This window comes from Schistocerca americana, chromosome 1 (genome assembly GCF_021461395.2).
Source record: "Schistocerca americana isolate TAMUIC-IGC-003095 chromosome 1, iqSchAmer2.1, whole genome shotgun sequence".
Lineage (NCBI taxonomy): Eukaryota > Metazoa > Arthropoda > Insecta > Orthoptera > Acrididae > Schistocerca > Schistocerca americana.
This window is the reverse complement of record NC_060119.1, coordinates 166,749,533-167,021,489: the sequence shown is the minus strand read 5'-3', so window position 1 is coordinate 167,021,489 and position 271,957 is coordinate 166,749,533. Positions and strand designations below refer to the sequence as shown.

General features: G+C 40.2%; 1 protein-coding gene across 2 annotated transcripts; it reads left to right on the top strand.

Annotated features, from left to right (window-relative positions):
- The first annotated feature begins 51,742 nt into the window (after window positions 1-51,742).
- On the top strand, window positions 51,743-251,999 carry LOC124551979. 2 transcript variants are annotated; one of them, XM_047126482.1, is made up of 10 exons: window positions 51,743-51,943; window positions 72,589-72,713; window positions 93,911-94,066; window positions 94,170-94,694; window positions 104,694-104,742; window positions 104,937-105,091; window positions 131,087-131,160; window positions 171,517-171,548; window positions 198,089-198,134; window positions 247,948-251,999. In XM_047126482.1, exons 2-10 carry the CDS (start codon window positions 72,636-72,638, stop codon window positions 247,961-247,963), a joined length of 1,131 nt encoding a protein of 376 aa, XP_046982438.1. In that variant the 5' UTR covers window positions 51,743-51,943; window positions 72,589-72,635; the 3' UTR covers window positions 247,964-251,999. The 2 variants fall into 2 exon arrangements, with proteins under 2 accessions (XP_046982438.1, XP_046982439.1); XM_047126483.1 differs by having other exon boundaries at window positions 51,743-52,002.
- The last annotated feature ends 19,958 nt before the right edge of the window (window positions 252,000-271,957 follow it).

Below are 271,957 nucleotides of genomic sequence, written 5' to 3'. Positions count from 1 at the left end.
CACCTGCATAATTGCCAACAGTGCCACCACCACAGGATCGTCAGCAGTAGCCATACCATCAACAGGAGCAGCCCCAACACTGACAGCCACAATACCATCTACGATGAATGCGCCGATACCAGTAGGTAAGCATTCCCTCCCTCCAGTCATCCCACAACAACCCTTACACACCTAACCAAAGAATGTCACTAAAACTAACGAAAGTATGAATACCAGTGATCGTCAGGGTGAAACTACTGATAGCATGATGATCGAATCATCCCAGAACTGCAATACTAATTATATTCCTCTTCCTTTTTGCTGAGTACAACATACCAGCAATGCAAATTCAGCAGCTTGTCAACAGGAGAGGCTCCATCGTCATTAAAACTAATGATCCTCATTCCCATTTATCGCTCCACCGAATTATCCCCTCTTTCAGAGGAAATATAAACTTTTATGACCCTTACAGCCCCTGTGTGCAAACAACACCAGCCTCCACACCGACGCCCAACATTCACAGCAGAGATCAAAAAGGTTAACTTAGAGTCCACAGGCAAAGAGACTGTAAATGAACTCAACACACAACCAGGAATCGATGTGAGCAAGGCACTCTGCATTCAAAATTATAACGAGTCTCGCTACTTAGTATGAGTATCCTCAGAATTACCCGACAACACTTACACACTTATCGCAGAAAAGGGCCTCGATTTACCACAGGAATCATCTTTTGGAGATCCACTACACAAGCTTATAGATGTCAGCGATTCCTCCAATACTATGGCCACACGACACGACATTGCAGGAATCCACCCACCTGCCCTCACTACAAGCAAAACCTAGCCCCCCTCCCTCTTCCTGCAATACCAGCGGCCAACTTCACTCTTCCTACTCCCACAAATGCAAATCCAAACACTCTCTCCAAAAGCCTGAACTCATCATTCCCATACTCAAAGTTGACAAACTGCTCCCCATGAACAACTCCCTCTGTCTTCCATCCACAGCTGATGATATAATCAATTTGGTAATAATAATCCTGTAAGAGATACAGCCTCTTGAAAGACCCCACATCCTAAACAAATAATCCTTGCCACCATCACCATCTTTCATTTCAGTACACACTCCCAAACCCAAACCTATTTCATTTTTGGTCGTCTCCAAACACTAATCTAATCTATCCTCAAACTCCTCCTTCTTTTAGTGAAAATGGCGAAGCAGACATACAACCTTCTATGCTAAAATATCCATTCCCTCTGCTCCAATAAACATCTTCTTATCCATGCCCTCCAACAACACAAAATTCATGCCCCCCACCTCAACGAAACCTTTCTCCAACCCCACCATTACATATGCGTATCTCCTTACATCCTACATGGCACTGTTTATCCCAATTCCATTGCTCATGGTGCAATAACAATCGTCCATCCCCAAAATGTCGCTTTTATTCCTCAGCTATCCCTAAATGATCCAACTGAGCAGCTCGCTGTCACCTTCTTTCTCCAAAAACTCACATTAACCCTCGCTACTATCTGCATCCACCCTAACCATCCTACCCCTGACGATTTCCTGACCCATGTAGACTTAACTTTTACCACATACGTAAGTTCATCTGACCTTAGCTTCACCCCAACACACTTGCTGGAAAACTGCGGTGGTGTCAATCTATCAACAGCCTCAATGACCACACTATCTCTATCCCTGTCCACACCCATCCTAACATAGATACCACCCCTAATTCCATAATTGTCTCCACAAATCTCTTGGGGTGCACCGCAGTAGAAGTCCTAGATCCGACTGGGAGTGATCACCTACGTGTTCTCTCCAGATCTCATATCATGTACCAAATCAAATCTGCCTCGCTCGTAATCATCTGCCCTGACATATCCAGGATTATTACTATGCAGATGGGGATGCATCCAATGCCAAAATTCATACCATAATCGAAAGCCATGATTCCAACCTTCAAAATCCTGATGACATCCAAAGTGAAACTGCTTCCTACAATACGCCATGTCAGTTGCAATTTCCAACCTATCTTACTCTGTACTGTCTACTACAGCTGTCCTATTCTCCCATCATGTGCTCTTGCCCTACTCCAAGAATCACATCCTACATACAGAGAATTCCTTCATACTCACGTCTGGGACATGTTCACACAGCACTGACAGCTCCAGTGATATGTCGGCAGCTGCTTACAAGTAGAATTATGTCCGGACTGGCTCTTGATGCGCACTAAACTAAACGAAATTACTATAAAGTCTATAAAGTATTTAAAACCATTCCATAGACTCTCTGGAAAATATCCCAATCCCACCTATCCAATTCTATAGAACAACAGACCACTTTAAGACTACCTCACCAAAGCCAAACACTACCTGGAAAACACGTTCACCATCCCACATGCACATGAACATACCAACACAACCATCCTACCTGTATGGACTGATGACGAAGTGTTGTCCCTTCCCCCCTCACCCCCTCACCCCCTTTTTAAACCAACCTACCTATCCCATCTCTCGCTCCAAACTTCCAGTACTTACACAGCACTCCACAAACAGGACTAAACACATCAATAACAGTTGGTGACATTACGTAAACACTCACTAAAAAGCGAAACACTGCACCCATACACAGTACATTTACCTACTGCCAACTCAAGTAATATCCCAGAGCCTTTCATGTAACCCTTACCATCCATTATGCAGGTTATTATTCAGAGCAGTGGAAAACATCAAAAGACCTCTTCTTCCTGAAACCTGATAAACTACCCTCACAGACTTCATCACATTGGCCTATCAGCCTCAGGTCAGTTTTCATCAAAATCTTTGAAACCGTTGTTGTCCACGAATCCATCAGCACCTTGCAATCCACATACGCATTTCCAAAACCCGGTGTGGCTTTTGTCCTAACGATTTCATCAAAGACAAACTTCTTTTTCTTACCCACCTTATCTCCTATCAACTGAATGACGGAAGTTTGCCAAATTTGTCTCCCTTGATATCCAAAAAGCTTTTGAATGGGTGTAGCTGTCTGAACTGCTCCTCAAGCAACAAACCTATGAACTCACAGGTAACTATGTCCAGCTTATAGAATCCTTTCTTCACCACTGTCCTATGTAAGTAGCAATCAACCTCACCTTCTCTTGAATCTTTCAGCTCACTGCAGGCGAGCCTCAACACTCTGTCCTTTCATCCCTCCTTTACATCCTGTACTCTGTAGACATTGTCAAACTGCAGTCCCTCAAAATTACGTTTTTCAGTATACTGACGACACCATCTACCTACCCATTTACCATAACCATCAACTCTCCCACAAGTCCTTCCAGTACCACCTGAATCTCCTGGTCGAGCGGTGCAGTACATGGAAACTTGAAGTAAGTCCACAGAAAAGCCAAGATAACATCTTTGGTCGCATTGCTTGGCTTTTCTGGCGTCCAGATTTCCACCTCTCCATCTACAACCAATTCATCCCTCTGACTAACACAGTAAAGTATTTAGAATCAATTCCTGACAGAAAATTAGCATGGAATTCACATTCCCTTCCATGCAACAAAAGCCTGAAACTGACTAAAACTACTGAAGCTACTAGCAGGTTGCACCTGGGGTCTACATCCCTCTACCATTATCCTCATCTATAAACCGCTCGTCCGCCCCATCCTAACCTACACTTTGCTTGGATCTCTTCCTTATCTAAATTCTGGAAGTTCCTCGAAATTCCAGAAAGATATGAATACCACCTTGTCTTCTGCATCCTCCTACCTTCCCCAACTCAAATATTATACTACTCATCCACTTCCTACATCTTCTTCTCTTCCTAGAGCACCTTCAGAACCGATAAATTAATCGCAAAACCCAGTACCACCACAGAATTTTTCACCCATTAACAACCCTGCTACACCACTACATCCACAGTCCACTTTCCATGCAACTTCACGTCTTATCTATTTTCTCCCACCAGAGTTTCAATCAACTCTAGCTCGTCAATAACGATATTTGTCCTGAGATATATCTCTCACTCCAACCGAAACCACAGTACTGCACCTAGCACCATCCTTCCATTTTCTCCTTCCCCTTCATTCACCTTGCTGGCTCCTAGTCGCTACTTGCAGTTATACAGAGCCCTGTAGTCATACTCATCAGTGCACCTTCATCATGATGATTTTCTCATGTATCATCCAGTATCACCATAACACCATGGCATCATATACATTCATTAGTGATTATAAACTATCTATAGCATAAAATAGTCAAATAAGATTTAAAAACCATCACTACTTTCTATCTATGTTGTTGTTGTTGTTGTGGTCTTCAGTCCTGAGACTGGTTTGATGCAGCTCTCCATGCTACTCTATCCTGTGCAAGCTTTTTCGTCTCCCAGTACCTACTGTGTATTTTACAAAAACCTCGTTTATCATCATCTGTTTTATGTAAAAATCGTAAATATCGTCCACCATTGAGTTTTCTTTACAAAATCATCTATTATTGTCGCCTTTTTATATGTTTTAATGGCCTTTCAAATCTAGTTTATGTAACCTTTGGCTGAAGATCGGATTTTATATGCTGTCAGCCGGCCCCTTTGTGGGGGACTGAAATAACAACAAAGAAAATAAATACTGCAGCTCCATTCATTTCAAATATATACTTTGGCTTTTTGACACAATCGGCAGATGTGTCTTTTGTCAAGGTATCATCATGAGTGCAGCAGCCATTCTAGTAGACAAATTAAAGCCCGCTATTTGTATGTTCAGCTAGTTCATTCATTGCAAATTTGGAAACTATTGCTGTTGTGGTGTGGCACTATGGTACCACTGGATGTACTCAGCTTCTCACATTAGGAATGGCTGGACCATGGAGGAGGAATTGAGCATTGTTCATTTAAAACATTTTTAAATTTATTGGGCCACAAAATTATTATTATTACAAATTCAAATTGAGCACCAGATAGTTATTGTCAATTAACGTGATCATAACGAGGGAATCACAATTTCATTAGAAAGAACGTAAAATGGAACCATGAAAACACAAGATAGACAACAGAATTTTAGTGCTCTTTCAAGAATCATTTAAGTTTTGTCCAAATCCCCTAAGGAACAGGTTTGAAGTGCTTCATATAAGAAAAAACCACACACATGAACACACACACACGCACGCACACACACACACACACACATACACACACACACACACACACACACACACACACACACACACACACACACACAAAACAGTAATCTTTAAAAATGATAAAAGATAGAAATACCAAACACAACTAGCAGAATACAGACAATAGTGGTGATCACCAACAGCATGTCCTAAGACCAGTCAAAACTCCCAGCTGATGTGTCAACCATAACAGGCATGCACAAGATCCACCCTGGCTGCACAGGCACACACTAAGGGGGGACCACGTTACAATTGATTTCTACCCTAAACCAAAACTCTTTAAAACAAGTTCGGAAATGCGTATTATAGCTGGCTTTTCTAAAATAATTTTAAAAAAAGGGTGCCTCAAGAGAGGTTGCAAATTTCAACAAATTCAGAAGTGAAATACCAAAAGGTGGCTCAAACAGCCACACATGCTTCAAAAACTTTACACCGGCTGCACTAGCCAGAACATGATAACATACAAAGCTCACTAAACAGATGAACACAATAAAACAGAAACGCCTGGCAACAGGAGCCAATAGCGAAAACAAATTACATCCAAGAAGTAGATTGAACACAGCATTCCTAGATCGACATGAACATTCCAAAGTCACACTTAATAAGCAATATAGGCATGTTTCGAAATAAAGAAGAAATGATGCACCACAGCAGGGCAAACGGGCATGCTGCCAAATAATATTCCAAGAACTGTGCTAAACACTCCGAGGAAAACCATCAAGTCATGAGGATAATTACAGCGCTCACCCAGTCTAAATAACTTCAGGAGCAGCAAGGCTTCATTCTCCAGATAAACCAGCACCGTTAGCGAGATCTAGAAAACAGAAGTCGCACAGGATGCAAGTCTTCTCATTGTGGCGCTTCTCCTGTGCGGGAACGTCCTCCTTGGCATGTTTACGCTGTTTCTCCTTACTTTCCCAGCGAGCTCAAAACAGAGTCCTTCCATACCAAGCGCCTCATAGCTAAAACACACCTCCAGTGACCTCTCAACGACAACTACCAGAAATCTCTCCCGAGATGCGCCCCAGACTGTTCTGTCTATGCAAACCAAATAGAGCCTCATCTTGGAGCACCACAGACATACTAGTGAGTCGGGAACGAGGTATTGACCTTGCAGCATGGCTAAGCTGAAGAACCTGGCCACCGCATACTCGTTATTTACATAGCGTCACGTATTACAAAAAGTACTTAAGAAGTTCACCTAATACTAAATAAATGTTGTGGTTGTGTAAAGTGTGTTCTAATTTATGTGAAGAATTACAACTATTGCCATAATTTGAGAACCTGACTACTAAATGATCGTTATATATGGAGCGAGATGTCTTTCAAAAAGTACTTGATGAGAAGCTCCCCCACTGCTAAATAAATATGCTGGTTGTGTGAAATATGTTCTAATTTGTGCGACAAATTACAATGCAGAGCCAGAAAAGTAAACTTCTTCCCTTGAAAGTAGCTGATACAACAAAAAAGAGCACCAGCAGGAATATGCCTGTACCAGCACCAGAATACATTTGATCTGCATATGTGCTTTATTTGAAGACGTTCTTGTTTTGAAAAGAATTCTCCTAAAATGACTAGCTTGTAAATTTTCCTTTATATATTACAGACAACTGATAGTGAGACTAAGTCACCTTTTAATTCTTTCTCATGTGTGTCAATCTTTGTTATATTTATTGTTCTGAGTGGTAGTTTCTTTTTATCAGATAAGCAACGTGTTTTGAATATTTACACACATCTCTGAGTTTCATGCTTAATTGTAATGTATTGAAAATGGCAAGTCCCAGAAGCTCTCAGAAATGTGAAGGTGAATAATAAAATTTTTGATGAAGGCAGGGCACAAAACCGAATGATCGTATTCACAATTCCACTTCTTCATCCGCTGCTGAGGATCGTATGTACTATGAACATATTATTTATAACATTGTCCTGTATCACACATCTCCTGAAACCTTTAAACGCCACTAACTCATTATTTACCATTTAATATCAATAAATCGTACCTTCTCCAGAGATCCTGTGTGCCAATGTTTTGGAACGGCATTTATTTATATCATATAAGTTATAGTGTGGTTAAAACATAAAATACGCCAAATACAAGATTGACAAAATCCAATATGGCCTCACCCAGGTGCTTCAGCCAAAGTATGCCACAAGATCTGTCGTAAGGTATATATATATGAAGGTACATTAACCCTATAAAGACATCACTCAGGTTGGAATGCCAGTTGCACATACAGCTCAGAGCATTTACGAGATACTGAGCAGAGTAAATGTTGTGATTTTATTTTTACAACGTACAATAGAGCGTCAGTGCATGACAGGCAAGGGATGGTTCCAGATTAGCTGGAAATTAGGGATGTAGGTACATGGAAAATTCAGGTTCAGGGCCTCATACAGTGTGACCAGCCAATAGGCAGGCATGCAGTAACAACCTCCCAATACCACCACCGCCAATAGCAACAATGGAAAAAACCAGTCACAACATTACCCAGGCCAAAGACAACGGAGATCTACCTAAAGAAAGGAAAAAAAATCAAGAAATGAAGCAGAAGACAACGAAGAAAAATGGCATTAAAAGAAATCAGAAGAAACTGACAAGACCTTTTACAGGAAGAAAATAGTTTAGAGGAATGCAGCGAAGGAGAATCTAGCGACGTTTCACACACAAAGGAAAAAAATGGAAGTACAAATAGACACCAACCAAGGCACCACAGAAGAAGACAATTATGAAGAACAATTCATCAAAGACGCGCTTCAGAGATCCGTATCTCGGAAGATTGCACAAAGGGCACATGAGCAACAAAAGGAAGATGAACATCAAGATAACTAACAAATAAGACGCCTTGGCGACAACCTCAAATGAGCCACTTGCACAACAGGCCACAGAGCCACAAGACGATATTGAGAAGTACAATGTTTACCAACGCTTGTATCCACTACGACGCAAATCATATAAAACTGACAAAGGCTGTCAAAAATATGGTACAAAGGAGACTCAGAGTGATGTTCAGAGGAGACAACACGTCATACCGTTTTGACAGCATGATAGAATATGCAAGAGGATTCTACTTTCGCCAAGTCAACAAAATACCATTCTACATCCATCAGAAACCAGAGAAAAGGGAATTAAATGTAGTCATTAAATACTTGTCACCAGATACAGGAGAAGAAGTCCTACAGAAAGTTCAAAACAAAAATTCCATGCTCTGACAATTACACTAGTATCACAAGAAATACCCTAAAACTGGACAAATGGTTCTACCTTCTCTATTTATAGCTATTCTGTCAAAAAAAACCACTAGATGCCATCTATGATGTCAAATACGTAAGCTGTGTAAAAGTGACGACAGAAAATTATATTCCACGACAGATCCACCTCAGGGTAAATACTGCCAAAGATGGACACACAAAAGAAACTACTGCTGGTTTCCAGCAAGGTGCATTTAGATGTGGAGGACCCCACAACAGTGAAACTTGTACTCACCCGAAGGACAAACCAGCCAAATGTGCAGACCACAAACAAGATGCTCATCCAGCAAATTGGAAAGGATGCAAGAAAGTCAAGGAAGCGATCCGAGCCCACGAGGCAATATTAAACAAAAAAAATTCTGATTTTCCTGCAGAGAAAAGAGTGACACTAACAATGACGAAAGAACCAACTGGAACGACACATCAATAAGCAATAAAACCAAACATCATGATGCATCAAGAAGAATGCTCCAGGAGGAAAATTGTATTCAACTGTACTGAACAAATGCTAAGATGAGATGGCAAAAAACTCAAACAGCAACACAGAAAAACTGGAAGCTGGTGAAACCCTATCAGAGAGATTACCAAACTGTTAACAATTCTAAAAAATGGCTGCTTGTTCCAAAAATTGATCAACACAGGGAGGAAGCTGAGGGAAGGAACTGACACCATTACTAGGATGATGATCATTGTCAAAGAAATAGTGAACATCATTGACCAAAAATATCACACACCATGGAATGAAAATGGACGAAGAATTTAAAAATCTGCACCTGGAATATAAATGGAGATCGAAATAAGAAAACAGAACTAGTGGACTTCATCTCCACTAATAATATTGCGGCTCTGTTATTAACAGAAACATATATCTGCATGTCTGAAACTTTCTGACTAAGAAATATGACAAGTTATAGAACAAACAGACAAAATAGAAGAGGACAGTAGTATCATTCCACAACAACATCACTCATTTTGGAAAGAAAGTCTGCGACCATTGCAGCAACTTGAGGCAGCAGCGGTAACTACCTGGACAGCAAGAACACAAGTAACACTGGTAGCGGCTCATTTAAGACCAAATGCCCAGCTAGTACCTCACGTCCTGCAGATGATATTTCACAGTTTCATTAAGTATTTCTTGGTGACGACCTCAACGCAAAGCACCCTCTATAGCATTCAACCAGAACCAATCCGAAGAGGGAACAGCTGTTGTACATAGATGAACACACAGGTGCCATCATATGTGGATGCCTTGAACTTACACGTATTATAATACAAACCAATCATCGCCCTGATTTATTGGACATATCAATATTTAAGAACATAGTAATTACCACCCATAACTGGAAAAATCCAAAGAGCTATAAAACACCCACAGCATTGAAGACGATTGATACTCATTGGAACAGATTCAGCAGATATATGAACAACAACGTCAGACAAACTATAAACGTCGCAACTAAAGAAGACACAGATATAGCTATTGACTATCTTACCGAAAAGATACTAAGGGAGACCAATGAGGCCAGTACTACGAATATACGCAAGAGATAGCGACAACAGGCTTTACCTCCATTAATACAGGAACTCAAATACCAGAAAAAAGAACCAGGAGGAGGTAGCAACAATGTCGAGACACTGACGAGAGACGAAATTTAAATAGATTGCAGCGTGGATTACGGAAGCGAATGTTGGAATGGGAATTTGAGAAATGGGAAGACAAGATGTCGAACTATTTGCTGCAAACCAGAGATGAGTGGCAACTGCTTAGAAACTGAGGAGGAGAAAGAAACCGAAATACCCACCGGAAACCGCAAAGGACTTCCAAATGACATGTCCGAAAAAGCACAAGCCTTTGTTAAGATTTTTGTAACTCAAAATCGAATAATCCAGGAAGACCTGGACATCTGGGGAAGAGAGTACGAAATAACAACTAATCAATCAGCGCAACAAACAGTCGTACAAGAGACCAGGAATGCACCTTGTCTAACAACACAAGAGGTTAAGGAATCCTAAGAACAAGAAAGCACCTGGGCTGGATGCCATAACAAATGAACAGCACAAGAGACTACTGAGAAAACCACACATCCTGTTGACTAGAATTTACAACAGGTGCTTGCTCAAATGCTGTCTCCGGAAAAATAGCTGCTATGCACATCATTACTATTCCAAAACCAAGGAACCACTTAACTCAACCTCACAATCACAGACCAATCAGTTTATTGAGCACTGTTGGAAAATCTTTCGAAAGGTTCATTACGGACACACTTCAAGACATGTTCACTAAATTTGAGAAGATATGACCAGTGCAATATGAGTTCCAGCGGAAGATTTCGGCAGAGCTCCAAGTATTGAGACTTATGGAACATGTCATGAAGAATTTCAATACGACAACATTGGCTGCTGCTGTTTTTCTAGACGTGTAACAGGCCTGTGATAAGATTTGAGAACTTGTTACGGAAGATGAGAGATGAAACAACGATCCCAGACTACTAAATTAAGCTTATGGAAAGCCTTCTATGCAATAAAAAATGCTAGTACACCAGATCAGAGATCAAACTCATAGAGGGCGGAATTCTACAAGGCTCGGCCTTTTCACCAGTCCTGTTTAAAATCTGCGTCAATGATATGCCAACAACTGGAAACGTTCAGCTGGGGCAATTCGCTGATGACACATATACTTTACGACCGGCCGTCAACATAACGCCATTATCAGAAGACAACTGAACACCACAGAGCGGCATAAGTACCCAACCAAAACAAAAGCAATGAACTTTAGCAGAAAACTTCCACGACAAAACAGAAACCTTACTATCCAAGGGCAAGAGGTACCATGCAGCTCAACTGCCAAGCATGTGGGAGTCACACTGCATTGGCGCCTTTTTTTTCGTAGATACATGTGACACATAAAACTTAAAGCCTCCGGTATGGTGAGGAAACTGATGCTAGTATTCCGCAGTAGCGAGCTCAACATCTGAATAAAAGTTCGATTCTGCAAGGCAACTGTACTATCAAAACTCCTTTATGGGAAGTACATCATAGGGCCTCACTAGCAGACCCAAATACAGCATATCCAGGTATTACAAAATAGAGTCCGTCAGTGGATATTTTGTGGTTAATGATACATGCTCACAGACACTGCATTAAGAGCACGTACTGAAGAAATTATCAAGCTCAACTCCACAAAAATTCATGAGAAACTAGACCAACTCTGATATATCATATGTCATATCCGAGAAGTACGTAACACCAGAGCAGAACCCTGGCATCGTTGCAGAGTCCCCAGGACATTAGCTGAATATCAAATACATTAGAAATGAGATACTAAAAGTAAAGAAACAGACCCCCAGAAGAGAGACTTATGGACCTGTGGGCCTTACAAGTCTTCCTAAAGTGCAATAAATAAAATGGTGAAAACTAAACCTTATTCAGTCATAAAGAAGCGGAGATCGCTGAAGAAGGGATGGGACATTCATTCATTTTATTTTATTTTAAAACACCTATCAAGAATTCCAAATCAAAATGTGCTCCAGAAAGTGACGTCACAGAAGCGATTACTATTATGTTGTTGGTCAAAACCGACAGTTGACAGGACAAATTTCTCTTGACCTACAAATATTTATTTATTTATTTATTTACTTATTTTTTAAATAATTTTATTGACTTTTAGTAGCAATTAATATGGCTTATACATTTAACATGCAAAGAAACTGGTAAACATGCGTAATATCTAGTAGGGGCCCTGTGAGCATGCAGAAGTGCCGCAACACGATGTGGCATGGACTCTACTGATGTCTGAAGTATTGCTGGAGGGAACTGACACCATGAATCCTTCAGGGCTGTCCTTAAATCGGTAATAGTGCGAGGAGGTGGATATTTCTTCTGAACAGCATATTGCGAGGCATTCCAGACATGCTCACTACTGTTCATGTCTGGGGAGTTTGGTGGCCAGCGGAAGTGTTTCAACCCAGAAGAGTGTTCCTGGAGCCACTTTGTAGCAATTCTGGGAGTGAGGGCTATCGCATTATCCTGCTGGAATTCCCAAGTCCGTCGGAACGCACAATGGACATGAATGGATGCAGGTGATCAGACAGGATGCTTACATACGTATCACCTATCAGAGTCGTATCTAGATGTATAAGGGGTCCCATATCACTCCAACTACACACCCCACACCATTACAGAGCCCCTACCAGCTTGAATAGGCCCCTGCTGATATACAGGGACCATGGCTTCATGAGGTTGTCTCCAGACCTGTACACGTTCATCCACTCAATACAATTTGAAACGAGACTCGTCCCACCAGGCACCATGTTTCCAGTAATCAACAGTCCAATGTCAGTGTTGACGGGCACAGATGAGGCATGTAGCTTTGTGTCGTGCAGTCACCAAGGGTACACGATTCGGCCTTTGGCTGTGAAAGCTCATATCAATGACGTTTTGTTGAATGGTTCTCAAGCTGACACTTGTTGATGGCCCAGAATTGAAATTTACAGCAATTTGTGGAAAGGTTGCACTTCTGCCACTCTGAACTACTCTCTTCAGTTGCCGTTGGTCCCGTTCTTGCAGGATCTGTTTCCGGCGGCAGCGATGTCGATTTGATGTTTTACCTGAATTCTGGTAGTCACAGTACACTCGTGAAATGGTCGTAAGTGAAAATTCCCACTTCATCAGTACCTCGGAGATGCTGTATACCATCGCTCGTGTGCCGACTATAACACCACGTTCAAACTTACTTAAATCTTGATAACCTGCCATTGTAGCAGCAGTAACTGATCTAACAACTGTGCCAGACACATGTTGTGTTATATGGGCGTTGCCGACAGCAGCGCAGTATTCAGCCTGTTTACATATCTCAATATTTGAGTACACGTGCCTACACAAGTTTCTTTGGCGCTTCAGTGTACTAATAACTTCAGTTAAATCTTAAGTACACATTTACAACACACATACATAAATTCACAAAATTAAAATTACAAATTCAGTATTTTATATGCCATAGCTGAATGGCCATTTCTTGTAGGTAACATATGGTCAACATCTCTGTTGTCTCATGGATGTTCAGTGCATGTAAGAGATTCTATCACTCCAATCGTGTAGAGGTGTGCAGGAAACATGCATGTCCCAACCTTATTGTAATAATTGATGTTATGTAAGTCCCTGGGAAATTTTTCTGACTGGATCACAGTTTTTTTGTATATTTCACTGGATTGAAGCGATGTTTGCCACTGCTGTTCCCACTGACTGTATGCCTCTTTTTTTAAAAACATGAACAGTATGTGAAAGCTACGGAAATATCTGGTCTCTTTCTTTGATGCTTCCTTTGTATGCCTCTTTTTTTTAAACATGAACAGTATGTGAAAGCTACGGAAATATCTGGTCTCTTTCTTTGATGCTTCCCTTTCCAAGACCATCTACTACTTCATTAAGGTGAATATGTAGATGTCTCTTTGTGTGGGAATTTATTTTCATTGTTGGTTTTCTTATTATTTCCAGCACATTGTACATACAAACTGCTATCAATTTTTCACTTTCAATGCTCAAATTTCTCCAAAGCACTTATAGGATCGGCAAGGAATATTGTTTTGCTATCCTTCTCATGTCCAAACTTGATTGCTTCTTTACTAGTGGTTACTTCAGCAGTGTAAATACACTTAATGGTGGTAACAAAATTTTTTTAGCTAGCTGCAGCAGAGGTCAGTAATATACCCAGCAAATTCCCTCATAAGTTCTGAATCTGTCAGTCTATACATGTAAAAAAACGTGGCCATCCACTTTCCAGGTAATTTATTACTTCCATATTAGCTTTAAGCTGTTACCTATTCTGTCTGGTGGATAAAAAACCTTAGGCTGGCAGACTGTTTTTTCTTATTCTTTACTGAACACTGGTAACATTCGCTCCTTCCATGTCAAAGGGAACGCAAATCTGAGACATTTGAAGCCTCTTACTAACAGTGGTGGGTCGTTTGTGTTCATCTGAGTATCTTCTTTCTGGCAACTGCTTAGGTTAAACTATGGTGACCTAATTAATTACTACAGCCCTTTAAACCAGAAACCTTTTAACAAGTAGTTCTCTATGAATGGAAAGAGGCATTTCTTTGGTTTCTATAAGAAGGGCATTAATTAGTAACGTCTTCATTGCTCCAAGGCACTGCCTTATGGCGTGGTATTGAAGTACATTTAGTTTTTCTGTTTCATTTTGTGGGGTATATCCAAATAGATGGCCTCTGTAGTCCATTACAGAACATGTTAGTCCATGCCATAGAATAGGGAGTATGTCTGATGAAGCTCCCCATCACACATGGTTGGTTGGATGGTTTGCTGGTTGGTTGGTTTTTGGGAAGCAGACATCAAGGTCATTGGTCCCATCAGATTAGGAAAGGATGGGAAAGGCAGTCAGCTGTGACCTTTCAAAGGAACCATCCCAGTATTTGTTTGAAGCAGTTTAGGGAAATCATGGACAACCTAAATCATGGTCAGACGTAGGTTACAACTATTGTACTCCTGAATGCGAGTTCCCACGCATGGCTTTCAGTGCATAACACATTCAGAGCCTTTTCTGTTTTAATAGCAGTGTGATTAATATGTTTTGCCCAGGTTAGTCAGCTACCCAAAAAAAGCTGCAGTAACTTTGCTGATGATCGTACATTAAATCTGAAAGGTCACAGGCTTATCACATTCATTTGGTACATTTGGTGTTTTCGTGTAAAGAAAACTGCAGAAGGTTCTGATTGTAAGAAATTGAGAATATACCTGAGCAACCGTTCAGATAGAAGGTCAGCGACATTATTCATCCATGAGAAACACTATTCCAGGCAGATGGATGCTGTATATATGCAGATATCATCTGCGTATTGTAGCACATGAATAGTGGGGCCCCATATGTTATTCAAATATGCTACAAAGAGGGCATATGAGACGGGACGTAGAATAGCACGCTGCAGGAAGCTTTTATACACTGCGAAGGTTCCATATATACTATTTTCTTGCATCCTAATATAAACAGTTCTACAGTGTAAACAACTTTTAAGAAAGCAAAGACATATATATGGGACACCTAAGTGGTCTAACATTTGCAAGAGTAAGAAGACGTTAAAGGAATCATATACTCATGATGTATCTCAGAATAAAGCTGTAAGATAACCTTTCTCTTCAAATGCTTCTTCAATGTCCATCATGAGGATACTTAAATCAATAATCCTCTCCTCTTTCCGAAAGCCGTACTGTGACACTGGTAAAAATTTTATTATATTCTAACCACTAGTCGAAATGTAAAGTTAGAAGGCATTCAAAAGACTTTGCTAAACACAATGACAGTACAGATGGACGATATCTATATCTACTGCACATCTACACAGATACTCCCCAAGTATGGTGGAAGGTATACTGTATAACTACCAGTCATTTCCTTTCTTGCTCCACTTGCATGTAGTAAAGAAAAAACGGTTATCTATGCCTCTGTGTGATCTGTAAATTATCGTATCTTAGCTACCTGGTCCATATGCACAATGCATGTTAGAAGCAATAAAATTGTTCAGCAGTCAGCTTCAGACGCTGGTTCTCTGAATTTTCTCAATAGTGTTTCGTGAAAAGAACATAGCCTTCTGTCCAGGGATTCCCACTTGAGTTCAAGAGGCATCTCCGTAACACTTACATTTTGTTTGAACCTACTGGTAACAAATCAAGCAACCCACCTCTGAATTGCGACTTAGTATGAATCCCAAACACTCGAGCAGTACTCAACAATAGGTCGCACAAGCGTCCTATATGCGGTCTCCGTTACAGGCCATTAGTGGCTCTGAAATTATAGTCCAGATCCTAGTGAAGGAGATGGGAACAGAAACTGAGAATAGCAAAGCAAATGCTGAAATGCTTAACTCTGTTTTCAAATGTACTTTTACAAAGGAAAACCCAGGAGAATTAGCCCAATTTAATCCTCATACCACTGAAAAGATGAATGTAATAAGCATTAGTGTTAGGGGCGTTGAGAAACAGCTGAAATTGTTAAAACTGAACCAGGCTCCGCAGCTTGACAGAATCATTGTCAGATTCACACTGAATCTGCGGTTCAGGTAGCCCCTTTTGTAACTATAATCTATCGTAGATCCCTTGAACAACAGAAAAAGGCACAGGTCACACCCCTTTACAATAATGTTAATAGAAGCGATCCACAAAACTACTGTTGAATATCTTTGACGTCTATTTGTTGTAGAAACTTATAACATATTCTGAGCTCAAACATAATGAGGTATATCAAATAAAGTGACCTCCTCAGTGCCAACCAGCATGGATTTCGAAAACACTGATCATGTAAAACCGAACTTGCACATTTTGGTTCAAATTGCTCTCAGCACTATGGGACTTAACATGTGAGGTCATCAGTCCCTTAGACTTTGGACTTCTTAAACCTAATGACATCACACACATCCATGCCCAAGGCAGGATTCGAATCTTCGACCGATGCAGCAGCGTGGTTCTGGACTGAAGCGTCTAGAACCGCTCAGCCACAGTGGCCAGCAAACTTGCACATTTCTCACATTACATACTGGAAGCTTTGGATCAAGGCAACCAGGCAGATGCATTGTTTCTTGATTTCCAAAAATCATTTGAGTCGGTACCACACCTTAATTGGTGACTGGGTTGAGGACTTTTTGGTATGGGAAACACACCATGTTATCTTGGATGGAGAGTCATCATCAGATGTAGAAGTAACTTTGGGAGTGCCCCAGGGAAATGTATGGGACCCTTACTGTTAATGACCTTGCATACAATATTAATACTAAAATCAGGCCTTTCGCAGATGATGCAGTTATCTATAATGAAGTACTATTTGAGAGAAGCTGTTAGATCTTGATAAGATTTTAACATGGTTCAGAAATTGGCAAAATTTTGCACTTCAAAAAATAATGGAGAATCCTGCGATTGTAATATCAGTGAGTCACTGTTGGAATCAGCCAACTCAAACTAATACATGGGTATAACGCTTAAAGGGATATGAAATGGAATAATCACATAGGTTCAGTCATGGATTAAGTAGCGGCTAGACTTTGGTTTATTGGTAGAATACTGGGGAAGTGCAATCAGTCTACAAAGGAGATTGCTTACGAAACCCTCATACAACCAGTTCTAGAATATTGCTGAGGTTCATGGGACCTTTACCAGACGGGACTAACATGGGATATTGAACATGGTGAGTGAATGGTCACATGTTTGTTTAATCTGTGTCACAGCGATATTGAAAGAACTACCTGGGAAACTCTTCAAGACAGGTGTAAACTATGCTGAGAAGGCCTATTAAGAAAGTTTCAAGATTTAAATTATTACTCTAGGGTTATACTACAGCCCCTTAGATATCACTCACGTAGGGACTGTGAGGATAACATTAGAATAATTACTGTATGTACAGAGCCATTCAATCAATCATTCGTCCCATGCTCCATATGTGATTGGAACAGAAAGAAATCCTGATAACTGGTACAGTGGGACGTATCCTCTGCCATGCACATCATGGTGACCTGCAGAGTACAGATGTGGATATAGATGTAGGTAAACCACTCTTACCTTAAATTCTCCCAATAAATGAAAGTCTACCATACATCTTCCCTACCATAGTTCTCACATGCTTGCCCCATTTCATATTGCTTTGCAACATTATGCCCAGAGGTTCAAACCAGTAGACTCTGTCAATCAAGACACCAGTAATACTGTATCCGAACAGTACAAGTTTGTTCTTCCTACTGATCCACATTAACTTACATTTTTCGACATTAACAAGTAGCTGTCATTCGTGACACAACTAGAAATTTTGTCTAAATCGTCTTGAATCACAGTACAGGCACTCAACGTCGACACCTTACCATACACTGAAGCAATCAGCAAACAACCACAGACTGCTGCCCACCCTGCCCCCAAATTGTTGATGTACATAGAGAATAATGAGGTCCCATCACAGTTCCCTGAGGAACTCCTGACTATACCCTTCTCTCTGATGAAAATTCGCCATCGAGGACAACAAACTAGGTTCTATTACATAAGAAGTCTTTGGGCCACTCACATATCAGTAAATTTTTTCCATATGCTCATACCATCGTTAACAGCCTGTAATGGGACTCTGTCAGTAGTATATTTATGAGAATTCCTGCACAAAAAGCATATTTTAGAGAATTCTCACTTTTAAAAACAAAATTTTAGTTTCGTTGTTTCCCACATAAAAATGTATCTATATCCATGAACGAAACGTTCATTTAATTAAAAAATAAAAAACTAATACATTTTTCTTTATAAATAAGTTCTCTGACACTACATTTATCTATATCTGTGAACGAAATTTTCATTTATTTAAAGATCTAGTAAAATTTTGTCTCCATAAATAAGCTCTCCAAAATCTTGTTTATCCATAACCTCAAGCCAAATTTTCATTTATTAAAACAATCAGAATGGTACAAATTTTTCTCTTTATAAGCAAGCTCTGTCTAACCTTGTCAATATTTATATCAGTTAAAACTTTAACTAAAAAATCAAGGTACATTTCAATCATAAAAGTATTAATTTTTGGAAATCTAACTCTTCATGAGTCAGGTAGCCCAGATGGTAGGGCACTTGCCCATGAATGGCAAAGGTCCCGAGTTCGAGTCTTGGTCTGGCACAGTTTTAATCTGCCAGGAAGTTTTATATCGGTGTACACTTCGTGTGGAGTGAAAATCTCATTCTGAAAACAAAATGTACTCCAAAGCTGAGCTAATTCTAAACTTAGAAAATTATTTTAAATGGAAATTTGGATTACATTATGCTGATTTAGAAAATTATTGTAAGGCTATTCAAATGTAACTAGAAGAGAAAATTATAGATTATTTGAACATAAAAGAAATGAAGAAGAGAGAACTAAGATATAAAAATATAAAAGAACTTCAATCAATTTGTAACATGAGAAATTTAAAAAATTATCTCAAGTTAATATGGAAAATTAATCGATCTTATTCTAAGTTCTGTAAGTCTGAATCAGAGGCTGAGATGGGTCTGCGACCGTGTGGGGTGCAGATTCCTTGACTTGCGCCATAGGGTGGTGGGGTTTCGGGTTCCGCTGGATAGGTCAGGAGTCCACTACACGCAGCAAGTGGCTACACGGGTAGCAGGGGTTGTGTGGCGTGGACTGGGCAGTTTTTTAGGTTAGATGGCCTTGGGCAAGTACAGAAAGGGCAACAGCCTCAAAGGATGCAGGGCAAAGTCAGGACATGAGGGAACCAAGCAGCAATCGGTATTGCAATTGTAAATTGTCGAAGCTGCATTTGTAAACTACCGGAACTTCAAGGGCTGATAGAAAGCACTAGAGGTGAAATCGTTATAGATACAGAAAGCTGGCTGAAGCCAGAGATAAATTCTGCCGAAATTTTTACAAATGCACAGATGGTGTTCAGAAAGGATAGATTGCATTCAACCGGTGGTGGCGTGTTTGTCGCTGTTAGTAGTAGTTTAACCTGCAGTGAAGTAGAAGTGGATAGTTCCTGTGAATTATTATTGGTGGAGGTTACACTCAACAACCGAGCTAGGTTGATAATTGGCTCCTTTTACCGACCTCCCGATTCAGCAGCATTTGTGGCAGAACAACTGAGAGAAAATTTGGAATACATTTAACATAAATTTTCTCAGCATGTTACAGTCTTAGGTGGAAATTTCAATTTGCCAGATATAGATTAGGACACTCAGATGTTTAGGACAGGTGGTAGGGACAGAGCATCAGGTGACATTATACTGAGTGCACTATCCGAAAATTACCTCGAGCAATTAAACAGAGAATCGACTCGTGGAGATAACATCTTGCACCTGCTGATGAGAAACACACCTGAACTTTTCGACTCTGTAAGTGCAGAACAGGAAATCAGTGATCAGAAGGCTGTTGTAGCATCCCTGAATATGGAAGTTAATAGGAATTTAAAAAAAGGGAAGAAGGTTTATCTGTTTAGCAAGAGTAATAGAAGGCAGATTTCAGACTACCTAACAGATCAAAACGAAAATTTCTGTTCCGACACTGACAATGTTGAGTGTTTATGGAAAAAGTTCAAGGCAATCGTAAAATGCGTTTTAGACAGGTACGTGCCGAGTAAAATTGTGAGTGACGGGAAAAACCCACCGTGGTTCAACAACAAAGTTAGGAAACTACTGCGAAAGCAAAGAGAGCTTCATTCCAAGTTTAAACGCAGCCAAAACCTCTCAGACAAACAGAAGCTAAACGATGTCAAAGTTAGCATAAGGAGGGCTATGCGTGAATTGTTCAGTGAATTCGAAAGTAAAATTCTATGTACCGACTTGACAGAAAATCCTAGGAAGTTCTGGTCTTATGTTAAATCAGTAAGTGGCTCGAAACAGCAAGTCCAGACACTCCGGGATGATGATGGCATTGAAACAGAGGATGACACGCGTAAAGCTGAAATACTAAACACCTTTTTCCAAAGCTGTTTCACAGAGGAAGACCGCACTGCAGTTCCTTCTCTAAATCCTCGCACAAACGAAAAAATTGCTGACATCGAAATAAGTGTCCAACGAATAGAAAAGCAACTGGAATCACTCAATAGAGGAAAGTCCACTGGACCTGATGGGATACCAATTCGATTCTACACAGAGTACGCGAAAGAACTTGCCCCCCTTCTAACAGCCGTGTACCACAAGTCTCTAGAGGAACGGAGGGTTCCAAATGATTGGAAAAGAGCACAGGTAGTGCCAGTCTTCAAGAAGGGTCGTCGAGCAGATGCGTAAAACTATAGACCTATATCTCTGACGTCGATCTGTTGTAGAATTTTAGAACATGTTTTTTGCTCACGTGTCACGTCGTATTTGGAAACCCAGAATCTACTCTGTAGGAATCAACATGGATTCCGGAAACAGCGATCGTGTGAGACCCAACTTGCTTTATTTGTTCATGAGACCCAGAAAATATTAGATACAGGCTCCCAGGTAGATGCTATTTTCCTTGACTTCCGGAAGGCGTTCGATACAGCTCCGCACTGTCCCCTGATAAACAAAGTAAGAGCCTACAGAATATCAGACCAACTGTGTGGCTGGATTGAAGAGTTTTTAGCAAACAGAACACAGCATGTTGTTATCAATGGAGAGACGTCTACAGACGTTAAGGTAACCTCTGGCAAGCCACAGGGGAGTGTTATGGGACCATTGCTTCTCACAATATATATAAATGACCTAGTAGATAGTGTCGGAAGTTCCATGCGGCTTTTCGCGGATGACGCTGTAGTATACAGTGAAGTTGCAGCATTAGAAAGTTGTAGCGAAATGCTGGAAGATCTGACGCAGATAGGCACTTAGTGCAGGGAGTGGCAACTGACCCTTAACATAGATAAATGTAATGTATTGCGAATACATAGAAAGATGGATCCCTTATTGTATGATTATATGATAGCGGAACAAACACTGGTAGCAGTTACTTCAGTAAAATATCTGGGAGAATGCGTGCGGAACGATTTGCAGTGGAAAAATCACATAAAATTAATTGTTGGTAAGGCGGGTACCAGGTTGAGATTCATTGGGAGAGTCCTTAGAAAATGTAGTCCGTCAATAAAGGAGGTGGCTTACAAAACACTCGTTCAACCTATACTTGAGTATTGCTCATCAGTGTGGGATCCGTACCAGATCGGGTTGATAGAGGAGATAGAGAAGATCCAAAGAATAGCGGCGCGTTTCGTAATAGGGTTATTTGGTAACCGAGATAATTAGCAAACTCAAGTGGCAGACTTTGCAAGAGAGGTGCTCTCATCGTGGTGTAGCTTGCTTGCCAGGTTTTGAGAGGGTGCGTTTCTGGATGAGGTATCGAATGTATTGCTTCCCCCTACGTATACATCCCGAATAGATCACGAATGTAAAATTAGAGAGATTCGAGCGCGCATGGAGGCTTTCAGACAATCGTTCTTCCCGTGAACCATACGCGACTGGAACAGAAAAGGGAGGTAATGACAGTGGCACGTAAAGTGCCCTCCGCCACACACCGTTGGGTGGCTTGCGAAGTATAAATGTACATGTAGGTGAAGATGTATTAATAATAGTCTGCCCCTGAGAGCTGAGTGGTCAGCGCAATGAAATGTGATACCTAACGGACCGGGTTCGATTCAAGGCTTGGTTGGGGGTTTTCTCCGCTCAGGGACTGGATTTAATGATGTGCTCATCATCCTCATTTCATCCCCAATGACAGACAAGTCGTCGAAGTGGTGTCAACTAGAAATATTTGCACCAGGCGAACGGTCCACTTGACGGGAGGCCCCAGCCACATGGCCCGAACATTTTTCCAATATTACTAATAATGATAACGAATTGAATAAACCGTTTTTAAAGGAACTTCATCAAAACTGTTAACCGAAATATTTTAAAAATTATTATAAATTTGAATAACAACACTCAATTGAACTTACCAATAGATCGGAGAATAACATTAATAATATCGATAGTGAGAATTATTTTCAAAAGCTTCTAGTAGATAAATATCAAGAAATTAAACAAAAAACTATCTAAAACGTTTTTCAGGTTATAATTGTCTAGCTGATGACGATTTTTAAATCACTTAAGATGTTAATATAAAACCTTCTGCTTTTAAATCACCTTTGAAGATAATAATGTTGATAATATTATTGAACCATGAGAATTTTTTAATGAAATTAAATAAGATGTAATCACTAAATTTATGAATATTTTGATACAAATAAGAGCAATAAGCACTGACATGAAATATTATTGTATTTTAAAAAACAAGACATAGAACTAGATTAATTTAACAAGGAATGAAATTTTATGAAGTACAACTAATTTAGGAGATTATTATCAGAAATCAACAATCAAACTTTTAACTGAAATGGAAGAAATGCAAATGAACATGTCTGGCTGGTATTTAATTTATGATTAAGTGTTAATAGGCAATCCAACTTTTAGTTTTTCTTAAATTGAATTAACAAAAGAAATTAAAGATAAAAAAGCTGATACTAAAGTAAAAAACACTCGTCAGAAAGGTTTTCCTTATTCAATAAAATTAGCTATATTTCCAGGAGATAATGATGGAGAAAGAGTTAGCAAATACAATATGTTGGAAAAGATTTAAATAAAATTTTTGAAAGTGATAAATTTAATTTTCTTGTTCAATTAACAGATAGTTCAAAATTCAAAAAGAAATCAGATATTTCAAAGAATGTTTAGGCTTATGAGATTATTATTATCATACAAAAAATTAACCAGAAAACCATGTTATCTTCCTTTAATTCGAGTTTAAAAGTAATTCACATCATTGTTGGGTAAAAAATTTACCTAGATTAATTAGTTTACTAACAAGTTTATATTTATAATTTACCAAATTATAATGTTCGTTTGATTATTACAGAATTTGCAAATCATCGATACGATATTAACACTGTTCGAAATAATAAAGAAAGTGATATTTCTTTTACTAAAGATGTTGAAGTGGATTTACATTAAGATTTTTTGATACATTTTAATGATGGTTTCAAGTAATGATAAATATTTCTTCTTATCTCATGAAAGAACAATTGGGATAAACAACTAAATATTTTAAAGCTGAAAAATTAGATTTAATAATTAAAAAGGGGTTTATCCTTACCAATATATGGATTCTGAAGGAGAGGTAAAAGCAAGAGAATTAGCTAAAAAAGAATGTTTTTAGGCAATCATAATTGTGCGAAAATTTTTTAGAAATAATTTGATGTAATAAAATCGGTTTGATATAGAAGATTATATAATTAATCTGACATTTCAACTTTAGCAGGTGTTTTCGAAAATTTTAGAGATACAGCGAATAAATCTTATAAACTCCATCCTTATTAGTATTTTACAGGTCAAAGTTCACTTTGGTATGTATGTTAAAAATAACAAATGTTGAATTGGGTATATTAACGATTATGATATGATTTTATTTCTTGCAAAAGGAAATCGAGTATGAATTCCTTAAAGTATTAAAAAGATATGATACATCAAACAATAAATATACGAAAAATGTTGAGTCAGAAAAACAGACAAATTATACTGCATATATAGATGCAAAAAATTTTTATTGGGACAATACCACAATGTTTAAGATTTAGCGATTTCAGTTGTTTAAATCCAAAATCTATTTATTCTAAAATAATTAAAATACCAATTAATAATATATTCTGTTATATTTTAAAAGTCAATTTACAATGAAACTTCCTGGCAGATTAAAACTGTGTGCCTGACCGAGACTCGATCGGGCACACAGTTTTAATCTGCCAGGAAGTTTCGTATCAGCACACACTCTGCTTCAGAGTGAAAATCTCATTCTCAATTTACAATATTCAAAAAGTTACATAGTTTACTTAAAGATCTACTGAGCACCAGAAGGAGGAAGTAAATTACTAACTACATTTAAAAAATAAGGAAAAATATGTTTAAAGTTATTGAAATTCCAATAATGTTTATATCTAGGTTTAAAAGTACGAAATTCATAGAGTCTTATAATCTGAAAAATCAGAGTGGTTGGCAAAATTCTTTGATTTTATTACCAAAGTGGGAACTAAGGCAAAAATAAATTTTAAAAGATGTATATAAATTCCTGAAGAACTTAGAATTTACTAAGTCGATAGAAGATATTGTAAAAAGATCAAAAATAGATGAAGGAAAAAATACGAAAATTGCATCAAGACCAAATTATGAAAATTATCCTATATTTTCAGAAAATCTAGTTGCAGTTAATAAGAAACAAATCATAGTCTAACTGGAATGAGTATACTAGATATTACAGAAATAAAAATGAATGTGGTTCAGTATAATGTTATGAAAAAAAATGTTGTGAGGATAGTGACTGATGTTATAGAGAAACTGATTCAATTATGCTTGAATAAGAGCAGAAGTTTTTATAGAGATATGAAGTCGGTGATAAACAAATTATATCCAAATGATTACTCAGAATCTAATAGTAATTGAATGATATAAATGAACAAGAAAGCTTTAGAAAATGGAAGAGGAAAATGGGTGAAAAGTTATGTTAGAATTTGTTAGTTTAATATCGCAGATATATTGTTATAAACTTGGTGATGAAGAAGGAAAAAATGTGAATGAGTTAAAGAATCTAATAGAAAATCGGAAATTAACCTGGTGTATACAAAAATTATTTAGATATCAAAATAAAACAGTATAGAAAAATGATTTTACTTAGCATCTTTGAACATGAATTGTTTACAGTCGAATTAAAGAAAATAGTTTTAAGTTCTGTTGATTATAAACGTATTATATTTCAAGTTTGGACATTATAAATTTAACACAAAAATAATAGATGTTAACAACGATTTCTTAAATGAGTTAACAGATGCATAGAAGATTATCTGAAACTAATAAGTAATTAAAAGATTAATGAGTTTTTATCATTACTTCATTAGATGATAATTTTTGATGTTTTTTTCAGATACGCTGTACAAGCTAATGTTCCACAAAAACATTCAACCTTTTGATAATGCTTTCCTTTATGTTTTGGAGTGAAGTTGCAGCTACTAATATATTTAGAAGAATTTTTCTTTTTTATTTTACAATTTACACATGTAAATGTTTTTTTATATTCATATTTATTTTCTCTGCATTTTTATTGTTTCCTTTTTTCTATTAATACGACCCCCCTTATGAAGGTGTATCGAATTAGTAATATTTGTTTCATTATCAATGTCTTTTTCTTGTTTATACAATGGACAAATCATTTAATATCCACTTTACATTTGTAAACAAATTATTAGAAAAGCTAAGCCTTTCCAATTTGAAAGTACTGAGAAGAAGTGAAAAACCATCTATTTTCACTTTCCATTTGATAAAGAAAAATTTTACCAGAAGTTAAAAACAAATAAATTTTTACAAATATAATTGCATGTAAATTTGATCAGTTTTAGATCTAAAATATAAGAATAAAAGCAATTAATAATTATCGATGAAAATAATAATCCTTGGTTGAATGTGAAATTAAGTTGATGATATCGTAGGGTATATACAACATGTCGAAGAAAAGTATTCTAAAACATATAAAATTCCAATAAAACGTTACAAAGTATAAATATCCATCTTGATACAAAAGTTACTAAGAACCAGGCTTATATTCTTCAATTATAAATTCAAAAATGTTATTTGCAAAAATTACATGATTAGTCTCATTACATGATTAGGCTCATGAAGAAGTTTTACCACCGATTCGAAAACATGGTGAATATAAATCAAAGCTAACTGCAAAACAGCTCTAAGAAGTTTTAAAAGACCAAATAAAATTAAGGATGATTATATGAAGAAATTAGATGAAATATATCTTCAACCTGTAGTACTATTAAATGAAAGAAATGAACAGTTAATAGTTTATTACCATATGTTGTTCCTTGAACACCTAATGAAAATTTTTAGACTTACTTTTGTTATTTTAAGATTATGTGATAATAATTTAAAATATGGTTGTTATTTTGTTCGAACAGTAATAATAATGTTTGAAAACGAATAAAGTTCATAACAAATAGACATCCAAATTGTGATGACTTTTTAAGAATTAATTACACACCTATTAATTTGAAAAGATTGAACATTATTTGTCATTGAAATTGTTCCAATATTTTGGATAATTATTGACAAAAACATTTCTATGATGTATTAATTCTTGGTAATTTTTCAGAGAAAATGAAACGAAATTTTCGACTACTTTTTTCAGGATTAAATTTTAAATAACATTCATAAGGACTTTCGTATGTATCTAATAACCAAAATTCATTACAACCATCTGAGTCAATTAATTCCAGTTTAATATTCACCAATAATTGAGACATAAAATTATGTTTGTTAAACTTTATATGAATTTCAAATTATACTCTATCTTCTGCAATAAAACAATGAGTATAAGGAATGTTATATTCAAACCTTAAAATGTATGTCAATTTTCATTAACTGACATTTTAAAAATTACATTACTTTCATTTACCCAACTATAGTGTGAATTATTAGAACCTAACCATTTAACATATCCTTTATAACCTTGCTACTTACAACTTTTTCAAGAAGATAAAAATCTGAAAACTCAGTTTTCAATACTTCTCGTTCTTAAAAATTTCCTTTACTTACTTCACTATTTAAATCTTTTAATTTATATAGGTTGGGATTAGGAATGATATTTTCAATTTAAGATATCTCTGTTGACGAATATGTGCTATTTCCCTTTTCGAACATTCAAGAGATTTATTTACTCTAACTGTATCGCCAATTTCTTATTTAGTTTTAGTAAGGGTTAAATTTCTTACATATACATATTTTCATAATTTTTATCATTTTTAGTTTCATTTATATTGCTAAAGGTTTTGCTCTATTATTTTAATCAATTAATTTCGAAACTACTTCAGCACCTTTATAATTCCCGAGAAGAGCAAATTTTTTTCCTCAATTTTTTAATGGCCTATTCCATTGCTTGCTTTTCATCTGATAAAAGTTGAATAACAGGTAATACAAAAATTTTTAAGAAATTTTGGAATTCTTTATTATAAAAGGCTTTACAATTATCTCTTTGCAATTTTCTTGGATTTCCCACCTTGAATATTTTTGCAAAAGAATGCATTTAATATATCCTTGAGCATATCTTATGCTCATTTCTTTCATTTAATGTCCTACTCCATTGTTCAACTGTACATGCTTTTATTTCGCTAAAAGTTGAATATTACGTAACATCAAATTTTTTAGAAACTTTTTATATTCATTATTTTAAAATCCTCTACCATTATCTCTTTGTAATTTTTTAGTTTTCCTGGATCTCTTTGTAATTTTCCCACATTTAGTATTTTTTCAAAAGAATCAGTTCTATAATTGTCGTTTTTATCTTTATTTTGAACAGCCCAAACAAATTTTGAAAAGATGTCTGTAAAAGTTAATAAATAATTACATGCTTTATTTTAGAATTCCATCAACTTACCGTAAGCTTTTTCGACTGTACCATCTTTCCATCGTGCATTTACTGTAAAAATATATAATTTTTATTTAAATAATTTACTCATTGGTTCCTGTAAACCAATAATAATGTGTTCACGAATACTTAAATTACCTAAAAAAATTTTTAAATGGCTACAAATAAATGCGTTAAAATTTTGTACACTTTTGTTAGAATACACTATTGTTTCCTAAACAGTTTGGTAATTAATTTAGGTTATTTCCTCGAAATGTAACAAAAACAAATTCTTATAATAATAAGTCCCAACATGATCAGATGTACCTACGTTTACTATTGCACATTCTAAATTTTTTGTCTTAGCAGCAAATTCATAAGCCATAAAAACGCTGCAAAAATATTTAATTTTTAATAGTTTACCTATATCTTCTATGTAAAATTTAGATAAGAGATTGTTATCTTTTGTAATTATAACTTTCAATCTTTTATTAGCTTTTTAATCGTTATCCAGTGTTTTTTAATTGCTTGAATATTTCTTTTTTGGTACTCTAATTCATTATCAGCTATTTTCTTGTTTATAACAGCATTTTCAATTGATGCAGCTGCTGAAGAAGCACCTAAAATATGGTAGATGTGACAACATTAATGACAAAAATCCACCATTTTGTTCTTTTCTATTTTTTCAATAAATATTTAATAATTTTTTCAGAATAAGCAGCCAATTAAGTAAGCAAAGATCCAACAGTTCTTTGTCTTTTCTGTGCATCCATCAAAAATGGTTGAGAGCTATTGAATTGTTCACTAATTTAATTTGAGTTTAGTTCTATATGGTTTCATTTCTCAATTTGGAAGTTAAGTGTAATCAATTCAAAAATTATTCATTGATATACGTTAATAACTATTAAAGAATTTTTATAATCCCCCAACCGATTTTATCTAAATCAATTCCCAATTCCTCATTTTCTTCTTCATACATTATTCCTCTAACTGCAGTTGTTGCTAATTTTTCACCAATTGAGGCGTCTGAAACAGAAGTTCTTTCCTTTGCAGCTAACGGAAGTTTTTTACCAGGTTCTGTCTTTTTCTAATTCTTTATAACCTCTATAAAATATCTTGACTTTACATGCTTCATTCTTTATCTACACATGCTAATTTTTCATTTACATTTGTTCCAAAGCCACACCAATTATAGACACGTAAATGCATTGAAAGTGGCAAATTATTAACTGCATCATTAACTAATACTTTCCTTTATTCACTTTCACCAAATATATGTCTTACTTTATACAAAGTTATAAAAATAATATATTTCGTTTATGATTGTCAAATATAAAACTATTTAATTTATTAATAAACCTTACCTTATTACAAATTTTTTATTATAATAATTTTTATTACCAGCTAATTCTTCACCATAGATTACTGCTAATCAGTCAATTAATATACAAACACCATGCATGCAGATATATTCAACTGGTTTTACTGATTTTTTTATTAAATCTTCTTCAACATAATTAAATGAATTGTTAAGATTTCATTGTGAAGAACTAGGAAAATATTCTCCTACAATTTGTTTTACAAAATTATTTTATTTCCTTTACTTGATTTAAATACATTTCGAATGTTATCAGAATATGTGGCATTTGAATCAACTGAATTTCTAACATAATTATTAAAAGTAAATTCTGTACCTAAATCGTTCAAAGTAATCTGTTTTTTTTTAGTTAAAAAAGTCTTTTTCCATAAGTATCTTCGTATTTTTTCACCAATGTTTATTTTAGTACCATTTACTTCAGCTGCATACTTACCAATATATTACCAATAGAGTACCAACACGTTTACATCCAGAAACAGTAACTTCGCTATGATTGATAAATTTTAACTTCGTTTTTTAATGCCTTTGCCTTTTTATTTTATTCTGTCTTCGATTTCTTCTTCATATATATTCAATCAATCAATTATTTCTTAGTTACTTAATGTAATCTTCATTGTCACTATAATAATATTTAATTGTTGGGATGTCGTAAAATTCTTCTAAATAAGGTTGATTGTTAGGAACTACATGTTATTCGACTTCTGTATTTTCTTCAGCAGCTTTCAAACAATTTTCATCTAAACCTTAGATTCATTGTTTCGTATTCTGCTCTTGTTCTTTTCCATTTTTGAACTTTTCTTCTAATTGTTCTTGTATGTTTCTATTTTATTTAGCTTTTTTCAACTTATTTGTCATGCTTAGAAAACATTTATTCAGGATAAGAATACAATATTCCTTTTTTTTAATTTTATGTTCATTATTTATGTTAATCGTTTAAATGTTCAATGTTGTATGTGTAACGTCTTTATTTTTATTGTTTAATATTGAAAAAATTTTCATTTCTCTGTATTTACCATTATTATTTTTTCTTCTCATATCTTTTGTTATAAAATTCATTTCATCGAACATTACTATATAATTCTATAAAATCTCGTATTTGAAATCACACCCCAACAAATTCATGCAAAATATGATTCAAATTTGTAAAATATTGTCTGATGATTATTAAAAAATTAAGTTTATTTCTAACTGTTTTGGTAATTTTTAATAACTTTGTATTGAGTAAAAGAATTTATTCCTTTACATCTCTTTCTAGTAAAATGTTTTCTGACAAAACTAGTTTTCCAAAAATGGAGGTATCGAAAATTACAACTGAGTTATTGTCACATTCATCCAATGGAATAATTTCATCATTACTTTTAATAAAAATGAATTTTTCTCTTTTTTTGTAAGTCCATTTTTTATCTGTATTTTTAGAATAAACCTACAAATGATTATTTTTACCAATAACTTTCCTGGAACTAGAATATAATTATCAATAACAAATGTCATTTTTCCACAACTACTTGTTCCCATTAGTGAGCATTAAGTATAATTTTTCTCAAGAATTCCTATGTGTGGTTCGCTATCTGTCATTTATTTTACGTAATTTTTATAAATATCAATGAGTAGATTAGTTAATTGAACGATAATTCATCTGTTCTGGAAAAATTAACTGTTCATATAGTAGATACTAATAGAAATGTTTCACTAGTTGGTTTTTAGTCTACTTATTTAGTTTCAAATATTACAACGAAAAATGGTAAATTACACACTAATGATAAAATTCCTATTGTCAGTATTTTTTGAAATTTTTGGAAATCTTTATACAATTGGTAAAACATGATACTAACATGAAACAAGATACTAGATGGAGTTGCTTTTGTATGTGATATAAAACTATTTGTAGGTAAAGGAGATTGTATAATTCCAATTTTAGTATTTTATAATCAAATTATGGTGGCTAATGAGAAGGCAATTGTTAATAGTTTTCCTAAACTAATTCTACTTAAGTTGATAAATATATAGTATAATCTAGCTGATAGAATGTTTGTTAAACATAATGATCATTTTGACAGAAATAGTGATATTATTTCTTCATTCAAGCCAAATTTTGAATTTTGAAGACCAAAGATTGATGAACTAAATTATTCTATAAATATTCCATTTTTTATACTATTCAAAATTTAACGATTACTAAATTTGAGGAAAATGATAATTCATGTATTTCTTTTTAATCAGTGGTGAAAAAATGCGAGAGTAGTAAATTTTACTCATGTCCCAGTAATGAAAAAACAGGAAATAATTTAAATCTCCCTAACAAAGAAACAAAAATTATTATTAACATTGGTGATGAATGGATTCATCCTAATTGTGCACAATTTTATATGACTTTATATGTTATTCACACAGAAGGAACGAAATTTTTGGTATACGATGGCAAATTTAATATTAAACTAATTGATAAGTATGTGTTAAAATCGGTAGATATTATTATATTTAAAAAAGGAAACAATATTTTATCCAGAAAAGAACACCCATTGATTTCCTCCTCACCTTTTATTCTATTAACTTTGTCTCTATCAATTGAATTAATGATGGAAAGATATATTCTAAACAATGATAAATTAATAACAACCAAAATGAAGTTCTTCATCCATTAGAATTATCTTACCTGTTTTTAAGGCTTCTAAAGAATTCATGTGGAAAGGAGGGTTAACAGTAATTTGCACTTGGCATTCATGATCATATCAAGAAGATCCTTTTCTCCAATAGGTTATTAATAATAAAAGTAAAATGCTTCCAGAACAAAGTACAATTGTTGTAAGAAATATGGAAATTCATGTTCCTGTTTTAAATACGAACCAAAATATTCACTTGAACTAGACGAAAAAAGATGGAAAATCCAAAAATTGCAATTTCTTTCTTTGAACTACAGTTGTTTGAATCTGATGGATTAAATGGAAAAAGAAATTTTGAACTAGATATTACTAATTATAATGATTGTGCTGAATTTGACATACCTTACTTTCTTTTCCTTGTTTTAGAAACCAATTGAAAAAATAATCCGTTAAATGAGTCTTTATTCGATCATGTTAAGTTACAAAACGTTTATATAAAAAGTGGAAGAAATGAAGTTTTTCGTCAATAATGATGGATTCTTGAAACCCCCAATTTGTCTGTTACATACTAATTATGCTTTTAGTGGTTTAAAAGCTTTAACTATTATATAACAATATTAATGTAAATCCATTCGGTTTTATTCCAAATTTTCTTATATATGATATCAATATGACTGAAACAATGAATGTTTTAGCTACTCAGAAAACAACTATGAAATTATTTACATTTCTAACGAATATATACTAAACGACACAATCAAATATATTATTATGAATGGTAAAAAGAATTAAACCCATGACTGACAATATAGAATTTTAACTGAAAATTTTAATTACATTAGTGAATAAAAAATTAAAACATTTTCAGTAAGACAGAAACGATAAAATTTGAAAAAAGTTTGTTTTGATTTTATTTATAAGTAAAATAATTATCTTCTCAAAATTAAAACATTTATCAAACATTATTTTGAGAACCTAGTTTTTTTATATATAAATAATAGTAAACCAACATGAACATAAATACAAGCATTGAAAATCTAGTAAGTGATCTTTACAGTTTTAGTAATTTTGGTGCAGTAGTGTTCCTAAGTTAGCAGTGCTAAACAAAAAGCTTTCACTATTTCATAGGATGAATTTTTGATAGCTAAATATGTTGAAAATTTTTATTACCTTTAGATGATATATATAAAGTTACACTTCCATACCATGATACAAAAATTTTTTCAGAGGGCGATGATAAATTAGAGAAAATTGTTGAAGTACATCTTTTTTATCGAGTTAAAAACGAAATAAAGTTGCCTTGAATTTGAATAAATCTTAATTTTTTTAATTTTTACGTTTAGTTTTTTGAATATTAAATTTTAATTCAATAGATTTATTTCTTTTATTAAACGATAATGTCGTTTGCAGTTATAGATAAATTTTTAAATGGGGAGAACACCGAAACTAAAATCTTGGTTTTAAACCTGAAAATTTTTAGAAAATTTGCTCTTTGGCCAGAAATCTCATAAATTTACTACCTGTGTCAAATGACCTCTGGGAATTTAGAAATTTGTCATCCGCCTCATGCCCTTCATCCAAATGAATCTCCCATTGAAGGATCTTCTCTTGCCTTTAGTATAGGTACAATGGTTGGTATGATGTATTCTAGAGCAACTTCACTTTCTTTCTATGATGCCTTGTAATGATCTCTAAGTGTAAGGGACTTCACGCTTGCTGTACTGCAGTAGTTCGAGTAATGAAGATTTTTGTGAGGTAAGTGATTTGTGATAGCTATAGGTTAATGTTATTCAGGGCCATTCTTTTGTAGGGATTATTGAAAGTCAGATTGCGTTGCGCTAAAAATATTGTGTGTGAGTTTAAGCACAGTCATGTATAATTGTTCAAAGGGGACGTTTCATATGTCGACCCTTAGCCGAGGATCCCTCACAGGAATCTTCTGATTTTTTTTTCTTGTTGTTTGTGTAATTAGTGTAGCTATTGTTTATTGCTAGCGCGTAATTGTAGAAAGAATCTCCTATGTAGTTGCTTTTTGTTTTGGCATGCATGTAGATTTGCACCAAGTATTTCGCAGCTGCGCTTGCAATTAACTAGATATTATTTTCAGCGCTATGTTAATGTGTTCTCTTATTTTCTGTGTTATTGTGTGAAATATTGTGACAATAATGGCGTGTGAAAAACGTAACACTAGGCTCCAAAGTAAACAGAGAAATGATAGTGACGACGAGCGTAACTTACCAGCACTGCTGTGTAATGAATTAACAGACATTCAAAGTAGCAATTTGGTAACTGTGCATAGGGAAATGGAGCGGGCGGCAAATAATGGTGTAGACAGTGAAACAGGTAGTGAACAGGGAAGCATTATCGATCGATCGGTCGGCAACAGGTCGCCTCAGGAATCGGGAATGACAGAACGCAATATTGCAAATACTGTAGACTCAGGTTTTGGGTTCTCACCATTTTCTCAAATGAGTCAAGCCACATTTTCCGCTTGTCAAAATGTGAATGTTGCCGGTGCAAATTCACTGCCGAAAAGCACTGAGGAACATGTTTCAAACACCAGTGCATTGTTATTACAATTAATGCAACAACTGGGACAAAAGCTTCAAAAGTTAGATACAATGGAACAAAATCAGAGACAAACACAGCAAAAGCTTCAAAAGTTAGATATAATGGAACAAAATCTTCAAAAGTTAGACACAATGGAACTAAATCTTCAAAAGTTAGACACAATGGAACAACACCAGAGACAAACACAGCAACAGTTAGGCGCAATGGAACAAAATCTTAACACCACGCTTGAACAAACACGTGAAGATTTAACTACTGAGTTACATAAATCGAATCGAAATGTCAAAAAGTCTGGAACGACGTAAAAACACAAATTTGTTAGCATTTTCAATCTATTTTTTCGTGTCATGAAAATGCATTACAGAATCACGAAGCAGCCATAAAATAACTGCAAATTATTGTTCATGAAAATCATGAGACCTTGCAAGCTAAAATTGACTCAGTTGCATCTACCGATTTGGTTAAGCAACTTGCAAAAAGTCAGGAAAACTTAATGGACACAGTAGAAAGGCACATGGAGGAAATTAGTTCATTATCAGAGAAAGTAGTTGAACTTTCGGATCAGCTAAATAATTTATCTGCGAAGGTAGATGATAATCTGAATGACACAAAACCGGTAGTCTTTAATGACACAGAAGAGTGCGAACAAATTAGGAAATTCAAACAAAATCAGAATCAAATTAATACGCAACACCAAAGAGAAATCCGGGAAGTACAAGACCAGTTGGCACAAGTAATACAAGAATTACATATTTCAGAGGACACTCGCGCCCCAATACGGGAAGAGGGACATAGAAATACGGAACAGCCACAAAATAATAACACAGTGCATTTCGGAAATTATGAACGATATTGGAAAGGTGCACCGAATTTTGAAATGGAACCGACGAAACGACGTAACAATGACCGACAAGCGACTCCCCGACATTATGATTTTGACTATAAGCTGTTCATTACTACACGTAAATTCAAAACATTTAAGAATTCTGGCAACGACATTCATCCACAAGCATGGCTCCATCAATTCTCTCATTGTTTTCCTCCCAACTGGTCGTTAGAACACAGATTAGAATTTATGTGTGGCTACTTAGAGAATGAACCAGCTGTAAGAATGCGATCGGCCATTCACGATTGTTACAGCGAAGGAGAACTTTATCATGCCTTCCACTCAGCATATTGGTCTCAAGCTACGCAAGACCGAGTAAAACATAGCATCATGATGATGAAACACTTTGAACAATCTGAATTTTCCAGTTTTGTCAAATATTTTGAAGACATGTTGCACAAGAATCAGTACCTGTCAAACCCATACAGCCCCTCAGAACTCATCCGCATTTGCTTAATCAAATTACCTGAACATTTACGATATATTATTTTGGCAGGACGTTGCAAGGACGACACTGAAGCTTTTCAGGGACTCTTACAAGAATTAGAAATTGACACTGATAATCGCGGAACGCGAAAACAGGAACACAAGAATTACAGGTCACATCCGTCGGAATTCCGCGATGAAAGAAATAATAACTGCACACGACAAGGCTATTCTCACAACACAAATCGTGACCAAAACAGACAGCACCCGTATGACAACCACTGGCAGAATAATCGTTACAGAGAAAGATCGCACTTCCGTAGTAATAAATATGACAGAGATAACCATAGAAACAGACAATATGGGAACAAAAACAATTATTATCAAGGGAGACAGAATAACTTCAAACGCAAGAGTTCAGTGCGCAGTTACAACTCAGGAAGAAATTCCCTACCACGTGACCGGCAAGAAAGAAACTATGGAATCCACCGACATGACGACAGACAATATAATCGTAACGACAGACCTGAACTGCATCAGAACTGGCGAGCTTCAAACAGGGCAGGGCCTTCTCGACAAGGTGAATTTGTAGAAGTTAGGTCTCCTAATCCCAATAACGACGCGCGCCAACAAAGAGACAGACAATGACTCGCACCGCAGGCAGCCACGTGCGTCGGCTGGCTCAGAGAAAATTAACATAGACGCTAACCTTGAGAAAAATTCCAGTATTCTTTACCGACGTATACCACATGATAATTGCGTTCAAGTTGAAAATCTGAGTACTATGAAGAGTAATGGATTGCACCACATTTCACATGTAAAACCGTTTATTGAAAGATAATCTGCTTTTTAACTTTGTCTTTGCCATATAACTTTTCACTTTACATTGCTAGTATGCTTTGTCAGACTTAGAATCTGTTAACATGCAACAATGTTTGAAGCTAAATATCCAGTCAAGAACCAAGAGAACTTATTTAAACAGAAATTACGAATGTATTGTTATTGCGAACAGACGACACAGTGTTATTGTGTGTGTACATTCTTGCTTGTTAGTTGCACGATTACCAGTACTGCTAATGAATTTTAATGCTATATTTTGGTTTACTTGAAAATACATTCTGAATTTAAAGTACTTTCAGTGAGATACCAAATGACATAGTTGTTAGTTTATGTGACAGCTACACGATTTTATCACGACGCTACTAATGAGTGGCAGTTTACAATGTTGCTTTTGCGGTGTTTCTGTTTTATATCTGCACAGTTTTCTGTTTTATTCTGGAAAGTAAAACATGTTTTAGCAGTACTTTTGTGGTATAGCTACAATGAGACAGCCTTTTCTGTAGCACAACAATACGTTACAGTACAGTACTTTCTTCATCACAACAATAAGCGTAATAACTACGATATCTATACAAAGCATTTCAAAAATGGCTCTGAGCACTATGGGACTCAACTGCTGTGGTCATAAGTCCCAAAGCATGTCACTTTTGTTTATCATGAGGTAAGTACATTGACTTCTGCAGAACTTACTTTCGGAGGACGATAACTGCCAGACTTCTACAGAGATTATATTACAACATGACGCACAGTTTAGCGCTACAGTACACGTATTTGAGTGATTAATTTCACACTTAAAACATTTATTTTTTGAGATATTTGAAGTACAATGATACAAGGGTTTTCCGTGATACATTTCATTCCATTGCTGTAACCTGTAAAACCTGAGGGTATAATTACATTAATCCTCAGGGGGTACACGCTTACTTTGTGTATCATGTGTTTGGCAAGCACAAGGAGCCCTAGCTAATATGGTATTTGCTTACACAACATTACACATCGGTACCATATTTCTCTAACACATAATTACACACCTATCTGATCATTTAACTGAGAGAGACAAACTTTTTTGCTACGGCAGTGACAGATGTTTACGTAATTACACCGTTGGATAACTTCACACTTACGAAATTGTATTTTGTCTGTACTTTGTGAACTGTTCATATTTTTTCAGACCCATTGTGATATTATGAGAGCTTTGAATGATACATTTGGTATGGGATCATGATTTTTAAAGTACGTGTGAGGTAGATGACACTTTCGACATGAGCAGAGAATTTTTTTAGGTTTTGGAATTATTGAAGGAAGCTACAACGATTTTGAGATTTGGCTGAGGTTTTAAGATGTTATGATGACGATGTGTATTACGCTGTTGCGGTATGTTTATGATCAATAAGCTGATGCTATATGAGGAATTTGATTATGCTACGTATTTATTATGATGAAATATTGAAGAAGTGTCGACGAATATGCATAAGTGTAATAAGGTAAGGAATAATGAGTACTGGTTAGGGACTCTGACTTGTGAAAAAGGATGTTGGAAACCAAGAATCGTACTTTAAGAGTTATGAAATGTGTGTACATGCGTGAATGTACCACAATGCCTATGAAAACTTTTTGGACACTGTTATATTCACAGCACTTTGTTTCTACAGATTTGTAACGCAAATTCTAGACCTGTGAAATTTTTTATATGAGACTGTCACTGTAGTGCAAACTGGTGTCATAAATATTTCCATAAGAAAGTTAAGTGACCACCTGCACGTAATGCATCGTGGGCAGCTGCGCACAGTCGCCTGGATAAAAGCCATTAGTGTGTGCCTTTTCAGAGGCACAAGTAAAAAAAAAAGGAGGGAGGCCATTATCCTCGCTATTGACATTCCTTTGTAGAAAGCATCGCAAATACGACACGCTCAAACTTGAAAACATATCATTATACTGTGGAGCTCTTAATTTATGATATTTACTAAAATGCCTAATGAAATGATGAGAAACATTCACGGCTATTGTCTTGCTAGTTGAGAGAAATGCCATATGGCTTGCTTTATGTATTTATTTACTCATTTTGTTTAATATCTAGTTTCTAGCTGCACTGCAGCATTGGTTAAAATAAAATTTAATAGATGTACTAATATAAATATTTTATGCCTACAGATCCAGTAAATAATTTTATGATCTATTAAAAAAAACGAAGGAACATAAAAAGACATTTCCCATCACAGGAATTGCATACGGAATTTTCTTTTCAACTACTTGGTAATTTCTTTTGTAGAAATAGTTGTGGTGCACCACTTTAATTTCATAGACATTAAGATGTAATTATACATTTCCTTTATCTGCATTGTTGTCTTTAGTGTACTATTTTTTCTGCTTGAGCTTTGTCATGTTTAGATATAAGTTATTGCATTTGCTGCTGCTGTTTGCCAGTCATAGTGCTACTAAATTTCACTTTACATTACTCTGTTAAGCCAGTTTTACTACTGATTTATTTTTCTTGTTGCTGCACATTGGCTCATATTAGTTGTAATTTTGCATTTTATCTGTTAATTTAGATTTACTGCTGCTTGCTGTGCACTCTGCATTTTTTTATCATTGCTGTTTGTGTTAATTGTTTTGTGCTGCTGCATTACCTCGTCCCTTAGTTTAGCATCTGAGCTTAAATTAGCTTAAGGTGGGGTAGGATAAGAGAACGTGTTGTGATGAATGGAAAGAAATGCATTGAGAACCTATAAGAAAATGGTCTGGCCAAAAAAGTATTTTGAAAGAGGATGTGAACAAAAAAGTAGGGTTTAGGGACAACAGGTTTAGGTAGGATTTTCTTGGAAATAGATGATGAGGTAAGATAATGGAAAATAAATAATGAGGTAAGAAATATGTGAACATATAAATACAGAAAGCATGCTTGGATAGGATTGTTTTGGTGCAAACAAATGTTGAAGTAAGAGGAAAGATCTATGGAATGAAGTTGTGGATTGGACTGCAGTACCAATTGCTACCCTGAAAACGAACCCTGTCCTTCCTTTTGTATTATTCCGCTATGTGTTTATGTATCCTTGTGTATTTGTCTTTTTCCTGTCTTTATGTGTTTAGCTAATAATATTTATCTTGTAGAATTTTTCAAATACTATGTTATTTTCTTTGTAAAGATGTTTAGACTTTATTTATTCCGTTTTGTTTTAATGCTCATGTGTGAAGATGATGTTTCAAAAGTTATTCTGATCTTTTATGTATGTACCCATGTCATAATTCCTGTAACACTGATGTATATGTTATTTCGATTCATTTGTAAAGCTTGTACTACAAATGTTATCTGTATTGTTATGTTCTTTAATGATGTATTTTGTACCTTTGTAATTGTATTCTTATGTTATAAAATTGTAATTGACACCAGTTCATCAAATTAAGTAACTTGTAAGTTACATTTCACTGCACACATTTCTGTTGGTCATAGTATATGGACAGTATGTGAGAAGTTGGGACTGTTGGTCCTTGCACATGTGTTAATAATTCAGCAAGGGACTGGATAACAGCATTGCTGGTTCTGAGGACAATTCCAAAAACTTTGTGAGTGCACAAGTGGTGGTTATGGACTTGCTATATTATCCGCAAGACTCTTCAATGGTGATTGTGCACCTGCACCGTCACAACAGATGGCTGCTGGCCATCTCTACAAGGACTACAGTGGGTCTGCATCTTTGATGACCCACCAATACCATTATTTCTACAAGGACTGCAGTGGGTCTGCACCTCTGGTGGCCCACCAATACCGTAATCTCTACCAGGACTACAGTGGGTCTGCTCTGTGATGACCTACCTACCAATATTCTTCAAAACGTCGAATGATTCTGCTGTGGGTTTGCTCTGTTGTGGCCCATTACCTGTCAGCATGTCAAGGGTCACCACTGTCTTTCCGTTGGAAGGACAACACTACTTCTTCAAGACTGCATGGAAATCCACTACTTCTGTGTGCATTGTCTTTTACTGCTCAGACTTTGAGAAAAGAAATGGCAGTTTTACTGTGATAAATGATCACGACTGCCTTTATGGACTGTGAGAAAATTTTAGCTTTTGAACAACATTGTATTAATAAGTGTGTGCATTTGATATCTTTCTTACTGTAATTATGAAAATTTTTTTCAAATCTGTATTGGCCAGTGCACAAAACAATTTGTAAAATTTTTTGTGGGCGGCATGGGGGCAATGTAAGTAGGCTGTTTATGTTTTCTTATTGGCAACGTTACGTACCGCTCTGTATGAAAATCACTGGCTGTGCTGTGTGCAGTGTGTGGCTAGTTTGCATTGTTGTCTGCCATTGTAGTGTTGGGCAGCGGCAGCTGGATGTGAGCAGCGCGTAGCATTGCGCAGTTGGAGGTGAGCCGCCAGCAGTGGTCGATGTGGGGAGAGAGATGGCGGAGTTTTGAAATTTGTAAGACTGGGTGTTATGAACTGCTATGTATAATATGAGTTTTCAACACTATTAAGGTAAATACATTGTTTGTTCTCTACTAAAATCTTTCATTTGCTAACTATGCCTATCAGTATCCAGAATGAGATTTTCACTCTGCAGCGGAGTGTGCGCTGATATGAAACTTCCTGGCAGATTAAAACTGTGTGCCCGACCAAGACTCGAACTCGGGACCTTTGCCTTTCGCGGGCAAGTGCTCTACCATCTGAGCTACCGAAGCACGACTCACGCCCGGTACTCACAGCTTTACTTCTGCCAGTACCTCGTCTCCTACCTTCCAAACTTTACAGAAGCTCTCCTGCGAACCTTGCAGAACTAGCACTCCTGAAAGAAAGGATATTGCGGAGACATGGCTTAGCCACAGCCTGGGGAATGTTTCCAGAATGAGATTTTCACTCTGCAGCGGAGTGTGCGCTGATATGAAACTTCCTGGCAGATTAAAACTGTGTGCCCGACCAAGGCTCGAACTCGGGACCTTTGCCTTTCGCGGGCAAGTGCTCTACCATCTGAGCTACCGAAGCACGACTCACGCCCGGTACTCACAGCTTTACTTCTGCCAGTACCTCGTCTCCTACCTTCCAAACTTCACAGAAGCTCTCCTGCGAACCTTGCAGAACTAGCACTCCTGAAAGAAAGGATATTGCGGAGACATGGCTTAGCCACAGCCTGGGGAATGTTTCCAGAATGAGATTTTCACTCTGCAGCGGAGTGTGCGCTGATATGAAACTTCCTGGCAGATTAAAACTGTGTGCCCGACCAAGACTCGAACTCGGGACCTTTGCCTTTCGCGGGCAAGTGCTCTACCATCTGAGCTACCGAAGCACGACTCACGCCCGGTACTCACAGCTTTACTTCTGCCAGTACCTCGTCTCCTACCTTCCAAACTTTACAGAAGCTCTCCTGCGAACCTTGCAGAACTAGCACTCCTGAAAGAAAGGATATTGCGGAGACATGGCTTAGCCACAGCCTGGGGAATGTTTCCAGAATGAGATTTTCACTCTGCAGCGGAGTGTGCGCTGATATGAAACTTCCTGGCAGATTAAAACTGTGTGCCCGACCAAGACTCGAACTCGGGACCTTTGCCTTTCGCGGGCAAGTGCTCTACCATCTGAGCTACCGAAGCACGACTCACGCCCGGTACTCACAGCTTTACTTCTGCCAGTACCTCCTTTCATTCAGGAGTGCTAGTTCTGCAAGGTTCGCAGGAGAGCTTCTGTAAAGTTTGGAAGGTAGGAGACGAGGTACTGGCAGAAGTAAAGCTGTGAGTACCGGGCGTGAGTCGTGCTTCAGTAGCTCAGATGGTAGAGCACTTGCCCGCGAAAGGCAAAGGTCCCGAGTTCGAGTCTCGGTCGGGCACACAGTTTTAATCTGCCAGGAAGTTTCATGCCTATCAGTAGCTAGTGCCTTCCGTAGTTTGAATCTTTTATTTAGCTGGCAGTAGTGGCGCTCGCTGTATTGCAGTAGTTCGAGTAACGAAGATTTTTGTGAGGTAAGTGATTTGTGATAGGTATAGGTTAATGTTAGTCAGGGCCATTCTTTTGTAGGGATTATTGAAAGTTAGATTGCGTTGCGCTAAAAATATTGTGTGTCAGTTTAAGCACAGTCATGTACAATTGTTCAAAGGGGACATTTCAGATGTAAGTCAGAACAATGGACTCGAAATGGCGTCATGAATTATTTTTCAATGAGCCCCCCATTACACATCAAGTTATTGGAGTTAAAATGATATAAAATAGAGAAGCAAAATACCTTAATGAGGGGGCAATCGCAGTTGATTAGAGATTGGGTTTAACTTACAGATTTCTGGCGACAGGCAGGTCATGCTATTGCTCATTGTTCATTTCTCTAGTATCAGCTACCGCACTTAGTAAAATTCTGTGGAAACCTGTGAAGTAATTATGTCTGGCTGGGAAGGACCTTTTTTGACAGTTAACGTAGAACACTTATTTTACACTTTGTGATAGTTCGGTGAAATGGACGTGTATTTCACAACCTCCTACTAGTCATTGCAGATGTATGACGCATTTTTCGAAATGGGAAATCAGCATACATTGCATCATTTAGATTGCCATCGATAAAATGGGGGCCAATTATTGTTCCTCCCATAATGCTGCACCATCCATTAACCCCCCAAGATCGCTGATGTTCCACTTGTCGCAGCCATCATGGATTTTCTGTTGCCCAGTAGTGCATATTATGCCGGTTTACGTTACCACTGTTGGTGAATGACGCTTCGTCGCTAAAGAGAACACATGCAAAAAATCTGTCATCGCCCTGTAATTTCTCTTTTAGCCAGTGGCAGAACTGTACACGACGTTCAAAGTCGTCACCATGCAATTCCTGGTGCATAAAAATATGGTATGGGTGCAATCAATATTGATGTAGCATTCTCAACGTCGACGTTTTTGAGATCCCGATTCTGGTGCAATTTGTCTGCTACTGGTGTGCGAATTAGCCACGACAGCTGCTAAACCACCTACTTGGGCTTCAGCATTTGTTGCAGGTCGTGGTTGACGTTTGATATGTGGTTGAACACTTCCTGTTGCCTTAAATAACGTAACAGTCCGGCGAACGGTCCGGACACTTGGATGATGTCGTCTAGGATACCGAGCAGCATACCTAGCACACGCCCATTGGGCATTTTGATCACAATAGCCATACATCAACACGATATCAACCTTTTCCGCCATTGGTAAATGGTCCATTTTAACACGGGTAATGTATCACGAAGCAAATACCGTCTGCACTGGCGGAATGTTTCTTGATACCATGTACTTATATGTTTCTGACTATTACAGCGCCATCTATCTATCACAAAGTGAAAAAAGTGGTCCAACTAAAACATTCATATTTCTTTATGTACTACACAAATATGTAATAAAAATGAGGGTTCCTATTTTTAAAAAACGCAGTTGATATCCATTTGACCTATGGCAGCGCCATCTAGCAGGCCAACCATAGCGCCATCTGGTTTCCCCCTTCAAGCTAGACAAGCTTCGTTCTTCGTAGTTTTTTCGTTTGACGCTTATTTCGTGAGATATTTGGCCCAGTTATGATCAATGGACCACCCTGTGTATTGACAATACTGAGAATATTTTGAGGTCCATCAATAAGGTCGATCAATACTACTCATCAATACAGGGTGATAATAATTAAAGTTAAACTTTAAAGTCGCTGTAGTAATAACTCCACTGGTCAACATGATGTCAAATTGCAGCGGAGTATCATTGGAGAATGGGGAAAACGTATGGCAGAAGGATAAAAAGTGTGAAAATTGATCAATAGATTGTGCTATATATGTCAGAATACGTAAATGTAAACATCTGTCATGCACACGACCCATTGAAGTTGGTATAAACACGCTGGATACATGGCTTTTCCTGGTTTTGCATCTGTGACTTCCGCCATGTATGTCTGAATGTAGGATCGCGCCCTGCTTGCAAAGATGTATCTCAAGAATGATGACAAAGCACACGTCGCTCTACAGAAGTTCCGTACACTGAAGGGTTTGAAAAAGGCTTTCGACTAATGACTGCTGTGGGTGTGGAGAAAATGATTCGTTGATGTGCAACCTGATAGAGGGAGGAAACGAATTGATTCGATGTCAGTGGAAGCAGTGGCCACAGCAACGCAGGAGGAGACGAGTGGTGGTGAGCAAACGTGTAGTGCATGGAGAATTACCCAAACATTGGACATAACTGTGAACACGGTGCCTAAAATCCTATGGAACAGCCTTCTTTGTTATCCATTCAAAATTACCCATATGCACAAGATGCTTCCTGTTCACCTGCCAGCATGAGAGACCTTTGCTTTAGATTTTCTCACTTGCATGGAAGTGGACAGTTATTGACTATGGAAGATTTTGTGAACAGACAAAGCCCACTTCCATGTGACATGATATATCAATACACAGTATTGTAGAATATGGGCAATGGAAAATCCACACGCAGATCAACCAGTACCACTTCATCCTGAAAAGGTCACTAGGTGGTGAGGATTTATGGCATCATCTATCATAGGGCCATATTTTTTCGAAGAGGCAAGTGCTTCCGGCCCCAGTTCTGTTACCTGTATGGTCACTGGTAAGCACTATGAATGTCTTTTGTTCAACTACGTTATTCCATCTCTCTAACAGTGTGGATGTGTGGATGGGATCATTTTTCTGCAAGATGCCGCACCTCTGAATATTGCAAATCCAGTTAAGCAACTGCTGAAACGCCATTTCGGAAATGCTAGAAGTATCAGCCGCCATTTCTCCACATCCTGACCATCCTGATCACTTGATCTTAATCCGTGTGACTCCTGGCTGTGGGGCTATCTGAAAGATGTTGTGTTCAGTGTTCCGATTCCAAACTTATCTGCATTGAAGCCACACATTGCGCGAATGTGTCCCTTGAAACACTTCAGTCAGTTGTAGAACATGCTGTTTCTAGATTTCAACTTCTTGTAGAAAATGCTGGACAGCGGTATAGGTAACATGTTTCGCGCCAGTCACATGGAAATTAATAATCCAATTTTATTTTGATTAATGCTTTTAATGCGGTTTTTGGTCTCAGGACAATTAAGAACCGGTGTGATTGATACTTTTTATGCAGTTTTTGGCAACAGGACATTTAAAATCCGATGTGATTGATGCTTTTTATGCAGTTTCTGGCCTTAGGACAATTAAAAACCGATGTGAGTGATGCTTTTAATGCGATTGTTGGCCTCAGGACAATTAAAAACCGATTTTTCCCATCCAATTAGGGTGACCAGACGTCTGGATTAATCCGGACATGACCTCCTTTTAGCTCTTTGTCCGGGGTCCGGGCGGATTTTTACAGTGCCCGACTTTTTTGCAAACTTTAGCGTAATACAGTTAAATTTACAATTCGTCCCGTTCCATTGCTCTTTTCTTAAATACTTTAACTATGGGCACAGCCTTTGTGATAAACACGCAAGAAGGCAGTGTTAGTAGGTGACTCCAGGATCGTCGATGTTATCGTTGATCGATCTATAAGCAAATGCAAATATTGATTATTTAAAATTTTCGTTTCGTATCCTCGCTTTGTATTGGCTTGGCTTCCTGTAGTGTATGTGTGATTTGTGAGTCTAAATTTTAACCGAGCGAGATACGTAAAATATTTGGCTATGCATAAACGAAAGTGTCACCACAATCAATATTTTTAATTTAAAATAAAAAATATTGCTCTGGGAATCACCACCTCACCACCAGTAACAATTAACTACTAGTTTTACCGGTAATTCCCGGCAGTCACGTGACTTGTCCAAAGCTGATGGGTGGTATCCTCATCTGCAGTTGACCCTTTTGATTTGTCCTCTTTTTTCTTCCCTTGTCCTCCTTTTTGAAGCTATTTGTCCTCCTTTTTAAACAATTGCATTTGGTCACCCTACATCCGATATGATATGACTTTGCCATGGTGGATGGGCTTATGTTGATTAATACCTAACAGTATCACACCTGTACACCCATACACACTTTTTAAACTACAGCTTAACGTCAACCCTACACCTTAGACGTTGTTGTATGATTCATTACTTATTTGTAGTCAACCACTATTAAATTATGATGCTTAAAGCGCCATCTATTACCACATTTTGTAACTATTTTCTTCTGCCGTACGTTTTACCCCTTCTCTGATAATATTCCGTTGCAATTTGACGTCTTTCTGACCAGTGGTGTTATTTCTACAGCTGTTTTGAAGTTTAAATTTAATTATAATCGCCCTGTGTTTCTAGTATAGACAATACAACAATACGCGCTCCCAGACGATCAATATATTGGCGGTTTGACAATATTATTAAACGTGTGAGGTCCCCTGTATGCACGCATAGAGTAAATTTCTCTGGAGTGAGCACTGCGTTCTGCGCATGTTGTCAACATTAAACCTGGATTGTCACGTGTTTTCGGGACTTCGCTGTGCATGTGTGCTTTCCGCAGAGTTTGAAGTTTATAATATCAAGAGTTTTTGTTATGTTTTCACCGTTTGTTGACAGTGTAATAGCGATGGTGAATTACTGTTGTTGCTACAGATGCGAAGAAATGTCGTCATACATTAGTCATAGATAGTAATGTCTTCACTTCAAGGTATAGATAATAAAACAGTTCTGTGTTCCGGATAAGTGCTATCATTGTACATTAAAATAATTGAATCTGAATCTAAAAGCGACCGCTTTTTATTCCTTAAATTATTCATCGTTTGATTTAATTAAATTAATTGGTTGTTTCTTATTCAAACGGTACTTAATTTTATTTCTTATGGTACTGAGGTAATTGGGAGTATTAGTTTGATATTGTAGAGCAATTTTTAGTGTCTTATTTTCGTTTATAGGAATGGATTTGTCTGTTGCAATGAATCTTGATGATTTAAAAGAAGCTATGGGGAAAGACATGTTGACCACAATTTGTTCCTTGCAAATGTGTAGCCTTATTGCTGAATATGTCCGATGTCGTGAGTGCGGCGAACATATGCGCCTCACCGGTGTATCATTTCGCCATACTCACGACTTATTTGTATGGAGGTGCAGCAGAGACCGGTTGTGGCGATCTATTAGGAGGGGAACGTGGTTCGAGAAATCTACTCTCGCCCTGAGAGACATAATGAAAATATCACTTACTGTTGGTGTTCAAGATATCCTGTGTGGCTCTGTGTGCATGAATGTCGTGTGAGTAAGCATACGGTAATGGACTGGTACTCGTTTTGTAGGGAAGTTTGTGGGGAATATATGAAATATAGGGGGCCATTGAGGGTGGGGTGTTGGGGGGTGTTATGGTCGAAATCGACGAGTCGCATTTTGGGAAAAGGAAGTACAACAGGGGGAACCTCCGGTGGGCTTATGGGTGTGGAGGGCAGTAGTTTCAGGTCAGCATTGTGACTGTGTAGTGTTCAGAGCAATACCAAATAGAAGTAAGGAAGTTTTGGTTAGGTTAATTGAAGATCAGGTTCCAGAGGGTTCTATTGTTATATCAGATGGGTTTTCTTCATATAGAGATTTAGGGGATAGGGGTTATCAACATCTTGTAGTAAACCACAACATTGAATTTAGATCATTATCCACAGGCGCCTGCACTAACAGTATTGTGGGGTACTGGTCAGCGGTGAAATCTCTTATAGGGAAAGGGAAACGTCAGATTTCGATACTTCAAAGCCACCAAGATGGGTATTCGTGGAGACAATGTATTCTGCGGACATATTGCCAGTTTAAATGTTTTATTAAACATGTTGGCAAAATGTATCGTCCCAAACATCTCAGCTAATTTCACAGCGGGGAGGGGGGGGGGGGGAGTGGAGTTAGTGAATGAGTGTGTGTGTGTGTGTGTGTGTGTGTGTGTGTGTGTGTGTGTCGGAGAGGGAGAGAGAGAGGTTTCGTAATGTTGCGTTTGTTGAGAGTGTAGGTATGTGGTTTTACTGTCTTTATAGGCGAGCTTCGGTTATTCTTCGATATTTCCGTGTGGTAAGTTCACTTTTCCATTTGCTTCTTTCACTGTATTTCACTATTTTGACACATTTCACTGTTTTATTCCACCAACATGTGTATTTTCGTGTTGTGAGTATGTAATAGAAATGTCTCAGATGTCGATCTTCTTTCGTTTCCCAGCTCTAATATCAGTACAACATTTTCGAATGTGTACTTGCTATATTAAAGGCGAAACCCCCGACACAACTGAAATTTGTATCCCGTCCTTCACTTCGCCTTTACACTGACACTGTATATGTCAATTGGCGAGCAAGATGCAAATGTTGCGCATAGCCACATAGCTCAAGTAACGAATGGGATGCTATTAGCGTCCCATAGTGAAGTACAGGATACAAATTGTACATGTGTCGTCTTCTTGTCTCCGTGTAGTTCAGTTGAGGTACAGGTTGCAAATGTAACGTACGTCTACTTCCACTTTTAGTTACCAGTGTACATATATAGAGGTTAGCAGAAATCTGGTATACATATATTACATACCTAGGTCCTTCTGTCATCAGTAGTACTGATATGTACATAAGAAAAGACTCTTAGTAATTGCGGAGACGAAATAAACAACACATCTACAATCTGTATTCTGTGTTCCATTTAGGGTTTACCTAAGCGGAGGATACATCGTACAAGTGAAGAGCAGGCAGTAATGCTAGTGAAAAGGAAGAAATCGACTTAGACAAACTCGTATTCCGTACTGTACTTAAGAAACACAATTCGAATGAGCTTTTATTTTGTGTCCGGTGTTTCATTTACGGTCTAGTGAAGCGGGGGATACATAGTTCAAGTGAACAACAGGACAGCAATGCTAGTTAAAACTAAGAAATCGAAGTACGCTTAACTTGTATCCGTAACTGCACTTAAGCAATACAGTTCTAAAGTGTTTCGAAATACCACTGACATACATGTAACGTGATGTATGCTTTGCTAGTAATATATTTCATTCATTTCTTTCCATTGTATTTTGCGGAGAAATACTAAGATACAAACACGCGATATCGTTGACACGAAAATACTATTGGCCCTTAAATATGTGAAGTACAGTTTTTCTCTCTTGGATTCCTTTGTTTCTGAACATTCTTCCAAGCTCTTTCATGTTTGTAATACATGCTCTCTGGCCAATTCTGACGTCATTGGTCAAAGCTGACGGGTTGTATCCCCTGCTAAACTTGACCCGTAACTTTTCATGGGTACTTTGTTTAAAAATTTCGAGGCGCATTATAATTAATGCCTGAGTCTGTAGACCTATTTTTCTAAGATTTTATGACTATATAATAGATATTACGGCTCGTACAAAAGCTTACAAACAGTCGCTTCCTCTCGTAAATTTGCCAGTGGAACAGGAAAGGGAATGGTTAGTTGTTTCAGCAAATACTATCCTCCATGCATTTATTAGTGACTTGTCGGTTATGTATATAAATTTGAAAGATGGGAGACAGATAAGTTCAATAGAGTGGGAGTCTGTAATTGTCTTCGTATAATATGTGTCCAAACATTTTTGTTTACTATAAAGCTACAGTAGGAGACCATGTCAAGTGTGTCTAGGACATGGAGAGTGATTATGTGTGATTTATATTTTAGTTTCCCGAACAACGAGTAAAGATGTGGCTCCAGAAAATAAGAAGGAGTAATTTCGTCCCCACAAAATATTCCAAAGTATGTTCAAAACACTTTGAAGAGGAATGTTTAGACAGAGAAAAATTTGGATGTGTGTGGCAGAAGATAGATGCTATACCAACTATTTTTAATTTTCCACAACACCTACTACCAATTTCTGTATTCAGCTTACATACATTTTCTACACAAATCAAATAAACACAATAGTGTAGCTAATCAAAGTGCACATTCATCTTCTTTGGTGTATTTTGCCTTCAATTTATTTTCTTCACCATTTGATTAAGAAGCGTAAAATATTAGTAAACACGTCCCCAAACTCTTTCATTTATGTCACTTTCCACTTCCCGTAATGGTGATATATGGGGTGACTGTTACATGACCAACTGTATTTGCTTTACAGTACATTTATTCTCCGATCGCCTTGTTTCCTCCTTCTTACTCAGTCTATTATTTATTTAATAAACTGGGAGCAAGTACGTAAAATGCGTTTTAGATCGCAAAAATGAGAAAGTAAATACGCAGAAATAGCAGAAAAAAAGGACTAATTAGTAGGGATATAATCATTAATGTGTGGCAAATTCGGTGTTTTTCGGACACTTGCGGAAACTGCTTGTGACTGGTTCTAGTGCGCATTCATTCATGTGATTCTAAAATCAGTCGCTAGACTGAAATACTAGCGTACTGTCACGTCGTTTTGCAAGACTATCACTGCAAAAATGTACGTCAGGCTCTGTAATACTATAAAGTGCCGTTTCATATCGAGAACTACCAAAAATCGAGTGCATCTGAACTGTGACACCTATCGCAATGAAGCATAATGCAAAATCACTTGCCCTAACTAAGAAATCGAAGTACGCTTAACTTGTATCCGTAACTGCACTTAAGCTTGTTTATTCCCGGTATCAAATGGATACTGTTAAAATGTCTGCTCAACATATATAAATAATCCACGACACGTACGAAAAGAATCCTTCTGTACTAGGGATGTAGTGACATTCTAAATATACGGACAAACACACGACGTCCAGAAAACACGTGACCATGCCGGCAATGCAAGCCGGCGATGTATGTTGACAACACAGAATCTGTTCTGCCCATGTGAATACTCACTCCAGAGATATTTGCTCTATGTATGCACGCCTGTATTCGGATTGTGTCAACTTTGGCTACGCGCGACATCTATGATTTCGTGTGTTATCATTGGTCGATGCGAAAGATGGGATGTATGATGTCAATTTAAATGTTAGAAATTGCGGTTTTTGTATTTGAACTTGGTTGGAAATGTTCCGTTTCTATATTTAAATACAATTGTATCAAAAACTGTTGATTCAGGCAGCTGTTGTCATGTAAAGCTTGATGGGAGTCACCATTGAAGCACATTGGTCTATTGCGAATTTTGATAGGTACTTCGCTAATTATCTTCGGCTGTGTGACTTTTTGTTGCTGCACTGCAGATTAACAGGCATGTATTGAGTTGTAATTTCTCCCCTATTTGTAAAAGCGGGGTGCTCTTTTGCATAAAAAATTGAGCACTTGCAAGTAACCAGACGGTCACAAATGCAGAAACATATCGTACACTATGTAGGATGTGAAAGTTACAGAATTTTTATGTTAATCACTCGTAAGCTTGTATATGCGAATGTTTATCGAAACATAAAATATTTGCTGCCAGCTCTAATTTATTTACTTCTAGTGAAATGTTTGCAGTTTAATACCGCTTTGAAAAAAGATTTCAGATAAATTAGTTTATGGAAATTCACTAGCAATTTATTAGTTAACAACGTTGCTGACGGATTTAACCGGGCAGGACATGGAGTGTGTTTACTAACATTCGCAGTTAATGGAATCTAAAACTCTGTTGCAAAACTCCTTGTCTTGAGTTTTAGATGTATGCACTGAGGATACATTCTTCTATTATCGCCAGGCGGTCGCTTCTGCGCTCCCCAGACAATTGTCTACATAAGGCTTGTCATCTTTTATGTTAATAAGTGATTTTTAGGCACGTTTTTGGTGTTTTATTCTCCCCCAACAGGGAAATATTTATTTGTTCAGGAGCCTCAAATTCAGATAGAAAATAGATAGAGACAAAGTTGATGGGCTCAAGAACCCATGGTCAAAATCTTTTTAAACTACCTGTTCGCATGATTAGTGTTTCCACAGTAAAATGCTGTTATGATTTTACGTGTGCAGTAAGCTGGTGCAAAAGAGATTTTTTTTCATGTGTTAGCAAATTTTATTCTCTTGGACAATATTGAGTCGTCTGTTTATTCATTAATCCATCCAGAGATCATCTCGAGTGTTCTAGGATTTGTCATTATAGTACAATGAAAATAAAATGCTCATCGTATACACACACATTGAATAAACAAGTATGTTTTTATGAGGTGGTTGGCCATGGCCTTGGTGTAGGAGCACCCTGGCATTTGTGTGAAATGATTTAGGAAGACCTTAATTAGAATGGCATGACAGAATCTCCGTCCTCCCGAATGTGAGATCAGTGTCACAACTGCACATCATTCAGTTGGTCGCCATTGAGTTGTGTTCCTTGATTTATACACAATTTGATCCAGATAACTTGCAAAACGTACTTTTGTATTGCATCACTGCACACGCTAAGGACTCCTGCAACTGACTCTTGGACCACAAACATGGTACTATTCTTGCACTCCCTCCCAGGAAACTGACTCCAGGCCTATAAGTGTACAACTATGCCCCATGCTCATCTACATATCCTCCCCTCATTCCACGTGAAAAGCTGAGTCAGTATTCCCCCATTGGGAGTGAGATTCTGAGCTTGGGAGAAAGACAAGATATTACTGTAATGGACTATAGTTATCAATTGGCACATGATTTTCTTGTAAAAGCATTACATTGTGATACTGTATGGCAGAGTGACAGGGTGTTGTATTTGTCACCTTTCATTATTAACCACTACTCTCAGTAAATCTGTAATTGTGTAATATGCATTATTTATGGAGAAAGTTTTAGCTGCATTTTTGAACAGATCTGTTGTTGTAATTCTTTTCCTCTCCTTGGCCAATTTGTTATACAATTTTATTCCATGGCAAAAAATGCTGTTTTGATTCCCCCCCCCCCCCCCCTCCCCTTGGTAAATTCAAGTCAGAACTAGCTGTATCTCCATAATTATCTATAAAGCTATTAGTGGAGTATTTTGTAGGCCTATTGTCTTTCTGATGTCCATGACAGGTTGGTAGATGTACTGGCTTGGTGCAGTAAGTAAAGGATACCCAGTTCTTTAAGGGGACCAGACCCTACCTATCTAACCCATGTTAATTTAGGCAAGTATTTGACCCATTTCTGAAAAAAATTATGTGGTGCAGGACCTTAATATTTTTACTATATGTTACATGATGCTAATAGAGTCAAATGTACTAAAATCTATTTTATCAGTTTTATAGTTTTTAAGAAATACTTCTTTAAAATTTATTAACAAAAATATTAAGTTTTTTTGTGCAGAAAATATTTTTTGTGAACTTCCTAAATTGGGAATATTAATGAATGTAGGACCACAGGTGGCTTTTTATGTTATGTAGAGTTTCTGAAAATTTCATTCATTTATCTATGATATATGATATATTCTGATATAATGGGGCATATGTACTGGAAATTTTAGTTTGCAAGAAATTGAGGGTCGATAGAAGCGTCCGATCCGACGCGTCGGCTTTGACCCGTGACGTAAGGGTGTTGTTGTGTGTGACGTCATGTAGGGGATATAAAGATCTAAAATAAGTGCAGAAAAGTGGACGTGGCACATAAACACTCGTGGTAGGAAAATGCTCTTTAAATGCTATAAAAATTGTTTTTCAGCAAAATCCTTTTCAGAGTACTTAAATAAAACCTTAATCTGTCAAAATATGATGGAAACAGAAAATCAATTTTTTTTTTTTTTTTTTACCTGTACCTCGGTGTGGTCCCCTTAAGTAGTTCTTTAAATGAGTCCAACTACTACTTCTAGTTATTATTCTTATGGCTCTTTTCCACCATTTAAAAATGGTTTCCATTTAATTCCCAGAAAAAAAAGCATCATCTTTTCTAGCTAAATGTAATAAAACCAGATATAAGGAAATTATTACGGGTTATAAGTAATGGAAGCAGTGCATAGTTCATTTGCATAATTTGTAAACTGAGCATTGTAAAGCACTCTTCTTGGGTGATACTGTAACTTCATCATGTTGTGACCCTATTTGGTTAAGAAACCACAGCCAAGAAATGCTGAACTTGCATGCAAATTCAAATTCCTAATGTACCCTAGACAGTTAGGCTCTGTGGATTGAATGATGACAATCCATCGAGGGGGAATTCTGTTCAAATTGTGTTGTGTACCACACACACACACACACACACACACACACACACACCACTGCGCCATCTGGGACAGAACATTACTGGAACTGCACGAACTATCTCGGCATGCCTCATGGCGAATCCACATTTCCATTGAGCGCCACCTATCTGCATTCCCTGTCCATTTCCTCCATGTTCACCCTCAGAGATTCCCAGAGGAGGCCAGACAAATTTGTGCATCCATACTCAAGAAGGTACGTCCATTCCCCAGCTAGGCTAGTGAAATTATATGAATGTGTAGCATCTGTCCTCTGCAGTGATTAACACACTGCCTAGTAAGCAGGAGATCTTGGGTTTGGATCCTGGTCTGGTACACATTTTCACTCATCACCACTGGTTCCACATAATGTCCCAATGCAGCTGATAGCAGTGATCCTCTCTTTGCCTTTCCTTTCTTACCCTCTGCACCTCCTCCAATTTACATGTAGTGTATAACAGCTGCGGGTTCTGTGCGGTGTCTGCTCTTTTGTACATATCCAAAAGAACAGATACCACTCATTCATATAATTTGAAAAGCCTAACTGCGTAGTTGATCCACCTTCTTCAGTCAGAATGCAAAAATACATTCTACCTCCTGTGGGAATCTCAGCGGGCAAATATGAAGGAAATGGACAGGGACAGCAGATAGGTGGCGCTCGATGGAAATGTGGATCTCCCGTGAAATGTGCCGAGATAGCCTGTGCAGTTGCAATAATGCTGTGTCCTGGATCGTGCAGTGGTTAATGCACCTGCCTGGTAAGCAGGAAATCCTGGGTTCGAATCACGATCTGGTCCATATTTTCACCTGTCGCCCATGGTTCTGCATAATGTCCTGATGCTGCTGACAGCAGTGGTCCCATCCCCTCTCCTCCATACCCTTTCCTTTCTTCCCCTCTCCACCTTGTCTTGTCGTATAAAACTACATAGAACAGATGATATTCGAGTCTACTTATGATGAAAATGTGTGGGATAAAATAGCAACAGCTCTTTGAGGACGCCCAAATTAAAATGGTATCAGTGACCATTATGCAGCTGTAGCAACAATGATAACCAAAGTACAAAGGGCAACTATTACTTTACAAGTATTTATTTCTTTAGTGAACTAGATACGAGGCAGTAGTAGCATATCTCAGTGAGGAACTTGAAACTTATCTCTGGGCTGGAGCATTCAGAAGAGCTGTGGCTCAAGTAAAAAAGGGTAGTTGACCATTCATGTCGTAGATATGTACACAATAGAAAAGTTTATAATGAGAGAGCCCTTCCATGGTATACAGTTCCTGTAAAGTAAAATCTTACAAAGAAACAAGGCCTATTGCATATTAGGTGTAAAATCATACGGCTATCGATAGTGTGATGATGTATGAAACATGTTTGGCTATCAAGAAGTCACTGAATTGTGCCTTCAAAAACTATGGTGGTAGAATATTATCAACAGATTTCTCACAAAATCTGGTGAAATTCTGGTCTTAGGTGAAAGTTGTTAGTGACTCCAAAGTTAGTAACCAGACACTAATGATCGAAAAAGAGAAACTAGGATTTATCCTTGCACTACTGAAAAGATGGGTGAGTAGATATTAGTGTGAATGGCATTGAGAAAGAGCTGAATTTGTTTAACTTGAAAAAAAGTTCCAGGACATGATGAAATACTGAATTTGGAGCTGCGTTAGGCCCTCTTATAACAATAATAAGGTGTGGATCCTTTGAACAAAAAACTGTGCCCAGTTGCTGGGACAATGCGCTCTTGTTTTACCTATCTACAAGAAACATGGCAGAAGTGATCCACAAAGCTGCTGTCCAGTATCCATCCATTTCTTGTAGAATTTTAGAAAATATTCTTAGTTCAAATGTAATGAAGTACCTCCAACAAAATGGCCTCTTTCCTCACGTGACATCCTGGTAGCTGGTAGATACATGCAATATTTCTTGACTTCTGAAAAGTGTTAGAATTGGAACCACAACTGTCGCTTGTGAGCCGGCCGGTATGGCTGAGCGGTTCTAGGCGCTTCAGTCTGGAACCGTGTGACCGCTACAGTCGCAGGTTCGAATCGTGCCTTGGGCATGGATGTGTGTGATGTCCTTAGGTTAGCTAGGTTTAAATAGTTCTAAGTTATAAGGGACCAATGACCTCAGCTGTTAAATCCCATAATGCTCAGAGCCATTTGAACTATTTTTTTTGTCACTTGTTCTTGTTATTGAAAGTACAGTCATGTTGGGTGTCAGGTGAAAATTATAACTGACTTGAGAATTTCTTGTTAGGGAGGAAACGTCAAATTATTGTGGATGGAATTATTGACAGATGTAGAAGTACCTTCATGTGTGACCCAGGGAAGTGTGTTGGAACCCTTTCTGTTCATGCTATATGGTAATGCCACTGCAGATAATAATAGTAACCTCAGATTATGCAGTTATCTATAATGAAATATTGTCTGAAGAAAAGATGCACAAATAATTTGATAAGATTTCCAAGTGGTTCAAAGACTGACAGCTTGCTTTAAATATTCAGATATGAAAAATTGTGCATTTCACAAAATAAAAAATAAAAAAATAGTATCCTACGCAGTTTGTCCCAGCTCTGTTAGGATGCTTGTGTAAAATCCCAAACCGCAGTTTCCCCCTGTGGGCTCAAGGGTTAGAATAGGCCCGAGGTATTTCTGCCTGTCGTAAAAGGCGACTAAAAGGAGTCTCGCAGCTTTTGGCCTTTATGTGATGGTCCACTGTAGGGTTTGACCTCCATTTTTCAAAATTTTCCTGAAGAGCGAGCGAATTGGGGAAGGGTGCCTTACATGGTGCATCATGTCCATTGTGCATTGAGATCTTTAGCCCACTTTCTCGTTGTGGCATTGCAGTCCCGATCATCCTCCATCTGTTAAGTGAGGACACCTTGGATGCATTTTCCTCCAACCACTATGCAGTGTTGTTTTCTGTGCTGACAAGGACCATGGAATTCTTTGCGCCTCGTATCCAGCATGGTAGCCAGTCCATTGTGGTGGGCCGCCATGTACCCTGTTGGTTGTAGCCCCCTGACAACATAGGGATCGCTCTGCTGATGCCTGCACCATTAACTCCCCATGTATGCCATAGAGTAGATGCCCATCTCCATGACCTTTGCTGCAGCTGGGTGGCGCCCCTGGTCGGAGTGGGTGGCATCACGGCGGATGACACGCGATGAAGCATAGTACATCATCTCTTGATGGTGGTCAAATACCAGCAGTCTCTAAGCACTCACGGGCTCAGTTCAATGCACAGAAGTACGACCTCAAATCGTTCCCCTCCCAGACCACACCATGGGAGGAACGTCAGGCTAAGGATGGCAGCAGCTCTTATTTGCCCCGGTACCTCATATGTTCGAGACTGTGAAGCCTCAGTTTTTTGTTGGGCATTTAGAGGACAAGTCTGGGGAGGTGGAGGGTTTGTCCAAAATGAGATCTGAGTCGGTCTTGATCAAAACAGCATCATCTGCCTAGTCACAGGCGTTACTCACTTCTGACAAGCTGGGGAGTGCTTCTGTAACCATCAAGCCCCATAAGAGCTTAAATATGGTCCAGGGTATCATATTTCACAGGGACCTTCTTTTGCAGTCTGGCGATGAGCTGTGCGCCAATTTAGAACTGCAAGGTGTATGTTTTGCTTGGCATGTCCACCGGGGGCTGAGGGATAATCAGGTCCCCACCGGTGCCTTCATCTTGGCCTTTGAGGGTGATACATTGCCCGAGAAGGTCAAGGTGACGGTCTATTGCTGTAATGTAACACTCTATATCCCTCCCTCGATGTGGTGCGTTAAATGCTGTAAGTTCGGTCATATGTCTTCCCCCTGTACTTCCAGCGTCAAATGTCGAGATTGTGGATGCATGTCACATCCCAATACTCCCTGTGTGCTGCCTCCCATCTGTGTCAACTGTGCGCTGTGCTTGCCAGACTGCAGGATTCTCCAGAAAGAAAGGAAAACCATGGAGTACAAGACCCTGGACCAATTGAACTACACTGAGGCTAAGGGGAAATTTGAACGCCTACACCCTGTATGCATGACATCGTCTTACATAGTCTCTACAACAGTTGTAGCCACATCAGCTCTGCCAACCCCAGAACCTCTCAGAGCCAGAAGACTACACCTGCCCCCTTGATGGTGGGGGGCACTTCCCTCCATGTTGATCCTGCACCACCTACTTCAGGAGCAACAGTCCCTCAACCATTGGGGGCGTCTGTCCCCACTTCTAAGTCGGAGAAGCGTACAACTTCTTCGGCTGCTCTTGCTAGGAAGGGGTCCCTTGAGTCACTCCCTTCCCAGGTTTCTGCTAGTGGGAAAGATGACACCCGCCAGTGGCTGAAGAGTCCAAAAGCAGCTGGTCTTAGAGATTCATGCTCATCCTCAGTCCCAGAGACTGAATCAGTGAAGTCCTCCCAGCCAGGGAAACACAAAGAACAGTGAGAGAAATCCAACCTCCAAGCTTGTGTCTGCTGATGAGGTGGATATTGTAGCATCAGCTGAGGACCTAGATCTCGCCGGACCCTCAGACAAAATGGATATAGACTGTTCAGGCAAAAAGTCGGTGGCAGCAGGTGACCCTGAGGTGTAAACTTCAATGAATGCTCAATGCCTTCCCAGTCTCACGATGACGTCATCCTCCAGTGAAACTGCGGTGGTTTTTTCCACCATCTGGCTGAGCTACAGCAACTGCTAAGCTTTACACCTGCTTTCTGCATCGCCCTCCAGGAAACCTGGTTCCCGGCAATGTGGACCAGACCCCTGCCCTCCATGGCTATAACGGATACTACAGGAACCGTAGTGACTGTAATAGAGTGTCAGGTGGAGTTTGCGTTTATGTCCTAAACTCAGTCCGTAGTGAACCTGTGCCCCTTCAAACCGCTCGTGAAGCCATGGCTGTTAGAATAAGGATGACACAGGAGATAACTGTCTACAACGTACATCTTCCTCCAGATGGTGCAGTGTCCCTGAATGTATTAACTGCACTGATTGAGCTTACTCGGCCATTGATTTATCAATTTGCAGCCCAGGACTTCTAACATCTATCTACCGGAGAGCACATGACAGCCCAAGGCAGACTGGGGAACTTTCACATCTGCTGTCACCATTGAATCTCCCCCACACGGGAACATTGATGTGATGGTTGAGCAGGTGACTACGACAATCGTTTCTGTGGTAGAAAACATGATCCCACACTCTTTAGGGTGCCCCCAGCGAAAGACAGTCCCTTGGTGGTCGCCGGAAGTCACTGAAGCAATTAAGGAGCGTCGGCAACTCTACAGTGGCATAAGCGGCCCTGGAGCACCTCATAGCCTTTAAACGGCTCCGTGCTCACATTCGCCAACTTATCAAATGACAGAAGCAGGAGTATTGGATGAGATATGTCTCGACCATTGGGTGCCATACGCCACGTTCAGAAGTCTGGGCAAAGATCTAATGTGTTTTTGAGTGCCAGACCTGAACAGATGTGCCCAGTGTTAACATAAAAGGGGTGTTATCTATCGACGCAATTGCGATTGCCGAGCACTTTGCCAAGCACTTTGCTGAGCACTATGCTCGAGCCTCTGCATCAGAGAATTACCCCCCAGCCTTTCACACTCTCAAACGGCAGCTGGAAGGTAAAGTCCTCTCGTTCACTACACGCCACAGTGAATCCTATAACACCCCATTTACAGAGTGGGAGCTCCTCAGTGCCCTTGCACATTGCCCCGACAAAGCTCCTGGGCCAGATCAGATCAACAGTCAGATGATGAAACATCTCTCATCTGACTACAAGCGACATCTCCCATCATCTTCAACCGGATCTGGTGCGATGGCATCTTTCATCACAGTGGTGGGAGAGCACCATTATTTTGGTGCTCAAACCTGGTAAAAACCTGCTTGATGTGGACAGCTATCGGCCCATCAGCCTTGCCAACGTTCTTTGTAAGCTGCTGGAACGTATGGTGTGTCGGCATTTGGATTGGGTCCTGGAGTCACATGGCCTACTGCCTCCAGGTCAGGGCGGCTTCCGCCAGGGGCATTCTATCACTGGTAATCTTGTGTCCAGAGAGTCTGCCATCTGAACAGCCTTTTCCAGATGCCAACAACTGGTTGCTGTCTTTTTTGATTTACGAAAGGTGTATGACACCACCTAGCGACATAATAACCTTGCCACATTATACGAGTGGGATCTCCGAGGCCCGCTCCCGATTTTTATCCAGAATTTCCTGTCACTTCGTACTTTCTGTGTCCAAGTTGGCTGTTCATCTCCCTCATCGGCAGCACAGGTCAGAGCTTCCAATTGCAGTTCGTGTCTGATCCCTTCTTTCTGAGCTGGAGTCCTTGCCTGTACCACCTATACTTGTCCATTCACATAAACCACCTTGTGTACACTTAGGCTGTGGCTTTGCCTGGACCTTTTGCATGGCCCTAAGGACTCAATTAACCCCATTGCTCTCCGCTGCCACTTCCTCTCGATTCTTGACATGTACCGAGGCCACGAAGTGGTTTACACCTACAGCTCGATGGCTGATGGTCACGTCGGCTTTGCGTATGTCCATGGAGGATGTATTGAACAGCACTCCCTGTCCGATGGCTGCAGTCTTTTCACTGCCGAGCTGGTGGCTATATCACATGTTCTTGAGCACTCCGTTCATGCCCTGGGGAGTCATTTCTTCTGTGTACTGACTCCTTGAGCAGCCTACAAGCTATCAACCAGTGCTACTCTCATCATCCTTTGGTAGCGACCACCCAGGAGTCCATCTATGCCCTGGAATGGTCCGGACATTCAGTGGTGTGTTTGTCTGGACCCCAGGTCATGCCGGAATCCCAGGCAACACACTTGCGGACAGGCTGGCCAAACATGCTACATGGAGATTGGCTTCTCTGCAACTGACCTGCATTCGGTACTACGCTGCAAGGTTTTGTGGCTTTGGGAGATGAAACGGCATAACCTCAGCATGCACAACAAACTGTGTGCCGTTAAGGAAACTACATATGTGTGGCAGTCCTCCATGTGAGCCTCTCGCAGGGGCTCTGTGGTTCTCTGCCGGTTCCGCATTGGCCACGCATGGGTGACATGGCTACCTCCTGTGCTGTGATGACCCATCTCAGTGTCAGTGCAGCACCCAGCTGAGAGTGGCCCATATCTTGGTGAGCTGTCCTTCTTTGGCTGCCCTGCGATGGACTCTTCAGTTACCGGACTCGTTGCCATTAATTGTAGCTGACAATGCCTCATTGGCTAATTTAGTTTTACGTTTTATATGTGATGGTGGGTTTTATCATTCTATATAAGTTTAAGTGCATGTCCATTGTCCCTTTGTGTTCTCCACTCTAATGCTTTTAGGGTGGATGTTTTTAATGTGTCGCAGAGTGGCTAGCTTTTCCTTTTTTATTCTCATTGTCAGCCAGCCATGGTCATCTGCCCTCTTGTTTTTACCCCTTCTTCCTGTTTCTTGCTTCTCTCTGTGGTTTTGTTTTCCTGTTTTGTGCATAGTAGTGTTGGTTGTCCTTCTTCTGGTTCTTCCTTTCTCCTGTAATTGTGCTGTATGTCTCCTTTCTTTTCTCCTTTCTCGTTGTGTAATTATTTTGCTGGGAACAAGGGACTGATGACTGTGCAGTTTGGTCCCTTCCCCCTCCTCCCCTCTTTTAAACTAACCAACGAACCAACCAAACTGCAATGCTATCTTGTAGTGAGTTGCACCGTTATGTTCTTTGAAGTTTCAGAAACAGCTATGTAGACAGTAAAAGCGCTAGCATTGCTGCAGCAGTCATCCTGGCCTTGAATGTAACAGTATGTGCCTGGCACTTGTCAATGTATTTGCCGAATTTGTTACACAAATTGAAGTTGGCAATGAAAGGACGCCATTATGACACAATTAAAAACATCCAAGAAAATTTTACTCCAGTACTAAATGCAACTCAAAAAAGGATTACTGATTCTGTTTCAATATACTTTTAAAATGATTTCAGCTGTGTTTTGATTCAGGGGAGACTATCTTGAATAAATTTAGTGATTTTGCGAATGTAGTCCATGACTTATTTTTCAAAGCCACAGTCTGATAGAACTAGGACACAATGTGTATTGCTACGGTATCAGTGAATCACAGTTTGAAATTGGCCAGCTTATGAAAATACATAGTGTAACAATTTGTAGGGATTTTAAATGCAAGAATCATGTAGGCTCAGTCATAGGTACAGCAGGTGGCAGACTTTGGTTCATTGGTAGAACACTAGGAAAATGCAATTCCTCTACAGAGGAGATTGCTTACAAAACACTTGGAGGACTCATTTCGGATTATAGCTCAAGTGTTGGGAACCCCTACCAGACAAGACTAACAAGAGATATTATACTATACAAAGAAGGGCAGCCCAAGTGCTCACAGGTTTGTTTAACCTATGGGAGAGTGTAACAGAGATACTGATATATTGAGTAGTTATGTAGATACTAAAGCAAGAGCTCTAAAGTCTCTGAACATCTTAAAATGTCTTAATGGCAGTTACTGGGGAGCAAACAGATATTCGCTGTTGGTATGTTGCAGAGTCATTGTTCAATCACAGGTGGAATATGGCTGTCCTTTATATTATTCTGCATGACCAACCTACATAAAGACCTTGGATTCATTGTGCCATGATCTCATTAAACTGGTGACAGGTGCCGTCAATACAAGTCCGGTACCCAGCTTCTGTGCTGAGGCTGGGGAACTGCCATTAATCGTCCAGTGTAAGTTCTTCACAGTGTAACATGCATATAAAGTCGGTGCAGTGTCTCCAGCCTCTAATCTCATGGTTCACCATTAAAAGTACTCAGATATATAAATCACAGCAGAGTGATGAGAGTGGTTGGGACTGAAACAGTGGAGCAAGGTAAAAAGCTTGGTGTTGTGTAGCTGAAATTTTTAACACAGTGTTGGAGCATTGATTATTAGTAACGAATTCAAGGCTGTTTGAAATTTGACAAAGCACAAGAAATCTTGTACACTGGCTCTTATCTTTAAACAAGCCTTTTACGGGTTTTTAGATGAGCACTGATACTGTGTCATTTATTCTGATGGGTCCAAGTAGGGTTATGTTGTCAGTTGCTCATTACTTTCTCCAGACAGTGTCCATAGGATTTGACATCCAGATGAATTTATAGTCTTTGACTCTGAGCTTTAAGTAGCTATAAATGTGCTAGAGCAGCTGAGGTGCCATTGGCAGAATAATTTTCTTGTAATCTGCCCTGATTCCCCAGTCCTTACAGGCAATTCAGTAAACATATCCAGCTGACTAACTAGTACAGAATATACAAAAAAACCTATGACCTTTATGTTTTAAAACAGTAAGGAAAGGAAATATCATTCTGCTGTGTACCAAGTATATGGAATTAAAGGGAAATGTGTAAGTTGACATGGCTGTAAGGGACATTTGAAATGAAAATAATATACCACCAAATGCTGTCTGCTTGGGTGATAATGCATTGTTGTTCTAGAGAGGAGTTGTGTGTCAGCTGGAAAACTAATGACTATAGTTATAAAACAACAAGCTAAGGCTGGTGAAGCCACTGTTTCTGTCATGGTGAACATACCTCCAGCCACTCTGATGGAAAGATGCAGATGTAACACAACTGAATATAGTGCACTGTCCAGTGACACACTGGTGTCTGACAGACGACCTGCCAATATGTGATGCTTGTGGCATATCAGTGATGGTGCACCACTTTCTACTTGATTGCATTTTATATTCAAACAAGAGGGAGCAATTTTTTCTCGATAGTGATTAATCCAGCGTTTTAAGTAATAACGAAATGAGTGTGAAAAAGGTTTGTGGGTTTTATATGTTGTTGGGACTCTGCTAGAAAGGTTCTTCCTTTCTAGCCATAATTATGTGAATCAGAGTTTAATTCTGGGAAAGTGTACATTTGTAGTTAGTGTGAGTATGTACATGGAAAAAATTACTGACAGATCCCAAGCTCATTCATGTCTTGTGCACCATCTGTTACTGTTGGATCTAGAGATAACTCATGTATTCTGCATACTGCCTGTGGATGTGATATGCTGCAATATATTTTAACTACTACTTACACCAGCAGTCAGTGTATTAAGCTTCAATGCCTTCATGTATGTTTTTAAGCTTCAATGCCTTCATGTATGTTTTGCTTACTTAGCATTTTGATTCTGTTTTGAGATTACAGATAGTTATTATTTTCCTCTTGGCATTCCTCCTGCTTTTAGAGATAGCCCTATTCAAAAACAGAAGAAAATGAATAAATGTGAAACACTTTTGGAGGTTTTTGATGATGATGATCAGATGTTCCTAGTGAGAATGAAGTGCCGGATGACTGTGTGAATGAATGATTTTAGAGTTCTGAGGAAAATTCCAGTGACAGTGACATTACTGGGCCTGTAAGGAAGCATAAGGTGACTGTTTGCAAGTAATTCTGACAATAACGATGAATGTGATTAAGTTTGTGTGACTGATTCATTTTGTCATAATATTAAACCAAGTCTTGAGTGCCATCTCAAATGTGGTAAATGAGATTCAGATTTCTGTGTAAGCATTTATAACATTGATATGTAGTACTGTTAACAAACTTCATCATCTTCTTCTTCTCCACATACTGTTACTCGCTCCTGCCTTCATTAAAAGTAAGTGATAGTAAACGTGTGTAAAGTAGGCAACAGCACATCTTGCTGGAGACTTTTTCTAATACCTCGGATTTCTTAAATTTACTTCACAGTACAAAAAGGTGTTGAAAATGTACCTGATCAGCTAACCCTAAAATTTATTAGAAAATGTAGACTTACGGGTTGAATAGTCATGTCATCTGCGTAACAAGCCAATACTCAATGCAACAGGCTCATATTCTTATGGGACATACATAACAGCTGTTTTATGATAAACATGAGCATAATCATGTTGGTGAGTTAACCAAAGGTCACCTACAGAAGACATCAAGCTAATACTGTGTAACCGTCTCTAACCTTGATAAAGGCCTCAATTGAGCCAGCAATGTGTGTATAAGTTGTTGTTTAGATGCTGTAGAGCTATCAAATTATGAGTATGGTAATTGTTGTTTTTCACCTGCTGTCCTGACCAGCCCCAGATTTTTATGCGGGATCAAGGTCAGAAGATTTAGCAGGCCACTGTAGATGTGATAAGACGTTTGAAAGGTTTTTGAACTAGGAATGTATGTGTGCAGCCCTCTGACCACAGCTGTTGTCATCTTGAAAGAAGGGAGTGTCCACAGCATACTCATTATCAAGATTCAGAAGAAAAGACATTTGTTCACAAATAATGTCGAAATGAATGTCCTGGTTCATGATAAACTGAATGACTGGCCTCGAGATATGGTATGAAAACACCCCCAAACTTCACAGAACCACCTCTATCATGAGCCACTCTCTCCACACACTGTGACTTAATTGCTTCGTTGGACTGTCAGTATAGTTGTCACCTTACATCATCTCTCGTAGGACCACAATTCATGTTTCCAATCAGCCGCTGTCCAATTTTTGTATTGTTTTGCCAACTGAAGCAGTTGTATGTGCCACTGTGAGCAGTGGTCATTTGTTAGATACCAGATTCCCAGTGTACACTGCATGCAATTCCTTTCGCAAGGATCACTTGGAAAATGTTTGGGCTGTGCCTGCATTGACCGACAGCAGCAATTGCTGGCACTTCTGAGACCATTTGTTATTGACAAGTCCTGACACTGTTTCTGGTCATGTTGGTTGGAACTTTTTTATGACCACTGATCGTACAGTGTGTTGCATGACCCAGAGTGATTCACCATTTCTTGCAGTAATGTTGGACGGTGCACACTGATAAATTGGGGAACTTTATGTATGTTGTGGTGATGGGCATATCCAAACTTGATAACTCCTAACTAAACAGTCCATGGATGTACTACCAGTTCATAATGTCACGTGAGAACAACATTTTGGTGATCAGGTGTGTCGCCATAGTCAGCTGTGCTGAAGATCTGAGCTCCTGGGCTTAGCTGAGAGTGTTATCTGCTGATGAAGGCAATGCTGCTGCTGTTCTTTCTGACAAGAACTACAGTGAGAAGATACAGAGCATGCAAGACAATGATTCCTACAGGAAGATCAACACTGACCCCACCAAGAAGACAGACAAGAGGGTGCTTCTCAAGGACTTTGACTTACGAGAGAGGATCATTAAGAAATTATTACTATAATGACCTGTACTGCCAAGATCTTAAGGACTCCCTAAGGCCAATGAAAATACGATGCCCTTAAACCCCATTGTCAGCAACGTCAGGGCTCCCCATATTTACTGCCAAGACACCTGACAGAAATATTAATACTCTAGGATTCACAACAATTAATATTCATTGTAGGTTGTTCTTAGCAGAGTATTATTTACAGTTACCAATATGTTGGAGGACAAATGTACAGCTTTTAGCTTTTTTTCATTTTTGAGTCCTTTTTTACAATGCTTTACACATATGTAACATTGGGATTCAAGGTAATGGTATTGAAATGGGTAAGATAAATGTATAATCACAGTTTTGAATTCTGAATCGATTTATTACAAAAGCTCATACTGTAACATAACAATAAACATATTTACATACATTTCTTGTTGTAGTGAAATTATCTGCAGCAGTTTCTGTCTTTGTTGAAGCACAGAAAAACTTTGCATTTTTGGCACTGAACAAAACTATTCTGTTTCTTGGAAATTTTGGACCTTCCTCTTGTGTTATTTCACTGAGGAAAGTGGTAATTTTGTCCTGTTGACATTCTAGCACTGGAGTTACTGTAGTAGCCAGTTTCTTGAATTTTTTGGAGATATCGTCAGTACTTGGACATCCCGTCTTGTCCAGCATATATCAATGCACTTGCAAGATTAGCTTGAAACTGTCTGAGAGAAACATGTTTTCAAGACGGGGCCTTGCAGCCTTCTTTATATTTCAGCCAGCTATTGACAACAGCTATTGTTATTGCATGCCAGAAAATATACAAACACTGTCCTCTGGATTTTATGAGATTTTTGTGTAGTGATGTCAACATGTCATGAAGACTTACTCCTCCCAGATTACAATTGTACATTTGAATATTGGATGGTCTTGGGACAAGACTATGTTATTTCTTAGTCCTATGCCATCTTTTTGCCATGTCCTTTGGCTGTACACCTGTTAGCGAAGATAACAGTGTAACACATTTGTTGTCATACCATTTCACAATGATGAACTTGCCCGTTGTGTCAACTTGTGAAGCTATAGTGTCGCGTCCTTGTGCTGTTGTCTGCTTCTCGTTGGGAGGAGTACATTGCTTGAATCTTCCAGCTCTTATAGTACCAGTGTAATAAATACCCCTCTTCAGTAGGCTCTCAGCATCATGATATGATGTGGAGAAATCTGCATAAGCCCTAAAAAGTGATTGTCTGCCAATGGTGCAGTTAGCTTCATCACAACATTGTAACCAAGAGGTACATGTACCAAGCAGTTACATGCTTTGTTGCCTTAGAAGCTGCACCTTGGTAAACGTCAAAATCATACAAATATCCTGAGGAACCAGCTCTAGCCCACATTTTGAATCCCCATCTTGTTCGCTTGTTTCGTATATATTGTTGAAGACTACTGTGTCCTTTGTCAACATGATGATTCTGCTCAGGCAGTTTTCTCAGGCAAACTTGTGAGAGCAAAGTAAGCCAAGGTTGAATTTTCCATAGCTTATCTTCTTTCTGTGTTAATTGAGTAACAAAAAGATTATCCTGGAAATGCAATAGAGGTACTAGTTTCTGAAAGCAGCTTTGAGCCATTATATCAGAAACCAGATTATGCACCATATGTTTTTCCCGGTAACATCACACACTAGGCATTTGTGCCAAGAGCATTTGCAAATAAATACCTAAAAGCTGCTCCAGCTCAGCTAGGGTAATGTCAATAGCTTTACCCAATTTCTGAATACTATAAATATTAGTTTGTTGAACACAGAGTTCCAGTATTTCACGTGTCACAAGAGATCTGAAGTACTGCTAAGGGGTGAGTATTTCTTCAGGTTAGTCTTCTGGAAGCTGCATGAATGGATGAATTTTTGGAGTAAAGTCACCATCAATCCACAACACTGTATCTTCTGGAACATCCTCAGGATTTACTGAAGCAAAAACAGCCAACTCTTGCAACAGCTCTGGAGTAGAAGTTTCTCCGCCATCATTATATGTGTTACTATTAGTCAGAATTTCATAATCATCCTCATCATGAAGTTCAGAAAAATCACTTTCATTGGGATTAGTTAGAACCTCAAGAATGTCATCAATCGTGAACTGGAAGTAAAAGAAAATGCCTAAATGTCACAATACTAACATTCATAAACATAGCCCTAAAGGATAATTAATTGGAACCCCTCTGCTGCTGACAGGTGTTGTTGATATACCTCGAAGCTGCACGGTCATCAGTGGTATCTGTTCTTTTGAGAACAGTTGCTATTTTCATGTATAACCCTAAATGCCCAGCCGGCCGCTGTGGCCAAGCGGTTCTAGGCGCTTCAGCCCGGAACCGCGCGACTGCTACGGTCGCAGGTTCGAATCCTACCTCGGGCATGGATGTGTGTGATGTCCTTAGGTTAGTTAGGTTTAAGTAATTCTAAGTTCTAGGGGACTGATGACCTCAGATGTTAAGTCCCGTAGTGCTCAGAGCCATTTGAAATCCTAAATGCCCACTGTTACATATATGTAACATGAGTGCATTTCAACATTCGTAGGGTATTTCAATATGCAGAACCAAAAGATTACAAATAATTGGTCCACTAGTACTCATTTAAAGAGAAAATATTTAATATATACTGATTAAAAACTTATTATCCACACAAAAAGAGGATCCCACATACCTTGCGCAGCATGATGGTGACCAACTTCTGCCCTGGAGCATCTAAGAAGTTACGAACATGGTCAAAGATAATATTTCTACAGTAGTTCCATTTATTCCTCACAGAATGCACTGCATGGCTTGTACAAATGTGTAACAGTGGGCATTGGTGAACTAGCATTGGCTAAAGACTAGTAAAACTGATATAAAACTTATGTTGCATATTTGTAGCTGGAGGTACTAGAGGGTTAAGTCCTCATGTGGCAAATCACCTCAACTACTTCAGCCTGAAGGACACAGATAGTGTCGTGAGCTTTGATGTTGTTTCGTTATTCACTAGGTTGCTAGTACGAGAGTCACTAGCACTCATTCGTCAGAAATTTGACAGGAAGACCATTGACCTTTTCTTGTGTCTTCTGACTGCCACATATTTTCTGTTTAATAGAGAATGTTATGAACAGATGAAGGGAGTTACAATGGGCAGTCCACTCTTTTCTGTGGTTGCAAATGTGTACATAGAGCAGAAGTCCTGATGTCATCCAAATGGAAATCTACCTGCTTTCTCCAGTACTGGATTACACGTTCCTTGTCTGGCGCTAAGGAAGGGAAAAACTTCTTGAATTCTGTGCCTGTCTGAACTCCACAAATTGCAACATCAAATTCACTACGGAGACTGAAACAGAACGAAGACTACCATTCCTGAACGTCATGGTCAACAGAAGAGCTGATGCTGTTCTGGGCTGCGGTGTGTATCAGAAGAAAACACACATTGACTTTTATTTGCATGCAGACAGCTGCGATCAACGTGTGCACAGAGGAATTGGGTACTAAAACCTCCAGTACACAGGGTGTGCATCATCTGACACAGAGAATCTGCCCCAGGAATTGTAACACCTCAGAACGGTGCTTTTTTTTTTTTAAAGTTACACAGAGTAGCAGATGAGGCATGCTCTCCACCCCACCACTACAGTATGACCTGTGGAGATGGAAGAAGTCACGCAGGGAAGAGGTAGGCATTGTCTTTATACCGTGCACCTGGACACTAATGGGAAAAATTGGACGTATACTGAAAAAGCAAACTGTCTTTTGACCGCCCAATGAAACTTGAACATTATTGCATAGTGTCAGAGATGACCTTGGTTTGTGGAAGATTGGAGTACATCGGAATGCAAGTCAATTAGGCAAGACCTGTAACAGACAAACAGTGTGCACCATTGAAGATCAATACCGAGAACACCAGCAGCACACTTTACTAATGTATCCCAAAAAGTTGGAGGTCACAGAGCACTGTCTGTCCAAGAATCGTGATGGAATATATTCATACCAGGATTTTAGCACAGGCTCTGAAATACTGGGACAACATTGTTAGTGGCCATCGAAATTCGCACCAGGGACAATCTCTCCAACGAGCACTGCAGCTATTATCTCAGCAAGGCTTGGGAACCAGCACTGGATCCAATTGAGAAGAAACTCAGCAGACACAATACTCTGGCATCTAGGGCTGACAGAGTAACTGCACTTACACTGCCACAGACCCTGACGCCATTACCTGTGCGGCTGTTGACATGTGCCCTCAGGCATAGACTGTGTATAGAACGTGTTGCAGGGAAAGGGTATAAAAGTCAGATCGTGTGCTCAGATGAACTCTATTCATTAGAATATCTTATGATGATGATGATGTTGTTGTTGTTTTTTTGTTGTTGTTGATGATGATGATATGTCTGATGGCCAAAATATTGTGCCTGTTGGATGCTTGAACCAGGAGTTTGCTTAATATTACTGAACAGGCAGCAGCTTTTTCAAAGTAGTGAATTTCCTGTAATTTTAAGCATGAGTATGGTTATAATAGAGGGAAACATTCCACGTAGGAAATATATATCTAAAAACAAAGATGATGTGACTTACCAAATGAAAGTGCTGGCAGGTCGACAGACACACAAACAAACACAAACATACACACAAAATTCAAGCTTTCGCAACAAACTGTTGCCTCATCAGGAAAGAGGGAAGGAGAGGGGAAGACGAAAGGAAGTGGTTTTAAAGGAGAGGGTAAGGAGTCATTCCAATCCCGGGAGCGGAAAGACTTACCTTAGGGGGAAAAAAGGACAGGTATACACTCGCACACACGCACATATCCATCCACACATACAGACACAAGCAGACATATGTCTGCTTGTGTCTGTATGTGTGGATGGATATGTGCGTGTGTGCGAGTGTATACCTGTCCTTTTTTCCCCCTAAGGTAAGTCTTTCCGCTCCCGGGATTGGAATGACTCCTTACCCTCTCCTTTAAAACCACTTCCTTTCGTCTTCCCCTCTCCTTCCCTCTTTCCTGATGAGGCAACAGTTTGTTGCGAAAGCTTGAATTTTGTGTGTATGTTTGTGTTTGTTTGTGTGTCTGTCGACCTGCCAGCACTTTCATTTGGTAAGTCACATCATCTTTGTTTTTAGATATATAAGCATGAGTATGCTTATAGTGAGTTTATAGCAGTTTAACAGTAGTTAAACAATAATGCAATTTGTTACAGTGTTTCACTTTTTAATGTAAACTCCTTATCCCTGAACACTCTTCTTTGTTTGAATCTATGGAACACAGTCAGTGAATGAATGAATGGTTATAAATCATGGTGTTTGGGAGGAGTCTTTTGATGTTATGCTCCCATTAAATGAAGCTCATTGACTTTGTTATTCACCATTGCCTGTAGCTTTACTTTTTTACTGTTTTCATAAATGTTGTTTTTGTATACAGTGTCTGTATGACTGTACTAAAGCTAATGCTTATATGCAGAAACACACTGTTGATCTAAACTTGTGCTGACAGAAAAGGAAATATTTGAAATGTGTCTGAATTGCTTCCTGTTTGTGTTATAAAAATATATAATCTTCTGATGATATAATTTTTGTTATGTAGCAGTTGACTTTTTTTGCAGATGCTGCATTCTAACACGCAGTTGCTTTTTACGAGAGGGGTTAGGAAATGGAGAGTGAATATGGAGGTACCTGTGATCAGACAGAACTGAAATCATTGCTTAATGAATTGGAAGTGTCTTATAAAGTGAGTACTTATTAACATTATCATTCAGTATCATTCATGGTTATTTTATTGGAAGTACTAATAATACTGCTGTATCAGTTGTATTGTGGTAAATTGAACAATCTTTGGGAAATATTGTGACTCATTGGGAAAGCAAATTTCTACAGAGTTAAGTTGATGGTGGAATCACACCATTGTAACAAAGACCATATAGATTAGGTCATAAAAGAGATTTACCAAATTATTAAAATCACTTCACTGCATAACTACCACAGTGACACTGGTGCAGCAATCATAATAGAACCTTAGAACAGAAAAAACGCCCTTTGTTTCACAAGATAGTTTTATTTAATCTTAACATGCCACGCATTTAACCTGTTCTGCTCACTGAATATGCCTCTTCACCTATGATAGGTACCCCTTGCACGCTTTAGTAACTTTCTTTTTCCTGCTGTCATTACATTTTTCCATGTTGCTTCTAGGTGATGCAATGAAGTGTCAGCAGGGCTATTTGGCTATTACCTGCCAGTTCTTTGAAGCTCTTAATCATGTTTGACACTTTGGTTACAAGTAGGAAGAATTTTATCAGTGATGCAATGAAGTTCTATACTCTTAATTACATTTGATGCCTCTGTTATGATTAGCAAGAAGTTTTTATTGGTAAGCTCAGTTATGATGCAATATTCTATGAGCTGAAATTTAAACCCCTCACTACCCACTGAAACACAAATGTGGCCCTGTGCTCCTAGTCCTGTCAGTGTATGTCTTACTCTTGTTATTTTTAATTTACTCACTTATTATTGCCTTTGATAGCAATTTATCCTTACACTGGTTTATAATTTCCCCAGATTGTATGATAATGCCTAAAACAGGTGAAATGCATCACATGTGAAGATTAAATAAACCTAACTTGTGCAATCAAGACTATTTTTCTGTTATTTACCAAATTACATATAATATATGTTGTTGTGGTCTTCAGTCTTAGGACTGGTTTGATGCAGCTCTCCATGCTACTCTATCCTGTGCAAGCCTCTTCATCTCCCAGTACCTACTGCAGCTACATCCTTCTGAATCTGCTTAGTGTATTCATCTCTTGGTCTCCCTCTACGATTTTTACGCTCCACACTGCCCTCCAGTACTAAATTGGTGATCCCTTGATGCCTCAGAACATGTCCTACCAACCAATCCCTTCTTCTAGTCAAGTTTTGTCACAAATTTCTATTCTCCCCAATTCTATTCAATACCTCCTCACTAGTTAAGTGGTCTACCAATCTAATCTTCAGCATTCTTCTGTAGCACCACATTTCAAAAGCTTCTATTCTCTACTTGTCTAAACTATTTATCGTCCACATTTCACTTCCATACATGGCTACACTCCATACAAACACTTTCAGAAATGACTTCCAGACACTTAAATCAATACTCAATGTTAACAAATTTCTCTTCTTCAGAAACACTTTCGTTGCCATTGCCAGTCTACATTTTATATCCTCTCTACTTCGACCCTCATCAGTTATTTTGCTCCCCAAATAGCAAAACTCGTTTACTACTTTAAGTGTCTAATTTCCTAATCTAATTCCCTCAGCATCACCCGACTTAATTCGACTACATTCCATTATCCTCATTTTGCTTTTGCTGATGTTCGTCTTATATCCTCCTTTCAAGACACTGTCCATTCCGTTCAACTGCTCTTCCAAGTTCTTTGCTGTCTCTGACAGAATTACAATGTCATCGGCGAACCTCAAAGTTTTTATTTCTTCTCCATGGATTTTAGCACCTACTCTGAACTTTTCTTTCGTTTCCTTTACTGCTTACTCAATATACATATTGAATAGCATCCTGGAGAGGCTACAACCGTGTCTCACTCCCTTCCCAACCACTGCTTCCCTTTCATGTCCCTCGACTCTTATAACTGCCATCTGCTTTCTGTACAAATTGTAAATAGCCTTTTGCACCCTGTATTTTACCCCTGCCACCTTCAGAATTTGAAAGAGAGTATTCCAATCAACATTGTCAAAAGGTTTCTGTAAGTCTACAAATGCTAGAAAAGTAGGTTTGCCTTTCCTTAATCTTTCTTCTAAGATAAGTCATAAGGTCAGTATTGCCTCACGTGTTCCAACATTTCTACGGAATCCAAACTGATCTTCCCCGAGGTCGGCTTCTACTAGTTTTTCCATTCGTCTGAAAAGAATTCGTGTTAGTATTTTGCAGCTGTGGCTTATTAAACTGATAGTTTGATAATTTTCACATCTGTCAACACCTGCTTTCTTTGGGATTGGAATTATTATATTCTTCTTGAAGTCTGAGGGTATTTCGGCTGTCTCATACATCTTGCTCACCAGATGGTAGAGTTTTGTCAGGACTGGCTCTCCCAAGGCTGTCAGTAGTTCTAGTGGAATGTTGTCTACTCCCGGGGCCTTGTTTCGACTCAGGTCTTTCAGTGCTGTGTCAAACTCTTCACGCAGTATCATATCTCCCATTTCATCTTCATCTACCTCATCTTCCATTTCCATAATATTGTCCTCAAGAACATCGCCCCTGTATAGACCCTCTATATACTCCTTCCACGTTTCTGCTTTCCCTTCTTTGCTTAGAACTGGGTTTCCATCTGAGCTCTTGATATTCATGCAAGTGGTCCTCTTTTCTCCATTTTCCTGTTGGCAGTATCTATCTTACCCCTCATGAGATAAGCCTCTACATTCTTACATTTGTCCTCTAGCCATCCCTGCTTAGCCATTTTGTACTTCCTGGCAATCTCATTTTTTAGACGTTTGTATGCCTTTTTGCCTGCTTCATTTGCTGCATTTTTGTATTTTCTCCTTTCATCAATTAAATTCAGTATCTCTTCTGTTACCCAAGGATTTCTACTAGCCCTCGTCTTTTTACCTACTTGATCCTCTGCTGCTTTCACAGGGCAGGGAGGAGGGTGCTTAGCTCGATACATTGTCTTTCTCTGGTAAGCATTTTATAAATTACTGTATTTCTTTCCCCCAGTCCTGTCAATTGTTCCCTTATGCTCTCCCGGAAACTCTGTTCAACCTTTGGTTCTTTCAGTTTATCCAGGTCCCATCTCCTTAAATTCCCACCTTTTTGCAGTTTCTTCAGTTTTAATCTACAGTTCCTAACCAATAGATTGTGGTCAGAGACTACATCTGCGCCTGGAAATGTCTTACAATTTAAAATCTGGTTCCTAAATCTCTGTCTTACCATTATATAATCTATATGAAAACTTTTAGTGTCTCCAGGGTTCTTCCATGTATACAACCTTCTTTGATGATTCTTGAACCAAGTGTTAGCTATGATTAAGTTATGCTCTGTGCAAAATTCTACCAGGCAGCTTCCCCTTTCATTTCTTAGGCCCAATCCATATTCACCTACTACATTTCCTTGTCTTCCTTTTCCTACTGTCGAATTCCAGTCACCAGTGACTATAAAATTTTCATCTCCCTTCACTACCTGAATAATTTCTTTATCATACATTTCATCAACTTCTTCATCATCTGCAGAGCTAGTTGGCATATAAACTTGTACTACTGTTGAAAGCGTGGGCTTCGTGTCTATCTTGGCCACAATAATGCTTTCACTATGCTGTTTGTAGTAGCTTACCCACACTCCTATTTTTTTAAATTTATTATTAAACCTACTCCTGCATTACCCCTATTTGATTTTGTATTTATAACCCTATATTCACCTGACCAAAAGTCTTGTCCCTCCTGCCACAGAACTTCACTAATTCCCACTATATCTAACTTTAATGTATCCATTTCCCTTTTTAAATTTTCTAACCTACCTGCCCGATTAAGGGATCTGACATTCCATGCTCCGATCTGGAGAATGCCAGTTTTATTTCTCCTGATAACGACGTCCTCTTGAGTAGTCCCCGCCCAGAGATCCGAATGGGGGACTATTTTACCTCTGGAATATTTTACCCAAGAGGACGCCATCGTCATTTAATAATACAGTAAAACTGCATGCCCTCGAGAAAAATTACGGCTGTAGTTTCCCCTAGCTTTCAGCCGTTCGCAGTACCAAATCAGCAAGGCCATTTTGGTTAGTGTTACAGGCCAGATCAGCCAATCATCCAGACTGTTGCCCCTGCAACTACTGAAAAGGCTGCTGCCCCTCTTCAGGAACCACACATTTGTCTGGCCTCTCAACAGATACCCCTCCGTTGTGGTTGCACCTACGGTACAGCTGTCTGTATCGTTGAGGCACGCAAGCTTCCCCACCAACGGCAAGGTCCATGGTTCTTGGGGGGGGGGGGGGATATGTATAATATATACCTATATATGTATAATATATACCTAAAAAAAATACAATGTCTACTCACACACCATACATACTTTACTTTCAGTCCAAAATGCAAAGTCGCATGAGAAAACATTTACTATTTCAAATATTATTCCTTTTAGTGGAAGTCTTCAGCCAGTAACCACATTCATATTTATTTATCAACTGTTGGCCATGTACGTGATATGGGTTTTGTCAGGTATAAACATACCGTATTTACTCGAATCTAAGCCGCACTCGAATCTAAGCCGCATGTGAAAAATGAGACTTGAAATCGAGGAAAAAAAAAAATTTCCCGAATCTAAGCCGCACCTGAAATTTGAGACTCGAAATTCAAGGGGGAGAGAAAAGTTTTAGGCCACACCTCGAAATCGGAACAAAGTTGGTCCATTGTAATATGAGACACAATTTAGGTCGAATGAATGACAATACAGCTACAGTAGTTTGATTCGAGTCGTAAGCTTAGCAGTTAAGCTTTACCAGGTAGGCATTGCTATGCGTCAGGCGCTCCGTCCGTATTTATACGGGTACCCTTCCTTTTTCGCATGCTTCGTCTGGTTTGAATTGATTGCTTATTTTTCTTTGATCTGATAAGTGCGTTCTCTATGTTATAGGTGTTTACGTCACTCTAAGCTGAAAATGTATTATTGTACTGTGTCATGCATTGTTTACCGCATTCTGTTAATGAGTGTTAACGGCCTGTCGCCGCTCGCGGCATGGCTTGCTGTTGTGCGCGCAACCATGGCTTAAAAGAGGAATCTTCTCATTAGCGAAACAATGGCAAGAGACTGCTATTTGTTGTTACTTACACTGCTGCTTTCTTTGATAATGATCAAGAAGAACCAAATAATAGACTGCGTATGATAGATGATGTTCTGAACTAGAGTTTAGCGAAAATTTTTCTCCGTTTGAAAATCTTTGCAGAAGCCTCTTCAGTACATTACATTCTGCACAGGAATTAGTCATCGTAGATTTAAAAATCTAGTCAATTGCCATGCTTCATTTCTGACTGTGTCACTATTAGGCATAAGAATAATACGAATATAAACATGACATATGTATATTATTCCGCGTTTGCTGTTGTCTCACTCACTCTAGTTTCGTAGTTTACTAGGCAGACAGGATTTAAATGAGATAGCAGCAAACACGAAAGAATACATGGCAAAATGTTTATATTCATATTATTCTTATGGTGCAGAGAATACTGCATGTGATTCACAATTCATAAAATTCCTGTTAGCAACGATCTCTTCTCACAGGTTGGAAAAAATTCAGAACGTGGAGTTGGCCATGTTGATAAACATCCCAAACAGTCTTTCCAGTCGGATTTCCATAGTACATTGAAATGCTGCTACATTTGAAGATGAACAATACGGAATTTGTATTTACTACATTGGATAATGTATGAAAAATGCGGTGGTCGAAACTCGGGGCAGAGAAAACGCTCATCTTCCACCTTTTTTTAATTTATTTACTGATGCAGAGGTTTTGGCGCCAGTATTTATCTTTGTGCCTACAAAGCATGCCTGTATAGCGCTACATATATTCGACGGCAGAAGTTTGTTGTGGCGGCACCTACCAACATTTTTCAGAACTTCCGCTTACTTTGCACTCGATTCTAAGCCGCAGGCGGTTTTTTGGATTACAAAAACCGGAAAAAAGTGCGGCTTAGATTCGAGTAGATACAGTAATAAGTAGATACACCGATCAGTCAAAACATTATGACCACCTGCTTAACAGCATATTTGTCCATCTTTGAAAGGGAATACATCACTGTGACATCACAGTCAAGGAAGACATCAAGAATGAAGGGTTGCAGGTGTTTTGCAGCTGTCTGCATGTCTTCGAGTACCACTGCAGGTCCCATGCAAGTGCAGGCAGGAGGATGTCTCCCACAGTTTGCATATGTGGGGCACTGCACATTTCGAGTTGCTGTTCAGCTCAATGACAATGTTTGTGGACATGATCATCAACCTAGTGTAGCAAAAATGTGATCCACCCAAAGAGCTGACATGTTTCCATTGATCAGTGGTTAAATTCTGATGGTCTTCTGCCCACTGCAATCACAATTTACGATGTTGTTGGGTCAACATGTGGACATGTAGGTGTGGTCTGCTGTGGAGCTCCATGTCCAACAAAGTGTGATGAATGGTGTTCTCCGAAACACTTGTGTGTGCCCCAGCATTGTACTCTTTCAGCAGGGATGCCGCAGATCACAATCTATGCTACTTTACAGAGCAGACAAGCCTCCAAAACCCATGTTCTCTGAAGAGTCGTGGACGTCCAGCCATTTAACACCTAGTGGTAGTTTCACCATCCTTCTACCTCTTTCTGTAGATACTCATGACGTGAACATTTGACCAGTTTTGCCATTTTTGAGATACTTGTCCACAGGCTCTACTTAATATAAGGGGCGTTCAAAAAGAAACAAGCCAGAGACATAATTACAGAAACCACTACCTGTATGGTAGAATTATTGACTCTGGCTGTTAAGACACTTGTCCCACTGTGGTAGAAGACAGTGAATGGCTGTCTCAGAAAATTCCCGGGGCTATGAAGTTAACCAGTTCGGCAAGTATGGCTGGACATTGTCATCCGAGGTGAATCGTTTGCCCTTCAGAGACTTTTTAAGGGGACCAAAAGATGCCCCCCTTCTGATTCACTTCCTGCAGCACGGGACAACAGCAAATGCCTGGCATTACTTGCAAACCTTGACCACCCTTGGCCAAGCGATCAAATCAAGATGACCAGGCAATCTCACCCATTGGGTCATTCTGCTCCATGACAATGCAAAGCCTCATACGGCCAACACAGTTGTGGCACTCATGCAGAAATTCAAATGAGAGCCTCTCAGCCACCCTCCGTACAGTCCGGACCTCTCTCTCTGTGATACGCCATGTTTGGTCCACTTAAAAAGGCTCTGAGGGGCAAACGATCCACCTTGGACGATGACGTCCAGCAGTACATGCAGAACTGGTTAACATCGCAGCCCCAGGAATTTTATGAGACAGTCATTCACCGCCTTGTGTCACAGTGGGACAAGTGTCTCAACAGCCAGGCTCAATACTCTAACATGCAGGTACTGGTTCCTGTAATTATGCCTCTGGCTCATTTCTTTTTGAATGCTCGTTATAAAAATCTGCCCTATGTCAAAGTCATTTTCTCAATCAATTTCCCCATATGCAGTCCATATCTTTGCTGGGGTGATCCCCTGTCTGTGTCTGCTTCACTTATATACTTTTGTTATTGCGTCACTTGCCTGCAATGCCACCAGGCGGCACATAGTGTCGCGATGGGCAGTGCTCATTGTGTTTAGGCCGATTAGTGTACATTTAGCTATATAGATAAACAACAAGTATATTTAATAACTAGTGCAATAAATGATATTAACTAGGTAGAGAAATCAAAGGAATAAAAATATGTAACACAGTATACTGCTTATATTAATATATAGAGCTTCCCATTTAAGTAAAGAAAATAGTTAGGAGGCCTACTGGTGGTAATTACTACCTATTATTTTACATTTCATTTAAATAATCCTTATGTGGATAGTAACTTTTTTTGAGGATATACTTTAACAGTTTTTTGAAGCTGTCCAATTCTGATGCTTCTTTTAATATCTTTAGGTAATTTATTATATAATTTTAAGCTCTGATATTGAATATCATTTTGTTTTTTCTTTTTAGGTGCAGGCATTCACTGGTTCTTGTGTTTGTGTATATAGCTGCCTGTGGCACATTGATTTATGGTTGTTACTGATATGCATTAGCATTTGAAAATATAATCACAGGGGACAGTCAAGATTCCAAGCTCTTCAAATAATTCCAGGCAGTGAGCCTGTTTGTTCTTTTTCATTATTATTCTGAGACGCAGCTTTTGTAATTAGAAAAAACTTTCAAAGTTTTTCCTGTTTGTGTCCCAGAAAATTATACCTTACTTAGTGATTAAGTGAACATATGCATAATAAGTTACTTAGAGAAAATTACACACTGATACTGGTAGTGTTAAAGCATAGCATACAGATGGAATTCTTTTTGCTATTCTTGTTGTATGTTCTCTCCACTTCAGTTGGCTATCTGTAGCCATCCCTAAAATTTTTGTGTTATTTACACAGCTTACTAGGTCACCAGTTTGATTTTATTTACTATTGTTATTATTTTTTTTGTATAGAAATTTATTCTGTTTGTCTTCTGTATGGTAAGTGTGATGTTATTCCATGACCACCTTTCATCGTGTCATCGGCTTTGCACAGCAGTAATTCTGGAGACTTAACTGTGATTTCTACGTTGCTGTCATGAACAAATGGAAAATTGTCTCCCTGCATGACTCTTTCTGAGTAGACATTAATACAGACCAAAAATAAAACTGAGGGCAATATACACCCCTGTGGAACTCCATTGATGACATGTTTGGCATATGATAGATGTTTCCTATGTGTCGAATGCCTTGGACAAAAAAAAAAAACTGTTACACAAACACTTCTATCCAAGGCCTCCATTATGATTGTAGTAAATTATGCTGTTGATGCTTCTGTGCCATAGCCCCATCTGAATCTTGATTGTGATTTCATTAGCAAATTATATTTATTAAGATAGTCTGTATTTTATGACTGTTTCAATTATCTTTCAAAATGAAGATAATAGTGATGCTGATCTGTAGTTTTCTGTTTTCAGAGTCACGCATTTTGATACCAATAAAAATCTGGCTTACTTTAAACTCTCAGGAAAGAGGTCTGAACTGAAGAATTTGTTTTTAATGTGTGCTAGGGACCTCTTTAGGCTAACTGTGCATTCCTTGAGCAGACACACTGAAACTTCATGTAGTCTGAATATTTTTAATTTTTTATTCTGCGTACTACCTTTCTCACTTCCTGCTCTTTTGTGGGTAACAATACCATTGAGTCAGATATGTAGCTTCTGGCATGTGATATGTATGATTATGAAAAGTTTTGCTGTAGCTTATGGCAATGCTGATGGAAATATACTTTTATGAAATTGGCCAGTTTGCTTGGGTTATGGATTAGAACTCCTCTGTCTCCTACTTGGGGTCTATTTCTCTCCAACTTATGTTATTTTGATACCTCCAACAGAATATAATACTTTTGGGAATGTTGCCTCAAATTTTAGTTTAAACACTGATGAAAACTTACAGTACTTAGCCACCACATTTCCTTCAGCATACGCTTTTTCTCCTATCTGGTGATACAGTTGCTTTAAGTCATACTTTTTGACTTGGAAAAAATCTTTCTGTAAACCGGCTCCCTGTAAGATTTTTTTGTATGTGTATTAAGATAAATAACTTCACAGAGATGGTCAGAAAGCCCTAGACCTTTATCAGTTATTTCATACTGAGGTTTATAATTTTCAGTTATGTGATCTGATGTAATAATTTATGAGAATCTTACAAGACATTTCGAAACCTACCCTGAAATTTTTTACGCAGGAAAAAGACAGTGAAAGAAATGCACTGGCAAAATTTTAGCTGTAAAGAGGCACTGCCATGTAATTTGTAAAAAAATGTTGAAGTTACACATTTTTGCTGCGTGAAGAACAGCTTATAATAGCGGTTTGTACAGCCCTGCCCGCCAATGCGTGACTCGGCAAATCACTCACGCAACAACACGTAGCAGAATTATCCAGAGTTCACAGACACGAATTTTAAGCACCTAAAACCTGGTTTACAATGGAGTGGATGGAAACGAACATGTGTAAATGAGCATCTGCAGAAAATTCACTACAATTTGCGTGTATATAGGTAGAATCATTTATACTAAAGGGAATGGAAGAGAACACTAGGTAGCAAACATTGCCTATGAACACTGTGTTATTAGTTTTTGGGGCTAATATTCGGCATACAGCATACAACTCTGTCTTGTTAGAGACAAAACGCAAAACTTTGCTATTCAGTGAGGATTATTTGGCTTGGTGAACGCACTGTTTTTGACAGAATATGCAAAATGGTGCAGGGAAGGTAGAATTTAAGTGTCTCAGTTTGTATGGAAGAGTGGCATGTGTGGAGATCATGCACTTTACATGGAATTGAATCTCCACCTCTCCTTACCACTTGTCCAAAATTTTCCATGTGTGTTGCCTTCCGTATTTCCCTGGCTTCTCATTAGTTTTATAACAATTCCTGTAGGTCATTCCTTATAATTATGTTTGGATGTTGTACATTTGACTATCAGTGAAACAGTTCTTTGTTTATTTCCTGTAGTCACCACAAAAATGAGAAGTATCTATTGAATGACAAAAACAAACATTTTTCTTGCACCAGTCACACTGGACAAAGGAAAAATTGATGCAGTCAGGCATTTTGCAGTAATCACTAGTTTTATTTAGACAGGGCTGGAATTAGTAGGAATACATTTCGAATGAAATGTTGAAAATTATTCTTTCCCATTTTTCCAGATTTTCATATGTTGATTACAAGATTTTTTGCAACTAAACAGTTCATTTTTTGTTTTTGGTCCTAATTTGCCTTACGGTTCTTGAACACAGATATACAGTTGTGGAAACAGTAAACCACTCATACTTATCACTGGAATTATTGTAATGAATGTGGCATTGCATTAATCGATTGGGCAATTGAGTTTTTTTCACCCTGAAATGAAATGATAAAGTGTGGTGTGCGCGCAGTTGTTTCATGAAACCTGATTGATCAGCATTATAAACAGCAGTTGTGGGGATAACAGCATGTTTCGTCTTTACGTCAGTTATGAATTTCTCTATAGCATTGTCTTATCACTGGCAGCTGCTCGACATGTTTTCATGTCAAAAACTTGGTAATTTTGTGACTTCCTATTTTGTATGATTTCTTGAACCTGCATAGCCAGGTCAACGAAGCTTGGAAATTAGCAATGTTAATGTCAGATGCAATTAGGAGGGCCCAGTGTCATAGATCTCCATCGGTAATGGTGCATAGCCTGTCACAAGCAGTTCTAAATCTTTGGAACAGTTTTCCATTCAGATGGTTTTGGGTTTCTATTTGGCACATATTTCTTACTTCATGTAATTCATTCTTCCATTTGTATAGTTCACACTCCAATTTTACTAAACGAAAACGCGTTTGCAGTTCAAGCATTTTTTCCCTCCTTCATTTAACCAATATTTCACTGCCTTTTCTTTGTTGCTGAAAGCTGTTGCAGTACATGTTTTTTTAGGCTTGGAAGGTATTCTTCTTCAGAACTGTTACTGGCACAACTGATGTCATCTGAACCACGATTCATGGAGTCATCACAGTTATTTCCTATTTCTTCTAACATATTCATAATTTCAAACGAAATGTTGATATCATTTGAATGAATGTCAAGAAAACCAACTAACAAACACATATGTACGTGCTCAGAAGAAGTAGGTGATTTCGGCTGGAAACCCCGTTCTTCATATTTCATCATTGCTAAATTGAGAACATTAATTGGATTTCACATAACTGGTGAAACTGGAAGGAAAAAAGTACTATTATCAGGAATGCCTTATTAAAGCACAATAAATATTAATTCAGCTTCATATGTATTGTCAATACTTACCAATACTGCAAAAAGCAACTGATAATTTGTCGTAGATGTTACTTGAGTGGCTAATTCGAGAGAATAGTAACTGTGTACTGTAGTGTCAGAGAAACTATCAGTGAATGGTAACCTGAAACATCCTTTACAAATTACAATAGGATTGTGTCATGTTTCCTGTTTACAAATGTACTGCTGACCTTGGCTGTGTGTGTGCGTAGTTGCGCCTGTGCAGTTGCTACAGCACCAGGAGGGGTGTACATTGTACATTGTACCGCCACCTGGTGCGCTACAAATTTGGCAATTTTTTGTATACTTTTTATATATATATTTTCTGTGCCTCTTAGCAGTTAAAATTTTGACAGTGCATTTATTTTGTTGTCTTCTTCCTGCGTACAAATTTTCAGTATAGGTTTTGACATGTCTTAGTGGACTATTCCCTTGTTAGTCAAGGCTATGTTAATGTTGGTAATCTGTAAAATTAAGCAGAAGATGATCATAACAATAATATGAAGACATAAAGGATTGAATTGCATATCATGAGGCGTTGTCAAACACCATTTTCTTTCTAATTTATTGGGGTCTGCATAGTGTGATGGGCTCTATCAGTAGTGATGACTGTCTGCTTCTTAAACTTCATCAGCATGAGCACTGTTGAGTTAAGCATTGCTCGGTAGTGAGGGTCATAATAAATACACAGATGCTGACATTAACAGTGTTCAACAGGTAAAATTTAACCTTCCACTGTTATTGTGGGTATTAATTGTCCTCTTCTTAGTCTCACTATGAAAAAAAAGTAAGATTGTGTGGTTGTACTTAATGTACCAGTGCCCTTGTATACCTCTCTTCACTGTAAGAAAGTGTGACAGAGGTGTTTGTATACTGTAAAACAAAGAAAATGATTAGAAGAAAGATGGAGGCACTTGCTTTTAAATGCAGTTCCAGCCATCAGTCTATCTAAGGGCATACACTCTCCAGAAACAATAATACACATACTTTAATAAATTAATTCTGTAATCATGCCAAGATATCAATAAATTAATATACAGTAAACTCTCTACTATCTGTGGACAGATTATTCGCTTTGCATATTATGTGTGGCCTATTTCTCCCACTTTTTTTCTGCTACTGAAAATTTCCCATTAACTTGAGAGTGGTCACTGGTGAGTGATAATCTCACATTAAAACACAGGCATAGTAAACAATATGCTGCTCAAACACTGAAAGCTCTGTACTGTATTTTGTTTCAAAGTACTGTAAGGTAATGTGAAAATGATTGAAAACTTCTTTTTATTTAAAAATAACTTGTTTCATCGTGATTAGGCATCATCTAATTGCCTAAAGTGAAAAAGGAGGCTGATTAAATAACTACCCTACAAACAATATAAGGCATGGTTCTAAGTTACACCAAAAATTTAATTAAAACTGCAAACAACACTCACATAAAACTGTCAAACGAAGTTCATTGCAACGGCTGCTAAAGCTCCATGTCGGCCATATATGCACATAACTGTCTGTATGAAAATCAGAATAACTAAAGGAGCTGTGGGAGCCTAGACAGAAAATTTTGGAAATCAACCCACAGCCACAGTGGAAACAAGGTCTGAAAAACTAATAAAGGAAACCAGTAAAGAAATACAAATACCTTTGACCTGTTGTAGCAAGAAATAGAGCACAGAGCAGAGTCACAGGGTCTGGATGCCAAACAGCTGAGCAGTGTAACGAGCAGTGGCACTAGAATTACTAATTGAAGGATGGCCACATATATAGCTGCAGTAATACAATGAAAGGACAATAGATGTTGTTAGTAACTTAAGTTATGGAGAAGGCTAATATGGGACTGATAAACCTTCACTTAACTAGAAGGAATAAAGTGGATTAAAATTAAGGTTAAAATGAAATGGAAATTAAAATTATTGAACAGGAAATATGGGCCATGCAAATCACGTACAATACTATGTTGCTTAGTGTACATATTAGGTAGTAGTATTGTGGTAAATGACAGTAATATTAAAAGTTAGCCAGCAAGTATGACATGGATGAAGCATACAAAAGCAGTATTCATGAACAATTAAATAAATAAATCAATAAAATTGCAATAAAACTTATACAAATCTTTAAAATGTTAAAAAATTACATGTCTGTGTGGGGTGCAGATTGCTATGACACTGCACTATTAAATGCATGCTCAAATACCTCAATTACAGTGAATGTTCATATAAGGCAATAAAAACCTACACATTTAAGTGCCCACATGTTAGTCACGGGGTTAAAGTACATTATACACCATACAAAAGATGAAAAATAGAAGATCCAGAACCGATGGTACACACTGAATATGTGTTAGGTTAGAAAACAAGAACACGATGATAAAACAAATTGTTGGAAGAATAGTGCTAAGCCAATGAGGAGACCTTATAGCAGGTATCATTAAATCTTAAAATGTCTGATTCTTGCTAACCAACAGTTCATTAAGAAGAGTATGTTCATAACAATGTATAACAATTTCCATCTCTTCTAACAAATTCAGCTTTTTTCCCTTTTGGCAGACTGGAGGACTTTTAAATTGCTTAGCATCAGTGACTGATGGCCACTAGCTTTAAGGTGTCCTTTTCTGTTCAGAAAATACTCACAAAATCTAGTCTTAAATATCCTACTCGTTTGTCCTATATATGAAGTATCATATTCACTGCAGTTGATCTTATACATGCCTGAGCCAGCAAATTTATCTCTGTATAGCTCTTCATTGTGGATATAATGGTTCCGTAGATCATTGGCCAAACCAAAAATAATGTCTGCACCCTGTTTCTTAAATAGTTTGGCTAGCTCTTATGAAAGATTTTCTATGAAGACGATTCTCACAAAATTAGGATTAATAGGTGGGGAGGCGAGTGGGACCATGTGGCAATCTTCCCTTTGTAATTCTTGCAGGGAGTCTATGGCTTTGCATTGGCCACACTTGGCTGACATACGGCCACATCCTCTGATATGAGGATCCACCCAATTGTTGGTGTGGAGCTTATCTCACAGTGGCCGACATTGTACGAGGGCGAGTCAAATGAAAATCTTAAATATTTTTTAAAATATTATTTATTGTGCAGAAGTGGTACAAAGCTGTATCACTTTTCAACATAATCTCCCCCACGCTCAATGCAAGTCCTCCAGCACTTACAAAGTGCATAAATTCCTTTAGAAGAAAATTCTTTTGGTAATCTGTGCAACCACTCATGCACCGCATGGCGTACGTCTTCATCAGAACAGAACATCTTTCCTCCCATTGAGTCTTTGAGTGGTTTAAACATATGGAAATCACTTGAGGCAAGGTCTGGTGAGTATGGTGAATGAGGAAGACACTCAAAATGGAGGTCTGTGATTGTTGCAGCTGTTGTACGGGCAGTGTGAGGCTTTACATTGTCATGTTGCAAAAGGACACCTGCTGGCAGCAATCCACGTCACTTTGATTTGATTGCAGGCCGCAGATGATTTTTTAGGAGATCTGTGTGTGACGCACTGGTGAAAAGTGGTCCCTTTAGGCATGTAATACTCCAAAATCACGCCTTTTTCATCCCAAAAGAGAGTGAGCGTAACCTTCCCTGCTGATGGTTCTGTTCGAAACTTCTTTGGTTTTGGTGGTGAGGAATGGTGCCAGTCCTTGCTCGCTCTCTTCATTTACGGTTGGTGGAAGTGAACCCAGGTTTTGTCCCCAGTAACAGTTCTTTCAAGGAAGCCATCACCTTCTCGTTCAAAGCACCGAAGAAGTTCTTCACAAGCATCAACATCTCGTTCTCTCATTTCGGGAGTCTGCTGCTGTGGTAGCCATCTTGCAGACACTTTGTGAAACTGGAGCACATCATGGACAATGTGGTGTGCTGATCCATGACTAATCTGTAAACATGCTGCAATGTCATTCAGTGTCACTCGGCAGTTTTCCTTCACTGTGGCTTCAACTGCTGCAATGTTCTGTGGAGTCACAACTTGTTGTGCCTGTCCTGGATGAGGAGCATCTTCCACTGAAGTCACACCATTTGCAAACTTCCTACTCCATTCGTAGACTTGCTGCTGTGACAAACGTGCATCACTGTACTGAACCTCCATTCATTGATGAATTTCAATAGGTTTCACACCTTCACTACGGAAAAACCGAATTAAAGAACGCTGTTCTTCTGTGGTGCAAGTCGCAAGTGGGGCAGCCATCTTTATACTCATACTTCGATGGTATGTGTGCATCTGCACTATGCTGCGACATACAGGCCATTCTGCATGCTGTTTGTAGCACGCTTACCAACTTACTGGATAACGGCACGAAATTTCAATTTGTTACTACACATTAAAGATTTTCATTTGGTCACCCTCGTACTAGACTGCCCGAATTTGGCCACCATATGGTGAAACTCCCCCCCCCCCCCCCCCTCCTTCCGCCCCCCGTGAACCGTGGACCTTGCCTTTAGTGGGGAGGCTTGCGTGCCTCAGTGATACAGATAGCCGTACTGTAACTGCAACTACAATGGAGGGGTATCTGTTGAAAGGCCAGACAAACTTGTGGTTTCTGAAGAGGGGCAGCAGCCTTTTCAGTAGTTGCAGGGGCAACAGTCTGGATGATTGACTGATCTGGCCTTGTAACACTAACCAAAACGGTCTTGCTTTGCTGGTACTGCGAACAGCTGAAAGCAAGGGGAAACTACAGCTGTAATTTTTTGCGAGGGCATGCAGCTTAACCGTATGGTCGTTATCAAGAGAATGAAAACTGACGTTCAACGGATCGGAGCGTGGAATGTCAGATCCCTTAATTGGGCAGGTAGGTTAGAAAATTTAAAAAAGGAAATGGATAGGTTAAAGTTAGATATAGTGGGAATTAGTAAAGTTCGCTGGCAGGAGGAACAAGATTTCTGGTCAGGTGACTACAGGGTTATAAATACAAAATTAAATAGGGGTAATGCAGGAGTAGGTCTAATAATAAATAAAAAAAAAAAAAATAGGACTGCTGGTAAGCTACTACAAACAGCATAATGAAGACATTATTGTGGCCACGATAGACATGAAGCTCACGCCCACCACAGTAGTAAAAGTTGTATATGCCAACTAGCTCTGCAGATGATGAAGAGATTGATGAAATGTGTGATGAGATAACAATTTTTTTTCAGAAAGTGAAGGGAGATGAAAAATTAATAGTCATGGGTGACTGGAATTCGAGAGTAGGAAAAGGGAGAGAAGGAAGCATAGTAGGTGAATATGGATTGGGGGTAAGTAATGAAAGAGGAAGCCATCTGGTAGAATTTTACACAGAGCGTAACTTCATCATAACTAACAATTGGTTCAAGAATCATGAAAAAAAGGTTGTATACATGGAAGACGCCTGGAGATATTGGAAGGTTTCAGATAGATTATATAATGGTAAGACAGAGATTTAGGAAACAGGTTTTAAATTGTGAGACATTTCCAGGGGCAGATGTGGACCCTGACCACAATCTATTGGTTAGGAACTGTAGTTTAAAACTGAAGAAACTGTGAAAAGGTGGGAATTTAAGGAGATGGGATCTGGATAAACTGAAAGAACCTGATGTTTTAGAGAGTTTGAGAGAGAGCATTAGGGAACAATTGACAAGAACTGGGGAAAGAAATACACTAGAAAAAGAATGGGTAGCTTTGAGGGATGAAATAGTGAAGGCAGCGGAGGATCAAGTAGGTATAAAGATGAGGGCTAGTAGAAAACCTTAGGTAACGGAAGGAATATTGAATTTAATTGATGAAAGGAGAAAATATAAAAATGCAGTAAATGAAGCAGGCAAAAAGGAATACAAACGTCTCAAAAATGGGATCGACAGGAAATGCAAAATGGCTAAGCAGGGATGGCTAGAGGATACATGTAAGGATGTAGAAGCATATATCACTAGGGGTAAGATAGATACTGACTACAGGAAAATTAAAGAGACCTTTGGAGAAAAGAGAAACACTTGTATGAATATCAAGAGCTCAGATGGAAACCCAGTTCTAAGCAAAGAATGTACTTGAGGACATTATTATGGAAATGGAAGAGGATGTAGATGAAGATGAAATGGGAGATATGATACTGCGTGAAGAATTTGACACAGCACTGTAAGATCTAAGTCGAAACAAGGCCCCGGGAGTAGACGACATTTCATTAGAACTACTGACAGCCTTGAGAGAACCAGCCCTGACAAAATTGTACCATGTGGTTAGCAAGATGTATGAGACAGGCGAAATACCCTCAGACTTCAAGAAGAATATAATAATTCCAATCCCAAAGAAAGCAGGTTTTGACAGATGAGAAGATTATCGAACTATCAGTTTAATAAGTCACGACTGAAAAATACTAACACATATTCTTTACAGACGAATGGAAAAACTGACAGAAGCTGACCTCGGGGAAGATCAGTTTGGTTTCTGTACAAATGTTGGAACATGTGAGGCAATACTGACCCTACAACTTATTGTAGAAGATAGGTTAAGGAAAGGCAAACATATGTTTCTGGTATTTGTAGACTTAGAGAAAGCTTTTGAAAATGTTGACTAGAATACTCTCTTTCAAATTATGAAAGTGGCAGGGATAAAATACAGGGAGCAAAAGGCTATTTACAAATTGTACAGAAACCAGATGGCAGTTATAAGAGTTGAGGGACGTGAAAGGGAAACAGTGATTGGGAAGGGAGTGAGACATGGTTGTAACCTATCCCCGACGTTATTCAATCTGTATATTGAGCAAGCAGTAAAGGAAACAAAAGAAAAAGTTGGAATTAAAATCCATGGAGAAGAAATAAAAATGTTGAGGTTCGCCGATGACATTGTAATTCTGTCAGAAACAGCAAAGGACCTGGAAGAGCAGTTGAATGGAATGGACAGTGCTTTGAAAGGAGGATATAAGATGAACATCAACAAAAGCAAAACGAGGATAATGGAATGTAGTCGAATTAAATTGGGTGATGCTGAGGGAATTAGATTAGGAAATGAGACACAGAGCAGTAAATGTGTTTTGCTATTCGGGGAGCAAAATAACTGATGATGGTCGAAGTAGAGAGGATATAAAATGTAGATTGGCAATGGCAAGGAAAGTGTTTTTGAAGAAGAGAAATTTTTTTAACATTGAGTATAGATTTAAATGCAGGAAGTCATTTCTGAAAAGTATTTGTGTGGAGTGTTGCCATGTATGGAAGTGAAACATTGATGATAAATAGTTTAGACAAGAAGAGAATAGAAGCTTTTGAAATGTGGTGCTACAGAAGAGTGCTGAAGATTAGATTGGTAGACCACTTAACTAGTGAGGAGGTATTGAATAAAATTGGGGAGAATAGAAATTTGTGACAAAACTTGACTAGAAGAAGGGATTGGTTGGTAGGACATGTTCTGAGGCATCAAGGGATCACCAGTTAAGTATTGGAGGGCAGTGTGGAGGGTGAAAATCATAGAGCGAGACCTAGACATGAATACACTAAACAGATTCAGAAGGATGTAGGTTGCGGTAGGTACTGGGAGATGAAGAAGCCTGCACAGAATAGAGTAGCATGGAGAGCTGCATCAAACCAGTCTCTGGACTGAAGACTACAATAACAACAACAACAACAAAAACATGGTGACACTGTAAACTTTCTAGTGGACAATGCCAAAGTACCTGATTTGGTTTTACATTTTACCCGTGAAATTGTTTCTTACTCCTCTGTGTGATGTAGTGCATATTAGCCTCGTCAGCCAATTGAGAGATTTTTTTTGAGGGGTGGGGGTGCCCCATTGCCTGCTCTGACACGAGGGGCCTACTGCTGTCCTTGCTTGATGGTCCGACCTGGCTCATGCCCTTCCTACTTTTCTAATTCTTAGTATTCTTTTACAACTGTTGTTCCTTTTCCTGTGATTTTATGTTGTCTGTGTAGCTAGTTTTCTGGTGATGATAGAGGGTGTAGCAGCATCGGTCAGATGTAGAGGGTGTCTCTCTGTAATGTATCCCAGCGGCCTCCAGCTGTTTTCTGGGTGGGGCAACTCTCCCACCTTCACCCTTTTACCCCTGTCTTTCTTCTACTTGCTTTTATCTCTTGGCTTTCATGATTCTCATACACAATAGAGTCCATTGGGATTTGTCTTTTGTGTACTTTATCTGTGGGGGCTATTCCCATCTTGACACACAAAGGATTAAGGGACTGATGACCTCATAGTTTGGTCCTTTAACTCCATCAATCCATACATACATTACCCCACTGGAAAAGAACAGTGCATGCTACCAATAACTGGTAAATACAACATAACACATGGTTAAATGGGAACAATGTGCCCTACAAAAGCCAGAGACAATTATTCTAACACATTTTCTACCTTACCTTTGGGAAGACTGAGGACAAGGTAGAGGAAGGGGTTCCCAGCCAAAACATGGCAAGTTAGAAAAATATCCATAAAATGAGATTTTTTCTATTGTGATGTAGGGCATATCTTAATATATTGTTTGGGAGCCAACAACTGTAGGAATTAGGTATGCTATTACATGACTAGATTAGTGCATTTACTTCTGTATGCATCCTCTTTGGTTTGAAGCTGGCACAGTACTTACAGTAGAATATCTGTGGCTTCACTCTGACACCCATGCCTCCGTCTTTGCTATCCTCCCTGTTTACCTTTCCCCTGTTTCTTCATAACCTGGGTTGTGAGTAACTGAATCCACTTTCCCTTCTTCCCCTTTTTTTCCCATCTCTCCTCCCTGACAAAGGAACAAAGTTCTGAACGCTAGGATACGTAAATTTTCTGTTCTGTTTTGTGTATCTATTGGCTGTACTGAGCTGAGGTAAGTACTGGCCAGCCCCTCTATCTCTTTGTTAGTATTTAGTACACACATAATAAGACAAAAGCATTTTATGAGAGAAGATGGTGGAATTATAGTGAAAAACTGCAATCAAATAGTGGGTTGTGAAGTGAAAGTTCATTAAGGAAAGTTAAAATTGATTTTCCAGCAGGAAATACTACGGTGTCTGTGTTTTTAGAGAAACAGGGTGTCAACATTATTGACTAGTTGAAAAAGAGAACATCCACCATTAGCTCTCATTACATGACATTATTAGACAGTTTACGCAGTGAGTTGAATATTTTGTGCAGGGTATTAATCATTTTGGTGTTTCACAAAACAGTCAGACCCCTGACTGAGGTGGTAATTGATGTAATGTATTGGTAGGTCATCCTCACAAAAAACAAACGAGATTAAAAGGTGAAGCAGACTATGATTTTTTTTTCCCCTTCCTTACCTAAATGTGGCATTTTGTTTTTAAGGTGAGTAGTTGTTATCGTCTGCCCTATCAATCGGTTTTTGTGTTCCGTACAGGGCTTTCCACTAGAGCTATAACATTTTCCGTATTGGTATTTGTGCCTATATATTCTTATAGCTTCTACTGTTTTAATCTTTCATAAATATTTAACTATCACTTATTTTCACCAGATGCAGGAAAAAGAAGCTAAGTACCATGTGATCAAACTTCAAGAAGAAAGCTTAAAAGTGAAACAGATCCTCTCAAAGATATCATTGGTTGTCAGATCTGCTGAACAGAAAGGAAATATTGAAAGTTATCAAGCACTTTATAAAAAGGCTATCGAGGTATGAAAGTATTATCTGCCTCTTTCATGCATTTTGTTCTATTATTATGAATAATTCTTTGGGTTGTTAAGACATGAGCTGTTATATTTATTTCATTTTTTAGGAACGAGATGAATATAAACTGAAAGCTCACAATCAGGCATGTGCTATAATGAAATTAGAAAGAGAGCTGTGTAAAATAAAAAACGGTACCTTGGACAACAAAAACGTTGGTTCAAATAGTGCGTCATATTTGGATAAGGAAATTGATTTTTTGCATACGGAAAATGCCTCTCTCAGAAATGAACTCAAATGCCTTAAAAACCTTCTAAATGATCAAGAGCATTTGAAGAAAGAACTGTCTGACAGCAACTTGGAGAATATTTCTCTTAAAGAACAGATTGTTAATAAACAAACAGAGTTAATGGAAATGCAGTATCAGTTTGACAGTAAACTGAAAAAAGTACAGACAGAATGTGAACAACATACATTAAATCTACAAAAGAAACTTTCAGAGTGTCAAGAACAACTAACAGAGGCCAAGATTTCAAAGGAGTTGACAGAGAGTAATCTGAAGGAGAAATATGCATGTGCATTGAATAAAGTGAAAGAAATGCAGCAGAAGCTTGAGAAAATAGTTGACGATAATGTAAGTACATCTTTAATGCTGTGCAATGAAACTTGTTTCATTTCCAAGTACAGTAGGTGTTCTGTGTATCAGTGTGAAGTTCATATAACAGCTTGCTGTGTATGTTGTATTTGCATTCATCGACAACGGGCTTAGGTATATTTCTGATGCATGAAAATCAAGGGTGATGCTTGTTACATTTTTTATGACCTGACGAAACTACAATTTTTCAGTCATAACTGTGGGTTCTTTCATTGTTCTGGGAGATGGTTGGTCGGAACTACAATGTATGAAATATTAATTCACCTTATTACATGAATGATAAAAAGATTTACTTAACTTTGTACAATCTTATACTTACAACTGGCACTGAATACAAAAACATCACTTGATGCACACATTTTCCAAACTCTTCTCTCCAAATGCAAAGATCTCAGTGTTCAAAAGTACAGTTCCAGCAAGACATGATTAGAATATGAGCCCTAACTAATCAATGTTATTGTCTTGATTGGAGATCACGAACTTTGGCTTGAGCCTTCCTCTCCTCAGCCGTGTATTGGCATCCATGCAGTGGCACTGCAGTGCTAAGAGAGAGGGCATGGCTTTGCCAGTGCCTCCCATTCATTGTTATGGATTGCAGTGAGACATCGTTAACTGCTGTGGTATTGATATAAAGTGCCAAAACTGTCATGGCACCTCGATCTTTGGATGATACCACAATTTTAATCTTATGTGAAGCCACTGACTGATAGGTGAATATTCAAGTACTTTGTAGTAGTGAAATTTTGAACAGTGTTACAAATGAGAAACAGAAACCAGAGATGCCTGTTACCCAACATTTCACTCTCTGTGAATTCAATCTGTCAATTCATTATTTTCCATTATAACTGCATAATATAATCTCTAAATTTATTTTCATGCAGGTGTTTTCACTCCATGTTGCTTACACCAGATATGAAATATTCTGGGTTAACAGCCAGATTGTCATGGAATTATGCATGATATTACGCCGTCCGACTGAACAGTTAATTTTTTAAAATATATATAAACCAAAAACATGCTTGTCAGAACATACTCCTCATAATTTTCATAGGAGGAAAGCATTGAGCTGCTTATGTAACACATGTTAGCAAGAACTTGACAGTATATAGGCAATCTTAAAATTGAGATGTGGAGTGGGGACAGTGGCAGTTGTAGAAAATATTATTTCATTTCAGCGCTTACCTTCAACATTAATTGAAGAAAACTGATTTTAATTAATAACTGTCATGAGGAAAGAAAAAAAAAAAAAACGAGACAATTCTTAAGTTAAAATTGACATATTTATGTTGTCAAAAAAGTTGCAAAATGACAACAAAGGAATAAATTAACTAAAATACTTCATAGAATATTTTATAGCATGAAATGAATATTTCATTCCATTTTTCTGCTACGTCCAAGTTGAGATGACCAAATGAAAACTGTGATTGGACCATTTTGAGAAAACAAAAATAGCTGACTTCTACATACCAAAAGAAGGGATGGAGGAGGAGGTGGTTACAGTTGTATTTCATAACTGCATAACAGTTTGGTGCACCACCAGTTTCACCAGTTTTATTAATTGTTAAGAACTGTGTCGAGTACCTTACACACTGAATTTATGAAAATTATGCTTGTTTGAGAGTAATGTGTGATGCCTGGTTGGCTAGTTTGTTGTATACATTCTACATTTAATGAAGTACATAAAAATGATTCACATTACTGTAACATTATAAAATGCTGTCAAACTGATTTGTATATGAGTCGGACTAGTAGATTTTAAGCTTTAAATTAATTCAATGAATGTTAATAACTTACTTACAAACAAAAGCCTAACAATTAAAATAATTACTCTGTAAATGATTACAATATTGCTTAGTCCAATTGTAATCAAGTAACTTGTAGAAATACCACAGCTTAACAGTTTTTGTGGATGTGAAATGGAATTCTCACATAGGCTCAGTCATATGTAAATCACATGGCAGACTGGCTCAGTGGTGGAATAGTAGAGAAATGGAATCAGTCTACAAAGGAGGTGCTTACAAAACATCTGGATGACCTATTCCAGATTATTGCTCAAGTATGTGAGACCCATACCAAATATGGTTAACAGGGGATTTTGAATGTATACAAAAAAGGCCAGCATGACTGGTCAAAAATTGGTTCAGTCCATGGGTGAGCCTCATGGAGATGATGAAGAAACTGATCTGGCAAACATTTGAAGATAGAAACAAAATATTCCATTAAATCCTACTTAGAAAGTTTCAAAAATGAACTGTAAGTGATGAATCAAGAAATATACACTTAAAGAAAAAAAAGGCAAGGTACTAAAGGTTGGAAATTGGTAGATGTGACATACATGTGCAGCAAACAAATGATTACATTTTCAGAAAAATTGGGTGATCTATTCAAGAGAGAGCTTCACAAACTGTGCAACTCAGTGATGAGTTAGTCCACCTCTGGCTCTTATGCAGTGTCCTTCTATGAAAAGAAATGGGACCCCTGGCCATCACTCTTGGTTGCTGGGCCATATGGCAGGTGACTTAGATTGGTATCCCATTGCTGCTCGAGGCATCTCTAGAATATCCTCTTTGGTCATCGGTGCTCAGTTCCTAGTAGGACTCATCAATGACGATAGTTGTACTCCAGTCAGTGAAATTGCAGGCCGAATGTGCCTGACACCACTGCAAATGGGCTTGTTGGTGTACAGAGGTCAATGGTAATCGGCAAGAGCTGTGCTGTGACCTTGGATCTTCTCTGTGAGTGCCTGTTAATGGTCCTTGTGGTCACTGAAGGACCAGTTGCACATCAGATTGATAAGGAATCTGAGCTCTAAGTGCCAGTTTGATGATTGCTTGGTCCTCACGTTCTGCTGTCTCTTTAAGTTGACCTCTTCTTGATGCCGTGTTCAGCCATGGTTCACCTGTTCCTGCCAACATCGGAAAGTCACATTGCTCCATTAAAATGTTGAGCTATTTGCAATTACCTCAACTGGCTTCTTTGAATCCAACTACACATCCCCTCTCAAATGCTGACATGTACGTATATTATTCAAGTGCCTGTCTGTGAGGCATAGTTATTATCCAACTCAGTACGGGGAATGAAATTCAAAATGAGTTTATGCCCTGGTATCAACATGCCCCTGTTTACTATCATTGCCAGTTGTGCAGTGATTGCGCTGCAGTGTCAGTTATCCATTGGCTGCGGAAGTTTGCAATTTTGCATTTTCCATCGAAACCGGTATGAATATCAATTTTTGAGTTTTAGAGTGTATTACAACCCTTATATATGATTTCTGTGGGGATACAAAGACAATGTTAGACTAATTACAATGCATGCAGAGGCATTTCAGTAATCATTCTTCCAATGCTCTATGTGGGAATGGAATGTGAAGAAGCTGTAATAACTGGTACTATTGGTATGGATTTGCAGAGGTTTCCAGTGTATGGATATAGATCTATGCTGACAGACTGAGTGTGCCATCGCCAGATATGTGACTAGATTTCCACCAGGTAGTGTGGATGCATGGTATTACATGTAACATAATTATCATGGAGGTTATAATGGTTATTCTTCTGGTTTTCTTTTGGTATTGTAATATCTTCACCTGTTATGTCCAGAGATTGAAAATTATTTGGTTATTTTATAGGGAAATATGTTGCCCAGTAGGCATGCTTGGGTGGAACATCAATGTGGCTTTAGATGAGACAGAGGAACAGCTGATAGAATAATTGTGAGTTGACAAATAATGGAAAAACATAGTAGAGACAAGAAATCTCATAGGAGGCAGGTGACCATGGTTATATTATAATGTAATATTGTACTGGAGCTGAATAGGTCACTTCAAGAAAGCCATACATATAGTGAAAAACGACTCTTTTTACCCATACTACTCAATTGATGAGTTCTGGATTTATTTCCCTCATCAGATATCAAAGTGTGCAGAGGACCTAGGATACAAGTGTTACTCGATGAATAAGTAACATAAGCTGACAGACTACTCTGACTTTCAGTAATCTGTCAGCTTATATATATATATATATATATATATATATATATATATATATATATATATATATATAAAAAGAAAGATGATGAAACTTACCAAACAAAAGCGCTGGCAGGTCGATAGACACACAAACAAACACAAACATACACACAAAATTCTAGCTTTCGCAACCAATGGTTGCCTCGTCAGGAAAGAGGGAAGGAGAAGGAAAGACAAAAGGATATGGGTTTTAAGGGAGAGGGTAAGGAGTCATTCCAATCCCGGGAGTGGAAAGACTTACCTTAGGGGGAAAAAAGGACAGGTATACACTCGCACACACACACATATCCATCCACACATACACAGACACAAGCAGACATTTGTAAAGGCCGTGATATTTCCAGCAGAGAGTACGGGTGTAGGACAGTAAATCTTTGACGAGGGCTGTTTGGTTAAATCTGGGAGTGGGGCTGAAGGTGAGGCCTTTGGATAGGACAGAGGTTTCGGATTGGGAGAGAGGTTTGGAGGAAAGGTTAACTACTGAATTGGGGTGTTGTGGTTCCAGATTGCGTTGATTGGAATTTTGGGGTTTTGGAGGGAGTGGAGCTGGAAGTGGGAGATTGAGTAGATGGGAGAGACTGGGTTTGTGTGCAATGAGAGGAGGTTGAGGTTTGCTGGAAAGGTTGTGAAGGGTGAGTGAGTTGCCTTTCCGGAGGTGGGAAACCAGGAGATTGGATAGTTTTTTAAGGTGGAGGGTGGCATGCTGCTCTAATTTGCGGTTGGCCTGTAGGAGGATGCTCTGAACAACAGATGTGGATGTGGGAGAGGAAAGATTGAGGATTTTTATAAAGGATAGGAGTTGATGGGCGTGTTGATTGGCTGAGTGGATGTGTAGGTGAAGGATTAGGTGGGTGAGGGCAATGGATTGTTTGGTTTGGAACTGGTATAGGGACTGATGGAAAGAAGGGTTGCAGCCAGAGATGGGAACTTTAAGTGTGAGGCCTTTGGGGGTGATGCCAAATGTCAGACAAGCCTGAGAAAATAAAATATGGGAGTGTAATCTGGCTAGGGCGAAGGCATGTTTGCGGAGGGAATGTAAATAAAACTTAATGGGGTCGTTGTGAAGGTGTTGTGAGGGTGACATGGTACTAGAAGGTGGAAAGTGGAACACGAGGCTGAAATGAAAATGAGAATAAATATGAAAAAATATATGGGGAGAGATAAAGGTAAAATTAGAAAGCAAATGGAGATCTGGTGTGAAAAAAGGCGAAAAAGGGTTGGTTAGGGCTGGGCTATGTTGATCCTGTGGTGAACTTGTGTAGGTAGATAATGATGTGCATAAAGGTTAGGTGGTTGTGTTGCCGCCAAAACACGTTAAAGGGTGGAGAAATTCGGGAAAATTTCGAAAAAACTACGTGAGGATGTATTAAAAGGAGTGGTTTGGTGGTGGCAGATTATGGAAATGAAGCTAACAATTGTTTGATGAAGAAATAATGACGTTAAAACCTGTGGGAAGCGGCTAAAAATGATCGGTGATGTGAGAAAAACGGAAATGGAAATAAAGCAAAAGTTATTAAAACTGCCGAAAGGGTTGTTTAATAGCTGAAAGGAACTGTTTGTGGACTGGAAACGGTGGATTTTATAGCAGCAAAGCGGAAAAAAAAAAAATTTTTTTTTTTTTTGGTTATGGTTTGGAAGTGATTTACGTATTATTACGTATTATTGAGTGTATATCGACGGGATAAAATTGTATACTGGATTACGGTAAAAAAGGAGAAGGTGAATAGAAAGTGAAACTGCTGGCAAAAACAGAAGGAGGAAATAAGACGACAGAAAAGACTTCGAAATGTAACAGTGACAATAACAATAACGATAACAATAACAAACGTGATTGTTGGCTTCAAATTAATGATATGAATATAATAGAGGGAAACATTCCACGTGGGAAAAATATATCTAAAAAGAAAGATGATGAAACTTACCAAACAAAAGCGCTGGCAGGTCGATAGACACACAAACAAACACAAACATACACACAAAATTCTAGCTTTCGCAACCAATGGTTGCCTCGTCAGGAAAGAGGGAAGGAGAAGGAAAGACAAAAGGATATGGGTTTTAAGGGAGAGGGTAAGGAGTCATTCCAATCCCGGGAGTGGAAAGACTTACCTTAGGGGGAAAAAAGGACAGGTATACACTCGCACACACACACATATCCATCCACACATACACAGACACAAGCAGACATTTGTAAAGGCCTCAGGATGGCTTTACAAATGTCTGCTTGTGTCTGTGTATGTGTGGATGGATATGTGTGTGTGTGCGAGTGTATACCTGTCCTTTTTTCCCCCTAAGGTAAGTCTTTCCACTCCCGGGATTGGAATGACTCCTTACCCTCTCCCTTAAAACCCATATCCTTTTGTCTTTCCTTCTCCTTCCCTCTTTCCTGACGAGGCAACCATTGGTTGCGAAAGCTAGAATTTTGTGTGTATGTTTGTGTTTGTTTGTGTGTCTATCGACCTGCCAGCGCTTTTGTTTGGTAAGTTTCATCATCTTTCTTTTTAGATATATTTTTCCCACGTGGAATGTTTCCCTCTATTTTATATATATATATATATATATATATATATATATATATATATATATATAGCTGATCAAACATCAGAAAACCCAGGATGGAATGTAGCAATATTATGAAAAGGAAAGTTGCTACTCGCCATATAGTGGAGATGCTGAGTCGCACATAGGCACAACAAAAAGACAGTCTTTTTGTCATGCCTATATCTGCGACTCAGAATGTCCACTATATTGTGAGTAGCAGCTTGTATATCCGAAACACATCAATTGAGCAATTTGGGTGATAGTTATTTTTCATTGACTATATGACTTTTCTGAATTGACCTTTCCAGTACAGTGCTACATTATAAAAAAAGAAAAGTTCTATGAACACAGTATATATATGCGCTTCCTATTCATCAATTTCAAACAAGCCTTTGATAGCATAATTTGGCAAGAACTATACAGAGTGCTGTGAGAAATTGGTATCTGAGCCAAACTAATAAATGTAATAAAAACCTCAATGGCAGAGACAAGTGCAAAAGTACAAATATTTAACAGAAGCAGTATCAGCTTTGTCTCCCAATTAGGAGTCAAGCATGGTGACAGTCTCTCTGCTGTGTTGTTCAATATAGCCCTTCACAGTGTAGTACATAGCATTATATTTATGAAAACCAGCCAGATATGTGCTAAGAGTGGTGACAACAGTAGGAAGAAATGCTAACAAACTTGAAGAAACATACATGGCAATGAAATAAAAATCAGCCTTATAGTAAATGGAAAAAAAAGATAATGCCTCAATCTGAGGCCAGAACAACTCCTACAGATCGAAATATAAATGGAAAATTTTTCAAAGGAGTCTTAACCTTGGGAACCTTATATCAAATAACAGCAGTGGAAGAGCTGTAGGGGAAAGGCAACAAGCAGGAATTGTATTGTATTGGGTAAGTTCCTATGGGATCAAACTGCTGAGGTCTTTGATCCCTAGGCTTACACACTACTTAATCTAACTTATGCTAAGGACAACACACACACACCCCCATGCCCAAGGGAGGACTCGAACCTCCGACGGCACGAGCTGCAGCAAGGCACCTAAGACCAAGCAGCTACCCCGCGCGGCAACAAGCAGGAAACAGAGCTTACTTTGCAGATTTACAGCTGTTCAAAAATAGCCTTGCTACAAGAACAAAACTCCTAATACATAACTCCCTAGTTTACCCAATTTTTACATGTTGGTTGAGGTATGGATGCTGTTAGAAGATGGCAAAAGCTCTTTAATAACCTTTGGGCAAAAAGTAATACATAAAATGTATGGCCGAATAACGGAAGAAGAAGGCTGAGGAGTACACTGTAACATCGAGCTACAAGCACTAAGATGAGGAGGTGGTATAGTAAAATTTGTCAAATCACAATGAATAGAATGGGTGGGACAGTTGGAGAGAATGGAAGAGGGTAGAATACAAAAGGAAAGGATGAAAGGTAAGAGTCATGTTGCTAGATGGAAAGGGAGACCTAGAAGAAAGTGGACTGATGATGTAATAGAACTCACCAGCATGGGAGTCTGTGCAAAAGAGCTGCAAAAAGCAAGAAGCATGTAGGAAAGTAATTGAAGCAGCCAAGGCTCACTAAGGGCTGTAATGCTACGGAAGTAGTAATGTGGGAAACATACACTGTAAGGAAAAAAAAAGAAAAAAAAAAGAAAAGAAAAAAGGTGTACTGTGAAGGAATTATTGAAATGGGACAGGAATTGGTAGATGTGATGCGCATGTACAGACAAGCAAATGTCTGCTATTTTAGAAAAGTTGGATGATTTATTCAGGTGAAAGAGCTTCACAAACTGAACAAGTCAGTGATGTGTTAGATCACCCCTGTCCCTTATGCTGGCAGTTATTTGGCTCAGCAATAATTGAGAGAATTGTTGGATGTCATCCTGAAGGATATTGTGACAAGTTCTGTCCAATTGGCATGTTATACCATCAAAATCCTGAGCTGGTTGAAGTGCCCTGCCCATAATGCTCTAATCTTGCTGGCCAGGGTAGGACCTGGCGAGCACGAAGACAAACAGTAGAAACTCTCTCTCTGTGTGTGAGCATGATTGCTGAAATATAAGCTCAGGATGGCTTGTCATGAAGAGTAACAAAATGGGACGTAGAATATCATCCACATACCATTGTTTGTAAGGGTGCAGTGGATGACAACCACAGAAGTCCTAGTTTGAAAAGAAATGGCATCCGTGACCACCACTCCTGGTTTCTGGTTGTATGTTGGGTGACAGACAGGTTGGTATCCTACTCCTGTTCGGGGTTTCTCCAGACGCATCTTCACTGTTCTTCGGGCCTCAGTTCGAAGTGGGAATTATCACTGAAGACAATTCTACTCCAGTCAATGAGATACCTGGCCAAAGACGTATCTGGAGACTCCCCAGACAGTGGTCGAATACCAACCTGACTTTCAGCTACCATACAGCCTGACAACCAGGAGTAATGGTCTGAATTGCCATTTCTTTTCATAGCAGGACCTCTATAGTTGTCTTTCACAGCACCCTTACAGCACAACGGTACGTCGCTAATATTCTATGCCCTGTTTTGTTGCCCTACATGGCAAGCCATCCTGGGCTTACATATCAGCAAGATAATACCCACTCGCACACAGTGAGAGTTTCTACTGCTTGTCTTTGAGGTTGCCAAACTCTACCTTGGCGAGCAAGGCCACTGGGTGTCTCCCTGATTGAGAATGTGTGAAGGATATCCTTCAGGAGGACATCCTATGACTGTCAGTCCATGCCAAGCCGAAAAACTGCTTGGCTAAGGCCCAGACTTGCTCAATTTGTGAAGCTCTTTCTCTTGGATAAATTATCTAATTTTTCCAAAATTGTAATCATTTGCTTGTGTGTACATGTACATCACACGTAGAGATTTCCATCCCATTCTGATAATTCCTTTATGGTGCATTGTTTTTATCTTAGAGTGCCTATATCTTGACACAACTCTAATCTCTCTGCATCAAGAACTAGTGTTGATCGTGTGACGAACCAAATTTGAATCCAAAGTAGAATGTGGGCTAAGGCATCAGACTTGCATTTAGAAACAGCAAGGCCCAAAACCTCTGTAGCTAACAAGATGCAGGTTTTCAGTGGTTTGTGTGGACAAATTTAGGAAGGTAACTTCAAAAATAACATAGCCAATGCTCTTCTCCATTCCTCCTCTAGTGGCCACTTCTATATTGTGACATTAAACGCTAATTTTTTTGCCTTCCATTATCGACAGAATGTTAAGTCCTAGCCTTCCTTTATTTTTCCAACTGACATGTCATGTTACTCCTCAATATGAATATGGGACATGATCACTGGAAATCCTTTCTAAACTGATGTGAGTACTTGTGGGTTTTCTTATTAACTACTTCTATAACACAAATCATTAGATTTTTTAAAAGCATGTACAGGTATTGGTCTTCTGTTTCAGGGAAATGAAGGTACATGTATAGTGGGCTCTCCACCAGACAAGTCTGAAAGTAAGTGTGTAAACATTACTGTTGTCAATTAATAGTTTTGTGCATTTTTTATGAGTCAAGTATTAAGAAGACTCATTAATTTTTGACTTATTACCTGGTTGGGAGTTTAACAGAGAAAAAACATTTGCTTTACGAGGAGAAATGTAAAAACTGAAAAAAAAACTGCACCATTTATTTGTCTGTGGTTTGTGTAGATTCAGCCAAGATGGCAAATGAATTTGCTGAATCAAATGGTTGTGAACAAACCAAGATCACCACTGTTATCACTACTACCAGAAGCAGCAGTAGTACCGTTACTACTACTGAAAAAGTTTTGAAGACCTCTTATTCATCAGAAGATTCCCCAGAGGTAAGAATAATGCAATAATTAGGTTATAATACTTATGCCTGAAATTTTTGTTGATGTTATTACTGAAGGTACACTTCTTTTGTGTGGGCTACATTAAAGATTCACTGCAGGGGGATTTTGCTTCCCTCAAAAAACATGCAGAGAGGGAAAGCAATTGGAATTCTATGCAATAGATGTACTTGACGGTCAGACATAAGTAGAAGATTTTTATTTATTTTTCCCCTGAATTAACGTCATTCTTCAGTTATAAGAGCAATTTGGTAACATCTTTAAATTCATAGAAATATTGATGAGCTGGCTAACATTTACCTTCAGCCCAGTGTGGGTGATAGACGTTCACAAGTAGATGCAAGTCAAACCTTTGGAGTCACAAATTTCTTCTTCAGGATAGAAAAGATGAGCAAGGTTGGAGAAAAAGGAGAGAAGAGATGGGTAGATAGCGTAGTTCACTCAGAACTTGAGGACTCCATCGTGTCTTGTCTAAGAAGGAAAGGAGATAAAGATGAAGGTAACTGTGTCAGAGTAGGAAGTCAAAGGCAGAACATCAGAATTTTGTTATTTATTTACAATGGTTTTTTGCAACTTAATTATACAGCTGCTTATAGTAATACATGAAACACACAAATGAGTTTTTGTGCAAAACAGTTATTTTTAAACAAAACAAAACATCACATGCAGTAACAACTGTAAATAAACATTAGGCATTACATTTTTAGAAAACTGTGATGTGCAAAATACAGAGTTACAGTGTTTGGGAAACTATATAAAAATGGGTTTTGCAACAGTAAAGGGATGTTATGCTCATGGAAGATCAATGTATCTTTACTACTTAAATGAAAACCTTTTATGAAATAAAATAAAATAATATAATTATTAGTGTTTGTTAGATGTTGGTTTTGCTTTTTATTATGAATGTGATGCTTTTTCCACCTTGATGTGGAGCCTGCCAAAGTTAACACAAATAAATGAAGATATATTAAGGTTTTTGAGGTAGGGAGGTAATGTAGCTTGTTCTTAACACAAAAGATGTGGTCCCTATCTCCAAATGAACTACTGCCAAGTCTGTTTTAAGCATATTAAAATCAACCCAGAATGTGCAATAATTGAATTCCATTCTAATCAGTATGTACACCAAATTTAAGTGTGGTTTATCTGTTTGTGCCCCTTTAAATCTACAACCCACCCTTTTTCTGTTAAAGAACACTTTATGCCCTTTGCTTACAATTTTACTATCTGAGAAAAAATTTACAGTTAAATGATATGACTGATGCCAGATAAGTCGGCCGGAGTGGCCGAGTGGTTCTAGGCGCTACAGTCTGGAACCACACGACTGCTACGGTCACAGTTCGAATCCAGTCTCGGACATGGTTGTGTGTGATGTCCTTAGGTTAGTTAAGTTTAAGTAGTTCTAAGTTCTAGGGGACTGATGACCTCAGAAGTTAAGTCCCATAGTGCTCAGAGCCATTTGAACCATATTGATGCCAGATACTTAAACTTCTACTGCTCCATCACCAACTAGCTGAGCACCCAGTGGTGCCCGGTATGTATGTATTTCCCTCCTCTAGTAGTCCGTCTTCTCCTCATCCATCTTTCTGTCCATCTGTTCGTACTCCACTGCCTATCCGCTCCTTCCCTCCCCCCCCCCCCCTCCCCCGCCCATCTCCTCCTCCCTCCTTCTAGCTCCACGTTATCGCCTCAACCCCAGTAGGTGGCTGGTGGGTCTTACCACAGCAGTACTTCATTTCAGATTGTAACTAACATGTATATCAAATTTACTTGAAATCATTCCAGGTGTTTAGGATGAGCTTTTTACCCTTGGCTTTGCCCACGTACACATGTCAAATATATGTATCTCTGGCAAATTTCAGCCTGCAGTTTCATTTTCACGCAGCTCAATGTTTATGCATCGTATTTCCTGCATAATGTATCGAACAGAAATATGCAACTTTAAAAATGTGTATTTAATGAAAGAAACATAATATAACCTTCTGTTATACATCATTACAAAGAGTATTTAAAAAGGTTTTTTTTCACTCAAAAACAAGTTCAGAGATGTTCAATATGGCCCCCTCCAGACACTCGAACAATATCAACCCGATACTCCAACTCGTTCTCTCTGTAGCATATCAGGCGTAACAGTTTGGATAGCTGCTGTTATTTCTCATTTCAAATCATCAATGGTGGCTGGGAGAGGTGGCCGAAACACCATATCCTTAACATACCCCCATAAGAAAAAATCGCAGGGGGTAAGATCAGGGCTTCTTGGAGGCCAGTGATGAAGTGCTCTGTCACGGGCTGCCTGGCGGCCGATCCATCGCCTCGGGTAGTTGATGTTCAGGTTTCATAACTAACCTTTTTCGTAGGACTCTCCGTACAGTTGATTGTGGAATTTGCAGCTCTCTGCTAGCTCTGCGAGTCGATTTTCCTGGGCTGCGAACAAATGCTTGCTGGATGCGTGCTACATTTTCATCACTCGTTCTCGGCCGTCCAGAACTTTTCCTTTTGCACAAACACCCATTCTCTGTAAACTGTTTATACCAACGTTTAATACACCACCTATCAGGAGGTTTAACACCATACTTCGTCTCTGAATTGTGTTGCAAATACAGTTAGTAGTAAAAGAAGTAATAAATTAAAACGTTATGCTTCATGCAGCAGTTCCACTGCATGAACAGTGATTATGTAGTAAGCGCTAAACTTCTTTTTCATTTTATCGTATTGTGTCGGCGAGAAGACATTTTTGGTCTGACTGTTTCCTAGTTACATTTGCTTTATCATTATTTTTTGATGAACGTCGTCCTTTTTCAGCCTTTCTAGAAGACTATTTAGCAATACTATTTGGCCTATTCCTCTTTCAGCATTTAATAATGAGTTTTATTTGATGCTGTTTATGTAAATATAAGGCTGATTGTTCATTTGCATTGACACTGTCAAGTTTGACACCTTGTAGTAGTTTTATTTCAAAACAGTCTCCGGTGACATGTGTGCTGTTATTTCCATACATGAGAATAATTTGTCTGGTCCATGAAGAATATTAGGGGAAATGTGCTTAATGTCTCACTTCTTCCAAGAAGCATCCACTTCCATTTGATACAAAGGAGAGTTTGCTGTAACGTCCAACAGTTTGTCTTGGACTAAAAAGTGTTCATAGAAAAATTTCTGTGTTGAATAATTTTCACATCCAATCAGCATTTCAACTGTCTGAAGTCCAGATGAGGCTTTATCACTCATTTTTAGGACTGAATGTTTAAAATAAATGGCAGTATGTGGATACAAATGGTCACTCTGCTTAATCAATAAAAAATCAGCACACATGGAACTTACGAACTGACTCTAGATGTCTGCGTACAGCATCTATTGTTAACTATTAAAATGTTGCTTTCGTAACTGAGCACATAATGTTTTTGTTGAACATTTTTAGTATAACTGACATGAAGTGCTTGTAGAAGTATTTTTTATTAAGTGAGAAAAACAGTATTTGCCCAACAGTGACTACACGTATATGGAAACACAGCCACCACAGACTTAAAGTATAAACGAGGAGAAAACTGTTGATACTAATTTAGATATTTCAACAGATTTTGCCAGTGGTGAACAGAAAAGAAGGAAAGAGAAAGGAAAGTGAAGAAATGAAACATACAAGGAGTGAGAAGCTCGTTGGGGTACACAAAGTATGAGAAAAAAGCGATTGAGGGAGAACTTAACAGATGAAATTAGAGAAGAAGACTGTGTGAGACACTCAGCAAACAGACATAGAGAAACTCTGGATGGAACAAGATTATGTAATGAACTAAGTAGATTTACAATGAGTAAAGCTTGTGAAACACAATGATTGCAAGTACGAGGGCCGTTCAGAAAGTAACCTCCGGTTGATTTAAAAAAATACACCAAGTTAAATAAAAATATTTTAATATATACATCTTACAACTACATCTTTGCACTATTTTTCTACATAGTCTCCATAGCGATTGAGGCACTTATCGTATCTCTTCACAAGCTTTGAAATTCCTTCTGCATAAAAATCACCCGCTTGTGCCTGGAGCCAGCCTGTGACCGCGTCTTTGAGCTCTTCGTCGTCATCAAACCGCTGTGACCCGAGCCATTTCTTCAAATGCATGAAGAGGTGATAATCACTTGGCACCAGGTCTGGGCTGTAAGGTGGATGGTTGATAACGTCCCACTTGAAGGACTCAAGAAGGGCCGTTGTTCTGCGAACAGAGTGAGGACGGGCGTTATCGTGCAAAAAAACGATACCGGAAGTCAGCATACCACGGCGTTTGTTCTGTATAGCCCGTCGTAACTTTTTTATTGTTTCACAGTACACGTCTTGATTAATGGTCGTACCACGTTCCATGAATTCAACCAACAACACCCCTTTGGCATCCCAAAACACCGTTGCCATCAGTTTTCTGGCAGAAAAATCTTGCGAGGCTTTTCTTGGTTTGGTAGGCGAATTTGAATGTGCCCACATCTTTGATTGTTCTTTTGTCTCAGGGTTCACGTACTTAATCCAGGTTTCGTCACCGGTCACGATTCTGTTTAACAATGGTTCTCCTTCGTCCTCATAACGTGACAGAAAGTCTAATGCAGAGGCCCTTTGAGTTTTGTGGTGGTCGGTAAGAATTTTGGGCACCCATCGTGCACAGAACTTACGGTAACCCAATCTTGCTGTCACTATCTCGTACAAGAGAGTCTTAGAAATCTGTGGAAAACCAGTAGACAACTCCGACATTGAGAAACGTCGATTTTCACGAACTTTTGCATCAACTGTCTGAACAAGTTCGTCAGTCACCAATGATGGTCTACCACTCCTCTCTTCATCATGAACGTTTTCTCGTCCACTTTTAAATAAACGTACCCATTCACGGACAACTCCTTCACTCATAACTCTTGGTCCGTACACGGCACAAAGCTCACGATGAATAGCTGCTGCAGAATATCCTTTGGCTGTAAAAAGCCTTATGACAGCACGCACTTCACATTTGGCGGGGTTTTCTATTGCAGCACACATTTCAAACTGCCACAAAAACTAAACTAGCGCAGGTACGACGTTCACTCGACCACGGCTTGATGCCGACTGACCTGTTGAGTGCGTGAACGCACAGATGGCGTCGCTACTCCCCCCACAACCCGCACTGTGACCAATCGGAGGTTACTTTCTGAACCGCCCTCCTATATAAGTAAAACATTAGTGTACAAAAATTGCAAGCAGAATAATTAGATATTTCAGTTTCTCAGGTGGAGCATTCTTTTATGATCCCACTAAATAGTACAACAACACAATTACAATGTCATTGGCAAAACTGATCAAGTATTTTACTTATGTGGTGTCAAGAAATTCAGTATAGAAGCACCAGATACCTGTTGCATGAGTGGAATAGACCAAGCTAACAATTTTTCAGTTAATTATTAACGTTACACTACCAGGAAAAACTGAACTCACTCAAGGACAACGCCATTTTATTGACAAGTAATTCATTGTTGTAGGAGTATATCATAACAAATTCAGACCAAATGAAACACAGGTCACCGATACACAGCGTATCTCCCTCTGATGGCAACACAGCCGTTTATTCTCACACAAAAACGTTAATACAGGTGCCAGATGTCATCCTGTGATAGATTGTCCTATGAATCTTGAATTTTTGTTGCAGTTTGGCAATGGTTCTTGTAAACGCTAGAGGACAATTAAGTTGTCACTTCTTCATGTCCTGTATGTGTTCAGTTACTGAGAGATCTGCTGATCATGTTGCTTGGGGCAATCGTTGTACGCTATGAATAACATAATGTCCCAGCAGCTGTGTTTGCTGATGCAGTACCCTGCTGAAAAACACATCACCTTTGTGATGAAGAAATGCCAGTAGTATGGGGTAACAACCTGTGTGATGTTGTGGGCACTGGTTACTTAACTCTGCAGAAACACCAAATGATACCACAACCTCTGTCTGATGCTTGTCCCCACTCTACCCTCACTCCCCATCGCCACCCCACTCCCCTCCACCGCCACACTCCCCACCGAGTGAACACGTGGCATCCCCACTGCTGCTGGATGATTTACGGAATCCACTTGTCCTAGCATTGAGAGCTCTGCACCCACATGTGGGTGCCCAGCCCATGGATTCCCAGCCAGGTGCATAGAGGAACATGCTGGCTGACAGCCATAGAGGAATTCTACTGGACTCTTCTCCCTTATCAGCGTCGACTGCAGGAGCTTAGAAAAATTGTTAGCAGCTCATTCGTAGGAGCATCGGCCACATATTTCATCATCTGTGTTTTAAAAGTTCGCATCAATCTTTTGGCCCCACCATTTGATTAGGGCTGCAAAGACAGACATAGCATGTTTTGAATTCCACGTCTGTGGCAGAACTCACCGTAAATTTGGGAGCAACATTACGGTCCATTGTCCAACACCAGCATGAGAAGTAGTCTTTCAGCAGCAAAAATTCTGGTGAGTGCGGTGACTGTTCTCTCTGCACTTGTGGATCAACAGCAGACCACATACAGGAAGTTGGACCGACAGTGGACCACATAAGGAAGGTTTGCAGAACCTGCTATCATGGATGTGAGGACATCAGCCAGCATGAGATCGTTTAGTGGAGAGCTCCTTGCTGTTATTCTCACTGATGCCAGTTGTCGACAGGACGTTTGACCTGTGACATGGCGCTAGGGGAGCAGCTTATTTCGTGAGATGCGACAGTTACCTTGATGCAAGAGCTGCAAGATCGTTGACTGGAGAGGTTGTGTGAGGACTACCTGGGGAGACTGTTGATCCATGGTTAGTAGGATCACTTTGTCCACGAGGATTAGACGTTGGTGGAAGTAATGCTGCAACAGTTTTGAGCATTGACTGGGAATGTGGTCTGACTATCCCTGTTGTACGTACTGCCGCACCTTTGCAAGATTGTGTCCTCGGCCATGGCTGTAGCCACACAGGTCTCTGTGATGGGAAAAGTGCCCATGACCTGTTGAGTTTTTTGTCCAACTGGAAGCACAAGATCACATTTTGGTCGAACTCCAGGTCAGGGCCCAATGGGAGAGTGCCTGTGTATGCCTATTAAGTGGTATTGTAGAAGTGAATTTTGTAATTTTACCTGCAGAGAAAGAGTGCCTAGTGCTGGAATCCGGTTGCGTAGGTTTGCTGCCGGACTGAAGAGGGAGGTAATGGTTTATGACCTGTAATGAGATGATACTTTATTTCATGTAGGAATATATGAATTTTCTTCAGTGCAAAGATGATTGTGAGGACTTCTTTTTTTGATTTGTGAATAACACTTCTGCACAGCATTTAGTGTCTACAACACAAATGTGATCGAATGTTCAGAGCCATCTGGGTCTCTGTGCCAAGATGGTCCCCAGGTTCTGTTGAGAGGCATCTGCTGCCAAGACTATCTGTTTGCTTGATTGAAATATTTCTCAATATTGCTGACTGGAGGGCCTGCTTCAGGTTCTTGAATGCCTGTTCACATGCCTCCAACCCTACTAAAGGCATATTCTTCTTCTACTGGATGTTGATTGGGTGCGCAGTTAACCCCATGCCTGGGATAAATTTTCTCTAATACATTATTTTTCTCAAGGAGTGGAGCTCCTTTAAATTTGTGGGGCAAGGAAGTGTGACAACAGCTTCAACATCTGTGTGTGTGTGTGTGTGTGTGTGTGTGTGTGTGTGTGGAGGGGGGGGGGGGGTGCTTATTACCTGTGCAAGAGATGATGTGTCCTAAGTAATCCACCAACGGTTGAAAAAAAAGAGATATTTTTTGAGGTTGCATTTAAGGCCTGCCGAATGGAGGTTGTGGAACAGCCACTGCTGGTTTCCTAAGTGTTCTTGCATTGTGGCTCCCATCACCACATTGCCATCTAGGTAATTTATGCGGCCCAGAACAACCTGCAGCTGTTGGTTGAGGAACCTTTGAAAGATTGCTGGGGTATTGGTCACCCCTGAAACTAAGCGTTTAAAACTACTAGTACATTCTGTGGTTTATCATCCAGGGTAGTTGTAAATAAGCTTTGTAGAGATTGACATTCAAAAAATACTGACCGCCTGTGAATCTGGAGAAAAGCTCGTCTGGTTTTGGGATGTGGTACTTACCAATATCTGACTGGGAACTAATCTTAATCTCCATGCAGGCAGTTTCCCTGACAGTTTTTTCACAATAACCGAAGGTGTTGCTCATCCACTTGCAGACAAGGGTTCAGTGACGTCCATGGCATCAAACTATGTGTAAAGGACATAAGTTGTGCTGGATAGAAGCAAGGGCATGCCAATTTTTTAATGTAATGGGCACCATAAAGTCCTTCACTTTTCCTAGACACTAGAGAAAGTGTCAGGGTAATCCTTACTGAGGGTTTCCAATTCCCTAAGTGGGACTTATTTCAATACCAGGTGGACTGAGTCATGGATGACAAATCCGAAAGCAGAGAAAACATTGTGACTGAATAGATCCTCTATCCGTGCTGTGAACCACAAGGAAGGTAATGTGTTGCATGACATTTTTGTATGTTGACGCACTTGGGTATTGTCCATTGAGTGGAATGTATTTTCTATATGCTGCCAAGTGGTGAGCTGTGAATTAAAGGGGAGGTGCTCCCAGCTGGAGATATTTGAGAGAGCAAAAGGGACATGGTGACACCAATGTTGACCTGTAGCTAAACTTGTTTGTTGTGCAAAATGAGCATGATGAATAATTTTGCAGGTGACACCAGTGTAGTGTGAGACTCTGATGAAATCATATTAATGTCCATTATGTCCTATCCAGACATGGTATTTTACAAAGGATAAATAGGACTTGGTAGCAACGTAGCTAAGCAGAGCGCTTGAAACCTGTCTCAAGCTGGATTAACTTCTCACAAGTTTCATCTGTCTGTATTATTCCAACTAAACAAAGAGGATTATTGGTACAGATATTGAGGGATTTATTGTAGCACAGATTCATTTGTCATGGTTACTTGAGTTGTAGGGAAAGGAGTATTTGATCTGAAATTGCTGGGGATTGTAAAAATGGAGTGGTTGTTTGTGAACCCTAATTTGGATGGCATTGTTAGTCAAATGGAGGCCGACATTCAGGAAAACTGTGGAGTTTGTAAAAGAGTAAGATAACTTTCAATAAAGAAATCAGTTAGTTTCTGGAAGGAAGTGAAGTTTTTCATCTTAACCATAAGCCTAGGGCACAAACTATTGTTGAATCTAAGAACCTTTCACAATCGAGGCGGGTTTTTAGTTTTTTAATATATTGTTGAATCTCCCATGTGTCTTTGTGTTCTGGCAGGACAGAGAAATTTTGAAAGGTGCCACCATAAGCATCACATCATTTATTGGACACAGCCAATTTCCACCAAAGCCCTTACACCATAGATAACAGTTGCTTTTATGCATATCAATGAGTGAGTGCTATCAATTTCTGATTGTTCATCCAGTGCCTTTTATAATAACTACGTAATAAATTTAGCTTCTTTTGTGGGTAATATTTGACAGCATTATTTTATGCTCCTTTGAAGTATCAACACTTGGAAATAATGGCATTACCAAAGTTTATATTCTCTGTTAGATGCAAAGTATTTGCTACATGTTGTATCTTCATTAATAAGTCAATGTCCCAGTTAGGTGGCCTCTCAAAATGTTGCTGTACAATGGAACCATACTGGGTTAATTGCTGTCCACCTGATTTATTTACATCTCTGACCTTCAAAGATGAAGACCATATGAGTAAGCATGATGTTGATTAATGTTACAATCAGTGAAGTTTGTGGGATACTTCTAGCTTGTCATTGCAAGAAATAATAATTAAAGAAATAGTGTTAGACATAGATACCCTATATAGGAGGGATGCCGGTGTAAAGAGAGGTTGCATTAATGGTGACAAGGTAGGTTTTAGCTGTAAGAGAGTTAGGAATATAGTCAAGGTGTGCAGCAAAATGGATTGTTAGTGACTTTGAAGCATGCCTCAATGAAATGGCCAGGATAGCAGTCTAGTCTCTGCTTTGGTTTCCTACTCTCTCTCTCTCTCTCTCTCTCTCTCTCTCTCTCTCTCTCTCTCTCTCTCTCTCTCTCCCCCCCCCTCTCTCTCTCTCCTCCTCCTCCCCTCCTCCCCCCCCCCCCCCCCGCTTTCTCTCTCTGATGGATTCTCATTTATCTTTGTGTCCCTTCTTTCTATGTCTACATTGTCATACATATTCTGCAAACCATTGCGAAATGTGTGGCATAGAGTAGCTTTTCAAGCTACCCACTATTTTTTCATGTGCAGCACGCAAAAAGTCATTTTCTTGATAACTACTACAATTTATATATAGCCATTGTGAAAAATGACCACAATAAAAAACAGTAATTAGTTTCATCTTGGCTTTGTGGTCCCTATGAGAGTGAAGTGTAGGGAATTGAAGAATGTCTCTTGATTATTTGCTTAACATTGGCTCTTCCAACTTTGTAAATAGCCTTTCTTGGAATAATGGACTTCTGTCTTCAACCATCTTCCAGGTCAGGATTTTTCATCATTTCTGTGATGCTCTCTTGTAAGTTGAGTAAATTGGTGACCTTTCATGCTGTTTGTACACTCACTTGAGGATGAAATAGTATTGGAAATCAGTGTGGATTTGTAATTAATATATGGTACCCGGTTTTAGAAAAAAGAAACCATATTTGTAATTAATGTATTGTACCCAGGTTTAGAAAAAGAAACCGTATTGGTGTATTGCTTATTGAGATGTATAGCGAAGATTGCCAGGGGACAGGAGAAGATAACTCCAATAACCCAGACACACATCAGAGGAGAAGGGAAATGTCAAGGTCAAAAGACTATGCCATTTGGGGATTGCTCTAGTTCATGGCTGTGAACAGAAGAGAGAGAGATGTTTTTAGACCACAGTTCAGAGGGCCATCTGTCTCACGAGTCAGGTGAACCTGCTGCATGATTTGATTGGCAAGGCAGCTTTGCTAACAACAGTTTGGTCTATTCTGACATGAACAATTTGATTGTTGTTGAATTCAGCTGAAAGGTGATGGATGAAGAAGGTGACCTTTTTGTAAAATTTAAATAATGAAAATTATTCACATCTGCGGCACCTGGTACATATCTTTTCCTCCTCCTGAAAGAATTTACTATTGGTAAATTTGACAATCTCAGTGTAACCTTAAATGTAGCGAGTGACAAAATTTAACACAGTTATTACAGCTCTGTCTGGTGACTAGCTGGGTGCACAGGGCTGTGACAGCCATGGCAATACAAAGGTAGCCAAAGCTGACTTCTGAGACATTTTTAAGGAGTACAAGTAACTGAGACACTTATAAGTCAAGGACTAGAACATAACATGTAAATAATCAGTACATGTTACAGGTCAGTTTTTTTTTTTTTTTTTTTTTTTTTTTAAGAAAAAGATTAAGGAGGAAGTGAATGATTGATTTCTAGCATAATTAGGAGAAGTAATGGATCTAGCATGATGTTCAATAGGGGCCACATGATGTTGAAAGGTTTCTTCATCAGATTGTAGTTTGTTTTTTTAAAAAGATGTGAGCACACAGTGCCCTAGCTCTTGCAGGGATTAGGTAACCATCAGGGAGACACAGACTGGTTGTCAACCTGACAGTAAGGCAGATTGAAATCAGGGAACAGAATTTTGAAACACAAGAGTTATTTTAATTGTAGTCAGGGAGGACTGAAGCATTTTAAGTAAAATTTATTTTGAGTTTGTTAGCACCACCGAGTATGTCTTGTAAGTAATGTAATTATTTAAGTGATCAAAGAAAAGTTTTAAAACTGAAAATATATTAATGTGTGGAAGGCACAAATCACCTTCTTGATTGAATCTGAGCATCAACCAGAATGATCTATGAAAGTAAACAGATTTGACTGACAGAAATGTAAAGTGACAATTACAAAATGTGAGGCTTCTCACTGCATTAATGCATCTCATAAATCAATAACAACATTTAGAATAAACTCCTGAAGGTTGATTCCTTTGACTCAATTTTTTGTGGTCATAACAGCTACGTATCTAAATTCAGTTAAATTGAATAGAAAGATTGTAGAAATAATGCATGACAACAGAACATCAAGTGAACATAAGCACAATAATAAAACACCATAATTTGAAACAAGTCGCAAAGTAAGAAATTTATAAGACAAATACAAAATAATAGTTTAATTAAAGAAAACAGTCCAAAGTGGGATTACAAAATTATAGTTCACGACAGTAGAAAACAAAAGTTGACCTTAACTTTTGCATTTTATCTCAGAACAATCCACTGGAATTAGGTGAAGGCACTCGATCATCTAGAGTGGCTGTATGCATTCTACTCCATAACTTGCAAGTGAAACAGCAATATAGTCATCCTCAGTATCAGAATAACAAGTAGGATGGAAGTTACTGCGGGAAAAGTTAGGGTACAGAGAAATTTCTGCATTATGGCCTGAGAGGGGTGAATCAGGCCTGAGGGACCGCCAAGTTGTCCTGTGCAGATGGTTTCAGCAGATGCGATACCAGGAGGTGTGTGGTCAGCACACCACTCCTCCAGTCATTTTCGGTTTTCTTGATTTTGAAACCACTAGTAGTCGGTCGAGTGGCCATGTCAGGTGATCTTACGAGGCTGAATGCACCCTGTACCAGTACTCCAACCAAGGAAAAATCCTTATCAGTACCAGGAATCATGCTGAGTACACAGCTGCAGATTTGGACACTACAGAAACACTGTTAAGTAAAATATTGTGGTAGTGGAATCTTATACTATGGATGGCAGCTAGATCTAGTGTGATTTGTTGTTGATGCTGCCACCGCCGCCACTACTGCTGCTGCTATTACTGCTACTACACCATCAACTAATCCAAGGACTTGAGCAATTCAGTGTTTTTAGTCTCCAGAAGAACTGTTAAGATAGACTGTGTACTGCCTATACTGAAATTCTGGAATGAATAGCAGGAATGGTTCAATAGTGGAATTAAGAGTTTCTTTTAGTTGTGTGTAGAGCCAAAATTGAGGTTTCAGGACGTCACAGTGGGATGGTTTGAATAGAAATCTCATATTATTCAGTATCTGTGTGAAGTGAAACTCCAATCATAACTCACAAGTGAAACCACAGTTATATATGGGACATTCTATAACCTACTGCTTCTTATGTGGTAGCACAAAAGCTGTGTCAATTTATCAGTCAGGGATGTGGAAGTTGTTTAGTTTCTGCTAACAACAGAATAATTTCAAAAAGAGAAGTGTTGTTATATAAAATTAAATCAATACAAATATAGTTTACCTAGAGTGGCAATTCTGTGACTCTACAGCAGACAAAGCTCTATTGTGTATGCTGTTCAGTACAGTGTCTAACTGGAGGGACCATAGTTGGATAATACCTTTATGATCACTCCCATTAGCCATCGTGCCAAGTATCAACTTAGTTTGTGTGGTCAATAGTTGCAAGTATATTTCCAAGGAATAGGTAAGGTTAAACCCTGTATCATTCCAATTCACAAATCAGACAAGGAGGTATCCACAAGTGAAGAATAAGTTTGAGGTAATTTTGAGTCAACTTCACAGTAACACAGTTATGATACTGTGGCATAAAACTAGAAGCAAGGGGTATATCTTTTGAAGAGGCAGGTATAGTTGCATTGAGATATTTATGAGAGTATAAAGTAAGGACTCAGGAGGAATTAAAATCAAACTGACTTTATTTTGTAGTCCAGTTTATGTACCCGAAATAATACGCCATATCAACTTGGGCATGACCAGAGTTTATCGTGAAAAACAGGGTTTTCTAGTATCGTACTTGCAACACTGTTGAAGTTGCAGCAAGTTACTAATTTGGGTTTTCGTGGCATCCGTATTTTGATTAATCAAATCACGAAGGAGTTTGTGGTGAGATAGCAACTGGGTAGTGAGCAGCGAACTTTGTTGCATATGAGAACAAACTGTCTTCAGTATGTTAAAAGGAGGAAACGAAGTCTACACAAGACATTGAAGTGTATCACACATGTGTAAGCAAAGGTGCTGATTTGCCTCGCCAGTGTCTTCTCGGAGGCAAGTTGCATCTTGCAGTGCCTGGTTGCACTTATTCAGTTTCTGTTGAATGATAGGTGGTTCCATCCAAAGAAAAGCGTGATCATATTTCAGCAGATTTCAAAAAAACATCACAGCAGCCTTTTCCATTATAATGAGTTGCACCCTTGTAGCACAAGTTTTCAAATTTCATAAACTTTGAACATAATTTTGCCATACCAGCCAGTGATGAAAACTATGCTATGACAATGTATCAGCATAGTGAAATAATGCAAACATATGACAAAACCATTCAGTAGTAGAGGCGGATAATAAATTATGTAGGAATAAGTAAAAGAGCAAAAAGAGGCTAAAGGGGCATAATAGTTAATTTGGTTGTAATGTGAAGTGTGTAAGACACAAATGTAAAAGCAGTGGTGTGTTACTAGCACAAAGGGCTGCTAGGCATGTTACTAATTGCATGCAGTGGAGAAAAGGCATCATAGTCCAGTCAATGAAGGAAAATTGGGGAGAAAAGTTCATATAATTGCAAATTTTTGCACAGTGGTAGGAACAATATACTAGAAGTTCTGACTGTGGGGCATGTGCACATGTGCTTGTGGATGAGTGGCAGGTGGGGGGGGGGGGGGGGGGGGACTGAAGAGCGAGCGGGGTAGTCCAAACACTCTATAATCCATTACTTCACTAGAAGGCACTACAGGGTATTTCACACAGTTATACAGATCATTCTGCATCTTGCTTCTTGAATCACTGGTAATGCAACATGCAGATACATCTAGGTGATGTTTATTTTCCACGAAGTGCATTAGCACTACACATGGAACACAGATATGGTTACAAATAACACTAATGTAAGAAAAGCATACACACAAATTCTTGTAAATCTCTGCACACTTTCCTACACTGCTAGAGACGAAATTAATTCATAGTCATTCTGTATGGCAGTAATGTTCTTCTGGGAAAGGCATCTTCCGCCACCATGAGCAGTGCTTGCTTTTTAGTTTACAGGCAGACTATACCCCACCAGCATTTTCTGTCCATTTCTCTTATGTGTGTAGAAAAAATAACTTCACAGAGCTCATATTTATGTGCTGTGGAGCTATTTTCAGTTTATTAAGTGGATACTGTGTCGGCAGCGGTTCATGCGGTGAACTTTGGAAGGGCTGATTTAATTTTGTGAAACACTCTGTAGTTGCTTCTTGTGAAGTAGTGTAGTTGAGAGAGAAGGACTCATCTACTGGGTCTTCAGTTTTCAGGCCTATGAAGGAGGGAAGTACAGACCACAATCCAGTGAATAGCTACCTTCACACATCACAGAGGCAGAACGTAAATTGTAACAGGAATTCATTGGTTGCTGTGTAAATGTTTTACTGGGCTTGGCTTTTGTGTCAAATGATTCTTTCTGAATTTAGCTGGATCCACTACAGGAGATGGTGTATTGTCACCATTTCCACTTGGTTAAGTGGGCAAAATGAACTATAATCTTCTGATCTGGGAGCTGCAATTCGACACAGACAGCCAATGTGAAGTGCGATATCTGGTATGGTCCATCCAAATTTCTTAGCTCTGCCTGTTCCCATAACCATTTGTCATAACATTACATGATCTACTTGATTTAGCAGCATCCTAGTGTTTTTTTGAATATGGAGCTGTTGTCTCTGTGTCACAGCTCCAATGCTCTGCTGAAATTTCTTCCATATACACTGTAATCTTTTAGCTTCACTTTGCTTGAATGTGTTTTGGGCAGCATCTTCTTGATCTCGATAGGGGAACTCTTTTGTGACCATAAACATCCTCATAGAGTCTCAACCCTGTTGTTTCATGTACCATGGCATTGTCTGATGAAATCACAAATAGCAATAGACAGTCCTAGCCTGAGTTCGAGCCATTCATGTAATAAGACCTTTTAACTACAGTTTTATGAACACATTGATCCCTGACATTTCTTGTAAGGGGGTATTAGGCAACGATCTGCCATGAACGGTACAGGCCTGTGTGACAGCTATCTGGCTGTAGAACAGGTGAAACTAAGAGAATCAGTAAGCACATTAATGTGCTCATAAACAGAAAGCTGATCTGAATGCCCATGAATCTGTGCATGCACATTAGAGGGCAGTAACTCACACATGTGCAGAAGGGGGTACTCAGAGCATGCTTCTTACTTATTCTTGTTGAAATCAAGCAAAATAAATATTTTTTGCCAACAAACTGTGTATTATATAAGCTGTTTCTGAAAAGCATTGTTTGTACTGCATGATTCGTATTTTAGAAATGGAATGGACCAAACAAGTGTTAAGCATCCTAATTCAGGCATATAGTGAGGAAAGATGTCTGTGTTACCATCACAACCCCTGTCACAGAACTCATTTATTACTGAATAAATATGCATATAACTTCAAATGTGTGGTTTTCAGCTTGTGTATGTAGTGTTGTAATTGAGAAAAGGTTACATTTGATTTGATTACATCTGTTTCTTTACTTCAGCAAGCCAGGAAGGACAAACTGGCAATAGTCAGCAAGAGAATCCTATCACAAAATGAATAAACATGTGGTTCAATTCTTACTTTCCGCTAGGTGAAACTGCCTCCTACAATATTTTGTTACTGATCTGTGGATCTTTGGGCCTCAGTTCCTTTGTTAATATGGATTATTTCCACCGCCTTCATCCATTCTTCCCAGCCAGGGTTGAACCCAACAATGTCTGGCTTTTCGTCATTGTCCTTGTTAGTGTGCTCTAATCCTAAGAGTTACAGGCACTGGAAGGCAAAAGCACTGAAAACAAATGCATCCTCCTTGTGCAAACTTCTGTATAAATGTAAATTTAAACACTAAATATATTCTTGTGCTATCAAGTGCCATAATATAAACTGAATAGTTCAGCCCTTAATTCAGAACAGTAATAAGATAATTCTGTGACAGTTACATAAGAGAAGAACAGTTACTTAATAAATAATAACAAAAAATAAAAACAGTTACTTTATAAGTAGGAACCTTCAGCTCTCAGAAATTTTTAATTTCAATTAACAACTTTACAAAAAATCAGACAGTCCTCTTCAAGATTCACACAGTATTGCCATCTAGTGCACCTGCGTGGATTCACATGAGAACTATCCCACATACATCATGTAATTGGGCAATGTGAACCAGTTTGTCATTCTACCTTAGGTGCACGGGTAATATGGGCTGTAGAGTGAAACGGTGTAGTTGTCCACTTTTTTAAGTAGCCGACATACTTGTACCATAAGTTTGAACATTAAGTTTGTCTCTCGGTGTGTTGTTATCCCTTTGGACTCCAAAATGGTAGTACTAAATGAGCGATGAATGCTTTCTCAACTGTCTCTGCGATCATATCTTCAATAGCTAACATAATAAGATAGCAAGAGAAATGGTCGCTCATGGGTAAAACTCATCTATTTTCAGCTGGTATGGGAAACTGTCTCTCAATATCGAGTGCAACGATTTCAGAAGGTTCTACTGCCCCAGGTAGAGTTTTGAAGAGGTATATTTGGTCTTCATCCTTGCACTCTCTTAGCACAAGGGAGACAATTTTGAATGAGTTCTTCTACATCTTTCTTTTTTTGTGGCCACCAATAATAATGGCCTGCAGTGTGAACTAGTGTGGTGCTTTTCCCATTATGACATGCCTTTATGCGATCATGACATTATCGCAGTGTGCACTACATTTTCATATATAAAATGTTATCTCTTGCTATTAAAGCTGCTGTGGTTGCCAGTTTCTTATGCTCATTATAGAGTTCCAGTGCTTTTTTAATTCCTCTGTAAGCATCTTGTCTTCTTGCAGGATCTTAATTTTCCTACTAAAGGTATTTGCGTTCTTATTTAACGTGCCAGACTTGTGACATATTGATAGTGTTTTAAGGCCCATCTAACAAGTCTGGTACTAGAATCTTTTATACTCAAAAGCCATAGTAAAGCTACATGATGTGTAATTATTGTGAACTGATGATCATGTAGGTAACATCAAAAGTAATGAATGCCAAAAGCAATGGCCAGAAGTTCATTTTTTGTTGTGCTGCATTTGGCACAGTCGATTCTGTTGGCATGATTTATAGCCAGTTGGTTTTTCTTCATTGTGTTGTATTTCACTCAAAATACGGATGACAGCAATATTGCCAGCATCAAATGATAGGATAAAAGGTAGCGCTAAATCCAGATAAGCCAAGATAAATGAACTTAAAGAAGCATGGTAACCCATGGAATTTTAATGTCTCTGCTTCCAACATTATCTATGCGCACTGGCAGAAATGTACCATAGTCTGAAATATTCATGTGCTGTTTACTGTCTAACATTTCTTGTTTATGGGTCTATTAAGAAAGTATATCATCGTGTAAAAAAAGGCTTTCTTCACCTCTATCCAAATGATTTCCCCTGTACCAACCAATATTTTCTCAGCTTTATTTAACTTCAACACTGTGTATATGATTTGGTGAGTTGGGAGTAGATTTAGCAAACAAATCACCAAAAACACTTGTTTAACAATGGAAAATCCAGGTTAAAATGTAACAATATTATGAAAAGGGTAGTTGCTACTCACCAAGTAGTAGTGTTGCTGGGTCGCAGATAGGCACAACAAAACCTCTGTCACAAAATAAGCTTTCGGCCAACAAGGCCTTTATCAAACACACACACACACACACACACACACACACACACACACACACACTGGTAGTCTGGCTTCAGCTGCCAGAGACTGTGGTTGTGTGTATGTGAGTTGTTTTTGCAAGTTGTGACAGTCTTTGTTGTGCCTTTCTGCATATCAACATCTCCACTATGGTGAGTATCAGCTCTCCATTGCATAATATGAAAACACTTATTTATACACTTGTATCAACGAAAAAGGTAGACTTTCTACCATTGATCTTACATGTCAAAATTTGGGCAAAAGGGGAGTGAGTGCAGTGGCAGAACCACTCTTGTTCACATTTCCCATATTTGCATTCCTTCAAGGACCTCAGTAACCTATTTGGTTGGCGAGCTGTGATGTGAAGATGGACAGTTTGCCCTCTCGTGTCTGATATTTTTTGCAATAGGCATATGGCAATGCCAAACAGTCGGGAGCCTTCTGACCCCAGTGTTTGCACCAAGTGCAGTGCACTTCAGCCATGAACGCTTACTTGGGTGTGAGACTGGGGAAAATGTCAGGCCTTCTTGCCTGGAAACCAGAGTCGTACAGCCTCCCTTGGTGTGATTGGTGAAGCACACTTCACCTCAGCCCCTCTGTGTGAGTCAATCCTGTGAGGAAATATATTTTTACAGAAGGTACTCTGCTTTACTGAGAAGTCTCTTCCTTTCATTACATAGGTCTTATTCAGTCAGCAAAGTATTCAAAATCTTCTCTGGAATTTTGAGGTATTGTGGAAAGTTTTTCAATGTTGTAACTAATACTATGCTTCTCCATAACTGTCCACTAGACCTGTTGCAAGAATGACAAATGCCTTGGTGTTTCCCAGCCCATTCCACAGAATTTATATAAGCATGATTCTCTCCTTGCAGCTTGAGGATGGTGGCTCCTGCCAACACTTCATCACCCTATGCGGGAGTTTCCCTGCATCCGTTAAATTTTGTATGAAAACATGGACATTTTTGCCTAGTTTGTCTGTGTAGGTAGGAACTAGCAAACACATTGCGACATCAAATACAGGCCAGTGTGGAACTGCACATGGAAACCCCGTGAAATGGGGAAGTGAAATGGGGAAGTGAGGCTAGCTGTGGACACAGTGCTTCTTTGTGGCATTGCATTTACTAATGCCTCATTAAGGTGCCTTTGCAGGACATAATTTTTCACCCAGAGTGGCTCCATTCTCACTTAAAATACTGCATCCATCTCCATCTGTCTCTGTGACCTGGTTGAAAGCATTCCTCTAAACTAGACACATAAAATAAATAAATAAAAGCCTTTGATGTCAGATCTCGGTGACATCTCTGAAAGCACAGCACCAATGGCTCCTTCTCCATAAAAGAGAAGTTCGTGAATTACATATGTTGATCAACTCATGACGTGGTAAGCATGGGACAGAGAAACAGTTGGTGGCTTCGGGGTGGTGCTGGGTCATTGTACTGGCAATGTGGCTTTGTCCAAAGGTGGCGGGTGATGTCTGAAGGCCTCGGACAGTTGGGTGGGGTGGGGTGGGGGGGAGGGGGGGGGGGGTGGGCGGCAGCGGTGGTGGCGGCAGTGGCTCTGGGTAGTTAGCCCAGCTGACAGCACTAAGCATTTGTCAGTTGTTCACAGCACAAGGCCAGATGGTGCCACACAATTGTTTCTTGCTCACGGTTTAGTAATTTGTATGCAGCACTTCAAAAAGCTGGAAACAGTGCAAATTCAGAATTCCATTTCTGACACTAGTTTGTATGCCCAATTAGGGGTGTAGTCATAATTGGAAAGCCCTTTGGGCTTGTAATTAATATACAGGGGTAAGGTTTATAAACTGATTGTATTCAGCCAATGAACCAAATCCTACCACCTGCTTTACCTGCAACTGCTGTTATTTTCATTTCATGTTTATAAAAATTGCTACAGTGAGGTATTTGTATGAGTTGGATGAACCCAAATATAACTCGGTGATGTTATAGGCTACTACATTTCTGTATTTTTTGAAATTTACAATTTTAGATTTCTACACATTAAAGCAAGTTGCACTCCTGGTTTTCAGGCTGTTTGGGGGGTGACAGTCAGGTTGGTATCGCACTGCTGTCTGGAGTATCTCCAAACATATCTTTAGCCAGGAATCTCAGTGACTGGAGTGGAATTGTCCTCAGTGATGAGACCCACTTTGAATTGAGCACCGATGATCTGTGAGAGTATATATAAAAACTTCAATGTGGTAACAATTCATATGCTTTTCAGAAGTAACAAAATACTGCAGCCACATTGTTGCCATCACTCGTGGCTTTTGGGATGTTGTGAGAGAGAAGTGGAATTGGATTTTGGATGACTGATGTTTTCAGAATGCTTGTTGGATTGACAGAGGTCATTCTGTTAGAGATCCCTCATTATATTTGAGCTCAGAATTTCTTCTAAGATTCTAAAACAGTGACATTGGATGGTAGTTTTCTGGATCACTTCTTGTACCCTTCTTGTAGACAGATGTGCCCTGTCTTTTTAACCATCGTTGGCCACAGGTTTTGTATGGGAGGTCCACAATATACAGGATATATAAAAAAGAATCGTCCAATTTTTAAAAAAAAAAAATCATAACTATTATATTGTTTGAGCTATAAGCATGAACAACATACTGTTGGAAAGAGTGAACTCTCAAGTTTTACATGGTTCCCGCTAGGTAGCAGCAGAGTGTGCGTCACTAATAGCTGTTCAGAATGACTTTCATACTACGTATGATGTGGATCTTCCTACAGTACAGAGCAATAGATGATGGCATGAACAATTCTGAGAAACAGGTTGTTTGTGTAAAGGCAAATTGCTGGGCCATCCCTGAGTGTCTGATACAGACGTCGAATGCATCCGCCATAGTTTCACAAGGAGTCCGCAGAAATCCATTCACTGTGCAGCTCGACAGCTCAACATGCTCCGGATGTACAGTTAAACATGCCCCCGATGTCTGCTAGTGTGTGTTGCATGTTTACATGTGAAACCATACAAAATTCAGCTACTACAAACTCTTCATGAAGGTGACCAACAACAATGTGTGGCGTTCTGTAATTTCGTTCCGGGCAAGATGGAGGATGACAGTTTTCTTCCACACTTAGTGTTTAGTGATGAGGCAACGTTCCATTTAAATGGAAAGGTGAGCCTTTATAATGTGAGAATATGGGGTATGGAATGACCACATGAAGTTGTACAACATGGGAGGGACTCTCCAAAATTTAATGTGTTTTCTGCAGTTTCTTGGGAAAAGGTGTACAGTCCATTTTTCTTTGCCAAGAACACTGTTACAGGAAGCACATATCTCGACATGCTTCAGAAATTTCTTTTCCCACAGTTGAAGACTGATTTGATTGACTTCATTTACCAACAGGATGAGGCACCGCCACACTGATATCTGGAAGTACGGGAATTTTTAAATCAAAGGATTACTGTATGATGGATCGGTCACACTGGACCAAATGATTCACCCTCACATTACTGGCCTCCGAGGTCATTGGATCTGACTGTATGTGATTATTTATTATGGGGGTTTACAAAAGATTCTGTTTATGTGCCTCCTTTACCAACAACAATGAATGAACTGAGACATCGCATAACTGCAGCTGTGGAAGCTGGGTGGGAAAAATGTGAATACTGCATTGACATATGCTGTGCATCTCAAGGGGGGCCATATTGAACACCTATGAAAAGGTATGAAAAAAAACTGAGAGTTTCCCATTCATCAGACAAACAAAATTCATTGCATATGTTTATTAGTTTCAGAAATATAGACATGCCAAATTGGGTGATTTGTGATTCTTTTTGATACATCCTGTATTATGTTTGAAATAGGAACTAACTCAGCTGAAAAATTTGTATATACACTATGTGATCAAAAGTATCCAGACGCCCCCAAAAACATATGTTTTTCATATTCGGTGCATTATGTTGCCACCTACTGCCAGGTACTCCATTTCAGCGACCTCAGTAGTCATTAGACATTGTGAGAAAGGAAAATGGGGCACTCCGCGGAACTCGTGTACTTCGAACATGGTCAGGTGATTGGGTGTAACTTGTGTCATATGTCTGTATGCGACATTTCCACACTCCTAAACATCCCTAGGTCCCCTGTCTCTGATGTGATAGTGAAGTGGAAACGTGAAGGGACACATATAGCACAAAAAAGCGTACTGGCTGACCTCATCTGTTGACTGTCAGAGACTGCCGACAGTTGAAGAGAATCGTAATGTGTAATAGGCAGACATCTATCCAGACCATCACACAGGAAATCCAAACTGTATCAGGATCCACTGCAGTACTACGACAGTTAGACGGGAGATGAGAAAACTTGGGTTTCCTGGTCGAGTGGCTGCTCATAAGCCATACATCATGCCGGTAAATGCCAAACGGCACCTCGCGTGGTGTAAGGAGCATAAACGTTGGATGACTGAACAGTGGAAAAATGTTGTATGGAGTGACGAATCACAGTACACAATGTGGCGATCCGATGGCAGGGTGTGGGTATGGTGAATGCCTGGTGAACGTCATCTGCCAGCATGTGTAGTGCAACAGTAAAATTTGGAGATGGTGGTGTTGTGATATGGTAGTGATTTTCATGGAGGGGGCTTGCACCACTGTCGTTTTGCATGGCACTATCACAGCACAGGCCTACATTACTGTTTTAAGCACCTTCTTGCTTTCTACTGTTGAAGAGCTATTCAGGGATGGCGATTGTATCTTTGAACATGATCAAGCACCTGTTCATAATGCACGGCCTGTGACGGAGTGGTTACACGACAGTAACATCCCTGTAATGGACTGGCCTGCACAGTGTCTGGACCAGAATCCTATACAACACCTTTGGGGTGTTTTGGAATGCCGACTTCGTGCCAGGCCTCACTGACCAACATCAATATTATGCTGTTGGGGATATTAAACTGGACTTTCATGGGACATGTGGTAATAGTTGAAGGGACCATAACAGTTGCGGACTGTGAGAACATTATTGTGTACTGCCCAGATCACTTCATGCTAAATGTCTTCCTTGATTTTGATAGCATCTTCCAGCTGGATAACTGTCCATGTCATAATGCCAGAGATGTGCCACATTGATTTGAACAGCTTGATAGTGATCTTGCATTGATGTTTGTCTACCAAACTAGCCTGATCTGATCCGACTGGAACACATCTGGGAAGTTTTTGGGTGCCAACTCTGCACCCATAAACCTCCAGTTTGCAATCTATAGAAATCACATGACCTGTGCATAAACATCTGGTGCCACATACCTCCAGAAACCCATCAAGGACTTTTTGAATCTTGGCCCCATAGAATCACTCCTGTATTGCAATGTAAAGGTGGACCAGCACTATTAAGCAGGTGGTCGTAATGTTTTGGCTTATCAGAGTGCTTCAGTCATCATTGCAGTGGTGTGAGAATTAAATTGGCACAGTACTCCTCTATCTTCCATTGTAAGGGAACATTTGAAAATGTTCACCATTTCTGATTCTGTTTTTTTTTTTTTTTTTTTTTTTTTTTTTTGCTGGAGGTTTGAGTTCTCCCTCAGGCATGGGTGTGTGCATTGTTCTTAGCATAAGTTAGTTTAAGTACTGTGTAAGTGTAGGGACCGATGACCTCAGCAGTTTGGTCCCTTAGGTATTCACACACATTTGAACATTTTGATTCTGTTTTTGCTTTGCTGCTCTCAATTATGGTTCATGTCATTCTTGAGAATCTGAGCACTAACTTTTGTGCCACTTACAGCCTTTAAATATGACCAGGATTTGAGTTTTGTGAGAGATGTTTTGATAAGATTCTGCTAAGGTTCATGCATGGCTTTTTTGAGAGCCAAATGCTCTAGATTCAGGTTCTCCCTCTGTACAGATCTCTGATTCATGTTGTACCTACTATACAGTAACATTTAGACAATGGAAACTCCAGGTAGGAATATCAACAATGTAGGGAAAGATAGATTGCTACTTACTGTAATGATAACACGTTAAGTTGCAGACAGCCACAATTAAGACACTTACACATAAGCTTTCTGCACCCCATTTATTCACGAAAGCACACCTCATGCACACATGATTGCCAACTCCAGCAGCTCAGGCCACAATGCTACAGTAAGTAGTGATCTGTCTTTTTCTACATTGTACACAGTAATAATTGTTAAAGTTCCTTTTCAGCAACTGTATGTTATGGAATGTCCTTCCAATAATGGACTGTTCTACTAGGTACATGTCTATCCAGAAAATGGTCATCTTTTCTTTTCAATTTGAACCAGTGTTGCTTCTAATTGGCCCTAGCCAGGGTTAGTTTTTTAAGTTTGTCTTTCAGATGTGACATGATGTAAATATTTCTAGTTCTTTTAGTTGCCATTTGTGCTTTAGTAATCCTTGTTGCTACAACTGTCTGACGGTCACTGATACAATTTCCAGCGTGGGCATCCTCAAAAGGTCAAGTCTCTTTGTTTCCATCAGATTTAATATAATTCGATCATATATGGCCCCCTGGCTAATGGCTAGTTTTCAGAGAAGGCATTTGCAGTTATTTCACAGCGTGTTTTGTCAACCACGTCACCTACAAAACTGTAGTTATTCCAATCGACTGTTGCATGATTGAAATCTCCTCCAGTTATGACAGGATTATGATTGGGGAAATATGTGTTAGTGTGTTTAGGGCATCTTTAACCTGATCGCTTTTATCTGGAGTTGTGTGGTAATTGGTGGAAGGGCCCAGTTTTTAACTTGTGCTCACATTTGATACTGAGTCTTGCCCAAACAATCTTACATGCAGCTCCAATTTCTATCTTGGCCAGTTTAAGTTTCGTGTCTACTGAAACACTTGTGTAATCACCATTCCCAATTGGCCTTGCATTTCTCAGTACACATGCATAAGCCCAAAAATCTCATTGCTGATTGTTCCAGTTTTTAGCTGGTTTTCTGGACCTGGTATATAAACTCCACTGCTTTTTACAAATTCAAACTGTGGAAAATTTATTTTGAATGCTTTGTTTGTTGTTCAGTATGATTTTAATCAGCTTGTGTGTGTGTGTGTGTGTGTGTGTGTGTGTGTGTGTGTGTGTGTGTGTGTGTGTGTCTATAACAGGAGCTGCACCTCTTAAAGAAAAGTCCAATTCATTTATCTCTTTGTGAATTTAAGAAATTTGTGACTACAGTTTTCCTTTGAAATTATTATCATCATGTAGAGTAGAGTGCCAATAAGCAAGAAAAATGATGGTTGAAAAGTTGGTATTTTTATTCAAACTCTAGAAACGTTTTTTGCCTGTAATTTTATAGTCAGTTTACTATTGTTATACTTTTTTGCAGTTCTCCAAATCCTTTTACACTCACCACTCACTTATTTAAAAACACATCATTGTTACTTTTTTACTTACACATTTTCTTGTTGTATTTACAGAGGAATGGTTCAGACAAAAGTAATAAAATGAAATTGAAAAAAGGAGTAGCAGTGTGCCTTTTGGATGATGAAGAGTAAGTAAAAAAAAAAAAACATTCATTACTGCCAGATTTGCATTTAAAATAAGTACAGTTTCTTCAGTAGTTCTTTCTGTGGTATGCACACAAACCCTTCAATCCTTGAATTTCTGTACTTTTAATAATGATTGACATTCCACTTTTTAAAGTTACCGGGAAAACAATTACTTAGTCAATTTACATTTATTGACCAAGAATTAAGAAAAGTTATGTGATGTACTCATTTTATGGCTTTTTTTGTTTGTAGTTAAATGAAGTTCAAACTACGAAAGGCTCATCACCAGTTTGACAGATGGCTAACACCATTTATTAATGTTCATAACAAAACTACTATAGCATGTTCTCTTCCTAATGACCTTTCCCCAAATACCAGTTCCCAGTCTCCACCTTTGTGCTCCAAAGCCTGTTCATTTCAAGTCTTCTACTCAAGGATCTACAACAGTTCTCTTATTTCTCATGATAAAGTTTTAAAATATTTTAATTCAAATATAATGAAATAAGAGGAGATATTACAAGCAAATAGCTGAATTAGACTTCCAGTTAATTATAAAAATTAATTCATTAATTTATTTAATAGTAGTAGTAAAAACAGGAAAGAACTTCCAGTATTACAAGGAAGCTTTAGGTAAGTATAAACTTTAATAAGAGGGAGATTTCATTGCTAGATAGCAGACAGGTGAGGTAATGTGACAAGACTTAAAAGTATTGTGTAAGGATTTTACTAAGAAGGATTGGTAGTGAGGGGCTGGTTTGTTAGCTCATAACTTATTATATTGCGGTGGATCTGGACTTACTTGAAGACAAATTTGTGTGATAATTTGTAGGAGGACTAGACCTTCTTTAGGGTAGAATCAGTTGTTTGGTATTTCTGCTTGATGGGAGTTAGTGAGTGGAGGAATGCAGATCAGAAGGCTCGGTGGTCTTGTTTCATGTCAACATGGGGGAATTAGAGGCACAGTGAGTAAGATGGTAACATACCTTCTCAGATATCATTTGTATATCAGAACTTCATATACTTGGAAATAATTATTAATATTTCCTCTGGAGCAATATTTCACACCAGATTCATCATGAGGAACACTTTGCAACCCACAATAGTGGCATTTTATGTCAAATTTAATGTTTCATTCAATACATTAAACCACTATATATATATATATATATATATATATATATATATATATATATATATATATATATATATATATATATATATAAAAAATAGAGGGAAACATTCCAAGGAGTCATTCCAATCCCGGGAACGGAAAGACTTACCTTAGGAGGAAAAAAGGACAGGTATACACTCGCACACCCCGCCTCCTATCTGTGTTAACTGCGGAGAACACCATTCCCCCTGCTCGCCGGACTGTAGGATATTGCAGAAAGAACGGAAGATAATGGAATATAAGACCTTGGACCGGCTGACCTACCCCGAGGCTAGACGGAAATATGAGAGGCTCCATCCTGTGGCAATGCCGTCAACTTACGCCGCTGCTGCAACGACGGTTCTCCCGTCATCACGAATCGGCTCTAAGATCGGTCAGCATCCACCGGCCCCCTTGCTTGTGGGGGGCATTTCACACCCTGTTGCTCCTGCTCCATCTTCTTCAGGAGCAACACCCTCCCAACCTTTGGGGACATCAGCTCCCCCTTCCCAGCCGGAGAAGCGTAAGACTTCTTCGGCTGCTCTCGCCAGGAAGGGATCCCTTGGGGACCTCCCTTCGCAAGTTCCGACCAGTGGCAAAGACCACGCCCGCAAGTGGTTGAAACAACCGCCAGTCCCTGGTCGTCGGGCCTCGCGGTCGTCGTCTGTCCCTGAGACTGACCCAGTGAAGCCCATGCAGCCTGAAGAGCCGAAGGCACAGCGTGATAAGCAGAAAAGGAAGAAAGTCCCCAAGACCAACGGTAATGCGGTGGCACCGATCCCGCCGCTCCCTGCAAGCTCTGCCTCTGAGGACGAGGTGGAGATTCTGGCGTCCGCTGAGGACCTCGCTCTTGCCGGTCCCGCGGACGCAATGGATGGCATTTGTACGGATGCTCCATCGGAGGCAGCAGGTGCCCCAGTGGCGTAATCTGCCTTCCCAGTCCCGTCACGCCTTTCCCAGCCATGGACAACACCATCCTCCAGTGGAACTGCAGCGGTTTCTTCCACCATCTAGCTGAGCTCCGCCACCTTATCAGCCTTCACCCTTTCTTCTGCATTGCTCTCCAGGAAACTTGGTTTCCAGCAATGCGAACCCCCGCCCTCCGTGGCTATCGGGGTTATTATAAGAACCGAGCGGCTTATGAAAGGGTGTCTGGTGGCGTCTGCATATATGTCCTTCACACTCTGCACAGCGAGTCTGTCCCTCTCCAGACGCCTTTAGAGGCTGTCGCTGTACGCGTGTGGACACCAGAGGCTGTTACCGTCTGCAGTCTTTACATTCCACCGGATGGTGATGTCTCGCAGCATGTCCTGGCTGCACTGGTCGCCCAATTGCCGCCACCTTTCTTGCTATTGGGCGACTTCAACGCTCATAACCCTCTGTGGGGTGGGTCAGTGGCAACAGGTCGAGGCGCCATCGTTGAGCATTTATTGTCGCAGCTCGATCTCTCGCTGTTAAATGATGGTGCCTTCACACACTTCAGTGTGGCGCATGGCACCTACTCCGCCATTGACCTTTCCATCTGTAGCCATAGCCTCTTACCGTCTGCCCAATGGAGTGTGCATGACGACCTGTGTGGTAGTGACCATTTTCCAATCTTTTTGTCACTACCACAGCGCCACTCTTCTGGGCGCCCTAGCAGATGGGCTATGAATAAGGCTGACTGGGACTTGTTCTCCTCCACTGCCGCTTTTGAGCCTCTCTCTACCGCTGACATTGATGCGGTGGTTCAATCGGTCACCACCGGCATCGTTACTGCCGCCGAATCTGCCATTCCCCATTCCTGTGGGTCCCCTCGGCGGAAGGCTGTGCCTTGGTGGTCGCCTGAGATCGCTGAAGCGATTAAAGATCGCCGGCGGGCGCTCCAGCGTCACAAGCGACACCCCTCCCTCGACCACCTTATCGCCTTCAAACGGCTGCGTGCGCGGGCCCGCCTCCTTATCCGCCAAGGCAAGAAGGAGTGCTGGGAGCGGTATGTGTCCACAATTGGCCTCCATGTCACTCCATTGCAGGTCTGGGCCAAGATTCGACGCGTCTACGGCTATCGGCCACCTGTCAGCGTCCCTGCGCTCTCACTGAATGGAGCAGTTTGTACTGACTCCGACGTCATTGCAAATCGCTTAGCAGAGCATTTTGCTTTGAGTTCCGCTTCTGCGAATTACCCCCAGGCCTTCCGCTCCATTAAAGAGCGGATGGAACGTCGGAGCCTTTCGTTTCGCACCAACCACCCAGAATCTTACAATGCTCCATTCAGTGAGTGGGAATTTCGCAGTGCCCTCGCTGCTTGCCCTGATACCGCTCCTGGGCCAGATGGCATCCACTGTCAAATGCTGAAACATCTTTCAGTGGACTGCCAGCGGCGCCTTCTCGATCTTTACAACCGTCTTTGGGTCGAGGGGGAGTTTCCGTCGCAATGGCGGGAAGGCATTGTCATCCCCGTTTTGAAACCTGGAAAGACCCCTCTGGAGGTGGACAGCTACCGTCCCATTAGCCTCACCAACGTAATGTGCAAGCTTCTCGAACGGATGGTGAGCCGGCGCTTGCATTGGGTACTGGAGTCTCGGGGCCTTCTGGCTCCGTCTCAGGGTGGGTTCCGTAAAGGCCGCTCCGCCACCGACAATCTGGTGAGCCTGGAGACTGCCATCCGTACTGCCTTTGCCCGCCGTCAGCACCTGGTCGCTGTCTTTTTCGACATGCGGAAGGCGTACGATACGACATGGCGTCATCACATTCTTTCTACGCTTCATGGATGGGGTCTTCGGGGTCCTCTGCCGATTTTTATCCGCAATTTTCTGTCGTGTCGTACCTTCCGCGTGCAAGTCGCGGCCTCGTATAGTTCCTCCCACGTCCAGGAGAACGGTGTGCCACAGGGCTCTGTTTTAAGTGTCTGTCTGTTTTTAATAGCCATTAACGGGCTTGCTGCGGCCGTGGGAACTTCTGTCTCCGCTTCCCTGTATGCTGACGACTTCTGCCTTTATTACAGCTCTACTGGCATTGCAGCTGTTGAACGTCAGCTACAGGGCGCTATCCGTAAGGCGCAGTCTTGGGCTGTAGCGCATGGGTTTCAGTTTTCGGCAGCCAAGACCTGCGTTATGCATTTCTGCCGGCGCCGAACAGTCCATCCTGAGCCGCGGCTTTATCTTGCCGACGAACTCCTTGCTGTGGTGGAGACCCACAGGTTTTTGGGGGTGGTTTTCGATGCCCGGTTGACTTGGCTGCCTCATATCCGGCAGCTGAAACAGACGTGTTGGCGGCATCTAAACGCTCTGAGATGCTTGAGCCACACCCGCTGGGGCGCCGACCGCTTTACCCTGTTGCGGCTCTACCAGGCGTTAATCCAGTCCCGTCTGGATTATGGGAGCCTGGCTTATGGCTCAGCATCCCCATCTGCGTTACAGGTGCTGGACCCAATTCTCCACAGCGGGATACGCCTTGCCACTGGTGCTTTCCGCACCAGCCCCGTGGACAGCGTACTAGTGGAGGCAGGTGTACCTCCCCTGCGGTTCCGACGCCAACGTTTGCTGGCCGCATATGCTGCCCATGTTCTAAGCTCGCCCGGGCATCCAAATTATCGTCTCCTGTTCCCGCGATCGGTTGTCCATCTGCCAGATCGTCGGCCCCGGTCTGGTTGTACAATAGCGGTCCGCGTCAAAGAGCTTCTCTCTGGGCTTCAGGTTTTTACTGTTCCACCTACTTTCCGGGCTACTTTGCATACACCCCCATGGTGTGTTCGTCGCCCTTGCCTTCGGCTGGACCTGGCACAGGGTCCGAAGGACTCAGTCCCTCCAGAGGCCTTCCGCCGCCGCTTTTATTCTATCCTGGCCACGTATCAGGGCTCTGGTATTGTCTACACTGACGGTTCGATGGTTGCTGGTCGTGTCGGGTATGCGCTCACTCTAGGGGACCGTTCCGAACAACGTTCCTTGCCGGATGGCTGCAGCGTTTACACTGCTGAACTGGTCGCCATCTTTCGTGCCCTAGAGTATATCCGCTCCTGCTCAGGTGAGTCCTTCGTTATCTGTAGCGATTCCCTGAGCGGTTTACGAGCTCTCGACCAGTGTTTCCCTCGTTCTCGTTTGGTGATGGCTATCCACGAGTCTCTGCATACTCTCGCCTGTTGCGGCCGCTCTGTGGTCTTTGTGTGGACCCCCGGTCATGTCGGTATCCCGGGTAACGAACATGTTGACCGCCTGGCGAAAGAGGCCACCACCAAGCCATCTCTGGACCTTGGCCTCCCTGAGACTGATTTGCGGGCAGTCTTCCGCCGCAAAATCTTGGCGCTATGGAACGAGGAATGGCGCGAACTGCCATTGTCCAATAAACTCCGTGCTGTCAAGGAGACGACGGCTGTGTGGCGGTCATCCCTGCGAGCCACTCGCAGGGAATCGGTAGTTCTTTGCCGGCTCCGCATTGGCCACTCCCGGCTGACACACAGTTACTTACTGCGCCGGGAGGACCCTCCTGTATGTCGCTGCGGGGCGGCTTTGACAGTGGCCCACATTCTGTTGGCCTGCCCCCTTTTAGCTGTGGTCAGGCAGACATTTGCGCTGCCTGATACGCTCCCTGCCCTTTTAACAGACGACTCCACTATGGGTGACTTAGTTTTACGTTTTATTCGGGCAGGGGGATTTTATCATTTAATCTGAGTGTTTCTGTTTTATTTTATTGTTTTGTGTCGACTCTGGCCTTTGGCCTATGATTTTACACTGATTTTTTAATGTGTTTCTAAGTGGTTGGCTTTTCCTTTTTTATTTCTATGGTCGGCCAACCACCGTCCATCTCTATGTGGTTTTCGTTCGTTTTGTCTTGTCTTTGTCTCAGTCTCTGTCTCTCCTGTTCTGTATCATCTGTGATCTCTTCTGTTCCTCGTTTTTGTTCTCTGTGGGTGTTCTTTGTCTTTGGAAAAAGGGACCGATGACCATGGCAGTCTGGTCCCTTTAATCCCCCAAACCAACCAACCAACACTCACACACACACACATATCCATCCGCACATACACAGACACAAGCGGACATTTGTAAAGGCAAAGAGTTTGGGCAGAGATGTCAGTCGAGGGAGAAGTACAGAGGCAAAGATGTTGTTGAAAGACAGGTGAGGTATGAGCGGCGGCAACTTGAAATTAGCGGAGGTTGAGGCCTGGCAGATAACGAGAACAGAGGATATACTGAAGGGCAAGTTCCCATCTCCGGAGTTCTGACAGGTTGGTGTTAGTGGGAAGTATCCAGATAACCCGGACGGTGTAACACTGTGCCAAGATGTGCTGGCTGTGCACCAAGGCATGTTTAGTCACAGGGTGATCCTCATTACCAACAAACACTGTCTGCCTGTGTCCATTCATGCGAATGGACAGTTTGTTGCTGGTCATTCCCACATAGAAAGCTTCACAGTGTAGGCAGGTCAGTTGGTAAATCACGTGGGTGCTTTCACACGTGGCTCTGCCTTTGATCGTGTACACCTTCCGCGTTACAGGACTAGAGTAGGTGGTGGTGGGAGGGTGCATTGGACAGGTTTTACACAGGGGCGGGGCCGGTTACAAGGGTAGGAGCCAGAGGGTAAGGAAGGTGGTTTGGGGATTTCATAGGGATGAACTAAGAGGTTACGAAGGTTAGGTGGACGGCGAAAAGACACTCTTGGTGGAGTGGGGAGGATTTCATGAAGGATGGATCTCATTTCAGGGCAGGATTTGAGAAAGTTGTATCCCTGCTGGAGAGCCACATTCAGAGTCTGATCCAGTCCCGGAAAGTATCCTGTCACAAGTGGGGCACTTTTGTGATTCTTCTGTGGGAGGTTCTGGGTTTGAGGGGACGAGGAAGTGGCTCTGGTTATTTGCTTCTGTACCAGGTCGGGAGGGTAGTTGCAGGATGTGAAAGCTGTTTTCAGGTTGTTGGTGTAATCGTTTAGGGATTTCGGACTGGAGCAGATTCGTTTGCCACGAAGACCTAGGCTGTAGGGAAGGGACTGTTTGATGTGGAATGGGTGGCAGCTGTCATAATGGAGGTACTGTTGCTTGTTGGTGGGTTTGATGTGGACGGACGTGTGAAGCTGGCCATTGGACAGATGGAGGTCAACGTCAAGGAAAGTGGCATGGGATTTGGAGTAGGACCAGGTGAATCTGATGGAACCAAAGGAGTTGAGGTCGGAGAGGAAATTCTGGAGTTCTTCTTCACTGTGAGTCCATATCATGAAGATGTCATCAATAAACCTGTACCAAACTTTGGGTTGGCAGGCCTGGGTAACCAAGAAGGCTTCCTCTAAGCGACCCATGAATAGGTTGGCGTACGAGGGGGCCATCCTGGTACCCATGGCTGTTCCCTTTAATTGTTGGTATGTCTGGCCTTCAAAAGTGAAGAAGTTGTGGGTCAGGATGAAGCTGGCTAAGGTAATGAGGAAAGAGGTTTTAGATAGGGTGGCAGGTGATCGGCGTGAAAGGAAGTGCTCCATTGCAGCGAGACCCTGGACGTGTGGAATATTTGTGTATAAGGAAGTGGCATCAATGGTTACAAGGATGGTTTCTGGGGGTAATAGATTGGGTAAGGATTCCAGGCGTTCGAGAAAGTGGTTGGTGTCTTTGATGAAGGATGGGAGACTGCATGTAGTGGGTCGAAGGTGTTGACCTATGTAGGCAGAGATACGTTCTGTGGGGGCTTGGTAACCAGCTACAATGGGGCGGCCGGGATGATTGGGTTTGTGAATTTTAGGAAGAAGGTAGAAGGTAGGGGTGCGGGGTGTCGGTGGGGTCAGGAGGTTGATGGAGTCAGGTGAAAGGTTTTGTAGGGGGCCTAAGGTTCTGAGGATTCCTTGAAGCTCCGCCTGGACCTCAGGAATGGGATTACCTTGGCAAACTTTGTATGTGGTGTTATCTGAAAGCTGACGCAGTCCCTCAGCCACATACTCTCAACGATCAAGTACCACGGTCGTGGAACCCTTGTCCGCCGGAAGAATGACGATGGATCGGTCAGCCTTCAGATCACGGATAGCTTGGGCTCCAGCAGTGGTGATGTTGGGAGTAGGATTAAGGTTTTTTAAGAAGGATTGAGAAGCAAGGCTGGAAGTCAGAAATTCCTGGAAGGTTTGGAGAGGGTGATTTTGAGGAAGAGGAGGTGGGTACCGCTGTGACGGAGGACAGAACTGTTCCAGGCAGGGTTCAATTTGGATAGTGTCTTGGGGAGTTGGATCATTAGGAGTAGGATTAGGATCATTTTTCTTCGTGGCAAAGTGATATTTCCAGCAGAGAGTACAAGTGTAGGACAGTAAATCTTTGACGAGGGCTGTTTGGTTGAATCTGGGAGTGGGGCTGAAGCCTTTGGATAGGACAGAGGTTTCGGATTGGGAGAGAGGTTTGGAGGAAAGGTTAACTACTGAATTGGGGTGTTGTGGTTCCAGATTGCGTTGATTGGAATTTTGAGGTTTTGGAGGGAGTGGAGCTGGAAGTGGGAGATTGAGTAGATGGGAGAGACTGGGTTTGTGTGCAATGAGAGGAGGTTGAGGTTTGCTGGAAAGATTGTGAAGGGTGAGTGAGTTGCCTTTCCGGAGGTGGGAAACCAGGAGATTGGATAATTTTTTGAGGTGGAGGGTGGCATGCTGTTCTAATTTGCGGTTGGCCTGTAGGAGGATGCTTTGAACAGCCGGTGTGGATGCGGGAGAGGAAAGATTGAAGACTATTATTAAGGATAGGAGTTGATGTGTAGGTGAAGGATTAGGTAGGTGAGGGCAACGGATTGTTCAGTTTGGAACTGGTATAGGGACTGATGGAAAGAAGGGTTGCAGCCAGAGATGGGAACTTTAAGTGTGAGGCCTTTGGGGGTAATGCCAAATGTCAGACAAATGTCATAGATGATGTGACTTACCAAACGAAAGTGCTGGCAGGTCGATAGACACACAAACATACACACAAAATTCAAGCTTTCGCAACCAACCGTTGCTTCGTCAGGAAAGAGGGAAGGAGAGGGAAAGACGAAAGGATGTGGGTTTTAAGGGAGAGGATAAGGAGTCATTCCAATACCGGGAGCGGAAAGACTTACCTTAGGGGGAAAAAAGGACAGGTATACACTCGCGCGCGCACACACACACACACACACACACACACACACACACACATATCCACCCGCACATACACAGACACAAGCAGACATATATATATATATATATAATAGAGGGAAACATTCCACGCGGGAAAAATATATTTAAAAACAAAGATGATGATGATGATGATGATGATGATGATGATGATATATTTAAAAACAAAGATGATGTGACTTACCATGTCTGCTTGTGTCTGTATATGTGTGGATGGATATGTGTGTGTGTGCGAGTGTATACCCACCCTTTTTTCCCCCTAAGGTAAGTCTTTCCGCTCCCGGGATTGGAATGACTCCTTACCCTCTCCTTTAAAACCCACATCCTTTCGTCTTTCCCTCTCCTTCCCTCTTTCCTGACGAAGCAACTGTTGGTTGCGAAAGCTAGAATTTTGTGTGTATATTTGTGTTTGTTTGTGTGTCTATCGACGTGCCAGCGCTTTCGTTTGGTAAGTCACATCATCTTTGTATATATATATATATATATATATATATATATAAGACATAAAGCGCATTTTGCATGCAGATTTCAATATTGTTTTGACTGTTTTTCCAAGAGGTAGTAGATAATATCTCCATAGTAAATTCTTTAGATTATTAGTAATATTTTGTTAGACTGTAGCCCCCAAACATTAGCACGGTGAGCAAATCAAAGAAGAATCACATCCAAGGCAATTAACAAAATATTGTGATCTGAGTCCACCTGCAATGCAGATGCTTAAAGCTGATATCAAAGGGCACACTTGGCTATAAGTCTACCCTACTGAGAACTTGGAGGCCAAGTGGTATAAACTACCTGATTACCTGGCATTACCTTGGTACTCGTGTGTCACAGTCTTGTGTAGACAGGAAAAGACATCTCTAGTAGAAAATCGACGTAATTTTATTGTATGTTATAGCATACAAATTACAAAATAAAATTTCATGAGAGGTGTCTGTGGACTAAGAAGTGCTATTCTCACTAGCTAGATGGCCAGAAATGAACTAAACGCGTGAAAATGCCATACACATATCCTCCCTCTGCCCTCCTCCCAGTCTTTCCATTTCTTTCAATGCCATCAAGAGATCCATTCACTTCTGAAAATTTCCAGGAAGTTCTGATGTGTTCTTTTTGACTGAAGTTGTACAGAAATGCCACTGGGAATGTTGCCATTCAGCCGAGTGCACCTGAATACTGTGGTCATTTTTGATGACCACAAAAACTAAGGATTATGCACTAATTCTAGTTGCTTCCAGTTATTTTTACATGTAGTCCATTTCCAATCCACCAAAACCCAAAAGTTAATGTAATTTAATGACTTTAAAAAAAGAAGCAGTAGCAGGAGAACACGAAGTTCTCATCCCATCCGGTAAGCCTCTTATGATCCGGGGCTCTGGGTGACCGTGTGAACTCTACCCATTTCCATTTCCTTCACATCACCAATCCTTTTCCATCACCCATCTTCCATCTCCTCCAACTGTTCTCTAGAAGGAGCCACTGCCTTCGAAAGTGGGCAAATTTCAATATCTTTAAGTGTGTGTTCTCCTGCCACTGCTTGGCGAGTAGAATGTTTTTAACTATCCAGTTACATTATGTTTTCGTTGATACAGAACCCAGAAGGTGTCTCAAATGCTTCCCTCATCTGCCCCTGCCCCTGGTATGTTAGTCACTACATGACCAGCAAGTTTTCTTGAAATGGCTCCAAATGTTCCTGAAGTAGGCTTATTTTCAAATACCATCTCTTTCTCATTTGCTGCCCCACTTCACTCGCACATGTGCTGCCCCGGTTCACTTGTACGTGCGCGCATGCGTGCAGTGGGGGGGGGGGGGGGGGGGGGGGAGATAGGCATAGGCGTTTGTTTGTGTAGTTTTTGTTAGCTCACCCTTGTCTTAACTCCAAATAATACTAGTGGTGCAACAAAAGCTGAAGCATGACCTCACAATACATGCTGTAGAAGAACGTTGATAGTAAAAATTGTTAATTACGTCATCTACATTATTTCAAGACAGAATTTTCCACATCATTTTAGTGATATTAACACTCTGTCTCTTTCTTAAATTCTCTGTTAACTGTAACATTCATGTCTGTCAGAAATTGTTTCTAATTTCCTTTTAGATGGTATTCGTTGTAGGTAGCAACTTGACATATCATTATCATTAATTATTCATTTAATCATCATTAGTAAATTACCCCACATCATTGTAATCATCATTAACGGTTTACTCCAAGTATTAACTATTCACCATTGTCACTAGATCAGCACACATGCAATTATCACATTATATTCCATCTTGTCAGTGATCAGCCTTTCAGTTATTCCAACAAATTACGTCCACCACTTCTCCTCTTCCTTATTTAATACATCAAAGTATGAATGAAATAACAATATTATCAGAAGGTAAGTTGCTACTCACCATATAGCGAAGATGCTGAGTCGCAGTCAACTGAAACCATACAACTCTTGTGTGGCTGCCACTGGTGGCAGTACTCATAACATCTGATACCAGCCTCAGAATTATGAATAGACAGGCCTGGTGTGTTGTCTGTGACAAATGACACAACAAAACTAACAGCAGATAAAGCAAATGCCAGACTGAGATTCATTGGAAGAATGCTCAGGAAATGTACTCCACCCACAAAGGAGGTAGCCTACAAAACCCTTTTTCAACCAATACTTTAATATTGTTCATCAATCTAATGTCTGTACCAGATAGGATTGATAGAGGAAATAGAGAAGATCCAAAGAAGAGCAGCGCATTTCATTAAAAGTTCATTTAGTTAGCACAAAAGTATCATGGAGATGCTCAGCCAACTCCAGTGCCAAACACAACAAGAAAGGCATTCTGCATCACTGTGTAGGTTACTGTTAAAAGTTCTGAGAGGGTGTGTTCCTAGAAGAGCTAACCAATATATTGGTTCCTCCTGTGAAGCATTTGTGAGCAAGTGGGAAACAGGAAGTGACTGTGGTACATAAATCACCCTATGCCACACACCACAATGTAACCTGCAGAGTATTGATGTAGATAGAAAATGCAAAGCTTTTCTATCCTAAATTTTGTAAAATAAATCTCTTGAACAATTAAAATTGAAATTGTAAATTTTCATGGGGAATAAATAATAGTTCTAATTCCCTTTGATACTAGGACTAGAACCCTAAAGCTTTATCATCAGAAGGAAAAGCATTTCAAGTAGTACTGAATAATAGCAAATGAAACAATGGAAAATCCAGGATGGAATGTAACAATATTAGGAAAAGAAAAGTTGCTACCCACCATATAGCGGAGATGCTGAGTCACAGATAGGCACAACAGAAAGACAGTCACAAATAAAGCATCCAGCCGGTAGGGCCTTTGTCAAAAATAGATCTCACACACACACACACACACACACACACACACACACACACACACACACACACTACTCACTCTTACTCACACTCACTAATGCATTTCACACCCACGACTGCAGTCTCAGGTAAGGGAAGCCTCAATGTGATAACTGTTTACATCTTGAATGACTGAGTATGTCATTTTATAAGACTTGAACTAAATTTCTGTTTAAGTATTTCCTATTGTAAATTATGGGTTATGTTAAAATTGTAAGTTGAAAATTTAGCCATGACGATAAATACAAATATAACTACACAGTAAAATGTTGTTTATAGTGTTGAGTTAGAATTATGTATCTTGTTAACCAATAGTGAAACCTCTATTTGTCACATTAAAAGGTATATGTCAGCATGTGTTCCTTCTGTCTCATAACTACAGTAAAACTTGGGGGGGACAGACAAAGTTATAGAGAGAGAGGCAACCACAACTATACACCCGTGTCTCTCAGCAAAATCAATTACGTCCTCAAAAAGCATCAAGTAACAGCTGTCTTCTGCTTGCCCAATAAAACACAGGACTTACTAGGGTGTGTTAGAGATGACATTGGTTTATGAGAGGCAAGGGTACAGCCAATTCTTTGCCTTTATGGAATAACGTATAGTGGGTAAACAGTATACGCCATCAAAGATTGCTGCCGAGAATACCGGCACTGCACTGGGCTAAGTATCCTGCCATGTTGCCAGTCACAGAGCACTGTTCGTCTGAGACACACATGAGGAAAACTAGTGCACCAGGGTTTTAGCACAAATATCAGAATACTGGGACACCATCATTTCAGAGGTCATCCAAATTGGACCAAATACAGTCCTATTCTGTGGGACTGAAGCTATACCCTCAGCAAGGGTTGGGAACCTGTACTGAGTCTAATACAATGAGCTGGTACTCAGGGTGGGTGGAGTTACTACATCCATGGTGCCACAGCTTGGATGCCCAGGCAGCCAGACACCAGTCCAGCTGCCTCAACAGTCGCTGATGCACACCCTCTGGTGCAGGCCACGTATAGTGCAACCAATGGGAGATGAAGGGGGAGAGGACATAAGTTGGCTGTGTAGTCTCAGTAGGACAGTGCCTCTGACTCTGCCGATGTGTCTGCTTGCCAAAATATTTTCCCTGCCAGACGTAGTGAACCAGTATAACAACTGTGGACTATTTGATCAGTTTGTAAGACTCTTTACTTATATTGCCCAGATGTTTTATTGCTATGCTGTTCATCTAAATCTGGTTTAAAATTTAAAGGAAAAATATAACCGAGTGCTGGCTGTATACAGAAGGTTCAGATCAAACAATGAAATTCTGGAATGGAATAACAATAACATGAAATCGCTTCTCACCACATAGATGAGGCCTGAGCAACAGAAATGGCACATTGAAAGACAGTGTTCTTCCTGTGTGCTTGTCTGCTGCTAAGTGTCTCCTCTTTGAGTGGGGCAGCATTTTATACTGAAGGTTTGGGCTCATGTTTCAGTGTAGCATTGTTTCTAGTTCCGCAGTGTTTTAAAACCATATTGGTATCTATGACAGGGCAATAATAATTGTAAAATTGAGTAAAAGTTTTGTATTTGTTGTCGGACCCTTTCACCTGATAAAGTTTCTCTTTTCTACATCTACATTTCTACATCTACATTTATACTCCGCAAGCCACCCAAAGGTGTGTGGCGGAGGGCATTTTACGTGCCACTGTCATTACCTCCCTTTCCTGTTCCAGTCGCGTATGGTTCGCGGGAAGAACGACTGTCTGAAAGCCTCCGTGCGCGCTCTAATCTCTCTAATTTTACATTCGTGATCTCCTCGGGAGGTATAAGTAGGGGGAAGCAATATATTTGATACCTCATCCAGAAACGCACCCTCTCGAAACCTGGCGAGCAATCTACACCGCGATGCAGAGCGCCTCTCTTGCAGAGTCTGCCACTTGAGTTTATTAAACATCTCCGTAACGCTATCACGGTTACCTAATAACCCTGTAACGAAATGCGCCGCTCTTCTTTGGATCTTCTCTATCTCCTCCGTCAAACCGATCTTGTATGGATCCCACACTGACGAGCAATACTCAAGTATAGGTCGAACGAGAGTTTTGTAAGCCACCTCCTTTGTTGATGGACTACATTTTCTTAGCACTCTCCCAATGAATCTCAACCTGGTACCCGCCTTACCAACAATTAATTTTATATGATCATTCCACTTCAAATCGTTCCGCACGCATACTCCCAGATATTTTACAGAAGTAACTGCTACCAGTGTTTGTTCCGCTATCATATAATCATACAATAAAGGATCCTTCTTTCTATGTATTCGCAATACATTACATTTGTCTATGTTAAGGGACAGTTGCCACTCCCTGCACCAAGTGCCTATCTGCTGCAGATCTTCCTGCATTTCGCTACAATTTTCTAATGCTGCAATTTCTCTGTATACTACAGCATCATCCGCGAAAAGCCGCATGGAACTTCCGACACTATCTACTAGGTCATTTATATATATTGTGAAAAGCAATGGTCCCATAACACTCCCCTGTGGCACGCCAGAGGTTACTTTAACATCTGTAGACGTCTCTCCATTGATAACAACATGCTGTGTTCTGTTTGCTAAAAACTGTTCAATCCAGCCACACAGCTGGTCTGATATTCCGTAGGCTCTTACTTTGTTTATCAGGCGACAGTGCGGAACTGTATCGAACGCCTTCCGGAAGTCAAGAAAAATAGCATCTACCTGGGAGCCTGTATCTAATATTTTCTGGGTCTCATGAACAAATAAAGCGAGTTGGGTCTCACACGATCGCTGTTTCCGGAATCCATGTTGATTCCTACATAGTAGATTCTGGGTTTCCAGAAACGACATGATACTCGAGCAAAAAACATGTTCTAAAATTCTACAACAGATCGACGTCAGAGATATAGGTCTATAGTTTTGCGCAACTGCTTGACGACCCTTCTTGAAGACTGGGACTACCTGTGCTCTTTTCCAATCATTTGGAACCCTCCGTTCCTCTAGAGACTTGCGGTACACGGCTGTTAGAAGGGGGGCAAGTTCTTTCGCGTACTCTGTGTAGAATCGAATTGGTATCCCGTCAGGTCCAGTGGACTTTCCTCTATTGAGTGATTCCAGTTGCTTTTCTATTCCTTGGACACTTATTTCGATGTCAGCCATTTTTTCGTTTGTGCGAGGATTTAGAGAAGGAATTGCAGTGCGGTCTTCCTCTGTGAAACAGCTTTGGAAAAAGGTGTTTAGTATTTCAGCTTTACGCGCGTCATCCTCTGTTTCAATGCCATCATCATCTCGGAGTGTCTGGATATGCTGTTTCGAGCCACTTACTGATTTAACGTAAGACCAGAACTTCCTAGGATTTTCTGTCAAGTCGGTACATAGAATTTTACTTTCGAATTCACTGAACGCTTCACGAATAGCCCTCCTTACGCTAACTTTGACATTGTTTAGCTTCTGTTTGTCTGAGAGGTTTTGGCTGCGTTTAAACTTGGAGTGAAGCTCTCTTTGCTTTCGCAGTAGTTTCCTAACTTTGTTGTTGTACCACGGTGGGTTTTTCCCGTCCCTCACAGTTTTACTCGGCACGTACCTGTCTAAAACGCATTTTACAATTGCCTTGAACTTTTTCCATAAACACTCAACATTGTCAGTGTCGGAACAGAAATTTTCATTTTGATCTGTTAGGTAGTCTGAAATCTGCCTTCTATTACTCTTGCTAAACAGATAAACCTTCCTCCCTTTTTTTATATTCCTATTAACTTCCATATTCAGGGATGCTGCAACGGCCTTATGATCACTGATTCCCTGTTCTGCACTTAAAGAGTCGAAAAGTTCGGGTCTGTTTGTTATCAATAGGTCCAAGATGTTATCTCCACGAGCCGGTTCTCTGTTTAATTGCTCGAGGTAATTTTCGGATAGTGCACTCAGTATAATGTCACTCGATGCTCTGTCCCTACCACCCGTCCTAAACATCTGAGTGTCCCAGTCTATATCTGGTAAATTGAAATCTCCACCTAAGACTATAACATGCTGAGAAAATTTGTGAAATGTATTCCAAATTTTCTCTCAGTTGTTCTGCCACTAAAGCTGCTGAGTCGGGAGGTCGGTAAAAGGAGCCAATTATTAACCTAGCTCGGTTGTTGAGTGTAGCCTCCACCCATAATAATTCTTATTTTTATAGGTGGTAGTTAATTGTATTCATAGTTTGTTTCTGTTGAACAATTGTTGTTATTTTTGGCATAGCTGAATTTAGGTACTATACGACGAGTAGTTTGATTAATTAAAATGAATCGTTATGTTTGAGATTTCTGTTGATTGTTGCATGATCTATTCCAGTGAGGTTTGCATCAATTTCTCTGGTGCTGTAATGGCCAGGGGGATGGCAATGGCTACTGGTTGGTGGGAGTCATCTGAGACGTTGTCAGTAGGTGCTTGAGCTGAACCTGGGACATTGTGGGCTGTTTTGATTGCTTGGAAGACAGAAGTGATATTGTGGGTAATTGCAGAGAAACAAAATGTGAACACAGACTGTTCTTTATTAATCCATTAAACTTGAATAGGCATTTGTGTGCGCTCTTGTCTCTGGTTGGCTCGTAATATCCCCATGAGTAGTGATGGCTAAGGTAGATACAATGTGTGGTGTACACACACTATCCAGGTGGTATTGCTGGTACATCTGGAGCTAAGTCAACAGCAGTGGCCGAGCACTGGACTTGGCCTTGTTGCAACAAAGGGCATGGCAGTGACTTCTTTTAACTCTGCAATAAGTTGTGGTATCACAGTGATATGTCATGGCATTGCTTTAAGTCAGACTGTGAGCAGAAAGGGGCAGCTGGCAGATAACAGTGACCTAGACGCAGAGCTGAGTGGTTTTCTGTTTGTGCCTTGGCCATGAGGCGGCAGCATGTACATCAGTGAGCAGTCTCATTGAACTGGTATTGGAATGTTGGCTGTGTCATAGTTAGGATGGTGCTCCAAAGTTATGGCAGTAGAACTTGTGGAAACAAACTGATACCCAGCAGGCGCTGTGCATAGCCCTGCCAGGTCGATCATGACCCACTCTCCTTTGTGGGAGTTCAGATGCAGTTGTCTGGTGATAAATATTGCTGCTGCATTCCTTCATTCTGTTGAACCCTCTGGCTGACACAGAAACTTTGCAAAAGTCTGTGTTCCAGTCTCGGCTAATCCCGGGCGGCAGTACGTTGAAACATGGAAGTGACCAGCCTCTTGCTGAAGGTGCAGAATTGGCAAGTAAATGACTCAACTGAAGCAGTCAGTGTCTGGAATTAACTGCTGTGGATACATCTCTATTCCCTATCTGTGTCCTATACTGCTACAGTTTCTCCCTCCTTAGGAAAATCCAACCCCTTTACTTCTACTTGAGAGTGTAGCTGTAACAGAGAAATGATAGACACATCATTGTTTCAATGCTTTACGTACACCTGCCTCAATTCACAGTAAGCACATCTTGCATAACTTCTGTCTTTGCATGTGCTTCTTCCCTTTTCTCTGTTTCACTAAAAGCACTGTGGCTGAGTTATAGGTAGCCATAGCGTCATCCCACATTGTGGAAAGAGGATGGGGAATGTAAGAAAGGCATTGTAACAGTGTGATCTCACTAGTCTTCCCACTTAATATTTGTACACTAAAATTCACATCTCCCGCACTCTAATATTACATATATAATATACTCGTATTAATCTAAATCAAATTCTCATATGTTACATATATGATATACAGGGTGTATACGACCCGGGAGATCCGGGAAAAACCCAGGAATTTTTTCATCTGGGAGAAAACCGGGAAAAACCCGGGAATTTTTTATAATACTGGGCAGTTTTCATTGTTATAGTTTTCAGTTAAATTTTTGTAACTTTGACTGATAAGAACCAATACTCTAACGAAGAATAGTACTGTATATCGCTACTGCAGAATAATACTGCATGAATAAAACACGAATGAGAGGAGAAAAAAAAAAAAAAAAAAAAAAAAAAAGAATATAAAACTTAAGTTGCAAAGGAAATGCACCATGGACAACAACAAAACGCAGTCCTCATACAAGCTTCTGCCAACAGCAAGATGTGTCAAAGCATTTAGGTAGACTATGCAATGTTTCCATAACAACAAATTGCCTCCGATGAGCGTGACGTCACAACTGTTTACCTTAGATTCGTTTGAGCGGTTGCGAGCGAGCTTATGTGTATGTATGAGTAGTACCTTCTCCCGCTTCTGGCTGCAGAATTGTGACAGTTAGCCATATAAGCAATAGCAGCGAGCAGTCAGATGCTATCCGCAAAAATTTTACTGGTGCGCCTAAGCTGCCAGATTCGCCTATGCGAAACAGTCCCAGAACTAGGGGTAGGGAGCGAGGACGAACCGGGTATCAACCCCGGGCTGCAGTTTGAAAGGGGGGGGGGGGGCAAATTCGTATTATTGAGGAAAAAGACCTTGTTTCACAAAGCTCCTAGCATCCAGCGCACGTTGGTCTATCGATTACTCATATGATTTTCAACACATCCCTGTTGGTTTTTTTTAACATTTTTGATCAAATTTTAAGTTGATTTCTGAATGAATCATAAGTTGATTTTTGAATGCGTGCATAGTGTACGTGATGTCTCTGCCAGGGAAATCCCCGCTGCCTCTAGAAGTAAACTTTCCTGCAGACAAAAGAGGATGGGGCTATACGAGCTGAGCTAATAGAGCCGAACGGGTGAATGCCAATCACTGTTCGTGTGGTTCAGTGGGTTTACAAATGATCAAGATTGTTATAATTACTAGTGAATTCCCTAGATTCAGACTACCAGAGTGGAAATAAATGACTGACTGGAATAACAGGTAACAAAGATTATGTATTGTCTTCTCCGAGTATCCAAGGAAATGAAATTTTGACAGAAAATTTTTGGCCAGACCGCTACACTGCTAAGGGTCAGTTATACAGTCCCCAGCTAGCAGCCGCTAAAATTCTATTCTGGGAGTCGCGCGGAAAACGCGTTGTACGGACACGTAATAATGCCTAACCAGAGAATAAATGCGGGATAACTTAACTGGTGATTGTGGCAGGGTTAGTGAAGTTAACCAGAGAATAAGTTTTGACACTGGCAGGAATAGTTACTGAGTTAGTGATGACAAGATCATTTGTTAGAACATGGAAGGAGAAGAAAAGGGGTCTTACACAAATTATGGAAGAATTGGCGATTCAAAATGTATATAAAGATTTCGTACTACTACTTTTCGATCTCGTGCTTCAGAAGCTAGAGAGTATGAATAAAGTGTGAAACTATTTCCTAACATAAAACTTTTTGCTTGTAGTATGCCTAATAGGCATTTGATATTGGTACTTCATGAATTATATTCTGTCGTCTTATAAAAATGACCGTTTATGCCGAAACAGTCTCGTTTATTTGGTGTGTGTAACAATTGCTGCAATATTAGCCAGGCCTATTTCGTTTTATCTAGCAGACAGTGACAAAATACACGTAATCAGATCGAGAAACCACACCAGTCTTGGGTACTATTTGTATTAACAGAGTTTCTAGTATTAGACAATGACATTTCGTTTTTTCATGTAGCAAAATGTTGACGAATTTTGACGAGGTACTAGATTCTTTCCCAGAAAGGAAAGTACGCCGTATAAAGCTGTGGCAAGATTAGAGAGAGAGAGAAAAAAAAAAAATGCTAGTACTTAAGGATTGAAGAAATGTGTACTGTCTTGCTTGTCTCTTGTTTTTACTCGTTTTATGTATCCTACATTTAATTTTATGTCACAAAACAGCAAGTTGTTAGCTAACAGGCACCAAAGACTGCAAATTTTCTGAAGCGTTCTTGTTCTTCTGGTTACAAATAATCACATCCAGTATTAATTGCGAGATTTTTTTCTAAAGAGGGGCAGGATGTCGAACTGGCCGACTGGGAGCAGGAGAGGCACCACAGGACATTTTAATTTTTACTTGCCTGAATATAGTTTGATGGCCCCTTTACAAAATTTTGCATGTTTGAATTCCACAGAGCAAAATACAGAGACGTGCGATGGAAGAATGCCGTGTGAAGAGGCGTGGCACTGCACTTCAGCACACTTAAGACCAAATAACACGTATTACGTTCCCTCGAACATATATGTTTTATGTATCAGACTCTTCAGAAAGATGTGAGCTACAAAATGAAGATAGTTTTGAAAAGTCGATTTTTTACATTTTTGGCTTCCTGCCTCAAACGTTCGAGGGAGGGGAGTGTCACTATCTAATATTACCGCGGTTCGGAAATATTGTAGATCTGGACCTGATGCACAGAGCAACTTGAGTTGTAGTGGGGAGGTGGTAGTCTCCAAGTGACCCATATTTACATTAAGTGATTTTGCTGTTTACTCTTCATTTATTGCTCTCACATCAAATGAAAACAAAATGGGTTTCTGTGGGCGGGAGCTATCAAGTGAATTGAAATGCATTCACATAATTACGGAAGGGTAAAATATGTTATTAGTTTCAGATCATATTTTGTTTCTACCTTTCTGACAGTCAAGCGTTAATTGCCTTGCAGAACAGTGAAGTTATTTTTGTCGGTTTGTTAAAGAAATTTGACTATTATTAATCTTTTCTGCTGAGGCAGCCAATTTATTTGAAACGAAGTGTTTAATTCAGCACTATTGGCTAGTTTCAACTGTTCGCTGCATTTCAGGTTCACCTTTTCATCTTCTAGCACATATGGCATTACGCCATAATAAAGAACCAAATATGAGATAATACAGTACTGGCACTCCAAGAAAATTTACATCTGAATCTGGACATACGAATGAGCGCTTTAAGCCGAATTATGCATTTTAGTATGGTTCACAAAATTCCCATGTCTTGTTTCTTTTATGACATGATGTAAGATCTTTTAATGTTTTATACATACGAATGTACGGACTTCCTGCGTCATCGTAGCTGCGCAAGCGCGGCGACGCCCGTTATCTGGCGCTCTCTGGCAACTGCTGAAACGAATCTATTTCTAACAGGTCGCAGGAAAATATTCTGAATAGTTGTTTGAAGAGCATTACTTTCAAAGTAAATTTCCTATTTCGCAAGATGAACTCTGTGCTCAAATGTCCGATGAATTTCTAAAATCACAGAGCGTTTGACTCTCATTCAAAAATCAGATCTTTGAGGATGACCATTTAGAATATTTTAGAGCCAAAAAGATCAGACATTTATGTCGTTAAAAATTTTACTGGCACATTTGTGTGATCTATCTTAAGGTGTAACTCGCGCAAAAAAGATCAACTTTATGTGTGACAGCATAGCTTCTCTTGCAGCTTATTAATGTTAGAGGAGACCAGTATTATACGTGAAAGCTTTTCTTTTCTAGTAGCAACACTATGTATATTAATTTAAACCATTACGTTTTCCTATTTGTGTGTTCGCGGTTCTTAACAGTGATGTTGATATTGACTGATTACGTCACATGTCCTGTGCTCTGAATATCCGCTGTCATCGGCTAGCGAGATCGCTTGACATGAGCTACGACTGGCTTACAGAAGCGCATCACAATGTCCATTTCAATGCTTCGGAAAGTAACATGCGGTGTTTGGCCGAATTAGAATTTATACGTTCGTAATACGAAAATATGCAGTTTACGTGTTGCTGCACATCAGACATCTTTCCAAAACGTGTATTTTCCCCTGAGTATCGTTTTTTAAAGTGCTGGGAAATTCTACGCTGGTGTATAAAACCACTACCATTGAAAGGATTGATAAGTTTAACAGTTCCAAGGAAAAGTATACTGCTACTTAACATGGAAAAAATGTATTTTCATCTGGGAGAAAGTGTATTTTTAACCGGGAAATCCGGGAAAAATCCGGGAATTTTTTTTCCTCATCCTTGTATACACCCTGGATATACCTGTATTAATCTAAATCAAATGCTCATATGTAATGTTACGACATGTCTTGCATCTACACAAACAGTATTACACGCTTTTCAGTGCTAACATAAAAAACCAGGCACTCTTTGACCTGTGAACTGGTTTACATTAATTACTTCACAAAATTCCTATTAACACAAAAAAAATTAAAGCTATTTCCTAAGCTACCTCAGCACCCAAGATTTCCCACGTCAAAGTCAGGCGTTTGTGTAACCTAGTAAATAATGTTGTGTGTATGTTACCAGAGTTTGTGGTTTGGCTCTAAGGCCTTTACCAAATACAGTTAAGTCTTAACAGAACAGGCTACAAGGATGCAGAGGATGCAAAGATACAAAATGTGTGGATCCCACAAGTGCAAAATTACACATCTGTGCCACTACTCACATATATTGCTCTCATCTGGATGACTGTTTGAAGTGTTCTGTCATCAGAATGAAACATACATTCTTCTTTGTCCTCAAACCATCTGACTCCTGTCACCAGAATGTCCAGGGGAAAAAGACCATTGCCGGTTGGTGGGAGCCATCTAGGAGGTTTTCAGGAGGTGCTCTATTCCCACCTGGTGTGTTGTCAATTTGTTTGGTGGCAGGGGAGACAGAAGTCGTGGTGTCATCTGAAGAACAAGGCAAAGTTGGTATTTCTCAAAGGGACCACAAGTAAACATATTCACTGCCAGATGCAGCAGTGAATGAGTGACATAGGCATAGACAGTCTGTCAAGAGTTCCTTATGCCACTGCTACAGAACACTTACTTACGGCAGAGCAGAGTGCTGCTCACATCAATCTGCAGTCATTGCCAAAGATGACGATTGTCTCACTCCAGCCATCAGTGTGAGAGCTGTATTAGATAAAAGTGCAGCAATGTTTATAATCAGTACTTCTAAGGAATAGACTATTATCTTGTTCTATATCAAGCGATATGTTAGTGTTCAGTGACAGTAACAAATACATGCGACATTCCTGTGGCTATTGACTTGTTCAGTGCTGAGTATTTCAACTCATAAAAAATTAATCTAATAATTTATAAGTGTTGGGTCTTTGGCTGTGGAGGCCCGTTGTTAGGAGTGTTTGGCGCACTGTATGTTCAGACGCACTTGCACTCTGTCCAGCATTAAAGTCTGTTGTTAGTTCCACCACAGCTTGCATCTATCCTGTTTTACTAGCCTGCCCAGCCTTTGATGTCCGATATATGGAAAGAGGGGTGGCGGTCCAACCCCAAGATGTCTGGACATAGTTTCACCTATGTTTAGCCATTTGTTGAAGACACTCACCTCAGCACTGCTCAAACACCCAACAAGTTGTGCAGTTTCCAAAGTGCTAGAGCCGAGCCTGGAGGCCATCATAATCAGCCCTCAGTCAAACTCGGATAGATTGTGCATATTCGCCATTCTACACATGGACAGGTGGGGAAGGCGGATAGTCGTGTTCGGTTCGTTGGTAGAATTTTGGGAAGATGTGGTTCATCTGTAAAGGAGACTGCTTATAAAACACTAATACGACCTATTCTTAAGTACTGCTCAAGTGTTTGGGATCCCTGTCAGGTCGGATTGAGAGAGGACATAGAAGCAGTTCAGAGGCGGGCTGCTAGATTTGTTACTGGTAGGTTTGATCATCGCGCGAGTGTTACGGAAATGCTTCAGAAACTCGGGTGGGAGTCTCTGTAGGAAAGGAGGCATTCTTTTTGTGAATCGCTACTGAGGAAATTTAGAGAACCAGCATTTTAGGCTGACTGCAGTACAATTTTACTGCCGCCAACTTATATTTCGCAGAAAGACCACAAAGATAAGATAAGAGAGATTAGGGCTCATACAGAGGCATATAGGCAGTCATTTTTCCCTTGTTCTGTTTGGGAGTGGAACAGGGAGAGAAGATGCTAGTTGTGGTACGAGGTACCCTCCACCATGCACCGTATGGTGGATTGCAGGTTGATGGCCATAATATTCTGGCTGATCAGTGTATCTCTGGACACTGGCTGTGTTCTATGCTGCTACAGTGCTTACTGTATTTATCGATTGTATGAGTTCAATCCATACATGAGTTTCATGTTTTTATACTGTCAGAATTAGTCGCAAAATATAGTAAGGCCAGGACCAATTTGACCATCTGTACTACTAACAATAAGTCTATTCATGAGGCACATTACATCAGCACTCGAATTGTGACATACCACAATTATGTACTTTTTAGCTAACTTGTATAAATGTCCACTGTTGTGAAGCACATCATCTCCTATTTCAATTTTTCCTTCTTAAGAGTGGTGTTAAATAAATAAGAGAATTTTTAACTGCAATGTTTTTCACACAAAAAGTTGCCCACGATAACTAGTTCCTACTGAGTAACTTTCTAATTTATAATGTAGTGCTCCACTGGTTTTTAGTCCATTGAAGTTCATCTACATCTACATCTACATTGATACTCCGCAAGCCACCCAACGGTGTGTGGCGGAGGGCACTTTACGTGCCACTGTCATTACCTCCCTTTCCTGTTCCAGTCGCGTATGGTTCGCGGGAAGAACGACTGTCTGAAAGCCTCCGTGCGCGCTCTAATCTCTCTAATTTTACATTCGTGATCTCCTCGGGAAGTATAAGTAGGGGGAAGCAATATATTCGATACCTCATCCAGAAACGCACCCTCTCAGTTATTACTGATACATGCGGTGAATGTTGTTTCACAAATAATTGGGATACCTAAGGCTTGTTTCTTAAGTATTATACACTCCTGGAAATGGAAAAAAGAACACATTGACACCGGTGTGTCAGACCCACCATACTTGCTCCGGACACTGCGAGAGGGCTGTACAAGGAATGATCACACGCACGGCACAGCGGACACACCAGGAACCGCGGTGTTATCCGTCGAATGGCGCCAGCTGCGCAGCATTTGTGCACCGCCGCTGTCAGTGTCAGCCAGTTTGCCGTGGCATACGGAGCTCCATCACAGTCTTTAACACTGGTAGCATGCCGCGACAGCGTGGACGTGAACCGTATGTGCAGTTGACGGACTTTGAGCGAGGGCGTATAGTGGGCATGCGGGAGGCCGGGTGGACGTACCGCCGAATTGCTCAACACTTGGGGCGTGAGGTCTCCACAGTACATCGATGTTGTCGCCAGTGGTCGGCGGAAGGTGCACGTGCCCGTCGACCTGGGACCGGACCGCAGCGACGCACGGATGCACGCCAAGACCGTAGGATCCTACGCAGTGCCGTAGGGGATCGCACCGCCACTTCCCATCAAATTAGGGACATTGTTGCTCCTGGGGTATCGGCGAGGACCATTCGCAACCGTCTCCATGAAGCTGGGCTACGGTCCTGCACACCGTTAGGCCGTCTTCCGCTCACACCCCAACATCGTGCAGCCCGCCTCCAGTGGTGTCGCGACAGGCGTGAATGGAGGGACGAATGGAGACGTGTCGTCTTCAGCGATGAGAGTCGCTTCTGCCTTGGTGCCAATGATGGTCGTATGCGTGTTTGGCTCCGTGCAGGTGAGCGCCACAATCAGGACTGCATACGACCGAGGCACACAGGGCCAACACCCGGCATCATGGTGTGGGGAGCGATCTCCTACACTGGCCGTACACCACTGGTGATCGTCGAGGGGACACTGAATAGTGCACGGTACATCCAAACCGTCATCGAACCCATCGTTCTACCATTCCTAGACTGGCAAGGGAACTTGCTGTTCCAACAGGACAATGCACGTCCGCATGTATCGCGTGCCACCCAACGTGCTCTAGAAGGTGTAAGTCAACTACCCTGGCCAGCAAGATCTCCGGATCTGTCCCCCATTGAGCATGTTTGGGACTGGATGAAGCGTCGTCTCACGCGGTCTGCACGTCCAGCACGAACGCTGGTCCAACTGAGGCGCCAGGTGGAAATGGCATGGCAAGCCGTTCCACAGGACTACATCCAGCATCTCTACGATCGTCTCCATGGGAGAATAGCAGCCTGCATTGCTGCGAAAGGTGGATATACACTGTACTAGTGCAGACATTGTGCATGCTCTGTTGCCTGTGTCTATGTGCCTGTGGTTCTGTCAGTGTGATCATGTGATGTATCTGACCCCAGGAATGTGTCAATAAAGTTTCCCCTTCCTGGGACAATGAATTCACGGTGTTCTTATTTCAATTTCCAGGAGTGTACATTTAGATGCCCTGTCCTTATTGATAGTACCCTTTCCTATTGACTTCCTACTGTGCCAGTGTTATTTATGTGAGAGAGAGAGAGACATACAGTTTGTACATTATATTTCAAGGCCCTTTAGAGCTGTACCTCTAAGATGAGTTACTTATTCTAAAAAAGGCTTTTTATTGTTGTCTAGGACTGTAGTATCTTACACTGTACTGCTGTATGGGTTACTAGCTTCCATTTTCATGTGCAGACCATGGTTTATATGTTCATCACAGATCATTTTGACTATATCTAGCAAGTGTATATAGTTAAATTTATGAAAACAGTTGTTTTAGCTTCAAATTATAGTTCTCTATTTATTTAGTTATTAATACATAACTTCTGTGGCAAATTATTTTAGACTGGCATATTTGTTGCATCAGAGTCAAATTAATATAACATAAAACAAATGTGAAGCACTAAATCAAGTAATTGTGCCTAACAACATTCAGAGCACATTGTCAGTTATTATCTAAGTTTCATGATAGAAGTAGATATTCATCGTGTGAGAATGAAATTTATAGTGAACCTCCAGAACCACAAATATTATGGGATAATAAGTGCCTGCCAGTAGTTGGCAACTTAAATCAAAGCTAAACAGGTTTACTTAACTTTCAAAAGCTGGTGTAGCTAGGCAGTTATGTCACATGGACAATGGAAACATACAAGGAGAAAACTGACCAGTTATTAAATAACTGAAAAAGAACAATCACACGTGGATTTGATGATATGCCATATGACTTTATGAAGCAAAGTGTACCATACTTTAGTGTTGTAATTAGTCACCTGTGCAATGTGGCATTCAAAGACAGTCAGTTTTCAGATATCCTGAATACTTAATAGCAAAGTAATTTATAATAATGGGGAAAGAGGTATCTCATAGATTGCTGTATCCTGCTATTAGTGCATGTGAGTGCGCCGAGTGTGGTGTCACCACGCGTGTGCACTTGAATCGGTCACCAACTGTTTCAGTGCAGGCCGGCAGCTGGAGGGCACGTGTGGAAAGTATGCATGTAGTGTTTTCTTCGCCGCTCGGACTGCTGGCACGTCATGCATATATAGACATGGAGCAGTGCTTTTTGACCCACTCTGTGCCCTTCCAGTTATACTATGACCGTCGTTTGTTCTGTGCCTTGTTTGTGTGAGTTCACGAGAGCATTATTTTCATTATTATTCAGAGGCTGATGAGTAAAGCCATATTTGTGTTACTTGGATCAGTGTCATGTATTACTTGCTTACTACATAAATGGTGATGAGCGTGGGTCAGTTTCTGAGTGTGCAATCTGTAAGTATGGTTTCATGCAGTTAGTCATTATGAATTCTGTGCTACCAGACCTGTTTCAACAGCCTACAGTGGCAGTGACCACTTTGTTGGCTTCCATTAACAGAGAGGGCACTGTTCCACTGGTCCAACCACCCACTCTTCCTCCATATGGTGATTCAGCCGAGGACTTGGGAAGCTTATGAAAAGAGACTCATATTACAGCAGTTTTTGGCTTTTGGTGTGACACACAAATTTGTGCAAAGCGTTCTTCCCCTCGTGGATTTTACCCAAAGAGTATCAATTACTGTGTCAGCTTGCCCTTTACAAGAATCAGCAGCATGAGGAGGATAATCGGGTTGGTTGCACCAATAATCACACCCATTCAGCAATAGTTCATTTATTAACCTTAAAACATACAAGGATCACAAAGAACTGAACTGAACAGAACATGGCAGAACAGCCAAAGATAATGCTTAGAGTCCAAAGATGAATGCATATCGATGTTGGTGTCGATTTCGTCGGGAGTTTGTTTACAATGTGTGGCGGGCGGGGCAGGTGTGGCATAGTTGTGGTGTTTGGAGCCACTTGGCGTGTCCAACAGGAGCCGAGGTGGCAAAATGTCCCAGGAGTCAATTCAACAAGATGGCCGCCGGCCCGAAGCAGTGGCACTGTGGTCGGGTGAGCTCGGTAGAGCTCGTGAGCCGTTAGTGAGTCTGTTGTCCGAGGGCGTGGCCTGTGGCAGCACAGTCACAGGCGAAATGCTTGGCATGAGTGCACTGCTTGTGTTGTCAGTGGCGGTCGCATGGCAGCGTGCAGGAGCCGAAGTTGCATAGTTTGAGGTGCTGTCCGCGAGGGGCGGGGTAGGAGCTGTCAGTTTGGGAACTGCCGTGTTAGGAGGGTGTGGCCCTGCGGAACTGTCATTACATGTTATGGCAGTCTTGATAGCACAATTGCGAGGGGTAGCGGGAGGTAAACACACGGAGGCTCGATTGCTGGGATTGCAAGCAGATTCAGCACACTTACTGACCTTGCTTTGGCTTTGCTGTAGTGTCTGTAATTCTTTTGCTGAGTGTCTGTAATTCCTTTGCTGCATCGGAGAGCTGGAGCTGTGTTTCGTGGAGCCGGAGGGAGAGCTCGAAGTTTTTCTTGAATAGCAAGCAACGTGTTTAAGCTCGACAAGGCACTTGTGCGTGGTTTCTTATAACATTGTCAACAGAGATGAGCATGTACAATTGAGATAAGCCTGGACCGATGTGTCACAGGAGGAGTTGCTTGACGGAGCACAAGGGAAGTGAGTCTTCGACAGGTGATGAAACATTGTGTTTCGCACTAGGTCCGGTAAAAGCTTGTGGTGTCGCAAGAAGTCAATGCCTAGTATAGGTTTGTCAATTTCGCACACTAAAAAAGTCCACTCGATTTTGCAGTTTGTGGAGAGTGAGACGACGTGGGAAGTTGAACCCATGCATTGTAGTTTAGTTGAATTCGCGACTTGCAGTGAAGTATGATGAGGGCGGATGTTTGACGACGCTAACGACATAGGCAGCAGCGAAACATCGGCACCTGTGTCCACTAGGAAATGTTTTTAATGTAAAGTCGTCCACAATTACCCGGTCGTTCCCAGACAGAATGGAGCACTGGGTGTGCCTGTCACGTTGTGCGCAGGAGGCGGCACCTGGACCTACCTGCAATTGGCGTTTGGGAAGTTGAAGGGTGGTCTGCAGTTCCGTGCTGCCTCACCAAACTGTGTGCGGAAGTAACAGTACGGGTAGTGCGGTTGCACTTCCTGCGCAAAAGTTTGTTGCCAGTAGCGGTGGCCGAGGTTCGGTGGCCGCAGCAGGTTCGGTTGCAGGAGGGGGAGTGACTGTGGGCTGAGCCGGTGGCGTCCCAGTTGCTCGTTTTCTGCTTCCCAGAGCGAGTGGAACGGTCGGCACAGTACGGTACCAGCCACGTCCAGCCACAGGGCGATGATCCTGAACCTGAGACTTGTCAGGTAGGCAGTGGCTGGCGAAACAGAGCAGTGATGCTTCGTGTAGCTTGTCAGCAATTGTCATTCTTTGCTTGACAGGTTCAGGAGACCTTTGAGTCAGAGCAAAGCCGATGAGGAGGTAGTTTATCTGACCAGGTGGCGAGGAGAGCTGTGTCATAGAATAGATTGGCACTGACCAGGGCACATAGCCGTCTCCAGAGCTGGGAAGGTTTGTTGTTGCCTAGCGTGGAGCACTTGCCGTATTGCTGCCTCAGTTGAGCGTGCAAGCCGATGTAGAACTGTCTTTTTGCTAGAGTGTACCGGGTAGATGAGTCCGGGACGTTGACCCGGTCAGCAATCAAATCCTCCTGGTTGTGCAGGTGGATGATGAGGCACAGAAACCTGGTTGACTCATTGAGTTTGTAATGGTCGAACACTTCATCCACAATTTTGAACCAGGTTGTTGCTCTGTCGGGATTAAATGGTGGCAGCCTTGGTAAGTGTTGGAGAATATTCAGAAGAACAGCTTGAGTTGAGTTTGTTGAGGCACTGCCTGAATCGAGCTTTTGTTGCTGTAGTACTCCAGGAGAGTGTGCCTCCAGGGGATGTGGCAATGACAGCTGTTCGGGTGGCAGCATGAAGGTGACACGTTGTGGTTGAGCGCGATCCGTCGTGACGTGGAAGGCCGACGCGGGTGAGACACCGTAATGTGTCGATTGTGGTTGCGGAAGCTCAACACGTTGCGGGTGTGTTCGGATTGACGCATCGCAGAAGACCGACGCAGATGAGGCACCGAGATGTGCCGAGAGCGGTAGCGGAAGCTCGACTGGAGCTGGCACGGGGGCGACAGGTGAGAAAAAGTTCAAAGTTTGAGAACACATGTTAGTCCGCAAAAAGCTCAACGTATTATAAGAGCCAGGGGAACCTGTGTTGCAGGGAGGCTGCGGAGGTGCGGGCTGTCCAGAAGCACAGTGTGGGAAATTATGTCGAACATGGGATGGAATGTGTGAATGTTCACTGTTCATAGTCACTCCACTCAAAACGGTGTGCGGATAAGGTGAATGTCATGGCACAAAACATTGAGGCGTAGCAGTGGGGACGGAGGCGGAGGTCAGGCACAGATAACAAATTATTGTTCCTGTTGCAGGCTGAGGTATCAAAGTAGGAAGGCATGTGCTGATGCTGAACCGAGGCAGGCGCGGGTGTGGTCAGATGCTGAGCAGGTAGACCTGTGAACGAAGCTGTTCCGGCCATGTGGCAGGTATCCGCGTGGTACTGCATGGATTGCGGCGTGGCAAATCGTTGTCCTGGTGGTAGTAGGTTGTCTGACGAAGCATTTGCAGAAATTGGTATTGGTCCCGCACTGCACAGAGATCCATAAGAGGTAACTGCACAGTCGATGAGGGAGTGCACATGTGGCGGGAACAAAGGTATTTGATAGCCGGAGTCATGCGAACTCCAAACCTCACTTAATGTTGCAGGCTCAAAATTGTCCGGTGGAATCATCAAGTGAGAGGCATCGTGTTACAGTCCCTGGGGGTGTACATCGCCCGCAACACGATGCATGTCGATCGCAAAATCTGGTGTTAGGCGCTGGTCCAAAGTCATTGTTCGAATGCTGTGTAGATGTAATACATGTGCTGTGTCGATGTAATACACGCGAAAATAACTGACGCGGAGGTTGCGGACACAATAAAACGGCGAAAACGGAAGACAGTACAACTCGGGGTCACCAGTTAGGAGGATTACCCATTTAGCAATAGTTCATTTATTAACCTTAACACATAAAAGGATCACAAAGAACTGAACTGAACATGGCGGAACAGCCAAAGATAATGCTTAAGAGTCCAAAGATGAATGCATATCGATGTTGGTGTCAATTTCATCGGCGCCACAAGCACATTCTTTTGATCACATGTGCAGTTTATTGTCCAACTACCATCACACATAATTGCATGTCGTAGCACCATGAGTTGAATTCTACTGATACCCCAAGAAAACAGACCAGGGCCAGGGCAGCCGAACTTCACAGCCTTAGCCGTAAGTGTCAATTCGTTACTGATGCCCATAATGACTCTTATGCAGTTTCTATTGTGTGCGACACGATTATTTGTTTAGCTCTGAAGTATGGGGTGATGTGGCAATAGTGTTACAAGATGTGCGCACCAGGATAACAGATAGTTTGCACGAGTGGTGGTGATGGTGGTAAACATGTGGGCCCTGCACACCGAGCAGACCAAGGCCATCCCAAGCAGCTGTGATCACCACATCAGCATTCTCTGTTTCCATCTTTTCCTTTCTGTTTCGCCCAGCATGAACATTCAGTGTGCCCTAAGTGCTGGGCTACTTTTAATGCGTGCCAGAAGAAAGACCACTTCGCCTTCATGTGTCGTTTGCCAAACGTTGCTCAGGATATGGACGTACACTGTGAGACTCCAAAGCTTGTGACTTCTTGCAAGTTCTTTATCAAGGTAAGTGATTTTTGCCAAGTGCTCCAGCTACAGATCAACACAGGTGCTGCAGTCACATTATTGAATTCTCAGACCTATATGAGTTTAGGCTCACAACCATCATTGACACCGGTCACACAGATGTTGGTCAGTTATAAGAAACTGAACATTACACTGTTGGGACAATTTATAGCCTCTGGCTGTTACAAGTCAGTGGTTCACTCTGTTACATTTTTGGTGGTTGCTGATACCGCTGTTGAGAACTTGTTCGGGATGGACACATTTTAGGCATTTGGATTTTCTATCACTGATGCGATTTCCTATCACTGACACAGGTCACCTTGTGTCTGATCAGGTACCATATTCTCAATTGGAAACATTGTGTGACGAGTTTTTGGACTTGTTTTTGGAAGGCATAGGATGTGCTACGAATTTGTGTTCGTATTTCTTTGAAATCCATGGCTTGGCCTTGTTTTTGTCATGCACATCCTATTCCTGTCACCCTTAAAAATCAAGTGACAGCAGAATTGGACAGACTTAAGTCTCTATGAGTGGTCCAACTTGTTATGGCTAGTGAATGTTTGTCTCTGCTGGTCGTAGTTTGGAAGGTGTTGGGGAAACTTAGTCTCTGTGACGAATTCAGTACTACTGTCAGTGTGCAGTCGAGCATGGATACGTATCCTCTGCCACACCAAGAGGAACTGTTTTCAAAAATATTTGGGTGCCCAGTACTTTTCTAAAATTGATATGTGTGAAGCATACCTGCAAGTTTCTGTGGATGAAGAATGTCGGCAAGTTCTGGTTTTGAATTCTCCTTTTGGTCTCTATCAATATTTGTGCCTTCCTTTTTAGTGTGGCTAGCACCCCTGCTATTTTCCAACAATTTCTAGTGCAACTGACTATGCCTGTCCCAGTTGCATTAATTATATGGATGATATTGTTATCACAGGCTCCCTCATGGCCAATCATTTGAAAAATTTGTGCACTTTGTCTTCTATCTTACACTCTGCACACTTATGGTGTACCCTTGTGAAATTTCAGTTTTTTCAACATTCTATTGTTTATTTCGGGTTTGAGGTATCGCAGGATGGGATTCACCCTCTGCCACAACACATCTCCACTGCTATGTCTGTACCCCATCCCTCATTCATGAAGGAACTTCAGGCCTTCCTAGGGAAGAGAGCCTACTTAGATAAATTTCTGTTAGGGGCACCCACATTGGCTGACCGGTTGCATGCCTTATTGTGCAAGAATGTACCTTTTTGCTGAAACCCAGATTGCAAATGTGCTTTTTAAATATTCAAACCCAAACTACTCTCAGCCCCTTGTTTAGCTATGTTCTCTCTGGACCAGCACACTGTTTTGGTGATTGACATCTCACAATATGGCCTAAACATGGTCCTAGCTCGCCAATATGCCTACAGCTCTGAACAACATGTGCATTCGCCTCTAAATCTCTCACTCTAGCCCAGTAATTTACTCTCAGGTGGAAAAAGAGGCTCTTGCAATAGTCCATGCTTTCTGAAAACTTCACATATTTTTGTATGGCTCCAAGTTTCACCTTATTACTGATCTCGCACTTCCTTTCATGACAAAGCAGCATACTGCCTAAAGTGCTGTTCTTGTCTTGCTACAATTACAGAATCCATTTTTGACCTACATCTAAACATGCCATTGCGGATGCCTTGTCTTGCCTCCCTGTGGGCCATGATCCTGAATTTGCTTCCATCTTGATGTTGAAACTCAGGCCACAGTCAAGGGTTTCCCAATTACCAGCTGGCATAGAGTAGCTGACGTCGCTGCTGAGCCAGTTCTCCACCAGGTGATTCAGTTTGTTCAATAAAGCTGGCCAGATAAACCACAGGGTCAAGTTTCAGACCCCCTGCACAACTATTTTTCCTCATGGTATCATCTATTTGTTTTTGACGATGTTTTGCTGTTGTCCATGGAAGATGTCTCTCCTAGAGTAGTTATTCCTGCTGCATTTCAGTACAAGGTTCTATACCTTCTCCACCAGGGTCGTTTGGGAGTTTCACACACTAAGCTCTTAACTAGGAGACATGTTTTTTGGCCACGAATTGATGGCAAAATTGTCCATTTTGTTACAGCTTTAGAGCAGTGTGCCTGGCGACAGGCTGCTCCCAGGGCATCCCTGTACCCTGTCCCACTCCCCCCAGTGATAAGAGTGCATTCATGTAGAATTTTACTGGTCCCTTCTTGAATTCCTATTGGCTCTTGGTTGTGGATGCATTTTTCTAGGTTCCTTACATTATCCCGTGTGTGTGCGTGCGTGCGCGCGCGCGCGTGTGTCGACATTTTCTGAGGCCACAATTCGTACACTTTTGAGGGCTTTTTCTATTGAGCGGTTGCACAGTACTTTAGTTTGCGATAATTGGCTGCGGTTTATTTCTCGCACCTTTCATTTGTTTTGTTCCCCTCTTGGCATTTGTCATAGTGAATCCTTCACTAGTACACTCCCCAGTTGTTTGTGCTCTTGTCAAATGCAGCAAAATTGGGGAGGGGCAGTGGAGCATAATACTACTGAATCTCAAGAAAGCAACAGCTGCATCTGTTCTTCATGTTTCTGCAGTAATTGTAAATGCAGCTGGTGCCATGGCTGCTGTCTTGAGAACAGTTATTCCCGAAGAGCTGAGTGCTAATGATGCTTCACATACTGTTACATTACAAGGATGCTCTGAAAAGTTCTCAGCGTTGTCCATAAATTAGAGCACTATTGCATGACTAAGGATGATAGAATGATCAAATTGCTTAGTGTGAAAGTGCTAGTCATTCCCTCCAGTTTTTGGCTGTAGGCAGGTGTCTGAATAAGGTACACTGATGAATTCTTTGAAAAGGAAAGGGGGAGGGGAGTAGAGTATCATGAAGTGATAAACTTTCTACATGAAAGTAGGGTTGATGCCAACTAAAAATCATTCAAGGTTAATAAATGTGTATGATAAATCTTCTACTTCAGTTTCCACCATGAATAAATGGACTTCTGAATTTAAGCAAGGCTATAATAGTGCCAAAGATGATCCATGTGTAGAATGTCCGAGAAGTATAACCTCACCAGAAATCATCAAAAAAGTGCACAATATGATTTTGGAAGATCTGTGTATGAAGGTGTGTGAAATTGCCAAGATTGTTGGGATTTCAGATCACCATGTCAGCTATGTTTTGCACGAAAAATTAGACATGATACCCTTTGGGATGGTGCAACTGCCCATGGCGGATCAGAAACAAATTCATAGAGTTCCTAATAGTGTTTAGTTGCATCAGTATGTGGCAATGGATGAAACATGGATTCACCACTACACACTGAAATGGAAACAGCAATCTAAACAGACAGCTCCAAAGAAGGTGAAGGTGATGTCATCAGTGGGAAAGTTCATGACATCGGTGCTTTAGGAAGCAAATGAAAATATGGAAATTGACCATTTCCAAAAACTAAAACATTAGCTGGAGATTATTATTTTAAATTTCCAGCGGATTTGGATGTAAAAATTAGAGAAAATAGACATGGTTTGCAGATGAGGGGAGGAAAAATCATTTTGCATCAAGACACTGCACCTACCCACAAAAGTGTCTTGGTAATGGCAACGTTGAAGGATCTGCACTGTGAAGTATTGGAAACTCTGCCCTATTCCCCAGTTTTGGCTCCCGCAGACTTTTGTAACCTCAATCTTCCTTGCTGGTAAGTGTTTTTTCTTCGGCCAAGAACTGATTGTAGATCTAGGTGAGTATTTTGTGGCACTTTCATAACACTTGTGCTTTAGAATGGAATAATGTTACTGAAGTACTGCCGGTTGAGGTGTTTTAAGATAAAGAAGAAAGGGCATATGGTTAACGTGTCAACATGTCTGTCCCCACCTTTGATGCATCCCTTCACCCAGATTATTTCACAGTTCGGTTATGTTGTAACCTCTTTCAATAATTTTGAGTTCTTTGCAGAAGTAAACATGCTGTTATCATTGGCATCTGTCTATCCATAAGATATATATTTCAATTGGAATTTAGTATTTTGTCACTGTCCGCTTCCAATTTCAGTGAGCTTTTTGTTCCTAGTATTATGTTGGCATTATTACCTATAATAAGCAAAAAGTATTTCAGATACCTTTACATGGATGTTCCTGCAGTTTGCTAATACTAAATTAATTTTTTTTTTCCTTTTGATCTACAAGAATGTAAGCAGCTTCAAATTAGAGGACCACAATTGATTCCGGATACAATGCAGCAAATAGTGAGGCTTACTTTTGCATTGCATGTGAAGAACACGGCAAGCACCAGTTCAGCGAACCCTATAATGGAACTGAGGATGGTCTGATTGCAGGAGGTAGACACCATTATTGTAGTACAACCTCCTATATGTATCCATTTACACCCAGTACACTCAGTAGCCTTTGGCAAAGCCTACAAATCTCAGACGAGACTTTGTAACAAATTTACTGAGTGTACATTTGCCTTCTTTTGTGCTTTACCCATCTAAAGCTGGACCTCCCAATGATCAAAATACCCTCTGTGCTTGTCTGATCTTGGCAGGAAAGTTGGCAATGAGGCAGTATCTGGCTGGATTGTTATCAACACGAGGGAGCACTTCATATCTGTTGCTAAGGCACAAGGGGATGACCATATTCCCAGCTCCCACATGCAACTTCCACACAGATACAAGTGAATGCACAATTGTCCAAACCAGTCAGATGTTGTGCATCAGATGATGCAATGAGATCAGGTTTTCCAGGGATTGACAACAGCACCAGAGATGTCGCAGCTTTCACCACTGGTACCACAACATCACTGCAGCTAAGAGTAGTAGTCTGAAGTCTGACAACACTTGCTAACACAGCTCCAGATTTTCCCAGAGGGTGGCCAATGCATAAGATTGAGACTTGCAGTCATCACTGTGATCTTAGCTTATTGCTGTGTAAGTCGTAAATGTCAATAAAGAAATTAAATTTTCATAAGTTCTGCCCCGCAAAGTATTCTGCTGAAGTTCCTCCAAAGTTTGTAAAATTTTGATCCTAAAAGTTTGGGACACCCTACATTATGATATTAGACAGATACCTTTGTTCCCATTGATCTGATGCAGAACATGTCTTGAGTATTTCGACTTAACCACTATTTGTGATTCGGTTGAGAAATGACAAGCCTAGAACTACAAATAAACTGGTAGTGTAGAGTATTAGTTCTAATAGTTATTGATGAACATTACCTTTTAAAAAATCAAAAATTAAGTTACCCTTTTTTTTGTTAGTTTTCTCCTGCTGTATAGTTATACACAGTCCAGTTTTTCACCTCCTGTGTAGTTATACACAGTCCAGTCATGTTAATGTGATCAATGCCTATGTTAGGCATCAATATGCAATAACTGCTCACGGATGACAGGTATATAAAGCATGTCAGGGGCAGAGAAAACAGTGCAGTCTTTGTTGTAATGTGGAAACGGTGATTATCTGATATCCAAAAGGGCATGAACATTGGCTTTTGGGCCAAGTGTGGAAGTATTTCCAAAATGGCTGTGTGTGTGTGTAAACTTTTCTGTGCTGCCATGGTTAAAGTGTACCATGCACGGCAAAATGGAGCTATCCAAAACCACTGCCAAGGCAACTGTGGTGTAACGGGCCGTAGATGACAGGCGTGGACGATGGCTGCGGAGATGCTTACAGGTGAATAGACATGCAACTGTTAAGCAACTGACCATCCAGATGAACCAAGGGTCACCAAACATGTTTTCACAAAGACCGTTCAGTGGATGTTGCTTTTGTATGGGCCTCTATGGCAAGCCCCTGGTTCATGCACCCATGCTGACTGCTGTTTATTGTTGATGAAGGCTGGAATTTGCACACCAATACTGCAATTGGATGCTCGCTGAATGGTGATAGGTGGCCTTTTCAGATGAATCATGTTTTAAGCTGCATCGGACAGATGGATGTTGGTGTGTACAGGGAGCACATTCCAACAGTCACTGGAAGGGTCCAGGCTGGAGGAGGGTATGTTATGGTCTGGGGTATCTTTCTGTGGCATTCCCTGTGTGATCTCATCATTCTGGAAGACACAATGATTCAGTACAAGTATGCATCTATCTTTGGGGATATCTCCACCTCTACATGTAGTTTGTTTTTCCTCAGCACGGTGGAATTACCAGCAGGACACGCAACATGTCACATGGCTTGCAGTGTATGTGCATGGTTTGAATAGCACCAGGATAAGTTTACTGTACTCCCCTGGCCACAAATTCTCTAGATTTACACAAAATCGAGAATTCGTGGGACAACCTTGATCAGGCTGTTTGCACTGTGGATCTCAACCAAGAAACATAGTGCAGCTAGCCATGGCACTGAAGTTGGAATGGCTCCACATCCCTGTTGGTACCTCCAGAACCTCATTGACGCTCTTCCTACATGTCTTGCAGTGGTCCGCACTGGAAATGCTGGCAGATTTTCATTTTTCATTGTTAAAAGCAAAACCAAACTGTGAATGTTCTCTTTGTAGTTATTTGTTTGTTTATTCATTTTGAATACCTGCTTGTAAAGTAAGCATCAGGAAATACAGTGTTACTTTCATTTTCTCAATTTATGGAAAACTGAATTTTTTGTGTGCATGTTATTCTAATGAAATGGAACTTTTATACACTTAACTACAGTTTGAATGAGAAGCTGGAAGCTACAGATTATTTAGAACTTACCCATGTGTTGGCTGAAGTGAAACATTGGTGTTATATTTGTGTATTTTTGGAGGTCTTGTCTTTCCTATGGGTTCATTTCTGCTGCGAGTATTGATGTGGCCGGGCGTTTTCTTCAAGACTCATTTTTATTTACAAACTGAAAGGTAGAACATTAAATACTCTTTGCAAAACATACTACTACTGATTGAGATGGTCCCACAACCTTTTTGCATTAAATGTGCCAAGCAGCAATGTAGGAATTCATTAAACATGCTACTCTTACTACATGCTGACTGAGTGTCGACTAAAAACTGACCTGTATTACTTACATATTTCAACAGTATTAACACCACACAAAAAGTGCCCCAATTGAATGGCTGTCATAGTATTGTTCTTCAAATTTACAATTTTTCATAGTTTTGCTTTGTACAAATATTTTTTTTAATTTAATCACAACTTTGAATTTGTTCACTACGCCCTCATATGTTTTTATGCAATGTTGATTTGATTTCCTCTTGCAACATGAACACACGTGTGCACACAATTCATAAATTTTATATGAACTGATATAGAAAATCATAATTAACAGACATGTGTCATAAATTACGCCAGGAGCACAATGTAATAGTAGTTTCTAAATCTTTTCTTGCTCATTTTTTCCCCACCTCCCAAACCCACAACCTTCTGATGCTGTGCCTGTTGGCATTCTAGTCCCTGTACACAGCCCAGACAGTGTTGATTTCTCTCCCCGTCCATATACTACTGTCCCTTCCCCTTCCCTGCCTGCCTCCAAACTGCTTCTTGCATTCCACACGGTAGTGGCATTCTGGCCTAAGATGCTTGATTTGGCGGTCGTGTGTGCATGAGGTGAACTTGCCTGTGTGAATGGTGTGTGTTTCTCTTTTGCTGATTAGGGCTGTGGCTGAAAGCTTTATGTAAGTGTCTTTTGATTTTTTTGGTTGTGCCTGTCTGCAACTTAACATGTCTTCTTTATGGTAAGTAGCAATCTATCTTTGCCTAAATTGTTGATATTCCTAATTTATGTCCTGTAATTCAAAGTCATTGAAACATTTTATTGAATATTATAAGTTTCGAAATTCATAATTTTCCTTGATTAGAGCCTGATAAGATGAAAGCTGGACTACAAAATAAGTAAATATAAGTAACAATATTTTTTACATGAAATCTGCCAAGCAGCAATTTAGGAATTCATTAAAAAGTTGTCTCAAATTGCATTACTATTAGCATTTTCATTAAGTGTGTTGAAAATAAGTTCATTTACAGACCACTTGTATCACTGGGTATGGATACAATATTTGTCACTATCTCATTTTATCTAGTTATTGTATAACACATTAATTTGGTTGTTTACATTCTTTTCCAGGCAGCTGGTGGTTAAAGGAGAGGAGAGATCAGGTAAGCTTTCATTAATTAACTCCATTTGTTGTGGTTTCCAGGCCTCTTGCAATCTGGTCTTGGCTATTTGCCTTCTTTACAGCTGTAGTTCCCCCATTTACCCCTCTCCTACTGAATGGAAACAATCCCCAGATTGAGTTTGTACCATTCATTGCAATATCCATTTTTCCAGTGGTCCTAATTTAATGAGATATCCAGGAGAACATCTATGGAGTTTGGAAAGTAGCTGAGAGTTGCTGACTGAATGAAATCTGTGAAGGTGGATCATTAATAATTCCTAAATAGTTCGGTCTACAAGAGCATTGTTAGTGAAAGGCAGGAATCTTATTTTAAGTTCCATTCTATCACACAGTTTTAACCTTTTAGTGCATTCTTTATTAGTTCTGCAGTAGCGTTGTACTTCATAAATTACAAAATCACATTCTGCCATGTATTACATAATTTTATTTTATAGTGAAAATAGGTTTGTATCAATCTTGGATGAAGGAAGTGCAGCTCAAAATTAAGTATTAATTTCATGCAAAAAAAGGCATATTTTGGCGTAATTTTGCGTTGCAAACACTGTTTGTTAAACCAAATGTGTTGTGTTGACTTTGCTTTTTGTCTCAGTAATCTACTATAAAAGACGGATAAATGTGCCACAACAGCTCAATATTTTATGGTGATGTATTTTGGCGTACTTTTGCGTTGCAAACACTGTTTGTTAAACCAAATGTGTTGGTTGACTTTGCTTTTTGTCTCAGTAATCTACTATAAAAGACGGATAAATGTGCCACAACAGCACAATTATCTGTCTTTCATAGTAGATTACTGAGACAAAAAGCAAAGTCAGCCAACACATTTGGTTTAACAACACAAAAGTACGCCAAAATACATCTCCATAAAATATTGTAGAACAAAAGCAAACTGGTGCTTTTCATTTATTATAATGTTGTTCTACCAAGAACCGACAGAAGACTCTGTTAACATAAAAAAAGGCAATTGGCAATAGTCATTGGTTTGTATCTCTGTAATGATGTCAAATGGTCTGTTGGAAATATAACATTCATATTCATATCAGTATATTGTCTGCCTTCAAACAAAAGTGTGTCAAAGCATACTGGTTGCAAAATTAGTGAATGTTTATATTTCTAATTGAAAGTTGCTATACTGTTGCTGAAATTAGCTGTCAGGTGTGGTAGACTTGTGGGTCTACTGCAATAAGTAAAGAAAAGGTGAAGCTGTGGTTCATGTGTTTAAGGGAGGCCAAATGTTTGAAATGAGCAGAGTAATACAAGTATAGTATCCAAACTAATATTCTAGAGCTTACAGATGTTTCTATTATGGCTCTGTTGAGAATTGTGGTTGAACACTAAGCTGTATGAAACTTTGTACATCTTGGGTGGTGAAAGTACACGTGAAGATTAAAGAGTGCAAGTGCAGTTGTATTTCTTGAGTGGCTTAATGAGGGAGATGAGTTTCTTTCCCATACTGTGGTGAAGCAATGTCTCTCTTATTGCCAAAAAAATCCTGGTAGTAACTGTCATCTCAATTCCAATCAATTACCAACTATTTACTAACTAGAACATGTGGGGGCTGTTTAAGGTTTAATCGTTCCAAAGTTATCTATAAAATTGTATTATTTTGGGGGATCAATTATTTGCTGCTTAATTTGCAGCTCTTGACAATTACTTATCACCAACATCTTACTAGGGTCTCAGGCTTGATGTCTTCTACATTACCCTAAGAATTAGTCACCAAATAGCAGAAGTGTTGAGTTGTTGCTTCTGCTTTTCTGTGAGTAGTCTCCATTGTGCCAAAAGTATTTACATTCTTCCTGAACTTTCCCTACTGAATTTGTCCTAATAATAAAATAGATTGTATCTTAAAATTGGTTTCCTGTCTACTTTAATGAATTTTAAATGAATTGGTAATTCTCGTTGGATTTGGCAATATTCTGCCCAAGGCTCTTTCTTTCTTTCTTTCTTTCTTTCTTTCTTTCTTTCTTTCTTTCTTTTTTTTTTTTTTTTTTTTTTTTTTTTTTTTTGGGGCATATTTTCAACATACAACTTCCTTTTCAAAAGAAAAGCTTAATGAAATGCTGATGAAGGATTCTAATAGGTGTAGCAACCTCAGATTTAATCCAAAAGGAAAACTTGCGATTTGCATCACTTCCTTTCCCTTCATACAGGAATGTTGCATGTGGCCTAGAGGCTTTATTGAGGGAAACTTGTCATAAATGTTTGTGATGTCCACAGTACTTTCGTAATTTGCTCTTACCTATTAATCTCATTTTTTCCACAGTAATATTGTTAAGAATTATACAAATATAGTAATAGGTGAGGGGTTTTATCAGGTGAAATGGGTGGGACAAACAGAGGAATAGAAAAGCAACTGGAATCACTCAACAGAGGAAAGTCCACTGGACCTGACAGGATACCAATTCGATTCTACACAGAGTACGCGAAAGAACTTGCCCCCCTTCTAACAGCCGTGTACCGCAAGTCTCTAGAGGAACGGAAGGTTCCAAATGATTGGAAAAGAGCACAGGTAGTCCCAGTCTTCAAGAAGGGTCGTCGAGCAGATGCGCAAAACTATAGACCTATATCTCTGACGTCGATCTGTTGTAGAATTTTAGAACATGTTTTTTGCTCGAGTATCATGTTGTTTTTGGAAACCCAGAATCTACTATGTAGGAATCAACATGGATTCCAGAAACAGCGATCGTGTGAGACCCAACTCGCTTTATTTGTTCATGAGACCCAGAAAATATTAGATACAGGCTCCCAGGTAGATGCTATTTTTCTTGACTTCCGGAAGGCGTTCGATACAGTTCCGCACTGTCGCCTGATAAACAAAGTAAGAGCCTACGGAATATCAGACCAGCTGTGTGGCTGGATTGAAGAGTTTTTAGCAAACAGAACACAGCATGTTGTTATCAATGGAGAGACATCTACAGACGTTAAAGTAACCTCTGGCGTGCCACAGGGGAGTGTTATGGGACCATTGCTTTTCACAATATATATAAATGACCTAGTAGATAGTGTCGGAAGTCCCATGCGGCTTTTCGCGGATGATGCTGTAGTATACAGAGAAGTTGCAGCATTAGAAAATTGTAGCGAAATGCAGGAAGATCTGCAGCGGATAGGCACTTGGTGCAGGGAGTGGCAACTGACCCTTAACATAGACAAATGTAATATATTGCGAATACATAGAAAGAAGGATCCTTTATTGTATGATTATATGATAGCGGAACAAACACTGGTAGCAGTTACTTCTGTAAAATATCTGGGAGTATGCGTGCGGAACGATTTGAAGTGGAACGATCATATAAAATTAATTGTTGGTAAAGCGGGTACCAGGTTGAGATTCATTGGGAGAGTCCTTAGAAAATGTAGTCCATCAACAAAGGAGGTGGCTTACAAAACACTCGTTTGACCTATACTAGAGTATTGCTCATCAGTGTGGGATCCGTACCAGATCGAGTTGACGGAGGAGATAGAGAAGATCCAAAGAAGAGCGGCGCGTTTCGTCACAGGGTTATTTGGTAACCGTGATAGCGTTACGGAAATGTTTAGCAAACTCAAGTGGCAGACTCTGCAAGAGAGGCGCTCTGCATCGCGGTGTAGCTTGCTCGCCGGGTTTCGAGAGGGTGCGTTTCTGGATGAGGTATCGAATATATTGCTTCCCCCTACTTATACCTCCCGAGGAGATCACGAATGTAAAATTAGAGAGATTAGAGCGCGCACGGAGGCTTTCAGACAGTCGTTCTTCCCGCGAACCATACGCGACTGGAACAGGAAAGGGAGGTAATGACAGTGGCACGTAAAGTGCCCTCCGCCACACACCGTTGGGTGGCTTGCGGAGTATAAATGTAGATGTAGATGTAGGTGGGGACATGAGGAGGAGTGTACTGAAAGGAGACTGACTGGTGGGAGGGAGAGGTATTGAGTGAGTGGCATAGGAAGTGGCGCTAATGAGCCCACCTTGGCATCTACAGCTCATGGTCTAATGACTAGCTTTGCTGCCTGTGGATCACAGGGTCTTGAGTTCAATTCTTGGCCAAGTCGAGGATTTTCTCTGCCCAGAAACTGGGTGTTTGTGTTGCCCTCATCACTTCATCATCATTTATAAATTATAAAGTGGAGCAATCAGTTGTTCTTTTTTAGATTCTAGGGCATATTGAATGATGCCTTTGAATTTTTTCCATTTGTTCTCCACATCTTTGTTCTCATCACTGAATATTTGATGCTGAGTGCTGAGATATTCTGAAATTTGTATCCTGTCACCCTTGCTGAGCAAATCTACCTTCCTACCATTCTTAACATTCCTTGTAGGTCCCGTCGTCATAGGTGCTGTCACAGCCATATGATCACTGATACCTTCCTCTATGTAACTGAGTCGATAAATTTAGGTCTGTTTGTTGCCAGGAGGTCTAAGATGGTACCCTCACAAGTTGGTTCTCTAACTATCTGCTCAAGGTAATTTTCGGACAAGACATCCAGAGCAATTCCACATGAATCCCTATCTCTGGCACCAGTTTTGATTCCATAACACCCCCAACCTGTACCTGGCAAATTGAAGTCACCTCCTATTAAAACAGCATGATCGGGCAAATTACTAATGATATTCTGCAAATTCTGTCGTAAGTGCTCTGCAACTACAGATCCTGAGCCAGGTGATATATAAAAGCATCTGATCACCATTTTTGACCATTATTTGATACTCAATTTCATCCAGATTAATTCACATTCTGAATCCATGATAACCTTGCTAGATTTTATCGAATTTTTTACTGCAATAAACATGCTGCCTCCATTGGCGACTAACCTATCTTTACAATAAACATTCCTATCCGAACTTAGGATTTCGTTGTCATTGCTGTCTGGTTTCAACCAGCTTTCTGTTCCCTGTGCTTTATAACCTTCAGTAAATGATACTAATTCTGTGACCTTTCCTTGGATGCTCCTGCAGTTTTCTATAATCATATTAATCTTTTCTGTCTCTGATCTGTGATGACCAAGATTCTCTAAGGTCACTGTGACTGATTTAACAGGCAAATCGTCTTTGATCCCACGGAAGGGGTTCTCTAATCTAAAAAAGTCCCATGTGCATGACACACGTATTCTGTTACCCCAGTAGTCACTTCGTGTGTGTAGTGCACGCCTGACCTATTAAGGGGAACCCTACAATTCTGCACCCAATAGCGGAGGGCAAGAAATTCACATCCGATACTGTTGCAGAGTCATCTGAGCCTCTGGTTTAGACCTTCCACTCTGCTCCAAACCAGAGGACTACAATCAACCTTGGGTTTGATGCTACAAACAGACAGCTTAGCCTGCACCCTGCGTGCATTGCTAGTAGCCTTCACCAAATCAGCCAGCTGCCAAAAGAAGCCGGGGATGGCCTCAGGACCCTAGTGCCAGGTGTCATTTATGCCAACATGTGCGACTACGTGCAGCCGGTTGCACCCAGTGTGCTCGATAGCCATCAACAGGGCCTCCTCCGCATCATGGATGAGACCTCGCAGCAAACATACCGAATGCACACTGGAATTCTTTCCTGCCTCACCTGCTATCTCCCTGAGGGGCTACATCACCCATGTAAGATTGGAGCTCCCAATGACAAGCATACCCACCCTCAGTACTTGTCCGGACTGGGCAGGGAAATTGACTGCTGGCCCAACAGGAGAGGCATCCCATGCTGGCTCAGACTTATCAACAACACTGGGTAGCATCTCGTACCTGTTGCTAAGACGTAGGGAGCCATCCACACAGCTTACTCCCTCTTTCACCTTCTGCCCAGTGACACGCGAACCCACTACTGTCTGCCACCCACTCTGGAGTGAGGACAGACCGCTCATATGTTGCGTATCAGTAGCTGCAGCAACATCCCGGTCACCAGGCAATTCCAATGGCACCAAAGGTGTCGCAGGTCTTGTCACTGGTGCCCCGACATCACCGCAACTTTGAGTTAGCTAGAAGCTTGTCGAGGGTAGCCAACGCAGCTACCAGCTGTTAACGGGCAGCAGCCAACTCTCCTTGTGTCTGCTCACAGCAAGCACAGTCCCTAGCCATACCATACTCTGTATAGATAGATATAAGGTCTCAAATGGCGCTACTGAGTTTGAAATGTATACAAAATATGCCAAAGGAGAATAAAGTAACACTAAAAGTTGCTGTACAGATTTCTCACTGTACTCTGAGACTGCAAGTTACTAAACAGGAATAAATTTCATGACCACGAACTCCAGCATCTCAGGCCAGACTGCAGTTATCACGTGTGATGCAAGCAGTAACCTGTAGGGGGTGAGGAAGGGGAAAGGATAGTATTGTATGAGTGGGTGAGAGACAAATGTTATCTTGTGGAGTACGCAGGGACTAAAATGCCAACTGGCACAGTGTCAGGAGGTTATGGGGCAGGGAGGTGGAGTAAAAAGAAGCAAAGAAGGGAAAGATTGGTGGATGCATTGGCAGAGGGTACCAAATAAAAAGGAAGGCAGATGAGAATGGGGAGGAGATGATAGGACAGAGGGGCTGGAAGCCGTTGGGTGGAGGGTGCAGTGACAGTACATTACTACACAACTCTTTTATGGATACGACACAGTCTCTCTTTTTACCATATACATTCCATCGTCCAGACCAATGGCAAGAGCCGATCTCCTTCATGTCCTTGGTCAGTTTCCACCCCCTATTTGCTGGTTGGGGACTTCCAATGCCCACCACCTGCTTTGGGGATCTCCGCATCCTTGTCAGAGAGGCTTCCTATTGATTGACCTCTTCCACCAAGATTATCTTGTTTGTCTCAGTACTGGGGAATCTACTATTTTGTCAACCTACTCTCATTTGGACCTTTTGGTCCGTACTGTTCAGCTAGCTCAGCACTTTACGTGGTTTGCTCTTGCTGATACACACTCGAGTGATCATTTTCCATGTGTCCTTCGATTACAACCATGACTGCCATCTATTCACCCAAGATACTGGAAGTTTTTCCAAGCTGATTGGACACTTTCCTCCTCTCTAGCAACATTTGCTGACCGTCAATTTCCTAGCATCAATGATAAGGTCACTCGTGTTATAGAAGTTATTTTACAGTCGTGGAACGTTCAATACTGCGTAGCTCCCCTTTGCCCCAGCGGCCCCCAGTTCCTTGGTGGAACAAGGCGTGCCATGATGCAATACATGAGAAGAGACGTGCTCTCCACGTTTTGCGCCATCATCCTACGTTGGCCAACAGTATTCGCTATAAGCAGTTATGTGTGCGATGCCATCACATCCTCCGTGATAGCAAGAAGGCCAGCTGGGACTTTTTTACAAGTTCCTTTAACACCTTCACTCCCTCATCTGTAGTATGGAGATGACTTTGACAGTTATCTGGCACGTTTAGTTTCTCCCCGATCTCTGGACTGAGATACCTTAGTGAACTCGGTCACAATTTCCAAGTCATTGGGTCAACACTTTGCTGAGATTTCAAGCTCTTTACATTAACCACCAGCCTTTCTCCTGAAGAAACAAGCAGCTGAAGTGCGACGTCTTGGTTTCTCCTCTCAAAATCGCGAAAGCTGTAATACCGTTTTTTCTATGCGAGAACTCCAACACGCATTCTCATCCTCTCGCTCTTCTGCCCCAGGACTGGATGGCATCTATGTCCAAATTTTTCCGCATTTATCATACAATAGCCTGCTTTATCTCCTTTGCCTTTATAATCGAATTTGGACTGACAGTACCTTCCCCAGAAGATGGCGGGAGCCGTCGTCATTCCTGTTCTGAAACCTGGAAAGGACAAACATCTCCCCTCTAGCTATCGCCCCATCTCTCTCATGAGTCGTGTTTGTAACGTTTTGGAGCATGTGGTAAATTGCTGTTTAGGCTGGTGGCTGGAGTCCCGAAACCTTTTAACACCCACCCAATGCGGTTTCTGAAACCATGGTTCCACAGTTGACCATCTTGTTGCTCTCTACACTTATATCATGAACAATATTCTCAGGAAACACTAAACGGTAGCTGTATTTTTTGATCTGGAAGGGGATGCGATACCTGTTGGAGGACAGGCATCCTTCGCAAACTGTTCTCTTGGGGCTTTCGAGGTCAGCTACCCCTTTTCATCTGTGAATTTATGACAGAGCGCACATTTAAGGTGCAGTTGAACACTACTCTCTTCTGTACCTTCTACCAAGAATACGAGTTGCCCCAGGGCTCCGTGCTAAGTGTTGTACTCTTTGCCATTGCCATAAATCCCATTATGGATTGTCTCCTTCCCGATGTCTCAGGCTCCCTCTTTGTCAAAGATTTTGCAATCCACTACAGCTCTCAATGGACCAGCCTTATTGAAGGATGTCTTCAAGGATGTCTCGATTGTCTCCACTCATGGAACATCAAAACTGGCTTCCGATTTTCTCCCAGTAAGACCGTCTGTGTAAATTTTTGGCGACATATGGAGTTTTTATCCTCCTTCACTATATCTAGGCACTATTGACCTTCCATTCGTGGACATTGCCAAATTATTGGGACTATGTTTGACAGAAAACTGTGCTGGTCTTCCCATGTTTCATATCTTTCGGCTCGCTGTCTGCGATCCCTCAATACCCTCCGTGTTCTGAGTGGTACCTCCTGGGGAGCGGACTGAGTGGTCCTCCTCTGCCTATATCGCGCCTTAGTGTGCTTGAAATTTGACTATGGAAGCATAGTTTACTCCTCTGCATGGCCGTCTATTCTTCAGCGTCTAGACTCTATCCACCATCGTGGATTGTGTTTAGTGTCTGGCACTTTTTACACTGGCCCATGGAGAGCCTTTACACTGAGACTGCTGAACCTCCGCTGTCTAATCAGCGAGCTGTCCTTCCTAGTCATTACGCTAGTCATCTGTCTTCCATGCCTGCTCATCCATCCCACGCCCTTATTTTCAATGCCACTTCTGTCAACTGCTACATTCCCTTTCCTTCCCATTTCCTAAAACTTTCTTGACCAATGGGGGTATGGTGCCACCTTGGCTTCACACTCAGACCTGACTTCTCTGTGGCCTTTGCCAGCTTCCCAAGGATAGTACCTCCCCCTATAGTTTACTGTCGGGCATTTGCCGCTCTATGCGCACAAGTGCCGGATGCCACATTTATTTACACTGATGCCTCAGACCACCTTTGGTGTTGGGAGTGCCTATATTGTTGGCGACACCCCTGTTCGATTTCAGCTTCCCGACCAGTGTTTGGCTTTTGCTTTGGAGCTTTATGCTGTTCTCCAGACTGTCCAATACATCCGTCACCATAAACGGATACAGTATATTATATGCTTGGATTCACTCAGCTCTCTTCTCAACCTCCAAGCTCTTTATCCCGTCCATCCTCTGGTCCACTGGATTCAGGACTGCTTCTACATGCTCCACTTGGGGGGCGTCTCTGTGGCATTCCTCTGGATCCCAGGGCGTGTTGGTATCTGCAGAAATGAGGCAGCCGATATAGTGGCAAAGGCTGCAGTCTGTCTTCCTCGGCCCACTGTTTGCATGGTTTCTTTTGCCAATCTACAGTGCATTTTATGTCATGATGTTGCTCTTTTATATCACACACATTGGTATGCACTTCCTGATAATAAATTATGAGACATAAAACCTCTTCCCTGTGCTTGGACCTCTTCCTCCCGGACCCATTGTTGGGAGGAGGTAATTTTAACTAGATTCTGGATTGGGCAATGTCTTTTTAGCCATTGAAATCTTTTAAGTGATGATCCTCCCCCACTTTGTCCCCACTGCTCTCAACCTTGGACGATGAGACACCTTTTACCTCAGTGCCCCTATTTTAATCTGCTATGTGCCCGTTTACAGCTGTCGCCTGACATATCTTCCCTTTTAGCAGATGACACGCCCTCAGCCAATCGCGTCCATGAGTTTATCAGTGTCGGTGAGATATCATCGGTCATTTGAAGCTCTTTTCGGGGTATACAACCCCCTCTCAATAGCTGTTTTCTAAGATTTCCTTCCATTTTCAGTTTCCCTCCTCCTTGAGTTTTGCTCCCATTGCAGCTGATTTAAATTTCGGTTTTTTACCCTTCACTAAGCCACAGAATGGGCACTTATGACTGTAGCAGTTATGACCATAGCAGTTTTGTGCCCTAAAACCATAAAAAAAAAAATTCCCATAGGTTGAGACCAGGGTGATTATGGGAGCAGAGAATGTGTTACGACACCCTGCAGTGCCTACCTGGCTGAAGGCCTCCACCAATTACGACCCCTCCACCTATAAAATCTGCCAGAGTGATCCTATCCCATCCCCTCCAATCCCTCTTAAAGCCTTAGACTCTCCCAGAAAATCTCCCCTGAATCTATTTCCCTCTTCACCCCTATGTCACCTCGCACACTCACTTTCTACATGCTCCCCAAAATCCACAAACCCAACAATCCTAGACATACCATTGTGGCTGGTTGTTGTGCCCCCACTGAAAGAATTTTGGCCCTCATTGACCAGCACCTCCAACCAGTTGCCCTTAATCTAGCTTCCCATGGCAAGGACACCAACCACATCCTTCACCAATTCTCCACCATCCCCATCCCTTTACCTCCTGGATCCCTACTTATCACTGTTGACACCACCTCCCTGTACACCAAAATCGCTCATGCTCATGGCCTTACCGATATTGAACATACCTTTCACAATGTCCTTCAGACTCTAAACCCACTACCTCATTCCTCATACACCTTACTAACTTTATCCTAACCCACAACTATTTCTCCTTTTGAGGGAAGGTATAGAAGTAAATCTGCAGCACAGCTATGGGCAACCAAATTGTGACACCCCTCTCCTATGCAAACCTTTTTGTGGGGCATCTAGAGACCTTCCTAGCCTCCCAAAATGCCAAACCTCTAGTCTGATTCAGGTTCATCGACCATATCTTCATGGTCTGGACTCATGGCCAAGACGTCCTATCTTCATTCCTTCACAATCTCAACACCTTCTATCCCATCTGCATCATGTGGTCCTCCTCAACCCAGCATGCCTCCATCCCAGATGTTGACCACCTACTCTCTGATGGCTCCATCCCCACCTCTGTCCACTTTAAACCCACCAACCACTAACAGCACCTGCATTTCAACAGCTGCCATCTCTTTCACACAAAAAAAAAAATCCCTCCTATACAACCTGGCCACTCTGGGACAGTGTATCTGCAGTGACAAAAACTCCCTTGTTCCATATGCTGAGAGTCTCACCAAGACCTTCACAGACAGGCAGTATCCCCTAGATCTAGTCTTCAAACAGATCTCCCATGCCATTCCCCCCCCCCCCCCCCCTCCAATCCTCCCACCAACCCCAAGAACCAGCCACAAAGGAATGTCCCCTTCATCACCCAGTACCATCCCAGACTGGAACAAATGAACCACATCTTTTGCCGGGGCCTTCATTGCCTATCATCGTGCCCTGAAATGAGGGGCATCCTACCAGAGATCCTTCCCGCACCTCGTGAACTGATGTTCCTTTCCCCATCCAACCTTCACAACATCCTAGTCCATCCCTATGTCACTCCCAATCCCAACCCCTTGCCCCAGGAATCATATCCCTGTGGAAGACCTAGGTGCAAGACTGCCCAATCCTCCCACCCAGCATTTCCTATTCCAGTCCTGTCGCAGATGTATCCTACCCCATCCGGAACTGGCCCACCTGTGAAAGCAGCCATGTCATTTACCAGCTCTGCTGCAATTGTTGGTATGACTACCAGTCAACTGTCCACCAGCTTGAAGCTGCCACCACCAAACTGTTGCCAAGAGCAAAGTAGACCACTTGTTGGCACAATATACAGCTGAACACAACACACTTGATTTTGATGGCTCTTCACTACCCAAGCCATGTGGTTCCTTCCCTTCACCATCAGCTTTTCTTAACTGTGCAGATGGGAGTTATCCTTACATCACATTCTCTGCTTCCGTTGTTATACCGGCTGCAACCTATGGTAAGATACTGCCTCCACCCAACAGTTTCCACCCCTTCTGTCCTATCATCTCCTCCCTATTCTCATCTCCCACACTGTTTATTCACTGCCCTCTACCAATACACCCACCCATCTTTCCTCACCCCAACTCCCTGTCCCACAACCACCTGATGCTGCACCTGTTGGCATTCTAGTCCCTGCACACCTCACCAGATAGCATCTGTCTTTCTCCCTACCCATACACTACTATCACCCCCCCCCCCCCCCTCCAGACTTGCTGCTTGCGTCCCACGTGACAGTTGTATTCTAGCCTGAGATATGGGAGTTGGCAGTCATGTGTGAGTGAGGTATGTGCTTGCTTGTGTATATGAATGGAGTATGTTTTTTCTTTTGCTGATGAAGGCTATGGCCAAAAGCTTTAGGTAAGCCAGTGTCTACTAATTGCACCTGCCTGCAACTTAATGTGCCTCCTTTATGATAGATAGCAATCTGTCTTTTCCTACACTGTTGTTATTCCTGCCTGGAGCTTCCATTATTTGAAAATTTAATGTGAGGAAGAGTGAGTTCAACATGATCAGGAAGAAACAGGGGAAGATGAAGTCAATGAGAGACATAGGCAAGCAGTAGCAGTTCTGAGAAGTTTAAGGAGTTTGATGCGAGATAGGGATGCTCATGGATGACAAGAGAAAAATCCCTAGGTACTACTGTGTGCTTATCCAGACGTACACTTCTGAAATTTGGACAGTGAATAAAAGGGTTTCAAACAAGATACAGGCGTGCAAAATGAAGTTTCACAGAAGCAGAGTGGGCATAACAAATATAGATAAATGAGAACTTCAAAGATACGGAAGATGGTAAAGGAAACAACCTTACAGGAAAGGATAGAATCAACAAGGCTTAAGTGGTACAATAATGTAAAGAGAATGACACATGATACACTTCCAAAGCAGATATATGAATTTAGGTTCGCAGCAAAACACCAGGGGGAAGAATAAATGATAGTTGGCTGAAAGAAGTGGAGGAGAGTATTTGGAGCAAAGGAGAGGACTGAAACAGAATGATGACAGAGTGATAGTGGGAGAATGGAAAACAGAGGTTTATGTGTTAAACAAACTTGGACTGTTGATATAAACTGTTAGTGGTGATGTATGTGGAATGTTAGCTGCTGAAAATGTGTGATATGTGGGTGTAAGTCAGCACCACAGCATGTATTTTAAACAGAAACACAAGAATGGTTGTAAAATTTGATAACAGAAATACACTTTCAATGTATGCCAGTGAAAAAAAATTTGGTGCTGATGCTGCACGTCAGGCTGAAAGATATTTTACAAGGAATGGCAAGCTGGTAGCCATGCCATAATTAGTCATGGGACTAATTAATATTTAGCAGCAAATGCAGAACTGATTTCTTGTTAAGCACCATCAAAACAAGGATACTGTACAAGAAATATCAATTGTTAAATGTCTCTGCGCATGCTAAAAGTACTTATGCTTATGGGAGTGATCCTTAGGTGGCTGAAGAATATCTCTTGATTCTTCATTTAATCTGGTTATTGAAACTTTGCTGGTAGTCTTTGGTGGTATAAGTGGCATCTTATCATCAAGAATATGCCAGAACATTTCCATGACTCTCTCAAGTGAGTCAAACATTCTGTGTCTGTTCGTGCCACCTTTCATTGTATACATTCAGCATCCCCTTTTATTCCTATCTGGTATTTGTCTCACACACTTCAGAAATATTCTGAAATGCAGAGTCCCAAGTGATTTGTAAATAGTCTCTTTTATAGACTGACTGCATTTTGCAAGTACACTGTCAATAAATTGAAGTATTTCACTTATCTTACCTATGACATGGTCTGTTTTATGATTCTGTTTCATATCCTTACCAATTATTACACCATGGCATTTGTATGAGTTGACCAGATCCAAATGTGAATCATTGAGTTATGTTAGGATTTTTTAAAAGTTTTTTGATGGATATTTACGTGAGATCCTGCTGTTGAAATCACTGGTGGGTGCAGGCACAACCCTATCGAAGATCAAATGCTTTTCATTCTGCACCTCTCTATCAATAGTTCTATGCTTTCATTAACATCTATTGCGCAGAAGTTGCTATTTCTTTAGAAATTTCTTTACACTGACTGTATACTGTAGAGGGTCACTCCCATCAATACAGATCTATACAGTTCATGGTTCACTATTCTTGTAAACTTTAGCTACAGTTCTTCTACATGTTACTGCACAGAGACAAATGAGTTCAGTCACTCTTTGAGATGTGACATAACTGCTTCTAAACCCAGTACTGAACTTGGGAAACTTTCTACTTTTTGAAGCTGTTGTTTGTACTTTAATAACCACGTTTCTATAACAGTCTCATGGTTTCAACATGGACGTCCTCAAAGAGGTCAGGTCTAATTTTTACCATAAGTCCTAATACAGTGTGGGAACAATAAAACTGACCCAGAAAATATTTACAATAAGACTGGTGTGTGCATGAACCTTGTTAACCCTCCGTTACACGCACCGCAGACTGTGAGTCAGCAGTTTTATCTTTCCATCAACAGTCACTGATAAATTCAAGATTTACATTAGCAGCTTTTTCTACCTTCCCCTCCTTCCGTAATGAATTATTGGCAACAATTGCAGTTAGTCATTATTGCCAGAAGCAGCAGTCTCGTGAGGTGCAGAGTGTCAGTCCGCGTGTGTGCATTCGTGTGGCGCGGTCCTATCATCAGTTCTTTTACGGTGTATTGCAGGTAAGGAGGTTTCTTCCTTTAATATTACAAAACATATACAGTTACGTTTAGAAACTTCTTTTATTTATTTATTATCCAAACTATCATACAATTATGACCCTTTTCATTGACCAACACCGATTAGTTGGGTTGTTTGGGGAAGGAGACCAGACAGCGAGGTCATTGGTCTGATCGGATGAGGGAAGGATGGGGAAGGAAGTCGGCCGTGCCCTTTCAAAGGAACCATCCTGGCATTTGCCTGGAGCGATTTAGGGAAATCACGGAAAACCTAAATCAGGATGGCCGGACGTGGTATTGAACCGTCGTCCTCCCGAATGCGAGTCCAGTGTCTAACCACTGAGCCACCTCGCTCAGTACCGATTAGTGAAATAAGTTATACACTCTTTTTTCTCAGAAGAACGGTGGATGACGATCAGGTTTTGCAGTGGTTGGACAAAGAGCTTGGTAATGAAGAATGTAGTGATCTGGAGTCAATATTCGAAAGTGATCACTATTCAGATAGTGAACAGTCGCTGGACGAAAGGGATTTTATCGAAAAATTTGACTTGTATATTGGGAAAGATGATATGCAATGGAGCCATTGACCTCTAATCCAAAACAGAAGAGTAAGAAGACCTCAACATAATATTGTCAAGCATTTACAGGGAGTCATAGTTGAAGCAAAAAATGCCAAGCGTCCAATTGATTGTTTACAACTTTTCTTCACAGATGACATTTTAGAAGAAATTGTTCGCTCCACTAATATTTACATTGCTACCATCTGTTCTAAATATTCCAGAGAAAGAGATGCTGCAGACACTAACATTACAGAAATCAAAGCTTGTTTAGGACTCCTTTTCTTGGCGGGTGTGCTACGAACATCACACACAAATTTACTAGATCTCTGGGCTGTAGATGGTACTGGAGTGGAGTACTTCAGACTTTCAATGGGCATAAACCATTTTCGTTTCTTGCTGGCATGTCTGAGATTTGATGATTTCAGAAGCAGAGCTCATCGGAAGGAAACAGACAAATTAACGGCTGTCCGATTCTTGATAGATCAATTCAATGAAAACTGCAAGAAACATTATAGTTTATCAGAACTAGTTACAGTAGATGAAATGCTGGATGCATTCAGAGGCAGATGTGGATTTATACAATACATTCCATCAAAACCAGCAAAATATGGTATAAAAATGGTTGCACTTACAGATGCAAGGATGTTCTATGCCAGTTATTTAGAAATATACTGTGGAATGCAAGTGGATGGGCCTTATCTCTGTGATAACACGCCTCATGCTATTGTCAAAAGAATGGTGAAATGCATATCCAAATATGGCAGAAATGTAACATGTGATGATTGGTTCACATCAATTCCACTTGCGGCTGACTTGTTGGAAAATGACAAGCTGACAATGGTTGGAACAATTCGAAAAAATAAACATGAAATTCCTCCATTTATGACAGTAGCAAAAGGTCGTCCTGTGGAATCCAGCATTTTTGCATTTAGGAAGAATATGACACTGGTTTCATATAAACCCAAGAAAGACGAGGTTGTTCTGGTACTGTCTACTTTACATGATGATGACAGTATTGACAGTGATTCAAAAGTGCAAGCTGGAAATAACAACATTTTACAACGAGACTAAATCTGGTGTGGACAAAGTTGATGAGATGAAATGTACATACTCTGTGACAAGAATTACCAGAAGATGGCCATTTATAATTTTTTCCTCTCTTCTAAATATTGCTGGAATCAATTTACAAGAGCAATTCGGAATCAACAATTCCCAGAAAAGACTGTCTAAAAGTTCATGCCAAAAAAACAGACCGACGAGATTTTCCTGCAATGTGTCCAATAAATTTGTATGCCTGGAACATGTGGGTGCATATCTGTGCAGTGAATGCAGTGAAAATGGCAACGACCACGAGTGATTTACTCGAATTGACAGTGAGGCTGTAAACTATAGTTTCCTGAAAAAGTTTCTGAACTAATTTACTTAAGATAAGTATTGGTTAATATTCATAAAGAAAAACAGTGAAAAAACAGAATGAATGTAAATTTCAGCAAGTACAATAAATGTTCTTATAGGTTTACGGGTAAATTATGAGTTAAAATATTTTATGTACACTACTGATGCTGAAATACATTGTGTTTACGAATTCGTTGTTTTATTTATGTTATCCAGACTCGAATATACTATTATGTTTTCCAACTGTAATGTCAGAATTGTTCATGAAAATGGTATAAAACGCAATGCAGACTCTCTGTCCACGTGCGTGTAGCAGAGGGTTAAGGAACATCACAAGTGATGCTGGAAATAGCCACTATTGATGTCGATGCAGCACTGCACTCAGTTTATTGAACTGAGAGACGTGCATAGCAGTTGTGTCTGAGGCATAGCAGCAATAATTTTTTCATTGTTCTGCTGAAGCTTTTCCAGTGTGTGAGAATTATTGGAGTACATCTGATCCTTCAATCTGCTCTACAGGTAAAAATCACAAGGAGAGAGATCACACAGTCAAGGTTGCCAGGAGAAAGGACAGCTTCTGCTGATTGTCTTCCCATTGAACACCTCATGCTCTGGCAACAAGGTTTTCTAAGTGGTGTATTCTGTTGCTCAATCTTGTTGAAAATATCCATACAGTCGTTTGTTCTCTGCAAACTGATCCACATATTGATCAAATAGTTCCTGGTCATACCAGCTTGCATTAACAGATGGTGTTACAGTATGGGGTTCAAGACACTGTGTACCAAAGACTAATATTGAGACTATGCAGTGGCTCTTCAAACCACTGACAAGGGTTTCCTGATTCATAATGGCTTATATCTGTGATTTCACATACCCTGACAGGCTGAACCAGACCTTATTTGAAAATATGAAAAGCTGCAGATCCAAAAGTCTTGATTCCACTTCACTGACAAAGGGAGGCCCCGATGTTGGGATCGCAGATTTACTTCAAACTTTGTACACCTTTAGTAGGCCATTAAAACAGCACAGTGTGCACTATTCTGTCAACTACGAGAAAATTGCAAGAGAGGTTTTATGCTTCAACTACGTAATTCATCTATCTGTGCATAGGTACCTCACGTTGGAGTTCATGGTGGTCAAGTGGGTAGCGTTTAACCTCCATAAAACGCTTGTGTATGTAACGACAGTTCAACTCCCAGTCAAACTTAATTTTAATCTGTATTTTTTTCATCAGTGGTCATATTATTTAATTGGTATGATGTTTGAGAAGTAATATGAATAAAGTAACACGTGTATTTGCATGAATTTTTAGTGAATTTAGTATTATTTGATTACTTACTATCTTTAATTTAAATTTAATTATAATTTAATTATTAGACCAAACATGCTTATATCTATCTACAAGTAAATGAAGAAATGCATATAGTTTTCCTGAAAATGTATGCCTGTCATGATTTGAGAGATTCCTTATACATGCAATCTGGTAAGGTACCCAGAATCACTTTGCACCTCACACAGAGGCAGGACCAGCTTGCAGTTAACCTGCAAAGAGGTGAGACATTGCTAATGTAGCAAGAACAAATAGTGTAGGTGTTACAGAATTTACACTTGTACTACAAAATGAATGTTTAAGCGGGAGTCAAACTGTCACCTCATACACATTCATCTTCCAAAGCTCAAATGCTAATCACTTTCTTTCTTTTTTTCACCCCCTCAGTTTGTTCTTGGTAATTGTTCATTGCATTTGTTCAGGGTCGTTGTCCCATGACACTTGAAGTTCATCATTGATTAATGCACTCACTTATTTTATTACAGAGGGCAGGTAATCCTCTGACCAAACACGCTGAGCTACCATGACAGCATTCCACTTGACCATCACAAACTCTTTAACAGTTGGCACCTATGCACAGATACATCAATTGCTTAATAGACATGTAAAACTTCTCTTGCAATTTTCTTGGAATTGCCATAGGAGTGCACCTTATTACTTGTACATTATGTTGTTGTAATGGCCTAATAAAGGTGTACAAAGTGTGCAGTACATCCTTGAGCCCAACGGTGTGGCCTCGCCTTCTCAGAAATCACTGACAGATAACACATGAATGTCCCTCTGCATGCTTTAACTCGTGCACAACAGGACATTTGTAAGGATATAGGTGCAGGTCCTTTTCAGTAATGTTTCAACATGATGATATCTTAATTCCCACTTGCTCAGATAAATGGCATTGACATTTTGTTGGACTTTGTTCAAGTGAAGGAAAGTATGGCGCAATATTTCCAGTATTTGAGCTCTTTGCACATATTTACACTTCTCATTCGCTACAGAGTCCATTATGAACCAATTTGCCACTAAGATTTGTGTTGCCTACTTCATTGGAGGGTTTGCCAAAAAACTTGCAGTCTTAAACTCTTGAGCAAACAATTCCACACCCTTCGCCATGAATTTTGCTTTTCGTAACACTTGACAAAGAATACATAGTTTTATTGTGAGCTCCATTTTGTGATGCATCCAAGTTGTCACTACATACACATCTGCTCCTCATAGTCACTCAAACATATCAACACGGCGAAGTGCTCAGTACAGAGCATGCAGAAGATGCGCGTGCACACACACGACAGCAACTGATTGGGGGCATCAAAATCGCAATTTTCAGCATTTTCATTGATGTGCAGCTCTCATATTCATTAACAGGGGTGAATACTGTGCCAGTTTCATAAATATTTTGTATGCAAGTTTTATTTTGCCCATGCTATACATTTCCATCAGAAGTGGGCTTCTAAGCTGTGTGTTCCACGTTGCTTCACAGAGAAGGCAATGAGTAATGTTTTTCAGGATGTCTTGTTATGCCCACCACTTATGGAATTGTAGTTATTCCAATTGATTGTTCTCCCCTGCAGTGTTGGGTGCTAGAATAGACTCAGTTATTCCTTGCCTGTTGTAAGGGGCGACTAAAGGAGTCTTATACCTGGTGGAGCTTTTACAGTGATGACTCTGTGATTGTTAGGACGCCCATCAGTTTTAGCTCGTTTCACAATATTCCCTCAACCTCTTCTGCATAATTGTTTGTGGTCCCCTTTTAGGATTTGACCTCCTCTTTCCCACTTTCCTAAATTTCAGACATTTGGGGAAGGGTGCCTTATGTGGTGCATAATGTAGCCGCCATGTGCTGTGATCTTCTGCACCGAATATTAGACTAGATTTATGTTCACAACTATAATCCAGGGCAGCAGCCCATATGTCGTTGGGTGGGGGGAGGGGGGGGGGGCACAGTCATTATGTACAGGCATCACACTGCTGGTGCCTGAGTTGTAACTTCCCAATCTGGGACTCTGGGCAACGGCTAATATGCCAGGCAGCCTTTGCTGTGGTGGGGTGGCACCCATGGGAAAGCCTCCGACTGATGTGAGTGCTGTACCAGGAAATGATCTGCAATGAAATGGATCAAACACAGCCTTTGCAAACATTGTGTCAAAATTCATTCCCCCACACCCACAACATTGGCACAGAGGATTGGTGCAGCTGGAGTTGCATCGTCCTACGCATCATCAGCTAAGAGGACACCTGCCAAGGTGCCCTTCTCAGAGGACAAAACAGGCCAACAGTCTACCACTACCCACTGGTTAACATACCCACAGACTGCAGATCAAAGAAAAGAATGGTGCTCTTCCACCCAAGAAGTCAAGACAGGATACTCCTCACAGAAACTGAAGTCTCAAAGGGACAAGAAGGATAAATTGGAAGTTAAAGTAAACTCTACAGCTCTGCTCGATCCACCATCCCCACTCTCCCATGGTCAAGCCCATGAAGCCCATGAAGACCGATGAAGAACGGCTCATTCAGGTGGTGCAGCAAAGTAATTCATATTCCTATTTCCCCTTCACTGCTTTCTCAGATCCCATTCTGATGTTCCTTTAATGGAACTGTAATGGCTACCATTGTCAAATGGCTGAACTCTGTCAACAAATGGTACTCACTATGTCGTTGGCATGGCGCTTCGGAAGATACGGTTCTTTGAATCCCAATTCCCTACTATTAAAAATTACAAATCATACAATTCCCTACTATTAAAAATTACAAATCATACTGTACAAATTGGATTAACATCGGAAGGGCATCTGGAGAAGTCTGCACCCTCATTCAATCTGACACTTTCAACGAACAGGTGCCACTAACTGCTGCATTGGAAGCCTTGCCTATTCATGTCTTCCTGTCAGTCAGGGTAACAGTATGTAAATCTATCTACCCCGAGACAGATCTATACTACATCACGAGCTGGTGGAGCTATAAGGGACTGTTGCCTCGCCCCTCCTCCTGCTTGGGGACTTCAGTGCTCATCATCCTCTGTGGAGCAGCCAAACCACACCTAGCAGAAGCCAAGCAATTGAGCATTTACTTTCAGAACTGAAAGTCTGCCTCTGTAACAATGGAACTATAACACATTTCAGTATGATCCATAGAACATACTCCACCATAGATATTACAACTGCAGTCTGAGCACGTTGCCCTTTGTGGTGTGCGTACTGTAAGACCTTTGGTACACACACCATCAGATTATTTGACTTGTCGCTCTAACGAAGTTGGCGAGTGTCAGCAATATGTCTCGTGGTCTTATCGTGGCGTGTTTATCTTCTGCCGTTAGGTCAGACGATAGAAATGCCACTTGCACACTTAGAGTAGCAGATTGATGGTGACCAACTTTAAACAGAACTTGATTAATTTTCACACACATTTATTAAAATAATAAAAAGCATAGACATTACGTAACGTGATTCTGGATGTTGTTTACAATTGACAATCTGAAGTTCCTTTGGTCTTGGTACGTTAATCTTATTCTCACATATCTCTGATACTTGACAAAGTGTCTATACATTTACCTTCATGGCTATGTACAGGAATATGATAATCTTATTAGGCGCAGACTGAAACTTGACTATAGACTGGTACAGACTGGTGCAGACAAATGCAGACTGACTAATCGAAGGTCTGTACACTCGTTATAATACCTCGCACGTTCAGGTATCACTGCACAAGTGTGATCTGCGAGGAGAAAAGGTTCTACGTTAGCAGCAATCTCATTGGCTGCGTTACATATTAATACGCGGATCGGCAGAAGCAGAATTTGGTCCGTCTCTAAGGCTGCGCCATTTCGTAGCGCGGAGACGGACGAGCGTTGCGCCTGCGCTGTTGTGCTTAGCGGGGCGCGCTCTAGTGGGAAAGTTGTGTACGCGCTGACTACACGGAACTATGTACACAACACTCTTAATGCAGTAGTCGATCCATAGCAACCTCTGTGACAGCGACCACTTTCCTATCACTCTCTTTTTCTCAGTACATCGACCAGTGGAATATGCACCTCGACAGTCACTTCAGAAAGCCAACTGACAAGCTTCCACCTCCAAAGCAACTTCTGAAACCAGTCAAGAGAAGAGTGTCTTAGGAGTGGTACAAGATGCTGTTGACATGATTATACACACTGGTGGGATGGCCGTCTGAAGAAATAGGTGCAGCTGTCAGAGCATTGCAGGTTAGTTGAAAACATAATCACCGTCCTTCTTCTGAACATTTAATAGCTTTGAAGGCATGGCTTTTAATAAAGAACAGAAATCAGAAATGTTTGGAACAGTATGGTATCATCTGTGGGAACCCACACACTATCGTCTCAAGTATTGACTAAACTCCACTGCATTTGTGGCCACCCATCATCCACAGTAGTTCCTGCCATCTCCCTCAATGCCAATATCTGTACTGATCCTGCAGTCATTGCTGAATGCTTCATGGCTTACTTCACCAAAGTGTCCACATGCAGTAACTGCCATGCTAATTTCCTGATTCTGAAACACCCACTGGAGCGAAATTTCTTAGCCTTCCTTACAGAAGGCTTTGAATTGTGCAGTGTTCTATTTAATGAATGGGAGTTCCACAGCACTTTAACAGTGTTGAGAGACGGGCCCTGACCCTTATAAAAATCGATAACCAAATGCTTAAACACTTTAGCAATGACAGCATACAACAGACTCTTCAGTTATCAATTGTATTTGGCAGGAAGAGTGTTTCCCTCTCAATGGCAGGAAGTGGAGTTTGCCTGCCAATGGTTGGAGGGTGTTATTATTTCTTTCCTGGAACTGGGTAAAGACTCTCAAATTTTGACTAATTATTGACCATTTTCTCTAACAAAAGGGCTGTGCAAATTATTTGAAAGAATGGTTTCCCAATGTCTCTGTTGGTGCCCAGAAGCTAGGGAACATATATCACAATTTCAAAGTGGCCTTCAGGAGTTCCGCTCCATTATAGACCTACTGATTCATCTGGAATCGGCAGTGTGTTATGCTTTTGCACATTGCCACCATCTGATCACCATGTTCTTTGACCTACAGAAGACGTACAATACAGTGTGGTGCCATCACATCTTGTCTACATTGTGTGAGGGGCTTCTGGGGCTGTTTACCCATTTCTCTCCAGAATTTCCTACCCCTCCAATGATTCAAGGCCTGCATAGGTTCAATTATCAGCGACCAATACTTACAGGAAAGTGGAGCTGTGCACAGATCAATTCTGAGCATAACCCTCTTCGATATTGCAAGTAGTTGTATCATGACTGATGTGGGACCCATAGCCTCATTATCACTTAAGGTGAACAACCATTGTCTGTCTTACAGCTCTCCATCATTGCAAACCACAATGTGTCAACTTCAGAGGACCATATAGAGTCATGGATATCAATTTTCACTTGTGAAAACTTGGGTCATGCACTTGTGTTGTCGTCTCAGGACTGCGCAACTGGACCAGAACTTTGTTGCTAACCAGTTGCTTGAAATCGCTAAAATTTTCAGGTCTTTTGTTTCACAATAAGATAACTAACACAGTTACCACATGTGCACCAGCTCAAGGCAAATTGCATTAGGGAGCTTAATATCCTCAGATACCTCAGCAGCACCTGCTGAGGCACAGACCACAAGACCATTTTCTGTGATTTTATAGAGCTTTGATTTAATCCCAATTGGACTATGGACATGTTTGCCTACAGGTCAGCTGTGCTGTCAGTACTGAACTTGTTAGGTCTGGTTCACCACAGTGGTGTGCCATTGGCATCTGGAGCCTTTTGTATGAACCCTGTAGATAGCCCTTCTGAAAGTAGTTGGTGTCCCACCACTGAGGGTCAGATACCAGCAACTCTTGGTGAACTGTGTGGGCATAATGTTCAGATGTCTACCCATCTGTGTTACTCAACTCTGTTTCACAATAGTAGTTCAGACTGTTTACAAATTGCTCAAAAATGGGTAGACCAGCTGAGATACAATGGGGAACTCTGTTCAAGGGCCGCCAACTGCCCCTTTCTTATCTGTCTTTGTAAAGTTCCGTCTTGGCATTCCCTGTGGTATGTAACCAATCCTGTGATTCAAATGTACCTCTTTGCATCCCAAAGATAAATGCTGATTCCACCGTTCTCAGATGCCTGTTGCTTTTGCTTCTCAGTGACTACCCAAATTTGACATACATCCACATGGATGGATTGAAAACTCCTCATCCAGCCATCCTGATTTAGGTTTTCCATGATTTCCTCAAATGGCTTAAGGCAAATGCTGGGATAATTCCTTTGAAAGGGCATAGCCAATTTACTTCCCCATGCTTCCTTAACCTGAGCTTGTGTCCAATATCTAATTGCCAACCTGTGGGAGGGATGATAAATACTAATTTTTCTTCCTACCTTTCTTTCTTTCTTTCTTTGCACATGCAAAGGAGCATGAGAAGTATTGTCAGCCAATTATATACAGTGTATACACTGCAGAGTTAGTCCCCATATTACAGGCTGTGTAGTACATGAAAACTCTTGCCCCAGAGGATTTCCTGGTTTGTTGCAGCTCCATGAGCTGCTTACAAGGCACATCTTAGTGCTACCCCAAAAAGCTTTTGGTTGCTAACATCCAAGACCTCCACAACTCCAGATTGACAGTAACATTCATCTGGACACCAAACAATGTGGGTATATTAGGAAGTGAATTTGCTGACAAATTAACTGAAGAATCATCCAGAGGTGTCAAACTTGAACTTGGAGTTCCAGACACAGACTTACGATTGCAACTGCAACATCAAATTTTGAAAATGTGAGATATTGAATAGCAGGCTACCCTGACCATCACAAGGTGAGAGCTGTCAAGGGGACTACCAACATATGGTGTACTTTTCTTCTGGCTTCTTGGAAAGGTGCCATTACACTGTGCTGACTGCGTATCAGCCACACCAGACTTACCTATGAGTTCTTTTTGTGTCAAGAGGACTCTCCTCAATGCAGTTGTGATACTCATCTTACAATTGTCCATATTCTCATTGAGTGTGCACTGTTGGCTCATCTGATATGATTAGTCAACCTATCTACTCGTATGTTGCTCCTTCAGATACTTGAGAATGGGCAAGCAGCCACCAAGGTCAAACATTTCCAGTGGGAAAACGGATTTTATAGCAAACTTTACTACATCTACATGTTCAGGGTCAGGGACAGTCTGTTGCATCTGTACGTGTGTGAGAAAGAGATGGAAAGGGGAGGAGGGGGGAGAGTGTCTCTCACTGCAGTGTATGCCCGAGTGGTGTCACTGCACTGTTGTGCATTTTTGTACCTTTACAGTTTCTTGACTACTGTGGCATATTCTCCATTTCCCATTAGCCTATCCTTTCTATATACATTTAGATTTACACAATAAATGCCACATTTGTCAATTTCTCTTTTTACCAGCTGACTGTACCTAGTATTACAAGCTACTGCTTTTTAAGATTGCTTTTAAACTCTGGGGAATTTGTTGCAAAATGATTTGGTATTTGATCACTAGGATTTTAATTATTCCATCTATGTTGACCGTTTCTGTAAGTCTTACACTAATGCTAGGTCTCTTAGACCTGTCATTATCTGGGTTGGATTGAGAGACACCTAATCAAAAAATCCTTCATGTGCACTCCACACAGAGGCAACTACCTAGGTAGCAGCCTCCGATGTATAGTGCACTGCTGACCTATTTATGGGACCCCTACCATTTTCATCCCTTTGGCCATGAGACCAAGAAACCACAACTAGCTTATTACAAAACCTTTGAAGTCAGTGGTTGAAGCTTCCTACTTAGTTCAGAACCAGAGGGCGTCAGTCAGTTCTGGAGACAATACTGTGGATTGAGAGCTTCATTGAAATAGTGAGCAAAGCTGTTTTCAGTACTCTCTGCCAGTTGGTGGACTGATCAAAGTATGATCCTGAATCCCAGATGACAAGCATCACTTGCTCAGGCTTTTGCCACTGTCTGCAGTTGGATGGATCTGAGGCATACACACAGAGTGCACAAGGTGACTTTTCTATCCCTTGTTGCCAAATTTTCCTGATTGAAATTCACCATATGTTTGAACTGGGGATAGATGTAATATCCAAACTGATCACTGCCCCCCCCCCCCCACCCCCCACCCTCCCTCCCTGTCCCCTTCCTCTTCCACCTGCACCAGGCCCCTATACCTACCACTGACATGCCATTCATAGTGTAGTGGACAATTGGTGATAGATCCTGTATTTCCTGTAGAGGACGGTGCTTCTACAGGAGAGGACAGTTCAAGAGGTAACTTTGGTAACGATATTATTTTAATTTCATGATCTCTGTTACACTTCGAGGATTGTAAAGTTGTTTAAAATCCAAAGCCACAACATCCACAAAAGTGTTCTGTGTAAATAATGGATAGAATTTACAGGTTCCTTAAAAATAAATTTGTTTCTTAGACTTTTGATAAGGTTATGCTCACAGAGATTCAGTTTGTCAGACTCAAAATAATTAAAATCATGTATACCAACAAAGCACATCTCCTGCTTCAGACAACTAACAATGCAGCTACTAAGTCTTAAGCTGAACTACCATCTCTGTTTGCCTTCTATACATCATTACTCAGTATTGTATTAATACTTGTCAATTCCTTGCAGATGACTGTGAGAATGAGGATTTGTCAGAAGAGGAAGTTGATGAAATGTAAGTTCTGTGTACTTCAAGCTTTTTTATCTTATATCTCATTAGTTAATAAGTTCAAGAAACCTGTGTTTTAAACTGTCCTTGCTATAGCTCAATATTGTTTGTTGTTACAGCAGCAGTAGCATTTTGCCTATCATATTTGTGTCACTATCTGTAATAATTGTAAGAACGTGCGGATTTCTTGACTAGAGATGAAAGTTTCCCATTTTTCACAAAGACGTGAAGACCACCTTCAAAAACTAAGTAACTGATATTCTGGATACCACCTGATCAATACTTAGAACACAGAATTTGAAAATAACTAAAGTTCATTTTTAGCCGAACTCATAGGAGTCAATGTTTGATTAAAAACAACTGTCACTTCTGTAATCCTCCTGGCCTCAATCTCCACTGACTCACTGTTTGAACACTCTCTGCCCAATAACTTCCCCATCCTCCACCCTGTCACCCCCCCCCCCCCCATCCCCCCATCCCATCCCTCTCAGCCCATGCATCAACATTGTAGTCTTCGCACGCCATACCTCACTGGCTCCAGCACCCACATGCTGCATTCCTAGCCCATACTCCTGCCACCCCTCCCTCATTTCTAACCTGATCTCCTTACATGTGTGCCTGTCGATGAGTCAATGTTCCTGTTGTACGATGGATGTTCTCCCTTACATCTAAATTATTTAATTAAAAACAGTTATTTATCATTTATGCTTTCAATCACTTTAGGTTGTAATAACATTAATGTTCAGTGTTACTATAACCTGGTGTTATTGTAATCAAAGTGATTAGTAACATAATTAATAAATAACAAGTGCAGAAAATGAACGAATCATATAGTTTCTCAAAAATCTTTTTTCCAAACTTTTCATTTTTTTTTATTGTCTTGATGCAGTAATATGTGGAAGCTTTAATAAAGTGTGGCATGAGGGGTCAAAACACATCGTTATACCATGGCTGCAAAGTTTTGCTATGAGCTGTGGACACTGAATATGTCAAAATGATTTACTAGGGTATGTGGTACAGCCACCAGTTGCAGATCACTTGCAAATAAGAATATACACATGATAAAAAAGACAAAAATGCTAGTACATGAAACCACACATTTTTATTGATGGTAAATACTTTCCTCTTGTTGATTAACCATGTTTCTCTTTATTTAGAAAGACAGAAATGTTAGCAACTGAGTTTGTAGTCAAGAGACGCAGCTATTCCAATGAACTATAGAAATAAATGCAGTTCTTTCACATTTAATCTCTTGATTAAGGAGAAGAGGTTAATGGTAAGAAAAAGCATTTCTTTTCATACTTTTTTAATGAAAAAGAGAATAGGTTGTCAATTTTTTCTGTGCACACAGCATCTTCTTTTCTCACAGCACAGAGCCAGTAAGTGTGTAGCAGATGGTAGCTGTCCTACTTCTCCCATCCTATTATGACAGGAGTATGGGAAAAGACAAAAGAGCACACATTGTTTACTGTAATCTACAATGAATCTATTTCTGTTGTAAATGCATGTTTTAAGTGAGTGCAGATCCTCTGTTTCCCATTAATCATTTTAAGCTGTTTGATAGAATTTATCTGTATACTATTTGCCGGGTTAATTGATGCCCAATCAACATTGGAAATAACTGCCACCATTCTTTTGTAACAAGTTATTCTTTTAGTTCCTCGGTATTTATTTAAAAATAAGTATGCTTAATACTTAACTGTGAAACCATTCTCCCATGCAATACCACTCAATACCACTTTAAGTGAAACTGAATCTACACATGTACTGCAGTACAATATTTGTACTAAATAACAATGTTACTTCAATGATTGGTTACAATTACTGAAAGTATCTCAACAGAAATAAAAATCAGTCATCAGCTGCACAAGAAAACATGGTTTCAGCAGTTTAAACTGTCATCTTCAGAAGTGAAATAAGCTCATATGCACAACATCAAAATAAGAGTGGGATGGCAGTGTCCTACAAAGTATTGAAAGAAAATACATGTATAAATCAGTATATTAAAAACAAATGTGCAAAGATTGAACTGAAGTAGTAAAACGGGTCTGCTAAAATGAATGTAAAGGAGTTAACCTTGAGAATCACAACATACCTATGCTGCAGAATTAATAAAATAGTGACATCATTAAAATATGATATGTGCAATGAGTAGCAAAACAATGAACTGTCAAATCATGGATTGTGTGTAGTATGTGCAAAGGAAACCAACCAAATAATGGTGATATGAGCAGCATTGAACAAGCATATATACAAAATGGGAGAACTGGTGTGCATATAAACTGTAATGAAGTCTAAAACAGTTGAAGTTCAAGTATGTGTTAAAGCTTATAAAACTATATAAGATCATTAACAAAAGAATTTAAAATGCCTTATCGTGTCAATACATTGTTGATTAAGTGTTGCGTATTCACAAATGTATAACAATATGTTGTATAAGTGTAGAGTGGACACTTAGCAGTTGCATAACCAGTGTTGAAAATGTAGCTGTGCTTCATCTCAGTTACACAGTGAATGGTTACCTTTGCTTCTTGCAGTGTTTGCTTTCACAGAGCAGTGCACAGATTAAAAATGGAGTCTTAAAAAGTGACAGTAATGTACTGATTGACCAACTCAGCTGCTCGATGTTGGCATTTATATATTTCTACTCATGTTTTTAGAAGCCTCTCCTCCATGAGAAATCTTCTAACATCTTACAACTATAATATTATATCTTCAACAGCTTTTATATCTTTTGCTAGTTAGATAGTGAAACAACAAACTAAAAGACATTGGAAAAGATTGTGTTTTTCTTAGTACAGCACGTTTTCACCGAATACAGTACAATTTCAGTTTATAGACAATTGGCATAAGATGCTTGATGGCCTCTGTGAGCCAAAATTCTAAAGACGCTCATAGTTGGTAAAGGATGGTGGTAGGTTGATGCTTGCTAGTGTAAATCCAAATGGACGGGCATGTGGTACATGGAAGACCCTAGAGACCCATCCTCCATCTATTGAACTCATGGTTCCAAAACCAGTAGAAAACTGTTCTTTTTCTTGTGATTTTTGTCTTGTGGCCATTAGGCCATGGTCCAAGGCATATATGATGTGCCTAACATTTTGTCTTCCAGTGATGAAGACATCATCAGAGGCTACAGAGACTCAGAAAACAGTACAGGCTTAAAGAAGCTCCACAAATCAAACTGTTTTATGTGTCTATGCAATGGTCAGACTGAGATGCCCTCAGACTGCTGAGATCACTGAGTCACACCAGCATATGTTGTGGAGCTTGCAGTGGAGAATAATTGGTACTGTTATTTAGCGCTAAGGCTCACCAGCTCCTTCTCTTGGCCTTGAAGGCCCAGTGGATTTTCACTGGCTGCTGTGTCAATCTTTGCCTGCAGATGCAGTATGGAGGGACATGTGGTCAGCATGCCACTTTGCCAGGTGTTTTGCCAACTTTCCAGACCATAGAGCTGCTGTTTCTCATTCAAGTAGCTCCTCAGTTGGTATCACTAGGCTGAGTGCACTTCTTACTAGACGTCTCAACCAGGAAAAATCCTGGGCAGCTCACAGCTTATCTAATTTCAGTCCTTCTTTTCTAGTAAAGTTGTTTCTGTGCTTTTGAATTTCTATGGCCTCTCTGTACACCCGAGCATAGTTATGATTCCAGCATCTTGATAAAACCAAATTGTCAGAGAAATAAATTTGGTGGTTTCTTGATACCAGTGCATGATCTGCTTCTGCTGATTGATCTCTGTTTCACAGATGACAATTACTCTTCTCTTTCTTAAGTTGGAGGTTACTGCTTCTTTTTGCAGTTTCTATGTACACTTGACCATATGTGCAAAGGATTTTATGTACTCCTGCTATGACAGGCAGTGAGCATATGGTCTGTGCATTCCTCAAATTTTCTGCACCTGCACTGTGTCAGTGTCTGTCTTTTTGGTACGCTGGTTATGCAACTTGTAACTGTTTTTACAAGTGAGAAGAATACTTTCCCAGTAGTTGGCTCTTTTTCACTAGCAGCTCCATATCTTTTACGGTGCAGTGCCCTATTTATCCGAGTAGCCATTTCTTCTGTAAGCAGTCCAACATGTAGGCCTTACTTTGGTTCCAAGATTTTTTTACCCCAGGCAATTAATTTTTTGATCACTCTTCTTTTTTTGCAAGGGACAGTGGCTGGAATTTCTGTGAATGTATCTTCCCATGTGAGTGGGGTTCCTGTAGATTTTGTATCCTAAAGTTCCTATGTGTTTTCTAAGTAGTTGTATATCCAAAAATGAAATTTGACCTTCTTTCTCCTTTTTTTCCCACCAAAGTGAAGAGCATATTATAAATAATATCACACAGAAAATTTAGAAATTATGATGGTTCTTGTTCTTTCTGAGAACATGCAGTGAAACTGGCTCCAGTCTGCTGAAACCAACGTGAGGGTTTCTCCTTTGCCATCTGAAGGACTGCTTTTTCAAATTTTGACCATATACAAATTCTCTGCAATTGTGCTGAGTGGGTATCCCATAGCCACTCTGTCAGATTGACCATAGCATTTGTTGTCCTGTTCAAAGTAAATTAATGTGAGATAATGTTTAAAGAGATCGGCCATACCTTTAGCAGAAGTCCTTTCCAACTGTGACATTCTTATTAAGAGGAACCAAGTAAACAATGATACAACATCAACACTTACCCATAATACCTCTTGGACTCAACATGAAAGATTTTAATTGTTTGATAAAATGACCAAAATCTTTAATATAAGTATCAGTATTTCTATAAATAGCTGTAGGGGAGTGGCAAAGCATTTGGTTATCCCATAGTTTGGACAGTCAATATTGCTGACAGTAGGTCTCAGTGGAATGCCAGGTTTGTCAATCTCTGTGGTAATTCCTTTCATTTGGTAAAACCTTCTTGTGATTGGGAGAAATAAGAGGAAACTTCTTTATTATGCTAAGAACAGAAGTTACAGCTTCTCCTTTAAGCTGTTTGTATCTTCCTGCTTCTAATATGTTCTGAATTTTACTGTAGTATTGCCCTTACCTGACGGAGTAATTTGAATGCCCTAAGCAAAACGTAAATGTCGAGAGAATTTTCATTTAACTTTTAGTAAGATACTACTAAGTGGTTTGCTTCTAAGCAGTATTCTGGCTTATTCCACATGTAATTCAACTACAGGTTGTTTAAATTTAAAAAAAAAAGCCAGATTCAATCTTCAATATTGGTAACAGTGCCTTCTACTGGCATTCTAGAAGGTGCAATTACATAATTTCATCCTTTGGCAGTATGAGCCATATCTGCAGACTATTGAATTTTTCCTTCCATCTATTAGCTGACACCACACAATCTACTTCTATGGTTTGTAACATTAAACTATCCAATTTATCACAAATATTATGACAGAACTTATTACTGAAGAATGTTGCAGCTCCATTAGCTTAGAGTTCACAGAATCACATGTGATAGATGCATTCTCAGAGCAGCACTGACTCTTTGTGATCATAGACATCATGCACAGTTGCTGAAGTGAAGTTTCTCTTCCCCTCAGAAAATTCAGTGTTGTTGAGGTGTCTCTGCACCACAGCAGAAAGGTGACAGAGCTAAATAAAAGAGATTTCTTGTGAAACTAGGGAACCATGAAACTCATTTCTCCAATATCTTTTACCAAGATCGAATCATTATTATGCGAGAATTTATAGCAAGGCCATAGAAATTCGAAAGGACAAAAAACGTTTAACAGAAAAGAAGATGGGCTGAAATTAGACAAGTGCTAAATAATGCAAACAATGCCAACTCTTCCCCCTTACAAGCTCCACAACATGGGATGGTGTGACTCAGCACCCTCAGGCAATGGCCTGATAATGTCACGATCTCATCATTGAGGGGATATGTATAAAGAGTTTGATTTACTGAGCTTTCTCAGTCTTTATAACTCTGATTATGGCTTCAGCATTGGAGCACAAAATTTTTTGTGTGCTCTTTTTCCAATTCCACAGTTAACTTTCATTCTCAATGATGAAGTTGAGATGCACCAAGCATTGTATCAATTTACTATCATGGTACAATAGGGGCACTATGAATATATTGTCAGAGTATCCTGATTATCTATTACGTTTTAAGACTGCATAATTGAGCAGTTTCTTTTCAAAATCTTGCAATGCTAAATTAGCCATCAGTTACAAAAAGAAACTACTAATCATGAAATCATCTCTCTCTCTCTCTCTCTCTTCAAAATTCTGGTTCTTAAGTAAATAATAAGTGGAGCTTTGCCCATGTTTATGATACTATTCCCAACTCAGGTTTGCAGTTAATGAATGATAAAGAGTGAGCATTAGATACTTCAGTGAATATCAAAATTAACAAACCAGGGCTGTGAAATGCATTGTTTTTCTCTATACAGGGTGAACATTAGTAAAACTGACACACTGCAGGGACAGATTCCTAACTGGAAATGCAGGAAAAAAAGGTCCTATGAACTTGTGTCCAGAAGTGGACAGTGTGTGTGCAATGACAACATCCATGTCACAACAGATGTTCAAAGTGGCCTCCATGGGATGCAGTGAACAGGTTTACACATCACATCATGGATTGCTGCACTCTTTCATATGTTCCAGTCTCTCTATGAATAGCGTCACAGGCATCATGGAGATGCTATTGAAGGGTCTATACATCAGGAACTAGTTTAGCATAAACAACCTTTTCAGATGCCCCCAGAGGCTAAAATTCAGGGAGTTTAAGTCCACTGATGTAGCAGGCCTTGCTACAGGGCCTCCGCATCCTATCCAATGTCCAGGGTAGATGATGTTGAGGTGCTGGTGAACTGTAATGCGGAGGTGGGATGAAGCTCCATCATACGGAAACCACATAATCTGCTGTATTGCCAAAGTCACATTCTCAAGCATCCCAGGCAGAGGGTTCTGGAGGAAGTCCAGTTACATTCTTCCGTTGAGGCATTGTGGAATAATAACTGGTCCAAGAATGTTGTCACCAAGAATCCTTTCCCCCACACTGATGCTGAACCAATGCTGATGAGACACCTCAACTATTCCCCGGGGATTGTCTGTCATCCACAGGTAATGATTATGCAGGTTTATGTGCAAGTTCTAGCAAAGGTTGCTTCGTCGGTAAGGAGAACTGATGACAGAAATCACATAATTGTGATGATCTGGTGCCAAAACCAATGACAAAATCCTTCCCATAGATATCCACTGCTGATAATTATTGCACTTGTTACAGGTGATTGAGATAGTAATGGTTATCATGCAGGATACACATAATTGTACTTTGCGTTACAGCTTTTTAGTGGCCACTTTCCTGGAACTTATATGAGGGTTCATCTCAAAATCCTGTAGAATCAGGCCCTCCAAATCTGGTGTAAGTACATTCTGCTACCTCCCTGCACATTCGTCTTTCTGAGAGGACCCGTGATCACGCACGTGCCCAAAAAGGGCTTGAAATGTTGTGTAATGTGTTTGATGTCTGTGAGGGTACTTGTTTTGGTGTAGCCGTAGTGACTCTCGACCATTTCCATCTGCTTGTCCATACACAAACACCATCTTGGTTTGTGAATTTTAAAATTTTCCCGGCGAATTGACTGTTCAAATAAATTTTGGGCTTGCAGCCGGTCATCATTCAATACTTCGCACGATATTGCAACTGGGCACCTGCCAGTCATCTCTAGGTGAGCCGTCGCAGACTTGCGAAAACGTCCTCCGTTCTATATATCAATATATAGCGTACTGTAACTATTGTGCCCATGCGTCAAAAACTTGATAGATGAACCACACTGGCCACCAGCAGCACCCTCGCTGGTGGAATAGCAGAACTCAGTCGCCCTCTGTGTTGCTGTTTGCCGCGGCTGTCGATGCACTCTGTCATCTTCGATTAGAGCAAATTGTGGAGATGATGGGATTCCACGCACTGTCCAGCTTGTAGCCACTGTCATGGTTTAACAGATTTTCCGCCAGTCGTATTTCTACGGATTCTTTAATAATGGAATCCCAGAAAGACATTGCTGTGGAAAAAATCATTGTTTTCTCATACTCCATTGAATGTCCAGTAGAAATACAATGTTCAGCAATAGCGGACTTGCTTGGCTGCAAAAGGCGAGTGTAACGTTGATGTTCAGTGCAGCGCACTTTCACGGTGCGTGTGGTTTGATCTATGTAAGCCATACCACATTGGCAGGGTATCTTGTAAATTCCGGCCTTTCGTAGTAACAGATTGTCCTTAGCTGATCCCACAAGGTCCGCAATTTTCGATGGTGGGCGGAAAACCACTTTTACCTGAAATTTTCGGAGGATTCTTGCTATTTTGGTGGCCAAGCTTTTTATGGAGGCTTTTGAGGAGAGAGCGCTTGAATCAGCTGCACTGAAACCAACAGTTTTTTGGAGGTATGTGGATGAAACTTTCATAGTGTGGCTCCATGGAGAAGATAAATTAATGGAGTTTCTACATCACCTCAACTCCATTCATAGTAACATCCGGTTCACCATGGAAATAGAGAAAGATGGTCGTTTGTCTTTCTTGGATGTCCTGGTTCAAAGGAAGAATGATGGTTCTCTAGGCACTCAGTTGACCGGAAACCCACTCATACTGATTTGTACCTACAAGCATCGAGTTGCCATCACCCATCGCAAACCATGAGTTTGCTCATACTGTCTCAGATCTAGATAGCTTACCTCAAGAACTTGTCCATCTAAAGACAGTATTCAGGGAAAATGGGTATTCCATCTGTCAGATTAACAGGGCACTAACAGTTAAAACTAAGAAGCAGGCTGTGAATAAAGAGGAGAACTTGCCAGAACAATCTTAAGCTTTTCTTCCTTTCATTGGCAACACTTCGTTTAAAATAGCAAGAATCCTCTGGAAATTTCAGGTAAAAGTGGTTTTCCGCTCACCATCGAAGATTGCGGACCTTGTGGGATCAGTTAAGGACAATCTGTTACTACAAAAGGCCGGAATTTACAAGATACCCTGCCAATGTGGTATGGCTTACATAGATCAAACCACATGCACCGTGAAAGTACGCTGCACTGAACATAAACATTACACCCGACTTTTGCAGCCAAGCAAGTCCACTATTGCTGAACGTTGTATTTCTACTGGACATTCAATGGAGTATGAGAAAACAATGATTTTGTCCACAGCAATGTCTTTCTGGGACTCCATTATCAAAGAATCCGTAGAAATACGACTGGCGGAAAATCTGTTAAACCATGACAGCGGCTACCAGCTGGACAGTGCGTGGAATCCCATCATCTCCACGATTTGCTCTAATCGAAGATGACGGAGTGCGTCGACGGCCGCGGCAAACAGCAATGCAGAGGGCGACTGAGTTCTGCTATTCCACCAGCGAGGGTGCTGCTGGTGGGCAGTGTGGTTCATCTATCAAGTTTTTGACGCATGCGCACAATAGTTACAGTACGCTATATATCGATATATAGAATGGAGGACGTTTTCGCCAGTGTGCGACGGCTCACCTGAAGATGACTGGCAGGTGCCCAGTTGAAATATCGTGCGAAGTATTGAACGATGACAGCTGCAAGCCTGAAATTTGTTTGAACCATCTTGGCTTGTTCCTGACATGATTACCAGATCATTTTGCTGCTTACAGTGTGTTGCGTCAATCACACAGCCTGCAGCAAACAAGGAACACACATCACACAGTCAGAGGAGCTATCACTCTTCAGCACCAGCTACTGTGGCAACAATGCATTTCCCAACACGTGTTCATAGGACCTATTTTCCTCCATTTCCAGACAGGAATCCTTTCCTGAAGTTTATTAGTTTTATTAATGTTCGCCCTGTATATTTTTTCAGCCTCAGCTCACTCAGTTGGTACCATTACCACTTTCAACCCGTTACTGCATCAGAGCTGCGTGATTGCTAGGTATGTTCGCATGCTAGATATGTTGTCACAATGAAAGGTGCTATTATTGTATGAAAACAGTTGATAGCTGTCAGATGCACCCAATTGACAAAGTCATTACGGTACCAGGAAACCTTTATTATTTCCTGTAAAGAAGTAAGGAAGATTAAGATACAACAACAATAAAAATAATATTGTCTGTACTAGATACTGTGAATGGGATGACATGGGGGGGGGGGGGGGGGGCAGCCATTCTGGTATTTTGTTTCTGTGTCCATAGGTGGAATGTGTTAATTTCTATTATGATCTCTGACAATATATATCATAGAAGAGGAATTTTTGTTTCGAACATTCGTAGGCGCACACACAAAAAAGTATACTGGAGGATGAATTGTGGATGTCTTACCCTACAGAACCCACTTTTCTTGGCTTCACCTGTACAGGCCCCAAAAACTGATCCAAACATGCCCCTATTATAATCATGAGTGTATGGAGGAACAACACGTTCATCAAACATCAGTCAGTCATCATTACAAATAAGTCAATCTATTATCACTATCTCCATAACCTACTTCTGGCTTACAGGATCTAACCTCCTGTGTAAAAATCATACAAACTGAACCATAATGTGTCATAGTATGAGAAAAGCATAAAACTCTTATTATATATGTTAACATATATGATAAGTCATTGCTATTTTGCAACATCGTATACTGTAGCTATAAAGGATTCTGTGTGTTTTTGTTTCTTTCCACTATGGGAGAACTGTAGTAAGTCGCTCGATAATTGGATGTGTCATTTGACAATTGAAGTGAAAATAGGACAGTGAAAGATATGCTGAAGTTAAAGATCACATGATTGTAAGAGTCGAAGAAACAGCTCCAGGGAGAATGAAATATAAACGTTTGAAGCAGTTAACTCAGAACCAGGCAATTGCCAATCTGTGTAATCTGCAGAGATGGCTAATTCTCCTGAGGGTTTGAATTTCTGTAATTTATCAGTATTATATAAAAATTTCTCTTGATCCATTCTGGGATTTGGAAGAAACAAGGCCTTAGGATGTGACAGAAAAAAATGCTTGTATTTTTTCTTTATATTTAAATTATGACAATGCAATGTAATCTCAGAGATCACAGTGCCCACATGCTCTACTCACAAGTCTAGTGATTGTCTTTAATTTGCTTAATCTTACAGCTAATTCATAACAACTAAAGGTGCTGCTTTTTTATTCATGATGTAGTTCAAAAACTCTTCTTTAGGTGTGACCAAGCATTAAATAAATAAGTAATAAGGCTATAGAGCCTTAGGTAAGTAGTAAAATTAATCAGTAAGGTAATAAAGTAACAGATGTAACTAAATATAACTATACACTCTTATCAAATAAATAAAGTTCAAATTGTGTTGTAGCAAACTATGTGAGAGACACTACATCACTAATGGTCAATGATATCCCTGATTATTAGCAAACAAAGTGCATCTATGTAGTGTAGCTCACTGGACCCACCATAGAATCCATTTCTAACAATCACTGCTGTGTCAACTGACAGTTGATGATTTGACAACTTATGTAACAACAACTGTATTCACAGCTTAATACTCCATTCCTACATTTGTTCATACTCGTTTGCTTATTACAGTCAAACTTAAACCCAGTATATACTTTAGTATCTCCGTGTATGGTCCAACTTTCTTGACACACACTACATTCAAAGCTTAAATCTTTGCATGATTACCCATTACAGATCACAAATTTTTGAAAACGAGGTTTATGGGCATTGTATCTGTATTATATTCACCTGGACAGTGAAATTCTTCTTGGTGTTCTACTGTATTTTCCGTAAAACTAGGTGTAGTGCTGATAGATTCTACTTTTTCCTTTACTTTTTGTTTGACATGTTCAGTTTCCTCCAAACTAGTCAAAATGTTTGGGGCATGATTTACTTCACCAAATTCATTATTTTTTCAAACACTTCCATTTTGTCTCCTTGAAATGTATAATTAACATCTTAGGTTCATTGTGTACCTCTTAAAACTGTTCATTCATTTCGTTTCTTACTGGATTATACTGTTTATTTAGTTCAGTCTGTAGCTTCTCAGGCAAATTTAATAAGGTCTATTCTGTATTAGAGATTTTATCCACTTTCGTAGCTACCTAAGTTCCTTGTGTTTTTAAATCTGTAACACTATTTGACAACTCTTCTTTATTGGCTTTCATACTGTCAGATAACTCTTGTGCAGTGGCTTCCCCTTGAGTTTGGAGGAATTTAACACTAGTTGACAGTTCATCTAATTTCTTTAATTTCTCTGCTTGCTTTTTCATAAGAGCCAGTAATTCTTCTTTTTTGTGTGTGGCGAATGGCATACAATAATAACAATATGTACACTCAAGAACACTGAAACCTCTTACTCTCTCTTTTTTTTTTTTTTTTTTTTTTTACGGTAACTCACAAGATTAGTAAAACATATTTTATAATACTTTGCTTTACAACTCACCTAATCGAGCGCGCAGCAAGCTGCACTGCACTGCTGATGTGATTTGCGTGGACTCAGTGACATGGAGATGAGCTGCTGCATATTCGTTGTGCAGCCATCTGACTGGCTGCTGCACTGTGAAGTGGAGCTGCACCATTGTGCTGGTCAGGTGCCACAGGGGCGCCCTTGGAGGTCTCTGCTACAATTGTAGCCTCAAAGTCACAACACAAAATTCTTCCATGTTGCCTATAAGATTCTTCTTCACAAACAAGCCAAAGGTTGCTTAAGCAGAGTAGTATCTATTGCTGTTGACCTCCTTTGTTATTCGATTTAATTTAGGGCAATACCGCAGCATATGCCCACTTATATTTTCTCAGTTTAGACTTTGGTTGCTCTGGACAGCTTTGTATCTTCTTTTATTTTCATTAAAATTCATAACAAATCTTTATTGTAACCAATGATCTCTTTCTTTTAGCATATCTAATTTTCATCCTGCATCAGGGTGCCAAAATGAAGTGTAATGTTGTGACTCTTTTTGTGGTTACACCTATGTACAATCTGTTTCCCGTGTAAGTTTTACCTTGTAAATAACTTCTGTTGCAAAGCGCGGTTGCTGGAAGAGAGTGCTGATCTATGCAAGCTACTAAATGACAAATGCATTTCCCTGTCAATTCTTCTGTATTTACTACAAAATCTTAAAACTGATTACAGTTTGTGGCGAACAGATATTTTGTAATGAATAGTTGTCAGAAAGTCACAGTATGCATTTAATACTAGTACATAGACTACTAAATCAGAAGTGACAGTTCTTAAATCTCATCTTCAACTTTTCTGCCATTTTCATTCATGCCAACCTCCTTTTCTCTGAGACTTCCAAGACATTGCCAAGCCATGTTGCCAAAGCATGAGTGAGTGTCACAGCAGGAGCAGATGCCCAATTGCTGCCAGAGCTTGTTGATGTCCGGAGCAGGTGGCTTTCACTCCTAATCTGTACATAGGTTAATAATATACACCACAGAGGGATGTCCCGACACTTGAAAACTACCTAAACTACGTTTTCAGTTACTATGAAAATCTTTCGTTGGCCTATGAATATAAATGTGGAACATGTTGTTCGCAATAATCCCCTGTTACACTACACCATTCTGGTGAAAGGTGACTTTAAGATGGGCTAACTCAGCTGACAGACTTCCAGAGTCTTAGTAGACATTGGCCCTATGAGCCAAGGTACAAAGTATGCCTTCACGATGAGGTCGATAATGACAACTATCAGCCTGAAGATACAAATCAGTGTGAGCTGGCTTCCATAAATAGCTTGTCGCAGTGTACCATGAACCATCATCCTGACCAACACATTAAGGATGGGAAGGTAGCTGTCGTTCTCCAGCCCCATAGTGAAGCAAATATTCAATTACAGGGCAGATTCCTCAGTCTTTCATTAACCGAATTGCAATAATATGTAACAAAAGGCTTCACATTGCGACACCCTCTGTCTGCTCATTGAGTAAACCATACATGGAAGTCAACGTGTCGAAAAAGGTTATTTAATTCAACACCAAACCTAGCCCCAATTAACTGTAATGAATTTGACTGAGGAACATGAATGAAGAGAGAAACCACATCAGAATTTATTAAAATATCGGACTCATTCGAACTCAGTCCCTCTGATCAATGTAAGAAATCCATAAAGTTCCTAATGTGATGTACTCACCAACCTACTTGTGGACTCAACAGATAGCAAGGTGTTTTGCTACACGGCATATCAGAGTACATACGTTACTCACAATGGATCTTCAGACGGCCATATAATCTACAATGGAATGCACAATAACACTTAAGACCTTATCAAGAGCTTTGTTACAAGAAACACTTTTTCGGGATGTCGTTAGCCTTCCCTCAACACTTTTTCTCAGGTCAGTATTAAGTCTGTGACACACTAGATAACACAGTAAACTCTACACCTTTTGAACATAATCCTAATTGTCCAATACAGCAATAACATTGTCCTTGTCCACAGGTGAGGTAACAAAATCAGGATTCGTCCCTAGTGAATGCAAAGCAGCTCCCCCAGCTGTTGTAATACACTTTGGCAAGAATGCTCTAGTCGACAAACTGCATGGCTCTGTCACAAACAGTGTCTGAAGATATTTTAAAAACAGCGTGTTCAATAGAACTTATAAAATTAACAACTGGTAAATTCTTAGGTGTCTGCACAGAGTTTGATCATTTCCCTAGGACAGATAAAGCTGTGTCATTCAAATATTTCTCTCTTCGATTGATCACAGAGCACCAAAATGTAATATAACACTCCATCCCACAGAAACATTGAAACTCAGCCAAATGCCGAGCAGTTAGAGAAGAAATTCCGAGTCAAACTGTAATCAGAAACCACTGTCCAGCCAATCCCAATTAATTTATTAATTTGTTGGATTTTGTTTGCTGAATTCATCTAGTCTTTTCGTGCACCTGTAACTTCTTTTTCTGCTGGACCAGTTGCCATCCATTATCGTAGGGATTTAAATCTCTCTTCCTTTTGAGTTTTTTCTCCTTGTATTATTTTCCATTCTTTTATTATTTTATGTATCAATTAATTAATTGTAATCTGACACTTTCTCCCTGCACATTTGCTGCTCAAGGTTTTTTGCCAACAGTAAAAATCTGTTTCAAGTAAACTGTGAAATACTGAAATCGCGCAATTTAAAAAAATGAATCTCTTACAACACTTTTGTGAGCAGTTAGTTGACAAATACAGGGTCCCAATCGTTGGTAGTGCTTTTCTCTCTCCTTGTGGCAAATCTAACTTGAAGCAAAGAAAGAATAAAAGCCTTGTAACCAGCTGTTTTCTCAACTTGCTTTACTACCAATATGAGAAGAGTATACCGGAGTTGCCATACAAACACAGGCAATAGATATTGGTACACACCCATTTACATGTAAATTTACATGCAATAACTTCAAAGTTGATAAGCCTACAGCTACTTTCATATACACTATGTGATCAAAAGTATCCGGACATCTGGCTGAAAATGACTTAAAAGGTCGTGGTGCCTTCCATCGGTAATGCTGGGATTCAGTATGGTGTTGGCCCACCCTTAGCCTTGATGAGAGCTTCCACTCTTGCAGCCATATGTTCAGTCAGGTGCTGTCAGGTTTCTTGGGGAATGGCAGCCCATTCTCCATGGTGTGCTGCACTGAGGAGAGGTATCGATGTCAGCCGGTGAAGCCTGGCATGAAGTCGGTGTTCCAAAACATTCCAAAGCTGTTCTGTAGCATTCATGACAGGACACTGTGCAGGCCAGTCCATTACAGGGATGTATTGTCATGTAACCACTCTGCCACAGGCTGTGTATAATGAACAGGTCCTCGATCGTGCTGAAAGGTGCAATCGCCATCCCCAAATTGCTCTACAACAGTGCAAAGCAATAAGGTGCTTAAAACATAAATGTAGGCTTGTGCTGTGATAGTGCCATGCAAAACAACAAGGGGTGCAAGCCCCCTCCATGAAAAACACGATTACACCGTAACACCACTGCCTCTGAATTTTACTGTTGACACTACACACTGGCAGATGATGTTCATCGGGCACACTCTGCCATCATATCGCCACATTTACGTTCCTTACACCAAGTGAGGTGTCGTTTGGCATTTACCGGCGTGATGTGTGGCTTATGAGCAGCCACTTGACCATGAAATCAAAGTTTTCTCACCTCCCACCTAACTGTCATAGTATTTGCAGTGGACCCTGATGCAGTTTCAGGAGTGTGGAAATCTCGTGTACAGATTTACGAGGTCTATCTAAACAGTATCCGACCTTTGATTTTCCCATGCAAAATGGAAGATAGCGCGTCACTACTGTACACAGTAAAGGAAGAGACCTTTATGTGCATGCTCTAATGGGTTCGGCTACAAGAAGAGAAGCGGTACAAAACTGGACTGCGAAATTCACACTTCTCTTACTACAGTTGACTTACTTGAAACATTTAGCTTATCTTCTTCTCTGAATATGCGGCTGCGTCAATCACCACAACTTCTTCTCTCCAAAGAAATAATGCTGGTTACAGGAACTAACAAATACTCTCTCTGTCTGTAGAAATAACTCGGTACCCTCATACCTGCAGTTAAGTTCAGGTATATTTTCATGTCCACAAATTCTTGAAACTCAACTACAAGGATACCTGTTAGATACTATTAAATATAATTACATTGTGGTGGGTTTCATAACCACCAGAAATTCAAAAACAGGTTTTGCTTCTCGCAAGTCTAACACCAAGATTAAGAAAAAGTCTCTAGTCAAAACACGTTTCATTGTTCATAACAATTACAATCATTGCACCATCAAAGAATAATGAATGCTTGCTCCTTGTACGTCACATACAGCTTCTATGGCGTGAGTGGCAGACACTTGTCAGCGTCGCTCGTCCAACACAGCTTCTGTCCTCCCAGGTCCATCGTCCATCCTGCACACACAGACACGTGTTGCGCAGTAAATAGGCTCTCTCTCACACTTATCTTTAAAATATCGCGTGTTTGAGGTGGCAGAAGGTCAAGTGGTTCCAGAATTTACGTGTAAATTCTCGAAGAACTACATATCCCCCTCCTCAGATCAAACACGCAGTATTTTATACATAACCATTATGTACATTAATATCGTACTAGTAACAATCCACACTTCAAAAGTAATCATTTTTTTACATTATATTTTATACACAATTTCCTCTTTTTTTCATAAATCCTTGTACTCTATAGGCTTTCCACTAATTCTTTACTTTACTTTTTTTTTTGGAACATAAGCCCCTATTTATAATTTAATTCTGCATTTCTCTTACTTATAGTGGTGAGGACTTTCTCTTCAGGTCCAATCATAAATTTCAGGTGTTAGGACATTTAAATATTTCATCCTGTATTATAATTTTTTGTACTATTTTTCCTCAGTACCGACTAGTATCATTATTCATAGTAGTTTGTGTTCTGGAGGAACTCTGGGCAAATGAAAGTGTTCTTTCCGACATTCATAAAACATAATAATGCTAGTGATATATAGAATTAAAACTTACCAGAATAATCCATATAAAATGTGTGACTTTTGTCACAATACTGTCCATTTCCCCTTTAGGAAAAGTATACATTACACGTGGATTGACCTTATGAGTGCACTCCCTCCTTCCGTTTCAGTAGGTATGCCCCTCTTGATTCCTATTTTCCTATGGTACAGGTCAATCCCCTTCTTGGTGCCCCTGTCCACACAGTATAGATCAGCCTTTCTTAGGTCTGTCTATCTGCCTTTTATATTCAGTAAATGCTGGTTGTGCTCCCCTTGTCCTTTATGAGTGGGCCTCATGGTTCCTTTTCCTAGTATACATCTTTATGTACACTATAATTAAATGTGTTCTGGTAAAGTTACAATATATTTTACACCTCTACTCCACTTCTTGATACCTCATTTAGTCCCCGACCTTTGACCCCGCCGATAAGGCGGCTCAAGGCCATCTTGGCAGCGCGCCAGCCGCTGAAGACTGACAAACAGTGGACGCGGGCACCTAGTATTACTAGTGCCCGCGTACGGGATAACGCTCTGCTGGCACTGTGAAATTTTCTAAGTCCCTTATCTCTCGCCGCGCCACTGCGCGGCCATAAAAGCGAGCGCTGCCCGCGGAGCGGATCATGCGCGCTGCTGCTGCTGCACAGGCAACTGGATTGAACGCTGCCAAGATGCCATACAGAAGATACAGTCGCCGTCGTCGTGCACGACAGACTATATATAAAACAATTGAAGACGTCGAAATGACCACATCTGCCGCCGACAAGAAAAAGAATACGATCAAATCTGTCGCTGCACACGCTTTACTGGACGGACCTGCAGTGTTTTGTGGTTGCAGACTGAACTTCAGCATTGACATCAATGATTCGTTTACCCACGGTAACGGATGGTTAACAGTCGCTGTTGTACGTGGTGGTACAGGCGTACCCAATGTATCCGGACTGGAAAGCTTCGTTGATCGTGACATCATAGCATACCGAACATATCATGTTACTATATACTATGTCTCTATACACCATTCAATACATAATATGTTTACTTAGGTTATAAGAGCCCCACTATCCTACAAATCGTCAGAATATTTGTTAGATTGACAGCCCTTAATAATTACCCCAACTGATTTCTCTCTGGCTTATGTTCATTTTTCTTACTCATGCCTCCTTCTTATGTACACTCGGAAATCATTGCAGTTCTTATACTTATATATACATATGATATTGAATCGTCATAGTTCTTATATGTATATATATTTTCCCCTATATACGTGCAATCCAGAGCCTTCACAATAAACAACTATGTGTGTGCGTGCAATTCAGAACCGTCACAATAAATGACAATGTGTGCATTCTTTCCTGGGGTAAACATTCCTTTCCCCCTACAATGCTTGACGGTTCTCCCCTTTTGATGTGTAAGATCATTGTTTGTGTAATCATATTTTTTGTGTGTATGCGTGGGTTTGTGTAGCCTGATTCTTCGGCCTACTTCTATAAAATAAGTTTTAGGTTTTTGGAAACCACGGAAAATAAGAAGGACTTCAGCAACAGTAATATATGAATGTGGAAAGAGGGAAAGATAGACCGGCACTCAGATGAGAAGTAAGAAAGGGAAAAGTGGAAATGGTTGCTAAGATCCAACAAGAGAAAGAAGGTAACCCCAAAGACAGGAAACCCTTCCCACCTCCCTACCCCAGGATCCCTACTTCGCCGGTTCTTGAGTGAGAAGCCGGAGGAGGTATGGTGTTAAATCGTCTCCTACAGAATGGACATTGTCACCTTCACCCTCAAGGTCCCCACAGAAAATCTTACAAACCCCTATGGAACAGCAGATGGTGAAGAATCAGTCACACTTGTTTGTGTGGGTCGTTTGAAAGGTGTGGTGTGTGTTCTGTGTTAGCCATGTTTGTACTTACACTACCCACCCCTCCAAAAACTAATACAAACCCTCCCATCTACATCACATTTCACACAGGGTATAAAATATTCTCTACTAAATAGACAAGTATATACTATGATCAAATAGTTATTTAGTTAATCACATTACCTATATTTTATACGTACATAAAATACTGTGTTCAGATTATGTCATCTAGAAATCACCCGGTTCAAACATTATCATCATATTATACCTTTCACTCAAATAATATTTTATTCGTTTCATTTCATGTGTAGAGATCACTATTCATCTGTGATTCTCTTAAGTTTTCTACCTTACTGTCATATGTGGTTTTCTACATACAATAATTATAGGATAGTTTATTTAAGATTTGAAGGGAATTTGGTGCAGGAAAAAATAGCACAGAAGAAACGCCAAAAACAACTAGGGATCCGAAGGCCGTCACTCCGCCCGTAAACGTCCCTGGGATATATACAACTTTGTCTTTTACATTGTATTTTCCTTTTTCTGATCCTGCTATAGGATCTACTGAAAGGAAGGCTTTGGAATGTATTACCACTTGTACTCGGTAAGATCCTTCATACTTTTGGCAAAATTTGTCTCCCCCCTTCCTCAGGGCAGAGCTCTGAAGATGCTGTTTTATGAGAACTAGGTCATCGACCTTGTGCTGAGGTTTGATAGCCTTTCCATTATGTTTACTCACTCATTGTTGTGCTTTGTCAACTAGATTTTTAGAGACTATTTCCTGTTTCATTTGGTAATCGTCAGTAGGTTGTTCAGGCCAAATGAAATATTTGATGAGAGGTTCTCCTACAAAGGGTTTGCCTATTACTTCTAAAGGTGTTAATCCTGTTGATAAATGTGGTAGTTCATTTAAAATAAGTTCAAAGTCTTTAATCTTCGTTGCCAATAAAGTATGTTTTTCATGGTAGAAGGTGAGGCATAATTTCCCAATCTCTTTCATTACTTGTTCACATTGATTTGACGATGGGTTATAGTTGGATATTAATACTTGACGAACATCCTCCCATTCTAGAAAGTCTTTAAATTTGATACTGACAAATTGTGGCTCATTATCGAAGAGAAATCATTTTGGTTTGCGTACCTTGAGAAAGTATTGTTGCAGACAGTGTATCATGGTTGTTGTATTAGCTTTCTTAATACAATACAACTTAACGTACTTCGACCAACACTCTATGAGGACAAAAATGTACACTTCTCCCTTTCCTTTCGGAAGTGGTCCAAAGGAATCCTCTGCTGTAAGATCGTGTAATGTCTTAGGAATGATTGGATACATTTTGTATTTAATATGGGTGTTACTCTCTCACCTTCTGACAGATTTCATAAGTCTTAATTAAAGATGCTACCTTACGTCCTAGCTTCCTAGAATAATAGTACTTATTCATATGAGCTATACATTTCTTTATCCCGAAGTGTCCATATCCAGTATGAACATACCACACAACCTCATCCTCCATCAACTTTGGGATGCATAAACGCCACTATCGAGATGTTATACTGTCTCTCCAAAATAAATTATGCCCTATAATTTTCCACCTAGCTACTTGATTGAGAGGTAAGGAATTCTTGTTACACATAGCATATATTTCTGTAAAGTAGGTATCATGATGGATGTTTTCGGTTATTCTTCAAGCCGTCTCTTGTACACTGTTATGTGGATATTCTACTGTCAAAAAATTAATCGAAAAAATTACGCCGGGCCCTTCTGTACATTTTAACTCTTTCATGTCTACAGGTAACCTATACAGAGTGTCAGGCACAATATTTTCAGAACCTTTCATATACCATACTGTGTTTTAATGTCATATTCCTGTAGGAACAACATCCACCGCATTAATCTACTATGTAATAACCGACTACTTATTAAAAAGGATATAGCTTGGTGATCTGTATATATATATATATATATATATTTATTTCTGACTCCCATACTAGTGTTTGGAATTTTTGGATACCCCATACTATTTCTAATAGTTCTTTTTCTGTGGCTGTATAGTTTAATTCATGTTTGTTGAGCTCTGGTTAGCAAAAGCTATATATCGGTGATTTTTACTTTCCAGACCTCACTCTCCTTGGAAATGTTCTGCTGCTATACCATAGTCGGTATGAAATTTTAAATGGCTCACCCATAACCGGATGGTGTAATGTGTGTCATTTGACCAGTGCTCTTTTTACATTTTCAAACGCATCATTGGCCTCTTGGTCCCAAACCCATGGTATTCCCTTCTTTAATAAACGTAAAAGTCTTAAGTCATTCAGCTCTTGACTTTGTATATTATCGACTATAGTACCCAGCATTTCCAATAAATCCCTTCAATCGTTTTATGTTCCTAGGGGGTGGACACTCCTTAATGTTCTTTATATGTTCTGGATCTGGTCTAATTCCTTGCACTTCTACTTAAGTTCTTGCCTCACAAAGTGTGATTTAGACAATTTTACTGTAATACCTTTTTCTTTAAACCTTTTCAAAGTTTTACGCAAGGTCAGGCAATGCTCTTCCCAGGTAGATGAGATTAACAGTATGTCCTCTACATATATTATTAAATCCTTTAATGATTCCCTTCCTAATGCCTTGTCCAGTGAAAAGTATGAACACAGATACTGCAATATTTAGGCCGAATGGTAATACATTAAAATGATAAGATTTCCCATCAATGATAAGATTTCCCATCAAATAGAAACACTGTATATTTCTTTGATTCAGGATGTAACCGAATTTGCCAATATCCAGCAGTCAGGTCCATCGTGCTAAAATACTGTGCTTTCTCAAATTTGGACAATAATTCATTGATTTTAATGGGTTGTCGTGTTCTGTCTTTATATGTTTATTCAAAGTACCCCCCCGTCTAGCACTAACTGCACACCTCCCATAGCCCTTTTTACTACTACCAAGGGGTTATTCATGATGCTAGAGCTACGTTCTATTATGTTATTGTCAACCATCTTGTCAGTTTTTTCCTTAACTGCTTCTTTTAGATTTACCGGTATTGGATATGGCTTACAGAAAAATGGAGTATTATCTTTGATTTTTAATTTACATATATAGTTACTAATACTACCCAGACTATCGGAAAATACCATTTCGTATTCCAATAGAATTTTAGATAAATCTAATTTTTGGTCAGTGGTTAGTATTGGAGATTTGTTTACTTTGTTTTTTATGTCAGCTCGGTGTGATAAATGACTTATGTTATTGATTTTCAGTGCCAATTGTGCTGTAGCTGATAATCTCAGACATCGATTCTCTGTTGTTCGTTTATCAGTGTAGATGTCTGTCAAAAAGGTATCCCGTATCTGCTATCTCCTTTTCCAAAACATAGAAAATTTTCCTGAAAGTTTAAAATTACTTTATATTCCAACAGCCAATCTAACCCAAATAAGATATCCCTGTTAATATTTTCTACTACTAAAAGTGTCTGATGAAATGGGATGTCCCCAATGTTGCAGTTTACTTGGGTTTTGTATTTGACCACCTTACTGTTCATTCCAGTTATACCAACTATGTACACTTCAGTTACTGGCGACAGCAGTAAGTGTTGTTTAGCCTCTAAGGTCTTAAAGAATGCTCTGGAAATCAGTGACACCTCACTCCCGTAGTCTATAAATATGTTATCTTCAACATTCTCCGCTTTTCCTACTATTACTGGTTGTGGATTATCAATAGTCAAGCTTGGTTCTTCTAGCAACAACCATTCTTTTGTTGGTATTTTATGCATGAAATTAACATACCTATTAAAACCAGGCCTCCTAATGTATTTCTGAGACCTGGGCCCCGGCCCTGGATCCAGATCGCACTACGTTTTCCTCATTATTGGTGATCACTGGTTGGCTACCAAATTGTGGTATTACGTTACCGTTTTGTACTCTGTTACTGGTTGATACAAATTCTTGTGAAGTAACTGGGCCTAAATTTGAAGGTGGGCACTTCTTCTGATAATCTTCATTATCATTATTCTGGTTACACTGGTGTACTCTAGCTAAATTGGCCTCATGTCTCTTAAAATTGCTATTGCTGTTATTACTACCTCTTTTGAAATTCTTATTTTCACTTTGGTGTAGGTTCTCCTTGCGGTCTTTGTTTAAGGCATCAAGAGCATCTGCAAAGGATAATAATTCTTCTACAGTTATCTTTCCTAGTGTAGATGGGTAATCGTCTTATTAAAATTCGAACTAACCCCTCTTCCTCCATGGGCTTGTCTAAATACTTTGCTCGTGTCAAATGCTAGTCTGAATACTTTTGCATAATATCCCATGATCTGTTGTAATACTTTGGGTCCCACAAGTCAGATATTACTTTTTCCTGGGTGCTTGCTGACCAATACTTCTCCTTAAACTTATTCTGGAAGTCTGCCCAAGAAGATAAGTTTTCGATGTTCACTGTACCCCACTCTGAGGCCTCTCCTATTAGATACCCCACCGCAAATTCAATCTTTTTTGAATCTTCCCAAGTCTTGGGCAAGGCTTGATTGAACCTTTCCAAAAAGTGAGAAGGATGTGCTTCCCCATCCGGCTTAATCTTAGGGAACTGTGTAGATAACCCTGAATTTGCTCCCCATTGTATATTTATTGGTCCTGTGAATCTTACACTGTACAGGGGTACGTAATGTAAATCTGTCATTACTTCACTGGTTAACACCATGTTCGGAGAAGTCGCCTTCTTGTCTACCTTATCCTGAATAAGTTTGAATTCTTTCCATAAATTATGTATGCTTCTCTTAGTATCAATAAGTTCTGAAGCTAAATTTGAAGAAACGTTGTTGGTTACCCTCTCGGCAACTTTTCGGTCGATTATTTCCTGCCGTGTGGGATTAGCCGAGCGGTCTAAGGCACTACAGTCATGGACTGTGCAGCTGGTCCCGGCGGAGGTTCGAGTCCTCCCTCAGGCATGGGTGTGTGTGTTTGTCCTTAGGATAATTTAGGTTAAGTAGTGTGTAAGCTTTAGGGACTGATGACCTTAGCAGTTAAGTCCCATAAGATTTCACACACATTTGAACATTTTTTGATTATTTCCTCTACCTGTTCCTCCAGATTAATTGTATTTACTGTGTCTGAAGTGGCTAGTTTCTCCTTAACATTTCGTTCCACGTCATCTACTCGAATGCTCATGCCTGCAATTTGTGATTTTATCATAGGTTGTAATTTATCCTACTTTTCCAAACACTCTCTTAAGGTGTGCAACCTCTGCTCCACAGCATCGAATGTGACATTGCATATGCTTTGAAATGATCCTAACTTTTTTCTAAGTTCAGTTTCTGCATTATTACATTTATCTTCAATATCAAATTCTAGTTTTTTAGCTAAATTCTGAAATTGCTCATTCTGTCTCTGGTCAAAGTCAGTAAACAGTTGATTTACATGAGTATTCAAAGAACTAGTTAGTTCACTCTTTAAATCTAACATCAGATTTTTACCTTATTATGTAGAGTGTCAAATTCAGTCTTTAATAAAGATATATTCGTTGCTTGACTGTTCAAGGTTTTACTCTGGTTAGTTAAAACTTCACTCTGAGCATCTAATTTAATACTTAATTGGGTATTCACCAAATCTAACTTAAGACTTTGAGCATTTAAACCTGCACTCTGTGCTTCTAAATTTTTACTTAAAGTATTAATTTTGGCGTATGACTCTGTTCTTTGGTTATCTAATTTAAAAGTGATTTAATTAAATTTGCTATTTCAGACCAGTGTGACATTTCCCTTGTCACTTTAATAGCTGCAGCTGGTTCTGCTAGTTGCTGTGCTTGATCCATATTCTTTCTACTTTTAGATCGAGTTATCATAAAAAAAACCTTACTTCTAAATATACTAACTATAGTCTTTGAAAGGTATCTGTAACTTTCTATTCAAACAATCATTGTCTCTTGCTCACCCGGTGTAGAGTTTTAGGCTGTGTCGGTGAGCTGGTGTGGAATCAGCACCGGTGAACAGCATGGGTGCCGGCGACCTTGAATGTTGGTTTCAGCATCGACGTTGGCTGCGGTGTGTGTGAGAGCTGTTTACTCTCCACACCAAATCTTCTTAGTTGAGGTATTCTCAGCGTAACTCCTCTTAGTCTAAAGGTTGAGGTTTTCTCTCTGTTCTTTTGACGTTAGTACTTTCTTACACCTTTTACTGTGTTGCATTCGCAACTTTCTTCCATTTAGTTTCTTGGATTCAATCCAATTACTTGAAACAATTCTCGTATCTTGTTATGCCTGGTTGCTATGGCAACTCAAAATATCTTCTTCCCTTTACCATCTTAAAATTCCCGTTTTCTTCAGGTCCTGTCACTTAGGTCGCCATGTTCTAACAGTTTCAGCGACAAGAGAAATAACTTGGTACCCTCATACTTTCAGTTAAGTTCAGGTATATTTTCACCTCCACAGGTTTCACATAAACATACAAATTCTTGCAAGTCAACTACAGTGACACCTGTTAGATACTATTAAATATAATTACATTGTGGTGGATTTCATAACCACCAGAAATTCAAAAACAGGTCTTGCTTCTTGCAAGTCTAACACCAAGATTAAGAAAAAGTTTCTAGACAAAACATGTTTCATTGTGCATAACAATTACAATCATTACACCGTCAAAGAATAAAACATGCTTGCTCCTTGTATGTCACATACAGCTTCTATGGTGTGAGCGGCAAACACTTGTCGGCGTCGCTCGTCTGACGTAGCTCCTGTCCTCCCAGGACCAATGTCCATCCTACACACACACAGACATGTGTTGCGCAGTAAATAGGCTCTCTTATTCTTATCTTTAAAATATCGTGTGTTTGAGGCGGCAGAAGGTCGAGTGGTTCCAGAATTTACATCTAAATTCTCGAAGCACTACAATGCATGGATTTTGTCCCCGCCTTCCAGTGCATCAGTCACTGCCTGTCGATTGCTGAGTGAGGTGCTGCACAACATGTTCATTGGATTACCGATTCTCTCAAGGTGACTGAACATGTTGAGCAAAGATACTGCATCAAATTTTGTCAAAAGCTTGGTGATTCTCAAAGCGAAACAATTCGTAAGATTTAGCTGGTGTTTGGAGAAGATTTGAAGGGTGTAACACAAATGAAGGAGAGGTTCAACTGATTCAAAAATGGACACACATCAACGGAGAGTGACCAGGATTCTGGCAGGCCCCAAACTGCTTGGAGTACAGCTGTTGTTGAGAGGGTGCAAAATTTGGTGATGGCAGGTCATCGTTTGACCGTGCGGGAGATTGCCCAAGAGGTTAGAGTGAGTAAAGACTCTGCACATGCAATTTTGCGTGATGATTTGAACATGTACTGAGTGGCTGCGAAATTCGTGCCCAAGTTGTTGTCGCTGCAAAGGACCTTCTATACACCACCAACACTGATCTTGGGTGTCTGAACACTGTGATAACTGGAGATGAGTCATGGTTGTATGGGTACGACCCAGAAACAAAAAGTCATTCATTGCACTGGCAGCATCCCGAGTCTCCAAGGCCGAAGAAAGTGCGGCAGGTGTGAAGCAAAATCAAGGTGATGCTGACTGTCTTCTTTGATGTCCATGGAATTGTGCATCACGAATATGCACTGGAAGGACAAACAGTGACAAAGGAGTACTATCAAGACGTTCTCCAGCGGCTTCATGATGCAGTTCGGCGCAAAAGACCAGACATGTGGATGGCGAAAAACTGGCAACTGCATCACGACAACACTCCCGCACATTCATCCCACTTGATCGATCCAAAATTTCTTGGCCAAACATGGAATTACAATCAACTGCCTACTCTCCAGACTTCTTGTTGTTTTCAAAATTGAAGATGCCACTGAAAGGATCCCGTTTTGAGATATAATGTGGAACACGACGACAGAGCTGAACACCATTCCAAAAGAAGACGTCCAGTGGTGTTTCCAGCAGTGGAAGGATCGGTGGGCTAAGTGTGTGCAAGCACTAGGGGCCTACTTTGAAGGGGATTAGGTTCCCAACTCCGTCAGGTATTCAAAATATTTTTTCTGGCCAAAGCTTGGAAACTTTTTAGACAGGTAGTGTATTGCACAGATGACACCCAGTCACCTGACCACGTTCGAAGTTTTTGAGTTCTGCAGAGCCCCCCCCCCCCCCCCCCCCCCCCCCAATTCTGCTCTCTCATGATGTCTAATGACTACTGAGCTCACTGATACGGAGTACCTGGCAGTAGGTGGCAGCACAGTGCACCTAATACGAAAAACTTATGTTTTTGGGGATGTCTGGATACTTTTTATAACATAGTGTATATATTCCAGTAGAAGGCATTAACATATTGCACAGACAAACCTGTCACAAAACCAGATGCTCAAGTAGTTCAGCCATTTACAATTAGCCTACAAGACAAAATCCATACCCAAAAAAGGTAAAATCCAAAGAAGCCCAGCACAAAGCCAACAGGTAGCAGGTAAATATTAGTGGGTATTGCATAAAAAGTTCTCGGTTTACTTGCCGCGTCAAATTTGGGTAAAATCCCAAGCTTTCGATGACTATCTCCGTCATCTTTGTCAGGGGTAAAACTGACTGTCGTGGGCCGGTGAGGCTTCCGCTTTTATAAGCAGTGGACGGCTTCTCATTGGCTGGATGACGTCACGGTGAAACCGATGCATACTGAGGTGGCGGCTTCTATATCCATAGATTTTGTTTGCGCGCTTTATCCAGCGTTGCTTGCAGCGCCATCCATCGCAACAGGCAGAGAACTGCGAGGAATGTAAGAAGTCTCCCTCTGCACTCTTTCTATATCAATTGCGCGCTTCCATGCATTGCTGAGTGCATAACCAGAATCTCTGTTGAAATTATTTTCACAGAGTCTAATTTCAACTGCTTCCCTGATGACAGAGTCCCAATAGTTTGAAGCGTGAGCAAGTAGTCTTGTTTCATCGAATAAAATCTTATGTTTATTTAACAAACTGTGCTCAGCCACCGCTGATTTCTCTAGATACCTGTATTTCAGGTGACGCTGATGTTCCACACTGCGATCGGCGACAGTTCTTATAGACTGGCCCACATAAATTTTGCCACACTCGCAAGGAATGCTGTAAATTCCCGGTACTCTCAGGCCAAGATTATCTTTCACGGGTCGCAGCATTTCCTTAATCTTCCTGGGTGGCCGGAAGACTGGTCTGATTCCTTGCCGGCTCAGGAATCAGGAATCAGAGATTAATGGTGGTCTTATACTGCAGTTGAATGTAAACTGTTTAAAACCATGTGTGGATGAAATAAAGCTTTCAACATAAAAGCCCTCTTCTCTATAAATAGAAGAGACATATTATAACCCTATGTTTAAAGGCTATAGTATACACAAGAAACTTGTGTGTGTGTGTGTGTGTGTGTGTGTGTGTGTGTGTGTGTGTGTGTGTTTGTGTGTGTGTGTGTGTGTGTGTGTGTGTGTGTGTTTGTTTTCGTTCGTGTTTGTGTTCTCCTGTACCCCTCACTTCTTGAATCTGTGGATAATTAGGCACTTGAGGTTCTAATCCCTCCCTCCTTGTCGCTGTATCCTCCTGATTACATGCATTGGGACATTAATAATATTGTGAAAAGGATAGAGTGCTACTCACCTTATAGAGGAGATGTTAAGCTGCAGACAGGCACGGTGAAAAGGCTACTATACATCTCAACTTTCACCAAGAGGCTTTCTTCTAAACTAGAAAACACACACACAAAAGCACACGCATGGCCACTGCCTCTGGCTACTGTAGCCAGAGACAGTGGCCATTTGTGTATGAGAGAGAGTTTGCTTGTGTGAATACATGTGTGTTTCAGCCAATTTCTTACCCCATCAGAGGCTGGGCGACCTATGACAGGAGGTACATCAGATTCCAGGTCAGCTGCAATAATTGCACATCTTTTTATATTAGTATGACTATCAGGCAGCTGTCTATCACAATGAATGGCCACTGCCAGACTATGGCCAAGAGCAAAGTGGACCACCCTGTGGAACAATATGCAGTTGAATATAACATGCTTGATTTTTACCACCCAGGCCATCTGGATCATGCCCTCCACCACCAGCTTTTCTAAGCAGCATGGATGGGAGTTACCTTACAACACATTCTGTGCCCCTGAAATTATCCTGGCTTCGACCTATGGTTTCTACACAGTGCAGTCAGCAATTTACATTACCTTTGTCCTATAACCACCTCCAAATCCTTGTCTCCACACCCTCATTGTACTCGCTCTCCCCCCAATGCACACACCACTGTTCCCCTCTCTGCTCCTCTCCTTTTCCACTCCCCAATCTCCCCACCCCCTCTGCCTCCTAACACTGCTTCTGGCAGCCTCGTCCTGCCATTTTCTACTCACTGCACACTAAGCCAGAGAGTACTCTTCTCCCCCCACCCCTCCTCCCTCCCACTTGTACTCTATTACGCTTCCCCCTTCCCTGTGCCACTCCCACGTGGTGCTTTCATTCAATGCAACAGTTGAACGGTTGCTCTCTGGGTAGAGCAGTTGGAGATAATGGTCAAGTGTGTGTGAGGTGTGCCTGCTTGTGCGAATTTGTGCGTGTGTGTTTTCCTTTCTTTTCTGAAGGCTTTGGCTGAAAGCTTAGAGTGTAACACCCTTTTCATTGTGCCTGTCTGCAACTCAACATGTTATATTTACGGGAGTAGCAATCTATTCTTTTCTTATTTTGTGTGTGTTTTTTATTTTAGAAGAAGACCTCTTGGCCAAAAGCTAAAATGTATAGCCGTTTTTTTTGTTGTGCTGATATGCAACTCAATGTGTCCTCTATGAGGCAAATAGCAACCTATCCGTCCCATAATTTATTGTTGTTCTATCTTGGACTTTGTGTAGGGACTTAACATTTACTTTGGTGGGAATCAGTTAATACCAATGCTCCTCTTTTCGGATGATGTCTGTCATGTCAACTGAAAGAAAATGACACACTTCATACTACTGACAGATCATCTCCATTGATAAACCCAACATTTCGCTGTTTATTACTGTCTGATACTGTCCTTTGAGAAGTGGCAGAGGATTTGCCCTCCTAGTGTCAATTTTCTCATGTGGATCCACTACCAGTTTATCGGTGCTTCAGCACATGCTGCCAAGTCACCTAAATTGTTAGAGGCACCACCTGGATGCTTTAGTGCTAGCTGTATTTGAATACAGATCCAGTATCCAGGACATGGTAGAACTTGTCACTGTTGTCACCATAGGGCTGATGTCTGTTAATCCTCGTAGATGGCTAGCCCCTGATGGATTGATTTTGGGGAGGGGGGGGGGGGTGCCATTTAGCTTTCAGGGCAGGTATGTGGTATTGAGAAAGTTCTCTCACAGTCCACTTGCTGATGACAAACTTACAGCCTTTTTCTGTGTTTAGGCAGAATCCCAAAATAAATGGCAATTAGGTGAGAGGATAAGGTTGGTCCTCAGCTCCAGTAATGCCAAAGACTATGAGGGGCATCACTTTTGTATGAAGGAGTTGAAGCCTTTTGATACATGTGGCTTGCAATACAACAGCAGTGCCAGACAAAGTGTACAAAGACGTGTTGTGAATTTGGAATGCTGACCTCAAAAACTAACTCCTCATGCGTTTTAATAAAATCTAGCCTGAGATACAATCGTGAACCCCTGCCTGAAACCTGATGAAGATCACAATAGCCCAAGTAGTTAGCTGTTGTGTAGTGAAGATAGAAGAGCGATCAATCAACAATAGTGTTTGAAACTTCCCTGATGTAATAACTGCTTCAATGTTTCACGGGTGTTGCATTGGTTGGTGTTGTGTAAATTGTGCAATATTGCCACAAGGCAGTTACTTGTAATCTTCAGGTGTTACTGATACATTGTCATGGTTTTCCAGTTACTGTGCCGGCTCATTAGAAATGAACAGGTGCCAAGGGGTGGGTCTGTAATGTATTTCTAGAGGCCATCAACATCCAGAGTGTCCTGCTGGAGAAACAGGCTGCAGTGTCCACAAGCAGGCGCAGGAAACACCCTACCACAAGCTGTGAACCCCAGTGTATGCTTGCAGACAAGGCTTTTAGCACCCAATTTTACCTGTCCTAGCTTTGAGTCCACATCTGTGTTAACGTGTCACATTGTAAGTCTGTGTCTGACAAGCTGCAGTGCCACTGATGCTGTTCCTCATGTTTTGCTGAGTTGATGTGTGTATCTAATAACTTAACAGAAATACAGAATATTTCAACTGCTTCTTTAATGATGGAGCCTAAGTACATGGAGTGGATGAGAGGATCTTCACCTCTCCATAATTCATCCTTTGTTCAGGAACTAAACTGATAGAGGGCATTTTACACCTTTTCAAACAAATGCTTACCTCAACTTACTATTTACTTAGAGACCAGTATTTTCAACAAACTGGTTGTTTTGCTGTGGATAGCCATCCTCCTCCCATAGTAGCCACTCTCTGTGGAAGACTTCAAGGACAAAGCACTTCAATCAGCAGTTTCGTAACCGAAATGGTTCTGGAGATACATAGGCAATGCATTTGTGGTATGGCCACAAAGGACAGCAACACTTCTTTCATTTCTTGGAACAACTTAAATCCCCAGCCAATTATCTGCTTCACCATGAAAATGGAGTGTTCTGGTGTAAAAGTCAAGTGCTGGCATGATGGTCAGGAATGGTATAGCAGAGAGGGCTGTGAAGAAGACGTCAGCCAATAGTACTCTGACTGACCCAGGACAACACCAAGACAGCAGCGGCTTCTAGGCTAAGAGAACATAAGGGCTGTGCCATGTGGCTGCAGCCCAGTTGAAGACTAGCAGTTTTACGAGCTCTACAGCAGCAACTTAGGGACTGTATTGTTTCACTTGTATTAGGAGTTGTGTATACTGAAGAGATTTTCTTATTTTGTCTGTTGCATATTGCTTGTGACCCACCATTGTAAATTGTCAAAGTTAAGTATTGTCATTTATCTTACTGTAGTAAAAACTCATTAATATGATTTGCTTGAGTTGTTGTCTAGCGACGTGAGAAAGCAGGTTACATAGGCACCGTATATCAGACGAGTGGGCAGGGCACAGCATGAAGAAAAATGGAAATCACCTGTTTCTGGACATCATGGTTTGTAGAAATGAAGAGAGCTCCTTGGGCACAGTTCAGGAGTGCAACAGTGTATTACAGGCTCTTGTTCGTAGTCTTAGAGCTGACTGATTCAGAGACCATACCATTAGAGATTAACCATCCCTGCTGGGTGCTTGTCTAGAATGGGCACTCTGACAAGCAATGGATTTTGGCAGCATGCACTAAACCTCAAGAGCAGCCAGAAGAAATGGAGGACTCCATGAGGATGGTGTTCTGCTTTATGGTCGTGGTGTACCCTTAAAATTGGCAAGGCTGTTTAAGAAATATTTAATTAAGTGTGTTTTCTGTCCTGTGGCACAAGTGCAAATGATGCTGGGTTTTGTTAAAGATGACCTAGATCTAAGGAGACCAGGAATATATAAAATTATGTGCCAGTGTGAGAAATTATAGATCAACCAGACATGTTGCACTGTTGAAGACAGCTGCGATGAACATAGACATCAGATCATATTGGGTTAGTCAGAAAAATCTGCTGTTGGTGAACACGGTCTTGATATGGGACACAGCTTGAACTACAGAGAGACCAAAATCCTCTTGTCCACTTGCACTTACTGGAACCCTATCATTAAAGAAGCAATTCATATATGTATAGTTAAGCACTTATTTAACAGAAGCACAGGGTTTCAACTCAGCAGAGCATAGGAACAAGCATTGGCAGCATTAAGACATCCATCGGCCACATACAAATGAGTACAACAAGTTAACATGGTGAATCTAGGTCAAATCAGTTGAGCCAGGTTCCAATACCTTGCCCTTGTGCATATTCCCACTTCCACAGCTTGGGTCCAGGCTTTTTGCACACTGTGCATGCAGGTATGGCCCATTTCTCCAGCAGGAGGCTCTGGGAGTTGATGGTATCTACAATGATGGTACATCTCTACATCCTGTTGCCTATGCTTTTCTAACGTGCCATTGTGTAAATTGGTGACCAGCAACAGAAGTACGTCAGTAGCACCTGAAGATAAGTCTTGTGGAAATATTGTGCAGTTTATACAACACCACCCAAGCCAATGCCTCTGAACCACTCTAGTGATCAACAAGCTCTTAGTTTGGTCTCTAAGAAGCAGAAAAAGTCTCAGTGTTCTTCAAAGCAGTTTTGATATGTTCCATTTAAGATGAGATCAGACCCCAAATTTTTTTGAGAAGAAGAAGAAGAAGAAGGGGGGGGGGGGGGGAAGAGGAATCTCACTTTTCTTCTTTCTTGCTCTATATAAATATTTGGACTTTCATGAATATATTGGTGCATAATTTTTGTAATAAATCAGTAGAGTGTATTTTTTAAATTTTACTTCACACAACACGATGTCTGCATTGATCTTTGATCCCTTCAGATATATATTCAAATCTCAGAAACTATGTGATATAGAAGGCTGTGCTTTTGCTAATGTTCTCTTTGGACCTGTTTATCACAGATCGGCTTAATTGGTTATGAAATATTCCTTGTTCATAAGTCTCCATGGAAAGACACACAGTGTTAGAGAGGCATTTAACAATATTGTGAGTCTTTCTTGGCATAAAAACTTATAGGTTAGGTGTGTGTGATGCAGTGATATCCTTCATTGATAGTGCGGTGTTGGCAGAAGAGCCAACACCGTGTTACAACGCGTTTTAGCTCACGCAGGCTGGCGTGAGGAGGGGAGAACTATACTGACGTGAGATCTGGAACATGGCAAGGAGTTAGAATTCAGAAAGCGGACATAGCTAGTTTGATACTTAAGTTTAATCCATTAATGATGAACGTCGCTCTTGACGATACATGATTCACAATATTGTCTGTTCAGAATTCATTGTAATTACTGAATATGGCACCTTGCTAGGTCGTAGCAAATGATGTAGCTGAAGGCTATGCTAAACTGTCGTCTCTGCAAATGAGAGCGTCTGTAGACAGTGAGCCATCGCTAGCAAAGTCGGCTGTACAACTGCTAGGGAGTCTCTCTAGACTAGACCTGCTGTGTGGCGGTGCTCGGTCTGCAATCACTGATAGTGGCGACATGCGGGTCCGACGTATACTAACGGACCACGGCCGACTTAAAGGCTACCACCTAGCAAGTGTGGCGTCTGGCGGTTACACCACATTCCTCCCCCCCAAATCGGCGGACGGTTGTGGTATAAGGCCTCCACCCGCCATGGGGAGGACCCCATGTTGACGTATGCGACGAGGTGGGGAGCCTAACAACAGGTGAAGCAGTGCCACCTGCACCCTGCCATTTGGACCCCGGGGAGCTAGGGAACACCTGGAAACCTACTCCAGGGTGCACGCCAACATGCGGTGTATGCGCCCGTAGAGAGACAGGAGGGGCCGAAGGGTCGAAATCCATCGGGCCGGGGCACCCGACAGGCGAAGACGACATATGGTCCGGAGCGGGCAAGAGTTCCATGTCGGAGGACAACTGGTCCCGGGGAGTGATCGGCGGCGCATGACCCAGGGGGGCGCCCGGCGGCTGCAGCGACACATCCACTGCGTGCATCGCCAGCAGCAGAAAAGGCAGCGGCGGCGGCGCGTCGCCATGGGGCAAAATGGAAGGCAGCGTCAGTAACACCTGGGGCTGAGACAAGCCAGTAGATGGGTCCCCAGGGCACTGACTGGACGGCACAGTCGCTGAAAGCAGACTGTGAGCGGCAGATCCCGTGTGACGGCAGAGGCGCAGCTGATTGAGATGCCGGCGCACCTCACCAGAGGCCCCCAAAACCTAATAAATAGCGCGTCCGAGACAGCGAAGAATGTGCCCTTTGAGCCAACGCCGTGAACCTCGATAGTGGCGGTAGTAGACAAAGTCGCCTGGGGCAAAAGCAGGTGTCTGCCGCTGCACAGGAACCGGATGCGGCGGATGTAGCAAAGACATCAAGGTTCGATGATGGCGACCGTGGAGCAACTCAGCCAGCGAGCGACCATCTCGGAGCTGAGAGTGATACGAGGACAAAAAGAGCAATAACGCGTCCTCCTGAGCATGCGACTCTTTCAACTTTATTATCTGTGACTTTAAAGTCCTGACTGATCGTTAAGCGGCACCGTTTGACTGTGGTGAAAGCGGTGCGGACGTCAGATGTTGAAAACCATTTGCCTTTCAGAATGACTGAAATTCTGTGGACATGGATTGTGGGCCATTGTCAGAAACAATTGACTGTGGAAGACCTTCAATGCAAAAGATAGCAGATAACACTTGGATGGTGGCAGATGATGTCATGGAAGACATCCGGACAACAAAAGGCAAATTACTGAATGAATCTATCACAACCAACCATCGAGCATTCCAGAATAGACCAGCAAAATCGATGTGTAAGCGTAGCCAAGGGAAAGTGGCTTTTGGCCATGCAAAGAATTTCCGCGGTGGTGCTGATTGGTGTTCGGCACACACCATGCAAGAAGAGCACATATTTGTAATCGCGGCATCGATTCCGAACCAAGTACAGTGCTGACGAGCAAGTTGTTTCGTTCTCACTATACCCCAATGTCCTTGGTGGAGAAGCTTTTAAGACAGAGGACTGTAATGAACGTGGGACCACGACCCTGGACTGATCATTATCAGAACGCAACAGCAAAACACCACGTCGAACAAAAAGTCTCACCTTGTGAGAAAAAAATCGGCGTACCAACCGGTCCCCGATCCATGACTTTGACAAGGGCCATTGCGTAGCAACAAAATGCAGAACGGTAGCAAGGACAGGGTCGGCAGTTGTGGCTGTAGCTACACAATGAAAATCAATCGGAAACAATTTGACCACGTCATCGGTTTCCGAATCAATGAACATGCAAGCAAGTTTGGAGGAATCGAATGCCCTATCCTCAGCAACAGGCAAATGCAACAACGCATCGGCGTTTCCGTGCATAACAGTGGACCGATACAAGATATTGTTGCGGTACTGCAAGAGGAAAATAGACCAGCGAATGAATTTCTGCACTGTACGTGGAGGTACAGGCTTGTTCGGATGAAAAAGCGATGTCAAAGGTTTGTGGTCTATGATTACAGTAAAGTGACGACCATACAAGAAGTCGTGAAACTTTGTAACACCAAATACGAGAGCCAATGCTTCTTTCTCGATCTGTGAACAATTTCTTTGCGCAGACGAGAGCAATTTGGACACAAAGGCAATAGGGCGATCGTGCGAGCCATCTTTGTGCGCAAGCACAGCACCCATCCTGAAATCCGATGCATCCACCATTAACAAAAGGGGCTTCCGGGGATCGTATGGCGTAAGGCAAGTATTGTAAAGCAACGCCAATTTCAACCGGTGAAAGGCGCGATCGCATTCAGTCGTCCAGACGAACGGAACACCTTTACGGCTTAAGCGATGAAGCGGAGCTGAAATGAAAGAGGCATGCGGCACATATTTATGATAATAGTTGATTTTTCCTAGCACTCTCTGTAGCTGCTTCAAATTCTGCGGCGAAGGCAAGTCTTGTATGGCACGGAGGTGTGCGGGACTGGGATGTATGTCTTGGGCATTGAGTACATGGCCGAGGTATGACAAATCACTAGCAAAAAACACACGTTTGTCCTTCCGTAAGCGAAGACCATTATGTCGCAAGACCTCAAATAATGTTCCGAGATCGGCTAAATGTTCTTCTTCTGTCTTTCCAGAGATCACAATATCGTCCAGATAGTTTGCTGCAGTAGGGACTGACGCACAAACAGTTTGTAGGTATTGCTGAAACAATGCAGGGGCACACCTGAATGGCAGTCGTTTGAATTGATATAAACCAAGATGGGCGTTAACCACCAAAACATGCTGGGATTCTTCATCCACTGGTATTTGCAAGTACGCATCTGCTAGGTCCAACTTCGAAAAATATTTGCCCGGGCACAGTTTGTCAAAAAGATCTTCCGGTCGGGGTAAAGGAAAAGTTGCAATCATGAGTTGTGGGTTCACTGTCGCCTTGAAGTCCACGCAAAGTCTCAATTTTCGCGAAGGTTTTGGCAAAATGACTAAGGGTGATGCCCAGAGAGAAGCCTGCACACATTCAATTACACCTTGTGATTCCAAATCGTGTAATGTTTTTGCAACCTCATCACACAATGCATGGGGAACATTGCGCACTCTGAAAAATTTCGCTTGCGCATTTACTTTCAGTTCCAAATGTGCATTATAGTTCTTAGTGCAATCGACACCTGGTGAAAAAATGTCTGCAAATTCTTCACATAGACGAGAAACACTTTCGGAAGGCACAGTCTGGTTCACTGATAGAACCTGATTTACTATAGACAAGTGAAACAACTAAAATAAATCGAAACCAAAAAAGTTCACTGCAGAACAAGAACAAAGGACATAAAATGACACAAGTTTTGTTTGTCCTTTGTATGTTGCAAGAAGGCTGCACTGTCCTAACACAGGGATCCTTTGACCTGAATAGCTAGTTAACTTAACATTTGTCGCACGCAACGGAGGTGTGCCCAGCAGTTTGTAAGTGTAGTGATTGATCAGTGAAACTGCAGCTCCGGTATCGAGCTGGAATGGTATCACTTTGCCGTTAATGTCCAAGTCTACAAAAAGTTTATTGTCCTGCTGACGACAAGAGCGACTGTCTCATGCAACTTGACGGGAGTTCTGGCGATGTCGACGCACACTATTTGTGGGACGAACACAGTCACTGTTAGAGAGAGTGGCACTGGGCGGACTGGAATGAGCGACATGCATTTCCATGGGCGAAGTTTTGCGAGCCTGAGTATCCTTGGTTCGGTTCCGATTCCGGTGCGAAGCAAAGGGCCGGGAATGGTTGTGAGTTTCCGATCCAAGCTTTTTCTGGCAAACACTCTGAACAGGTCCTTTTTTATTACAGTAAAAGCAAATAGCTTGGCGTGACGGGCAATTCTCACGCGAATGTCACAAGTTATGGAAAAGGAGAGGAGCACTACAAAGCAGCATGATAACAAATAAGAATTTGTTGCATGTTGTGTTTATTGTTCTTTTGTGTCCTTTTGATTTGTAAGAAGATTCACAGCACAGATTAGAAACTACATAAGTTGGTACAGTGCCCTAACAACCAACCATACAGAGATTTTTTTTGGTATATAAACTCTTAGATAACTCTCATTGCTCCTTTCGTGATTGCCAATGCCTAAAATACACACAATAAACATTGTTTTTTACCTGTTCAACACTTTCAACATCTCCCCCCCCCCCCGCCTCCCCCTCCAAAAAAAAGCAGTGGTGGTTTTTCAATAAATTTAATTTGCAGGTGTAGACAGGGCACAACAAACTTTCAGCAACAAATTGAAAAGTGAGAATGTAGGGAAATCATTAAAGAGAAAGAAAGTGTTGTTGTTAGGTAGTTCCCATGGAATCGGTGTTGTCCAACTTTTTCAGGATGAACTAGGATCATAATACCAGGTCACCAATTTTTTTATACCTAATGCTGGTCTGGAGCAGGTGACAGAGGATTTAGGATCTCTTTGCAAAGATTTCACTAAGACACTGTGGTTATAGTGGGTGGGGCAGGTAATAATAGTGACAGAGATACTGGGTACAGTATAGACTGTGACCTGGCAAAGATTGCATTAGCATCGAAGCATACTAGTGTTGAGTTTGTATCTGTTCTTGGGCGCCATGACCGACCTCATTTGAACTCTTCTGCTGAGAGAGTTAGTTTGGAGTTGGAATGGCTGCTTTTGTTGGGTGCAGGGTCACACATTGGTGTGGTTCCTGTTGATTCTGTCAGTAGGTGGAATTATACTAGGCATGGCCTTCACTTCAACAGGAAAGGGTAGGGTAAACTGCCTGGGAAAATAGCAGGAAAGTTAAAAGGGGGAGGCACTGTCATGAGTGATAAAGTGGTTATAATGTTCAGAAAAGATGCTTTTTTTTTAGGATAGGGAGGACAGAAAGAAACAAAATTTTAAGAGAATTTAGGACTGAGACAAAGTTTCAGTTTGAGTAAGAAACCAAAAAAACATAATTCTAGCTTATTACATCTGCATAAACAGCTATTGGTTAAGAATTTTCAACAGTCAGCAGATACTTCAACTCTACCCAATTTTAACTCAGTCAATGTGAAATGTCAGCTATCTTTATTGCATCAAAATATTTGAGGACTGAGAAATAAAATTAATGAATTAGATGAATCAGAGTCCTCAAACCCAGCTGACATAATCTGCCTCTCTGAACATCATGTGACCACTGGTATAGAACTTTGAAGTGTTACAGGGTTTAGGTTAGCATTCCCTTTTGTAGAGCAGAAATGGAGAAAGGAGGAGCTTCCACATTCATCAGGAACTGTCATAAATTTAAGAACATAGAAATTCATAAATTTTGCATGTGCAACAGAAGTAGAATTTCTCAAAAAAATCCTTCTTTATATTAAGTGTATATCAAGCACCTGCAGGTAACTTTAATCTGTTCATAAACCACCTTGAAGCTGTACTGGCCCATTTAACAAGCAAAAATGAAGAAATAGTGGGTGCTGGTGATTTCAATGTAGATTTCCTTAAAGACAATAAGAACTTATTTGAGTTAGTAACACTATCATTCAACTTAATTCCCACTAGGGTACTCAATTGCTCACAAACAGCCATTGGTAATATCTTTATAGAAAAGTCCAGTAAACAAAATTATATTACAAAACCAATAGTCAATGGCCTCTCAGTTTAGGACACTCCTCAGAGACATTCAGCGGACTGATGTTTACAGTGCTCATGGCATGAATGAAAAATATAACACTTTTGCTAATAAAGTGCTTACCTTATTTGAACACTGTTTTCCCCAAAAACTAACCAAGGTTAGAGCAAAGTCTACAAAGAAGCCATGGATTACTCAAGAAATAGGGGTATCTTGTAAAACAAAAAGAAAACTGTATCTGTCAATCCGAAACAGTTCTGATGTTGATGCTGTAGCACATTACAAGAAATACTGCAAAACATTGAAGACTGTAATACGGACATCAAAGCAAATATATTACAAGGAAAAGATAGTCATATCAGATAACAAAATAAAGACAATAGGAGGTATAGTAAAGGAGGAGACTGGTAGAACCAGACATGAAGAGGAACAAATAGCATCAAGAGTAAATGATACATTGGTGACAGATATGTATAGTGTTGCAGAACTTTTCAAAAAACATTTTATAACTGTTACTGAAAAGATGGGGTTGTCAAATTCTGTAGATGCTGCTATGTAATACCTCAGACCAGACATTTCAAGTAACTTCCATAATATGAATTTGACCCTCACTACCCCGGCAGAAATAATATCCATCATAAAATCTTTAAAATCAAAAACATCTAGTGGGTATTATGAAATATCAACAAAGTTAATTAAAGAATGTGATTCTGAGTTAAGTAACATATTAAGGTATCTGTGTAACCAGTTGTTTATCAGTGGAATATTTTCTGAATGGTTGAAATATGCCGAAGCTAAGCCACTGTTTAAGAAGGGAGATTAAGAAATAACATCAGATTTCCCTTTCGCCAGCATTCTCAAAAATTTTTAGAAAAAGTACTGTACAATCGCCCTTATAACCATCTCCCCCAAAGGGTTCTGATATTGAGAAGGCCATCCACACAGTGAAAATGTACTTAATTCACTAGACAAAAAACTGTAGGCAACGGGTATATTTTGTGATCTGTCAAAGGCATTTGACTGTGCAAATCACAATATCCTTTTAAGTAAGTTACAATATTATAGTGTAACATGAAATGCTGCAAAATGGTTCAAATCTTATATCTCCGGCAGGAAACAAAGGGTGTTATTAGGAAAGAGACATGTATTAACCTATCAAGCATCATCCAACTGGGAACTAATTACATGTGTGGTAACTAATTACGTGTGTGGTCCCACAAGGTTCCATTTTAGGGCCCTTACTTTTTCTTGTGTATATCAGTGACCTTTCATTTGTAACATTACCACATGCCAAGTTCATTTTGTTTGCCGATGATACAAACATTGCAATAAATAGCAAATCAAGTGTAGTCTTAGAAAGATAGGCTAATAAAATATTTGTGGACATTAATCACTGGTTCCTAGCCAATTCTTTGTCACTAAACTTTGAAAAAACATAATACATGCAGTTCAGAACTTGTAAGGAGTGCCCCATGATGAGTATGTGCCTAACGTACGATGACGAGCAGATAGAAGAAGTGGACAGTGTTAAATTCTTGGGATTACAGCTTGATAATAAATTCAACTGGGAGGAGCACACCACAGAACTGCTGAAGCGTCTTAACAAATCTCTATTTGCAATGCGAATTGTGTCAGGCTTAGGGGACATTAAATGAAAAAGCTGGCATACTACGCTTACTTTCTTTCCATAATATCATATGGGATTATTTTTTGGGGTAATTCATTAAGTCAAGCTAAAGTTTTTCGGGCACAAAAACGTGCAGTAAGAGCTATATGTGGTGTGAACTCAAGAACATCCTGCAGAAGCCTGTGTAGGGAACTAGGGATACTAACTACTGCTGCCCAATATATTTATTCCTTAATGAAATTTGTCATTAAAAATACATCACTTTTTCAAACCAACAGCTCAATTCATGGAATCAATAATAGAAATAAGAATAATCTTATTCAGGAACACACATTTTCAATTACTCGCTAGCAGCCATAAAAAGCTTAACAACCAGTGAAATTCAGTTTAAGAGAAGCCTAAAGGATTTATTGGTGGCAAACTCCTTCTACTCCATTGATGAATTTCTCAGTAGAACCAACTAATTTGTATGTATATATCTTTTGCACAATTTCAGTGCAGTAATGTGTTCCCTGTAAATAAGTGTGTGTGTGTGTGTGTGTGTGTGTGTGTGTGTGTGTGTGTGTGTGTGTAAGTAAGTACAATCACCATTTCACTGCAGTAATGTGTTCATTGTAAATAAGTATTATAGTAGTTCTGTTACATGTTTATTACCTTATAAATAAAAAACCTTTTTTTTATTTTAAATTCAGTGCATTAGTGTTTGTAAAATTATTCTTTCACATAGTGTTCATAAAAAAAAAATGACGATCATTCCACTTGGGACCTGTGGAATGGTACATTAGCTTATTTGTTTGAGTTGTAAATATTTGTCATGTATTATTGTTTTTCTGACATGTTCTACATCCTGGAGGACCTCCTCACTATGGATCAATTGGATTGAAAATAAACCTAATCTAAACTATAAGTTTCACAATTTTAATCAATCACACAGTAAACAATTGTCAATATTTTTCTAAAAAAAATGAATAATAGTAACGGTTTCATAATAGCATTTCTAAATTACTCAGACTGTGACCATTGCAGAGCTTTGGTCATCATGTCTGCTAATTGTTGTCCTGTACTATGATAATTTATCCCAAACAACCCTTCTCTTTACTGTTCACAAACATAGTGAAATTTCACATCTATGTGTTTGCTTCATCTAATTAATGACCTGATGTGATCATGTGGATAGCCCTTTGATTATCTGCATGGAGATGCATCTTCATTTCTCCTCTGGCTAAGGCTTGTAGTAGGGTATTGATGTATTTTATTTCTTTGGTGCATTCTGCTTCTGAAACATATTCTGCTTCAGTTGTTGCTGTAGCTGTTGCACTTTGCTTCTTGGAACACCAATTAATGGGGGCACCGTTATAAAGAACAATGTGTGCAGGTGTACTCTTATGGTAAATCCTGTGCATAATTAGCATCACAAAAGACATTTTGATGAATAGTGTCACATTCATCTTCTTTCTTCGTATGGAAAAGGCCATAATTCTTGGAATCTTGTTGGTATCTCAGAGTTCTTTTTACATTTTGGTAACCCTGTTTCTTAAGGTCTGTGAAGCAAATCTCATAATTAACTGTAAATCCAAGATCTAGTCCAGTTTTACATGACAATCACAGAAGGCTTCCTATGGCTTCACAATATAGAAATTGAATGTGTTCATCTTTTTCATTTTCTTCACTTGTGGCCTTAGTCAGTCATATTGAATTTTTTTAGATCTTTCTTCACATAGTGTTTTTGATGTAGAAATATTCATTATTTGTACTCCTATGTGCATATCTGGATTTTCTACCACAACTATTTCAAATTTTTTTAAAGTTCCTTAAGCATATTTTCAATTTTCTCAAAGTCTTTTTGCATTATGATTCCATCATCAACATGTATAGCCATGTACATTTCTTCTGTTACATCTTTAAATATGGACTGATCTGACTTCAGTGAATTAGTCCTTCTGTTTTTATGAAATCTGTCAGTCTTATTCCATCTGGATGAGCTTGTTTTAAGTTCACACAGAGATTTCTTCAAAACGTAATTTTTTCCAGCTACTTTTTATCCTTTATAAAAATCTCTTTACCAAGTTTCCCGTACAAAAATGCTGTTTTTATATAAAAAAACTCTTATATGGAAATTTTTCTCTGCTGCCAGAGCAAACAACAGTCTGAATAATTCCTTGAAATCTATATCCTGTTCTTTTTGACAACCTCTGATAACTAGTCTAGCTATATGTCGACTATCATGTTAGACTTTAAAGATTCATTTGCTCATTAATATCTCTCCCTTTTTCCCCCTGTTTATTGACCAACTTCCATGTTTCATTCTGTTCAATAGATTTCTTTTCTTCTTCTATTGCTGTTAACCTATTTTTTTTTTTTTTTTTTTTTTTTTTTTTTTTTTTTTTTTAACACATTCTTCATATGTAAGTGGTGCTGTTTCATAATCATCTTATTTTAAATATTTCTTCAAATTGATTCTATCCCTAAGGTTGCAGTTTCTTGGGTCTTCAGTGCATGCTCTTTCATCTGGATTTTCTTGTCCTTCAGTTTCTTGGTCCTGAATTTCATTTATTTGATTGTTAATTGGTAGCCGGCCAATAACAAGATTTTTTTTCTGTAGTGCCTCTTTTGTCATTCTGTGTTCAAATTCAACATTTCCTAACACAACAATATTTCTTCTTTCTGTACCAAACAGTCTGTAGCCATTTGGAGCATAACCAACAAATATGTGTTGATTTGTTTTTACATCTAGTTTATTCAAGTGGCATAGAATTTTGGCAAAAACTCTTGATCTAAAAATTTGAAGTCTTGGCAGATTTGACCTTTTCCCAGACCACTTTCCTGCAAATGTGGCACTTTGATTGACAGTAGGGCTCCTATTGATCAAGTATATAACTGTGAACATTGCCTCTCCCCATAGTTGTTTCTTCAGTTTGCTATTGAATATCATAGTTCTTGCCTTGTTCATTATTGTCAGATTTAGTCTCTCTGCATTCCTACTGAGTTGAGGACTATAAGGAGTATTATTGAGCAGCTTAATTCCTGTACCTTCACACCAATCCTTAAACTCATGGTTGGTGTATTTATCAAACCTTATTTGCGACACTTTCAGATTGAACTGATTTTCACTTTCTAAGACATATTTTCTTATTAATCTTGCATCCTCTGACTTGTATCTTAACAAATAGCCTACACAAAAATGAGTGAAATAATCTAATACTGTTGTGTAGTATGTGTGTCCATGAAATGTGGGGATTCTATCTTCCAACAGATATTGGTATGTATTATTTAAGGTGCTCTTTCTCTCACAGTGGAAAATGATTTTTCTTGTTACCTTAGCTCTCTCACAAGCTTCAGGCAATTGAAGTACAATGTATGCCTGGATGATCTCACTTCTTCTGTTATTCTTGTTTTTCATTTTACGTCAGTAGTGGTTGCATTCTTAATTTAATATTCACTTCATATAATCCATTTCTTGTTTTGTGTCTTCTCAAAATGAGGATTTTAACTTTATATATTTGAACAGAATGTTTAGTAAACACAATTGTACAATCTTTTTGAGTAGTGGCATTCACAGATAGATTTCTACTCAGTTGAGGAACATACAAATCATCTTTGAGAACACCGTTATCACCTTCCTCCTGCTTCTGTTTTCATTGATCCACCATGTTTGGCAACTTTCACAACACTACCATAGTATTTCACATTTGCTAACTTGTCTACTTCATTACACATGTCCTATACCTGTACTGTCAGCAGCCATGACTATATCTTCGTTTTCATTGGCTTCTTGTGAAATCTTTTCTTTGTTACATTCATATGAAATACATCCAGTGTCTTCACTGATGTAGTGTGTCTTCTTTTCTTGAATGACTAGATCTTCTTTAATGCCTCCTAAAGTTAAAAATGATATTTTTGTGTTGTGCTTGTTCTTAAAACAACAGCTTGCTTCTTTGTGGTTTTTCCTTTTGCAGTGAGGGCAGGGCTTGAAAGATCTTGATTTTGGTTTCTGAATTTGATTTTTATTTTTAAAGTAGTATTCTTCTTCTTTTTGATTGTTTTTCTTGCATATAGCCTTCTTAGGCTTCTTGCATTCTCTTTCAAAATGCCCATGTCCACCAGAATGATTACAAATTAGATCTTTTATTTTATTTGTGTTAAAATGAACTCAAAGGCAACACTCTCTTCTTGATTATTACTCTTCAGTCACTCCTCTTCTCTTAAGAGAATTGAATTTAGATTTTCCATACTCTTCTCACCACTGGGCATGTCACATGCTGGAGGAAAAGGTTTGAATTCATCTGGCAAAATAGACAGTATCTTGGGTATAATCATAGTACCTGACATCTTTTCTAACTGGAGACAATTCTGCAATGCACTTATGTTACTAGCCATATTTGTAGTTTTATTGTGCTTGAAACTAAAAACTTCTTGAAGCAACTGCTGAATTCTTTAAGAAGCATCTCTCTTGTGAATTGCTTTGTCATATGTAGCTTTGGAAGTTTCACAGCACAGTACATATGACTTTACCATTTTCTCAGTTGTTCTCATTATGTAATGTTTCTCCTTGGCACCCTGTTGTTGCCATTTCTTCTTTTTTCCATAATTCTGCAGTTTTCTAGTGTTTCAGTTCCATCCATCCCACAAGCTGAATATACTACTGTCTTTAAGCACTTGTACACCATGAGGTTTTTTGTTTTCTTGAAACATAAGTGTATTTATTTTGTTTTTTTAGAGCTCTTGCCCCATAATCTGTTGTTTTTTTATTATTTTGTGTCCATTTTATTGGAAGTATAATAAGACTCAAAACACAGATTAGAAACTACATAAGTACAATAACTAACTCTTCGATAACTCAGAATTGCTTTTGTGATTAGCAGTGCTCACACACACACACACACACACACACACACACACACACACACACACACACACACACACACACACACACACCATTGTCTTTTTTTACCTCTTCTTAAACACTTTCAACTTTACAAACAGGACTGCGTGTTTACAGTTGTAAGTAACTATATTCTTAGGAAAAAATTGTAATAAAATAAATATGAAATTACAAGGAGGAGGTAAACAGCAGCTGTCTTTCTAATTTAATATGTTAAATTTAGCTGGCACAAACACAAATAGCAGTAAGGAGTGTAGTGATAGTTTCTTGTTAATACAGCGTACAGATCAAGTTTGTAGTACATGCTTGTCTTTTGTTTATTTATACTTTAACTTATCCCTTGAAGGTTCTACCTCTTCGATAGATCTACAGAACACATGAATGAATGGAAAGGAGGCTAATGTCCTTGTTCCATAGTAAACATTTCTTTATTCTTAACAGTACTTAGCAAACTAAACACGAAGTAATTAATAGTTATTTATGATAGCATCTGCTTGCAGCACCATTAACATATTCTATAAACCTGTGTCACATAGAAGGGTTTTTTCCTGATCCTCTCAAACTATCCAAGGTAACTCCAGTCTTGAAGAAGGGTGTCAAATCAGATCCTGCAAACTACAGACCAATTTCACTAATTCCAGTACTAGGAAAAGTCTTTGAAGGCATTATACATAAGCAGATGTATGAGTACCTAGAACTAAATGGTATGTTAAGTGCATCACAGTTTGGTTACAGAAAAGGAAGATCAGCTATACATGCCATAGAGCTCTTAGTCAGAGACATTCTAGCAGCATTTGAGGACCATGTCACGCACAGGTAACCTTATGTGATCTGAGCAAAGCTTTTGATCGTGTTGACCACTCACTTCTGCTCTCTAAACTTGAGTACTATGGAATATGTGATAAAAGTTTAAAACTCATCAAATCATACCTCAATAAAAGGAACCAGGTGGTGAGTTCAGGAAGTCATCTGTCAAACATACTCGAGGTTCAACACGGAGTGCCACAGGGATCTAAATTGGGACCACCTCTTTTCCTTGTACACATATATGACTTACCAGGAAATATAGATGTAAAGACATATATGTATGCAGATGACACAACTTTTCTATCTGTAACCCATGTACTTGATAACCTTGCAAGTGATATGAAATTGGCAAAAGAAAATGCAACATCATGGTTTAATGCCAATGGTCTGCTATTAAATGAGGAAAAGACCCAGAATATGTGGTTCAGTCTATCAAAGACTACAAAAATAGAAAAACAAAAGGCAAAGTTTTTAGGTATTGTACTTGACAACAGTCTAACATGGAACTCTCATGTTGATCACATAGTGGTTAGGTTGTCAAGAGTTATATATTTGTTGAAGAGACTGATGTGTTGTGTGACATTTGAGTATGTAAGGACAGCGTACTTTGCCTTTTTTCAATCTGTTTTAAGGTATGGGTTAATACTCTGGGGAAACAGCAGAAAAATAAATGAAATTATGGTGATCCAGAAAAAAGCAATCAGAGTAATGGCTAAGGTAGATAATAGAACACATTGTAAACCATTGTTCATTAAATATAACATTTTAACAGTAATTAATTTATATATTCTTGACAGTGTTAACTACATACTTGCTGAACAACCTAATTTAAGTGTAACAAATGAAAGGCATGGCTACTATACAAGAACGTGTACTTCTCTGCTGTTGCCAAAAAATAGATTAGCTAAAACTAACAATAGTCATAAGTATATGGCAATTAAAATATATAACAAATTGTCTAAAAATGGGTCAATCAAGCCTGACAAATTATTTAAAGACAATGTTCATAACTTCTTGTTAACTAATCCATTCTATTCATTAGAAGAATTTTTAGAAATGCCCAATATCAACTTAAATATGTAAAAATTTATTTTGTAAAATTAATAGGTTAAGTGAACAGACGAAGTCTATTGCATGTAATAATGCTGAATGACTAATAAAGAATCTGAATCTTCATAGCAATTTTATGCATATACTATGGAATCATGAATAGAATCTATGGTTTGTATGAATAGTGGCTTACTACACTATTGGTTTACATGCAGATGAAGTAGCATTTGTGAACAAGTAGAATGCACAATATAAGGAGCTAAAGCTACTGTTCATTCAATGCCTTAAAATTGTTTTACAATATTATTATTAGTAGTAGTAGTAGTGGTAGTGGTAGTGGTATTTGTGTGTGTGTGTGTGTGTGTGTGTGTGTGTGTGTGTGTGTGTGTGTTCAATACTTATTTGATTAATTTTCTTTCTGTACATTTGTTCTAGCCATTTTACACTCTTGTTTTATTAATTCATTAACTGCATACATTCCCGACTCAACTTCCACATATTGATTGCTTCTCTGATCCCTCAGACTGACACTTTTTTGTGCATCTCATAAATTTCATTTCATTGACTTGCATATGTATTTTTTCGTGCTTTCATGGTGTCCATAACTTTGATCCCTATGTTAAAATGGATATAGCCATTACATAACAAAATTTTATTTTTGATTCTTTCCACACTTTGTTGCCTAGTGTTCTGTGTGTTGTACCAAATATCATCTGATGTTTTAGTTTGTTCTGCATTCTTAAGTCACAGCCTAATAAGTTACCATGCTTGATCTAAAACATACAGCTTAGTCCAGTTACGAAATATACAGGGCTTTTCCTTTAAAACCCGTTACTCAGGTTATGATGTTTGTTTCTTGATGCAGATAACTTGTATTAAGAGCTTTAGGTAGCCTCATTTTTCTAAAATAATGCATAAAGTACGTCAACTATATTTCCATATTAAACTCTTTCATTTTTTCCCTATGATTGTCGTATTACAGTAATATAGTTAGTACAAGATCTTCCCTATGTAAGCCCATTTTGCTCATCTACTAATAGTAATTGTGCTGTGTTTCTAAGACAGTAGTTAATTCATATGGCATAAAGGTTGGAACATTTATTATGAATAACTATTCCATGGTAGTTTTCTGTGGTATTACCTTTGTTTTCGAGAAAGTGCTTATTACTTTCAATGTGTGTGGTTCCAGAATTGGTCCTCCATATTTTAGTAACTTTGTGTTAATTCCATCTAGTCCTGCACTTTCGTGTGAAAGTATTTGGGCTCCATGTAGCTTTGATGGTTATCTCACCCACTTGGTAAATTTCATTGTACCATTGGAGGCATTGCTTGTATGTGCTGGCTCATTTTCTTCATTCTGTAGCATCTGATAGTGGCTAATCCAAGCTGCTTTCTTAGTTAGATGAGTTTTTACAATTATTCAATGTGTTCATGTTCCAGGAAATGGTCAAAGTACTAAGTGGAATCTGTGCCCCAGTACCTCTACCTGACCCTTTTTTTACAATGTGCTGTGAATTTCTGTTGTTTACTCCATATACCATTACCTCATTTGAAGTACAACTCTCAAGTTTGATAGATATGTCAACTAAAAGCAGCTGATTTTTATTTTTACAGATGCATCCTGTTATGAAACCAACATAGAAACAGTGCACCAGAAGAAAATTTATGTATTCTGAAGATGGTTGAACTGAAAGTCCTATCCTTATGGCTAGAAATGTTAGAGCATGTGCATCTTGCATTAGTGGATAACATTTTTCCCTGTATGCATGCATGCACCAGTGTGTGTGTGTGTGTGTGTGTGTAGGCATGTGGTATTAATTTACCATATGGTATTAAGAATAGCTTCAATAATGAAGCTGAATTGATGATGCAGACCATTACAGAATATTGTCACACATGTCAGCTAAGAGACAGAAGACACATACTGATACATACATGATAAAGAGTGAGGTAGATAATGAACAAGTTTAGACACTGTAGAAAAGAAAGGGAGGGGGGGGGGGGGGAGAGAGAGAGAGAGAGAGAGAGAGAGAGAGAGAGAGAGAGAGAGAGAGAGAGAGAGAGAGAGAGAGAGAGATAATGCAGAGATAATATAAATTTGCTTATACTGCATCAAGAATTAATTTTAAAGAACAAGTCTTAATAATCCTAAATATGTATCAATGCGGAAGTTAGTACTGGTGTGTTTGTTAACTACCTGCCCCAGCGGACATCTTTTGTGTCAGTAATGGCACATTAAAAAGTCAGATGAGTTACAAATTTGATATTTGAGAGCCATAAGAGAACTCTGAAACAGTTGTTGTAATCTAATTTTTAAACTAATCATGTCCATGTAGACATATTTGTCTTATTTTTGATGACAAGCACTTACATTCAAAACAACCCTTTTGTTTGTGTAGGTTCTGTTTGTTTCATTCCTTTCTTGTAGTTCAAAACGACAAGTTTCTCCCAAATGTTATTAAATTGAGATTCCATGATGAAGGTAGGCAAACTTTAAAAAACACACAAATTTGGTAGTTTTTTCTAGTTAAAAACAAAGCTTTCTTCAAACCAAATTTTGGTTTGAATACTGTAGGCCCCTACTAGACATGGTTCTATTGGATATGGTATTTGAACTCTGAATCATGTGCAACTTGGCCTTTGTCATATTAACAAATCATTGACAGAGGTGAAAGAAACAAGACTTGATAGAATAGGTCTGAGGATTGAATCATGGATTTTTGGACATACTTCTAGTTTTGTACATCGAAGAACATAAGTCTCCCATCTGCAGCTCTGGTAACACTAACCATTGGATGATTGCCAGGGCAGATGGGTTAGGCAGATGGCTCTTCGCGGCAGTGGCAAAATGTAGGTTAGAGAGGTAAAGGACAGAACAGTGTTGGTAAAGGAGAGAATTTATTTGGAAATAGTAAGAGGAAAGGTTGATGGCAAGGGAGTGTTGTATAGGATGGGTAGATACAAGTGTATTGGAATGAGATGAGTTTTAGGTCAGAGGAATGTGGAAACAGATGATGTGCTGTAAGGGGAAGTTGTCTCCTGAAGAGCTTGAGGTAGCAACTGCTGGAGGAGGGAGGGGGGGGGGGGGGAGATTCTTATGAGGTTGTTATTTAAGCAGATGTTAGCACTGAGGTTTTGTGGCTTGCAACGTGTCCAGCAACTAGGTTGTTGACCTCGCTGTAACTATTTATGTGGGAAAGAAATGGTAGTATGAAGTAGGTGTTTTGCAAGACACTGGTAAGAGGTGTCACTAGTCCTGAGCTGTGACTGATGTTAGGAGCACAGACCAGGTAATTGGTGTCTTTAAGTGCAAGGTTCAGTCAGGTGATATGTTAGAATACTGCTCCTTCCTCAGGGATGATAGATCGGTGAAAGTTACAAGAGCTAGTCATGAAGTTTTAATTATTATCTCAAAAATAAAGTCATGAAATTAATTTTTTTACTATTTTTGGATATATATGTGCAGTCCATGTACACACTGAAATCCTCACTGTACTGTAGAATGCTGCTGGAGTAGCCAAAACGGAATTATACAGCATGTCTCCATCATTCATTTGGTTTTGACCCCTTTAGTGGGATGCTAAAGTACTATGGTGTGGGGATTTCGCAGTGTACCAAAGCTGCAGTTATGTATCAGAAAACAGACAAAACATTAATTACTTATTTCATTCTTCCAAATTATTAATAAAATTTTGAGTAACCATCATAATAGAGAAGAGCAGGTCTCTTAGACCCCAGGAGAAGAGGGACACATTAGTAGTTAGAACAACCCTAGACCAAAGGAAGAAAGATTACTGAAGACATAAAATTATCACCAAATATCAAAATAAATTACAGGCAAAAATTGCAGGCAAGCTCAGGCAGAACAAAAGATGATGTCAGGAAGGCGGTTAATTGTATTAAGAGGAAAATTCAATCAAGAAAACTATTGTATTTTGAGACGGAATTACTGGCCAGTACCCATACCTTCAGGCAGGTGGGGGGATAAACCATTCTACACACAGAAAAATTAAAGTACATGACACTATAACTCTGTGTTAGGTTTCGGAAATGTCACTTTCTTCCTCAGGTAGGAAAGAAGGTTGGGAGTAATGTTAAAAAGGCAAGGCAGGTCACTCAGACTCCAAGATGATGGAGACGCACTATAATGAGGATGAGGGTCGTAACTATAGATAGGTCCCTCTTGTCCTTGGGACTGAGTGATGTGTCTTCCTTTCTTTTAACTTTCCCTAAACTATCCTTGCTTCTCCTCTAGGAAGGCGCTAGTAGTTCTGAAACTAGGCTAGTGTCACCTATTTTTACTTTTATGTGTGTGTATTAGCAGTACTAAAAGTGAAACATGTCACAGAGAGGAGAAGAGCATTCGTTAGTGGGATTTCAACAAAAGGCTAATAACTCTGTGTTTATAAACATATTTGAAACACCACTGTATGAAAGGGACCTGGTAATTCAGTTTCCACAGTTTGTTAGTGGATTGACACTTTGGTTTTATGAGTAGTTCATCAACAGTTAATTATCTCCTCCCCCTGCACCTCCCCCCCCCCCCCCACCCCTCTCTCTCTCTCTCCAAGAAAAGTAAAGCCTTACTGCTATGTGGAATTCTTAATGACAGTACAGAAAAATCACTTGAATCATAAGTATTTATTAACTGGCATTTATCTCATGGTGCTATGTCATAGCCAGATCAGCTGTTAGCTGTGCCACAAGTAAGGCTCTGTCAGCTAGGAGCCAGATGCCGACATGAACAGAAAATGTTTTTGCTGGAAACAGTTTAATACACTGCTAGTATCGCCTAAAAACAGATTATGCATGTACATGGCATGATTCAGTAAGTGCAAGTGAAATGATGCTTTACTGTGCCTTGTTAGCAGTGATGAAACATTTGTGTGACACTATTGTTAGCAGTGGTATTTTACTTTTGTACAGTGGAGGGGGTCTTGATTGAAATTGGAGATACTGGGTTTCTAGCAGTGAAAATACATGGCAGCAGCACATAAAGTCACACATTCAGAATGATTTTAAGAAACTGAATTTAGTTGCTTTGATGATTAAAGTTAAGTGATTGCACATTTAGTTCTTGCTTGTAGAAGGAACACATTTTGTAAAATACCCAGTTTTTTTAGTGTCCATAAGAATTGGGAATGTCTGTTCTATCTGCAAATAATAAGTTCAGTTGTGCATATAGTAATTAGAATATGGTGGAACCAGTGGAAAAATGCTCGTTTTAGAGCACAAAAAATGTGAATATGCTCCTGTTTATTAAAAGACTCTGACTGAAAAGAGGGGTACTAGCTGCCTCATTCTATCTTCCTCAGCACCCTTCAAAATTTTTCCCAAAAATTTTGCCATGCCGTTGCATGGATACCCATAAATGAGGCAGTTCAAAATATATATAACAATAATAATAAGGTGGTGTACTGTGTAACAGACATGTCAGTTTCAGTGTTATATATACACACACTTTTAATTAACACTTGATTTCCTTGGCTTTACTTTTATACACTGATTGTGTTCCTTAGAATTGTTATTGTTATTGGTACTATTTTGCATCACTGTCTTTTTTATTTCAATTTTATTTAAATAGCTTTGTTGACCATATAGCAACATTGCTGAGTTTTTATCTGTTAACTGTACATTCTATTATGTGAACTTTTTGATAGTATTGATGCAGCTGCTTTACCAATTGTTTACATATTAAAATACATTACTATTCTTTGTGTTAACTTGATATAAGTCTGTTGTTATATTTTTTACAAATCTGATAATAAAGGAGTCAAAATTAAAATCTTCAGAGAGAAAGTGAACATGGAATGACTCAAGTGGTCGAATGTGGCCAATCAAGTCAATAAAAAAATAAAAAGTTCCCACAAAATTCAAATGCATTAATGGGAAGAAAATCACAACACCACTAGATAATGTAGGGTAATGAAATTTCAGGAATACATTTTTATAAGTAACATATTTAAGTGATAAACATTGCAAGATCACAGGTTCGTGTAAGTGAGCGATAAGCCATTGCAAATGTGGAATGCTAGTACATTAATAAACAGTATAACCACCAGAATTCTGAGTGAAAACGTGCATGCATCGTGTTGTACAGGTGCAGGATGTCAGCTTGTGGGTTGGAGTTCCATCCTGTTACACTTGGTCTGTCAATATAGGAACAGTTGATTCTGTGTGTGAATGGTGTTGGAGTTGTCATCTGAAAATGTTCCATATGTGTTTGATTGGAGACAGATCTGGTGACTGAGCAGGGCAAGGTGACATGTCGACACTCTGTAGAGCATGTTGGGTTATGACAGTGGTACGTGGGCAAGCATTATTCTGTTGGAAAATAATCCCTGTAATTCTGTTCATGAATGGCAGTACAACAGGTCGAATCACCAGATTTACACAGCCTACCAATGTGCAGTCAGGGTGCATGGCATAACAACAGGAGTGCTCCTGGTGTCATACAAAAATGCACCCTAGATCATAACTCCAGCTATAGTCCAGTGTGTCTAGCACACAGACAGATAGGTTGCAGATCCTCAGTTGGCCTCCTACTAACCAACACGCAGCCACGACTGGCACAGAAGCAGAACCAGGTTTTATCAGAAAATGCAACAGACCTCCATCCTGCCCTCCATTGAGTTCTCGCTTTACAGCACTGAAGTTGCAAATGGTGGTGGTTTGGGATCAGTGGAAAGCATGCTACAGGGAGTCTGGCTTGGAGCTGCCCTTGAATTAACCACTTTGTAACAGTTCGTTGTCACTGTGGTGCCATCTGCTGTTCAAATTGCTGTTGCAGATGTAGTAAAATGTGCCAGAGCCATACACTGAATCAGATGGTCTTCCCTCTCAATAGTGCCACGTGGCCATCCGGAATGTGGTCTTCTTGCCACTGTACATTCTCGTGACGACCACTTCCAGCCATCGTGTACAGTGGCTGCATTCCTGTCTAGTATTTCTCCAGTATCACAGAAGGAACATACTGCTTCTTCATAACCAGTGAGGTGTTGACAATAGTATCTTTGTCACCTTTAAGACATTCTTGACTAACGTCAACTTACCCGGTCCAATCTCAAACTTTGGTTCACGCTGCACAACCTCATCTTGGTGTTGCAATTTTTTTGTGTCAGTGTACAAGTGAAAAAAAAATCTAACCTGAATCATAATTTTAGTATACATTTAACATATCCATAGCAAAGTGTGTAGTAACAGCTTGATGCTTCATTATATTTATGACAGATAAAGACAGACAAGATCAGAGTTGCAGTTGATTACTTTCTTAGTTCAGGATTTTACTCCAAGAACACTATTTCATAACTCTATTGTGTCTACAGTGATTTCTCTGTCTGAGCAGAATATGATTATTTATTGAATTGATCATTTACAAAACAAATGACACATTGTCAGTGAATCCACAAAAAACGTAGAGATTAGAAACTAAAAAGAAAACTCATTGGCAGATTGTGACTTAGATGAAGGCTTCCTAACAGACTATCTTTCATTGTTCCATTTGCTAATTGAATAGTAAAGGAAGAAAATGAAAGTGGTGCCCAGACTACCCTTGGCCGAACACCGTACTTATAGAGTATAGATGTAGATTCAGGATCACCAATTTCATCTGACTAGCCCTTTCAAGGCACTAAGGTCAGCTGCTGAACACGTGGACATGTGCAAGACCACTACAGAGCCACTTCTTCATAATATAAGCAAACTCACAGAATAGGTATTTGTCCAGATTCCAGTGAAGCACAGCCACTTGGGTTTAACTAGTGCCTTGTTCAGAAACAAGTGATTCCAATCTACAACTTCCTTTCAGCAAAGAATCCTAGTAATATATTAATTTTCGCACTTTTATTCTTCTTTTTAGGCCAAGTTAAGTTGTTAGTTATTTATGGTTGTTACCATTAGAACTTCATGAGGTTGTTTATGATTGTCATCAATAATCCCTGAAGGTGACAACTGTTCCATTTATTTAAATGTGATTAATATCTGAAGACTTAACCTGCCTGACACTTGAGACTGCTGTACAGACTTAAAGGAAACACCTTAGATAGATTATGTGTTCCATGATTCCATGAAAATTTGGTGTTCCCCCACCAGCCTTCCCTGTATTAGATATCACTGCAAGTTTGTTAGTGAGTAGGATTATTAATACTTCCTGAGAGACTGTCCATCTCTGTATCAGTCTCTCTATCAGATGACATAGAAGCACCTTATAAGAAAAGTGATCAGTGTAGGGGCTATTCTGACATGGGCAAGAAACCAACTGAAATTTTGTTTGTTTGGACCCTATGGTGTTAAACAGGACAATAGTATTTTGCAGCTTAGAATATTAAGCCAACATTGGTATTTACAGCAGTGAAGAATCAGCACTGCAACCTGAAATTTTGTGGAAGTATGGGTTCTGCTCTGTTGCTACATATGACTTGAGAGCTCCATTAATGATTTGTGAACAATATTTATACAAGAGTTCCAAGTTCTAGAACAGTTAGAACCAGGAAAACACCAAAGTGACATATGGGTGACTACTTTGTCTAAATTTCCAGTTTACATCTATATCTACACACATACTCCGCAATCCACCATACGGAGCGTGGCGGAGGGTACCCCGTACCACAGCTAGCATCTTCTCTCCCTGTTCCACTCCCAAACAGAACGAGGGAAAAATGACTGCATATATGCCTCTGTACGAGCCCTAATCTCTCTTATCTTTGTGGTCTTTCTGCGAAATGTAAGTTGGTGGCAGCAAAATTGTACTGCAGCCAGCCTCAAATGCTGGTTCTCTAAATTTCCTCAGTAGCGATTCATGAAAAGAACGCCTCCTTTCCTCTAGAGACTCCCACCCGAGTTCCTGTAGCATTTCCATGATCAGACCTACCAGTAACAAACCTAGCAGCCCGCCTCTGAACTGCTTCTATGTCCTCCCTCAATCTGACCTGATAGGGATCCCAAATGCTCGAGCAGTACTCAGAAATAGGTCGTATTAGTGTTTTATAAGTGGTCTCCTTTACAGATGAACCACATCTTCCCAAAATTCTACCAATGAACCGAAGATGACTATCCGCCTTCTGCCATTACATGCTTGTCCCACTTCATATTGCTCTGCAATGATACGCCCAAATATTTAATCGACGTGACTGTGTCAAGCGCTACACTACTAATGGAGTATTCAAACATTACAGGATTCTTTTTCCTATTAATCTGCATTAACTTACATTTATCTATATTTAGAGTTAGCTGCCATTCTTTACACCAATCACAAATCCTGTCCAAGTTATCTTGTATCCTCCTACAGTCACTCAACGACGACACCTTCCCGTACACCACAGCATCATCAGCAAACAGCCGCACATTGCTATCCACCCTATCCAAAAGATCATTTATGTAGATAGAAAACAACAGTGGACCTACCACACTTCCCTGGGGCACTCCAGATGATACCCTCACCTCCGATGAACACTCACCATTGAGGACAATGTACTGGGTTCTATTACTTAAGAAGTCTTCAAGCCACTCACATACTTGGTAACCAATCCCATATGCTTGTACCTTAGTTAGGAGTCTGCAGTGGGGCACCGAGTCAAACGCTTTCGGGAAGTCAAGGAATATGGCATCAGTCTGATAACCTTCATCCATGGTTTGCAAGATATCATGTGAAAAAAGATAGAGTTGCGTTTCGCAGGAGCGATGCTTTCTAAAGCTGTGTTGATGCATGGACAGCAACTTATATTCGAACTGAGAATATGTTTGAGAATCCTGCAACAAACTGATGTTAAGGATATTGGTCTGTAATTTTGAGGATCCGTCCTTCTACCCTTCTTATATACAGGTGTCACCTGCCCTTTTTTCCAGTCGCTTAGGACTTTACGTTGAGCAAGAGATTCATGATAAATGCAAGCTAAGTAAGGAGCCAATGCAGTAGAGTACTGTCTGTAAAACCAATTTGGAATCCCATCAGGACCTGGCGATTTATTTATTTTCAACCCATTCAGCTGCTTCACAACCCCAGGGATGTCTATCACTATGTCCTCCATACGGGAATCTGTACGAGACTCAAACGGCGGTATGTTTTTACGATCCTCCTGCGTGAAAGATTTCATAAATGCAAAATTAAAAATTTAAGCTTTCATTTTTCTGTCTTCCGTTGCCATGCCAGACTGATCAGTGAGTGACGGGATGGAAGCCTTCGACCCACTTACCGATTTTACGTAAGACCAGAATTTCCTAGGGTTTTCAGCAAGATCTTTTGCTAAGGTATGACGGTGGTAGTGGTTGAATGCTTTGCGCGTTGCTCTTTCTACAGCAGCACGAATCTCTACTAACTTTTGCCTGTCCTCATTCTCCCAATCTTTCTTGTACCGCGAGTGCAACTGCCTTTGCTTCCTGAGCATTCTCCGAATTGCGCTGTTAAACCACGGTGGGTCTTTTCCGTCCGTAACCCACTTTTTCGGCACATACTTGTCCAATGCGTGATTTACAATGTGTTTAAAATTTGCCCATAATTCTTCCATGTCCATCGTACCGGAAGTAAATGAAGTGGATTCATTTACTGAGTGGGATGCTAACGACTGCTTATCTGCTCTTTCTAGTAAGAATACTCTACTAGCCTTCTTGACCGACTTTTTAACTTTCGTAACCATAGTCATAATGACAACATCATGATCACTGTTGATGAGGTCTGGTCTGTTCGTGGCTACCAGATCAAAAATATTTCCATTACGCGTTGGCTGTCGATTTAGCTGCTCAAGACAGTTTTTGGATAATGTTTTCAAAAGTAATTCATACAACAGCTTGTCTGTACCACCTGCAATGAATCCATAGACATCCCAGTCTATACTAGGTAGGTTGAAGTCGCCTCCGACTAATATAGTATGATCCGGGTACTTCTGTGATGCAGAATGTAGACTCCCTTTGAATGATTCTAGAACTGTCACGGTGGAACCTGGTGGCCGGTAATAACACCCCACAATTAACTTTATTTCCCCTAGCCCTGTTAAACGTGTCCAGACAACTTCACAATCACACTCTACTTCGACCTCAGTAGACACAATATTTTTGTCAACTGCAATGAAGACACCACCTCCTATGGTGTCTAATCTGTCTTTCCGATACATGTTCCAACCCTCACTAAATATATATATTTCAGAACTTCCTATCTCAGGGTTCAGCCAGGTCTCAGTCCCGAGAATAATTTGCGCGCCACACGCTTCCTGGAGGGCAGTAAATTCAGGAACTTTATTCCGAACACTCTGAAAATTTACTGCTAATATCTTGATAGCTGAAGCGTCTTTACACTGAGCGTGTCCTGATTTCCATGCCTGCACGTCGACTGGTGAGTGTTCATTAGGATGCCTCGTACTACTCCCTAGCCTAAAAAACACCTTCCTTTGTGTAGTGCACCCCTGACCTATCTAGGGGCGTCCTACAATTCCCCACCCAATAGCGCAAGTCTAGAAATCTGCAGCCAAGACCATCACAGAGTTGACGAAGCCTCTGGTTGAGACCCTCCACTCGGCTCCAAACCAAAGGACGCCAATCCACTCTGGGAACGATGCTGCAAATAGAGAGCTCTGCTTGCACCCCGCGTGTGAGGCCAGCGGTCTTCACCAAAACCACCAGCCACCTGTACAAACTGAGGATCGCCTCAGAACCCAAGCGACAGGCATCATTGGTGCCGACGTGAGCAACTATTTGCAGACGACTGCACCCCGTACGCTTGATAGCCGCAGGCAAGGCCGCCTCCACATCTCGGATGAGGCCCCCTGGCAGACAAACCAAGTGCACGTTGGATTTCTTTCCAGCCCTGAACACTATTTCCCTAAGGGGCTCCATCACCTGCCTAACATTGGAGCTCCCAATAACCAGCAAGCCTTTGCCCCTGTGTGGCTGCTCGAGCCCTGCTGAAGGAGCGGCCACCTGCCCACTGACAGGATGAACGGGCGAGGCCAGCCTCCACATTGGCCCTCCACCTCGAGCGACGCGAATGCGTTGTAGTCCTCCACTCACCCTGAGGTGAGGGCGGCCCCAATGCGCCGGGTACACTAGAAGGTGCCTCGGCAGCTGAGTCAGCGGACACAGCAAGCGACACCTGGGGTGTGTCAAGCGACGTGCCAGACCCACCGCCGTCGCTGCACCTCGAGGGAGCAGCTCGAAGGCGGCTGACTGTGATCAACAGCACGCTCAGCTGCTCGCGAACCACGGCCAGTTCCTCCTGCGCCCGCACACGGCACACACACAACTTATCCATCCTACTGCTAATATCTAACGACTCCGCGAATTTATACTCTACGGCTATCAATAAGCAATATTATTCCTCTCAAATACGAAAATATGCAAGGATTTTATGTAATTAAATATGCAAGTGCACAAACACTCGGAAAGAAATAAGGAATCAAACTACAAAACAAAAATGAAAGCTAAATATGCGACTTGCTGCTGCACTGCTGCTGCACTGATACTTCACTAGTGGCTGCTCAAGGCTCAGTGATAGTTCATTACACAGTTGTGACTAATCTTGAAACAAGTTGTTGGGATTGGCATGATTTGAGCTAATTGACGTTTGTTTGGCATGAACAAAACTAAGTCTGAAGGTTTCACAGAACAAAATTCTTTATTTTGGTAACAGTGTCTGCTGAACAGATTGGACAAGCAAGTAGTCTCTAAGTTGAATACAATTCTGAACTTTTAGTTCACAGGTGAAATGTTCTGTATGTGCATATAACACAGGAAGAGGCAAAACTGTAAAATGGTCAGTGACTCTGTATCCCTGAGAGACTGGCACACACCAAAGAAAAAAAGAGAAAAAAATTGGAACAAACAAAATCATATAAAAATTCACATGTCAAAGCATAAACAATACAAAAGAACATAAAACATATTATGAAACACTGTGCCCCTGGTGGTTGACATGGAAGCTGTTTGACAGCTGCAACTCATTTGTTAAAACACACACACACACACACACACACACACACACACACACACAATCTCTCTCTCTCTCTCTCTCTCTCTCTCTCTCTCTCTCTCTACACTACACTACTGAACACAATACCACTGCTGGTTGGCACGAACTTCCAAACAGATGCCATATCAGCCCCATTGCTGGAAGCAGAGTGTCATCAAGGAACCGGACCAGGAAGTGTGCATGGCGGTATGCCACATAACGTGAAAAAATAATATTGAAGAATTTCGCAAATTCAACAAAACTGACGTCATAACGAAATAAATATTATCGCAGAAAAACTGAAAAGATTATGTAATCCACTAATATGATCTGTGATTGTTATTGTAATCTCTGTTCCTTTTGATAAAGGATCAAAAACACTTCCCTTTCATTTCTTGGTAGTGTAAAAAGCCATTTTGTGACGAGGCATGAAAACGTTTAAGTTTCATGTAATATTTAGACAAAATATAATCAAAAATTACTTAAAAGTATTGCTAATGTTTTACTGTAACAACTCTTATATTCATGAAGTGATATATATTAACGATTTATACTAATTTTATAGAGGAACACTGGTGCAGTGGTCAACGCCGTAGTTCTACATGATAATGGCCTAGTCGTAATAAATATTTTAAAATTTGCTAATTGTGACAAATAATTAAAAATAAATGTAAATGTTGGAGATTTCTCTTGATTAGCGGTTCTTCTTTTGAGGCAGTAATAGTAGTCAGTTTTTCTAATATTGAACCATATTCATTTAACGTGATTTCAGTAAATTTTTTTGAACTCCGTGTAACGGAAATTGCGAGTATCTCCTCAGCACTGCAATATCACAAGAGTAAATCTAAATTATTAATACTGCAGCGGTATGTCTGGAATATTGTGTGTTGGTGGTGTCTTTTAATATAAAAACAGTGTGTTGGGCAAACTAACTGCGAGAAGTACTATAACTGAGTCCATGGCGTAAATAATTTTCCAGTTGTGAAACAGGCAGAATAATACTAACTCCAACTTTACATAACATATAAATATCAACAATATACACGTAAAAAGAACCTCCACAGTGGCTCGAGTGAGTCGTGCGCTCTTGTCAGTCAATGCTGGCTGGTCGTTGCTCTTGAGGTAGGGGTTGTGGTGTCAATACTGAAGGCTGTTGTAGCCACAGTGCTGCGAGTGGTGGTTCTTCTTTAAACACACTTCAGGTTTGACATGGTTAATGGCAATAGTTGCAGGCTTTGCCATTTACCACATCATCTAAAATCTGCGTGCTTTGTCATAGGATCCGGTATGGGTCACTGTATACCAGTAGCAGTGGTGCCTTAACAGCTATTTGGGGTGCCCACTCCACATAACTATCGACTGAGGCATTGCGTGTGTGCAGCTTTCCAAGTCACAGGGCTCGTAATTGGTTGGCATACCAAGTGGGGTGCCATATGCATGTGATGTGGTCTCTTAATTGTTGAAAAAATCTAGACCGATATTGAGTTGGCAAATGAGCTAACCTTGATAAGTTCCCCGTGAAGATTGTCGTTCACTGTAAACTAATTCCACAGCTGAGGAGTCCATTGTACGCTCAGGAATACGATCAGAAGGGTAGAAGTCCATGATTAACCACCGCCCATAAGTGGTGCCTTCAAGGGTTGGTACCACCTCTGAACCATGCTGTTACTAGTGGGGTGATAGCTAGTAGTTTTATGATATTTATACTTGCAGAATCTTGCCAGGTGGGTGAACAGTTCCAATTCAAACTGCCTGCCTCAGTCGATAGTTATGTAGAGTGGGCAGCCAAAATAGCTAGCCAATTAGACATGAAAGCAGAGGCTAAGATTTCTGTGATGTGTAGTCCACAGGTACCGCATCTGGCCAGCACGTAAATTGGTTGGTTATTGTAAGGAGATATCATTGACCATTTGATGGGGAAAGTGGTCCCACAACATCAAGCTGTACATGGGTGAAATGAGAGGTTGTGTCTGGAAAGTTACTCTCTGGCACATGCACATGGCAGGACATTTTGCAATGCTGGAATTTGAAGGCAAGTTTGCATCCACTCTTGGAAATCCCTCTCCACATTTGGCCAAACAAAGCATTGTGACACGAGGCTAAAAGTGGGTTGGGCTCCAGGGTGACTTAGATCGTAATCACTGTCTAAGGCTTATCATCGGAAAGCTGATAGGAGGAAAAGGTGATGTCTTCCTCAGGAGACATCACAATATAGTGTGGCATCAACCCCTGGAAAGGAGCAGTGCTGCATTTGCTATGCTTTTTTTGCGGCCTCAAAGGCAAAACACATTGTTCTAGCCAACTGCACTGGAGTGCCGCCACAAACCTTGGAGCCAGGAAGTGCTGCATTGAATGGCTCTTGCAGTTCTGCTGCATGGGGTAAGTGTCAGCAGTAATAGTTTAGCATGCCCAAAAGCCGGCATAACTCCTTGATTGTCATCAGTTGTGATATCTGCAAGATTTCTTTGACCTTCTCACTTAGTGGTAGGGAGTCTGTAGATGAAGTACAGCAGTCTAGGAACATCGCCTCAGGCTGTGCAGACACATACTTAGCCACATTCAACAACGCGCCAAATTGCTCACTTATATAATCATTGTAGAGGCTGGTTATCTTGCTCCCTGGTGGCAGAAAATACATGTATGTCATCCAGGTATGCAAAGTAAAACAGCAATCTTCATAGGACAGAGCCAATAAACCACCGCCAGGTTTGTGCAGCATTCTTTGCCAGGTTTGTGCAGCATTCTTTGTTAATACAAACATCAGAAATTTGTTTGCAAAGAGTGTGAATGGAGTGATTATCACTTTCATAACAATGCCCTCTTCTGCCACTGGTATGTGCATATATGCCTTCCCGCAGTCCAAAACACTGAATATTGTTGCACTGAGTAGCGCACACAGCAAGTGCACGAGATATCGATGAGACATGGTTTGTGTGTTGAATGTACCATAGTCACTGCATGGGCACCAGGCTCCTCTTTTCAGTGGAATAAGGTGCAGTGTGGATGACCATGGGCTACTTGATGGCTGGATTACACCTTCCTTAAGCATCACATTGAATTCCATTTTAGCGATGGCCAAACAATCAGGTGTCAATTTCTGTGGTACCTACCACGTACTGCTAGTGTCCACGATATTCAAATGGCCATGGCTCCACTTGTACCACAGCAGGGAAAGCAATTCAGCAGGGAAGCTAGCAGAGGGCAACTCCGGAAGTCATGCCAACACTGCGATCGTTGTGTATAGCTAGAACTGGTGTGCACAGATCAGCACTATGTTTTGCTTCCATGGCCCTGCTCTCCACCCAATGAAAAAAAAGTAATCCTCCATGAAGTGGAGGTTTAAGCTCTCACTGGAGCAGCAGAAAGGAGCAACATTGCCTGCCCACAGCTGATGATGATCATTAGAGCCACCACCATTGGGCACTACCAGCTAAGCAGTTCTGGACTAGGACATCATTTTGGGGATTGTACTGAGGAAATTTAACTTGACATTACTCTTACTTGTAAAAGAACTTAGCATTCAGGATGAGTGGACTAGTAGCATTTCTGAACTTAACTTTTGTTTCCACTCTGTATAGTTTAGCAAGTGACTTCATTCTTGGCAGTGGCAAGAATAACCTTTTATGCCATCTACGAATTACAGAAGAAGTGTTAGTTTATTTGGTGCTTAGCTTGGTAGACTCTGCAAGTACATTTAAGTTGTTTGGTTAAATAATCAGAATTGTGTGAATAAATAATTAGTCAGTTCAATCAAGCATGTGTGTCTTGTGTTGGACACAAAACCAATCTCCTGGATCTACACGACATCAATGGACCATCTGTGGTTTCTATATGGTGTACTGTGTTGTGAGCCAAGTGCATTGTGCCCCTGGTGGCCTGGTCACGGTCAGATATTTCCCCGGCAATGTGGCATACTCCTCATCACACCCATGTATCAGCTTGGTTCACAGATGTGTAGTGGTGAACACTTGCTGCAGCCAGTCCAGTAATGTGATCAACTTGTGTGGTGTTGGCCGCATCTGGTAAAGAATGGCAATGTGCCAGAAGATCAGCTCCTATTTTCGGCTCTGTAAGGTTGGCAATGGTAAAATCCCATGTAAATGGACAGCGCAGTCGAAAATTTAACTGTATTCATTGCATCCCATACATAGAGATGGATGAGTTGTTCGCAGCAGATAAATGTAATGCAGTCGATGGTCTACAGTCGTTGACTAAAGTTCTTGGCAAGGCACTTAAGTCTGAATCAGTGTCTATTAGTCTATTAAATACTTCTGACTGGATCACCTATCGATAACGGACAGGTGCCATGATGTTCTTGATAAGTAGGTTGTGTCTACTGCTGGCTGCCACTGGCATTTGGATGCAAACATGGTGCTGTACATTTACATGCATGTTTGTCAAACCTACGATGGTACCATCATGCAGGATGTTCCATGTTCGACAATCCAGTATTGGTTGATGATTGGCTTCTGAATCTCCTACTATTATGTCCTCTACCATTCCAAGCACCGCTCTGAGACAGTAATGCACTGATCTCTGTGTGCAACTGTTGGTGCCACCATCACTCTGCTGCATGACACTGCTACAGTATTAAACTGTGCTGGTGCGATAGCCTCCTGAATCTGATCCATGAGCTCTGCCACTGCCTCCAACTAGATTTCTGTCTGCGATGCCACAATCACTTCGACTTGCGGAGGTAATTGACTGCTCCACAGATTGCATAGCAAGTTGTCAAGGATGATAAATGTATTGACTTTGCTCCACAGATAAGGCAAATACTGTGACAACTTATGGTCACCGATGTCTTCGTGTGTCAATAACTGTCTGATCTGCTCTTCATGCGATGCAGCGGCTCTCTGGATTAATTTCAATTTGAGTGTTACATATCAATTTTCATGCGGTGGTGCAGTGATCACTTCTTGTATCTCTGCAGTGTAGCAATGAGGGTGAATCTTGTCAAGTCAGCCGTAATTCCTGTGTAGCTGAAACTGGCTTTGACTTGAGCAAACCATAAGATTGGGTTGTTCAACCAGAATGGAGGTAAACAGACCATTAATCGAAACACTTTTAGCATGTTGTATCTTGCATGATATTTCAATTCCATGGTTCAAAATCTTAAACATGGTTGTGAAGCAGCAGCTGTGTAACTCAGAATAGGCTGAAAAATCAGCCAGCCAGTTGTAAATAAAGGTTTATCATCCCTTGACCATGGTTTCGATATTTGTAAAAATACTTCTGAATAAGACATTTTTGCGTATATCAAAATCACAGTCAAGGGATAATAAACCTTTATGTGCAACTGGTTAGCTGGTTTTTCAGTCTATTCTAAATTCCACAGTAGTCACTCAACATTCTTCTAAAGACCAGATCATGTCAGGGTCACCACTTGTCGGGATTAGCACAATTTGAGCTAACCGACCTTTGCTTGACATAAAAAACTGAGTCTGTAGGTTTCACACAACAAAATTCTTTAATTCAGTAACAGGTATGCTGAACAGATTGGCCAAGTCATTATTCTGTAAGTTAAGTATGAATCCAAACGTTTAACTTGCAGGTGAAATGTTCTGAATGTGCGTATAACACAGGAAGAGGCAAAACAGAAAAATGCTTATTGGCACTGTATCCTATATCCAGTGTCGCCTGAAACACAAAACATGGAACAAACAAAATCATTAAAAAATGCCAAAGAATAAACAATACAAAAGAACATAAAACATATGACAAACAGTACCCATAGCGGTTGGCACAGAAGCTGTTTGATGACTAGGTTAAAAGCAGTCCGGAATGTAATTGCAAGTCATATTGTACTATTACAGTGTTAACTGAATAGTAAATCACCACTCATAGAAGTAAAAAATAAAATAAAGAGGGAGACTACAACAGAGCTAACGAAATAAAGCTGTAGCTTCTTACTGGTAAACTCCTGACCATTGGTATTGCAACATTGTGATACAGTATTTTACATATTGTTTGTATACAGTCTATTAGGACGAATCCTTATAAATAAAAATTAATTGCTGCATATATGAAAAGTCATAACCTAAGAACAACTTGACCAATTTGGTTGATTTTTAGTTGTTGTTGTGTTGGTAACTGTAGATGGTAACAGTATTTTTGGTATGAAAAAGAAAATCAAAATAAGAAATTGCATTCAGTTTGACAATTCTGCTGTCCACACTTTCATAGTAAAAGAAATCAGTTTGACAGTTATGCACATAATATATAAATACATATGTAATACGTAATGGGGAAGCTTCTCAATGGGGAAGGTTCTCAATTAGCAGCATTGTCCCCAGAACTGTCCGATGCCCTACTGGTTCTGAGTTGAGGAGAAGGACTGGACCAGAGGCTTCAAAGGTTTTGTGACAAGCTAGGCTGCAACATACTGTTCAGTGTTTCGAGAATTTACACGTAAATGCTGGAACCACTTGACCATCTGCCGCTTCGAACACGCGATATTTTAAAGATGGCTGTGTGTGTGTGTGTGTGTGTGTGTGTGAGAGAGAGAGAGAGAGAGAGAGAGAGAGAGAGAGAGAGAGAGAGAGAGAGCCTATTTACTGCACAACCCATGTCTGTGGGTGCAAGATTGACGTTTATCATGGGAAGACAGGAGCTGCGTCAGACAAGCGACACTGTGTTTGCCGCAAGCGCCAAAGATGCTGTAGGAGAGGACACGGAGTAATTAAATGCTACTCTTTGCTGTATTAGTGAATGTGATTGTTTAAAAAAAAAAAAAAAAAAAAAAAAACCGAACATTTGACTATAGACTTTTAACTTAATTCCTATCTTAGCTCTGAACGAAGCAAGACACAGGGGATGTCTATAAATTATTTGGTTGTTAAAACCAGGCAGTTGTGAGTGATTATGTTTAATTGTATCTAAAGGGTGTTGTTGTAGCTGAATTACAAGAATTTGTATGTTTATGTGAAACTTGTGAAGATGAAAATATACCTGAACTGAACTGAAAGTATGGGGTTACCGAGTTATTTCTAGTGAGAGAGAGAATTTGTTAGGTCCTCTAACCAGCATTATTTCTTTGGAGAAGAAGTTGTGGAGACTGATGCAGCCGCATATCCAGGGAGGAGGATCAGATAAAAGTTTCAAGTAAGTCAACTGTAGTAAGAGAAATGTGAAGTTCGCAATCCAGCTTTACACTGCTTCTCTTGTCGCCGAAACCATTAAAATGTGGCGACCGACGTGATCAGGACTCGAAGAAAGAGGAATTTCGAAACGAAATCAAGATAAAAGCATATTGTGAGTTTCCATAGCAACCATTAGCGAGCAAAAGACAATTAATTGAGTGTGACGTTAAGGACATTGTTCAATAATAGACTGTTAGTATAGTTATTATAATCAGAGGTGAATTTTTTTAATGATAACTCGATCTAAAAGTAGAAAGAATTTGGATCAAGAATAGCAACTAGCAGAAACAGCCACAGCTATTAGAGTCACTATGGAAATGCTATACTGGTCTGAAGTAGCGAATTTAACTAAAGCTCAAAATGCCCAAATTACTACTTTAAGTAAAAATCTAGAAGCTCAGAGTTTACAATTAAATTCTAGATTAGATGCACAGAGTGCAAAGTCAGCTACTTTAAGACAAGAACTAAGTCTTAAGTTAGATTCAGTAAATAGTTACATGATAGATTAGATGAACAGAAGGCGTATTCAGCTGCTATAAGAAAGGAACTAAGTGCTACTTTAAGTGAAAAACTAGAAGCACAGGGTGAGGTTTTAAATGCTAAGTTCAATGCCTTAAATGATAAAGTGGAGAGTTTGCAATTAGATTTAAGGAATGAATTAAGTAACTCCCTGACTATCCATGTAAACCAACTGTTCACTGACTTTAGTCAGACACAGAATAACCAGTTTTAGGACTTAGCTAAAAAACTAGAATTTGATATTGAAGATAAATGTAATAATGTAGAAACTGAACTTAGTAAAAAGTAAGGATCATTTCAAAGCATATGCAATGTTACATTCGATGCTGTAAAGCATAGATCGCACACCTTAAAAGAGAGTTTGGACAAACAGGATAAATTAATACCTATGGTCCAATTGCAAATTGAAGGCATGAGCATTCGAGTAGGTGACATGGAATGAAATGTTAAAGAGAAACTAGCCACTTCAGACATAGTAAATATAAGTAATCTGGAGGAACAGGTAGAGGAAATAATCGACTGAAAAGTTGCCGAGAGGGTAACGCCCGACAATGTTTCTTCAAATTTAGCTTCAGAACTTAATGATACTAAGAGAGACATAGATAATTTATGGATAGAATTTAAACTTATCCAGGATAAGGTAGATAAGAAGGTGACTTCTCCTATCATGATGTTAGCCAGTGAGGTAATGACCGACCTACAAAGGGGGGTAAATTCTGGACTATCGAGACAGATTCCAAAGTTTAAGCCAGATAGGGAAGTACATCCTACTCATTTTCTGAAACAGTTTAATCAAGCCTTGTCGCAAAACTGGGAAGATTCAAAAACGATTGAATTTGTGGTGGGATACCTTTTAGGAGAAGCTTCAGAGTGGGGCACAGTGAACGTAGAGAATTTTTCGTCTTGGGCAGACTTCCAGAAAAACTTTAAGGAGAAGTATTGGTCGGCAATGGCCCAGGAAAAAGTAATATCCAACTTGTGAGACCCAAAGTATCACAACAGTTCATACTACTATGTGAAAGTATTTCGACTGGCACTTAATGAGAGCGAAGTACTTAGATAAGCCCATGGAGAAAGAAGGGTTGGTGCGAATTTTAATAAGACGTTTACCCATTTATGCAAGGAAGGATATATTATGTAGTGGGTGGAAAACCGTTGAAGAATTATTATCCTTTGTAGACGCACTTGATGCCTTAAACAAAGCCCGCAATGAGAATGTGCATCAAAGTGAAAATCAGAATTTCAGAAGTGGTAGTAATAACAGTAATAGCAATTTTAAGAGACATGGGGCCAATTTAGCTATAGTACACCAATGTAACCGGAATAAGGGTAACGAAAATTATCAGACGAAGCATTCGCCTTTGAATATAGGCCCAGTGATGTCGCAAGAATTTGTACCAAGCAGTAATACAGAACAAAGTAGTTATATAATACCCCAATTTGGTAACCAGCCAGGGATTTCCAATAAAGAGGAAAACATAGTGAGTGTTGCAATTCGGGCTAAATACCTTTATATCTGTGTATATACGGGCACTGGACGAGGCATTAGGAAGGGAATTGTTAAAGGACTTAATAATATATATAACCTCATCTTCCGTGGGAAGAGCATTGACTGAGCTTGCATAAAACTCTGAAAAGGTTTAAAGAAGAAGGTATTACAGAAAAATTGTCTAAGACGCACTTTGTGAGGCGAGAACTTAAGTTTTTAGGGCATATCGTAGGAGTGCAAGGAATTAGACCAGATCCGGTACGTATGAAGGCCATTAAGGAGTGTCCGCCCCCTAGGAACATAAAACGATTGAAGGGATTTATTGGAATGGCCGGGTACTATAGACAATATATACGAAGTCAAGAGCTGAACTTCTTAAGACTTTTACGTTTATTAAAGAAGGAAATACCGTGGGTTTGGGACCAAGAGGCCAGTGATGCGTTTGAAAATGTAAAAAGAGCACTGGTCTAATGACACACATTACATCATCCGGTTATAGGTGAGCCATTTAAAATTTCATACCGACTATGGTATAGCAGCAGAACATATCCAAGGAGAGTGGGGTCTGGAAAGTACAAATCGCAGATCTATAGCTTTTGCTAACCAGAATCTCGACAAACATGAATTAAACTATACCGCCACAGAAAAGGAACTATTAGCAATAGTGGGTATCCAAAAAATCCAAACACTTGTATGGGGGTCAGAAATACATTTATATAAACAGATCGCCAAGCTCTATCCTTTTTAATGAGTAGTCGATTATTACAATCTGCTTAATGCAACTTTCTGTGAATGTGTTATCACCAGAGGTTTTCCAGATGTCTGGCCTGCGAGATCACCTGATCTGAATCCATGTCACTTTTGGCTCTGGCAATATCTTAAAAAAAATGCCTTTACCAGAGATATGTTTGTCTCTATCTGACCTGAACGCCAGTACACAGGAAAATGTTGCTTATAGTCCACTGGGAGTGCTGGAAGCAACCGTTGAGCACAGCATTTTGTGGATGCAGCATCTGGTCGATATCTCTGGTGCTCTTACTGAACAAACTGTGTAAGCAGTGGTTAATAATAAAACCAACATTATGCCTTTCTCATTTGTTGGACCTTTCCTGCTCACATCCTGTTCCTAATCACATTACAAGAGTATGACATAATTGTTAACAAAACAGTGTGCATCAGGAAATGTGAGGTTAAATTCCTGGGAAAGTTGGTCTCCACAGCAAGCCTGTCACTATTGACTGAGGAGCTGGTTGAAACTGTAAAACAAATGCCCCTTCTCCAACTTACAATGGGCTTCACAGATCCCTAGGCATGCTGAAATGTTACTGACATGACTTGGGTTAACTAGCATCCCTGTAAGAGCCATTCACAGAGCATTACTCGCCAGCAAAAATACTACAGGAAATTGTAAAATACTGTGAACTCCAGGACCCAAAGCAGCTTCCCATGATCTGAAGAAACGTCTGTCAAAGGCTGTGACACCCAAGGTTGAATGCCCTCTTGGCGCTTCTGGTACATGCAAACCAAGTGGTAGTGGAAGCAGCTCTGCAACAAAAAGTTGATGGCAAATGGCAGCCACTCACCTTTTTCTTTAAGAACTTGACTCAACAGCAGCTAAACTGGAGTGCTATTGATCATGAGCTAATTATTGTTTGTTTAGCTATCAAGCATTGCTGTCTATCTGTCAAAAGGATACTTGTTGCAATTTTTATGGACAACAAGCCGCAAGTAACTATCTGCCAGCACGACACAGACCTCAGTTCACCGTGTCAATGTAGGCAGGTCGAGTATATCGCACAGTTCCCAACTGATGTGCTTCACACGCAAGAAAAAATAACCTGGTCACAGACTGCCTATCTCAGAAATGCAACAGTTTAAACTCCATTCATTAGACAAAGTTAGCATGAAAGCAACAAGATGATCATCTCTTGTGATGTCTTACACAGGAGCAGCGAACAACATTGCAGCTCAAATGTGTGCTAGCCCCAAATGTGCAAGACAGACTGTGATGTAACATAACAGAAAGGAAGCAGCAGCCATAGATATAAGAAAAATATCATCGTGAAAGGAATCCAAGCAACAGCCAAGTTATTCTCTACCAAAGTCATGTAGCCAAATGTTCAAAAAGATTGTCATGTATGGGAACATGTATGCTATCGGCAAGTTTTATGTGTGCACGTGTGCGCACTATCACATAACTTTTTGAAAATGCTGTTAATTCATACAATGATAACTGTGCCATTATTCCTATTCTATGAAATGGTTTTGAAAATCCTGTTTTATGTTTGTTAAAAGTCATGGCTAAATTTTCTCAAGGTCCTATCGCCAGAAATATCATACGTATCCCAACGTGAAGACACCCATCTTACTCATGATGGATTAAAAATCTTTCTTTAATATTACGCAATAATCCATTAAACACAATGCTTAATTATTATTTTTTCTGTCGGGCTTGATGCTCCAGGAGAGCTGCCTATGTGCAATGGCAGCGTAAGCATTTACAGAAATTTCTGTTAATAAAAAAGCTGTACCTCTGGCCTAACATGAATTGGAAAATATTACAAGACGCCGTTTTCCATTTATTGAGATGATTCTTTTTAATGCTTTTAGCATGCAATGACTATTAAAAGAGCTTGTATCATTTTTATCATTAATGGCGTCGCTACAACAATGAGCCTACACAAAAATGGTCAGGGCAACATTTAATTATTATGTAACTAAATCATATTCATGAAAGGTACTCATTACTGACAAAAACACATTTTATAACCAGTAGTTTCATATATATTCAAACAAATTCTAATACTGCTACAGATAATGGTATGAATTACAGACCGTGAACAGTAAGTGTCCGTCAGCTAGAACATCAGAATCGAGAAGACAATGAAACAAAAAATGCTCATTCTTCTTATACAAATGGACAAAGATCATAATTATTTCGATTCGAAGAGCGCAGAGCACGCTTCTTTATTGTGGCATCATCATAGGTCACTACCACTCTCTGGGAAAACACTGATTACTCATAGTCATCAATCATTTTACCAGGTGGGCAGAAGCCTTCGTATTACAAAACGTATCTGCTAAGACTGGTTGCTAGCGGAGTAGGGAACACATGGTTCTCCAGGTTTGGCATACTGCAAGACATAGCTACAGATCGTGGCAGGCAATTTGAAAGCCAACTTTTCAATGAACTTTTACCAATACAACCACCTCCGCACTACAGGCTGGCACTCTGCCACCAACAGAATGGTAGAATGGTTTCACTGCATGCTCAACTGCCCTAAAGCGCACTTCATCATTGTGGTCGAAAGCACTGACTAACAGCTAACGACAAACAATTCTCTCCCTCGCAATTGGTCTACGGTAACTGAGAGTTCCAAGAGAACTAATCATGCCAGCTTCTGCACAGCCATTGTCCCTGAGCTGTGTACAGAATTCGCACAACAACTCAACTTCAGAAAGAGAAACATTAAGCATACCAGGCTTGTCAGACATGGAGACCGGTGGGTGTTTGTGCACAAAGACCTGGAAGAAATGTTA

Coding starts and splice junctions, on each gene's coding strand:
- LOC124551979 (XM_047126482.1), top strand. CDS start 72,636: ATGGAGAGTGAATATGGAGGTACCTGTGATCAGACAGAACTGAAATCA. Junction 131,161..171,516: donor TGCCTTTTGGATGATGAAGA/GTAAGTAAAAAA, acceptor ATTCTTTTCCAG/GCAGCTGGTGGTTAAAGGAG. Junction 171,549..198,088: donor TAAAGGAGAGGAGAGATCAG/GTAAGCTTTCAT, acceptor AATTCCTTGCAG/ATGACTGTGAGAATGAGGAT.